This window comes from Panthera pardus, unplaced genomic scaffold (assembly GCF_024362965.1).
Source record: "Panthera pardus isolate Hobbes unplaced genomic scaffold, ASM2436296v1 HiC_scaffold_11, whole genome shotgun sequence".
Classification (NCBI taxonomy): domain Eukaryota; kingdom Metazoa; phylum Chordata; class Mammalia; order Carnivora; family Felidae; genus Panthera; species Panthera pardus.
In genome coordinates, this window is record NW_026526666.1 from 7033014 (window position 1) to 7321371 (window position 288358).

At 46.4% G+C, this 288358-nt stretch overlaps 4 protein-coding genes, 7 long non-coding RNA genes, 1 other non-coding gene and 1 pseudogene across 14 annotated transcripts; 7 read left to right on the forward strand and 6 right to left on the reverse strand.

Annotated features, from left to right (window-relative positions):
- Window positions 1-304: 304 nt before the first annotated feature.
- Window positions 305-17778, reverse strand: LOC109272147 (uncharacterized). 3 transcript variants are annotated; one of them, XR_002082315.2, is made up of 5 exons: window positions 17418-17778; window positions 16955-17045; window positions 11336-11469; window positions 9526-9614; window positions 305-794 (listed from the first exon to the last, which is right to left on the reverse strand). It is a non-coding gene; the product is annotated as an uncharacterized LOC109272147 (long non-coding RNA). The 3 variants fall into 3 exon arrangements; XR_002082314.2 differs by having other exon boundaries at window positions 17261-17778; XR_002082313.2 differs by having other exon boundaries at window positions 16955-17778.
- Window positions 17779-18220: 442 nt separating this feature from the next.
- TRIM45 (tripartite motif containing 45) lies at window positions 18221-26726 on the forward strand. Its single transcript, XM_019457985.2, has 6 exons — window positions 18221-19085; window positions 20740-21473; window positions 22753-22882; window positions 23462-23576; window positions 25504-25630; window positions 26478-26726. Exons 1-6 carry the CDS (start codon window positions 18598-18600, stop codon window positions 26624-26626), a joined length of 1743 nt encoding a protein of 580 aa, XP_019313530.1. The 5' UTR covers window positions 18221-18597; the 3' UTR covers window positions 26627-26726.
- A 1704-nt stretch (window positions 26727-28430) lies between these two features.
- Window positions 28431-31122, forward strand: LOC128773526 (uncharacterized). The gene is made up of 2 exons (XR_008417864.1): window positions 28431-28609; window positions 30842-31122. It is a non-coding gene; the product is annotated as an uncharacterized LOC128773526 (long non-coding RNA).
- A 268-nt stretch (window positions 31123-31390) lies between these two features.
- LOC109272148 (uncharacterized) lies at window positions 31391-33835 on the reverse strand. Its single transcript, XR_002082316.2, has 2 exons — window positions 33001-33835; window positions 31391-32878 (listed from the first exon to the last, which is right to left on the reverse strand). It is a non-coding gene; the product is annotated as an uncharacterized LOC109272148 (long non-coding RNA).
- A 2846-nt stretch (window positions 33836-36681) lies between these two features.
- On the reverse strand, window positions 36682-77863 carry TTF2 (transcription termination factor 2). Its single transcript, XM_053889332.1, is given in 26 exon segments — window positions 36682-37463; window positions 39382-39456; window positions 41157-41239; window positions 41929-42079; window positions 43566-43624; window positions 45846-46016; window positions 46984-47120; window positions 47733-47818; window positions 48684-48775; window positions 49042-49195; window positions 50163-50347; window positions 52564-52672; window positions 54448-54598; window positions 55964-56083; window positions 58456-58537; window positions 58677-58708; window positions 59749-59829; window positions 59832-59867; window positions 61345-61527; window positions 61871-61985; window positions 62553-63512; window positions 64365-64385; window positions 64387-64432; window positions 74929-75015; window positions 77596-77698; window positions 77783-77863. Coding segments are annotated over 26 exon segments (3492 nt in total). The 5' UTR covers window positions 77811-77863; the 3' UTR covers window positions 36682-37318.
- On the forward strand, window positions 69069-69405 carry LOC128773524 (60S ribosomal protein L36-like; annotated as a pseudogene).
- An 87-nt stretch (window positions 77864-77950) lies between the features above and the next one.
- Window positions 77951-89588, forward strand: LOC109272141 (uncharacterized). The gene is made up of 3 exons (XR_002082310.2): window positions 77951-78106; window positions 87652-87861; window positions 89338-89588. It is a non-coding gene; the product is annotated as an uncharacterized LOC109272141 (long non-coding RNA).
- Window positions 85210-85312, reverse strand: LOC128775970 (U6 spliceosomal RNA). Its single transcript, XR_008420948.1, has one exon. It is a non-coding gene; the product is annotated as a U6 spliceosomal RNA (small nuclear RNA).
- Window positions 89589-96758: 7170 nt separating the features above from the next.
- CD101 (CD101 molecule) lies at window positions 96759-137137 on the reverse strand. Its single transcript, XM_019457980.2, has 9 exons — window positions 135006-137137; window positions 124856-125236; window positions 122890-123306; window positions 117700-118086; window positions 114249-114632; window positions 113153-113557; window positions 110661-111071; window positions 105988-106383; window positions 96759-97639 (listed from the first exon to the last, which is right to left on the reverse strand). Exons 1-9 carry the CDS (start codon window positions 135046-135048, stop codon window positions 97410-97412), a joined length of 3054 nt encoding a protein of 1017 aa, XP_019313525.2. The 5' UTR covers window positions 135049-137137; the 3' UTR covers window positions 96759-97409.
- A 7274-nt stretch (window positions 137138-144411) lies between these two features.
- On the forward strand, window positions 144412-146927 carry LOC109272139 (uncharacterized). The gene is made up of 2 exons (XR_002082309.2): window positions 144412-144912; window positions 146247-146927. It is a non-coding gene; the product is annotated as an uncharacterized LOC109272139 (long non-coding RNA).
- A 1318-nt stretch (window positions 146928-148245) lies between these two features.
- PTGFRN (prostaglandin F2 receptor inhibitor) lies at window positions 148246-227249 on the reverse strand. Its single transcript, XM_053890743.1, has 9 exons — window positions 226866-227249; window positions 190440-190808; window positions 187168-187581; window positions 182454-182834; window positions 169493-169918; window positions 164620-165039; window positions 156309-156416; window positions 151504-151809; window positions 148246-149996 (listed from the first exon to the last, which is right to left on the reverse strand). The coding sequence occupies exons 1-9, from the start codon at window positions 226912-226914 to the stop codon at window positions 149830-149832; spliced, it is 2640 nt and encodes an 879-aa protein (XP_053746718.1). The 5' UTR covers window positions 226915-227249; the 3' UTR covers window positions 148246-149829.
- An 86-nt stretch (window positions 227250-227335) lies between these two features.
- Window positions 227336-229274, forward strand: LOC109272138 (uncharacterized). The gene is made up of 2 exons (XR_008417871.1): window positions 227336-227628; window positions 228268-229274. It is a non-coding gene; the product is annotated as an uncharacterized LOC109272138 (long non-coding RNA).
- A 25469-nt stretch (window positions 229275-254743) lies between these two features.
- On the forward strand, window positions 254744-256905 carry LOC109272195 (uncharacterized). Its single transcript, XR_002082338.2, has 3 exons — window positions 254744-255630; window positions 256460-256627; window positions 256868-256905. It is a non-coding gene; the product is annotated as an uncharacterized LOC109272195 (long non-coding RNA).
- Window positions 256906-288358: the final 31453 nt, after the last annotated feature.

Genomic DNA, 288358 nt, shown 5'->3' on the forward strand with positions numbered 1-288358 from the left:
ATCACCCCCATTGCTGCAGTTAAGAATCACCATGTAACTTGAGACACATTTGAAGAGAACACGTTTCCTTTATAAACATGCGACCATTGTGAAAGTTTGAGGTCAACCAATGCAAATAGCTACCTTTAGAGAAGGAAATGCAGTGCCCCCTGTGGGTCAAATGTCATACTAGGTATTTGTCTCATTCAAGCCTTATCCTGTAAGGTGGGTCTCACCTTGACCCATCACCATCACCATCACCATTTTACAGAGGAGAAAACAGGTCCTGAGAGGTTAAGTAACTTATTTAGGATCACACAGCCAATAGGTTGAACCAGAATGCAAACTCAAATCCATCATCACGACCCATACTATTTCTAAAAGAGTAGGGTCATGTGTAAAAGTACTACAAGAGGTTTAAAATATTACATAAATACTGACCATCACATTATTACATGTGTTAACACATGAGGATTCACCGGGAGCTTTCGGTTTTGCTGCTCACGTGGATTTTCAGCTGTCGGTGAGGACAGCTCTCCTCCCTGGAGGAGACCGCAATGCTTCCTCAGTTACACTCGGGCCATTTTCCATCACAGCACTCCCCTGGTTCGCAAAGGGGCTGGCAGTGGAACCGCAAGCCTCTCCCAACTGGTTCTAATGACACCACCTTGTCGTGTCCCCAAGCATCCTTTGGGGACCACCTCTAAGCCTTCAGAAGATGGGTGTCATCTGCTGAGGTGATGCCTTTTCCGGTTGGTCCGACCTGGCTTCCGAGACCAGCTTATGCGTTCATTCTTGTTCAGCCTCAAGGACACCTGGAAAGAAGAGATTTAATTATTATAAATTCTTCCTTGAATCCACTAATGTTGAGCAGTGGTCCTACCTCTTCTGCCATGGCCAACATGCCGCTTTTCTGCAATCAAATCTATCACTTTTTCCAGTTTTGTTTCTTCTTTTAGGACTTCTGTTTATGGATGTTTAGACATAACTTCTGCACCCTGAGATTATATTAAAATATTTATCTTTACATTTTAATACTTCCATGTTTCTTCTTTGATATTTAAATCTTCACTCCATCTTAACTTAATTTTGGGTATAATCTGTGAGGTAAGGGAGTTAACTATTGTTTTTTCAAATTATTCTTCAATACTATTAACTAATCCTTACCCCACTGACGTTTTACGACATTACATTGCATGTTCTTATACATACTTGTGTCAGTTTCTGTACTTTTGACAAACCTTGAGACCTACAATTTTAGCCAGTCTATATAGGAAAGGAAAAATAATAGGTATATGCAAATACATTTTTCCCAGCTGTTCCCTGGATCTGGGTAAGAAAGAGACCAAAATAGCGGGGGAAATTAAAAACAAATAGTGAATAATCAGAAGGGACTTACCAGCTCAATAAATAAAAGCTTGCAAGAATTTGCCCCGGTGTAAATGAAGTGTTACCGTTCTCCTTTAATGTAATGAAAAAGGAGTAAGCATAATCAAGATAGAGACATGCCTGTCAGAAAAATGCTTGGCTCCGTTAAATTCCTCTCCCCACCTCACCTATTCATGAGCCAGCATATTTTATTTACTTACCCACCTTCAGGGTCAGGCCTGAGCATACTCTGAACAGAGTTCCTGCTGTGGGCAAAAATTATACTGGGAGTCCCTGTCTCACTAGGACCTGCCCCATTTGGTAACTGCAACTATTAAAGAGATAATTCATGAAAAGCAGTTACTACATGGCCTGGCTGTATCCATTTGTTAGAACTGCCATAACAAAACACCGTAGATTGGGTGATTTAAACAACAGAAATTAAGTTTCTCACGGTTCTGAGGGCTGGAAATCCAAAATCAAAGTGTCATCAAGGTGCGTTTCTCCTGAGGCCTCTTTTCTTGGCTTGCAGATGGCACCTTCTCACTGTGTCCTTACACTGCCTTTTCTCAGTACACCTGCCTTCCTGGGGTCTCTTCCTCTTCTTTATAAGGACCCGTCATGTTGGATTAGGGCCCACCCACATGAATTCATTTAATCTTAATTACTTCTTTAAAGGCCCTATCTCCAAGTACAGTCACAATCTGAAGCATACTGGGTGTTAGAACTTCAACATACGAAGTTCAACATATGAATTTTGGGGGGATACGATTCACACAGTAACACTGGCATATATGAAGGAACGAATAAAAATTAGCAATTATGAAGTACACGTGTCGGGCAAGGCAAACGAATACTGATGCAACCACAAGAGGAAACATATGAACAACTTTGCTCTTTCCTCCTTTTTGACAAAGAATAGATGTCTAATGTTCGAACAGCTGGGACACAACAGAAAGCCTTGTCCAAATAGCTACTGATTCAAACCAGGTCAGAGGATACTTGAAGACTAGAGCACAACAGCTCAGCAGGTGGACATTGCTAAGGGAAGTGAATTGGCTAATGGCCTCCCCAAACCATAGGTTACTATTTTAAATGTTACAAAAGACCACGGAGCATGAGAAGATGAAAAATAAAACCAGTGTGGGTCCAATCTTCAAAGGAGGAGAACTGAGTGATAGGGGCAGTTTGGCTGCATGTGACTAAACTAAATTGCTGAGTACTAAGCCAGCTCTGGGCTAGAGGTAGATCACAGTCTTTTCTGTCCTGGGGCTCTCAGGAGAGAAAAGAGCTTTTTCCTTTTTTCTTTCTTTCTCACTAAAATCCTCTTGCAGTCCTTGAAGATGGAAAATGTCTGTGTGTTGGGCAAAGTCATGCAAAAGGGGCACAAACACGCTTACCCCTAGTGCTACAGATTGTGAATGTAAAAGAGGGCTTACTTGGGGAAAAAACTTCCAGGCAGATCTGAAGGAGCAGGGCAAGCCTCTGTGCTCTTGGTAGAGTTGTAAGCTTAGGCAGGGCATAGCTTCACTAGACTTATCAGGACCAAGCATTTAAGTAGAGAGTAGTCACCCACCTCCCATTACAGTGAAAAGTGACCCTCCCCCCAACATCGCTCTATGTATTTGTAGAAGAAGAAGAGTAGGTAAATATGATGCTATGGAAGCCCCCAACTGAGAAAATGGCCTTGTTAAAAAGGGGATCACCCAAAGCTCAGGACCTAGTATTAAGTCATTCTCCCTCCAAGGGCTTTCAAGGCCCTCCAGATGGGCTCTGCTCAGTCAAGGAAAAGAATATGTACCTGCCATCGTAGGGAGGGCAATCCTCGCTACCTACAAATATCACTGGACTACTGCAGGTCAGTTGAAATGGCAGCACGTAGTGTAACTGATTTTTTTTAAGAGCTCTTGCATAGGTGTGGCCACACACGAAGGGTGAGCCGGGACTCTGCAGGACTCTTTTTTTGCATTAGGCCCAAATTATGATTTAAAAACCAACAAACAAAACAGCGCCTAGGTGGCTCAGTCGGTTGAGCGTCCGACTTCGGCTCAGGTCATGATCTCACAGCTCGTGAGTCTGAGCCCAGTGTCGGGCTCTGTGCTGATGGCTCGAGCCTGGAGCCTGCTTTGGATTCTGGGTCTCCCTCTGTCTCTGCCCCTAACCCACTCGCATTCTATCTCTGTCTCTCTCAAAAATAAATAAACATTAAAACAAACAAACAAACAAGAAAACCGTCTGGAGTCACATTGTGAGAAAGGGCCATGAACAAGGGATGTGCAGATTCCTTTTTGTCATTTGAAGACCACCAACAGTGTCTCATCCCCAGAATACAGACAGCCCTCTGAGTTCACTAAGTGATGAAATCTCTTCCTTTGATTTTCCACTCTGCCTCCTGCGCTCATTTGCTCCCTGGACCCTGGACGAATGGTGGTCCAAATGCTATCATTAACACTATGAAGACAGTAAAAATGTCTGAAGCATATATTGTGGAGCAGACGCAATTTACATCAAAGGAATAGTGTCGCTTTAACCAAAAGATTGCATACATTTTTGGTAGTTACCAAAAAAAACAAACAAAAATCTGATGATTCTCAAATTTTTATCTCCAGCTTTCATCTCTCCCAACCCAGACACGTTCCCAACTACTGTCCAGGCGCCCCCATCTGAAGCTACCTCATTCGAAGCATATCCAAAACAAACTCAGTTTTGTGAGTTATACTATCTACCGAAGTCATCCAAGTTAGAGCTTTCAGTCATCGTTGACCCCTAGGTCCTAATTAATTGATCATCAATTTGTATCAATTATACTGCTCAAGGGCCTCTGTTTTCATACTATTACAGTTTTGATCCTTATTGTTCCTGCCTTAGTTCAGTATCTTCTCTCAAGTAAACAACTGCTCAGCCTCTGAACTAATCTTCCTGCCTCCAGTTTCATTTTCATTTCTGAGTTTTGATCAGAGAACCACCCCTGTGAAACATGGTGGATGGGAATATAAGCCTGACCTGTCCTGAACAAAGTACTTTGCTTCAGGAGGGACAAAGCAAGAATTCATTAGGTCCAATTCACAACAGAAAAGTGACAGAGCTGAGGAATACAGGGACAAATCTTTCCTGGTCAATGTGACTTGATGCTATGGTTTGATCCAATGATTTTGGCAGAGTTCTATGCATTCTCTTGAGAGGAGATGTTCTTGATGAGAGATGGGAAGACAGAGGGAAAATGGCTACTCAACTAGTGGGTTAAATTAGCCGAGACTCTATTAGGACTCAAGATAGGTGACCCTTACCCGTTGGGATGAGCACTGGGTGTTGTACGGATACCAATTTGACAATAAATTATATTTAATTAAAAAAAATAGGTGATCCTTAGCTTTCCTTAATTAATATGCAGAAGAACTCGGATATGTACACACTCTAAAAATCATAAAACAAATTTTAATTTATAGAGAAAAAAATCACTCCTAAATCTACCACCTGGTAATGACTAGTCTGTGCATACTCTTCTAGTCTTTTCCCAATATGCATACATATTTTAGATAGCTTCAATCATAGCCTTTGTCTTCGGTAAATATGTAGAATTATATATCTAAAGATGCGCTAAATTAGAAAAACAGTTGACCTGGGGCACCTGGCTGGGTCAGTCAGAAGAGTGTTACGACTCTTGATCTCAGGATTATGAGTTTGAACCCCACGTTGGGTGTAGAGATTACTAAAAATAAATAAACTTTAAAAAAGAAAAACAATCAACTCTACCTAATCTCATGCATTTCACTGGAGGACTTTTCAATCTGGAGTAAGGACATCATTCATTAGAGAGTAGCTCCTAATGGTGAAGGGTGAAGTTGGAGCCTGGTTGTACCTACACAATTTTGTACAAAAGGAAGGGTGAAGAGTTTGGTAAGGTGCTACCCATTTAAAATCAATGGACTCCAGATATGGGGAACATGCCTAAAGTCTAGAAAATAAAAAAGAGAATCTCTTACCTTCATAACACATTCTTATTAGCAGCATCCTTAAAATAGAATTAATAGTACCAGGTTCAGGGGCGCTTGGGTGGCTCAGTCGGTTAAGCATCCGACTTCAGCTCAGGTCATGATCTCGCAGTTTGTGAGTTCGAGCCCCACATCGGCCTCTGTGCTGACAGCTCAGAGCCTGAAGTCTGCTTCAGATTCTGTGTCTCCCTCTCTCTCTGCCCCTCCCCGACTCACACTCTGTCTCTCTCTCTCCTTCAAAAATAAATAAACATTAAAAAAAATTTTTTTAATAGTACCTAGTTTACAGGGCTTTTGTGAGGAATAAATGATGTGAAATTGAGTTGTAAACTATCAAAAAATGGTACAAATGTAAGGAAAAACTATTAGTATCACTCCCAATCTGTATCTCTCACTAAACTCCAAACTCCTAAAAGACAACACCCTTGCTTTGTATCTCCCCACCGAATCCCCCAGAATGCTCTAATATAGAAGCAGAAACAGAGCTCTGTTGGAGCTGAGAGAAACAATTTTTTCCGGAATTGTCAGGGACATCTCGCCAAGAGTTTTACAGGGGTAATAATAGGGACCCGGAGCTATTTTTAATATTTATAAAAGTCTAACCTGATATTATACTATTATCAGCAGTACAGCTTTATAAGCTAAATAAAACATCAATGCCTTCTTTAATTTTTCTTGTTTTCCCTTTTGTATGCAATTATACAAAACAAATGTGTATCTCATAGAAAAATTAATTGTTGCTTTATTTAATAAATACTGTGTGAGGCCTTGGGGTAACTGCCAAGGAAAAAAAGATGAATAAAAGAAGTCATAATCCTTGCCTTCACGGAACTCAGTCCAGGGAAGACAGACAAGTTTAATGTGCGAGTTGACATTATACGACAAGGGCAATCACAATAAAGGGAATATATGGAGGACTGTTAACCTAGACTTAAGTGGGGCTGGGTGGTCATGAAAGGCTTCCTGGAGGAAGTCAAACCTTAAGGCTTCTGGGAATTATCCAGGCAAAGGCTGTGGGTAAAGGAAGAAAAAGAGGCCAAATAATATGTCCAGGAAGAAAGGAATATATGCAAAAGACAAAAGGAGACAGAAAACACTTTACCAAGAAACTTAGTTCAACAGGGTCCCCATGTAGAATCAGGGTACTGAAGTGGGTAAAGATAGGATTTGCAGAAGGATGACATTTTACCCCACCTTTTATTTTGAAAATTTTCACACCCAGAAAACACTTGAAAAACTAGTGCAATGAATAGCCATATACTACCACCCAGCTACTCCAGGGAGTGGTGGAGGGGGTCAGCGGGGAGAGGGAGAGATAGAATGAACGCATGAATCAACCAATCAATAATAATCTGGCAGGGGCGCCTAGCTGACTCAGTTGGTCGAGTGTCCAACTCTTGATTTCAGCTCAGATCATGATCCCAGGGTTGTGAGATCGAGCCCCACATCGGGCTCTGTGCTGAGTGTGGAGCCTGCTTAGGATTCTCTCTCTCTCCCTCTGCCCCTCTCCCCTGCTTGTGCACTCTCTCTCTCTCTCTCTCTAAAAATTAAAAAATTAATAATCTGGCAAAATGTTAATAACTGGTAATCAACTGGGATTTCTAACACTCTTCAGATGCTCCTTCTCCTCCAATCTGTAAATAGAAATCTTTCTAGATCTTTCCTCCAGTTTTTCCTCCCCTCCCTACTTGAGAAACTTTTAAGATTAACTGGTCATAAAAACACTCTGCTGTAATGTGCAGGCAGTGGGAATATTTAGCCCAGATAAACCCGTGTCTCTCAACACATCTTTCATAACTAAGCCCCTAAGGAAAATTTTCAGACTTTTTTTTTTCTAATTGCCTCCTCAGGAAACTTTAATACACAGATAAGCTGTAATTTGGCTTTGTAATGTGCGTATATGTGTATTATATATACATATACATTATATATATTATGTATATATAATACATATGTTTTATACTTTAAAAAAGATTTTTTTCATACCCCGAGAACCAATTTTTGCCTTCTTGTGGGCAATATCACTCCCAATGAGAATGCATGGATGAACAGATCTAATACAAAGAGGAATAAATCAGATTATGATAGAATGAATTCCTATTCCAATTAGTTTCTAGAAACAATATTAATGTATTAGCTACTTCTCTAAATGTAAAGTAACATAAATTCAAAGATTTTTTAACCAAAAAAAGTTCATTCCTAAGTCTTTGGGTCACATCTTCCATGAAAATTTTTTATTATAAGCCACTTGGCCACCATAATTAACACCATAATTAACATGCTCCAGAGAACCCAACAGAGTGAAAAAGGACCTAATTCATCAGTTGTCACCTGGTCCTGACAAAATGAATTAAATAACATAAGTCTCTTTTGGGAAAGGTAGGGGGAGAACCATAGTAATCCCAGGTAGTTTGGGGGCAACGTAGAGGGACCGACCCAAAGTATAGAAGTCCTAGAGATGGAGAATGCTCTTTGTAGGGGCAGCAAAATTTAGGCAGGCGTTGGAATGAGAAGATTTTACTGAAGACAAACTATCAACGACACCGTCTTACCAAGGTCTAGAGCAGTGCTGTTCAGCACACATTTAACGTAAGCAGTCTACGCAATTTTATTCTGGAAGCCACATTACGAAAGTAAAAAGGAACAAGTGAAAATAAGCTTAATAATAGATCTTATGTACTAGAGTTCTATGAAAAGATTACCACTTTCATATATTGCAACAGTGGCCAGTGCAAAAGAAATAATAATAATAAGCTATCAAGTCATGAAAAGATGCGAAGGAATCTGAAATGTCTGTTACTAGGTGAAAGAGGCCACTCTGAAAAGGCTACATGCTGTATGACTCCAGCAATACGTCATCGGGCAAAGGACAAGCCACAGACAGTAAAAGGATGAGGGCTTTGCCAGGAGTGTGAGGAGAGGAAGAGGTGAATACGCGAAGCACTGGGGATTTTTAGGGCAGTGAGATTACTCCGTGTGATACTGTAATGGTGGATACATGACATCATACATTTGTCAAAACCTACTGAATGCACAACACCAAGAGTGAACCTTAATGAAAACTGTGCACTTTGGTGATAATGATGTATCAATATTGGTTCAATTACAACAAAGGTAATTCCTTAGCGCAGGATGCTGATGGTAAGGAGGCTGTGCGTGAGAGGAGAGGGGATCTATAAGAACTCTCTGTGCTTTCTGCTCAATTTTGCTGGGAACCTAAAACTACTCCAAAAAATAAAGTGTCTATTTTAAAATATACGTATATTTATAATATAGGCCATTTCAACATGCAATCCATATAAAACGTTACATTTGAGATATTTGACATTCCTTTTTTCATTATAAATCTTTTCAAACCGGCATGTTTGTACACTTAGACCATTTCTAATTTGTATTAAGCACATGTCAAGTGCTCAAAAGCCACATGTGGGACAGCGCAAGTCTAGACAGCGGCGGCACCAAGCCACACTGGATACGTACATGAGGAAAATGTTTTTGCTGTGCAATCAAGCTTCTGAGTCTTCTTTCCACCCAGGTCACTGCCTCTCAGCTCTTGTCATATAGATATTTAGGAACAGCCTCCCCAAGGACCCCCTCCCCAGTCCAACCCCCCAAAGAGTATCACTCCAAAGATTTTCCTGATGGGACTCTGTCTAAAAGAGAGGCGTGAACACTGAAGAATATAAGGGATCTATCACACCAGAGTTTCCTGAAAACACCATGAACTCCTCATTAATAAAAGGACAAAAAGCTTTCAGGTCCTGCACACTGTGCAAAAAAAGTGAAGAATTTATTAAAATGCAGTGCAGATTGGAATGCTACCTAGAAAATAGGTACTTAAGAAAAAAATAGTTGCTGTCAATATAGAAATAAATAACTGGGCTTTGCCTCAGTTGGTGGAGATTATATAGATTTCTGGGCAACCAGGAACATTATTTATATATATTTCCTAGCAACATTCCTGGAACTAATGTATAGGCTTCTCTCTAAGCCATGATATATTATAATCTACTCATGTTCTAAATGCTATTACCAAGATGTGGGTGCACCTCAGCTCAGAAAAGTTAGCTGTCATTTGAATTAGAAAAGGCACCACATTAAATCATAATCTGCCCTTTTATATTCATCATTTTCAGGTTCTATCACTCAGAGAAGCGAGAAGGAAAAAAGGCATTTATTTGCTTACCATTTTGAACAGCTCTTCCGAAGGAAGGGAAAAGAAAAAAACAGAAAGTGGCCTGACTATCACAAAAAAATATGCAGTCCCACAGAATCCTGAAAAGAAAACAGCATGATATAACACAGGCTGTACACATATAAGTTTTATTTATAGTCACAAAAACCATTTTTAAATGCCTAGCTCCCATCCGAGTCCTCTTTGAAATGAAGGAGAGGATTTAAATCAGTATTTAACCATATATGGTATTTTTCTTTTTTTTTTAATTTATTTTTTTTCATATATGGTATTTTTCAAATTAAGAATTCTACATGAAAAGTCAAAATATTTTCCATATTTATAATTAAACCTTTCCAAATAAGTATATTAATATAATCTTAACATAATTTAATAAAATGACATGATATCTTGGACTTGATTTAGAATACCCCAACAAATAAAAATAATAATAAAAGTAACAGTGGCAGAAATATATGAAATAAAAATGAGAGAATGCTATGAACTGGTGACACCGAATGATAGATTCTTGGAGGTTTGTTATACTCTCTCCACTATGTATAGCTCATATCTAAGGTTTTCCAAATAAAAAGGTTCAAAATTATGGGTGGTAAGTTTTAAAATATATGGGTATCTTTAACAAAAGAAATTGTTAACTGGTTATTTCTGACTCAGGGCCTGGCACATGACATTTACTATTTACTTACACCCTTTTAAACTGTTCACATGTTTTGATCAAACATTATTTTCTCACTAAAAAAAATCTACACACACACACACACACACACACACACACTCTAGTGTTTTGGTAAGGGTAGAACACTTAACACTTCCTGAAGATACTGGTTATGCATTTAGCTCTGTACCTGATTAGTTGTGGGTCCTTAATCAAGTTACTTCTGAGCCTTATTAAATAAGGATAACATTTAAATGAAAAAATACATTTGAAAATACCCAACACAGTGTCTGGCACAATATAGGTATTCACACAGTGTTGATTTAAATGACATTTAATACTTGGGGACAACTAGATTTACTATGGAGACAGGCCCACTCCTAACATGTGGGGGGCCAGGAGCAAAAGGAGAAAAAGAGGCATTAGCCCATATTGTTTTTCTCTTTCCACCCCATGGAGGACATCCCAACAAACTCCATCAAGCTCCACCACCCCCAGCAGCTGCCCTTTGACCACTCCTGAGGCCAAGCTGAAAGGGGTAGAGTGGGATAATGTATTCTTAGTATTCCCTGTCCCCTGGGTAGGGATGTGACTGCAGAGGAGCCTGAGTAGTTCCTTTCAAAGCAAAGAGCTCAGGGTAGGGGACCCAGGTGCCTGAACTAAAAGCTGTACCGATTTGGGGCACCTGGGTGGCTCCGCTGGTTAAGTGTCTGACTCTTAATTTTGGCTCAGGTTATGATCTCATGGTTCGTGAGATCAAGCCCGCGTCAGGCTCCGCACTGACAACGTGGAGCCAGCTTGGGATTCTCTCCCAGTCTCTCTCTCTCTGCCACTCACCTGCTCATGCTCTCTGAATGAATGAATGAAGGAATGAATGAATAAATAAATAAGCTGTACTGAATAGAGACCAGCTGTTATACTGAACAACTCAACAGAGTAAGAATCAGAAGACATGGATTCATGTCCCAGTTCTCCAGTAATTTCATGTGACCTCAGGCCATGTCTTTACCTAGCTGTGCCTCAATTTTCTCATATATCCATCTAATAAATATTTATTGGGCTCCAGTTACGGGCTAGACATGCATCTAGATACTGTGAATACACATAGAACACCACAGACAATAGCCTTTATCTTCAGAGACTTACCATTCTGATAGGGAACAAGCCATGAAGATATCTGGGGTGAATGTAGTCCAGACAAAGGGTCTCTTCTACATCAAAAGTTTCGGGATTAATCTGGCAAGTTGACATGTTCATTAAATACAAATAACAAAGGAATCCTAAGGGAAAAAAATAGCATATGTTAAATTATAATGCAATATTATAAAGAGTGCAAAACATGCCTTTTATTTTTTCTTCTTTTTCATTAATTTTTTTGAGTGTAGTTGACACGCAATGTTACCTTTCAGGTATACGACACAGTCATTCGGCAAGTCTAACCATGATGCTATCCTCACCACAAGTGTCGCTACCAGCTGTCACCATACAATGCTATTACAGTATCATTGAATATATTCCTTATGCTGTGCCATTGATTCCTGCGACCCCTTCATTCCAAGACTGGAAGCCTGTATCTCCCACTGCCCTTTATTCATTTTGCCCGTCCCCCCTTCCCTCCCTTCTGGCACCCACCAGTTCGTTCTCTGTGCATACAGGTGTGATTTTTTTTTGTCTGTTTACTCACTTAAAACATGCCTTTTAGTATCTGTTCTCTAAGAACATTCACAACTACTGCTCTAATTTTAATCACAAGAATTATCACCATCCGCAGTACAAAATACAATCTCAAAATGTGCCATTTTCTTTGTATTATTACCCAATTTATTTATGTATATTTTATGTGGAAGATAAATTTATATAAAAGATAATCTAATCACAAAGTGTTTATCCACATTAATTTTTTAGTAAATATGTTAATCTATCAGGGGCTTCATAAAACATTTATTTCAAAAAAGGTTAATAATGAGCTTTATTATTTCATAAACACAGAAAAAGGAATTCACAGAAAATGAATAAAGTGTGTAATCAAGTACAATCTAAGAATAGCTTATATTTATGCCAAACCAATTAAGATTGGGTGCAGCTTCCTGACTATATCCACTATGGGGTGTTTGGGGTCAAGGCAGAGCATTTGGTCAGGCAGCTAGGAGTCAAGTGAGATGTTAAAGAAGACTGTGGAGAATTTTTTCTGAAACGGTGGGTAATAAGTAACAACGGATCTTATGAGTCATTTAGTTCCAGTCTGACCTGAAAGTAGTTACACAAGCAGAGCTCCAAAGCTCAGATCATTCTAGGCCTTTCATCCCACACCTTCTCAAGAGTGAAGAGCTGCCCAGTTAACATAAAATCTCAGCTATAAGGAACTATTTATACTTATTAGATCTCACAATTAGAAACATCTTGGGGCACCTTGGTGGCTCAGTCTGTTGAGTGTCCAACTTTTGGCTCAGGGCATAATCTCACAGTTCATGAGTTTAAGCCCCGCATCTGGCTCTGTGCCAAATTATCTGTCTCCCTCTCTCTCTGGACCACCTCTCTTCGCGTGCGCGGGCACTCTTTCTCAAAGATAAACATTAAAAAAAAAAAAAAGAAACATCTCAAGGCACGGCGAATTTCTAGATAAAATGCAAAGCAGCCATAATGCAATGGGACCAAGTTTTCTCTTACCCATCTCAGTTCAAAATAAGCAAAATAGAAGTGTGTGCTGTCTAAGCTTTGGAAGTAGGAGAGCATTTTATTGCAGCTACTTCCACTAGATGGCACTAAAGACTCTTTTAGGAATCAGGCTCTTTTAAGGGAAAAAAAAAAAATCAGGGTGAGGCAGTAGGAGAAATGAGGTTGACTAGGCTGAGGTTGCAGAGGGAAAGGTAGAGTTAAGGGAAGCCCCTCCTAGAAGATAGCTTCCATGAAAGCAGGGATTTTTGCTCTACACAATGATGTATCTTGGCACACAGTCAAAAGTCCCTGCCCTCATTACCGTTCTAGTGGGGAGCAAGCCACAAAGACATTTGGGGAAAACATATTCCAGGTGCTCAAAGAATATCTGATGAAGAAATGAAGGTCCTGAATAGCCACTGAAGATCATGACCAAATTAGGGTTTCAGAAAGATTTTTGACAGGGTCATAGAGAATGGACTGGAAACAGGGACACTAATTAGTAATCCAAAGAAAGCCTGGTAAGGACTTGAACTAAAAAGCAGGAATAATAGGCATAGAAGGGAGGGAGTAAATTCAGAGATATGATGTGGGCAATAATGATAACAGTAAAAAAAAAAAAAAAGAGCTCCCATATAAAACATGGGCTAGTGCTCTATAAACGCCACCTCCAAATCTCACAACCATCAGGGAGGATGAAGTTTTTGTTTTTGTTTTTAAATAGGGCTGAGGACCCTGGGGAATACCAGTGTTTTAAGAGCCCGGTGGAAGAAGTAGTGTGCTGCAGGAAGAAAGAGAAGGATTGGTTAGAGAGGCAGGAAGTGGAAGGAAAATCGAGAACAGTGTTGTAGCAACCAAGGGAGGAGAAAGAGAAAGTTTCAAGAAATGAGGCAGCGTTGAAAGCAGGGGCACCTGGCTCAGTTGGTACAGCATGTGGCTCTCCAAGTCTTGAGCTCCAGCCCCACGATGGGTGTCTCCCTCTCTCTCTCCGGGAGGGAGCTTACTTTAAAAACAAACAAAAACGATAGCAAATTCCGTTCGATCATAACTGAAAAGTATTCACTGGATTTAACAAGTTGGAAGTTACCAGGGACTCTGGCAAAAGCAATTTTCAGAGGAATGGTGACAGCAAAAGCCAGATCCTAGTGTTTAGGAGTAAAATGCAAGAATTAGAGAAGCAAGTGTAGACTCTTCTTTTTAAGAGGCCACGGGAAATCAGGAGCTAGAGAGGGGCATAGGGTAGGAGATTTAAGCATGAGTAGGAGTTGAAAGAAAAGTCCACCAGAAAGGAACAGACGAAGACAGAGGAGAGAGAACAGGCAGATGAGTCTGGCCTCAGAGCACAGATCCTAGGAGAAAGGATTCTCTTTCCCTTGAAGGAAGGAAAAAGGATGGGGAGTGAGAAAGAAGTTTAATGGTGAAAGGTAAGTCCGGCATAGCTCTCCGGTTCACCTTCTATGTATATTCACTCAGTCTCTGCTGTTACTTGATCAAAATGTCCAAGCAAGCCCTGATTTCTTGATGGGTCACCCTGCTTTTCCATCCTTCCTGCCTTTGGTACTTTCCCTGTCCTGGGCTACGAGAGTGGGCTGAAATTCTTTAGACGCCCCGATGGACCTGATCACTTTCATCAGTCCTATTCCTCTGACCCTGTGACTTCTGTCCTTCCCTGTAACTATTTGCTGCCTGGGGTCCTCAGAAAAGATGAAGTAGTCTGTTAGCATGGAATAAAACACTGAGCTGATTCCGGGAAAGGAGAATCCTTAACTAATCCTCGCCTGTGATCTCACGCCATATCACCTATGGTCTGCACTAGCCACAAAACTCTTGGTTGCCTGTAGTCCTGTTTATCCTCCTTAATTGGACATCATCATTTCCTGCCTCGCCAATAACAAGTCCTTATTACATGTCTACTGATTAGGCACTAGGTTGGTTCCCAAGGGTTCTCATCTTAATAGAGACACAGTGTATTTGTGCGTGTGTGTGGTGCATACATATATCCATGCACCCACACATACATACATAATAAAAACACTTAATACTACCATGTGACACAAACTGAAAAGAGGAAAGTAGAGGAAAAGAGCCACTGGAGCTCAAATTTGGGGCTCTGAAGCAACAGGGAATTTCGAGGCAGTAGTGTAAAGCAGGCCTGACATCAAAGGACGGGGAGGTTTAAATAGTAAAGGTGTAAGAATTCTGTAGACAAAACTGGCAAAGGCCAAGAAGCGTGTTTGACCATGTTTAGGGGGGTAACTAAAAGGCCAGGTTTATCGAAGTATTAGGGAATCCAGATTTTATCCTATGGCAATAGGGAGCTAGTGCAACTTTTAGAATGAAGACTGACTTGTACCATGTTTTCACCTGTTTTTAGAATTAATTTGGGAAAAATCATAGGGTTGGTTGAAAAAAAATGGAGGGCAGGGATAATTCAGAGACTACTGTAATATCTGAGGTGAGGGCGTAATACTACAGGTAAGGGTGCTGTATCATCCTAAAATTCTATGCAGTATGATGTTGGCAGTGGGCATGGAAAGAAATTGGTACCTGCCTGGACATGGAAAAAGAGAAAGGAAGCCAGGAACACTATAAGGTTTCAAGCTGGAGAGAAGGGGGAATAATGATATCCTTGAGAGAATAAAATAGGAAAGTTCAGAGAGCACAGTTTAGTGAGCAAAAAAGTTCAATGAAGTTTAAGGTATGTGGGGTTTAGGAAGATGGGGACACAATGAGTGCAGGTTTAGAACAGCTGTGACCAAAGCTCAGGGGAGAAAGTGTGGATGTGGGAATCATCTACGTAACATGACAAATAGAGAAAAAAAGGTAGGGTATAAAGAGGACGAAGGGAAACCAGGGAAGGAGAGTGTGAGAAACAGCCCAAGAGATTAGGCCAGAAGAGTAGAGGATTTAGAAAAAGAAAGCAAGTTTTAAGGATGAGGAAGTACATAACAATGGTAAGTACTAAAGAGGCTGTATATTGGGGAAAGTATATTGGCGAAAAGTGACTTGGTCACTTGTAATCTACAAGTGAAAAGTTTCAACAGAAGAGAGGAGTTGGGGCGCCTGGGTGGTTGTCGGTTAGGCTTCCGACTTCAGCTCAGGTCATGATCTCGCGGTTCATGGGTTCAAGCCCCACATCGGGCTCTGTGCTGACAGCTCAGAGCCTGGAGCCTGTTTCAGATTCTCTTTCTCCCTCTCTGTCTCTGCCCCTCCTCCGCTGGTGCTCTCTCTCAAAAATAAATAAACATTAAAAAAAAATTTTTTTTATAGTTTCTTTGAGGAAGGAAAAAAATGGGTGGTGATGAACACAGAAAGCAGGACAATTCTTTTGAGGAATATAGTGATGAGAGTCACAAAAGTCAGCTAAATTGAAAGTCAGCTGAGTCGAGGGGGGATGTGCATCCCCCTTTAGGACTTGATCACAACTCTTGGCAGAAAGAACATGCTAGTAAAGGAGTGACTGAAAATGTAGGAGCAGCAAAGTTTTGAAGAGCCAGGAGAGGTTGGAGTAAAAGAGCAAAGGTCTTGAGGAAGAGAAGAAAGGCAGTCAGGATGGGTGTGAGAGGAGGTGCGACAAACCATAGATTTTTAAGCAGAAAGTGAGTGAGTTTTCCAGATAGTCTTGCTTTTCTCACCCCATTCAAGTTACCTGCTGAGTACATAAGGTATTAGATGCAAGAAAGGAGAGTCTGGGTCAGAAGGAGGAGGAGGAGAAGCTGAAGAAATCCAGGTAAAGACTATTTTTTAAGACCTTCGTGGTCATACTCATTTTTAGAAATCACAAATCATTTTTTTGTAACAGTGGCATTGGACTCATTGCCATGCTGTATTTTGGAAATGGCCAAACATTTCCATTTTTAAAAACGTTTATAGTTTTCATACTCTAAAGTCAAGTGTTATTTTGTTTTGGGTTTCAGATTCCGTATTTTTGTAAGCTTAGGCTCCAGGCTAAGTGTGCCTCTAGCATGAACTCAATGAAACAGCTGCCCATTGGGTCCAAATCAACTAGGGAAGGTCAGGAACAAAACCAGCAGTGAGAGAACCAGGCATACCGGACAAGCTTAAGGGACTGGAAATAGAACAGTGGAGGGGAAGGAGCTAGAGGGTTACCATTTCTGGAAATTGTGGAGATACAGGTCCCAGATCTCGGGTGTGGCAAAGCCCCCACAAGGGCCGAATAAGGAGACTCCTGGTGAGGATACTTGAAGAAAGAGACAAAGAAATTGCCAAGGCTGCCTGTCGCGTTCATCTTCCCAATTATTTTGTGAGCCCACAAAGGGTTCCCTCCCTCTTGGCCAGGAGCCACTCTCCCATTGTGACCAGTCACGGCCCCCCTTGGACTGACTGATCAAAACAGCCGGACAAACTTGCTCCGTTTCTGGTGTACGGAACTGTAGGCTTCTGGGTGACAAATACCTAACCTCTCTGGCCTTCCGCGCCCCTGGCCCCGACGGGTCACACAACGGCTTCTTCACCCCAGGGAACCACGAAGCCAGCCCTCGGTTCAACGGTCTCCCAGACGGGTCCCCAGAACCTCGGGGCCCTGAGCCCCGGGAAACGAAGCTCTTGTAACCTGCATGCTGAGCCTGGGGGATTCCTGGACTAAAATAAGCTGAGGAGGCCCAGGCGGGAACTCGTGGGCTCAGGCCGGCCGAGCAGAAACATCCTTCATAGCGTCCGAAGCCTCTGGGACGAGGACCCCTCGTCCTACAACTCCCAGCAAGCTGTGCGCTGAGCAACTGACAGCGCCACCCGCCAATGGAAGGGCCCGGCCTGGGTCCGTGGGCCCAATCCGAGGGCGCAAAGGAGGTCGTCCCCGTGGCAGACCAGCGGGGCTTTTTAAGTGGTCCTCTGGCCTCTCTGGTCGCCACAGCGATAGAGGGATCGTCCCCGTAAAAGGGTGACGCTGCTTATACTATGCCGCTCACTTCCAGCCTCGCTCTTTTCCTCCCCTCCGCCCTAGCCCTCCTGCCGCCGGGCCCCCGGCACTTAGCTAGATCCCTCCCCTCCCCGTCGGAGTGGCCCGGCGAAGATGTGGAATTTCCAAACCTTATTGGATGCTGGTGGTGTCACTCTGGGGGGAGGCGGGACCCCCAGCGGCGAAGGCCGCCCCTCTCGGACGGTGATTGGACTCGCCTGAGTAGACCGGGCTGGGATTGGTGCGAGGTGGGGCCAGAGCCATCGGGCACCTTGAGCCGAGGTGTCGGGGAGGCGGCGGCCGCAGAAAAGCCGGCCGGACTCGCAGTTCCTTTGCCCGCCGTGTGCGGTCCGCGAAGGGCCGGGTCGAGGGAAGGAGCGGGAGCCCCCCCTCCCCACCTCATCACGCGGGGGCGGGGGAGGCGCTTGTCGCGTGTCGGGCGCAGGACCCTTGGGGCCGGGGCGGGGGGGCCGGGACGCGGGAGGGGGGCGGGTAGTGGAGGAAGTGAGAGGTGCAGGGGTCCAGGAGTTGGCATCAGGACCAGCTCAGGATTTAGACCTGGAAGTGCTTCCGGGCCGGAGGACTTGGGGGGCAGAGGAGGGCGTGGGTGCTTCTGGTATGGGATGCCATGGAAAGGAGGGGGCCCTCCTAAATAGATCCGTGGGTGGTTCCTTTGACTCTTCTATCATTTTGCCCTTTGCTTTGCCGAAGAGAGAGTCCCCATGGTCTCTGCTCAAATTCTGGAAACTTTCTCTTTGGGTGGGCTTAATCACCTACTACTTTATTATAGAACTACCCAGAGCCTTTCCTGATACTGGGCACAAACGTGGGGAATATGTCAGAAAACAGGAAGCCGCTGCTGGGCTTCGTGGGCAAACTCCCCAGTGGGACTGCACTTGGGAACTCAGGCAAGACTCACTGCCCTTTGTGCATGGGGCTTTTCAAAGCCCCCAGGCTCTTGCCTTGTTTGCACACAGTTTGCACCACGTGTCTGGAGCAGCTGGAACCCTACTCGGTAGTGGACATCCGAGGGGGCGACTCTGACACAAGCTCTGAGGGGTCAATATTCCAGGAACTCAAGCCACCCAGTCTGCAGCCCCAGATCGGCATCCTCTGTCCGGTATGTGACACTCAGGTGGACCTGCCCATGGGTGGAGTGAAGGCTTTAACCATAGACCACCTGGCCATGAATGACGTGATGCTGGAGAGTCTTCGTGGGGAAGGCCAGGGCCTGGTGTGTGACCTGTGCAGCGACAGGGAAGTGGAGAAGAGATGTCAGACCTGCAGAGCCAACCTCTGCCACTTCTGCTGCCAGGCTCATAGGTAAAGATGGGATACCCCACCTGGTGTAGCTTAAGAGCAGGAAAAAAAAAAAAAAAAGTGGTGTCAAGCCAGAAATCCCTTGTGAAGAGATGGGAAGGAAAGCGCTCTCAAGTGCCATGTAAGGTCAAACAGCAATATATGCTGTGATAAATACTCTAGGATAGTAGTTAACTCCTGCACCCTTACATAATACCTGTAGTAATAGTGGAATCAAAGGTTTGCATAGTCCTTTTGCGGTTTGGGAAGCACATTCACAGTTTCCTTGGGTCCTTAATCGCTTTTTGTATAAGGGATAATGGTAGTGGGTGCTGGCTGAACAGAAGAATATAAGAGCATAGCCCCTGGCCTTAATCTCATTTGATGCCTTGCCGCTCTTATAGAAAAGCAGGCACTGTTTTCACTCCCATTTATTATTTGAGGAAACTGAAGCTCAACACTGTGATTTGCCAAGGTCCGCCAGCTGGGAAGGAGTGCGTAACAGAACCGAATTTTACATCTAGGGCTTCTGGCTGCATTCTGTACTCTTTCTGCTAATCCACGCTGCCCTCCAAACAGTATAAGGTGCTATTTGGCGGCGCCCCACCTCAGCCTTTGCCTTGTACTACCTAGAGTCACTCTGGAGCTTGGTGAGGTGGGCCGGTAGGTGCTTGTTGGGGTGCATATTTAGGTCTTTCGTGGCATTTGGTGAAGTTTGCCACATGGATCACTCTTTGTCCCTTGTCCACCTTCTCCCCCATTCCAGGGCATCAGAATAGAAAATAGCCATGATTTTAGGATTAGCTTAAAATAGTTTCTAAATTCTACCTTCCATTTGTTTTCTGGTCTCACCCACAGAACAAGTTAGTAGTCTTCAGTCTATTTTTAACTGGTAATTATGACTGCCTTGCTGCCAGTCAAACAGCTGATGCTGTTTTCTCTACAGCCATGTTTCTGGTGCCAGAATAGGCATGTAAGCTCCAAGTTGATATAATGCTAACTGGGGGGATCGCTCAACAGTCATCAGGTTTTCTAGAGATTTCCTTGAAACTCCAGAAGGCTACAGAAAAGGGGAATTAAGAGAAGTGTGATCCTACTGACCGCTGATTTCACTCTTTCTAATAATTTCGATGACTCGAGGAAAATTCTAGCTTGCTGCTTTGGGGTGGTGGAGCGCTAGTCATGGAAATGCTTTACCGAAATCTTAGGGAGACTTAATGTCACGGCCAGCCAGACACTTTTTAATTGCCTAGGGTGTGCTGCTGTGTCCTCTTGCATAGTTTCTGTCTCCTGGTGCTGGGTTACCTCCATGCTCTCACCTCTAGCTTGCTGAAGGAGCAGGCCATGGCTGTTGTTGAAACTTGCCAAATTCACTCTTCGGAGAAAGTTCCAGGACATAGCCTTAGTGTCGCAACCTTTGGCAGAGTCCCGTTCCAGGCCAGAGAGCCCTAGTCCACTATCACTTTATTCAATATAGTAGCCCTTTCAAGTAGGTACTATCCCCCCTGGGACAGATGAGGAACTGGAATCAGAGAGGACCCTGTGGTTAGTAAGAGGTTAGAGCAAGGGACCGAACTCAGGTTTCTTTGACTTCAGCGCCCATGCTTTTGAAACTGCCCGACTGTTTCCCAACTGAATTGTCCCCTAATGTCCCGATCCTGGCTCTGTTTGCCCCTAGGCGGCAGAAGAAAACAACTTACCACACGGTGGTGGACCTAAAAGACTTGAAAGGCTACAGCAGGATCGGGAAGCCCATTCTGTGTCCCGTGCACCCAGCAGAGGAGCTGAGACTGTTCTGTGAGCTCTGTGACCGGCCCGTGTGCCGGGACTGCGTGGTGGGCGAGCACCGGGAGCACCCCTACGACTTCGCCAGCAACGTTATTCACAAGCACGGGGACTCCGTGCGGGAGCTTCTCAGAGGCACCCAGCCCCACGTGGAGGCCCTGGAGGAAGCCCTGGCACAGATCACAGAGATGAACAGTGCCCTCCAGAAGCGAGTGGAGGCTGTGGCAGCTGACGTGCGAACGTTCTCCGAGGGTTACATCAAGGCCATTGAGGAGCACCGGGACAGGCTGCTGAAGCAGCTGGAAGACATCCGGGTCCAGAAGGAAAACTCCCTGCAGCTGCAGAAGGCACAGCTCGAGCAGCTGCTGGCGGACATGCGGACGGGCGTGGAGTTCACTGAGCACCTGCTGACCAGTGGCTCGGACTTGGAGATCCTCATCACCAAGGGGGTGGTAGTGGAACGGCTCACGAAGCTGAACAAAGTTGAATATAGTGCCCATCCTGGAGTAAACGATAAGATACGCTTCTCTCCTCAGCAGAGAGCAGGCCGGTGCCGTGGCTATGAAGTTTATGGGACCATCAATACGAAAGAGGTCGATCCAGCTAAATGTGTCCTTCAAGGAGAAGGTAGGAAGGCATTTGAGAGGGCAGTGGATGGGGACATGGTGTTGAAAGAGGTACGGCTTTTTCAGCCGGGGCCTTCATCCAGCTAGGAAGAGCTTCCTCCTGACTGGTTTACCAAGGGAGAGAGCCATACCGGTCCGAAGGACAGTGACCCCTCCCTTGCCGTTTCTTTCTGTTTCGTTCTGGTCAGGGTACGGTGCGTAGCCCATACAGGGGTGAGGCTTGACCCTTTTCCAGTTGAGCAAAGTAGTAACTAGCAAGGACCTCAAGGAGCGTGCTATTTCTATCAGATGACAGAGGAGCCCGTGCCCGTAGAAGACAACAGGATAGGCCAGGGCGAAATCCTGCCTGCTCGGAGAGGAGACTGGCAGGCCCCAGAGTACTTGGATCTGGTTCTGAAGAGAGTTTCGGAGGAGTGAGGAAGACAGGGTTATAATGTACTTTCTTCTATGCCCTTTGTGGTTCATGTAAGTCACATCTCAGCATTGAAAAGATTATGATAGGCATTCCATTCAGTAGGGGGAGAAACAATTTCTTTTGCCCATTCTGTCCCTAAAGGAGGCATGTCATTCAAACATATAGTTTAGAGATCGGTCCTGACAGCAAGACGGTACCGTAGAGGCAGGCTGACTCTGGCGCGGGAATTCTTAACTGTTTGGAGGTCACAGATCCCTTTGAGAATGATCTCTCCCCAAGGAACAGCTATTACTTTGGGCACACCATTTCAGGAGATTCTTAGACCCTTCATAAGCCTCTCCAAAGACCACATGGTAGTTCATGAACCGCAGGTTAAGAAGCCATGTTGCACCTGCTGGACCAGAGGCTGTAGCTACTGAATATTCCCCGCAGCATGCTGGCAGGAGGGCCGAAGATTCAAAGCTGATTAACCGACCCCCCTGCCTGTTCCAGCATGATCCACAGCTCAGGGAGAGCGGTTTGGGGGCTACTACCTTCTCTCACAGGGTCTAGAGCTTCTCTTCTCTGAATACGTAGGTTTGTCCTTAGGATTAGCTCCCTTAGGGCTGAGGTTCAGGTTCAGGATCCTGCGTGATCCAAGAGCAGCTACTGGCTGAGAGACAACCAGGCTCGCCAGGAGGGAGTGCCAAGAGGTATGCTCTAGGGGAAAGAGCCAGAAGAGAAGAAAAAGGAAGCAGGGCCATCACAGTAAACAGGAAGCACAACTGTTTGTTCTAAAGAGAAAAAGCGAGATGGTGTCTGATCTGGGGATGCAGTCACCAATGGTTGGCCTTTGAGATGAGGACTGAGTGTTTATCTTCTGCAGATCTCCACAGAGCCCGGGAGAAACAGACAGCCTCTTTCACCCTGCTTTGCAAGGATGCAGCAGGAGAGAGCATGGGCAGGGGAGGAGACAGCGTGCACGTCGCTGTAGTCCCCAAAGATAAGAAAGACAGGTTTGTATTACACAGTCAGGTGTCAGGGGTCATAGGGGGTGATGAAACTGGAAACTTGAGGCCCTTCCCAGTAGTGATATAACTGCGTGGTTAGATCCCACTCCCCTGACGCTGTTAAAAAATGTGATATGACCTTTTGGAGCAGATGTGTTTTCTTGTGTGGGTTTTATGCCAGTACTCAATGCTCTGCCCCTCAGATTGTCTGAAAAATATTCTGTGTTGGACTGAATGGCCCCCTTCTCAAAATTCAGCCCCACTTTGCTACTACATTGTGCTGGGAGTGTATTTTTATGTCTCTGGAATCAGGAGAGAGGAGAGAGCGGGAGGGTACAACAGGAACCCCTCAAAGAACACAGTAACGCTTTCAAGGAACTCATCTGTACATCAGGTTGGATCAGCATTTATGCCGCTTCCCCTCTGCTGTAAAATTAATTTCTGAGACCAGTGGAAGAAGTGTCCTGCTGGGGGATATTTCAAATTAATATCGGGTTGAATGGTGTAGAGTTTACACCCTAAAGTAGCGGGCAGTTGCGGCCAGCTTGTGAGAGTGAGTGGTTATTGAACTCCATGTGCATTCAGTCCAGTCAGAACGCTGGTACAAGATAACAAGGATGGGACGTACTATGTCTCCTATACTCCCAAGGAGCCTGGCATCTATACCGTGTTGGTCTGCGTCAAAGAGCAGCATGTGCAGGTAAGTGAGTGGGACCCACGTGTGTGCCTCCCTGGGCTCCTTTCCCCTTGGCTCCTCTGGCTTCTACCATCTCAGGACGTGGGGACATGTCTCATAGGATCAGCTGTATGGAGGGGCCTAATAGAATTCTCTTTTTTACTCTGTTCACATTAGAAATGACCCAGACTTTGCTACTTTTAGCCTTACTAAAGGATGCTGGTGACCAGAAGAACTCTATCCCTACTGTACCTCCTGGCAGTTAGGCTTGCCTTTCATCATTCTCCCAGTTGGAGACTTCTTGACTTGGGAAAGATACCTCAGTCACAGTGGGCAATCTGCCTGGGAACAAGTATACACATTCAAGCAATATAATCTAGCTCGGGATTTTCCAGCTTTCTTCGGACTGTGACCGGACGTACTGGAACTTACTGTAACGCAGTTTGGGAGAGTTAGGCCCTCTCCCCTCAACTGACCAGTCTTCTCTCTGCCTGGCCATCTGCCCGCGTCACTCTTTCCATACGTGCTTAGCCATTACCAGGGTTACCACACGACCTCCGCAGCAAGGATAACACCTTCTGGTTTAGAGATTACAAATTTTTAAAAATTGGGCAATACTCAGCATGTCCAACAGAATCTCAAGTAGTCACAGGTGTTCCCCGACCAAACATTTATCTCCACGTCTTCCAATGTCAAAGGTAAATATGGAGGAAGCTTTGGTCTCTCAGGTCTAGGGACCTTGCTGTTTGGTCAGTCGTGGCTGGCTGGGGTCCAACGGAGTTTTCAGAAAGCAATACTGACAGGGACAATAAAATACCATAGTCTCGTGATATGTTGGGCTTGTGGCGTGTGCACCAGGAAGACTCCTATTCAGCAGCCACTTCCTGCCTGTCTGATTACCGCACGCTGGGGTGGGCCAGGTCCCTTTGCAGACATTCTCACACCTTTCTTCCAAACCGTTCGGGCATAGCGATCATTGTCCACTCGGACTGAGAAACAAACTTGCTGAAATACACAGTCCCTGTATAGCAGGATCAGAATTTGAACCCATTTCTTTGAACTCTGGTTTGTTTTTTAAAACAGATCATAAACTAGGGGCGCCTGGGTGGCTCTGTCGGTTAAGCGACTGACTTCATCTCAGGTCATGATCTCACGGTCTGTGAGTTTGAGCCCTGTGTCGGGCTTGGTGCTGACAGCTTGGAGCCTGGAACCTGCTTCGGATTCTGTGTCTCCCTCTCTTTCTGCCCCTCTCCCCCTCCCCACTCTGTCTCTCTTTCAAAAATAAATAAAGATTAAAATAGATCATATACTCTTTAAGGGAAGAGAGATGGAACATTTGAAAGGCTTCTAAGGTGCCACACTCCTCTGCTTGGTGCTTTTGCAGACAGTACGGTTCCCACTCAGGGACAGGCACGTAAGCAACACTTATTAAATATTTGTGGTCTAACGTAGGACAGAAACTGGAGAGTGGAAGTTGTCCTTGAAGGGGCAGGTAGGAGAGTTTCTAATTTGAGAATTATTCACCTTTCTCCCTTGCCTGTATCCTCATAGACCTAGACTAAGCGGATGGGTAAATGGATATGTCCAGGGGGGACGGGTGGAAGGAAGGGAGTGACGGCCCAGCCTCGGGGTTGCGGCACACCAACACCCCTCCGGGACGGAGAAGACCGTGACATCCGTGACGCAGGAGCACAGATTGGGTTTACTCGTGTATCAGGTGGGCCATGTGCCAGAAGGGCCACACACATTCCTTGACTCTCACTGCATTTGTACCTGGTGCCGTCCAGCCGAGCACCCAGCTAGTTACCGTCCCTAGTCTGTTTCCCTGCCGTGGTCCCTGTCCTCCACGGCCAGGCCCTGGGACTTACACCGCATTTAGCACATGTGACGCTCAGCACACCCCTGTTGACTCATAAGGTGCTGTTCTCTGCTCTTGGTCTAAACACTGAAGGGCTCACCATTCACTGTGACCGTGAGGAAAAGGCATCGCTCACACACAGGCGTGTTTCACTGCTGCACGTTCTGCTCCAGCGGAGGCCAGAAAACGGCTCGCTGTGCCTGTGGAGGCACCATGCCAGGTAAGGAGGCTCGCTCTCCCAAGTCCTGCCCCTGTGGGCCTGTCTCCCAGCAGTGGGGGTCACCTACCGCACAGCCACTAGGTTTAGGATGTTCAGACATAGGCTTTCTTGCTGGGAATATCATCTGTGCCTGTAAATATACCACACTTCTAGAAGTTTCACTTAACGCTTCTTTATTCTGAAAAGTGAAATCGTAAGCTGAAAAGTTCGGAGTTCTTTTAGTTTTGATACAGTTCGCCAATCTTATGAGCCCTGTGCTCCTCCCCAGGACATTCGATTTCCATCTGTACCCTTTCCCGCAGCCTGGCACTTAAAAACTATAAGTCCACTCTGTTCCTTTTAAAACCTTAAAGAAATTCCAAGCAAGGCAGGGATGGGGAGAAGGTCTGGCTCTTTCCTTGGGGGTAGGGGCATCAGCTCAGGCAAGAGATCTAATTATTTCTTTTAAAGTATTCTACTGTGTTTGTGCTCTGATGGTGGGCCTTAAGATGGGCTCAGGCACCGTTTTGCATAAACACTACAGGAACTACGTTCTTTTTTACTTCTGCCACTCTTCCCTTCTCTCTTATTTCAATTCTTTTTCAGTGAAAATCCAAACCAGCTCATCTCCTTGAGTTAGCAGAACGTTAAAACAACACTCTTCTTAGAACTTCGGCTAACTGACAGTCTTAACTGACTGTCTTCAGCCCTCGGGAGCCCTCCTGCTACGGAGGCTCCTCACCGGGTTCTTACTAAACGTTTTCACATCCATGAGTCTAAACGTTGCCAGAAGCTTTAGTTTCCCTGGTGAACTTCTGGACTTCACTCTAATGGCTGTCTTCTGTCTCCTCTCTGAACCACCATGCAGGTGGGTACCTGGGCTGTGGCCACGGACACAAAGGTCACCCAGGCCGCCCGCACTGGTCATGCTGCGGGAAGTTTGCTGAGAAGTCGGAATGCACATGGACAGGTGGGGAGAGTGCACCGAGGAGTCTACTCAGGACTGTAGCCCTCTGATGCTTTCCTGGCTACGCGGTCAGCTTGTCCGAGCGGTGCCCAGCCTTCAGATGACCAGAGGACCCCAGACATTAATTCTGAAGAATCTGATAGAATAAAACAAAGTGCCTTGTCTTATACTCTCGAGTTCCAAGTCCTTTTTTGTCAGTTCCTCACTGATCATATGTGTGGATGGCTGAGCACAAGGGACCAGCACATTTCTCTTCGTGGTGATTGGCAGTGTTCACTCTTTTGTACGGGAACCAAGGGATCTGTGCAGTTGGAACTTATATCATGGGGATGTTTAGTTCCTTACTTTTTTTGTTTTTGTTTTTAATGTTTATTTTTGAGAGAGAGAGACAAGGTGTGAGTGGGAGAGGGGCAGAGAGAGAGAGGGAGACACAGAATCTGAAGCAGGCTCCAGGCTCTGAGCTGTCCACACAGATCCTGAGGCAGGGCTCGAACCCACGAACCACAATACCATGACCTGAGCTGAAGTCGGACGCTTAACCAACTGAGCCACCCAGGCGCCCCTAGTTCCTTGCTTTTGAATGCGTAACTCTTTTACTTCTCCCTGAGCCACATTTTTGCTATTTTCATCAAGGAATGAAAGCCTTTCATCATATCCACTTTTTGCTAGCACACTCTACATGGATTATAATGTGGTCTTGCCGTTCAGGTGGAAGTCCCGGCTTGACCCGTACACCACACTCATCTCGTACTCATAAGCCTGGATTACTCTTTGGTCAAGGCCATACAAGTAGTAGGAAAATAAAGGAACAGTGTTGAAATACCACCTCATAAATTTATTGCAGTTCTACTCACGCCAGGCAATCTTGATACGTTCATCCTCCTCACATCCCTCAGCCCTTTGTCATTTAGAGAGGAGTCTTCACTTTTGTCCGAAAAGCTAGGGAGTTAACTAGAAGCTTTGAGTCCTAGAGTGCACCTGCTTAGCTGTCAGAGAATTCTTGGAAGAGGAAGCACACAGTGCCAGTGCCTCATCCCTGCCCAGGGCTTCACTGTATATATTTGGTGTTTCTCTTGATTTCTTATGTGGCTCTTGATTTCTTATGTGGCAAAAACTCAGCATGTATTAAGTATAATTACTGAAATCGGCACCGCAAGATCCATTAAGAAGTAGGTGACTCATTTGAGCAGTGAATTGGGTCAGGCAAAGGAAGTGAAATTAGCGGATGAAACACACGACTGTCAGGTCATCATGGAACGCGTTCATTTCCTCCTTAGGGCTCACAGATAGGAGCTACATCGGAGCCGTAAATCCGAAGGTGTTCACTATATTCTCATCCTTTTCTGGGAAGATTCCCCTCCATGCTCTCTAACCCACATCTGATCTTCCCAGAAGACACTGATGGCCCCATGACCCTCATGAAGTGTTAGCTACTTGCTTTTCCTCACTCCTTCCAACTGCTCCAACCAGAGCTCAGGTAGGTGTCCTGTTAGCTCATCATTGCTGCTTTCCGATCAGTGCTTCTCAGCCAGGCGTGATCTTGGGGACATTTGTCTTTGCTACAACGGGGGCTGGTGCTCGCTCCTAGCATCTATTGGGTAGAAGTCAGGAACTGCTCAGTTTAGGACAGCTTTCTGCAACAAGGAAATATCCAGTCCAAACTGTTAATGGGCCGCTGTTGAGAAGCCCTGTTCCTGGCCATTACCGCTTTTTTTTAAAAAGTGGCCCGCCTTAAAGCTGATGCCTTTCTATAACTGACTGCCCCTCCGTGGTTCAGCATCTACACAGCCCCACATCCCTCCTCGTTCCTTGAAGATTTTAGCACCCAGCTTGCTGCCGCTGCAGAACCAGAGTAATTCAGTATCCACACAGCCTTCTTAATTCCATGACCCGTTCTCTGTTCTTGTTCCCCCTACCTCAGCCATACAGTCGGTCACCCCCCGGACCTGGCTGGATTCCAACTGCACCGTCTGCAGAGTTTGAATTTCCAGCCTCCTACGACCACAAGCTCCCATCTCTCTGGCTCACCCGCTGTAATAATCTGACTCTGCTCGGGGACCCACAACGCAGTGCCTCCACGTGCTTCCCACTGTTCCCCTCCTGCCCCCACGTGCCTTCCTTCATCCTCTCTCCGCTTAGATTCTCCAGACCATCATTACAACCTCTCCTGCCTGTGGGTCTCCCTGTCATTCGTGACAAAGCCCCCGCTTGGATCTGACTCTCCACCCAACCCTGCAGAAATGATCCTGGAGAAAAACACAAGAACACGAGGACTAGCCTCACTTTAAATCCACGATCACTAATTTCAGTGGGCCCTTAGCATCGCCCAATTGCCTGACGATATCTCTCTAGTCTGTTCGCTCCCCCACCCTGAAAAGATGAAATTATTTCTTACTTTCTTCTCAAACTCCCCTTTCTACCCAACTTCCCCTCCCCACTCATGACCTGGCCTCCTATTTCACCAAGAAAACCAAAGGATTCAGAAGAGAATCCCCTACCTTCCCACCACATCTATGCATCTGCTGGCATTCGTATCAAAAGCAAACCTCTATCCACGTGGGGTCTGTACTAGACCCCATTCCATCTCTCCAACCCAGGAACCTTGCTCCCAGAACTCCCCACTCTGCTCACTGCTCATTTCAGAAAAGAAACATGCTACAGTATTCCCCCGCCCCACTCTCCAAACAACAGGTTTCCCTTGATTTTTGTATTAGTCTGTTGGGGCTGCCATGACCAAAACCCGCAGACTGTGGGGCTCAAACAACAGAAATTTCTTTCTCCCATTTCTGGAGGCTGGAAGTCCAAGATGGAGGCCCTTCTCCCTGGCTTGCAGATGACTGCTGCCTTGCCTCCATGCAGATACGTACATCCCTCGTGTCTCCTCCTCTTCTTATAAGGACACCGGTCCTACTGAATTAGGGCCTGTACTTCTCACCCCATTTGACCTCAGTTATTTCCTTAAAGGCCCTGTCCCCAAATACTGTCACACTGAGGATTAGGGCTTCAACCTATGAATGGCGGGGGGGGGGGGGGGGGGGGGACACAAAATTCAGTCCATCAAATCTTTCATTACCCTGACAACCGCTCCATTTTTCTGCTTCCCTTTTTAAAAACCTCGAAAATAATTGTTTGCTATCCCTGCTTGTCCTTGCACCCTCTCTTAGATCTAACCCAGTCGGCCCTTCTTCCTCACCACTCCACTGAAAACACTTATCAAGGTCCCCAGTAATGTCCACATTATGGAACCCAATGATCAGTTCCCAATGTTTCCATCAACAGCATTTAACACAGCTGATCACTTTCCCCTCCTTGAAACGTTCTCTTCCCTTGGTTCCCGTGGCATCATTCTCCTTAATCGTCCATCTCACTGACTTTCCCTGACTTTTCATCTTTGCTAGTTCCTCCTCGTCTCCCCAGGCCCTACACATTGGACAGCCCAAAGGATCCGTTCTTGCATTTCCATTTCTTCCCCTTCCTTTGGCTATCTCATCCCCTGCTGACTTTAAATACCATTTAGACACTGGTAACTCCTATGTTTATCTCCTGCTCCAAATTCCAAAGGGTTATATCCAGTGGCTCACCCCCTCTACTTGGATGTATCACAGGCACCTCAAATTCCAGATGTCCACAGCAGAACCCCTAGTTTCCAGTTCTCGCTTCCCACCTGCCTACACTACCAACCTGCTTCTCCTGCAGTCTGTTCCGCCTCTTTAAAAGGAAAGCCCCAATCCATGCTTACAGGCGGTAGAGCCCATGGCCCTGCAAACATGCTTGACTCCCCTCTCGAGCACCATATCCAATCCATGGGTGAGTCCTTTTGGCTGTCCCTTCAAAATATACCCCCGGAGCACTGCTACTGTCCTGGTGTAAGACACCAAGATTCCTCCCTTGCCTTCCTCCCCTACTCATCTCCCTGCTTTCAACCCCCACCCCCTCCTGGGGCCTGTTCTCCCCTCAGGAGTCAGAGTGGTCCTTCTGAAATACCTCGGATTATGTCACTCTTCTGCTCAACACCCGCCAATGGCCTCCCATCTTACTCAGGACAAAGCCAGCGTTTACAGCGGCCTCTAAGAGCCTGCACCCCAGCTCCCTGCTCTTGTCTCATTTCCTACCCCCATCCTTCCGTCTCTCTATTCCAGCCAGACCCACCTGCCCCGGGCTCCTCAAACTCTCCAAGTAGGCTGTCTAGCAGCCTTTACAATCACTGCCCCTCCATCTGGAGTGCTCTTCTCACACACTTAATGATTCACTCTCTTTCTCCTCAGGTTTCTGCTCCTGTGTCAAACATCGCATCGGAGCGGTCTCTAGCTACCTTGGATAAGATAGCATCTCCCCACCCCAGGACTCTGTATCACCCTTATTCGGCTTCCTCACCACCTCACACACATACTCTACTTGTTTAATGTCTGTTCTCTCATATGACACTCGGCTCTGTGAAGACAGGGACTTGACATTATCGATTATATTGTCCCCATGTAGGACAGTTCCTGGCACACAGGAGAGGCTTAATCATTTTGTTGAATAAATAAAGGTATCATTTGGTACACGTTTTAGTTTGGATCTCCTTGGTATCTGTTTCTACAAGCCACACTGCCCTTCCCCCAAACTCCAATATTTGTCATGTAACCAAATCCCACTTGGAAAAAAAATCTCAGCCTTCTCTCAACCCTGCTCTATAAATTATATGCACCTTAGGAACCAGCCTTGAATTTTCCAATTACCTCAGACATCCAGGGAATAGCTTTGCCATGAAGAAGCCTGTTGTATTACATCATTTTTCCCTGTGTGTCTTTTAATGAATCAGATTTCAGAACTCAGGATAAAAAGCTTACCATTTATTTCAGTTGGGAAAAGGGTTTGGTAATTGTATAACTCTACTATAGATGAAATTATATTGCAACAGAAATTTTCTAGGAGACATCCAGGTTCCGGCAAGTGCCCTCGCCTTTAAGCAGTATTAATAGTAACAATTCTGAAACAAATAGCATGACAGTTTGTGTGGGAGGTGGGGGGTGGGGGGTGGCCTGTTCATTGGCCTGCGATACAATGGAGTCTAAACTCAATTCAGTTGCCCTGCCGGCAAAGTTAAGAGTAATCTGCAGAGCCCAAGATCCCCAAGGTGAGGACAAAAAGAAGTCTGAGGATTTAGGAATTGTCCCCAGTGTAACAAAGTGCTTCAGAAATCACTCTGGAGTTGTGAGCGCTGAAGCACCAACCAGGTGCAGCGTTATGATGTAAATTTGATCTTTGGTTTACTGGTAAGTAAAACGAGGGCCTCTGTCCCGTGGGACGCCGTAACAGGATAAACACGTTGGCTGCCTTAGATCATGAACACACACGTATACCTGTCAGCCCACCCACTCCAATCGCTAAAAAGCAACTGTCACTCAGCTTTCCTCCGGAGGATGTATCCCTGCCAAGTTTGTCTCAAGAGGTGGTTGGGTAAAGCGAATGCCAACTGACGCAGAATACAGAAAGAGGCATTTCACTCGGCCTTGTTAGCATCCACGTATGGATTTCAATTCCGTCATCACTTCCCTAGGCTTGCCTGACCGGTTCCTGTCCTAGCTCCTTGCTCTAAGCCCTCCCAGCTACTACCGCTCTCCACTGCACATCACTGTCCCTTCACAGCCGTATGTGATGTGATTAATGCCCTCCCCTGTGAGACTGTAAGCCTCAGGGAGGACAGGGACTGTGTTGGCTTTTGCTTGCCCTTTTACTTTCAATGCCCGGCAATGCCTGGTATGTATATTTTTGAATGTATGAAGGACTTAGCAGTGGAAATAGTCTCCCCATCCTACCTTTTATACCTAATCTCTACCTACACTCAGATTAGCTAAGGATTCTGGGTAAAAAAGGACTCAAGCTAGTAAAGAGGTCATGTGACTACAGGTCTGTCTCCCCTGTTTGCCCCCTAGGGGCCAGGCCCTAGGGGCCATTTCCTTCTCCATCCTGACCGATGGACTCTTGTGGCACTTTGTGCTATAAGGGATCCTAATTTCATGTTTGTTTCTGCAAATATTTTCTTCTAGGTTACATGCTTAGGAATTCCAAGTTCTCATTATCATTCTTTGTGCCTGCAGCTATGCTTTTTACATTCCTCCTGCCTTTTCTCAGCGCTAGATGCTAGATGGCAAATAGCAGTGCGATATCCCACTTTGTAAACCCAATTCTCTCAAGGCATCATGGTCAACATCAAGATTCCAGACAACCGCAGAGGTCATACGGGACACTGGTGACTCCATGATTGTCCTATTAGTAGGGAAGACTCTGGCTTCGCCTTTGAGCCTTGGTGCAGGCCACTTCATTGGGCAAGAGAGAGAATCAGAGAGTAAACAAGTCAGTGTTCGTGTATAGCAATTCTAAGTCACACACACGAAACTGCTAGGGAAAAGGGTCATATTCCACAAAGATATCATCCTACCTATTGCTGGTCATAACGACTGCATGGCAACAGGAGCTCTTGGTGGGATCTTCAGAGTCGTTGGTGGGAATTTTTTAAAGGGTTCAGGATTCCGTCCACCCATGGCATGCACAATGCCCCCTTTTAAGATCAACGCTGCTAAAGAGAAGTCAAACTGTAAAGCTCCCATGAAGTCACATCTGTCACATAAGAAATACCTTGTAAGTTGGGTGCTCAGCAGTGTTGCCCTTTGGTGACAGATACTCACCATCTGGCTTTCAGCTGCACCCATGCTCCTGTTTTACTCTCACTCCCAGACCTGGTCCCACAGCGGTAACACTAGCACTTGTACGACACTTCCACGGTTTACAAAGCATTTAGTACATCGTTCTGTCCTTGCCCGAGTCTGGTAAGGTAGGCAGGCAGCCGTAAGAAGATAATCTGGCAGTAGGGGTGTCACATACCGAAGTCTGGTTGACACTGGCAGAACCCCAATTCGATCACTAGTATGGGATGCTGCCTGTTCCTAGAGGGTGTACAGACCCATCATGTCATGCCCAGGCCTTAAGAAACTGACTCACAGTGACTAAAATCAATGTGGACCTGAGAGACACCAGAATGCTACTTAACATTAATCACGAGAAGTTTCTACTCCAGGACTAGGATGTAAGAATGCATGGTTTGGGAGGCACCCGGGGGGCTCAGTTGGTTAAGCATCTGACTTTGGCTCAGGCCACGGTCTCATGCTTCAAGGGTTTGAGCCTTGGGTCAGGCTCAGTGCTGACAGTTCAGAGCCTGGAGCCTGCTTTGGGTTCTGTCGGTCTCTCTGCCCCTCCCCCACTTATGCTCTGTGTCTCTCAAAAATAAATAAATATTAAGAAAAAAAAAAAAAGAATGGTTTGGTATATTCCATCCCGTTGAAACAACATTCCAACTTTTTCTGTGTCTACTTCATGCCAATAGCATCTCATTAGTATAGGAATACTTACCCAGGACATAATTATATGGCTTTGCTAGCTTAGAATCACAAGGGACACTACAGAAACTGGTTATAAAGTATCAGACGGGATCTTACAGATTACATGTCAGCGGGCTCTGAATACCTGAAGATTGTATGTTGTAATCCCTGCATCCATCTCCAAACTAAAGCAAAAATGCTTGGCCCTTGGTGCGCCTGGGCGGCTCAAACGTCTGACTCTTCATTTTGGCTCAGGTCACAACCTCATGGTTTGTGAGATAGAGCCCTGCGTCAGGATCTACACGGTCAGCCTGCCTAGGATTCTCTCTCCCTCCCTGTCTCTCTGCCCCTCTCCAGCTCATGCCTGTGCACGCACTCTCTCTCAAATGCATGAATCGCAAAGCTAACAGTGCCTCTGTCTTAAACAGTGCTTGGAATGCATAGTGTTCCTCTAACAGGCCTCTCACTGACACGACTGCCTTCCATTTTAGTCAGATGGGTTACAGCATATGTATTAGTTACTAAATTCCCAGTGGCGCATAATGAGATGTTAATCCATACACCTTACAGATGATAGCTGAGGCACCCAAGGAATCTGTAACTGGCCTAATATCAGACAATCAGCAGAGAGAGGAGCGGGGCTCTATGCATTCTCGCCGGCCTGGGAGCCATTGTTACTGGGGACTGTATCTTTGCCTCAGTGTGTTGAACTTTTAACAAAACCTGCAAGAAAGGGCAATCTTACTTCCTTCATTTCCTGATCTCATCAGGGACCTCACTTTAGTTGCTGAGTTCTGAAAATAATACTCACCTTACCAACAGGGCAACCAAAGTGCAGAGAAGTTAATGATCTTGTACAAGGTTTATGCCCCCAGCTAAGACGAACCTCGAACTTGACTCAAGACTAAGTTCTACACCAGAACGCTTCCTACCAGGCCGTGCTCTTTTTGCCTTTGTAGGCTTTTAGTCCTTGTCCTCAGCACCATTGCTTACTCAGGCTCGGGTGCCTTGTGGCTGGGTTAACAAAGGGCTTCATCTCCTAACTCTAATTTAAATGAGGGCAATAGTTCTATCTAGGACAACCACAACCCTTTCTAACAGAAATTACCAGATGTGTTTTGGAAATGATTGCTAATGGGAAGAAGGAAACATGGACAGTCTCTCCAAGTATAAAATTATCACGAGTTTGTGCTAGATTACTCACTGCTATATGAACAAACCCAAAATCTCAGTGGCTTAAAAAAATACTATTTTCTGATCCTGTGACAATCCAGTGTGGGTGAGCAGGGGTGGGGGGGCACACATGGGGAAGACTTTGTTCCATTGAGGAAGTGACACTTGCTAGTCTGCCGAAAGGGTCCATGGGCCAGAAGTAGGTTAAGAATCCCTGACCTAGAGGCTTCTCTAGGACTCTGTAGGTGTCCATCAGTTCCTTGCATCTGGTGGGCCGATGAGGGAAGAAACAGCTTGATGAATCATTGAAGCTTGAGAGGGAGGTAAGAAATGACCCACATCCCTTCTCTCCTCATTCCATTGTCTAGAACTCAGTAATACGGGCCCCTGTGACTGCAGTGAAGACTGGGAAATGTGGTCTCTCTGGGTGTCCGGGAAGAAGAGGCTGAGTGAGCACACAGCATTATCTTTGCTACAGTGTCAGGCACACATTTATCGGGTTAAACCAACCGTCATACAAATACTAAAGGATATGATGGCAGAAATACTAACATGATCTAATACTAAATGAGACTATGATACAAAGTGCTCCAAATATTGTAAATCTGTAAAAATGCAAAAACAGGCACACCTCGGATATTGCCGATTCGGTTCCAGACCGCCACAGTACAGCAAATATCACAGTAAAGTGAGTCAGATGAATTTCTTGGTTTCCCAGTGCATATAAATATTATATTTATGCCATACTGTAGTCTGTTACATGTGCAACAGTATGTCTAAACAACATATATATTATATGTTAATTTAAAAATCTTTTATTGCTAAAAATGCTATCATCTGAACTTTCAGAGAGTCGGTGGAGGGTCTTGCCTTGACATGGATCACGGTGTTGGCTGTGGCAACCTCTTAAGACAACAGTGAAGTCTGTCGTAACGAGGGACTCCTCATTTCACAAACAATTTGTCTGTAGCTTGTGATGCAGTGTGACCGCATCTTACCCACCGTAGGACTTCTTTCAGACTTGGGAGTCCATCCTCTCAAACCCTGCTGATTTATCAAGTAAGTTTCTGGACTATTCTAAATCCTGTATTGTCATTTCGACAGTCTGCACAGCATCCTTACCAGGAGCAGATTCCATCTCAAGAAACCACTGTCTCTGCTCATCCATCAGAAGCAGCTCCTCATCTGTTCAAGTTTGATCATGAGATTGCAGCCATGCAAATATAACGAAAAGCCTGAAACATTGTTACCGAACTGTGACCCGGACAGGAAGTAACCAAATGCTGTTGCCAAGAAATGCAGTATCCACAAGGCGCCATGAAGGGAGGCCTGCCTGTACTGTAAAAAACGACACATAGCAGGGACGCCTGGGTGGCTCAGTCGGTTAAGCGTCCGACTTTGGCTCAGGTCATGATCTCATAGTTTGTGGGTTTGAGCCCCGTGTTGGACTCTGTGCGGACAGCTCAGAGCCTGGAGCCTGCTTCGGGTTCTGTGTCTCCTTCTCTCTCTGCCCCTCCCCTGCTTGCACTTGCTCACTCTCTCTCTCAAAAATACATAAACATTAAAAAAAAAAAGACACATAGTCTATTTTATTTCACAAGTAGCACATGATATTACAGTGACAGGAAATAGTGGAACAGCACTAGGTGAAACGATACCAAATACTGAATGCTGTGATGATGCCCATAACAGACACCTGCTCACATACGAGGCACCTCCTTGGTCTCACGCCTGTGAGGGAGAACTGTTTGGTGGAGACAGCTACAGAGGCATGGCCGTGGGGTCCACTCTCTGCTCCGCCCAGGGACATGTTAAAAGGAGCAGCTTCACTGGCGGGAGAGGGACAGATGGCATGGAGCTGGGACACTGGTCCCCCCTGAGCTGAGAAGAGAAAGGCAACAGACGGCGTTTTGAGCTTTTACTGAAGCTTTCCTACAACTGCCCTGGCGTTGTTTTCCAAAATTCTTGAACTCTCAGGCATTTTCTTTTTCTGAAGTAGTTCATTAGTTTCTCTGTCACTCTTAAATAAGTCGATTGATTAACCTGACTGACTCACCAATTAGTTAACATGGTAACTGAGGCTCGATGACGCCTCCTTCCAGGGAGGGCCTAGGGCCAAGGAGGGCTTGGAGGGTCACGTGTAGGTCGCTCTCCCAGATCCTAACACAAACCAACAGCAGCACTACCCTGAGCCCGGTAAACAGGAAGTTAGATGCCAAAAAGGACTTTGAGGTCAGCCAACGTGAGCTTCTTGACAGATTTTCCAGATCCTGATAGAACCTGTTTGGCCAAAGTTTTCTTTTTTTCTTGAAGGTGTAAGATCTTCTCTTCCACTGTTCCCTCACAAATAAACCTAAAAAAATAGGTATGTAACAAACACCCAAAACAGCATATTTAATAACACGTTCAAACTTCTACTCAAGGCTTTAGTTTTTAAGATTTCTTCCTTTAAGTCTTCTCAGGTTTAGTTAAAAACTCCACGTTTAGAAGACCCAAACAACCTTGACTAAGTATATGCCCATTTAAAATGATGTGACGTAAATTATTTTGCGTTTCTTTCTGAAGCTGAGGTAACTGAAAAAATGCCAAAATAAGCCAAAGATATCTCCATCCAAAACTGTAGAGATCAGCTTCCACCCAAAAAGCTCAATCTTGATCAAGTCAGAAGGCCTTAAAGCTTATCAAATTTCTGCCAAGTGTATGCGTGCTGGTGTGAGTGTAGTGTCTCATTTCTTGGCTAATTCACACCGAACACAGGTTGTACAACCTGAAGAAATGCCACTGTTGTCATTCACTCGTCCGACACGCACTGATTCGGCATTTACAACATGCCAGGTGTGTAGGAATGGAGGGATGTGTATCTTGTGCTCTCAAAGAGCACACAAAGAAGAGAGACCTGAAAATAAACACAAGGCAGCTGGAAAGTGCTACAGAAATATGTCCAGTGTGCAGAAAGAGTAGAACATGGTGTGTTGGAAAAAGAGCAGGCTGTCCAGTCTGGCCAGGGCAAAAGTCAAAAGGACTCCGCCATGTTGTACCGCAATGGCAAAAGCTCAAGAGGATGGCAGGGACCACTTCGTGAGTAGCTTTGCGTGTCACGCTAAGAAATTTAGATTTGAGAGTAGTGGCAGTGTGGAGGGAAAGGAAGGGATGGTTATAACAGACATTTAGAGGGGCACCTGGGTGGCTCAGTCGGTTACGCGGCCAACTTCGGCTCAGGTCATGATCTCGCGGTCCGTGAGTTTGAGCCCCGCGTCGGGCTCTGTGCTGACAGCTCAGAACCTGGAGCCTGTTTCAGATTCTATGTCTCCCTCTCTCTGACCCTCCCCTGTTCATGCTCTGTCTCTCCCTGTCTCAAAAATAAATAAAACGTTAAAAAAAATTAAAAAAAAAAAAATAACAGACATTTAGAAAATAAAATTAATGGACTTGGTATGTGAAGAGAAAAAAGGGAGGAACATAGTCTGTGGCTCCAGAATTGGATATTCACAAAGACAAGGAATTCAGAAGCATCAAGAGACATGAGGTTATGGTATCCCATTTCCATCTGCGACATTCTGAGTGCCTGGAACATGTCACAGTACTTGCTACACAGTGAGTGCTCAACAGGTATTAGTTTTGGGAGTTAAATGAGATGAAAGCACGAGTGAATGAGTAGGTGCACAGAGACTCAGATATTTAGCATGGATTTGGGTATCTAGGTCTGATGTGTCGGAGAGCTTGGGAATGAGGACGCAGACCTCATGGGCTCCCTGGAGTAGACAGGATTATCAATGGAGGTGCATACAGGGTGAAGAGAGAGCTGACGACAGGGAAAGCAGCATGTCGCTGTGTATGGCAGATTGTGGAATTCACTGATGGTCCTGACACGCACACATATACCTGGTACAGCACACAAGAATTTTTTGGTGTTATTTTTGCAAACAAGATTTTTTGGGATATTATTCTTTTAAGAACTCTTACGTTCTTTTCCACATGTCTGAAAGTATGTCAAAATAAAAGTTAAAAGCAAGAACTAAATAAATAAAGCGTGGGGAGGAGGATGCTCTCCCTAGCCTAATATGCAATCTTGCAGGGACCAACCCCAAGGGTACCCCCATATTGCTTGTGTTCCCTTCCGGACTGTGGGTACGAGGGAGGCTGTGCCTCACGGGCATCATTAGTCAGGCGCTCACCAAATACTTTACGTTCTATGAAAACACCCCCCAAGAAAGACTTTCACAAAAGTAAAGCTTGGGAAGGGGCCTAGGTCCCAGGAGGCCTTGACTTACTTGTGCACGACAACGTCTTTTTGCTGCCCTACTCGGTAAATTCGGTCACAAGCCTGGTCTTCGAGTGATGGATTCCTGTTAGAAAAGAGGCAAAGCTCAGAGGTGCTGTCGCCCTGGGCTGGATGGGCAAGTGCCCTGGGGAGAGCCAGCCTGCAGCTGCTTCCGGAGAGCTCAGGAGTTACAGACGGTGATCACATTTTCAAAGGGTTGAGAAAAGCCCATAGAGAAGAACAAAGGACAGAGACTTACGTAGCCCGCAAAGCCTAAAACAGTTACCATCGGGCCTAAAATATCTGCAGAGCAAGTTTGCAAATCCCTTGTCCTATGCTACGCTGGCCTCAGAAAGATTAGCTTCGAATATCTTCTCGCCCTCGAATAAGCAGCTCGGGTCAGTGTGCCGACAGAAACCCCACACTACCATCAGCTGACAACAGTTAAGTGACACAGGGGACGCCAATGCTCAATTTCGATCACTAACTAGCTGGAACCTCAACTTCAGATTGCTACCTGGAAACGTGAGGGCTGCCTAATGATCTTGAACACCGTTTTTAACTTTCATATCCTAAGATTCAACTAAGGGAACTTAATTTCTTGTCTTCTTTATAGATTCTCACTATCAACTTCAAGCTAGTTTCTCATCTTTCCTCTTTGAATTCTTGGACAAGATTTCTCCATTTCAAAACACAGCCGTGTATGTATTTACGTATGTACTCAAGATTTTATTTTTAGCGGCCCCTGAGTGGCTCAGTCGGCTGGGGGTCTGACTCTTGATTTCGGCTCAGGTCATGATCCCAGAATCATGGGATCAAGCCCTGCGTGGGGCTCCGTGCTCAGCATGGGGCCTGCTTAGGATTCTTTCTCTCTCTTCCTCAGCCCCTCTCCCTCACTTGCTCTCACTCATTCTCTAAAATAAAAAAATAAAAAAATAATTTAATACATTTTATTTTTAAGTACTCTCCACACCCACTGTGGGGTTTGAACTCATGACCCTGAGATCAAGAGTCACACACTCCACCGACTGAGCCAGCCAGGCGCCCCCAGAAATCAGCATTTAACTCCCACTCTGCTTTCCTCCCTCACATGTATCAGGGAGTCCCAAATAAGACCAAAACACATTCTCCCAGAAGATGATAACAGGTTGGCCTATTTGCGCCAATCTGGGCCGCCTGGAGAATCAGACAAAAGCCCTATTTGGCATAATTGGAAAACCCCAAACTGAGACTAATTATGACATTTTCCTCCTACCAACACACAAACTCATTTATCTTATGTCTAGGAAATTTGCTGTTATGCTCTCAATGTTGATGCTACATGCAAAACCAATGGCCTTGTGTTAAGTGTATTCCTAACATAATTAGAAAATTCCTTTTCCTTTTGCAGTAAAGCTGCTCCTTCTTTTTCAGGGTTGAAATTTCCTTGGACGTCAACAAATGTGTGTGAAATATGGTATTCTGAGGAGGTAAAACTGAGTGAGATAGCTCTTAGCCCTGAGAAAAAGCCCTCTTCCCAGTTTCCATGGAAACAGATGTCAGATTAACAATAAAGCGAATGCTATTTTAAGTAGTCATTTGAAGCCTTGCTTGCTCAGGAATTCAGGCCCATCAGCAGTCCTACACCCTGTTTAGCCCTGTACCTGTACACACCCATGCAGCGGAGGCATCTCCAGAATGCAAAAAGAGCATTCTCAACATAGGAAGTCAGGCCCCAACGCCCCTGTAGCCCCTAGATCCTCGTGCTATGCTGCTGACGATGCAAGGAGAATCCAGAATCATTACCAGTGCATATCCAGAAGAAAAAGATGGTTTCCTCCAATCAGGTTTAGGCCAACACCTCCAGCCGAGAGAGAGATTAGCATAACCTTCAAAAGAAAGCACAGCATTCCCTTTATATGGATTTGGTCTCCTACTACAGCTCTCCCTCTGTCTCAGGTTCAAGCCCAAGATCAATCCCTATCAAATTTCCTTCTGCTGGCCCAAAACTCTGAGATGTTATCTCCCATGCCTCACCTTTAAGAAAACTCACTTTGTATTTTTTTTGTGGGTCAACCTCAAAACACAAGGCATGCATGCCTGCCAAAATACACAAATACTACAGTTGAGAGCACTGGGGCGGCTGGCACAGCAGACTTTCCATTAACCAGATTCTGTCCATTCCCTGGGTCTCTGCACCCCGACACCTGCCGCTGTGAATGCTCCTGCCCATCAGTCCACCAAAGTTTTCCGTGTTCTTGCTGTTACTTCGTTTCTCCCCACACTCCCTCTCGTCAAACCCCCACCTAACCTTCAAGGCCTGCCTCCTCCACAAAGATTCACTCGGTCCAACCAGTTCTGCTCTTCCTCTGCTTCTACAGCCCTCATATTTTATTCTCTTTAAAGGATTTGCACACTTTGATACATACGCCAATAAACGTCTCCTAAATTAACAGCATGTGGAGGGAGCAAGGCAATGAATGTTTTGATAGCTGAGCTGCTTCACCGGAATGCTCTTTGTATATAACGGAGAATAATTTGCTCTCGACTACAGACCTCTGATGTGACCAGCTCGTACCTGAGGGCCCCTGGAGCTGTTAAATGCCTCCACCAGGTCCATCCTCTGTTTGGGGCTGACAGAGCCATCGATGGTGGCATAAGTCAGGCCGTGCCTCTTCAGGTGCAAGGCTACCACGTGCAGCATGCTGGTCCACTGGGAGACGATGACGCTGGAAGCAAGCGGAGAACAAAACATCAGCCCCAGGCAGAGAGGAAACAAATTCATCTGCAGGGCCTTCACGCCCCTGTTACTCTTAAGAGTCAGTCATCAAATGTGGACGAGGAAAGGCCTTCTGCTCCCTGGGGGGCAAAGGCGCACGCTCAGGTCACATTTTAAGGTTATAAGGCTGCTGGCTGTTTCCAGATCCAGGGTGTAATGTATCTCAAGCTAAAGGAGGTCAGAATAAAGTGGTGGCTAAGGACTGCAGCCTCCTAGCATTTGGGGGCCTAGTGCTCACCCAGAGATCTGTGGTCGTGCAGAAAAGGGATACAGGCCACCCTCCCTTTGCCAGCCACAACAAGATGCTGGGACATCTCTAGTCCCACCCCCAGCCTCCGTGCTATATGTCTGTATCTGTAACTACATCTATCTATAAATCTCTATTTCTATCTCTTTTTTAGAGGAAGAGAATTAATTGTAAGCAGGTTCCACACGCAGCAAAAGACCGACGTGGAGCTCGATCTCACAACCCTGAGATCATGACCTCAGCTATCCAGGCACCCCATAGTTTTAAGTTTTTAAATCAAATTAGTCCATATACACAAATGCAGGTTTGTAACACACAGGTAAGGATAACAAATAACAAATGGGTCCATGCACCCAACTCAGGAAAATTCCCAGCACCGTGGGGCTCCCTGATCCACACCTCACCCCTGCCTTTCACATCTGTTACTCCCTTATTTTTCTTGAGATGTTTTCTTACCTTTTGAAAAACATTTTAAAAAATATTTGTTTTTAAGAGAGAGCGTGTGTGAGCGAGCAAGCACAAGTTGGGCGGGGCGGGGGACGGGGCACAAGAGAGGGAGGGAGACGCAGAATCTGAGGCAGGCTCCAGGCTGACAGCACAGAGCCTGACACGGGCCTTGAACCCATAAACCGCAAGATCATGACCTGAGCCGAAGTTGGACGCTCAACCAACCGACTGAGCCACCCAGGGCCCCAGCTTTTCTACCTCTTTAAAAAAAATATTTATGTACTTTGAGAGAGAGAGAGTGAGAGAGAGCACGCATGCGTGTGAGCAGGGAAAGGGGAGAAAGAGAGAGAGAGAGAAGGAGAGGATCCCAAGCAGGCTCCACACTGTCAGTGCAGAGCCCGATGTAGGGCTTGATCCCGTGAACCATGAGATCATGACCTGAGTCAAAATCCAGAGACACTTAACTGCCAGGGCCACCCAGACGCCCCCTATGGTTTTCTACTTTTAAACACTTCTCCAGGTGCTTAACTTACTCTGATTCTCTAGGGATTTCCTTCTGAATCAATGCCACAAATATGTAAACTAGAAATCATAGAGAATTTGTGCTCTAACTTCAGTGCTTCCTCCTGAGGATGATTTAAGTTCCTTGATTTATAAAAAGCTAACACTTAGAACTATCAGCAACGTCAAAGTTTCCTGATTAATTACAAACAATACTTGGATAACAAAAGAACACATTTACCTCTTTTGGGACCCTCCATTTCCTCGGATTGCCTCCAATTCCACCAACAGAGATGAAATCTGGGAAACGTTATTTAACACAAGTAAGTTGCAACAAATTCGCTTTCTTCCATCATCCCTCCCTGAACTACTGAACTGGCCTCTCTGCCTCTGGCCATACCCCACTCTAGGCCATTCTCCTCTCTGCAGCCAGGGGGCTCTTTCTAAAATGCTGGTTTGTCACTTTCCTCCTCTGAAGGCCTGCTCCACAGGTTGTTGAAGAAGAGGACCCGTCCAATCTGAGCAACACCTGTTAAGCTTCCGAAGAAGCTCTCTGGGTATTTCTCACCCCCCTCAGAGCACATTTAAGTCCACATGGGCGCAGCTGGTAAGAACACGAGCGCGACTTGGGAGAGCTGCTGGGTTCACTCTTCGCGACTGCTAATGCGAATGACCTTTTCAAAGCCTGGAGGGCTGGAGTGCATCCTCAGGATGGTGGAGGAGGAAGAAAACTGGACCAGGAATCAGGAGACGAAGACAGCTCTTACTGTGCCGTCACGCAGCTGTACCCCTTTGGGACTCCTGGTGAAGGGCTCAGACTCGTCATCAGTGAACAAGCAGCTGACTCAGACGGACTCTGCGGTGCCCTCAGGGCTCTGTCCCATGCTGGTGTTGTTAAAGAGGTCACCTCTAGACACTCCCACTCGCGAGGCTGCTTTCCTATCTGAACAAACACGCTGGGCAGGACCTGGGGCACAGGACTGGACCATTGTGAATTCGTGGGGAGCAAAAAAAGCAGGCATATGAAACCCCTCATGTCTTGGAGACTTGGGGCTGTGGAAAGTGCTTGGACTGCCACACAAACAAGCTGGCGAGAGGTCTCCCGAGAAAACTGTAGTGGGAGGGCCAGAGTCATGGTCCACGAGCTGGGGTCAAGTTCCAGCAACACTCTGCAGGAGTTTAGGTGTGTTCTACCCAAACTCCCTGCTCCACATGAAGCCTGAAGTGGCTTGAACCACTATTAATGGGCTTGCACGAAAAAGTCTTGTGAATATATATCATCCGAGTATTAGATGAGGAGCACAGGCTATGAGGACTCTGTGGTCTAAGCCAAGAGCTCACTCTGAAGGTGCAAGGACATGAAGTCCATCCACATATGGTGTTCTTCTTATGTTTTCTCCCACTTGCTGGTGATCAAGACCTCAGTAAATACTTTCAAAATTTAATGAAAATTAGTTCTTGGGGCGCCTGGGTGGCTCAGTCGGTTAAGCGTCCGACTTCGGCTCAGGTCATGATCTCACGGTTTGTGAGTTCGAGTCCCACATCGGGCTCTGTGCTGACGGCTCAGAGCCTGGAGCCTGCTTTGGATTCTGTGTCTCTTCCTCTCTCTCTGCCCCTCCGCTGCTCATGCTCTGTCTTTCTCTGTCTCTCAATAATAAATAAATGTTAAAAAAAATTGTCTTTTAATTTTTAAAATTAAAAAAAATTTTTTTTAAATTTTTAAAAATAGTTCTTAACACCATTCCCTTGGCAATGACCTCATTTCTAGTTTTATATATATATATTTTAAGTAATATATATATGTATGTGTATATATACATACATACATATATACACATATATGCATATATATAAAACTATTATTATTTTTAAAGCCTTGGAAGAGAGGCCGAGGCTGGGAATGGCAGCTTTGACAGCAGCCACGAGGGAGACTCGCTCCACTCTCGGGGTGCACAACCTCATGGTGAATGCCCCAAGCCAGCCAGCAGAAAGGCAGGACTCAGGTTATAGCACACCTCAGCCTCCCTCTACCGGAACGCTTCAGCCTTAGGAAGCTTTCATGAAAATGGAACAAAAACGACTAACCAAGATAGAAGGCTATTTAGGAGATAACACAAGACGGATGCCTTTCAGCAAGCCCAAGCAACTGGCGCTCAGATGGATTACAGCGGTCTCCAGGGTCAACCCTTTGTGGTCGTCCCTTAAAGCTTTCCCGAAACAAACTGTTGGCTCACTTAGGCCCCACCACTGGCGTAAACCTGAGATGTAGCCTTCCCACGATCCGTGACTGAAAATCTGCCTTGCTGCTGCAGCTGGCCCAGGTCACCCTCTGAAAGCCTAGTTTTACTCGTGAAATAGAGTCAGAATTTAAGACTAGAGGCGGAGCCGCGCCAGCTAAAATCTAACAGTTCTACCCCTGAAATGCAAGAGCTGTACGTGTGTGGACCAACATGCCCCTCGCACACATGAACCTGCACGAGGAATCCCAGTTTCTCTACCAGAACAGAGGTGACCAAAGTACCTTGCTGCTTGCTCTTGTGTTCTCAAAGATCTCCGCCTTGAAACATTCACCATTAAGGGAAATGATGGGAGAAGGCTCCGCATCACAGAGTTCGGACAACGTCAAGGCACTGAGCTGCTCTTCCAGAGAAAGGACCAGGCCCTCGCTTTTCAGTTCTGCCGGATCCAGGGCCTGAGAAGAATACAGGAGACGGGAATTGGTGGTGCATAGTTGAGGCAGCGAGACAGGTTATTTGCCAAGGCAGTGATGACCATCTAACATTTCACACAGCCAACTGTCTTCTAATTCATCATCAGTGTCTCCTCAGAGAAACCCTGATCAGAATGCAGTGTTGCAAGTTTGTTCACCAGATTAAACATAAATCAAATGATGGCACTTCTCAGAGAAATGATGCCAGATTCCACGACCATTCTGTTTTCCCCAGCGGAAGCAGTACAGTTAATTAAGCTGTTGTCATCAAAACACATTACTACAGCTCCTCAGAAAGAATAACACTCATCTTAATTATGGATGTGCCTCTATCAGATGTGAGGGCCACTTTTCCAATTGTATAAATACTCGAGTTTTCACAACTAGCCTTAAAAGCCCCAATACCACCAGAAGGCAGAAAAGACTAGCAGCTAAATTGGCTTTATGACATCCTCAAATACCAAAGTATTCATGGATGGTTTTCACAAAATGACATTTTCCATTCTAAAATAAGGTTTATTTACAAAAAGAACAGTAAAAGCTGTCTCACGGGGCGCCTGGGTGGCTCGGTCAGCTAAGCGCCCGACTCTTGATTTGGGCTCAGGTTGTGATCTCTGGGTTCGTGAGTTTGAGCCCCGCGCCATGCGCGGCACTGACAGTGCAGAGCCTGCTTGGGGTGTTCTCTCTCTCTGCCCCTCCCCTGTTTGTGCTGTCAAAATAAATAAACTTAAAAACAACAACAACAACAAAAAACCCGTTCTCAATACTAGGGGAATTATCTCAAAATCGGTGAAAAGTAAAATAAGTAAGACTTCTCTTTTCTGCCCCACCAAAACCCAGAAGCACCCCAAAAAGCCATTTCTCTTGATCCAGCAGCTGGACCCCAGCACAGAACAAATGGACTTCTCTGGCAGCCACTCTGGGGATGCACGCAAAGGGCTTTTCTTACCGACGTCAGCAGAGAAAGGTGACAGCAACATTGGCGGAGTCTCAGCAGCTGTGTCAACAGTATGTGGGGGGTGCCAGACCGCTGTGAGTCCGCGGCCGCAGAGGCTCCAGGCCCACCGGACCCAAACTCCCGAGCCACTTCCACAAAGGAAAACAAACCACAAGAAACAGTGCAGGATTTAAAGCACAAATATGGGGAGGAATCGCCAACTCAAGGAGGCCATTGTGAACTTCTCTGATATGAGATTCGGTAACATGGCTGTAACTGACTTCCCTACCAATTAAGCCAAATGAAACACGGGTTTTCTTTGCAGACCTACTTGCATTTTAATAAAGCGGATTTCAAAAGTAACTGAAAAGAAGTTTACATCACCGGGCCTGGTGCATGGAGATCAGCTTGGGTTGGCTTGGTTTGAGGTTCCTAGCTAAGATCGACTCTCTCAGATCAAGAATTCATAGTGGCGCCTGGGGGCTTAGTCGGTTAAGGGTCCGACTTTGGCTCAGGTCACGATCTTGTGGTTCGTGGGTTTGAGCCTCTCATCAGGCTCTGTGCTGACAGCTTAGAGCCTGGAGCCTGCTTTGGATTCTGTCTCCCTCTCTCTCTCTGCCCCTCCCTCGCTCCCACTGTCTCTCTCTCTCTCAAAAATAAATGAACATTAAAAAAAAGGAAAAAAAAAGGACTCATAATGTCCCGTCTCTAAATCCACATTTTCATTCCTTGTATGTATTTATGAGGGTCCCACTGCTTACCTTTACTGAATGGATTATCAGGGCTTCTTCCAGACTGGTTGCCTCCACTTTCGTGCCCTGCTTTGAGGTAGGATTGCAGAGCTGACCTGCCTCAGATCGAAAGAGAAAATGGACATATAATGTTTGCTACGACCAAAGACATTTACAGTGGTCACTGCTTAACTGTGCTTGCAGTAGGACCCTGCAAAATTATAAAGGGGAGATCTGTTAGAATAAAGCCAGGCTCATGGCAAGTACTGGCCAAAGGAATGAAAACTAATTGTTTTAAAAGCCAAATCATTCTTTAAATGATTGATAAGGGTTAATAAACACATTAATATTATAGAACATTATGCTTAATGATAACTTACTACTAACTTACAACACGTTAATGTAACACTAACATTAATTAGCATTAGTTTATGTTTATTAATAAATAGTATAATACTACATGCGTTTACAAAGAAAAAAACATATTCACACTAGAAATGAGAGGTACCCAGAGGGAGAGAGTAAATCTGGAATTTAGGGAAGGACAAGAGTTTTAGAGACAGCATAAAGAAGAGACGACAAGGATTACAGAGCAGTTTCTTTGTTTAAGTCCGATCAGATGCTGATCAGGTCAAAGGTCAAAGGGATGTTCTTTCCCAATACGGCCCCATAGGACCAGATAGAACTGATGTACAGTGACCACACTGTAGGGCTTCTATGCAAGGAAGAAGCCCTTGCATAGGCTTCTAGTGCCTATGAAGAACATAGTGTGTATATGAGACAGAGGAGAGTCGGGGAGTGGGTGGTGAGAGAAAAAGGGAGAAAAAACAAACAAACAGGAGGAACACAGATATCCAAACTCATCGATAATAGCATAAATGCAGTTTGAGGAATCCTGTATTCCTCAAGCCTGGACTCACTCCCAAGCAGGGACAGGAATAACACAACAACAAATGTGAGGTGCTTCCTCACTGCACACACCTGGATCTTGCCAAAAGGACACTGTAAACATTCTCTTCCTCTTCAGAGAGCTTTAATCGGTGCACCTGAAATTTCCGCTGGGGCAGCATCACCTGGAGGAGGAGAAAGCAGCCAGTGAAGTCAGACAAATGACCTGAGCATTACAGAGTAAATCCCCACAGTGGACACTGGAAACCTAGTCAAAGCCTGGCCAGCACTTCCCCCTGTCCTAAATCAGGACTGCTGTGGGGCCCCCTCACAGGAAGACGGACACTCAGAGACCCCCCAGGAGCAAAGCAGATGGCTGGTCAAGCCAAGGCAGGGATACGGATACCCCCCTTCCCTGGCCTCGCCCAGGGACGCGTGAAAGTAAGATTACCAAGGGCTTGCCGGTGGGGTCCAGCTGGTCTTTTGTTCTCCTCAGCAAAAGGCTCTTGGTTAAAATACTTAACCGTTCTCCTCCTTTCTTTGAACCATTGTCAACCTGGCTCTTCCACAGTCGGATATCATCAAATGGTGAGCAACGGAGAAATCTGTTTTTGTTGGGGAAGAAGACAGAGAGTAGGAAGGAAGTATTGAAGGATAGTTCAAGGAGGAGAAAAGGGTCCAAGGAAACACATTAAGATGAGAAACAAATCAGGGGCGCCTGAGCGGCTCAGTCGGTTAAGCGTCTGACTTCAGCTCAGGTCATGATCTCATGGTCCATGAGTTCGAGCCCTGCATCAGGCTCTGTGCTGACCGCTCAGAGCCTGGAGCCTGTTTCAGATTCTGTGTCTCCCTCTTCTCTGACCCTACCTCGTTCATGCTCTATCTCTCTCTGTCTCAAAAATAAAAAAATAAAACGTTAAAAAAAAAAAAAGATGAGAAACAAATCAGATTTTCTGTTACATCTGTCATTCAATCATTTTTAACAGTGAATTTCATAGCAAAGCTCTGCCAGACATATCAAAAGGATCCAAGTCAGTAATAAAACCACATTATAAAATGTGAATTTTCCCATTAACATTGTCCGTATTGCTACAGCAAAACACGCAATCAGTAGATAGAATTTATTCCTAAAGCTTCAAAGGTTGACAGAGAAATTCCCTATCCTCTTGCAGGCGGACTTGAATTAAAGCAAGTACTTTAAAATCAGTATTCTTTTCTGTTTGCGTCGAATAAAATAGTAGGCCTGACCCTAGGACATATGCTTTAAAGTGGAAAAAGCCCAGAACATTCACTGGACTGAAGAAAGAGGGTTTTGTTTCCTTTCATTTTAATCCGTCCTGTATTTTTTCACACACAGGGGCTGGATGTCATCAAAGTCTTGTACCTGCCAATCAATCAACTGGTTATTTTCTCATGGATATTAATTCTTTTGTCCTTTAAAGGTTGTCAGGTTTGCCGTCTGCTATCCGAGATAATCTGGCACACTCTGGAACTTTATCATGAGATATGAAACAAGTATGAAGGGTTATTGACACGGCTCACACTGACATAATCCTGGAGAGTTTTACTCACTTCAGCAGTGAATACATGTCCAACAAGGTGTTCTGAATGGGGGTTCCGGTGACAGCCCAACGGGCATGGGCCTCTAGCTTGCACACAGCTGTGGAAGTCTGCACTCGGGGGTTCCTAACACAGTGAGCTTCATCCAATATGATTCGAGCCCAGACTATTCGAAGCAAAGGTGTTTTTGCTATCTCCTGGAAGAAACCCAAGTGAAATCCATCAACTGTATGGGAGAATGTACATGTCTTCAAGAAGTTAAGGGAAAATATGAAAAAGTATGGAGGATCCATTCTTACCTTCAAGTTTGAGGGCTTAAATCAGGTATACTGAAATAAGAATTGAGCTGAAGAAACCAAAAGTGGAAACTCTTAATGGGCAGAAATAAACAAGTCAACTTGAGAGCCCCCAACTTTCGGTTTAAGATGCTTAGTAGTAAAATGTTTTAACTTAAGTTCATTTTATCCTTTCTACCCACTTCTGAGCAATGGCCATGGGTCAGGACTACACTAGGTGTCAAGCCTGGAAATTCACTCACTCAATAACATATTGACCAGATTTATAAAAATTCACTAGAACTGTACTGATGGGTCTACTTTTATGCGTAAGATATGAAATCAGACTTAAAGGACAGTTCCTAGCCTCAAGGAGCTCACAATTTGGCAGGGAAGAAAATCAGGCATCCAGATTAGCATGATGTTTATATATTAAGTCCCGCTGGGTAATTCAATACACGCCGGAAAAATCTACTCAGTCCGGCTCACTGCTACATCCCTAATACCTGAAACACCATCTAGCATAGTAGATCCTTAACGTTCGCTGAATGTGCAGAGTGCTATGACGTAAGTAAGCACAAGGTCTAGGAGAGGCATTTAACCAGAGGATTAAAGAACTCTCAAAGCAGGTATAACTAACTAACTAACTAACTAACTAACCTAGAAAAGGAACAGAGGCAAAGCATTCCACTCGGAGGGAGAACAGCATGACAGCGCAGAGCAGGTGTCCGCCCCTTGGTACAAGTGAGCATGAGGCGCAGGGGGTGGGAGACGAGGGACGTGCAAGTTCAAGTTCCTACAAGGTCTACCGCGTCCTGCAACGGGACTACGGTTTGATCCTGAAAGCAATGAGGAGCCGCTGGAGAACCTCAAACATTAATTACCAGCAAGAAGTCAAGAGTTGTTCTGACTGGAGAAGCATTCTAGAGATTAGCCCGAATATGGCTAGGTTAGTTCTTGGAACAGCACAGTATTTTCAGGAGAAAAAAAGCCCCACGGTAACTACGCAATAAAGCCTCTGTGCTGTATAACTGGGACTACTTGGCCATCCTAGCAAACATTCAGGGTTTTTTGTCTGGTTATCATTTAGCTTCTGGCCCTTTTGTAGCCTTATTATTTGCAACCTCTTTTCCTGGGAGGTGGAGAGGCAGTTGTTAATGGCTTAATACAAAAATACTTGTACTAAAATACTGGTCTTCACATTGAATATAAAAAATACCCCAGGGTGCTTGGGTGGCTGTTGGTTAAGTGTCCGACTCTTTAAAACAAAATTTTTTTTACTATTTGTTTTTGAGACAGAGAAAGAGCATGAGAGGGGGAGGGGCAGAGAAAGAGGGAGACAGAATCCAAAGCAGCTCCAGGCTCTGAGCTGCACAGAGCCTGATGTGGGGCTTGATCCTGAAACCACAAGATCATGACCTGAGCCGAAGTTGGGACGCTTAACTGACCGAGCCACCCAGACACCCCAAGCGTCCAACTCTTGATCTCAGCTCGGGTCTTGGTCTCAGGGTCATGAGTTCAAGCCCCACATTCAGCTCTGCACTGGATGTGAAGCCTACTTAAAAATATATATATATATATATCGGGACACCTGGGTGGCTCAGCCGATTGAGCATCCGACTTTGGCTCAGGTCGTGGTCTCACAGTTGGTGAGTTTGAGCCCCACGTCAGGCTCTGTGCTGACGGCTTAGAGCCTGGAGCCTGCTTCACATTCTGTGTCTCCCCGTCTCTCGGCTCCTCCCCTGCTCATGCTCTGTCTCTCAATAATAAATAAATGTTAAAAAAAATGTTTTTTAAATTTATTTAAAAATAAAAAGAGTATATACTCCGAAGACTCTAAAAATTGCAAGTGGGGCTTCCCATATTCATGTGATGAGTACCATTACAATTATAATGTAGTTACCGTTATTAGTTCAAGAAAGCAACTAAATACTGTGCCAAACCTCAACCTTTACTACTGATGAGTTTGTCTAAAATAAAAGAGAAGGAACAGAGGGAAGGACTCTTTGTTTCCGCAGGTGGAATGTTTAGGGCATTCCTGCCCTCCCAGGAAGGTACCTTTCCTTACTCTGATGCTGCGGAAAGACTCCAGTTAAGTGAGGTGTGGCTCCAGTTTCCCTGGCGGCTCCCAGACTCACCTTTTCCGCGCTGGGGTTTGCACCCGGGATCACTCCCTCTTGTTTCTGTGTGGGAATTTCCTTGGTCAGAAGGTTATAGGTGGTGATCACGATGTCATATGTAGACAGTCTGCAGAGATATAACACAGAGTAAGCAGTAAACAATCCCTCCGTGACTGACAAAACAGGCGGGGATGACTCGTTTATAAAAAATGCGAGTGGCTGCAAGGACAGTCAGCAGAATTCGTTAACTCATGTCCGTAATCCACACACACATGGTTTGGGAGGGGTAAACTTTACTCATGAGGCTTCCTTAGCTCTGACATCCGGTCATTTTTATAGCCTGCTCACTATTACTAAACAGCCTCCCTGTTCCCATCCCACGAGTCAGAAAGAAAAACCTCTGGCTAGCATCATATTAAGCTTGATACAATCTGGCAATAACAGAAGCAGCGTAGGATTGAGAATTAACATTTAGTAATGATTTGACCTAGACTGACACTGAAGTCTCAGGGAGGTAAGAAACTCTCAAAGCATTGTTCATCTATAGCTGATCTTTCGTCTTATGATTCTATAACGGATTTCTGAAAACCCATTAACCCAGCTTTGACATTTGGGTACAAAAATACATGCTGTAAGCTTGGAGTTTACCTCTCCTGTACTCTACACGTAAAGATTCTTACCAAAAGGTACAAATCTTTTTTCCAACAAAACGTAATATTGTGCACCTAGGCGAATGTCCATAAATGCTTCTGATAAAAATGATATGCCTAATTCAGAGGGAGTGCAGTCTACACATTGCCTTAGTCTCACACAGAGAAGAAGAATTAAGAGTGATTCCAAACTGTCAACTAGCGCGTTCGGAACACCAAACCAGATATGCTCAAAGCGCAAATCAAGTGAGGTGTAATTTATTTCTAATAAATATCTGGAACAAAGGCCACTGACAGCACTCTGCTGGAGAAGGCACGCAGGCCTGTCACTGCTGCCCTGATACTTTTCATCCGCTGAGGCGACCCTCACTCATGAGAGTAGGTGTACTGTAAGACTGAAGGCCCCCAATTGTGCAACTCACTGTTCTTTAGGAGGTCAAATTTCTAGTATTAGAGGTTGGGGAGATTATTCGGAGGCAGAAACAACTCTGTTCATGACTAGATAGCAAGTATTCAACCCAGACCATCACATCACAATTAGGAACAAAAAATTCCTTTAGAGGCTCCTGGCTGGCTCGGTCGGTGGAGCATGTGACTCTTGACCCTGGGCTTGTAAGTTCAAGCCCCACGTTGGATGTAGAGATTACTTAAAGTCTTACCAAAAAATAATTCCTTGAAAACCAGAAGCAAAGATTAGGACTAAAATGACCATATGGGGAAGGATTTTCATTCCTCCTTCCTGATCATCTCCCTTCAGGATTTGGTTAGGTCTCACCCTTAACTCTTGAGTCTAAAACTTTAGATGGTTCATATGTGAAAAAGAGCACCAGTCTGTATCATACAATCCTTAATAGTCTATCAGAATGCTCTGTAAGACTGGGCTGACTGGGCTGGCTGCATGTGCATGAACAGAAGAACGTGAAGCTGGACTCAGATATTCAACAATCGTGAGTGACTGTGGCAGATCCTGTTGTTCCAGAGGAAATGCTGCTGCTCCCTGGCTGACAACTCAGACACCTCAGGCTACCTCATATGGCAGCTCCTGTTGAGGACGGGGACGAGGATACAGCAAAAAGAACAACCTGCATCTCTTCTCACAGGTGAAGGATGCTGGGTTGACAACAGTGCCCTTGGTCTTCACAAATCACCAGCCCTGATTAAATGAAAGCCCAGGGAGAGCGGGGAAGGCCAACAGGCCCCTTCAGCCAAGATGCCGAGGGCTCACACCAAACTGCCGTATTTCCACACTTACACTTTTGCACGTTGTTCCCGGTTGGGCCCATGATAGAGACAGACTCTTAGTGTGTTGCTGCCCACACGTTTCATCACCTCGTTTTTCCAATGATGGATCAGGGAAGCAGGACAGATGATCAGCGTTCCATGGGAAGTGAACTCAGAGGAGTCTTGAGGGGGGAAAAAAATCAGCACCTCGTTACGCTCATTCAACCGTCTTTGACTCCTGGAAGGCATTTCCTCTTTTTCTTGACTTTCATTCTTTCAATCAATATTTAAAAAAAAAAAAATTTTTTTTTAATGTTTATTTATTTTTGAGACAGAGAGAGACAGAGCATGAACAGGGAAGGGTCAGAGAGAGAGGGAGACACAGAATCTGAAACAGGCTCCAGGCTCCGAGCTGTCAGCACAGAGCCCGACGCGGGGCTCGAACCCACGGACTGCGAGATCATGACCTGGGCCGAAGTCGGATGCTCAACTGACAGAGCCACCCAGGCGCCCCTCAATCAATATTTTTAACAAACTGCTGCTCTTACTTCCACGCACAGGGTACCACAGAATGGGAAATAAAAGAGGTGATCTGTCAACTCAAAACACGTATATGTTTTCCCCTGTACAAATGTCAGACAGAGAGAGGCTGAGGAGTGAGAGGAAAGTACAGTACGTGGCCTCAGTCTAAAAAAAACAATATGCTTCCACAGTGGCGAGGAGGCAGAGGTAGGGTCATTTCCTATCTTGTCCCAAGTAGATTCGTCACAGGAGAGTATTATTTTCTCTGAAAAGTGTAATTTAATTACATTCACATTATAATGTAAGTACAAAACCCCTCAGAAAAGCCAAGATTGCTTTGGAATGGGTTAGTGATGGAGTATTTGTACCATTGCCCGCACCCCCATCTCTTTGCATGAACCCAGGGGCACAGGACCCAGCTGCGACCGTGTTCATTAGAGGCCCTGCAAATGGACGGCAGATTTATAACAGTCCTACCAACTGACCCACCAACTGTCTTGGTGGATGTTAGCAACTTACACGTGATGTGGTGATGCCAATATGTTACATGTAGGACCTTTAATGCACTTGCACATTTTACTTTCAAACAGAGGTTGAGATAAGGTAGAAATTGTCTAGAATTTGGAAACTTCTGGAATTTCGGAACACTTGGAAAACAGCTTCTGCTATGGTGGCTACAATCTGAGGTTGTGACAGACCTTCCTTAAGAAAACAATATATTAACTAATTTGTACCTAACCTATGGTTATGTCCTCAACATTAACAGAAATAATCATCAGAGCCCTTCCAGAGCCTTGGCTCTCTATAAAATTTTTTCTAATTACAGGTCAAGCTAAGTTTATAGCAAAAGGAGAAATGATCACTTGTAATTAAGCAGATCTAGCATCAGAAATGATGGCACAGGAATGAGTCTAACACTAGTTTTCCAATAGATGAATTAAATATGACCAAACGTGTTCTTTCAGAGCTTAAAAATGTCTACTCTTAAAAATGTCCACTTAGGAAGTAACAGGCTGTTTGTATACCATCTTTGGAAAGCCAGGTCAATGCCATGTTTTTGTCTTCTTCTTTGTTTTTCTCCCGATTCTTCTGGGTCAGGATGAGTGCAATCATTGTCAGAGTTTTTCCTAATCCCATATCATCCGCTGGAAAACAAACAACAAAAATCGGACAGTCCATTACTTAGGGCAAAGCATCACCTCCACTTGAAGAGAGAAGCCACTTGAAGAGAGAAGCCACTTGAAGAGAGAAGCCACCTTAGCCCTTGCTGTGCTGCCGGTGTGGATCTAGGTCCTTTCCAAGCCTGACAAATCCTTCACCTTGAGTTTGAAGATGATCCCTAGCTCTTGCTGTTTACTATCTAGATCAAAGGCATTTGCCGTGTGACTTTTGCAAAACTTAGAATTTAGGACTTAGATTTTATTCTAGTCTGCATGCTGAAATGTTACTTAACGGATGCATACGTGGACAATCTATCTCAGTTTGGTGGTATTGCCTGGTCTTTTTAATTTCTTACTCCGCCAAAGCAAAAGGATCCAGTAGGTGGAGTTCGTCCAAAACAGTCCTTCTCCATTCCCTTCATTTATTCATCAAAGAGCACCATAAATGAACATTTCTTGGGTGGTATCATTGTGCCAGTCACTGAACTTACCTAATTTATTGTTTGTACCCTATAGAATATTCTCATCCTCACCTGAACAGTTTCAATAAGCATTCTGACATAAGCAGAAGTAAAATGTCACAGCATGGGTTCTGGTTCGCAATTCTGACCCTGCTACCATGCAGACAGACTTAGCACCACACATCTGACCCCCATCCCGGGAAAGGCCCGCTGACAAGGTCGGGCCCTGGGCTGGCGTGTGGGAACACGAATTCAAGCAGGGTTTCCCACCGTTCCCAGACCTTGTAAGAGTGGCTCACTGTGCCTAAACTGTGCCCACATGATGTGGTTTATGCTGCACAGCTGCTTTCCTTCTGGGAGTCTGGAATTTTCAGGACCCAACAGGCCGGAAGCTGCCATTGTGGCCAGTTCCTAGCAAACACCTGGGGCCCAAACTTCCCGCTTGGTAACATCTTACATGTGTCATCACAGCTCAGCCTGTGTGACTTCACTGGGAAAGGTACTCTGGAAGCTTGCACCTGGTATCCCCTGAGCTTTGCCCCATGTGCCTTTTTCCTTTGCTGACTTCGATTTCTAGCAAATCAAAATCAATTTAATTAATTAATTAATTAACTTATTTAAAGTTTGTTTTATTCTGACAGAGACAGAGAGTGGGGAGGGGCAGAGAGAGAGAGGGAGAGAGAGAGAGAGAATCTCATCAGCGCGGAGCCTGATGCGGGACTCGATCTCACAAGCCTATGAGATATTGACCTGAGCCGAAATCAAGAGTCGGACACTAAACCGACTGAACCACCCAGGCGCCCCTACTTTTTTTATTTTGTAACAAATCACAAGCCACGAGTATGACCACATGCTGTGCATCCTCCTAGCAAATCATCGAACCTTGAGGATCCCAACACGGCCACTTACTAGCCATCATGGCCGTCTGTCATGTTTTTCTAGAAGCTGAACCCCTTGGAAAATTTTAGTTTGAGGAGTCTCCAAAGCAGAGCCTGGAAAACTTACTTTCTAAGGTCCCCTGCACCTAAGGCCCTGGCAGTGTGACCTGGCTCTGGAGATCACATGCACTCAACTCACATAAGATTTCAACTCAGATGTAAGCAACGTGAGAAATGAGGTTCCTTGTGACATCCTTTCTGCAGGAAAGGGTGGGGGATAGGAGTCTCCGACTCTAGGGTGGCAATGCTCTCCTCTGGTGCTTGAGCAAAGCAGCCATGACAGTTTCCACAGGACACTGAGTTTATTACTTGGCTTTGGCCATGCTCCTAGATATCTGGTCTACCAGCCTGGCTCTCCACATCTCCCAGACATTCTCTGTGCCACCAGAGAATGAACTCTCCTTCTGCTTAATGAGCCACAGTCAGCTTCTACTGGGTGCCACCACGACCTCACCTCTTGAGTATGTTGCTTTTCCCACCCTGCCCCTCAGTTTCTTCATCTGTAAACAGGGGGCATCATAGTGCCCACCCAGAGCTGGTGACAGGGTCAAATGAGGCGGCATCTCTGGGTGACTCAGTTGGTTAGGTGTCCAAACTCTCGACTTCAGCTCAGGTCATGATCTCATTGTTGTGAGACTGAGCTCCACACTGGGCTCTGTGCTCAGTGTGGAGTTCTGCTCAAGATTCTCTCTCTCCATCTGCCCCTTTCTGGCTCACATGTGCTCTTGTGAAAGGGAGAAAGGGGGAGGAGGGGGAGGAGGTGGAGAGGAGGGGGAGGAGGGGGAGGAGGGGGAGGAGGGGGAGGAGGGGGAGGAGGGGGAGGAGGGGGAGGAGGGGGAGGAGGGGGAGGAGGGGGAGGAGGGGAGGAGGGGAGGAGGAGGAGGAGGAGGAGAAGAGAGGAGAGGAGAGAAAAAAATTACAAAACATATGTCAACTCTTATCATAATGTCAGACTTACCCAGAATTCCTCCATGTGGCTTCTGACTTTCCCGCCATAGTAACCAGGCCAATGCCTGCTTCTGGTGCAGTAGCAAAGGGACCTAATAGAGGTAAGAATCAAAAGCTGAGTATAAATTCCTCAATGAGGGGCTGGATCCTGACTACATGGACTCCATGCTCTCCGATTCTTGTGTCTAGAAGTGATCCTCCCAATATCCTAGCTGTCATGGGGCTGCTCACTGATCCTCGGATGTCCCGAGTCCGCCTCTGACCTAGGGGGACCATATGTCCTGGTGTCCTGGGACAGACTTGCACCACCAGCCAGCATGTCTTTCAAGAGCGTCTATCAAGAGCGTCCCTACCGGAGAGTCTTGGTGTGTCTGCTTTGATCACCAGGCAGTTTCTATTGCTTGCTGCCAAGACCTCTGACTGGCCACCTTCCTTTCACTGACGAAGCCATTTCGATGGCTCTTCCTTATTTTCCTTTATAACGTGAGTCTCCACTCTGTAGGCAATGTCCCAATCTACACTGTGAGTCCTAAATTTCAACAGCCCTGTGACTGACACCCCCTTCCAGTCTTTTCTCACTCCACTTTATCCTGTGCTCCGCCACAACAACAATCTTCAGAAAACGCCTCGCTCAAAATTCTACAGTGATTCCGTCATTTCTCTTGAGCTGCTTCCCTATGCCAGGCTACATGGCCAGGGCCACCCCGCTCAGTAGCGCCACCTGCTGCCCTCGCTCTTCACTTGTTAATAATCGAGCCCCGTATCTCCTCTCTGACGGAGCCTTCGGCTTCTACCCTTCGGTAATCTTTAGCCTGCAACTTCTTTAAGGCACGGAATAGGCAGGCAACGAAGAAGAGTTCTTTACCTAGAGTGACTTCTCCCTTATTTTGATTCCTCTGTATGCTGCATACTGTCTGCGGTCCCTTACAATGCACACGGTACCTCTGTTCTTATATCATTTTCTGGCTGGCTTATATCTGTTGCATGTGCACTCCCCCCAGCTAGTTCCCTAAGAGCGCAATTCCTTCGCATCCTTCCTTCGCAATTCCTTCGTGGCACCCAGTGAAGCTCCGTAAACGGATCTTTAACTGCTATAGACTTCTATAATTTTATGGCTTTAGGGAAAAAAAACTATTTTTTTTTTTCCCTCACTGCTTAGCAGGAGGAGAAAATTACAAGAGAAGCCGCGAAAGCGTTATCCGTAGGAAAGATCCACCAGGACAGCACTCTGCCGGGCAGAGACCCAGGGTCTGTGGGTGCAGGGACACTCCGCGCCAGGAATCTTCCCCGGCTCACCTTCAGCCCGGGGGATCCTCTGCCAAAGCTGTCTCGGCAGGCCGCGACTCCAGTGACTGATGTAGCTCGTCAATGGCTTTACTTATGATTTCCACACTGCGTGAGGGCCATCTGGTTTGGGAGGGCCTGGGGACAAACAGGCGTTCACTCAAGGTGTCACAAGTATTTCACCCTGGCAATTCGTGGTTCGCCAGATAATCAATCTGCACGGACTACAGATTCTTGCCTCTCGATTTTCCTGGCCTCCCAGGCCCCTCGATCCCCATTTTCTGTCTGTTTAATTACACATTCTAATAAAGGGCAAAATAACAGAAAGGATAATAAAGAGGTAACTTGTAATGTTTTGGATGTGTTTCTTTTTCCCCCCAGCTTCGGAGAGGTGGCAGAGGAAAAAATAGTGCCATTGTTATTTCAGGAAGAAAAGATCCTCGGGGCTGGACAAAGAAGGGAAGTCAGCAACAGGGAAGGCCGAGCTAGTGGAAGTCTGTGGATATTAATTTGGGCAGAGGGGGAGACAGCCCCTGACATGCATGTCACACGCTGACCGCCCCGAGCCAGGCGGTATTAGCTCCCTCGTCCCACAGGGAACAGCTAGACACGCACCTCAGCTGTTTGCAGTGTCAGGGATGAGGTGTCCCAAATATGGTTTCTAGATGAACGGCAAGCAATTAACCATCTAAACGTTACAATATTTTTAAACGATAAACCATTTTAATGGAATGCTTTTCAAAATGTATTATATACTTTCTCACCTTAAGACTCTAACATAATTTCGTTTTTGTCCAGGTGATTCAGTCACCATCATGCTCACTGAATGATGCTCTCACAGCAGTGCTCTCAGCCAGGACTGTCCTGCTACTCAAACACACGCATTTTCCGTTCCCTCTTAGACAAGCCTCAGCTCGTCTGGCACCAAGCCTATTTCTTACCCTCTGTTAACTACTGCTCCTCGACTTTCTCCCCTTCCTTCCTCTTTCTGCTTCCTTGCTTCTCTCCTTTTCTCTTTCTGTCCCTCTAGAGGTCCTCAGCTGGGAGAAAACTGACCTTGGCTTTTCCAGTCGCTGCCAGCCCACCTAACCAGTGAGCTCATCAGGTCCCAACTCCTGATCCACAAACCAACCCATCTTAGGACACATCTGAGGCTCTACTGGCATCGTTATTTGCGGTTACTTCTGAATCACTGTTTTCTGGAAAGTTTAGGACAGAAGCACTAATTTAAATAGGGTGGCACTGCTCTCGGTGGCTCTTTGGTCATCAGCTTGACTCACGTCGCTCCTCTCCCCTGCCTTAACACGCACACAGGAGTGCAAATGTACCCGCTGGTCTGCCTACCTCATGGTGGCGTGGGTTTGAGTTTTCACTTACATTTACCAGATGATTCCCATGTGCCGGCCACTGCGTTGACCGATCAAGGCCCGTGAACAAGGCAGGCCCAGAAATCTAAACATTGTGGAAACCCGGCGAGCACCACAGTCTTTATTATAGGGGCAATTCACAATTCCAGAATGGCTTCTCTCTTCACGTGGTCACAGAGACACCTGCTAGGCAGCATTGAACTTGGAGGTGTAGCAATTCACAGCAGGGCCAGGCCCTTGGATCTTACCTCCATAGCACCAGCTGGATCCCCCAGCAGCTAGTGGGCAGACGGCCTTCAGTCCTTGAGAACCCAGAGGCTGCAGTCCCTGATCTTGCAGGGGTGGGGGAGGTACCAAGCGAGGGAGGTCAGCGGCAGTTTTGGTGAGGTTTCTCTGCTGTGGTACTTGAGTGTCACTCTTCTCATTAGCGTCTGTTCAAAAACAAAACAAGGAAAGAACAGGCTACAGTTGAGGAAAGCAAAGGAATTATCTGTGTGGGAGGAGGTCAGGAGAGGGTGGGACCACTTCTATTCCCATGAGCCGGGAAGACCTCAAGGGCACAGCATTTAAAGTCTCTTAACCAATGGGAACGAGCAGAGTCCACAGGCAATGCAGGAAGTTTTTCTAAATCACAAGTGTAATTCTGAAAAGCTCAGAAGTAGATCATCAAAAGGAGCGGTGAATCAATCAGTGTCTTCTTTATCAAAAGGGCTTCTCGAATGTCTCTTGTAAAGTTCACGCAAACCCTGAGTTCTGGGGTGCAGCCCATCTCACCTGGCTCTGGGGAGAGGGCAAGAGCTCCCAGGGCTTCCTCCAACTCCCGGATCTGCTTAAGCAACTTCTGACCCTTGTCTGGAAGAGCCTGGAGGTTCACGGATTTCAGTGTGCTCTGAAAAACACCTCCTGTAAGATCCTCTCTTCTCCAGTTGTTAGAAAAACAGTTTCAAATTAAAGTAGCCTAAAATGTGAAAACTGAAATTATGGTCCATTAAGTGTATGTGTGAAAACCATGGTTTTTTTTGTTTTTTTGGGGGCTTTTGTTTTTTTTAAACCCAGCTGATCTACTGACCCTGAAAATACAAGCCTAGCCAAAGACAAACTAACCACCTGCAAAACCTTTGTCATATTAACCTATCCGACTGGTTTGCGGCCCACAGAAAGCAATGCTCTGACCTTAGAAACAAAGCACACGGGTGGCATCTGGGTGGTGCAGTCGGTTAAGCGTCTCCTAAATCTCAGCTAAGGTCATGATCTCAGTTTATGAGTTTGAGCCCCACATCAAGTTCTGTGCTGATGGCATGGGGCCTGCTTGGGAGTCTGTCTCTCCTTCTCTCTGCCCCTCCCCCGCTAAGCAGGTGCGCACGCGCTCTCTCTCTCTCTCTCTCAAAATAATAGACTTAAAAAAAATTTTTTTAGACAAAAACAAAAATAAAGCACACGGCAGGTCAGCAGTTACCTTCTTTTGTTTCAGTTGTGTCGTGAGGTACACACGTTGGGCTGCCGGGTCTGAAGGTTCTACCTTCTTAGAAACTCCTGAGGCGACAGATGTGTTTCTTTGCACGCTCTGACCAGGGAATGAAAGGCGGTTCTCATTCTGTGAGTCCAGAGTCAAGTCAAAGAGCAAGGGAGACTTCGGGGAAACAGCAGTACCTTGCCCACGGTCACCATGGCTGGAGCCCGCTTCTGGGCCCTCTCCCAGGGGGCGCGCCACAGCGGCTGGTGCGCACTGTGCAGACGGTCCTTGTGGGGCAGGCACATCCCGAGGCTCCGAGTGCTGATTGGACTGCGTGCTTGGGTCACCCCCTGCCTTTGCTTCTCTAGGCTCCCGGCTCTTGGAGTGCTCTTTGTTGAGGTGGCCCCCTGTCTGGGGCTTGATTGTTGGGTTCTGACCATGAGTAATTCCAGGCAAAGGCTTGGGTTCCTTTTCCCTCAGAGGCTCTGATGTTTTTTGGACATGATGACTCTCAACATTTGATTTCTCCTGAAGAGATCCGGATGGTTTTCTCAGCTCATCGCCGTGGCCCTGTTTGGATTCAACCCCAGAAAGGTCTCTTCTGTGCGTCCCTTTGCTCTCCTTTGCTTCACACTGAAACTCTTTCTCCACTCCATGCTTCTCTTGACCTGCAGCTTGTTTTTTCTTTACCTCCAGGCCAGAGGAGAGATCTTTCTTCATCCAGCAGTTGGATTCAGCCTTCCATTCCTTCTTTTGATCCAAGAACACATCTCCTTTTTCCTTTTGATTCTTGTCAGCCATCTTTTTCTCACCTTCGCCTTTGGTGAACTGTTTCCAGAGAGACGGTTCTTGATTCTTGTCAAGTACCTTGAACGGGTTTCTCTGCTGGTTGGAAGGATAATGAAGTGGCTCAGAGGCGCTCTCACACTTGTGGGTTACAGGATGTTCTTTGGAACCGGGCTCCTAAAAGACAAAATAATCTTCATATAAAACACCAATGCAAGCTTTCTATCTAGAATGCCTTCCCCCCCCACCCCCAGAGGAAATGGAAACAGTAGTCCAGTATTTCTGAACATTCCTGGGACCATTTCTGCCTCTAGGAAAGACCATGTGCCTAACTCAGAGAGTATTAGTTTCTGAACAGAACTTCCAACACTCGGTTCCTTCTCTGATCATGACCACTGCTTTCCCAGGCTTCAAGGACAAGCAGTGACCAAATCAAGTGCTTCTGCAATTGTAATAGCCACATTGTATACCTCTCATGAAAAACTATTCTCTTGGATGAACCTATCCCCAAACTTACACAATACCCTCAGCTTGCTTCGAGTCTGGCTTTAGGAAGGTTTCATTGTGCGAATCTAGGGTTACAAGTTCAAGCTACACCTCCACCAATGAAAGTGTGGCTGCCTCCCTGGCCTAGCCCCTCAGGCACCAGGCATCTGTGAGTCTCTCATGTGCCAGGAGCTTATGAATTACACCCCATTTATACCAACATCAAGGAGTCAGCAGTCCATAAAAAGATGCTGAAGTTAGTCAGGTGAATCCAAAATTTTCCCTAGAGAAAACAGTGACTACAATTAAAACCTCGGAAAATATTTAAGTGAAATAGGAGGCAAATCATTAAATCTTCACTATAACCAAATAGTCCTTTGAATTAAAAGACCCGACATGGCCCACGCTGCTTAAAGAAAAGATCTTTCAGGGACAGTATGATGAAGACAAACCAGTTTATACCGGACTTCAAAGTCTTTTCAGGCAACACTGCAGATTAAACAGTCTTAACGAAGCAGGTCTGAAGACAGGAATAATTCCTACCTGCCATGGGATACTTCCGCACCCACTGCTTCCCTGCTGCCTTACTTCTAACGCACTGGAAGAACAACCTAGTGAAGTACAAAACACAAATAATCAAGGCTGTGAAAATCCATTAAAACGAGATACATTTAGTTTTCATCCAAGAAAACATCTTGCAACTTCTTGACACCAGTTTTGAAATATGTTTATATTTAAAAATTCTCTACTGCACAGGATCTTCATAAGGGATACGAAGTGAAAGACTAGAGATGTCATGGAAACCAAGACATGTACTGGTTTGTTCTTTTTACTCTGTAAAGGATGACTAAAATGGAAACATGATCAGTGGTGGCTGTTAAAATCAGAAAAAGAGAGACAATCAAATCCCTGACAGGAAACGATAATACCGCCTATAAAGTAAAACAAAATCTAGCCAACCAAAACAAACACGAACTACCCTGGATCTGGCCAAGCCCCTAGATTCAATTATCAATTTACTGGAAACACAGACAACAGACGAATGCACGGATCGAGGCCACAGGGATGTGATCTGTAAAACCTTGACAGGAGGAAATGCTCTGTGACAAACAATTGTATTCTTTCAACAAATAAATGACAAGGGAGGGACAAAACGGAGAGAAAACTTAAGAGACTTAAAAGACATATCAATCAATTGCAACCTGTGAACCTTATTCATTGATTTAAACAAACAAAAACTATTAAAATTAACTACTTGTCATCTATGAAGCGACAGGAAATCTGCACTCCAACTGGTTAAAAAGAAAGAGAGAAAGTCCCTATCTTTTAGAGCTAGATACTGAAACACTTGCAGAAGAAATGTTATCTGGGATCTGTTCCAAAATATGGCGAGAGCTGGAGGGTAGAGTGGGTAGAGTTGGTAACTGCTGAAGTTCACATGCTGCATTATTCTATCTTGCCTACTTTTGTGTATGTTTGCAATCACCCATGAAAAAAAAAAGATCATATTCAGACATACATCCAAATACAAGACCGTTCCTGCACAAGTAAACCCAGCCTTCACACCCACTGCACAGAAATGGCCACGTGACTCCGTTAGCAAGCAAACCACGCATACGCTCTCCAGCCCCCAGATTTTCCATGCATATCTCCCTCCATCCAAAAGATGTCCTCTTTATCCCTATTTGCCCACTGCTTCCCCCATCACCAGCTGTCAAAGTCCTGTATGTCCCTCCATGTTGGCTTCAAGCCATGCCTCCTTCACAGGGTCTTCCCACATTCCCTTCCCTGCTCATCCACTGGGCTGCTTCTGGATTTCTGCTGTATTTAGTTGTATTACACTTGTGTCTGCCTGCCTGCATGACTGTACCTTCAGTGACTGGAAGGCTATAATCCTATATGATCTCTTTATTCCCAACTATGCCTTGCCTTTTGTACAGAATTGTTAAGTATTGCTGAATTAAATAGAACCAACTCATTTTCTCCTTCCCCAAAATGATTCCTCAAAAACATTTAATCTGTTAAATAAGCTCTTTCAAATAGAATTTTACCTAATTGTTCAACTAGGTAATAAACTCACTCAATAAAATGGCCATGGAAAGGAGCCTCTCATGGTACCCCCATCTGCCCAGTTCACGTTCCTCCCAAGCATCTGTTCCTATTAGTTTCCTGTTTGCCTCTCCAGAGATTTGTAAATGTATATTCAGATCAACATAAATATATAAATCTTAATTTCCTTTTCCACACAAATGGATAGCCTAGTATACATACTACTAAATACCTTGTTTTTAACAATATCATCAAGATTCTCCAGAATATATACATAAGGTGTTCCTATTATGTAATACATGTATAATATATATTATATAATATATGTAAGCAATATACAATTTTTACACATAATTTTTCTTTTTTACAACTGCACAGTTTTTACACAGCTGCACAATCTCCCACAATTTAGAGTTCCATTATTCATTTAACTAGAACCCTCTTGATAGTTTGGTTGTTTCCAATTCTTTCCTACTAAAAACAGTATCACAACAAATAACTTTTTACATGTGTCATTTCACATGCGTCTTAATATATCTGTAGGGTAACTATTTCTCACATTGTGTATTAGGGCCTTCTCCGTTTTTCTTTATCAATTGGCTTATAGATTTTATTTATTAGCTCTTTTTGCTGTTTTCTAACTCATTAAATACAATTTTTACCTACATTAATCCCTTTTTTTCTCCTTTCTTTCGGTCTAATTTCTTGCTCTTCTTCTAACTTCTTAAAATAGTCTTGTGACATACAACAGGAATCGTGACAGTTTGAGTCCTAATTCAAGATGAATCCTGAGCGGGTCTCAATCCCCTGACGTCAACACCTCACCTGGACGTATAAGCAAAGATAGGCCCCAAATGGACAGATATTACATAAAAGTCAAGCTAGAAAGAAAACAGGTCCAGAGGTGCCTGGGTGGCTCAGTCAGTTAAGCGTCTGACTTCAGCTCAGATCTCGCAGTTCGTGAGTTCGAGCCCCGCATTGGGCTTTGTGCTGACAGCTCAGAGCCTGGAGCCTGCTTCGGATTCTGTGTCTCCCTCTTTCTCTGTCCATCCCCCGCTTGTGCTCTCTCTCTCTCAAAAATAAATAAACATTAAAAATAATTTTTTTAAAGAAAATAGGTCAGCCCCTCCCATAAAAACTCACAATTTTCCTATTCAAGCTCACAATGAAAAAAAAATAACAAAAAACCCATACTGGTCTTTTTAGTTTTTCTCACTGAAACAGGATAATTACATAATTGAACTATGTAAAATACATGTATTTTACATGTAAAATACTATGTAAAACACAACTATGTAAAAAAAAAACTGTAAAATACAACTATGTAAAAATACATAATTGAACTATGTAATAAAATTTATGAAATGTTCTGAATGCACAAAAATTCAAAGTGTTGGCTACTATTAGGCAGGACCATTACTTATCAACGTGAATCAAGAATAAATTGCTGCTGTGGTTTCAAGTGCATCAAGTACTTGAAATCTTTACTGACAAGAACATTTCATAAATCATATCTATTTTAAAGCCCAAGCCACTGCAGACTTTCAGAAGGGTAGGACTTGGGAGTCCAAAAAGGGGAAAAAAAACAACACACTTACCATGCATCTACTAAGCATTTACTTAGTTCTAGGCATGGTGCTAAAAAAAATGTTTTTCCTTGCATTTTTATTAAAACCTATCTGAATGGGTTTCTCTGTTTTTAGGATAAAAATTTTGTTATGTTTATTAAATTGCAAATCAACAAGGAAAGCAATGGAAATACATTCTCACAGAGAAAGCAAAATTTTTTTTATAAACGTTTATTTTTGAGAGAGAGAGAGAGCGTGCGAGAGAGCGCGCATGCGCGTAAGCAGGGGAGGGGCAGAAGAGAGAGGAGGACAGAGGATCCGAAGCGGGTTCTGTACTGAGAGCAGAGAGCCTGACGTGGGGCTTGAACCCACAAACCCCGAGATCACGACCCGAGCCGAAGTCGGATGCTCAACCGACCGGGCCACCCAGGTGCCCCGAAAAAGCAAATATCGACTCCACTATGAAGAGTGTAATTTCTGCAGTATGTCATTTTCCGAGACATAAGTAATAAGCGATACTGATGAACACAGCCAGAGGAGGCCAGACCTCTTCAATGCCGTCTTCTTCACCAGAAGGCAAATCCCCCCTGGGTGATCGTCCAACCCTGGCTTGCACTGTCAGGCACATTCACTTCAGCTAGGCTGGGATTCTCTCAAGTCTCCAGAGTCATCCTCCCTTGGTTCAAACCCCAGCCCTACTACATAATTAACTCTGAAACCTCAGATACTTCATTTGGCTGCTCTGCCAGTTTCCTTTTCTGTAAAATGGCCAAAACCAAAACAGTACCTACCTCATATGACCACTGTGAAAACCACGCGCATTAATGCACATAAAGATAAGGTTCAGATCAAAGCCTGACCCGTATTAAGGACTTGTTAAGCAGTAGCAGTCATTAGTTCACTCTCGCTGACCATCTTGCTGTATCCACACTTCTGTTTCTAGCCCCAAACACTGTCTTTTACTCTATCCAAATTTTAAAGGTCATTCAAGGCCAAGCTCATGTCTCAGTTCCCACACTTCCTCAGTAACTTGCACCAGCCTTGAGCCCCTGCTGTAGATCATACTGTCACAGAAGCACCTGCACCTGAACACATCCAATTTCGTGCTAACACACTCAGATCGTGCTGGGCGCCAACCTTCGTGCGTCTGACTCTTACCCCAATGGTGTCAGAGGCCATTAGGAAGACAGGTTCACTTTTTTGTATGCTCCAGCACTGGAAAAACACGAAGCTGGATTTCTACCTCATTCCTTTACATGAAAATTCAAGATGGAACAAAAACATAAGTGTAAAAAAATGAAACTGGAAAGGTTCTGGGGAAAAAAGAGAGAGGAATTTTTTTTTTTTTAATCCTCAAGTGAAGAAGGCTTTTCTCAGTGTGACCTAAAATCCTGGATTTGGTAATTCTGACCACATAAAAGGTTTCTGCTTTGTTTTTTTAAGATTTTAGTTTTCTAAGTAATCTCTACACCCAACGTGGGGCTCGAACTCACCACCCTGAAACTAAGAGTCGCACACTCTACCGACTGAGCCAGCTAGGTGTCCCATCCACAGACCTGGCCAGAAGAAAGTTTTAAACCTCCGGCTGCGGGAGCCAGTGAGGAGCAGCAGCAGGGCTCTGTGCCGCCCCATGGCCGTGGGCCTTGACAAGGGCCATAAGGTGACTTGACTGAGAGAAGCAAGCTGAGGCACAGCCACCGCCGCGGGCACCTCCCTGAGCACATGTTCATATGGAACGTGAGGGTGCCTCCCTGAGAGCACATGTCCCTATGGGACATGATCCGAGAGGTGTGGGCTTCACCCCACACAAGGGCATGTCACAGAGCCACTCAAGGTCTCCCAAGGACAAGAGTGCCCTCAAATTCTTCCAGAAAACAGTGGAGACACACATCCATGCCAAGAGGAAGAGAGAGGAGCTGAGCAACGTCCTGGCAGCCAGGAGGAAAGCGGCAGCCAAAAAGGAGTGAACCTCTCCCCTGTGTATGTAATAAGGCCTTTTGGGGCAGGGCGGGGGGGAATTTTAAACTTCCATATGGTAAAAATACCATTAGCGAAATTATAAGACAAAGGCAAAATGGAAAAAAGTGATTGTGACACATATCACAAAGACTAATATTCTTCACACGCGAGGGTTCCTTCAAGTGCACAGCACAGGGCCTGACACTCTACAATGGATGCAACGCACAAGCCGTACTAGCTTCACTGAGTGGGACTGCTCACGGGGTGGTGGGACCAGAGGTCCTTCTTCACGGGCCCGGCTCACATTCAAATTCCTCCCTATCACCCACCCAGATAATCATCACTGGGCCATACCAGCTGTTTGCCCATTTCACCCAATAACCGGCGACACAAAGAATTTTTTTTTTTTAAGTAAAAAAAATTTTATTTTTAATCTTTATTTATTTTTGAGAGAGAGACAGACAGAGCGTGAGCGGGGGAGGAGCGGAGAGAGAGGGAGACACAGGATCAGAAGCAGGCTCCAGGCCCCAAGCTGTCAGCACAGAGCCCGACGCGGGGCTCGAACTCACAGACCGTGAGATCACGACCCGAGGCGGAGTCGGACGCTCAACTGACGGAGCCACCCAGGCGCCCCTACACAAAGAATTTTCTAGACACTCAAAGATTCAATTGTTATTAAAAAATAAAATTTTCTGAACATCCCGCAACAACTAGTTATTTAAAAAACTAAAATTTGTTTTACCTAGATGGAGATAAAAGAATACTTCTAGCTATTTTGATCCTATATCCTTGAGAAGCTAGAAGAGAGGTTGGTGGGGGCGGGGGTGGGTGGCAGGGGAAGGAGGGGAGGAAACAAGAACTCAGGAAGCTCAATGATGTTGTCCAACATTTGTAAATCAAGGTATGCCACGTCATTCAAGGCAAGGCAAGAGTTCTTCCTTCAGGTTCTACTGAGTGACTGTTTATTGCCCATAAACAGAGGGCCAAGGCTGAAGGGCCAGTCAAATGCCGGCTGAGTGGCACCATCTGGTGTTTAAGTAGGAGAACTGCACATAAATGCACCTACCGGCCAAGGTATCAAAAATGGGCTAAGATCTTACCCTCACCTGGGCTTACACCGCACCCCCCCCCCCCCCCCCCCCCGCCATTACTCTGCTGCTCCTGTCTCCTAGCTGGGTTAAGCTTTAAACATACCACCATTAAGTCAAAATGTAAAGTACTTTAAGTTCTGGAAAAGAAACTTTTCTTTTGAAAACCGGGTTTCAGAAGAAAAGGTTACATTCCCTGAGGTCATTTTCCAGAGTACAGGAGTTCTGGCTAAATGCCCTTACTGTCTGCTAAGGAAGTCATCAGCCATTGGCTTACCTACTTCTTTTAAAATTTCCAGCCTGTACTACCTACAGGGGTGCTTGGGTTTTGTTTTTTAAGTCTATTTATTTATTTTGAGAGAGAATGTGTGGGAGGGGCAGAGAGAGAAAGAGAGAGACAGAGAGAGAATCCCAAGCAAGTCCCACACCATCAGCATGGAGCCCAACACAGGGCTCGAACCCACAAACTGCAAGACCATGACCTGAGCAAAAACAAGAGTCGGATGCTCAGCTGACTGAGACAACCAGGCGCCCCTGCTTGTTTTTTGTTTTTTAATTTACTGTGTGCTGTATAACTGTATTTTATTGTCCTAAAACAATCTTATAACTTGTGAGTAACTCAGTAATAGTGTTCTAGACTTGGCCTAAAAGAAAAACATTAGCATACCTTACTTTTCTATTTTAAAGTAATGATCAACTCTCAGCCTCATCCACCTAGTATGAAGAATGTGAATGGTAAGCTCTCAAAACTCCATCTTTGGTCTAGACCTTTCTTTGCAGCTAGCTGGTCTCACGTATACGTAAGACACAATTAGTCCAAAGCTGTCTGGGTTAGCCACACATCCCAACCTAACAACCATTTACTGAGCACTGACAGTGAGCCAAACGCCAGACTATGTACATCACACATAGGACCTCACTGAATCCTCACAAGCCAGGGGAGTCGGGACTGCCATGATCACTGTTCCTGATGAGGAAACGGGGAAGAAAAGTACATGCTTAAATGCCTACCAAAACACTGTCTTACTGATTTCCTTTCGGCAAGTTTTCTGCAGTCTGGGCGCACCTAACTCCACCGCCAATGCCTCAATCCAAGCACACCTTTCACTTAGAGACTAAAGTCGATGCAGCTAGAAATCAGCCAGACCTAGGTCTGAATCCCAGCAATGCCACTTCACAACCATGGGACATCAGATTCCTTTTCTAACCTCCCTAAATGTTGGTGGTCTCATCCACCTACCACAGAAGATTCTATGGTAGGAAGAGATAAAGACTATGCCATTTAGTAGACATTCAATAGCAGTTCTATTTCAGCAGTCCCCTGGCCTCCACCACTTTCCTTTTTAACCAGCCCTCTTCGGAGTTCCTCCTTAATTAATGCAAATTGGACCCAAAAGTCTTCAGTGGCTTCCTACAACCTAAACAGTATTCCCATAAGGTAGGGGGCCCTCAGCAGTATGTAAATGGTTTTAGATGTCAGGACATCCTGACTTCACGCCCTAGAGGCTTACCAGCCCCACTGTACTACCAAAAAAAACAGTCCAAAAGTGAAAAATTTTAAATTCCATTTATAATAGCATCAAAAACATAACACTCTCTGAGGACTAAATTTAACAAAAAGGGTATAGTACTCTGTAATAAAAACTATTCAACAATGCTGAAAAAAAAATTTTAAGGCATAAATACACCATGCTCATAGATCAGAAAATCAATATTAATGCAGTTCTCTCCAGAATGATCTATACAGATTCAGTGTAATACCAACAAAGTTTTCTAAGGAAATTTAGAAGTTGATACAACTTTTTATATGCAAAGGACCTAGAATAGCCAATCTTGAAAAAGATGAATGCTGGAACACTCAGATGATCTCATCTGAGTGTGTGGGGGTGGGGAAAAGGGCCAACAGACGGGCAAGTTCAAAAATAGACTCAGAACATGGTAGTCACTGATTTTTTTTTTTTTTTTTTTTTTTACAAGTGCCAAGCATTTCCACAGGGGAGGCAAAGTCTTCCAAATGTTGCTGAACCAACCAAATAATACTCATTCAGTAATATAAGGAAAAGTAAATGAAATACTCTTATCTCATAAGATACCCAAAATTAATTTGAAGTAGATCACAGACTAAACAGAAAAGCCATTAAGAAAACAAAAACAAAAACTATAAAACCTCTAGAAGAAACCACTGGAGAAATTTGTGCAAGGATTTCTAAAAGAGAAACAAAAAGCACAAAGGATAAAAATATGATAAACTGGACCTTTTATGGGGCGCCTGGGTGGCTCAGTCGGTTGAGCATCCGACTTCAGCTCAGGTCATGATCCCAAGGTTTGTGAGTTCGAGCCCTGCATCGGGTTCTCTGCTGACAGATCAGAGCCCGGAGCCTGCTTTGGATTCTGTGTCTCCCTCTCTCTCTGCTACTCCCCCATTCATGCTTGGTTTCTTTCTTTCTCTCTCTCAAACATAAACATTAAAAATAAATAAATACATACATACATAAATACCAGAGTTTATAAAAATTTAAAACTTCTACTTTTGCAGAGTTAGAAAAATGAAAACCAGAGACTCAGAGAAAATACTCATTATATATGTATTTACCATAGAACTTATATAGGGAATATACAAAGACCTCTTCCAATTCAGTGATAAAAAGACAAAGGGCACAGTTTTTAAAATAGGCAAAAATCCCCCACAGTTACACTTCACTGTTTCATTTCTGTTAACGTTCCTGAAATGACAGATTTTAGAAATGGAGATCAGATTCCTGGTTGCCAGAGGTGAGGTGGAGGGAGTGGGAAGCAGGGCGAGGGTATAAAGGGGAGTGGGAGGAATGGAGTGGTGATAGAGCTGTTCCGTATCCTGGCTGTGGTAGTGCATACTCACAACCACTCGTGCTAAACTATATAGAACGAAATCTAAACACACACACACGTCAGTACAAGGGAAACGATCTTTCCAAATAAGAACAGTGGACTGAGTCAATATCCTAGTTGTCACATTACATACTGTTTATATACACTGTGCAAAATGTTGCCGTTGGGTAAGGTCTACAGAGATCCCTTAGGTTCTATTTGTTATAAGCGCATGAGAATCTACAACTACCTCAATAAAATTTTCAATTAAAAAAGTGAGCAAAAGATTCAAACAGACATGTCACCAAAGAAAAATATAGGGATAAGAAACAAACACAAGAAACTTTGATATTCACAAAATGGAATTCAACTCAGCAATGATGTACAGACCCCGTTTCAGATACTGTTACATAAAAGAAGCCAGACGCTGAAGAATGAACCAAACCAGGGTGGTGTATGGCAGAAAGGGGTCCAATGGCACTTAACGGGGTGACAGAAATACTCTGTGTTTTGACTGAGGCTCGGTTATAAGGATGGTTATATAAATCTCTCAAGCTGAACTGCTGAACACTTAAAATCTATGCAGACTACTGTATACTGTATCCATAATTCAATTAAGAAAAAAACAGAGGCGCCTGGGTGGCTCAAGTCATGGTCTCGCGGTTCATGAATTCAAGCCCCACAGAGGGCTCTGCAGACAGCACAGAGCCTGGTTCTAACCCTCTCTGTCCCTCCCTCTCTCTGCCCCTCCCCTGCCCTCGCATGGTCTCTCTCTCAAAAATAAACATTAAAAAAAAAAAAAAAAAGAAAGAAAGAAAAGAAAAACAGCAGTACAGGCAATATTCAGATATGTAAAAATTGTAAAGATGGAACTTAAATGCCAATGTTGGGTGTGGTGGGGGGGGGGGGGGATCGATCTAGAATACATAAATTCTGAACTGCACAGAATATCATATAAAGACCATCACAGCTGGCCCCTGCCTTCCTGGCCAGACTTACCTTCTGAAATCTCTACTCGAACACATGCTAAACTATTACCAAACCAAATGCCTGCAATTCCTGATTACTTCCTAACTCTGTATGCTAATGCAGGGTTATCGATCTGTTAAATATGACCCCTTTCCTGCCCCTAGTGAATTTCTACTTTTTTTTCAATACTCATGACCAATATCACCTGCCACCTATATAGACTTCCCTGCTCTACATCTGAGTTTTCATAAAAAAAAAAAAAAGGGAAACTAACATTTATTGAGTGCTTAACATACTTGACACATTTTGCAACATTACTTTCATTCTATTACTAGGACGGAAAAGTTGACAAGTTACTGCAAGTTAGTGACTGTTGGCAGGCTGATGTTACAGGCTACTTAACAGCTAGAGAGGGAGGAAGGCAGAGCAGTTGATTCTGAAACTAGCCAGATTCTCAGACTGACCAGGTGCTCAGCAGTGACAGTGACAGCTCAGAAGGCATTCAATACATAGAGAAATTCTGTTTGTTAAAAATGATTTCTAAAGAATAGTCCATCCTAGGAAAACACACCTGGCTGTAAATCCGGCGAAGAAACAAAAACTTAGATGTTCATTTTGGACACTTACCTGTATTCTTCCTTGCCCGGCGGTAGCAGCAAGCCCTGAAGTGCTACCACACAGTCCTCATGCAATAAACAATGAGAAACAGGAATGCTAGAGGGGGAGGAAAAAAGGAAATTTTGTTTTAGGGGACATCAGAAATTAACATTCTAAAATTAAGTCCCAACTATGGGTTTCATTATTACTTTTTTTAAACGTTTATTTATTTTTGAGAGAGAGAGCATGTGAGTGGAGAAGGGGCAGAGAGAGAGGGAGACACAGAATCTGAAGCAGGCTCCAGGCTCCGAGCTGTCAGCACAGAGCCTGACATGGGGCTTGAACTCACAAACTGCATGATCACGACCTGAGCCACAGTCAGACGCTTAACTGATTGAGCCACCCAGGCGCCCCCTAACTACAGGTTTTAAATGTAGGAGTGCACCTATGACCTCCACAGGGTTTGTGGATGCCATACATTTTTACATCTATGTGCCATCCTCTGGGGAAAGGCTCACTCAGCAGCTTTCATTTCTTTCCCCACTTCCCCAAAGACAGGACAACAATAAATACATCTTTTTCCTGATGGCTCAAAAGCTTAAAACCATACTGTTGTGCGACCTCTACATTGTGAGAGCCCCCCCACCCCGCACCCCGCCCCAGAAACGAGTGAATATCAAAGACTAGCTGTGAACTTCTTCCATCTCCCTTTGTCTGTTACAACCTCTTTGCTGTCCCTCAGTGTTGTTCACACGCCTGCTCTAGAAACATGCTCCACTAACCTGCTTCATGCCTGGCATAAGTTTTTAACTCTTCTCTTACAACTTCTTATGAGACAATGTATATATAACATTTGAGGATAAACAATTTTGAGTGTAGACCTAAAATATACTCTCATAGGGCCTGTGGCACTTGTTTCTTCCTTTGTTTTGCTTATATTCTAGTTCCCCAGACATATTCCAAAGAGATCAAGTTTATCAAATAACTGTCATTACATTGTACTGCTTTGATAGCAGTGCATCTGTATAAATGGCAGTCTACAGAAGGGCTTCTTTTTTTTTTTTTTTTTTAAGACGTTATTTCTAAGTAATCCCTACACCCAGCGTGAAGCTTGAACTCAAATCCGGAAACAAAGATTCTCCCGCTCCACCAACTCAGCCAGCCAGGTGCCCAAGAGTATATTTCTTTTAACATAAAACTGAGTCTTACGCTACCATTAATGCTTACTTCCTACAAATCTGAATGTGCTTCCATGTTGCATGGAACTTGAGGTAGGTCTAGAACCTAAGAAACTCAGTAAAGAAATCAGAAATAAATAGTAAATCACAATGATATGTTGTTGATAGTATACGCGGCTTGTCCGCCCCCGCCCCCGCCCCTTCTTTTTTTTTTTTTTTTTTAAATGTTTACTTGAGAGTGCGCAAGCCAGGGAGAGGCGGAGAGGGAAAGAGAGAACCCCGCAATGTCAGCACTGAGCCCAACGAGGGACTCCATCCCACGAACCGTGAGATCATGACCTGAGTGGAAATCAAGAGTTGGACACTCAACCTGTTAAGCCACACAGGCGCCCCTGGCCTGTCCCTTCTATCTTAAGATTTGACACTTTTTCTCAAAATCATTTCGTATGTAACCAAACTGGATCCCAGTAATTTCTTTCCAATAAAAAGACAACTTATTAGGGAGCCAAGAAAGTATTTTGTCTAAAAGTGTATTTGTCAAATCTGAAAAAGTATACCAATTCCTTCATTTAGTTTCAAAGCCCAACAAAGACACAAATCGTCTAAATCATGTAAGGGAAAACACAGGTTAATACACACATTGAAAAATACTTCATTTTCTAGTATGGATACCCACTTTGTGTCTTATTTCAGAAGGAGAAAATTTATTTTTCTCTACCAAGTTCCGTAGACATCAGGAAAAACGTTTAATGTGATAGTTTAAAAATTCGCATAGGCTGTGGACACTTGGTACTGTGTCAAAACATTAACACTTTATGAGAACAGTATTAACTTTTTGCTTCTACCAGAGTGCTGGTAGTATGTATGCGATGAACCATGGGAATCTACCCCAAAAACTAAAAGCACACTCTACACGCTGTATGTTAGCCAGTGTGACAATAAATTATATTTAAAAAATAACTACCAGAGTGCTGAATTAGATACTTGCCTTTTTTTCCAGCGTCAATCCCTAAAGTAACCTGTTTCTTTGGATTGTCAATCTCACCCCCTTAAACGCACAGAATCCTATTTTAAAAGGGAGCTGATAATCTGACCACCAGAGTGCTTTAACCTCAAACATTTAAAAACAAGTTCGGCCTAAAAGTAGTGCGAAACAGGAACCAATTATTTTCTACTATGTCTGCATGTCCTCACTTAGCAGGGAGAAGCAATGTCCGAGCAGAAGGCCTGACAAGCGCACAGAAACCCAGAGCTGGAAAGGACCAGAAGGTTCCAGATGTAGCTGATCCTCCATCTTACAGGAGGGGGAAACAGAGGCCCAGAGGGTGAGTAAGCTGCCTAGGGCCCAACAGCAAGCAGGTACAGAGCGTCTCCCCAATACCCCACGCTGCCCGGGGATTATCAACTACTTAAAGGGCCCTGGCTGCACACACCAGGGTCCCCACCTCTCCTAGTGCCTGTGGCGCCGGGCAGAGGGGAGCTGGCGGTGACAGGCAGTCGTGCCCAGCTCGAGACTTACTCGGCTGCCAGCACTAAGCTGCAAGAGTTCGCCGGGCACACATAGAAGCTCTTTCCTTTGTTGGGACCATCGCGGACGCCAGTCTTGAGAAAGCAGACGGTTCCTGAGGAGAGAAGGTTGATAACGATTATGCCACGCTAGACTGACAGACTCCCGGAGGAGCCCCTAAAAGATGCGGGCCCCTTACCGTGCTCCGAGCACCTAACCGCTTCCATGACCGCTCCAGTCTCCAATTCCAGCGAGCCGGGCCCCAACGCCTGCTTCCGCCTTTTACTCCGCCCTCCTCTCTCAGGAGCCAATCAGTACCCCGCTTCTGCAGCCTCAACCCCCATAATTCACCGCGCGTGGCCTTCACCCGCCGCCTTCGCGGGAACTCGGCGTTTGAATGGTGGGGCGTGGCTGCAGCTGGCGCGGCTCTTCCAGGTGGGGGTTTCCGCGTTAGGAAGCTTCGATTGGCTGTTGCCGGGAGGGGCAAGGGCAAGGCTGAGGCCCGGGCGACTCCAGTTTATAGGTGAGACCTAGAGGCGGTCCTAGAGGGAACGTACGTTGCAGCTGCAGAGGGGAGCTCTGCAAGGAAGGCTCCCTTCTCCCGGAGGCCGACGGCGCCTGGAGCTTGGCGGTCGTCTCCGAGCCGGGGCCTGGCGCTCGGTCCCTGGGGAGGGTAGGCCCGGAGAAGCTGCCACCGCGGGAGGAGACTGTGAACCCCTCCAGGGCTGGGGCGAAGTGGGGTGCGGGCTACTACTGGGCGCGTCGTGGGGGACGCAGGCGCAAAGACTTCTGCAACACCCCCCAGTGATCCTTTAAGTGTGCGTGGAGCTTTAGACTTCGCAGGGTGCTCACACGTAGACGTGTCTCTTGACTTGACGGCCTGGTGAGACGGGCATTATACGGAAGGTCCCGAGGTTCCCAGAAGTTTGACTCACCCAAGGTCACAGAATTAGTGAGTGGGTGATCCACCGACAGGTGCCCAGGGGGCTGCCCAGCTGCATCCTGTTGTGTACTGAATGTTCTCTAGGGCCTCTTGGTGCAGGAGCCCTGAGTTGTAAGAGTCCAAGTGGAAACAACAGGAGAGAAATAGATTACCTTTGGTGTACTCTGTGTATTTTGTATCGTCAGACTTTTTCTATTAGTATGCTTTTGCAATGTTAAAAAAATATTGAGAGGTGCCTGGGTGGTTCAGTTGGGAAGCCTCCTGACTCTTGATATTGGCTCAGATCACTATCTCATGGTTGGTGAGATGGAGCTCCGCCTGCGGTCCCTACCCCCCGCCCCTCATTAGCGCAGAACCTACTTGGAATTGTTTCCCTCTCCCGCTGCCCCTCCCCTACTTGCGCACGCGCGTGCGCTCTCTCTCTCTGTCTCAAAACAAACTTTTAAAAAATCGAGAATGAAGTTAAGTAAAAGAAAGGGAACTGTATTTGAAATGGTAATCAGAACTATTAGTGAGCAGAAAGGGAGGAATTGAAATCAAGAGATGTATTGCAGTAGAGATGGATTCATATTACAGCTATTGAGGACCATATGCCGAGACATGTGGTGTGGCACATGCAACTGTTCTTATGGGACAGTTGGACAGAAACTCTGTAATGTCTAGGAAATCTAGGGTATATGATAAATGTAAATGTGGGGGGAGGGCAGAAGCTTCACAGGAAGGGAGACGGACCTGAGGTATCATTTATTAATGAAACAAGTACTTCTTAAATAGCTTTTTGTGTGCCCAGTGTGAACTAGGTGCTTGAGAAAAATAAAAGTCATTTTCACGCAAAGTTTGAAACAGTTTTTCTAACCACAAGGAGCTTAGTATATGAAGGAGACTGCATTAGCACATATTGAACGAACACTTAAATAATCAAGTAAAATGATATTCAATGTCAAGATGAGTGGAGTCAATAAACTGTGATTAATTTAATCATAGCCAAATTAAAGAAAAGGAGAATATTTCTTCCATAAATTTGGAATATGCCAGATCAAAATGTTTAAGCTCCAGACAGTTGATAACCATATTTATAAGAGTGAGAAAACAGATAAGGTTGTCCTTGGGTGAGAGGTGGCCATAATCCTGGCATAAACTGTAATGAATTCTACAATATATACTTTTCAAAATATATACATACATTAGTGCATGTGTATTAACTTTTATGCTTAGTTTATACATTTACTTTATATTCTAATTAGCCTGCAGACCCTGGAGAGAATGTGCTTCATCAACTTCTATTTTGAGTAAAGTTGAGAGTTTTAGTTTGTTTTCCTCTAAAGCTAATTTATTCAAAAGGAATGCCTAAGCTAAGTTCTAGGGCTAGGTGGCTTATTTTTATTTTATTTTATTTTATTTTAGCTTAGTTTAGTTTATTCTTATGAGTATAATTTATTGTCAAATTGGCTTACATACAACACCCAGTGCTCATCCCAACAAGTGCCCTTCTCAATGCCCATCACCCACGTTTCCCTCTCCCCCCCCCCCCCCCATCCACCCTCAGTTCTCTGTATTTAAGAGTTTCTTGTGGTTTGCTTCCCTCCCTCTTTGTAACTATTTTTTCCCCCTTTCCTTCCCCCCTGGTCTTCTGTTAAGTTTCTCAAGATCCACATATGAGTGAAAATATATAACATCTGTCTTTCTCTGAGTGACTTATTTCACTTAGCATAATACTCTCCAGTTCCATCCACGTTGCTGCAAATGGCAGAATTTCATCCTTTCTCATTGCCAAGTAGTATTCCATTGTATATATAAACCACATCTTCTTTATCCATTTGCCAGTTGATGGGCATTTAGGCTCTTTCCATAATTTGGTTATTGTTGAAAGTGCTGCCATAAACAATGGGGTACACTTGCCCCTATGCATCAGCACTCCTGTATCCTTTAGATAAATTCTTAGTAGTGCTATTGCTGGGTCATAGGGTAGTTCTATTTTTAATTTTTTGAGGAACCTCCACACTTTTTAGGAGTGGCAGCACCAGTTTGCATTCCCACCAGCAGTGCAAGAGGGTTCCTGTTTCTCCACATCCTCGCCAGCATCTTTTGTTAATTTTAGCCACTCTGACCTGTGTGAGGTGGTATCTCAGTGTGGCTTTGATTTGTATTTCCCTGATGATGAGTGACATTGAGCATCTTTTCATGTGTCTGTTGGCCACATGGATGTTTTCTTTGGAAAAATGTCTATTCACGTCTTCTGTAGGGCTAGATGATTTAAACTCACACGTTAATGATCCAGTAAATTCTTTCCCTATAGGGCTGGTCAGATGCAAAATGTATGATGGAATTGTTCTAAAATCAAATTGTGGTAATGACTGCGTAACTGTATACGTTTACCAAGGCTCGGACAACTATATATTAGGGAATTCTACGGTATCTAAGTTATCCCTCAATAAAGCTGTTTAAAAGCAAACAAAAAACTTAATTTATAAGCGATGCCAAAACATCCACCTGGCAAATAAAAGCTAGGATCATCTCGACATTTTGACATCCTAGGGAAATATAATGGGTGATGGAGTTAAATAGTAGAAACTCTTAAGTTTCGGATGGTGTGGATCCTTAGGCAGACTGGTTCGCTGGCCTATGCCATAACATCCCTTTGATGCAAACACTTATTTGAATTCTTGGGAAAATGAAAGAATTCTCTTTTCTCTGGTCACCATTGTGCCAGCTGGCATGTGTTAAACCTGTCAGTCACCTGTAAGATACTGGCAGAGAGAGGATCAGCTAGACCAGTCATCTCTTGACATCCTTGCCACTGTCTGTATTTTTTTTTTTAAATAATCGGTGATTCTAAGTTATTTGTAAAATTCCAGCTTCTGTGCAGACTTTGGCTTCACTCATCTTAATAATTAAATTGTTGGGGCGCCTGAGTGGCTCAGTCGGTTGGGTGAGCGACTTTGGCTCAGGTCATGGTCTCATGGTTCGTGATTTCAAGCCCCGCATCAGGCTCTGGGCTGAGAGCACAGAGCCTGCTTGGGATTCTCTCTCTCCCCCTCTCTCTGCCCCTCCCCTGCTCATGTGTTCTCTCGCTTGCGTGCTCTCTCTCTCTCTCAAAAGTAAATAAACATTAAAATTAAAAAAAAATAATAATAATTAAATTGTTCAAATGTGTTTTTCGAGTCGGCTGATAATTCTAAGAAACGTAGTTTGTTTTCTGAACTTGTATCTTTCTGGGTTTTTGCTTATTTCTTTGGGGTGGGGTGGGGAGAGGTAACTACTTTAAAATGTCAGATAAAGGATTTGTGCCCGTGAAGCACGTGGTCACGGGAGGAAACCCTCACTGTCACTGCAGAAGGGTGTTCAGAGATCAGTGATTTTACATGCATTTTCACACTTGGTTCTGACACCTACCTTGGCAGTGGGTGTTCTTTTATCCCCATTTTAAAGAGTAGGACACCAACGTTCAGGGTAGTTAGGAACTTACCCCAAGGTCATGCTCCTAACCACTGTCTTACAGAGCCTGTGCTTGAACTTTGGGACCAGATAGGGCCAGTAGATTACTCTTGTTCTGGCTCAAAGTCACAAAGTTGACACCAGGCAGATCAGGGGCTGGAAGCGATTTTTTGAGATTCCCAGTCCAATTCTTGCCACTACCGTATTTTTATGAGGTATAGATTATTCAGTGATTCATTCAGGGATTTAACCTACGCATAGCCAAGCGTTCAGATATTTGTGATATGCCGACAGGGCTTGACAAATTCAAGATTAAAAAAGCAAAGCAAGTTGTGCCATCTTATAAATGACCACGAGGTGGCAGCCTACGAACATAAAAACCAAACACAAGTCCCTCCTGCTGTTTCATTTTTTTTGTTTGTTTAAGGATATGTAATGGTAATTCAATTTCCTCTCATTTTGTGCCTTTCAAATATATGACCATTTTAACCTTATCCTTTGACATAAGCACAGTCAGAATGATACTGTGCTAAAGATAAATATGGTTTATCATTTAAAAAGCCAAGAGAGGGGCGCCTGGGTGGCTCAGTCGGTTAGGCGTCCGACTTCGGCTCAGGTCACGATCTCGCGGTCCCTGAGTTCGAGCCCCGCGTCAGGCTCTGGGCTGATGTCTCAGAGCCTGGAGCCTGCTTCCGATTCTGTGTCTTCCTCTCTCTCTGCCCCTCCTCCGTTCGTGCTCTGTCTCTCTCTGTCCCAAAAATAAATAAACGTTAAAAAAAAAAATTAAATAAAAAATAAAAAAAATAAAAAGCCAAGAGACCTGGGGTGCCTGCGTGGCTCAGTTGGTTAAGCATCCGACTTTGGCTCAGGTCATGATCTCACGGTTCATGAGTTTGAGGCCCATGTCAGGCTCTGTGCTGACAGCTCAGAGCCTGGAGCCTGCTTCAGATTCTGTGTCTCCCTCTCTGCCCCTCCCCTGCTTGTTCCCTTTCTCTCTCTCTCTCTCTCTCTCTCTGTCTCTCAGAAATAAATAAAACATTAAAAAAATTTTTTTTTAGAAAAGCCAAAAGACCTTAGAAATTCTTTTGTTGCACCAATATTCTTTATTAGGGTCCAAATTTCACTGCTCTTAAAATATTGTCCCCAAACTGGTTCAAAGCGTGCTCTCCTTCATCTACTTCCTTGTTGTGGTTTTTTGGTAAATGTACAATTCAGTACTTTTTTAGTAAACCTATAGAGTTGTGCAGCCATGACCACAATCCAGTTTTAGAACATTTCTGTTACCACCGCCCCCCAAATTTCCCTTGAACCTGTGTATAGCAATCCTCACTTACACCCCCAGCCTCAAGCAACAACCAATGTGCTTTCTGTCCATAAATTTCATCTTTCTGGACATTTCATGTAAATGGAATATGCAACATGTAACAAATTGCTGTCTTCTGTTCAGTAGCCTAATGCTTTTGAGTTTCCTCCATGTTGTAGCATGTATCCATATTTCATTCTTTTTATTGCCAAAGAGTATCCTATTGTATTCATTCATCCGTTGATAAACATTTGGGTCGTTTTCCCTTTGGGGTTATTAAGAACAGTGTTGTCATGAACACTAACAAGCCTCTGTGTGGACAAAGTTTTCATTCCTCTCAGGTACATACCTGTGAGTGGAATTTCTGGTTGTGTATTAAGTTTATGTTTAAGTCTTTAAGAAATGGCCCAACTGTTTCCCAAAGTGGCTATGCTATCTTATTTTCTTATGGGCAGTGTATAAAGGTCCCAACTTCTGCACATCCTCACCAACACTTGTTACTGTCTGCCTTTTTTATGATACTGGTTCTCGTTGTGGTGAAGTGGTGTCTCCTCTGTGTTTTAATTTGCATTTCCTGATGACTCAACAGTTGAGCTCCTTTGCATGTGGTTGCTAACCATCATCTTCCGCTTTTTCAATGGTTTTGCAAGGCTTTTTCTTTTAAAGATCTGTATGGAACTTAAACTAAAACCTAAGTAAAAATGACATCAATTGTTATAAATCCAAGGACATCAAAGAAATAGTTCTGGTTTGTGATCATGGTAAGTAACACAATTGTATATACTTTTTTTTTTAATGTTTATTTATTTTTGAGAGAGACAGAACACAAGCAGGAAGGGGCAGAGAAAGAGGGAGACACAGAATCCCAAGCAGGCTCCAGGCTCCGAGCTGTCAGCGCAGAGCCCGACACGGGGCTTGAACCCACAAACTGTGAGAGGACGACCTGAGCCAAAGTCGGTCACCCAACCGACTGAGCCACCCAGGTGCCCCAGCACAATTGTATATACACCATGATCATGGTCATGTGAAAAATACTTTTTAACTACAACAGACTGTTAACTTTTAAGAGTACATATCGTGTGGTTCCATTCCTATGGCTCTGAGAGGCTGGGTTGGGAGATGGGTCAGATTTTTATTTTTATTTTCTACAACTCTCATGTGTTACTCTTATTATTTAAAAAAAAAAAAAAAAAATCCCTGGGTGGGTCAGTGGGTTGGTTGAGCGTCCAACTTCAGTTCAGGTCATGATCTCACAGTTCGTGAGTTCGAGCCCCATATCGGCTCTGTGCTGACAGCTCGGAGCCTGGAACCTGCTTCAGATTCTGTCTCCCTCTCTCTCTCTACCCCTTCCTCTCTCTCTCTCTCTCTCTCTCTCTCTCTCTCTTTCTCTCAAGAATCAATAAACGTTAAAGGAAAAAAAAAAGAACTCATCCACCTTTTAAAAACATGAATTGGATTCTGTTGTTCTTTGCTTAAAAATGCTTCTGTGGCTTTCCATCGAATTTAGAAAAAAGCTGAAACACTCATCCTGGCTCATGGGGGCCCCATGTGACTTTGGCCCTGTCCACTTCTCTCTCTCACCTTCTGCCATTCTCCTCCTCACCTTCTGCCTTCCAGCTGTCCTGACCTGCGCTCTTTGCCTCCCCGTGCCAGGCTTTGTCTTACCTTAAGGCCATTGTTCGGTTGTTCTTTTCTCTTTTCTTTTCTTTTTTCCCCTTTCCTTTCCTTTCCTTTCCTTTCCTTTCCTTTCTTTTCCCACACTCAAAGAAGATTAATGTTAATATGCCAATCAGGGATAATTTTTCCATGAGCAAGATTGCCTGGCCTTATATTCCATATTTGGACAGAGCTAGACAGTTAACCAGTGGCCATAGCCCATGCTGAAGGGGAAAGGGTTTGATAACCCTCTGCCCATGCTCCCGTGTGGCTGGTTCTGAGTGGAACCAAAAATATGGAACACCTTGAGAATTTGTCATCCTTGCACAGGCGCTGTGCTAATCCTCTGCGTATCGTTGCAATTTTAGTATACGTGCTGCTGAAGCAAGCACTATGTTGTACTTTCGGCCTGACACGTTTCTTTAGATCTTCTTTTTTTTTTAACTTTTTTTCTTTTTAATGTTTATTCATTTTTAAGAGAGAAAGAGAGAACATGCGTGCACGAGTTGGGGAGGGGCAGAGAGAGAGGGAGACACAGAATCCGAAGCAGGCTCCAGGCTCTGAGCTGTCAGAACAGAGCCTGATGTGGGGCTCGAACTCATGAACCGTGAGATCATGACCTGAGCCGAAGTCGGACGCTTAACCGACTGAGCCACCCAGGCGCCCTTTCCCTAGTTCTTTAAAAGCCTGGCCCCTAGGTCTTCAGGTCTCATCTGAAGTATCACCTCAGTGAGACTTTCCATGACTACTTAATCTAAAGAGGTCCTTCCTTGCTACTCCCTGCCTCCGCTCACTGTTTGCTTTCTGCATAACATTTAGTTTGCATGGTCTGTTTATTTGTTGTGTCCTCCGCATAGATTACATATGTAGGTGCCAAGAGAGACCACTTCTGTTTTGCTCACCATGCTGCGTAGATACTCAGTAAATATCTACTAAGTGAAATGAACTAAACCGTAGAGCGGAAGGGACTAAAGTCACCAAGTGTGCCTGCCCAATCCCCTCCACTTCATCCCTAATGGATTCAGCATGAGGACTTCAAGTGACAGCAAATTCTCTGTTAGGGTATCTCAAATTGCCAGTTAATTCTAATGTCTGTTGAGGAGAAATACGTCTTTCTGTCTGAAACTTCCACTTATTTGTAATCTGGAGTGACACATAATACACTTAATTCTTTTCAGTGTCACTTTCAAATATTTGAATATGGCTGTCTCATCCTCCCCACATCCTCAGCCTGCTCCACCGGCTGTGATCATTTCCCTCCCCTCCGGAACCCCTCACCAGCACTTTTCCATGAACGTTTGCTTAATCTGAGGCCTCTCAAACAGAATTCAGCATGAAGAATCCTGTGGGATAATTATCTCCTTTATTTGGGATACGACCATATATACATGCAATATAAGGCAACACAAAATTTCTCTCTGCTTTCTAACAAATATGTCACACTAGTTATTCACATCAAGTGTGCAATCAACCAGAACCACTGCTTTCGTTTTTCATGCATGAACTCGCGTCTCCCCTACCTGGTGCACCTAACTGCTTAAATTTAAACTCTGGATTCCAGCTTTCATCCTGCTAGTTTGGATCCATCTTTCTCACCTGTCTAGATCTCTTTGAATCTTGTTCCTGTCAGCTGACCTATTAGTGCTACCTCCTGACTGTGTGTGTCAGCCGACCACTTGACAAGCCCGCTCCCCTGGATTCCATCTGAGTTGCCATGAGAAATGCTAAACCGGGCAGAGCACTTGGGTATCATGTGCCCAAGGCACATGGGCCGGCCGCAGCTTCATGATTTGGGTATGGTTATTCGGTCAGGCACAGAGTCCCTGAAATGAAACGTTGCCCTTTCTTGCCTCGATGCCTCCCTGCAGCTCGTGCATACTCTGTCCCTGTCCCGATTTACCAGTCCACACAGCAGAGTAGATGAGAAAGTGAGGTTAATCTGGGTGATTTTTTTTCTTGGTGAGCAGCACAGGAAGCGGCCCAGAAGCTGCAGGGGGATGTGGTTCCTTGGGACAAGAGGCCCCTGTCTCACACCAGACTAATGATTCACTCAGTGACAGTCACACAGTCCCCTGTCTTTGCCTGACACCCGTCTGTCACTTCTCACTTCTTATCTAATCCTCCACCTCCCTCCGGGTCCTCTCTCCGGCTTCACCTGCATCGGGATGAAGGCAGGCCGGGCGAGTTGAGGGATTTGCTCCAGCCGGACAATGAGAAGAAGGAGAGTTCATAACTCTTTTGAGGGAGAGCCGAGGCGGCCTTCCTGGGTAGCCCAGAGCATCCCCTTCAAAAGATGGAGCTCTTCTGAGCTCTTCACTTCCCCTTTAGAGCTTCCCCGCTTTCCTGGACGACTTCCACTTTCACTCGAAGCAGAAGTCTTCCATAGAGCAGACACAGCCTCCCCTCTGCAGTAGCCCGGGGGGCCCAGTGAGGCCTGGCCCCAGTACCGTAGAGCTTAGCGCCCCTCCTGCCATCCGGAAGTTTCTTCCGGGAAGCAGGCAGCCTCCTTCTTTCTCCCAGTCCGTGGGTTCCTTCAGAACCTACTGGTGCCTGGTGCTGCGGATGGGACCGACCCACCTAAGCCCCAGAGAAGAGCTTGGGTGGGGTTCTTCTTTCTGTGGGACCTTGGCTTTTATTTCTGCTTTCTCACTTTTATGCTAATTGCCTCATTCTTCCCTCCCCTTCCTCTTTCTCTCTTCCTGCTCCCGCTACCCCTCCTGCCAACCCTCAGGGTCTTCGTCTTCAGTCCCGGAGCTGGGAGACAGCATTAAGGACTGGCTGTGCAGGAGGACTCACCCGGGTTCTTTGCCTGCCTGCCCAGAGCTCTGCGTGCACGTCGAAGTCGTCCCTCTCCATCCTCACACTTTTCTCGAGGTGACATAATTCCTGCCACTTTCGTCGTTGCCTACGTCTGACAGAACAGCTGGAGCAGGGCTAAGTGGTAGGTGGGGACATTCTGTTCGCATGAGTGATTTTGTTTTTAAGCCGTACACCCTACCCAAGAGTGTGCACGTACAATAAAACATACCAGATAACTTACCGCATCTGAAGCATGTTAACAGGCATGAAGAACACAGGTATGGAGCAAAGCACCGTCCAGTGCATTAATTACACTGTCAATTTCTTCTATGGACTGAACTGTGTCTCCCCGAATTCATATGATGAAGCTCAGTTTCCCAGTGTGATGGTATGTGGGGGTGGGGCCCCTGGGAGATAATTAGGTTTAGGTAAGGTCTTGAGGCTGAGGCCCTCATGAAGGGATTAGTGCCCTTATTAGAGATACCAGAGAGACTCTTCTGTGTGTGTGTGTTTCTCTCTCTCTCTCTCTTCTCTCTCTCTGTCACATGAGGACATAGAGAGAAGTTGGCAGTCTACAAGCTGGGAAGCGGGTGCTTGCCAGTTGGCTGGCATCTTGATCTGGGACTTTTAGTCTCCAGAACCGTGAGAAACTAAAGTTCTGTTGTGTAAGCCACCCAGTCTATGGCATTTTGTTACGGCAGCTTGAGCTGACTAAAACAAATTCCCAAGCTAAGTATTTGCTATCTACCATAACATTTGTTTTCCAGATGTGCCATTTGCACTCAAATCTGCATGCAAATTGAATTAGCTAATTAATACAGGTATACACTACCTCAGGATAGGAGTCTCCAGTGACTCCCTTCCCCATTAATTCCCATATATTTATATATCTTCACTTGGAACTCCTGGATTAAACTCCCTTGTCTCTTCATTTAACTGTAAAGCACTCAGACAATTTTGTCCGAATGTTCCTCTGTCCACATTTGCCTTGATATCCTCTTTCCTGAAACTTCATACTTATCCTTCCCAAAATTAGGCTCATGGGCGGTGGACCCAAACAATGATCCCATTTTGTAGCAAAGCCCATGCTTGGACCACATGTCTATACCCTGTTCTTTCCACAATCATGTTAAGAATTTAGAAGGCGAAATGCAGGTATCTGGTTTCCTTTTCCGGAGCAGAGACGATTAAAATGTCCAGCCTGTCGATGATGCCCAACACTTATGAGTTCTGTCTCCTTTACGCGCCTGTCTCATTTAGCCCTCACAACAGACTCTGTGGAGTAGTGGGGATCCCCTCCCTGGAGGGACGAGGGCAGTGAGACAAAGAAAGATTAACTGGCAAAGATGATGGCCAGCGAAGGATGTCAGGGTTTCCCCGCAGGCAGTCTGAATCCAGAGGTCACCTTCCTGACTACTAAGAAACCCAGATGTATTCGTTGGGCGTCCCACCAAAAAGGAGCAAGAGGTCAAAGTGGAGAGCCCTAAGAGGGAGTATTTGGCAGCCTCAATTTTATCTTGCTGCAGCTTTCTTCTCACGGGGGCTCACGTGTTGGCTCTTCCTTTTGTGTGAAAGGATTACTAAATATCATAGTTGCCACTTAGCTTTCTATTGCCAGGTTGGGACGGCTCCTGGTTTACTGCTTCTGAGCGACCCAAACTGAATACTACCCTGAATACCTTCCCTCGATGAAGAAAAGTTTTGAGCAAGGAATTTGGACTGGAAACTTAGACTTTAGAATTTAGTACATGTACATTCGGACCTGACATTAGGTCCTAATACTGATCGGGTTTTTTCGCACAGCATCCCGATTTGTCAGTTCTGGGACTAGGAGGTATTTGGCCCACGTGTAGGAGTAAAGGCCATCCTGACATCAGCACCATTTTATTGGGGGGGGGGAGGGTCATATCTTGGGTATTGAGAACAAAAGATCCTCGAACAATTCTTAGCCGCCAGCAGGGTGGTACCAATAGCTGCCATGAGATTATTAAACAGTACAAAGATTCCCTACAGACAGACTCAAGAACTGGTAGCATTTGCCTTCAGTCATGGGAGACCATAACAAAAACACGCTCTCATGTGTTTATTTGGGCAGCATCCTGTGGTAGCACAGAGTAGCCATGCAATCAACACGCATGGGATTGAATGGACATCTGTGGGAACCAGGGCAAAGAGTGCAAAGGGGTCCCCTGTCCCCTGTCTAAATTTAGTCTCCCCTTTTTAGAGCAAACCGGATCCTAACATGTGACAAAGCAAACATCTGGCATTAGTTTTTCTGTCCCAATGGTGCTCCTGTTCTACCTTGTGTGTGCAGCTCTTTGCTCAGAATGAGATGGTGGCATCTTTATAAGTAGAGGAAGCACAGTGTGATAGAAAGGGTGTTGCTTTTGGAGTTCATGCATCTGGGCTCAAGGGCCAGCTCTTTTTGATACTTAAAGCATGATACTTAACTGCTTTCTCCTGGTTTATGGTTAGATCTCAGCTTCACAAGTTTGTTGTAAAGCTCTGGTGCTCCTAACCCATGATGGCGGCTCAACATAGTGAACATCAGCTCCCTTCTCCTTTCCTCCTAGAGGGAATGGATGATATCACTTATTTCTGCATTCCTAACTCCCAGCATATGTCTTGGCACACGCGGAATATCTGGAAATGTTTGTGGAACAAATAAAATCTTTTTTCCCACTGTATTAAAATCGTTCCCTCTGTGTTGGTCATCTAGTTGGTTCTCAAACACTTAAAAAAATTTTTTTGTGGGGCGCCTGGGTGGCTCAGTCAGTTAAGCTTCTGACTGTGGCCCAGGTCATGATCTCGTGGTTCATGAGTTCGAGCCCTGTGTTGGGCTCTGTGCTGACAGCTCGGAGCCTGGAGCCTGCTTCAGATTCTATGTCTCATTCTCTCTCTGCCCTCCCTGCCCCACCCCCCCAGCCAACTTGTGCTGTCTCTCTCTGTCTCTCAAAAATGAATAAACGTTAAAAAAAATTTAACTTAGGTGTAAGTTATTTACATACAGTTATTTCAGTTATATACTACTATATTTATATATTTGTTAAGTTAAATATTAGATTATTTACATAAATTGCTAGGTCTTAAGAAAGCTTAGTAAATTTTTACGTAGGTATACATACACCCATGAAACCATCACCTAGATAAAGGTAAAAAACATTTCAGTTGCCCCAGAAGGTTCTTCCTGCTACTTCCCAGTCAATACTTCCCCTGCCAGAGGAAATGATTATGGTGACTTCTGTCCTCATAGATTCGTTTTGCCGGTTCTTGGATTTCAAATAAATGAATCTTATAGTGCATACCCTTTTGTGCCTGGCTTATTTCACTCAAAAAATGCTGTAATATTCATCCATGCCATCACATATACAGCAGTTTGTTCATTTTTATTATGGGTAGTATTCCACAATATATATAAACTATGCGTCCATTCACCTACTGATGGACAGTGGGGTTGTTCCTAGTTTTTAGCAATGATGGATAAAGCTGTATTTTTGTTTATGTCTTTTGGTGGATAGAGCTGTTCCTTTCTCTTGGGTAAACGCCAGGAGTGGAGTTGCTAGGTCATAGGGCAGGTACATGTTTATCAAAAACTACCAAACTATTTTACAAAATAGTTGAACACACTTACACTGCCACCAGCACCGTATTAAGTTCTGGTAACTTTAAATTCTTACCTGCGTTTGGTATTTGGTATTGTCTTTAACATTTTAATCATCCGGGTATCTCGTGGTTGTTTTAATTTGTAGATTTCTGATGAGTGATGATGTTGAGCGTCTTTTCAGATGCTGTGGCCACGGGGCTGCACTATTCAGATCTCACTTCAAGGAACCTTTTGCAAGGAACATAGCTGACTGACAGCTTCCAGCAGCTAGATCATCATATCTGTCACGATGCTCACACTGAGGCCACATTTTCCCAGGAAATTTGCTGCTTCCAGTCAAAGACTAAGCAGGGCAGAGATACTAGACTTAGACCATTTCTGCCCAGTGGAGCCCTTCTCCAATAGCCAATCTTTAAGAGACTCCCATCAGCTTGGCCCAGATTACCTCAAAACTGCAGTGTCTAAAGTTCTTCCTACATCATCCGCCTTCCTTCCCTGATCCTTTTATAGATGTCAAACCTGCACCACAGTCCAGGGCTCTCCCCACTTTCTCCTGCCCCACCCCCCTTTTCCTTCATAGGCATTTCCCTCAGTAGACCCCTTGCATGTCTAATCCCATCTTGGCATGTGCTTCGTGAAGCCTGAACTGACCGACGTGATTATTGACTGTTGATAATTCTCTTTTGTAAAACCCCTGTACAAGTCTTTTGTCTATTTTTAAGTTGAGCTTCATGCTCCTCCTTTTTTAAAAAAATTTATTTATGGGAGCGCCTGGGTGGCTCAGTCGATTAAGCATCTGACTTCGGCTCAGGTCATGATCTTGTGGCTTGTGGGTTGGAGCCTTGCGTCAGGCTCTGTGCTGACAGCTCAGAGCCTGGAGCCTGCTTCGGATTCTGTGTCTCCCTCTCTCTCTGCACCTCTCTGCTAACGTTCTGTCTCTCTGTCTCTCAAAAATAAACATTTAAACATTTTTAAAAAATTTATTCATAGGAGTTCTGTATATATTCTGGATATAAATTCTTTGTTAGATATGATTTGTGAATATTTTCCCTCCATCCATGGCTTGTGTATAACCACTTAATGATATCTTTGATGAATATTTTATTTTAGCGGTACCCAGTTTATTTTTTTCCTTTGTAGTATAAAATGTGAGGTAGGCGTCAAGGTTCTTTTTTTTTTTTTCATATGAATATCCGATGGCATCAGCAGCTAGAAGAAACATGATTTCCCCACTGCAGTAGCACCTATAATGGAAATTAGGTGAATCTACATATGTAAGTATATTTCTGGACTCCATTCTGTTCCATTGATTTCCTTGTTTATACTTGCACCTATAATATGCAGTTTTTAAATATATATACCATCACACTTTATTTTTAAAGTAATCTCCATGCCCAACATGGGGCTCAAACTCCTGGCCTTGAGATCAAGAGTCACATGCTCCATGGACCGAGCCAGCCAGATGCTCCTACAACACACTGTTGTAATTATTATAGTTTTATAGAATGTCCTGGAACTTGAGCTCATAATTCCTCCAACTTTTTCTTCTTAAATATTGTCTAGATTATTTATATTTTCATTTATTAGAATGAGCTCATCGATTTCTAAAATTGCCTGGGATTGGGATTAGGATTCCATTAAACCAGGGTTTCTTATCCTCAACGCTATTGAAATTTTGGGCTTTGCTGTGGGGAAAGGAGTCTGTCCTGTGCATTGCAGGAGATTTAGCAGCAACCCTGGCCGCTGCCCACTAAGTGCCGGTAGTAACCCCTCCCCCCACCCCAGGTGGTGCCACACAGGTCAAGGGGCGCCTGGGTGGCTCAGTGGGTTAAGCATCTGACTTAGGCTCAGACCATGATCTCATGGTTTGTGAGTTGGAGCTCCACGTTGGGCTCTGTGCTGACAGCTCTGAGCCTGGAACTGCTTCACGTTCTAGGTCTCCTGCTCTCTCTGCCTGCCCCCCACCCCTGCTCACGCACTGCCTCTCTCTGTCTCTCTCAAAAGTAAATAACATTAAAAAGATTATTTAAAAAAATGTGTCTGTAAATTGCCAAATGTCCTTTGGCAAGCACAACTGCCCTGCCCTCTCTCCCCGATTGATAACCACTGCATCAAATCTATGGAGCGATCTGGAGAAAATTGGCATCTTAACAGTATTGAGACTCTCCATCCACAAAAATGGATTATCTCTCCATTTAAAACTGAAGCACACACTTTCAACACCCTGTGCCATTGTGACCTTAAAGGCATAACGAATTCAGGTTTTCATTTACTGGTTATTTATGACATATGAACTTATACCTCCTCGCCAAAACCATCTCAGCAAATGGTTTAATGTGATAATTATTCTTCTAGTCAAAATATCTCTATTTGGAAGTCAGAGCTGATCCAAAAGGAGCCTTGGATTTAAATATGACATAGTAGAAACTCCAAATGTCTAACAAGTAAATAAAACAAAAAAGCAAGCATCAAAAAGATAAGGTAAGGGTGTAGGTTCAAGCCCCACGTTGGTTGTACAGATTACTTAAAAATAAAGTCTTTAGGGGTGCCTGGGTGGCTCAGTTGGTTAAGCGTCAGACTTCAGCTCAGGTCATGATCTCACAGTTTGTGGGTTCGAGCCCCACATCAGGCTCTGTGCTGACAGCTAGAGCCTGGAGCCTGCTTCGGGTTCTGTGTCCCTCTCTGTCTCTCCCCCACGATGCTTGCTCTCTCTCTCTCTCTCTCTGTCTAAAATAAACATACATACATACATACATACATAAAATCTTTAAAAACACAAAAGATAAGGTAAATGGAAAGCCAATTAAGTGAAAGGATACTACTCTCTCATCTCTACACTTATCAATAGAAAATTAATATTTATTAACCAGAAGAAGAATCTCATAACATGTCATTGTCTTTAACAAATATACATTAGCTACCTCTTTGAGCTTGCTGTAAGACTTGAAACTTTCTGACAGTTTGGTTCAGTCCACAAACCTCATAAAGCTGTTTTTATCCCTGTTACACAAATTAGAGGACAGTGGAGGTGGTGTCCTGAGGCTAGCGGTGTCATTTTGTCCTGGTACTGCCCCAGCCCTCACCCAACCCCTACCCATCATCTATGCTGCTCCTTTTTCAATTCTCCTGAAGGAAGCTGCCCCTTCCCTGCTAAATAACATTCAATGGCTCACCACTGTCCACCAAATAAAGGCCAAGTTCTTGTGCACGTTCAAGATCTTGTTTCCTATACATCTCAATAGACTATAAAGAACAAAAACAGCCTATTCATGCCTTTGTCACCTCCTTGTCGTCTCACCCCACACAGAGTAGAAATACCTCCGGAGTGATGCATTTTCCATCTCCAGTAGGAGTATGGCAGAGGATTCGAACTTCACAACTGTTTGGACTGGACACTGATCCAGAGGGCTTAGGATTATTCTTCAGTTAATCAGGTATATTACAGATACAGATACAACAGGTCAAATAAAATTTCCCAGGAGCACAGGGCATGGCGGAGACAGAACACTAGCCACTAAAAAAGAGCAGGGTTGGAAAACTTTTCTTGTAAAGCGTCAGATAGTAAACATTCTAGGCATTGCGGGTCATATAGCCCCCCTGGCAGTGACTCACCACTGCCGTTTTATTGTGACAGAGGCCAGAGGTAATATGTAGGCAAACGGGAGTGGCTGTATTCGCACAAATCGTATTTTAAAAAACAGGTGGTGGGCAGCATTTGGCCTGTGGGCCATAGGTGGCCAACTCCTGAGACAGAGGGTTGTTCTGTTACCAAAGAGGGTTTGAAACACAAGATGCTGACGGGAAAACCAGGTGCTGACATAGAACGGAAAAGTTGAAATCAATGAACAAAAGTACAATTCTGTACTAAGTTTTAGACAGGAAAATGGAACAAGTACATAATTGGAAAAAGAAGAGGTTTCATGTAAAATGTCTCCTGAGTTAGGTGAAAAATTTTATTCAGTTCAAGAAAAGAGAAAAGATGACTTTGGGGCTTGGTTGCCTGAAAATTCCCCATGGGCCAAATGGAGCCGTGTGGCTTCTCTGGACATCTAACGTGCTGTATGAAAGCAGAGCATCCAGAAGATGCAAGGTGACGACCCCAGGGGATGGGGCGGGTCACCACTAGATCCCTCACCCCCATCTCTGCCAGACACTAGGAGGTGCTCACTGGGAAATAATCGTTCCCGTGCTCTGCGCCGGGTGGTGCGGTTGGACATTTGAGTGTCTGCTCTGTGCAATGTCTGAGCCGGATTCAAACGTGAAAAAGTGCTGAGCTCCAAGCTTCTGAAAGGCGGGGCCCAGCTGAGGACAGAGGAAGAGAGATAAGGGGAAAGAGTAGCCCAGGCAGGGGACAGTACTAGAGTCTGCTGGGATTATCTGACAGGGCTCAATTCTGTTCTTTCTCTTCAAAATACCAATTAAACTCCAGGTTTCTGCTGGGGGCGGGGGGTGGGCAGGGGGCATCACACTTTCTAAGGAGTCATAACCTTAGCTTTGTTTTCTGAAAAATATGCCACCCTACCTGAGAGACAAGAGACAGATGTGTTGACACATTTAAGGAAACACTTGTAGTATTTCAAATGAGCCGATAAAGGGAGAGAAACGTAAGGAACCCATAGGCTACAGTGGGAGTTCTCAGAGCCCCGGTAATCCTCTGGCAAGGGAACTAATTATGTTTGCAGAAGACGTGTGTGCTTGATAAAATAATTAAAAATAAATTGCTCTCCTTGGACATGCAAATCGCCAAGTGTTAAAGCAACCCCATTGGTCACATAGATAATAAATAGATGCGTTTTCTCAAGTCTGTTAGGTGGCACTGATTGATTTCCAATTCTGGCTCCGATAGGGCCTGAGCAGCTTTTGAAACAAAGATGAGGAGACCTCAGGCCCAGTGGGAACAGTTATCATATCCTGGGGCCTGTTGTTAAAAGCTGTAAGCCATGACACTCCCCAACCCCAGCCCTCCTGACCTTTCCTGGCTGAGAACTGGGGACTCTGAGGAACCAGACTTGACCCAGTGATCCCCCTGGGCTCCCAGCCCCTGCTGGAGAAGGAGGGGACAGGGGCCCTGTTACTCCTCCTCCCCCAAAGAACTATCACAACACTCTGTGCTACTACCCAGTGCTGTCAGGTCAAAGAAAATAAGGCATTGGCTAAAAGCCAGGACCCAGATGGATCTTTTGGTGTGGGGAGGAAGGGGAGATATGAGGCCTTGGGGTTGACTGTCGTTAAAAAAAAAAAAAAAAAAAAAAAAAAAAGGTTTTCCTAATGGCCTAATAGTCTTATAGAGAAAAGAAGAAAAGGAGATGAGAGGTGAGGTGAGGAGAAAGAAAGAAAGACGAAAGAAAGAAAGAAAGAAAGAAAGAAAGAAAGAAAGAAAGAAAACAGAGAAAGCGAGGAAGGGAAGGAGGGAGGAAGAAAGAGGAAGCAGAAACTCAGACTACAAAATGCTTTATAATTTCTTCAAAGAACCCATCAATATTAATTAGGTAACGTCTACGCAGAGATTGTCCTTGAGTAGCATTTACAGATGGGATGGGGGCAAGACAGGATTTCTGCATTGAAGGAAGTCACATCCACATTGGGAAGTAGATCTGATGTCAATGAAGGGCATATTCCCAATTCCTTTTTGCCTTGCTGACATCAGGCCCCTTCCCACACCTCTTATTTGGGGGCAAAAGATTACCTAGAGCCAGTGTGACTGGACCACTCGGAATGCTTTCCTGGGAATCAGTGACATAGGGAGGAGAAAGCAGAGGGCAGCCTCACCCTGGGCTTCGCCATAGGATCGCAACTAATACCCAAGAGGCTGTGTGAGGGAGGTTCTCTCCTTACAGAAGGGGACCCTGAACCTCTGTGAGGTGCGGCAAATGAAACACAGGGTAAATCATCTAGCTCCTGGGAGAAGGCAAGGGGTAGATGACTTAACACACAAAGAAATCACATACACATTCCCTCTGATTCCTAGGTAACTTGCCCAAGGACACACACACCAAGAAGGACACAATCAGGATTCATTCACACCAATGCTCAGTCCAATTCCAGAGCCCACACTTTTCCATAGGGCTGCAGACGGCTCTCGGGATTCAATGGTCTTCCTCTTCCCTCCAGGTGGTTACCCAGTCTCCAGCCCGTTTCAAATCCACCCAGAGAGTCTTTTCTTTCAGCGCGTTTAGCTTCAGTGCCCGCAACCTCCTGGCTTTGTGGTACAAGCAGACGAGGGAAATGAGCAGAAGGATAAACAGAATGCAGGGGCAGGTGAATAGGAAATAGAGTAAAGGTGTTGATGAGCAGATCCTGGAGGGAAATGTGGGCTCTGCAATGAAAAGAACAATAAAGAAGATAATTAGTCTCCAGCTTACCTGCACTAATCAATGATAAACACTTGGGGGATTTATTGTTACAGGGAAATATATGTAAAAATAGTGGGGCCAAGTAGTGGTGGGCCCTTTAAATCGTATGTGGGCAGAGGAGTCCAGAATAGGGCTCTTCCAGCCTAGCTGCCCTCACCCAGCATGTCCCAACCACTGGGCGGGGGGGTTCCAATGACCTACTTAAAACCAACAGCCGCGAAGAAAAATAAAACAAAAAAAGAAAACCTCTCCTTTAATCTTCTATCCTCAGAAAAGATATCTATAATTCAACCCTCGTTCTCAGCTCTGTTGCTGGTCCTGAATTTTTAACTGAGTTATTCCCACGGCTGCTGCTTAAGTGTGCGTACTCACATGGGCACGCACGCGGCACACACACGTGCACGTGTGCACACTCACACAGTGGGCTGTTTTTACACAACAGCAACTACAGTGAGAAGCTCGGTCCGGACTCTCCTGTTGGGATCCCCCCACCCAGGCACCCTCCGTTTGGCTCCCCTCCTGTGTTGCCCTCACTGTTGCCTCCATCACACACGCTCTCTGCATCCTAAACCTCTGGGTCCTCCTGACCCAGCTCAGACAACACTTCCTCTCCTGGGTCCTCTACCTGCCTCGGGCACAGTCCTCTCCAATGCTCCTCTCACATACCCCCTGGTATAGACCACTTTTGTTCCTCCTTATCCATCTCCTTCATTCCACCACAGTTGAGTACGACTGATAGCCACTGATAGCGTCATTGGTTTCTGTGTCCCCTGCTATGCCCGGCACTTGCCTGACAACGTTGGCTGATCTGAATCGAACCGGACTGACTGCAACCACCTGGGCAAAGGCTACTATATAAAGGCAAGCTAAAGCACATGATCTTCCAGCAACTGCAGTCCGTGGCGGGGGCGGGGGGTGGGGGGCACTGTCAGCGCACAGACACGCCAGGCATGCACAAGCAGTCCCAAAGTGGCTCCTGGCCACACGGCCAGAGAGGCAAAGGGACAGGGCTGCAAACCCCATAGGTTCCAGGACGCAGTGCCTAACAGCCTCCATGCACAAAGGCACATGCTTAGAGAGACACCAACCACTAAATGTAGTCTTCCGACGACATTTGTTTATGACAGGATATTTGAACTTGGGGCTTTTTGGAAAACTCTGATGCTAATAGTAGCTGTGCTTTTATTGCAAAATTGTAATGACATAAGCAAGTTCTTCTTCAGAGGTTAAGTTACAGGATTCATGGGATTATAGACTCTTAGAGATGTAAACGGCTTTGGAGGTCATTTCCACCAACCTCTACCGCAAGAATCCCATTTTTGGCATTGTTGATGCATTTGCACCTTGAAGAACGTCTCTTTGCTGGAAGTCAAGAAAGAGCCTTAAACATTTGTCCGGCTCCTGCCTTGTGAACTCCTGAAGGACAGGGCCCATGTCTTATGCATCTTTTAATCTTGTACAGCACTTTGTCCATAGGTCATCGATGGAAACCGATGGATGAATCAATTGCGTGAGTGCATTGCACACACAGAAACCCAGGGGTGGCTGTCGTCCTGTTACACAGAGTAAAGACCATCACTGAACATGAGGCTAGCTCTGAACAGGACTTGACGAGCTGAAGGAGTTTGCAGCTGGATTTTCCCTGGTCTCATGTACATTCTTCGTCCTCAAGTTGGTTTGGTTTTTGAAAGGGTGGACAATGATAAAGCTAGACTTTTAATTCATATCACCCTCTCTCTCTCTCTATCCTATCTGACCCCTCTCTCCAAGGCCCTGCTTGACTACAATAAATCTCCCCAGGTCTTATCTTAATATATCTGAAGGCATGTGGGTAGGAAGGAGGTAGAAATGGCAGTGCTGAAAGAGACCGGAGCTGTAGAAAACAGCGGAGAAGAGCACTGGCCTTGACACTTCACGCTACTCGTACTCACAGTAGCGACTGAGTACCTCTTCCATCTCGAAGGGAGCCAGGTTCACATTCTGGCTCTTCCACATACTGTTATTGACGTTGGACCAGTTACTTACCCTCAATAACGCTTAGTTTCCTCATCGATCAAGTGGGGATAATAATTTCTAGAGTCGTGATAAGATAATGAAGTATTTAACAGAGCGCTCAGCACATCTGTTGAGTCAGCAAGGAATAACTATCAGTACGCTGGTAGGAAAATCACAGGCAATGCTGTCCCAAGAGACCGGGTAGAAAACGGGGCTCGACCAGCTGGTTCCCCACACAGGCACCACAAGCTTGGCCACGTTCTGCAGGCCCAGTCTCTCCCTCAAGTCTCTGGTCCCTCCGTCTCCATGGCTGGGTGACGTTCCACTGAGAGTCGAATGATTACGTAGGAGACTCTGACTTCCCTTCCCTATCATGGGAGGCAGAGAATTGGGAAGTGAGAGTCCACCTCTGTGTCACCGTTGCTAGGACGGTGGTGCGATACTGAAGAGATTTGCACCAGCACGCAGAAGGTGAGAAGAAATCCGGTACTTGGCTTTTTTTCTTTTTCCCCTGAGACTCTAACCTTCAGCGTGAAGGGACTGCCAGAGGGTTTGGGTATCTTAATGGGGAGGAGACTGCTCTGTGTGGAGCAATCTGCCATCAAAGGATAGCACAGGCACTCTTCACAGTGCCGAGTTGGCCAACAGCTAGCAACTGTCAGCTCCAATGCTTCTAAATTACCTCTCCTGGGAGGGCAGGGTTTGCTCTGGATCCCACAATCACCAGTCCCCACCATCTGCCTCTCACCCATATCTGGATTAGAATTAGCGACATCCCAAACCATTAAGGTTTGGCATTTTGAATCAATCCGAGTAAGTGCCCGATGCTCGAAGTACAAGGTCTGCAAGACAGAGCCAAAAGCGTAATGAGAACACTTCATCATGAGGCTTGGTTGATAACTTGCTCCCACCCACAGCCAAATACACCACGAGGAGCATTCCTTTTCCATATTACCTCAGAAGTACTGACTTCAGCAGAGGACAGATACCGGAGAGCGAGGGGGCTACCAATTCTGCCCCCACCCCAACCCAAATTCAGCAACGGACCATGCCAAGTGTGGCTATGGGAGAGAGTTGGCTCCCGCCAAGAAATGAAAGTAGGGTTCGGGAACCCAATACAAGCGCATCCCAGAATGAATGGTGCCTGACAGTATCCTGTTTCATCCCAACTGAAGACTCGCTTGCTCATTCTTTCATGAAGCACTTACTGAGTACTACGTGCCAGACTTTGTGGGAGGCACCAGGGTAGCATAGAAAAATGTTATGGTCTCTCCAGAAACTTCAGTGTGGTAGGGGCACATATCTCCTTTGAAGGGTCACTTTCTAAGTATATCCTTACCCACCTAGAAGCTGGGGAAGAGTAACAAATACATACAATGACAAGTAATCCAGTCCCCAGAAAGCCTTATAATCTTGCCCATTAATTAATTACAGAGAATTCTCTAGAATAAGACATTTATGTCTGGGGTCTGAGGGTGAGGTAGGAAGACTAAGGTATCTCTAGCCCCTCCCTTGGCTTAGTCATAGGTAAGGAAGTCAGATGGAAAAGCAAATGCCAGGTCCATTCCATTCCCCCAGGGAGATGCGTCTTAACTTTTCTGTCTCCACTTGAGCCACGGCGCTCCACAGATTTATTAGGTAGTCCTAAACTAACCCACCCTGAAATTGCCACAGGGAGGTGGCAGAAAACCATCTGAGAAGTGGAGAGTTGGTAGCATGTTAGTCCCTGAGAAGGTAGCGGATAAGTTGGGAGGTGAAGGATTAGTAGGTGTTGACCAAAGGTGGCATGGAGGAGCACTGCAGTCAGCAGGTGGTATAGCGTCATCATCTTCCTCTCCGCGGCCTCTTTCCCCTCTAGAATTTTTTAAAGTGCTCAAGTCCCTACCAGCTCCAAACCAAAACAGAACAAAGTAAAACTTCACTGACACCTCTTGCCACTTATCTTCTCTCTTACCTTTACATCAAAGCTCTTGAAAGTGTAATCTATATTTGATGTGTCCACTCTTTCACTGTGGTCTGCCTTTTCTCATTACTTCTCTGCAATTGCCCTGCAGTGTGAAATCCCATGGACACTTGCCCGTTCTTATCTTAATTGACCTCTTTACGATAGTTGAGTTTGTTGGCTTTCCCTTCCCTTTTGCTGTGCTCTCTGCTTTTGGTTTCTAGGATACCACCAAACCCTGGTTCTCCTCCTACCTCTTGGCTACTCTTTTCGTTCCCCTTCAGTCTCCTCTTCTGTACTTCCCTGATCAATAGTATCTCAGGGATGCATCGTTGGACACCATTATTGGCTATGAGTTGATGCCTACTAATCTACAGCTCTGGCAAAGATCTCTCTTGGAAATCCCCATGTCTATTGGGTAGAACTCTCTGGATAACTCACACATACTCCACACATCAATTCCAGCTCAACTTATTCAAAATTGAACTAATTTCTCCATCAGACCTTATATTACCTCATTTAGTGAATGTCCCCACTAACCACCCATGCTAGAAACTTCTTATTCATCCTTGATTCTCCCCTTCTGCCCATTCACCCTCCACATGCACCTAATCAGTCTCTAAATCCTGAAGATGCTGCTGCCTAACACTGACTGCCTGCTTTTCTCTCATCCCTCATTAAAGCACTGCCTTAATTTGGACCTTCATCTTGTCTCACCTGGGTTCCTACTATCAATTTCAAATAGTGCTCTCTGCTCTGTGTCTGCCTCCCTTCCAACTCATCTTTAACAGGGCTCCCAGTGGGAGCTTCCTAAAATGCAAATCTCATGATGTCACTCCCCTGATTGAACTTCGCTGACACTCCATAAGGTTCATGACTCAGTTCACCTTCCTTAGCTACATATGTGGGATGAGTTTGAGATCCATACCCTCCCATCTCACTAGCTGCCTCTCTTACCCTTGCGCCACAGTTTTTTTTTAAATAATTTTTTAATGTTTATTTATTTTTGAGAGAGAGATGAGTGGAGAGAGAGAGTGTCAGAGCATGAGTTGGGGAGGGGCAGAGAGAGAAGGAGACACAGCATCTGAAACAGGCTCCAGGCTCTGAGCTGTCAGCACAGAGCCCAATGAAAGGCTCGAGCCCATGAACCAGGAGATCACGACCCGAGCCAAAGTCGGACACTTAAACTAACTGAGCCGCCCAGGTGCCCCTGCCCTTGCACCACAGTTTTTATGATCATCTTGCCTAGCCTTTCCTTTCCCTAAAATATGTCCTCTTCCTTTTCATAGGCCCCATACTCTGGGGAGTTTCCCAGATCTCCTCCCCACCCAGCCCTTCACCCCAGCCCTGCCTCTGCTCCTTGTGCAGCACCCTAAAACTATTTCTTTGATGACACCTACCATTTTGGACTTTACTTCCCCAACAGAATCTGAACTCTTTGGGGGATGCCTGGGTGGCTCAGTTGGTTAAACATCCGACTCCTGGTTTCAGCTCAGGTCATGATCTCACGGTTCGGGAGTTTGAGCCCCACATCAGGGTCTGTGCTGACAGCACAGAGCCTGCTTGGGATTCTCTGTCTCCTCCTTCTCTGCCTCCTTCCCCCACTCTCTCTCTCTCTCAAAAAATAAACATTAAAAAAAAAGGAAAAAGAATCTGAGCTCTTTGGGAACAGACTCTGTAATACATGTTTTTGTGATCTCAGAAGCTCACATGGTTATTTATTGAACAACTTAAAATATTTTGTCATGGGGCGCCTGGGTGGCTCAGTAGGTTAAGCATCAGACTTCAGCTCTGGTCATGATCTCGCAGTTCGTGGGTTCAAGCCCTTTGTTGGCCTCTATGCTGACAGCCTAGAGCCTGCTTCGGATTCTGTGTCCCCTTCTCTGTCTGCCCCTCTCCCACTGTCTCTCTCTCTCCCTCTCTCTCAAAAACAAATAAACATTAAAAATAATAAAAGGAGTAAGAGGTATATATTAAAAATATTTTGCATATATATAGATATAGATAGATATAGATAGATATAGTATATACGTGTGTGTGTGTGTGTGTGTGTGTGTGTGTTGTCTGTGTGTGTGTATAGCATGTTTGGAGGCATAAGAGGAAAGAGAGTTAACATTTCTTGAGCACTTACAATATCCATGGACTATGCTAGCTACTTTACACACATTTGTATTACGATCCTCATTTTATGAGTAAAGCTGAGGCTCACAGTGGTTAAGGAACCAGGGTATGATTTCACAGCTCATAGGTGGCAGGGGGCTGTGATCCAAGCCTAGGCTTGTCTGATTCCAAACCCTGGGATTTTGCATCCCACACCCCCCCCCCCCACCACTGCCTCCCCAACTACCAGGAAAGAACAGCCAGGTAGAGGAAGCAAAATGCTGTAAGCAAGGATTTACTTGGGAACCCCCACTGTGTCTATAACAAAAACCCTCAGCTTATCATGGCACAGGTTTTCAAGCTTCTTCAACTGTAAAGAATACAAAGACCTCCCAACTTTTAATGTTTTCTTTCCAGAGTTTATCTTCTAAAAACCTTACACCTGACTTGTAAGGATTCTACAAAGATTAACTATATATATATATATATATATATATATATATATATATATAGTTAATTTATATATTGCTGTGTAGGATCCCATGTCTCTCAGAGGAGATGTGCTTTTTCATCACAGAATATATATTTATTACAGTTATTATCTATTTATTCTGCCACAAAAAGTGCTGATTCTACAGAGCCTAGGGGTTCCAGGGAGAAAACATGTATGGAATGTGCTCAGGTTGTGGGACTTCCCGTAATTGTTGGAATAGAAGAAAAATATCTTCTGGACACTGGGGAGAAAACTTCTGCTGAAGAACACTTGGGGGAGGAGGATGCTGGAGCCCTAGGGAGCAAGTCAGAGAACTCTGACTTTTGCTCTAGAAACCTGGCTGGGGCGGGGACACAACTGTCCCTATTTTGGAGAAGTTGCCACCTATTCCCAGCACCGCTTTTTGCCCCCAGAGAGTGTCACCAAAGCTAGCTGGTGTTTCAGGAATGTTACCTAGAATTGATCCTTTTTACTCTTGCTGGTGTGGGGCACCAAGGTCACAGCTATGCATCTCCGGTGTCCCCTTCCCACTATTAAGTTCAGCGCACCTCTCGCCTTTTCCCTAAACCCCACCAGGAAGGAGCCGCTCAGGGGCATCTGGGTGGCTCAGTCGGTTAAGCATCCAACTTTGGTTCAGGTCATGATCATGTGGGTTTGTGAGTTCAAGCCCCTCATCCAGCTCTGTGCTGACAGCTCAGAGCCTGGAGCCTGTGTCAGATTCTGTGTCTCCCTCTCTCTCTGCCCCTCTCCCACTCTCTCCCTCTCCCTCCCTCTCTCTCTCTCTCTCTCTCTCTCTCAAAAATAAATAAACATTAAAACAATTTACATAAAAAGGGAAAGAAAGAAAGAAAGAAAGAAAGAAAGAAAGAAAGAAAGAAGCAGCTCAGAGATGAGCTGGCCATATTAGCCAGCACACTGATCACCAGGGAAGATTTATGGGTCTGGTTGGAGAAATTTTTGCTTTCATTAACAAATGCTTAATGAATGCCTACTACATGCTTGGCACTGTACTGGCTGGAAGGTTGCCCTCTTCTCCTTCACAGCCTCTTGCTCCACACCCCTCCTCAAGCTGTGCACTAGCTGAGTAGGTTGGCCTTCCCACGTGGACAATGGTCACTCTTGGGCCAAGGTCTTTAAGTAGCTGCCTTCCTCGCTGGACCCCATAAGCAAGCTCCACAGGGTGTACTTCCTTCTCTGATGCCTTTCAAGCTGCAGTCACGTGAGGCCCACCCACCACATGACTATCGTTCTCAAAGCCCTGCTGATTTGTTGACCTATCGAGAGAGAAGAACATGGCACTTACTCATTAAGAAAAGTTTCACTTTGGTTTGGAGGTGGGGAGCATGTAGAGGCAGTTGACTGCAGTGAGACCAAATGAAACATCCCATCACCAGGCCCCTATCCCTCATTCCAACTCCCTCTGCAGATCCGAGCATTCTGAGACTGGAGAACCAGGCAAGGGGTAAAGATGTCCGCTTCGAACATAATTTTGTTATTGAAAGGGATACGATGTGGATGGCTTTTTTAGTTCGGGAGGAGAAGGGGCGGGGGAAGCAGGTCAGATGCCCCTGACATTTCCGTGTCTGTGCCCGAAAACTTGCGTAGACCTCATCTGTCCAAATGAGAACTAGCAATCACTATTGACAGAAACTGCAAAGTCACTTTCTTTAGGGAATCTGTAAACTGCGTTCAGCAAAACGTAACTGGGAGGGAAACACAAGACGGGGTGGGGGACAAAGATTCTCCTGACCAGGGGCCGGGGCAGATTAACCCCTACTTACCTGAAGGCAGCACCGTGAGCACCACATGCTGGGACTCATCTGATGCTCGGTTGACCCACGTGCCAGGGGTACCATGTGGCTCCCACTCTGTCACCTTGCACCAGTACAAACCAGCATCCTCCATTCTGACCCGATGAAGCTTCAGGACAAAGTCTGTAGGGGATGAGCGGTAACAGTACAGATGCCCCCCGAGCCCCTCGTCACCATACTCCAGCAAGCCATCATGCCGAAGGTGTACCAGCATTTGCCTTCCTGAATGCTCCCCGTTGCGCAACCACATCACAGAGTACAGAGAAGCCGAGCTGCCAGAACTCTCCAGGCTGCAGCGGATGGCCACCTCCGTGTGCTCGGTAGCATTTTCTGTCCAGTACACTTTGGAGACGCGTACCTTGCTTCCTAGGAAATAAAATGGCAATAAGTTAGAGAAGAATCCAGATTTTTAGATTGGGTACCCCCTCTGAAAGATCTAGTTCTCACTGAGGAGATGCCATCTTAAACTCTTTAGATAACCAGGTCTCTCATCTTTAACGTTTTCCCTTGACCCCTGTCCTTCTTCAACGTGTGCTAGAACATTCTGTGCGATGAATCAAACCAGCCATTTCCCTTCAGCCCTACCTCTTGTCTGCTGAAGGCCTGCCTCTGAAGCCACCAGCTTCAGTGGGTGCTCTGCTCTGCTGTTTTACCTCTCCCTGGCCAACTCTTTCTTCTTCTGCCAAGATGGACCATCCAAAACTTCTGGCTCTTCCCTCAAGTCATTACTGCACCACTGCCCCTCATTCTTGGCAAATTACCTTCCTCCCATATACCCAGATATCATCTCAGTCCAAGATGCAGGGAAAGAGGAGGCTATCTGAGAGACTGAACATTTTTATACAAGTGTTAGAATACCACTCAAGGAAAGACGAATTAAATTACTGGATTAGACTAAGTCTTAAACAGATTTTGACCTTTACTTCTTTTTTTTTTTTTTTTTTTTTTTTTTCCTTCTGCCCTCTCTCATTTATTATTATTGGAGGGGAATAAGAACATTTAACAGGAGATTTACCCCCTTAGTAAAATTTTAAGTATACAATACAGTGTTGATAACTACAGATTCTATGCTATACAATATATTTCTAGGGCTTATTCATTTTGTGCAGTTGAAACTTTGCATGCTTTGACTTTACTACTTCCCTATTTCACTTGCCCTCCGTCCCCAGTTTTTTTTTTTTTTTTTTTTTTAATATATGAAATTTACTGTCAAATTGGTTTCCATACAACACCCAGTGCTCATCCCAAAAGGTGCCCTCCTCAATACCCATCACCCACCCTGCCCTCCCTCCCACCCTGCCCTCCCTCCCACCCCCCATCAACCCTCAGTTTGTTCTCAGTTTTTAACAGTCTCTTATGCTTTGGCTCTCTCCCACTCTAACCTCTTTTTTTTTTTTTTCCTTCCCCTCCCCCATGGGTTTCTGTTACGTTTCTCAGGATCCACATAAGAGTGAAACCATATGGTATCTGTCTTTCTCTGTATGGCTTATTTCACTTAGCATCACACTCTCCAGTTCCATCCATGTTGCTACAAAAGGCCATATTTCATTTTTTCTCATTGCCACGTAGTATTCCATTGTGTATATAAACCACAATTTCTTTATCCATTCATCAGTTGATGGACATTTAGGCTCTTTCCATAATTTGGCTATTGTTGAGAGTGCCGCTATAAACATTGGGGTACAGGTGCCCCTATGCATCAGTACTCCTGTATCCCTTGGATAAATTCCTAGCAGTGCTATTGCTGGGTCATAGGGTAGGTCTATTTTTAATTTTCTGAGGAACCTCCACACTGCTTTCCAGAGCGGCTGCACCAATTTGCATTCCCACCAACAGTGCAAGAGGGTTCCTGTTTCTCCACATCCTCTCCAGCATCTACAGTCTCCTGATTTCTTCATTTTGGCCACTCTGACTGGCGTGAGGTGGTATCTGAGTGTGGTTTTGATTTGTATTTCCCTGATAAGGAGCGACGTTGAACATCTTTTCATGTGCCTGTTGGCCATCCGGATGTCTTCTTTAGAGAAGTGTCTATTCATGTTTTCTGCCCATTTCTTCACTGGGTTATTTGTTTTTCGGGTGTGGAGTTTGATGAGCACTTTATAGATTTTGGATACTAGCCCTTTGTCCGATGTTTGACCTTTACTTCTTAAAAATTTTCTCCTGGGGTGCCTGGGTGACTCAGTTGGTTAAGCATCTGGCTCTTAATTTTGGTTCAGGTCATATCTCATGGTTCGTGAGTTCGAGCCCCATGTCAGTCTCCGTGCTCATGGAGCCTGCTTGGGATTCTTTCTCTCTCCCTCTCTGTCTCTCTCTCTGTCTCTCTCTGTCTCTCTCTGCCCCTCCCCTGCCTCGCAAAATAAATAAATAAACTTAAGAAAAATTTTCCCCTCCTAACCTGCTGGTGAGAACTTCAAATGAAGACCAGAGCAGTTACTAACAAAGTAAACTATAGTATACGCTAAATTTTCAACTCTACTACAAACACATTTATTGATCAATCTTAAAAAATTTTTTTTGAATGTTTATTTATTTTTGAGAGACACAGAGGGACAGAGCATGAGTGGGGCAGAGAGAGAGGGAAACACAGAATCTGAAGCAGGCTCCAGGCTCCGAGCTGTCAGCATAGAGCCCGACTCGGGGCTCCAACTCATGGACCATGAGATCATGACCTGAAACAAAGTTGGAAACTCAACCAACTGAGTCGCCCAGGCGTCCCATATCTTCCTCTAAAAGGATAACTTTGTCTGATCCTGGATTTTTGTTGTTGTTGCCATATTTACTCTCTCCCTCCATTCATGGCAAAGTATGTGAAATATTAGTTTATCTGATTCTGTCTCTGCTTCCTCATCTCAAATTCCTCCCTACTTTAATGCAAACACCTTCTAATTCTATCCCATGCTCTGGCCAAGATCATTAGTATGGGCCTGATTTCCCAGCTCAAGACACTCTAGTTTTGTTGTCCGCTCTGTGGGTTTTATCACCGAAGTCCATTTTCTTCTTGAAATTCTCTCTTCTTTTGATTTCAGAGAACGTGTCTTTCCTGCAGTTCTGACCACTCCTTCTCAGTATCTCTCCCTGGGGCCTCTTAACTCACTCCCTGCCCTGGGGTACACAGCTGGCCACCCCCAGCCAGCCACACCTAACCCACAGATATGTTTTGTTTGACTCCCACAGTCTTTTTTAAAAATTTGGATTAGCTGTGTATAGTCTCCACCAAGAGATATCACCAAAAAAGATTTTAGGCGTTTCTTGATGTACTAAAAGATTGGGCAACACTGAGCCCACATTTCCGGATGGGAAGGGTTTGCTAGCTTGAGCCAAGGAGCGGCTGCCTCCTTAAAGGCTGTGCAAACACTGTCAAGATTTGGCTTAGGCAACTGGGAGAAAGGGCTGCCAGCCACACAGATGGAGAATGCAGAAGTTTGCACGGGTCTTGTGGGATGGCAAGAATGATAATGAGGTTTGGGACGTGCTGCGTGTGAGGGTCTCAGGGGCATCCAAGCAGAAATGTACAACAGGCAGTTGGGAAGAAAGAGCCGGAGCTCAAGAGATCGGAGCGAAGTGTAAAGACTTTGCGCTATTTCATCGAAGGTGGTAGTTGAAACCAACACAGTATTTGAGAAGTTCTGGAGAGAGCAGAGAATAATGAGACAAAGGGGCCCAGGATCTGTCCCTGAGGAGCACCCACATTTACCAGGGAGAAGAAGGGCCTGAAGAACACAGAGAAGGGGAACCAGAGCAGCAAGAAAAGAGAGCCTTATGCTCCACTACTGTTTGGCTCCACTGCCCCCCCTACAGACCGTAAGCTCCTTAAGGCAAGAGCTGTGCCTTATTTCTCTTTGTATCTCTAACTGTCTAATACATAGTAACGTTTATTATAATCTTATTTGTGGGTGTACCATTGAATGCAATTTTAAGCACCAAACCAGACTAACTTCTTTGCATTGTGCTGTTGGATCTCAGCCAGTTCCCGAACCCTAGCCGTGACATCTGTCTCATTTTAATCAACACTGGAGGTGACCAAACCGATACCAAGAGATCTAACCAACCCTGCCCACACTTCAACCGCAGCGCTCTTAGACCAGCGCATGTGGATGGAACTTCTATTACAGTTTTAAAGCTCTCCTGAGGAAGAGGAGACTCCCTCAGTAAGCATTCCGGCAGTTAACTACTCTTATTTGCCGTATGTTTAGGCAGCCAAATGTTGAAAAGCAATTTCTCCACACATCCCCATAGAGTTGTACAGTTTCTGTTCACAGTGGGAGAAATATGCTTCGTATTACTCTCTCTTTGCCAAATTACAGTAGAGCCCCACTGGAATGACACAGCTTGTTATTACAGAGATCTAGAGATACAATACCCTGGGTAGCTGCATAGAGCAGGCTGCCAGGCTGATAGGCAAACCAATCAAAGGGATCTTGTTCCCATCCAGACTCCTCAAAACCTCAGATTGACTCACCTTACGTGACTCCCACGTCCTCTGCTGGGCCACCAGGTCCTGCATTCATTGTGTAGGTGGCCACTATCCCTATGGCCCTGGGTCACCTTTCTACCTTCAACATAATCACTCCATTGAAGAGCTGCCCAAGAGAAGAAGGCCATCCTATAGAAAGCCGTTGTGAGAATACACTCATGAGGTTTACCTGTGGGCCTGAGTTTCAATTCTGTCAGACCTGACTTCTTTTCTCCAAGCTTGTGCCAAGTGCCGTTTCTGGACAAGAACCATTCTTCCACAGCACAGTGGTATCTGCCCTGATCGCTGTCTTCCACATTCAGAATCTGTAGCTGAAACAAGTCCTGGGAAACTTTCTTGGGGTGGAATTTTTGTCTTCTCAGTAGGGAGTGAAATTCATCCCCATATTTTACAACATTGGTTTGGTCCATTTCCAGGATCCTCAGCCAGGTTGCATTCATGGAAATGGGAGAGAAGTACCAAATAACGGCTAACTGGAGGTCTCCAGTGGACTGGGACAAGATGCTACATTCTATGTTGGTGTTGGAGTTGATGAAGATCTCTTGGACTTGACTGGTTGAGTTCACTCTTAGCTTGCTCTCTAAATGAAAAGAATGGTGACAGTTACTTTTGTTTGTTACTTTGTTTTGTTTGTTACTTTGCTAGAAAATAGAATTTTAAGGCAGAAGGGACATTAGAGGCCAACTGGGACAATGTCTCCTCCATCCACTGGATGGGGGAATTTCCTCCCCAGCAGCCCCACTCACTGCCCATTGAGCCTCTGAACAGTTCCCCAACTGACAAACCAGTCCATTCCATCTTTGGACATCTCTGCCACTAGAGAATTCTTTCTGATATCAAGTTGAATCTTACCACTCCATACCTTCCAGCCACTGGTCCTGGTTCTACCCTTACCTGGATGAGTGGGATGGGAACATGGGGTGGGAGGAAGTGTCATACAGGAAACTAATCTCTTCCACATGATAATGCCTCATTATTGAAGCTTAGACATCTTCTCTTCTGCAGCATTTCATAAATCAAAGTGAGAGAAAGTGCCCCTATTAATGCTTTGTCTGTGTGCTCACTCTCCAGAGTACCCCCTGATTCACAGTTTGCCAAACGCCCTTGTTGGTATCTGCCCTTGAACTCAGGTAAACAAAAGCAAGTTGTACGTGGGGCTATTAACATTATATGTTTCTTTGCAGCCAGTCAACTGTAAGAATCTCATACAGATACATAGTCAACTACCCTTTTATTCCAGCAGCTTTTCTGCTCCGTCGGGAAGATGAATGCTAAAACCTGCCTTCCAAACCTTATTCTAACCTCTTGCTGACATCACTGATTCTGCTTTTGTAACTGCTTCTTGAAGTTGCCAGTAGATCCCTTTATTCTTCCTTCAACAAACATTTATTAAGCACACACTGTGTTCTCTGACAGACTATTCCCCACTCTGTGGCTACCTCCCTTCCGTGGGTTCACAGTCTAGAGGGAGACACTAGTACAGTCACAGAGGCTTAGGATTACAAGACTGTGTCACCCAAGAGTGACAGAGGTATGCAGAAGTCAGAGCACAGGGCACGACTACCTAACTCAAATATGGGAGTGTGGAGAGGCTTTCTGGAGAAGAGACCTCTAACCTAAGTCTTAAGGGTTAATAGGAATTAGTCTGATGGAGAAGAGGCTAAAGCGTTCCACACAAAACACATGACTTGAACAAAGACTGAAAGAGGGAGAGAACATAGAGTATTTGAGGGCCTGCAACGAGCTCAGTGTGGCTGGAGCTCAAATTCAAGATGGAAAGTAGAAGATGAGTCAATCGACAAGGAGATCATTACTAGTACAAAAGATGTCACTCAGCAGCAGAGAGAATGACCACTACCATGTCTGAGCATCCACTCCACGCATCGGCACTGTACTAGGCACATTATCTGTGTGTCACCACCTTTAACGTGCGCATCTTTAAAGAGCAACTTATGGATGAAGTACCTAGACTTGGATGGATTGTGTGACTTGTCCACAGCTATGCTGCTGTCTGGTGCCTGTCAGATTGAAATGACTTCAAAGGCTCTTGAACACTCTGCCTTAAAAGAATGCAAGCCATGAAAGAAGATGCATGACCCAGCAGAACTTTGCCCAGGTTGTGTCATACTTTTTACCTCTGTTCTTTTACCAGCTGACAAGGTAAATTATATTTGACTATAATCATATCCTCTCTCTTATACATTCACGTGGTAAAACAAGAGGATAAATGTATTCTAATGGAATTTACGTTATCCATACCACTAATGGAGACATTCCAAACATTTAATGACCCATGAGGCATGGGCAGTGACCAATCCAAAAGAATGCCTCCCCCAGCTCTAGGAGCTGGCCTTAGAGGCCCCCTGTTGTGCCACATGGTACCTTGCAGGTGCTGGGAACTTATGGGAAGGGGGGAAGGGGCATGGAGCCACAGTTATTATTAGTCAGTGTGGAAGTCTGTCAATGTTTTAACAATCAGTATGGCCATCCCATGCACGTTAACTCAATGTCAGCCTGGATATTGGTTCTCTGTGGTGCTAACTTATACAGTAAGAACATGGGGAGAAGGTATTTTATGTTTTAATTCTACAAACTTATCCAACATGGGAGAAATGTGTTGGCTTGTTTTTAAAGCATGGATTAATTTCAGGTGGTGTTTACCTGGCAAAGTGATGGCTATCATCAGCGAGTGAGAGACGGCAGAAGCCCTCGGGGGGCCGCTCGTGTCTGGGGAATTTCTGGCGTAAACTTCTACTTGACACCGATAAACTCCTGCTTCTTCCTCCGTGGCATCGTGGATTAGGAGTTGAGAGTAAAATGAGGACTGCAAAAGCTTTGTCTTCTTTTGGAACTGAGATAGGAAATCCCCCCACTCAATAGTGCCGTTCCAGGCGATTCGCACAAGCAGATAAAAGACCCGAGATCTTGCTGGCTGGAACTGCCACGTCACAGTGAGTGGCACCCTGAGGTGGGAGAAGTCAGCCTCCACTATGCAGGACAGGCCAAAGGTGTTGGTTAATGTCACTTGGGGTTGACGGCTCATCAGCTTAACCTGTAAACTCGACTCTGTGGGCAGAAATAGATGGGAAACGGGATTTCTAATATGCTTATCAAATCAAAGCCTTCCTATTCACCTATTCACACAGAGCCATGCATTTGTACATCGGGAGAATCAAATATTTGGAGGTAAAAGTTGACTCACAGTACAGCCTGTCCTGAAATCTGTCCTCAGATTTCCAAAGCTGACCCTCTTCTGAGAGTGTTCTCAGTAGTGACAACAAACAGGCAGTGTCTCTCCAGCCCGCTGCTTAGACAGCTGCTACGGAGTGGGTGGAGCACTCCCCAGCCCAGTGGCTGGCCTCCTTCCCTTATTTCCACTCACAGGCTCAGTGTCACTGTTGGGAACATGCTAGAAGACTCTGCAACACAGGGCCACAGCTGTCAAAAGCCCAAATGTATGAGGCTCAGCTCCACTGGCCATGTGTCCTCTGTAAGTCTACTCCAGGTCATAGGCTTTTGTTTTTAGCTGTGAATAATAGCCTGCAAGGGGCACCCTACAGATGATCTTCGTAAAGATGAGGAAACTTTAGAGAGTAGTTGACGGACATGGCAGCCAGAAACGATGCTCCGTGTCCTGGGGTGTACGTGCCCTAACTGGGGGGTTCAGGGTGACACACAATCAGATTCTACTGCGTCGCACTGCAGAGGAAGGTACCGACGACCCGCAAGCTCAGAAAAGGATTTCTTGGACACTTACCCAGAGATCTGATGGTGACCGACAACTTCTGAGTCCAGCTCTGACCTCTGGCCTGGTTCTGGGCGCTCTCAGACACTCGGCACTCGTATATACCACTGTCCATAATGGTGGTGGAGGCGATCTCCAGCTGGAAAGTGGCCCAGTCCGTTTTCTCCAGCCTTGTGTTGTCGTGGTTATTGAGTTCCTTGTAGGGGGCGCCTAGCTGCACCGTGCCATCCCGCCCCATGCCAGCCACGAACTCTGGCTGCGTCTGGCCCTGTGGGAGGCGCCACCATTCCACAGACAGGGGACTCTCGGTGCCATCGGCCTTGCAGAGAAGGGTTAATACCTCTCCTTCCCACACTGCTTGCTGCTTGCTCTTGGTAGATAAGGCCACATTTCTTGCTGTGGATTACAGATTTGAGAGGAAAAAAAGGGTTTCAAGTAAATGAAAACGTTTCGAAAACACAGTGACATCTCTTTAATTAGGATTTGACTCGTTTTGTGACAAATCAGATCAGGCCGTGTAGTCCTGGAACACCCTCAGAAAAGAGATTGGCTAAACACTTAAATAGTGGGCACAAGACAATAGAAAGAATATCAGGAGAACTTATTTACACTTAAACAATTTATAATTTGCCCTCGTTTTTAGTGATTTGTTAAATCAGCCCTTCATTAAGAACATCTAGTTGGGAAAACATCTGGTAATATTTTCTTAGATTAATTAGGGTGGGTATATGAGCCTGAAAGTAACAAAGCTGTGTTTATTTAAATTTCTAGTTTTTTGGAATTTTGTGTTTCACAGTTCAAAATGACATTCCTCTCCCTACTTATCTTTCCCTAATTAGTATGTGTTTTGAACAGGGAACGAGTGTTGGTAATTAGATTTCTGTTCAAATTACTGCTATTAAGGGTGCCTGGCTCGCTCGGTCCATGGAGCATGTGACTCTTGATCTCCGGGTCATGAGTTCAAGCCCCACACTGGTTGCAGAGTTTATTGAAAAAAAAAAAACAAAAAACAAGAACAACAGAATAAACAGAACACTACCATTAAAAGCAATTACTTGGGAGAAAATACACATATATAGATTTCTCTTTTTCAAATCATATATTCATATAGCTAGAGATATATTAATGGTTTGATTGAGGGAAGATCCTTCTTATAGCTGAACTACAATGTTAAACTGCAAATATACGTCTGGCTCCCAGAAATTCAAGACACGTGGAAATGCAAACATTTGGACGCATCCTGGGCAAGGTTTTGTCCTGGGTGCTGTGTGGGCAAGGCAAAGACATCTCAGTAGTTCATGCATCCCAGGCTTAAGGCCGAAGCCCTGGGAGTCAGAGTTACCCTGGGAAACACACTGTCCTCCCTGAGCCTCGATTTTCTTTCCTGCAAATACAAAGGTAATAATCACACCCACCTTATGGCATTGTTGGGAGGACTAAAAGTGGTACATGCTTAAGGGCTTAGCCTGCTGGCAAGGGGAAGCTAATAGCTTTGGCTGTAATGATAGGTGCTTAGTGAAAGTGGGGTGGTTCAAAGACAAAAGAGAAAAAAACAAAATAGAACTGGGATGAGAAATTTAAATAGGATCTAAGTGAATTTGCAAATTGTTCTTCCCTGCTGAGGAAGGAGTTTAGTCTTCTCCTGCTTTATATATATATACATATATGTATATGTACATATATATATGTATGTATACGTATGTATGTGTATATGTATGTATATGTATGTTACAAAGGCAGAATGAAGGTTGATATCCACAAATAAATTTAATATATGTATTTAATATTTTAATATAATTAATAATACTATTGATTCTTATTTCAATAATATTTTATATATACTATATATTATATCACATATATGCAAGCCTGCTTCCAAATTTTGGGTGTTAGAGGCAGGATTATACTTAGAGTCATTTTCAAGTTAAAAATAGACTCTTAACTGAAGCTTAGAACGTAAAGAGGAAATTATTACTCATAATCTCACTACTCTAATATAACCATTATGATTAGCTTCAACTAACATCAATTTTTTTAAGAAAAGATGAGGTGTCCTTAACTCATTACAGTCATTACTGCCCCTTGGTAAGAAGTAATAAACTTATCAAGCGTGTGTAAGTTACAGATTCACAGTGGTAGCGAGTACCCCCTTCTGTTTAAAATATTCATAGAATGATAAGACTCTGCTCATACTTTGGTTTGATTTTCAAAACTGTGAATGCTCAACAGGATCCTTAATAAATTTGCTAACAATTTTTTTCTGTTTCTGCACACTGGGCCCAGTTTGGATTCCAGCCTGTACAAAGAACTATTTTTTGCTTTGGAAGACCACCCTACTGATGGGCTTAGGATCTGGGCACCCTTTGGCACAAATTCCCACATGTGGAATTTAAGAAAGCTTTACCGATATGTTTCAGCAGCGACTGAGATGCGTGAAACAGAGACCTAGACCTGTGTAAGTATGTAAGCCCGCCCACCTAGTTCTTCCTGAATCCTAGAAAGTTTGACCAAATGTTTAGCATGAAAACTAACACCAACACGCTTCCTGGCTTGCCACTCTAGGCCAAAGCTTGTGATCTTCATTGCTAGCAAATGGGGTGACGGAGAAAAGCATGAAAGGGAAATGTGTCCATCTTTGGAGATGCCTCCAAGGAACCAGTGAGACAAGGGTATCTTTATTTTTTGTTGGGTTGTGTTTTGTGCTCTTGGGCAATTAGTCTTTCCAGACTTAGAATATAATACCCAGCCCGGAGCATCCTAATGTTAGTTGTAGATTTGTCTGTTTTCTCTTCACACAAAAAGCACTGACTGCTCAACCATGTTTCAGGTCACCCAACCTTCATGAACCAAACAAGGCCTAAGTGGCCTTCCACTTTCATGCGTACAGATACCCAAAGTGGTTTGGACAGGCACGTCACATTACAGCAAAATGCAGGGGACGACATCTGCCTGCTATCATTTACCTCTTCATTTCTTAGTCTGAGTCATGCTTTGATGTGGCATTAAGATGCACTATCATCCTGTGTATCAGGTTAAGATAACAGAGGATTGACCAAAGGTACCTGAAAGGTGTTTGGGGGGGGTGGGGGTTGAGGAGCATAATGTAGGTGTGCATTCCCCAGGAAGGAGGCCAAGTGTCATTTTTCCCTCTTCACACACTCACATCACACAGACAACGATAGAAGACAGAGGGTTTCATTGATACAGGTGTTCCCTGCTTAAAGAAAAACCCAAGGTGCAAAAATTAGGACTAACAGCAGACAGAATCAAAGAATCGAAGACCTAAGACAGCAAGAAGAGACTTCAGGACAACATAATTGTGTGTCTTTCACGCCACCTCAAAGCGATCCGACTGACACCTGCCTCTGCAGGAGAAGTCCGCTGTGTCCGTGAAGTCATACTGTACTCACAAAGGAGGGAAGCTGAGAACGGCCCCGTCATATGTGGCCCTGACTTCACATACCTGCTGGCATCCTCAGATGCACGCGGCTGTCCGGTGACTGCTTTCTCTGAAGCACATCCCAGGAGTCCATCTGATTTCTTACCACCTCTTCCACGGCACATGTGTAGGCCCCTTCATCCTCGGGGCCCATAGAAAAGATCTTGAGAGAGAAAACCTTGGGGTTTAACTTTGAAACCTGGAGCTGTCCTTGACTTGCTCTCTCTCTGTAGTCTCTCTTGAGGTCCAGAACACCACTAGCATTGATGCGGGCCACCTCGTTACCATTGAAGAGCCAGATGCCCTGAAGCTGTGGGTCCTGGCCACTGCCTACGACCAGGCAAACCAGTTCTAAGGGTTTCCCTGCTGTAAACGTGCTCTGGGTGGTAATGTTGACTTGAAAATCTCTCACTGGGAAACAAAAACAAAGCAGATATTTAGAGAAGTCACAGCATCTGTCCTTTCAGTACCGCAGGGAGATAATACCTCCTATAAGGATCCACAAGGATTGAATTTCATGTGGGAGTTTAGCTCCAAAGAGCAGGTCAGCCAAAGAAATGCCTAGAAGCAAAGATGCCCTTGACTATTCCTTAAATCATTCAGAAAGAACAGCATACATAGCTTTCTGAATGCAATCCTATTAAGCAAAACGTATGCATAGAAATATAAAGTATACAGTAATGTATCTTTTTTTAATAAAAAATATATAACATCTTATGGTATGTTGAATCGCTATAAATTGGGATTTTTTTTTTGGCTGAGAATATCCAGTGGAATTTTCTTAAATTAAAGCACATGTGATGTATGACTAGTCTGCAGTTAACATAATCCCTAACCATGAAAAACTGAAAGTTTTTCCTAAGACTGGGAAAAGGCAAAGATGCCCACTCTCACCACTTCTATCCAACATAGTACTGGAAGCCTTACCCAGAGAAATTAGTCAGGGTAAAAAAAGTAAAGTAAAAATGAAGTAAAATCATCCATTTGCAGATGACATGGTCTTATATATAGAAACCCCAAAAGACTCCACCAAAAAACTATTAAAATGAATAGTTTCAGTAAAGTTGCAGGATACAAAATGAACATACAAAAAAAATCAGTTGCATTTCTATACACTAACAACAAAGTACGGCGAAACAACAAAGTACAGATAGCGAGTAACTTGTTCTGTGAGTGTTCCGCATGACGAGCAAACATTTCTAATAAATTTTAACTTGATAAACGAGCGATGTCTTGCAATATGAGTAGTACGTGACATCAAACGTCACATGATCACAACTGAGCCAATGGTTCTTCTCTTTCTCTCTCTTTTGCTGTGGGATTGTGGGTGATCGTCTCCCATGCTCAGATGCTCAGTCTCACACCGTGGTGTTTGGCAGAAGTCAGTGATTTTTCAGAACGTTGGAAGGTGCCCACAACTGGCACCAGTGTATTTTTGTCACTTCAAAGTGCCTATGGATAGTCCTTTGATTTCCAGACAAGAGTAAGCTTAGAAATGCTTTGCTCATTCTATGAATTCTATATGTCAGGCTGTCTGCACATATAGACCCTTTCCTCTGCTGCCTTATTGCCAATTACATTAAATACAGTATATGACAAGAGTTTATTGATACTATACCGTAATCAACATCTGTTCGTGATAGTGAAAGTCACCCTTCACAATAACCCTCTTCTCTCTTGTTTCCCTCACACCAGCCATGAAGATTTTCAAAGGTAAGTACAGGTTAACTTGTTTATTTTTCTTTATATTTTTGTATTTTCTTTATTATTTTATATTATATTACAGTATTGTAATAATTTTTATGTGAACATTTTTGGGTTGTGGAACAAATCATCTGAGTTTCCATTATTTCTTATGAGGAAATCCACTTTGATATACAAGTGCTTTGGATTACCAGCATGTTTCTGGAACGATTTATGCTCTCAAACCAAGGTTTTACTGTACTGGAAAAAGACATTAAGAAAACAATTTCTACAGATGGACAACAGGCACGTGAAAAGATGTTCAGCATCACTCATCATCAGGCAAGTGCAAATCAAAACCACAATGAGATATTAGTTCATCCCTGTTAGAACGGCTATTTTCAAAAGGACAGGAAATAACATGTGCTGGAGAAGATGCGGTGACAAGGGAACGCTTTTACACTGATGTTAGGAATGTAAATCGGTGCCACCAATATTGAAAACAGTATAGAGATATCTCAAAAAATTAAAAATAGAATTACCTTATGATGCAGCTATTCCTCTTCTGGGTATTTATTCAAAGAATACAAAAACACCAAGAAGATATATGTACCCTTATGTTCATTGCAGCATTATTTATAATAGTTAAGATACAGAAACAACCTAAGTGTCCATCAGTGGATGAATGGATAAAGAAAATGTGGTACACACACACACACACACACACACACACAGAAGAATACTACTTAGCCATAAAAAAGAAAGAAATCTTGCCATTTCCAACAACATGGATGGACCCTGAGGGTATTATTTGAAGTGAAATAAATCAGGCAGAGAAAGACAAATACCATATGATTTCACTTATATGTGGACTCTAAAAACCAAAACAAATGAACAAACAAAATAAAAATGAGCTCACAGATACAGAGAACAGATTTGTGGTTGCCAGAGGGGAAGGGGGTTGGAGAGTGGGCAAAATGGGTGAAGGGGTTCAATTGTATGCTGATGGATTGTAACTAGACTTATGGTGGTGATCCCTTGTAGTGTATACAAACATCGAATTCTAATGTTGCACACCTGCAACTTAATGTCATATACTAATTTTATCTCAATTTAAAAAAAGCTCATTTACAATAGTCGAAAAGAAGAAAAGAAGAAAATACTCAGGAATAAATTTAACCAAGGAGGCGAAAGACATTTGCACTGAAAACTACAAAATATGGATTGAAGAAAGTAAAGAAGATGCAAATAAAGGGAAAGATATTCTGGGTTCATGGGTTGGAAAAGTGAAAGCAAGTATTGGTGAGGATGTGGAGATCAACTGATGAATGGATAAAGAAGATGTGGTTTCTCTATACAATGGAATACTACTTGGCAATGAGAAAGAATGAAATCTGGCCATTTGTAGCAACGTGGATGGGACTGGAGGGTATTATGCTAAGTGAAATAAGTCAGGCAGAGAAAGACAGATACCATATGTTTTCACTCATATGTGGATTCTGAGAAACTGAACAGAAGACCATGGGGGAAGGGAAGGAGAAAAAATAGCTACAAACAGAGAGGGAGGGAGACAAACCACAAGAGACTATTAAATACAGAGAACAAACTAAGGGTGGATGGGAGGGGTGGGGGAGAGGGGAAAGTGGGTGATGGGCATTGAGAAGGGCACTCGTTGGGATGAGCACTGGGTGTTGTATGGAAACCAATCTGACAATAAATTTCATTAAAAAAAAAAGGATGTGGAGGCAAGGGAATGTAATATTGGTGGGAATGTAACATTATAGAAACAGTGTGGAGGTGCCTCAAAAATTAAAAACAGACCTATCATATAATCCCAGTGATCCCACTTCTGGGTGTAGTATCCAAAGGAAATGAAGTCAGTATCTCAAAGAGAGATCTGCATTCCCATGTTTATTATGCATGGTAACAAAGATAATGGAGTCAACCTAAGTACCCACTGATGGATGGATGAATGAAGAAAATGTGGTATATATACACACTGAAATATTACGCAGCCCTGAGAGAAAAGGAAGTCCTGTCATTTTCAACACCACGGATCAACCTGGAGGATATTAGGCTAAGTGAAATAAGCCAGACACAGAAGGACAAAGACTGCGGGAACTCGCTTGTATGTGGCATCTAAAACTGCCGAACTCATAAAAGCAGAGAGTAGAATGGTAGTCGCCAGGATCTGGGGGAGGGGATGGAAGAGGGAGATTTTGATCAAAGGGGACAAAGTTTCCATTATGTGAGATAAGTTTTATAGATCTAATGTATAGCAAGTGACTACAGTTAATAACACCGTGTTGCATACTTGAAATCTGCTGAGAACAGAGATCTTAAGGGTTCGCACCATACACACATGCACACACCCCCCCCCACCCCCCCACCTCCCCCCCACACACTACACACAGAAAGTAACTATGTGAGATAATGGATATGTTAATTAGCCTGACTGTGGTAATGGTTTCAAAATGCATGTCTATCAAAACATCATGTACACCTTGATGGGGGGTGGAAGGGAGGGGAGGGTGGGTGATGGGTATTGAGGAGGGCACCTGTTGGGATGAGCACTGGGTGTTGTATGGAAACCAATTTGACAATAAATTTCAAATGAAAAAAAAACATCATGCACACCTTAAATATATACAATTTTTGTCAACATAAATAAAGACTTTTATATAAAAAGTTCTCAGAGAGAAAAAGCACCCATGATGTGCCCCCACAGAACTCACTGAGTATAACTTGGACACTCAAGGCCAAAGACAATTTTGTTAATGAAACAGAATAACACTTTTCCTAAAAAAAAAAAAAAAGAAAAAAAAAAAAGAAGGAACTTCCAATGATCCGCGGTTGGATCACTGCTTTTAGCATGGATATATATAGTTTTCACAACCTCTTCCTATTGGACCATAGCCTATGTAGAGAAACCAGGAATCACAGCTGAGGCTTCCTGCTTGCTTTGATGAAAACGCCAATGGATCATGAAGAGGGACACCATCCCAAGTAGGAAATGGTGTCAGGTGGGAGGAAAGCCTGGCCGTGACGAAGAAAGCCTCCACCGTGGAAGCGGGCTACTCTGGGGCCCGGGTATCTGTGGTGCAGGATCACTGGAGAAACACACCAGCTCAACTTCTTACCAGTATTTAGCCTGTTTGAGGCTCAGGTTCCTTGTTTTAAAAATGGGGAGATGACTAGCTGCCCCTTAGGGTAAGGACTACATTAGATAAAGTGCAGATAAAGTGCTTACACAGAGCTTGGCAAGAATAACACCATTTCCATGCATGATTTGTGGCATCTATCTAACCATTCAACAGACCTTATCCCATAGAAACCCTGCTGTGGGCAGACCCCCCCAAACCAAATGTCTTTCTTCTTATTGATGCTTCCTAGATGCCCAAAACAAATTTTATTCAAACTTTCTAAATGTGTTTTTTTTTAGATTCAACCGAAGATTAGAAAAAATAAAAAAAGATGGCCCAAAAATACCCACTACCAACATACTAATGAATTTCCTGAGAAGATCATTACCTGTCGGTTGGATCCTCAGAGTTGTTTGATCCGTCTGCTTTTTCGTGATTAGAGTCCAGGTTTCATCTGGATCTTGAATCCATTCGGTTGCCTCACAGAACAGCTGGCCTTGATCGGAGGGCTGGAGCCTCCCTACGGCCAGCCTGAAGGTAGTGACCCCAAGCTTGTTGAGATGCACATCACCAGCGGCAAACCTCTCGGTAAATGAGGGCCCAGGGATCAACATGAAATCTTTGGAGAGGGAAATAATCTCGGTAGCTTGGCTTCTTTCTCCATCCTGGATCAGGTGCCAGGTGACAGACAGGTGGGTATGCTGAGTTGTCGCTTTGGATGCTTCACACGTAAGTTCTAATGATTCGCCTTCCTTCTTACTGAGAATCTGGGAACTCATGGTGGCAGAGAGGGTATCTGGAATAACTGAAAGCAAAGGAAAGATGACAACTGACTGGCCCAGGAACCCATCAGACAAGCCTCCTTAAACGAAGATGGTGCCCTGACCCACCATCTGTAAAGCACACACTTTGAGTTGTTTTCCACCAGCCATATGCCTTCCCTATTGCCAAGGGGAACATTGGCATCTGTACACATAGCCTATGGAACTTGGCAAAACTAATGGCTCGGTGATGTATTGACCCTGACTTTACATTTTTAGCGTAGGCTGTGACCAATTTAGCTACTTAGACACGGAGTATTTAAGATGGAAAAGCACTGGGAGCTAGGAGACCTACATTCTCATCCTGAGTCTGTCCCTATTTGACGACAGGAACTGGAGCAAGTCGCTTCACTTCCTTACGCCTTACTTAACCTGCTTCTTCGTAAAGTTCTGAAATAATCTCTTTTTTTAAATTTTTTTTAACGTTTTATTTATTTTTGAGACAGAGAGAGACAGAGCATGAACGGGGGAGGGGCAGAGAGAGAGGGAGACACAGAATCGGAAGCAGGCTCCAGGCTCTGAGCCATCAGCCCAGAGCCCGACGCGGGGCTCGAACTCACGGACCGTGAGATCATGACCTGAGGCTGAAGTTGGCCGCTTAACCGACTGAGCCACCCAGGCGCCCCTGAAATAATCTCTTATAATCTATCACCCAGAGCCAAAATGCAACCCTTACCACAATTTTGATAATCACCCTACTCACCTATCATCGTGTTTTTCCTCAAGGGAAATCACACAGCCTCTGCTTATGTGAAAGCAACACTTAGATTCAATCAACAAATACTGCTTGAGCAACTACTCAGTCCCAGTCACTGTGCTGGGGGCCGAGGTAGCTGTGCTCACGGAGCTCTGGGTGAGGTAGGGGTCATGTAAGGAGCCAAATATCACATAACCTGAGTGAGTGCTAACAATAGTGATGTGAATAGAGCATAAGGAGGAAACAAAGATATGGGAGCACTGCCTGAGACAGGACAGATTTCACAGAAGAGGGAATACCTAGGCTGGGTCCACAAGCATATGTAGGAGTTGGCTAGACTGAAAGACGGGTGCTAAGATATTCTAGGCAAAGGGGCAATGTGGTCATTGCAAGGACTATGAACCTCTCTCTCTATGTAAATATGCTAGAGGAGAGTAATTGGGGAATCATAATTTCCACGTTGATGACTTATCACTGATCGTGCTAATACCAGCTCTTTTACCAAGTTAATGTTCTCCCTCCAAGAAGAGACTTGGCCTGGGGAGAACCCTCACAGTTCTGTCTGATCAACCTGCAGCTAGCTATGGACAAGGCCTTCGGAGACTTATACACTATCTATATCTTCATGGCAAGGTTGACTAGAGAGATGAATTGAGAGTTTTAGAGAATGTGGGATACTGATCTGTGACCAATCTGCAACACATCCAGTGGGCCGCGAGGGCTCTCTTGCCAAAGGGCTTGACACAACGTGAAGGCACGTCACGTTGCAAGGCATCGTGATGGTGGGGGTCTGGCTTGTCGGGGGACCGGCAGGCGCAGGAGGCCAAACAGCTTACCAATGAGTCTAGTCTTCTCACTGTAATTGCCGTAGTATTTTTTATCCGTGTTCGGTGTGTAACACTCATACTCTCCAGAATCCTTCAGCTGGACCTTTGAGATGTGCAACAAGACTGAGTTGCCCCGGACCCTCTCCACGTAGATCCCCCTGCTTCGCACTCGCTGCGCGTACACCGCGTAAGTGAAGGTGGCATCCGCGGTGCTTATGATCTGGATTTCTCGAGTCGGGGCTGTCGGCAGGTAAACGGACCACTGGAAGTGCTGCTCAGAAGGTCCCTGGTAGCCAGTTACATTGCAGCCAATGCTGACAGGGTAGCCTTCAGCCCGAAACAGCGGTCCTTTCTGGACCGTTACTTTTCTCTGGCCAATGCTGAGCTTAGCTTGCAAGGAGGAGGAAGAAAGGGGAATAAAAATAGATTAGTGCTCCGGTCCCCCGTGTGCCACCTTATACAGCTCCCTGTATTATAGTTCTAGTAAATGAGATCACAGGTTATTAGCTATAATCAACTCAAATGTTCAACACCTACTCCAGGCTGAGGAGCAGTGGAATGCCTTCATGAGTTCATTGGGTTTTTTACAACTTTAACTTCCACAGTAATTCCTAGGCTCTTAAAAAAAAAAAAAAGTCAGCTTCACCCGTGTTATGACTGGCAACGCTTAGTGCCCAGTGTTATCTGAGGGCACTTATTTGAAAGTAAATACAATGCATGATAATTCGCCTTTTACATTATTTTACGGGAAAATTCAGCAAGTACTTCCTCCAGACTCCAATTCCCGGGTGCCTGTCAGGCTGTCCTCACAGACATTGCTGGAGAGACAAAGTCTAGGGTACCGCCCACGCTGTCCATGCTGCCCAGCTTTCTTTGTCTTGCTACTTGGTTAGAACTATTTGTAGCCCGCGGCCAGGTCTGATGCAGGACTAGCTAAAATTAGCATCTGAAGAGCGAGGCATTTCCTTTCTATACTGGGGAGGGTTTGGTTTTTGTTTGGTTTTTTTTTTGTAATTTTTTAAAGAGCCACTGCAGCCTTACTGAAAAGCTTCCTAAAAGATGGCCCATCAAGTCCACCAGGATCTGGGATCAAATTCACTTCAGTTCTCCTCTTACCAGAAGTTTTCAGTTGGGACTACTCAGGAATGCTGCCTGTTGAGACACACATCTCAAGCATTAGGGTGAAAGGACAGAATATGATCAAATGGCAGCATTTTCTTTCTTTTAAAAAATTTTTTTTTGACATTTATTTATTATTAAGAGACAGAGAGACAGAGCATGAGCAGGGGAGGGGCTGAGAGACAGGGAGACACAGAATCTGAAGCAGGCTCCAGGCTCTGAGCTGTCAGCACAGAGCCCGACACGGGTGGGGCTCGAACTCACAAACCACGAGATCATGACCTGAGCCGAAGTCGGACGCTTAACCGACAGAGCCACCCAAGCGCCCCAAATAGCAGCATTTTCTTTGCACGTTTTCAAACTCCGGCATTTGGCAGAAATTAAAATGTCTGTGTTTATGGAGCATGTGAATACCAAAGGTTAGTTTGTGTTCCACAAAGAACAAAGAGCTAATGACAGGTGCCAAAGGGTGAGCTGAATCTTTCACTGGGGGCCTGGGGGCTGAAGACGAGAGGAAAGATGGAAAGACGTCAGAAGAGTCCGATGGGCAGCAATTGCTGGGATTGTGGAACGAACAGAATAGAGTTCGTAAGAAGGTAGGGCAGCAGCAGAGTACCCGCTGAATTTTGCAAATCCACAAAAACAGCAGCAAGTCAAGGAGACTAGAGTGGAAGAAAGTGAGAGAAAGGAAAAATGGCCTTACAGAGACCATGAGAAGGCTGAGGATAGGAATTTTGGAACGGACACAATTCTGATAGAAGGGGCCCTACAAAAAACGGGGAGAAACAGCAAGTGGTTATCTGATGTAGTCCACTACAGATCACAGACTGAACGCTTAATGCAAAACTGGGAAACAAGCAAACCTCCAATCCACCACACGCATTTCCCGTAGTAATGAAAATATGCCAATTTATTCATAAATCCCGGTTGATGTCATATATTTATATTATGTTCGAACGGAAGTTAGAACATAAATATAGGAAAAACATAACTTATTACTTACCAAAACATTACTCAACAGAGACCATTTGAGGCATTTTTGGCAACGCCAGCCAGACTTAGGCACATATCTTTTTTTTTTTTTTTTTTTTCATGACCAGCCCTTTTATTTTTATTGTAACAGAATCAATAGAAAATGTCAGAGTACACTGCAACATAGTAGGATAAATACAGTGTCGTGAAACTTTTTTCATTTTGATACATTTGTGTTTGTATGTATAGTAATTACGTATATAAAATACATTCCTTGCTGTAGATAATTGGCAAAAAAAAAAAAAAAAAAGTGAAACCCCCCTGTATCTCCTTTCAACCAGATTGCACCTTTTAGCCTCTTCATAGAAATTCTGGAGGACCATGCCTGTTGTCCAGTTGGGATCTGGGAATCATGGCAAAAATCCCAAATGTTTATGTATATCAAGTCACATTTTATTTCCATTTACCTAGGTTAGAAATGGAACCTTCTGGCTATTTGGACCCCTGTCCATTCAGGGGAGAAAAAAAAAGTTTACTTGAGGAACATGAGGAGGAGAAAGACTGTCAACTCCACCATTTTCTAGACACTGATGCTGCCTCTCTTTTGGTAACATTCTAAGCCAGTTAAGGGAAGGTTACATTGATTAAAACGGGCAAGCATGGTTTCCATTTGAATGGGCACCTTTTTCATTTTTTTGAGAGTGGATTCTGTGGTGGCGCCACAGAACTGAACCACAGAGTTCCTTGCATCCAGAGGGGTGACTCCTGACATTTTCCTGCCAGCAGCCTCCAGGTGAAAGCTATCTGCATTGACCCCAGGAAGCCTCAGTGTCTAATGTCAGGATTTCCATTCCACTAGAGATGGAAACTCAGAACACTTTTCTGTTGTTGTTGTTCAAAGAACCCCAGAATATGTCAAAACGCAGAATCTCCTAAAACATAATTTTAATGTTCACATCATTTTCAGAACACTGACTAAAGGCCTAGCAGGGACCTTGAAAATCACTGGTTTCACCATTTTTCTTTCACACTTGTGCAACACTGAATAGGTGTAAATCCAGCCTTTACAGAAGAACGCCCAAATGAAATTTAATTTTCTTCCTCAAGTAACCCATTTCAGCAATATTTGTGAGTGTTGGTGCTCATTAAGTATGAGTCATTTGGACTGACATACAGGTTTGGGTTCATTCTGACAAAGTGTATTTGGTTAGGAACAAGTTAGTCTGTGATTACAGGAAAACGGTACCCGATTTCCAATGGTAAACCCCACCCCCACCCCCTTCACAGCTGAGCAGCCTAGTCCTGAGAGTGGAGTGTACTCTCACACCTGCTCTTTTGTCCCCCTCAAAAGGAGTGCTGTCAAGATTTCGGTAAGGGAATGATAATAGAGGCAAACAGTGTGTTGCTGTGATTGGAGAAATTGTGTGTTTGTAGAAAAAGGGCTTGGAATTGTGCATCTTGGAACTATGTTTACGTGAGAAAAAATGGGTAGTGCAATTGTCATGTCTATGACAACATTTTTCTTTGTGAGCACTGAGCTGGATAACTGAAGCCTCGGAGTGGTTTGCAAGAGAACTGAGGACGAATATTGCTTCTAATCTGGTCCCCAGAGAGAAGCTTCTTGGTGAGGGGGGGAAGGAATGGGGATTTAGGCTGGAACACTTTTTTGAAAGTAAATGACGAAAAACATACAAGACGTTGCCCGCTGGGTTAGGCACATATCTTAAAGAAATGTGTGCCCGTGCATCAGGCTACCTGTGCAAGGACACCCACAGCAGCACTGTTCATTGTGGCCCCAGTCTGGACAGCACCCATATGTCCATCAACAGCTGAATGACATGACTGTGGTATGTCCATAAAATGGAATATTACACAGAAGTGAAAGCGGATGGATTGTGACTGGTTGTACTGTGGATGACTGTGTTTAATGAACGATGCAGAATACTTGAGAATCTTTTTGACTATATACAGAGTGATTTCAGTCTTTATAAAAATTTAAAAACAGGTAAAACCACACCAGAGTGTTCAATAAATGGAAAAATAACAGATAAAGCCACTTTAAAAGGAAGAAAAGCTGGGAAGTGGTTATCACGGAAGGCAGGACAGTGATGGTGTGTGCAGAGAGGGTTATGATCTGGCTGGGGCATGTGGCAGGGGGGATGGGTGTTTCTAGCAATATTCTAGCTCACGACCTGGATAGTGATCACATGGTTTTTACTTTTTACTTATTTATTACACTGCATGTTTATGTTTTGTTAACTTTCCTTATGTGTTATAGTTCCACAATAAAAATGTTTTTAGAAGGATGGTTTCTGGGGCACCTGGGTGGCTCAGTCGGTTCAGCATCCAACTCTTGATTTTGGCTCAGGTCATGATGTAGGTATTGTGGGATTGAGCTCTGCATCAGGCTCTGTGCAGAGTGTGGAGCCTGCTTGGGATTCTCTTTCTCTCTCTCTCTCTCTCTCTCTCCTGCCCTCTGCCCCTCCCCCTTTCATTCTCTCTCTCAAAAAAGACTGCTTTTAGAAGTATGGTTTCTAAGTTACCACTAACCTGTTTCTAACACGGCATGTTACCACAATATTATTTTGGTGGCTAGGCAACACTTTTCAACATTTTCCATGACTTTTCAGTGATGGATACCACATCTGAAATATTTTCTTGCAAAAATTAGCACTCCATTTTCTAGTGCTTTATTTGCCAATCCAATATTTATTCAACAACTTATAGTATTCCTGATACTTCAAGGAACTAAGAAACGAAGATGGGATGGGGATGGTCTTTAACTTTGTGACTGTATAAGTCAAGGAGGGTGGTGGTCATCTCTCTGAGACAGGGGATGATAAAACTGTTCTGAGGAATTTGAAGGAAGGGGGGAAACAGGGAAGGTTTATGGGAGAGAGATGGTATGAGAAGTGGAATTTGGAGAATCAAAAAGATTAGGATAATTTAAGTGGGGAGACTTCACGAGAAAATTGTATGAGTAGGAATTGGAAGACTTGTTTAGGAATTAAGGAGCGATAAACTGGATCAGGGGGAGGGTTACATCAAGATTAATAGAAGGAGGCAAGGTTGATAGGAATTTGGGGCCCAAAGCATGAAGGACTTAACTATCATGTCTGAAAGTTTGAACTTGACTGATTAGGTGCTGGGGAATCCACTGGAAGTGTTGGAAAGGTCTTAGGAAAATTAGCCTGACAGCTGTGTAGGATGATGGGAGTTAGAAATAAACATTAGGGAATTCTGGTAGCCCGGGAAAGAAGTAATGACAGCAATAAGAATGGAAAGAAAGGGACTGTCATTTCGAAGCCACTGTGGAGATAAAATCTAGAGAGTTTTTCAGTGCCTTGGATGCTTGGAGGTAGAAGGGGTGGATGGAGATGAAAGGCAGGAAGAAATAAAAAATGATGGCAGGTTTTGTGAGGCTGACCGAGGGTGAAATAGTACTGTTAATAGAAATAAGGGTATCAGGAAGAGACTGTTGCGTGTTCAAGGGTGAGGGAGAAGATAATGTGTTTGATATTTGAAAATACAAAATTCGAACACCATTAGGTAAACAGGAAGGATATCCAGCAAGCATTTGGAAATAATATTTAAATATATATATATTTGTACTTTTTAAATTATTATTGTTTTTTTTTAACTTTAGAGAGAGAACATGCAAGTAGGGAAGAGGGGCAGAGGGAGAGAGAGAGACAGAGAGAGAGAGAGAGAGATAGAGAGAGAGAGAGAGAGAATACTAAGCAGGTTCTATGCTCAGCACAGAGCCTGATTCAGGGCTTGATCCCACGACCCTGGGATCATGACCTGACCAGAAAACAAGAGTCGGAGGCTCAGGGTGCCTTGGTTAAGCATCCGGTCTTGATTTAGGCTTAGGTCATGATCTCACGGTTTTAGGATTGAGCCCTCATCGGGGCTCCGTGCTGACAGTGCAGAGCCTGCTTGGGATTTCTCTTTCCCTCTCTCTCTTACCCCCCCACCTCAAAATAAATAAATAAACTTAAAAAAAAAAGGGTCAGAGGTTCAACTGACCAAGCCACCCAGGAACCCCTATATATTGGTACTTACTCAACTCAAGTCTACTCAACTTGGAAAATATTTGTAATCTAATCCTTTTAAGAACTCTGTGATATCCCCATATTTAGCAATGTGAGACTTGCAAATGGTTGAACCAGACTCCAACCCAGATTTGCAAATGTCAAATCCCTGGCTGTCTCCATTGCTTCTCACTGCTTCTTGTGAATGGCTGCTTGTAACCACCGAGGGTTCTGGGCCACAGGTGCAGATTCGGTTGCTGACAGTGCTGGGCAATGATAGGGAATACAAGGAGGAAGGCTGAAGAGAGGTAACTAGAGGGTCTCTCTAGTTCAGGGACAGGATGAGGAACAGACCTACAGAAGGAAGAGTGAGGGAGATAGGAGAGCAGCCGGGACACAGCAGCTCGGAAACCAAAGGAGGAAAAACTTGACACTAAAGAGCTTGTCTGGTTGTTGAGCGCTGCTGGGAGGGTAAGGACCCTAAAGGCAGGGCACAGTCTTTTTAATTTGATGAGGAAGATATCAGTGGAAATTTTTGTAAAAAGAGATTTCAATAGAGCAGAAACAGAGGATTTCAAGGGTAAGAAAGGGTGTAAACTACCCAAGACGTCTTGTGGAGACAGGAAGCAGCATAGGGTGGCAGCTGGAAAGAGTAGCTGAGAGGGGAGGAGCAGGGAGGGCTGGAAGGACATGTTTAAGGACAGAGAAGGTGCAGAGGGGTAAAGATAGATGACGCCAGAGAGGATGATGAATGGAGGAAGGTCCTCGTAGAGGCGTGAGGTCAAGAACATGAGTGGGAAGGGACTGCTTTCTCAGAGAAGTGGAGCAACCGTGTGGAAGTTTCATAGGTATTTTTAATGTGAAAGGAATGGCTGACAGAGGTCAACTCAAATGGCTATGCATTGGGACCATGCGCTGAAGCATCTTGTATAATTACATTCTCTGTGGGATATGTTGTACACATCTCTCCTCCTCCTCAGGGGTAAACTACTTCAGAGGGCTCTTCTGTTGCTTTCTCTTCCAATCAGAGGGTTAGAAATCTTTGCATGGCAGCTCAAATTCCCATTGCCTAATGGGCACACATCTGGGTGCCGACATACTCCACTGAGGTCACACTTTTGAAACACAGAGAATTCTCAGGTACTGGCTTTGTTCAAAAATATCCCCGGGACTGCCAAATTTATGACTACAATATTACTTAAATGGAAGCTGTTAGGCTGAATCATACAAAATGGCCCATAATTGACCATTTTTGACACACAAAAACAGCAACTTCAAATGATTCCACTTTACACAAAACCTACCTGGAGAACGTCAAGCAAGACAAGCAGTATCTCTTTGTTTACACGTATAAAAACCCTATACACTTGGAGGCTGAGAGAACTTCCAACCAAAAACATTTTTTTTTTCTATGCATAAAGTCTCAGTACGATTAAAAAAAAAAAAAAATCGGCCCCTCCCCAGTACCCTCCCTCCCACCTTAGTGGTTTTTATATGTAGGGCAGTCAGCGTGAGGGGTGATGGATCAGGCAGGCAAAGCTAAGTCCAAGAGCTCATCTACCCATGACATTCACCTCATCTAGCACCATGTTCTAACAGAACCGATCGGTCTTTACGCTTATTTAAAAAAAATAATTTGGACAAAGTATACATTTGCTAAACAACACAACTGGTCAATTGATCAGGGTTGAATTTCCTTCATGATTTATAATTTTCCCTCCATATGTATAAGGAAGGACAAAGCGTGGGCTTCCAAAGTTCTTTCAAGTTACTTCCTGATTTATGTGTTCTCACATAAAAACTGTGGCTGTACACAAAATGAGTGCTGGATAGTGAGTCAGAATTTAGAAGAAATAAATACAGGGGCGCCTGGGTGGCTCTGTTGGTTAAAGGTCATGATCTCACAGGGAGTTTGAGCCCCGCATGGGGCTCTGTGCTGTCAGCACGGAGCCCACTTTGAGTCCTCTCACTCTCTCTCTGCCTCTTCCCCGCTCTCTCTCTCAAAAATAATAAATATTGGGGCGCCTGGGTGGCTCAGTCGGTTAAGTGTTCGACTTCGGCTCAGGTCATGATCTCGCGGCTCATGAGTTCGAGCCCCGCGTCGGGCTCTGTGCTGACAGCTCAGGGCCTACAGCCTGCTTCAGATTCTGTCTCTGGCTCTCTCTGCCCCTCCTCCACTTGTGCTCTGTCTCTCTGTCTCTAAAATAAACAAACATTAAAAAATTTTCATAAGAAAAATACTAAACATTAAAATAAAAGAAGTAGTAAATATACACCTCATATATATTTATAATTGTTTACATGAGTTAAGGAAAAGCTTCCAGCTTCTCTTTTTTGAACCTGCCTACAACCTGCCTTCATCCAGGGCTTCCAGCCTGCTCACCAGAAAAAAAAAAAAAAAAAAGAAAGAAAGCGTGTGAGAGAGTTTGCAACGTCTGACTTGTTGCACAATGTACACTCCGTTTTCCCCAATACACAGGCCAAACACACAGGCCAAATACACAAAGCACATACACTTCAGAATCATACTCAGGGAAAAAAAAAAAACCCCACCAAGATTCATACTCAACAAGTGACCAGGGCACATAGGAAGGTCCCCATCCAACTACCCAGCCATCAAAGCTTGCCAAGCCAGTCTGGTGGGTGCCCATCACCCAGCAACTAACTGGTTCTTGTAATGAATCCTGCAGACCACCTCTTGCCCATCAGGCCCCAGATCTGAGCCTTGCCTCACACAATCCAACATCCACTGTACCCCGTTCAGTTCAAGCCAGTGTTCATGAAGCACCCCAATGTGCTGAATGCTGTAGCCTCTCCATGCTTTAGTCACAGCACTTAGTTCCCCTACCATCACTTGAGTCCCCACACTAACACAATCTAGTCTCTACAGCAGGAGTTCCTAGCCTGGGTCCACACACAGGATCACAGGGCCCATAAACTCCAGTGAAAAACAAAAAACTACATCTTTATCTTCACAAGTCTTAATGAGAACTCAGCATTTCCTTTGGTCATGAATGTAGACAGCAAACCATAGATATTTCCATATCATATTACAGTTGTTGAAAATATCTTGAAATATGATTCATACGCATTCCTACTTTGAAGTTTGGTGGTTGACAGACCACCTCTAGATCTCCTTATGGAATCCGCAAAGAAGCAGACACATCACTATGTCACTCTTTAAAGATATTTTGATGATTGCATTTCAGCATGACTGACTTCCCCTATAATCCTATGCATTTCATTTTAGGCATTTAAAAAATGATGCTAAGGTGGGTTCTCTAGGCTTCACCAGATGCTAAAGGAACCCATAGCACAAAACCAGTACCTGCTACTTGCTCTGGAAAGATTTCATTCCCAACCCAGGCCATTAGCTTTTCAGTCTACCCCCAAATGTCCCTTTCCTCCACCCTGTTCTAATATGTTTTGATGCTCCTGGGCCATAGCTAAGGCCCCTCCATATGCCCTTTAGCGGAGCCCAGTGAATCTTCTTGGCCCCTTCTCAGTCCCTCAGGTCAATTCCCCTGCTTCAGTTCGTGGGTGATGTCCAGAACCTTCTTTTAGCTTAACCTAAAACTACTAAGTACCCTAATACCTTTTCCTTCCATCCAGCCACATCCCCAAGGCTCACACATCAGAGAAACCTTCAGGCCACCTGTCAGTCTGGGGAGCTGGGCCCTCACTCTCTCCAGGGATGGGTTAGCCCAGGAAGAAAAGGTAAATGCAGGACCAGCAAAACTGGCAGAACTGGCCCCACAGACAAATGTAAAAAAAAAAAACAAAAACAAACAAAATAAAACAAAACAGTGGGACCAGGTCTGTGGGACTCAACCAAGCACTGCGCCTCCCTGGAACTCGAGGATGCTGAGGCAAACCATGAAACCATTATCAGTAAGTCAAAAATTACTGCGTGTGCCAGAGATGTGTGGCACGGTTTTTCCCGTTAAGTACCAAGTTGTCCTGTTCCACCACCCACCAGCCTCCTGTTGACTAGCTCCGGTGACAACAGAGACAGGCACAATTATGACACTTACTCAGAAGGAGAAAGAGAGATGCCACGTATAGGATGTGTGCCATTTGGACCAGTACAGACCTCTCCTGGCGGTGTCACTGAAGTTGTTCAGACACCCAGTGACAAAGGCTGTGCTCTCACTACAAAGGTAAAGAGGAAGCAGTGGTGTGGTTTCCAGCCCACTGAGAAAGACAGATGGTTTGCACAGAGCAAAACCGTTTGCATCATGAACTTTTTTGCTAATCACTCAAATCTGGGTGAGAAAAGTTACACTGGGTAAGTAAACGTATACAGATAGAAAGAAGAAAATACAGACCCCATCCTGGCTAACTGCGTATCCTTAAGTAATCACGAGGGAATATAACTGACTAAATAAAAAAAAACCAAGCTGAAATTTTCTCTTCTTAGCCCTTACCTGTCCTTCCAACTTGGGAGAGGAAGGGACCGAGAAATGCAAGGACCCCCCCGAAAACACGAACCTGGGGAGACATGAGGTGCTGGTAATGTCAGTCTCTGGAACCAGGCTGCCTGGGTTTGCATGCAGATTCTATTTTTAATAGCTCTATGTGCTTGTTAACTTTTCTAACTCATCTACAAAATGGAGATACTAATAGTATGTACCCCATCAGACTGCTGTGTGAATTGAATGAACTAATTCACTTAAAGCACCTAGAACAATATCTGGTACTTAGTAAATGCTCAGTAAAATCATCTACCATCATGTGACATGTAAGTGAATCTTCATCTGCCCAATATGGGCCTGGCACCAAGGATGGTCAATGAATGCCTAAATATGACAGTTGGCACTGAACCCAGGCCAACTCACCCTAGAAGACAAGATCATCCAAGGACGGGCTCACTGAAGACATTCGTTCCCTAGGTCAAGGCTACATCTAGATACATCAAGAATGAACTGGCCTGCTTCAGGCCACAGTATCAGGCAGATTTCTGCTCGTTCCATCCATCCATCCATCCATCCATCCAACTTGTTTAGTACTTCTGTGTTCTGGGTGCTTTGCTAAGTTCTGCACAAACGAAGATGTTAACAACCCAGCCTTTGTTCTCGGGAAACTTCCACCTACTCAGATAATCACAATGCAATGTTTTCGAGCACAACAGTCAATGCAGCTGCTGAAAGGGGTAGGAAAAGTCAGTGGGCAGGAGACAAGGTCAGGCTGGGCGGGGCTGGGCCAAATGAGACAATTAGGAATGAAGAGGGGCAGGTACAGCTGGGGGAGAAGCAGTCTAGTGTGGATACTAATGCACCAGTCACGTTCCCCTGTTGGGGTAAAGTTTGAGGCTGGTATGGAGGGAGAAGGGTCCACAGAGGCAGGCTGGGGCAGATCTTACTGGTAAGAAAGTGGTCTAGTTTCATTCTTCTGCATGTCGCTGTCCAGTTCTCCCAGCACCATATGCTAAAGAGACTTTTTTCCTTTGGATACTTTCCTGCTTTATCGAAGATTAGGTGGCCAAACATTTGTGGGTCCAACTCTGGGTTCTCTATTCTATTCCATTGGTCTATGGGTCTGTTTTTGTGCCAATACCATACTGTCTTGATGATTACAGCTTTGTAGTAGAGGCTAAAGTCTGGGATTGTGATGCCTCCTGCTTTGGTTTTCTTCTTCAATATTACTTTGCCTATTTGGGGTCTTTTGTGGTTCCATACAAATTCTAGGATTACTTGTTCTAGCTCTGGGAAGAATGCCGGTGCAATTTTGACTGGGATTGCATCGAATGTGTAGATTGCTTTGGGTCGTATTGACGTTTTAACAATATTTATTCTTCCAATCCATGAGCATGGAATGTTTTTCCATTTTTTTATGTCTTCCTCAATTTCCTTCATAAGCTTTCTATAGTTTTCAGCATACAGGTCTTTCAAATCTTTGGTTAGGTTTATTCCCAGGTATTTTATGGTTCTTGGTGCACTTGTAAATGGGATCAGTTTCTTTATTTCTCTTTCTGTTGCTTCATTATTGGTGTATAAAAATGCAACCAATTTCTGTATGTTGATTTTGTACCCTGCTACTTTGCTGACAGAGAAATGTTTTCAGGGGTCAGAGAAATCCTATGGGAACTCACTGTACTTTCTGTAATTTTTTTTCTATAAGCCTAAAATTAGTCTAGAAAATAAAGTACTTAAAATATTCCTTATACTGTATCCATAAAGTGGATGCATTTTGTATTTTTAAAAATTTTAGCTTAGTAAAGCGGATTTAAATATCAGGGGAAAAATAATAAATGAATAAACTTTGATCAACTCTGTAAAAAAAAAAAAAAATATATATATATATATATATATATATATATATATATATATACACTGAGGACAAATAGCTAGAGATGCATTTGGAATTAGAAGGTAGCCTCTGATCTGAGGATCTTCTGAGGGATGCTGGAGCTGGGTGGAGGTGAACAGGAACACGATTGGCTATCACACAAGGTAAGTTAGGTGAGGTCACCTGGGAGAAATGCAAATAAAGAGATGGACATTTGAAGGAGGGAGAAGGCATAGCTGATTTGAGGAGAATGGGAAATCAGGCCAATCTTTAGGGTAAAAGCAGCATTTAAGATAGGACTTACTTTCCCAGTGGCAATTATAGTACAATAGGGTAACATTCAACAAACTCAGATCTGGAAGCCTCTAGCTTCTACCCTTTTTTAGTTTTCACTTTCTCTCCCTCTGGTGTTATTTATTGGTGATGATACCTAACAATTAGCTCTCCAATGTTAGTCAACCTATAAATATTAATGTGTTTAGTGAAAAGCTCTATACTTCCCTTTTCAAGGTACTATGATGCAAGGGTTGGAGATAAAACAAGTGGAAGACGAGCCCTTCCCTCCAGGAACTTGAAATCTAGTTTAATAAACAACCATAGATAAGAAGCAGTAGCCAGTTGGCATGAGCTCCTAATCACGTGGGCCTCTCCACAGCAACGCTTGAGTGTCCTCACAACATGGCGGCTGGCTCCCCCCAGACTGAGGCCAAGGAGGAAGATGTAGTGCCTTTTATGGCCTAGTTTCAAAGTTACACACTACCATTTCCGCCCTATTCTACTTGTTAAAAGGGAATCATTAAGTCCAGCCCACACTCAAGGGGAGGGAAATTAGGCTGTGCGTTTTGAAAGGAGGAGTGTCAAGAATTCATGGACATTATTTTAAAATCACCACAAACCTACACCTATATTCAAACAATTTTTAACATTTTTTCCATATGTGCTTTATATATGTGCTTGAATATGTATGTATTTGTTTGAAAGAAAGAAAAAAAGGAAGGAGGGAAGGAATGGGAAGGAAGGAGGGAGGGAGAGGGAGGGTAACCAAATAAGGCAGCGTGTGTTGAGTATCCACTTTATGGCTCAAACGAGAAATATCCTAAGAGTTAATAGGCTGGAGAGGCCACTGTAGGCAGGGAACAGCCATAGGTCATTCCGAAAAGGCTGGTTTTAAGTATGTCCTTGGGGATCTGTATGATTCAAACAGGCAGAGGAGGGAGGGAAGGAAATTCCAGTAGGGAGAAATGAAATGTACAAAGATACAGAGGCAGGGATGTGCAGGTTATATTTAGGGAACAGTTAAAGGATAGTTTACCTTGAATAGGGATTTCAAACTACTCTCCAGGCTGTTAACTGTAACATCAATGGGGCTTCAAGTACAGTAATTTGCTCATCATTTCAGTTGGAGAAGTCATGGGTCACCCCCAGGCACCAAAATTTTAGGCAAACACACTGTATGAGTTAGTTATTGCTGTGGAACAAACCACAAAACTTTGGTGGCTTACAACAGTAAACATTTCTTTTTGTTCAAAAGCCTGTGGGTCACCTGTCCAGAGCCGGACGGTCTAGAACAGCCTTGGCTTGCATCCCTCGCACTCCCTCTAGTAGGCTAGCCCAAGCAGGTTTTTATGGTGATGTCAGGGGGACAAATAACTCATGGAAACACAACAGCGCTTTTTAAAGCTTCTACTTTTATCATGGCTGCTAACATCCCATAGACCAAAGCAAGTCACATGGCCAAGTCCAAATGTAAGAGATAGGTTAACAGCCTCCATCATCTTTCTAGTGAGGAGAACTGCAAAGTGACAGGGGCAGAAGGACAGGTAAAGAACCGGAGTCACTGATGTAATCAATCTGCCACATGCCCTGAAAGAAGAATTAGTTTAGAAATGGGCATTGACCACAGAGACGATGGTTGCCAATAATACACGGTATCGGTATTCCTGAAATACATTCAACCAAATAAATATGATGCAACTTCTCATTTCTAGCCGTTGCCAGAAAGAATGGTTTTTTCCCCTTTTCATTTTAGTGGCTCCATTTCTGCCAGAATTAACACTGACTGAGTGATGTCGCTTCTTTTCTGGAGAGGAAAAAAGAAAAGAAAAAGAAGCTTTCCGTTGTCCACAGGGGGAAAAAACAAGAAAGAAAGAGAGCCAGAGAGAGTGTTATTCCATTACCTGGGGAATCACTGCATTGTAATTGTATCAGCTGAAAAGAATGTAAAAATGTACTTCCTGAATCAGATGGAGGGAGAGAACCAGTAATGGACAAAGCAACACAGGAATGTACAAAAGAAACAATTTTGTTCCAGTTCCTGGAAGATTAATAAAAAGAAATGTGTGGAGTTTTTTTGAGACTTGAAATGCACACGTAGCCCACAAAATCACAGCAGCTAGATATGTGGCCTCCTCTCTGAAGCATTCAGGCCCCAACATATTTCAACAGGGACCTTTTACACGTAGGCTTTGTGCAAGATATTTTCATATACACGATTTTAGAGAATAGCTCACATCACCATGTGACAGGTACGGCTAATCCCATCTTACAGATGAGGAAACGGAGGTTCAGAGGAATCAACTGACCTAGCCAAGACTGTATGGCTAGGAAATGGATGCCTATTTGCTCTTGGCTCAGTGATTTTTATTTTTTTAATTTTACCTCCAGTACAGTTAACATACAAGTGTTATATTATTCTCAGATGTACAATATAGTAATTCACCAATTCCGTATATCACCCAGTGCTTATCACAGTAAGTGCACTCTTTAATCCCCATCACCTATTTTACCCATCCCCCCGACCCCCTTCCCCTCTGGTAACCATCAGTTTGTTCTCTATAGTTAAGAGTCTGTTTTTTCGTTTGTCTCTTTTTTGCTTTTCGTTTTGTTTCTTGAATTCCACATGAGTGAAATCATATGGTATTTGTCTCTGACTTATTTCGCTTAGCATAATACCCTCTAGATCCATCCATGCTGTTGCAAATGGCAAGGTTTCTTCATGAGATTCCATTGTGTATGTGGTGTGTGTGTGCGTGTGTGTGTGTGTGTGTATACATACACCATATCTTTATCCAGCCATCTATTACTGGACCCTTGGGCGGCCTCCATAATTTGGCTATTATAAATAATGCTGCAATAAACAGGGGTGCATGTATCTTTTTGAATTGGCGTCTTGATATTCTTTAGGTAAATGTCCAGTAGTGGAATTGCTGGATTGTAGGGTAGTTCTATTTTTAACTTTCTGAGGCACCTCCATACTGTCTTCCACACTGGCTGCACCAGTTTGCATTCCCACCAAAATGCACGAGGGTTCCTCTTTCTCTACACCCTTGCCAACATTTATTTCTTGTGTTTTTGATTTTAGCCATCCTGACAGGTGTGTGGTGAGAGTGCTCTTGCTATTATACCTTCTGGCTTGCCGTTCATGATTCCAGAAGGCAGAGAGTGGGAGGAGATGGAAAAGAAAAACCCCAAGGGGTCAGTAGGAAGCTTGTCATGATTTTCCCTGTTTGAGCTCTTGCAGCTTAGGTCAGATTGAGGGCCATCCCACAGGTGTTGAATTTGCCAAGGCAGAGGAAGCCTGCAGACCAAGCCTACATTCGTGGAGCACCAAGCAGTGACCCCACAGGAAGGGACCATACTGACCTCAGTCAACACCCTTGTGAGGCAGAGGAAGAAAACAGGCTTTGAGAGGGCCCAGCTGTGACCTGGCCCCGCGATGGAGAATGATACCCAGGTCTCTTCCCACTTGCCTGGCTCCACCAGGAGCTGACAATTAGTTAACCAAGGCCGAAGAGCTTTTCATGGGGCATGGCGACTCCTGTCTGTGGGGAAAAGGCTGAACTGGACTTCTGTGGGCAGGGGCAAGAGCCAGGGCGTTGGGTGGGGATGCGGCTTGGGCGTAGAAGATGGGGAGTCGGGGACGGTAGCAGAAGAGAAAGAGCAGCAGAAGGCATTCCTAGGCCATCTGCCGTCTCCAGATACTCCCTTGCTAAGGGCTAGTCCTTAAATTTCCTACCAGGGAGTAACTGACAGCTGTGTCTCATCTCCCATTTGTATGCAGACCATCACATACACTTCCAACCCCACCTTGTCCCTTAAGTGCCAGCCCAACCACCTTGCTGGTGGAGAACATTTCCATTTGAAGGTCCTCCAGGAAACTCAAACTGGAGTCTGAAGCTGAAATCCTTGTTTTCTTGTTCACACTTTGAGTGTCCGACGTGGTTGGACGCGGCTGTATCCACCCAGACCCACGCTCTGGCCTCCACACTCCACATCCGGTTATAAAGTCCTATCGGCTCTTCCTCAAATCTTTGAGGAGTCCATCCTACCTGCTGCTGTCACAACCGGGGGCCTCGATTTTCCTGCTGGACCAACGCAGTTCAATTCATCTCCCAGCCTTCCCTGCACACCACCCTCCCCGATAACAGGATGATGTAACATAGAAACCTAGCCAGGCATTCTCCTGATCAAAGTGTTTCGGCAGCTCCTCAAATATTTCTAGAAGATCCAGTCCACACTCCTTGACTTGACCTTTATGAGCCAGCCCTTGTCAACTCTCTGCCCTTCAGACACAGAACGGTGTCTTTCTGCTGGGTCTTACCATTGTTTCCCTCTTTAACTGTGCAGATACTAACTCCTCTCCTTGGAACCCTGCCCCCTCCCTACCTGGGAAATACCTGTTCATTCAAAACAATTTAAAATCTAGGCTTGTAGATTCTGTCATTTTTATATAGTAATAAAATGAATTATTTATGTGCCACCCTCTCCTACAAGACCTATGAAATTTCGTAGTGATAGGATCCAGTGCTGACTCATCTATCTAGTCAACAAATACTCAAAGCTTAGAATATTCAGGCTCTGTGGCTGGTGTACTGATTTACAACACGCACAGGAATTTCTCCCTTACCCACGGCTTTACTTTCTGCAGGCACCTGCAGCCTTTTGAAAGCAGGTGATCCTCCTTCTGTCACACCGCCACAAGGTCAGTAGTAGCCTAACGCTACATCACAATGCTGACATCCGTCACTCACCTCACTTCATCACAGGAAGGAGAGTTACAGGACCACAAGATATTTTGGGAACAAGAGAGACTACATTCACCTTTTGCTATCGTATATTGTTATCATTGTCCCATCTTATTAGTAGTTATTGTTGTTAACCTCTTACTATGCCTAATTTGTAAGTTAAACTGTATATATGTACACATAGGAAAAAAACATTAAGTAAACAGTTTGGTACTATCTGTGGTTTCAGGCATCCTCTGGGGGTCCTGGAATGTATCCTCTGTAGATAAGGAGTGGGGGGCATGAATGTATAGACTTTGGAGTCAGAAAGGTCTCAATTCAATTCCTAGTTCATTTGAGCAAATTAATGTGTCGTAATTTCCTTATTTCTAAGAACGGGAATATTAACAGCAGGAACTCTATCATCTGAAATGATTAGAGCTGTTGGTCAATGAACAGAAAATGTCAGGTAAAGTTGAGAATTAGAAAGATTCCTATGTACGTTACGCATGTTATTTTCAATTGGAAGAAGATTCCTATGTACGTTATGCATGTTATTTTCTTTTTTTATTTTTTTAACGTTTATTTATTTTTGGGACAGAGAGAGACAGAGCATGAACAGGGGAGGGGCAGAGAGAGAGGGAGACACAGAATCGGAAGCAGGCTCCAGGCTCTGAGCCATCAGCACAGAGCCCGACGCGGGGCTCGAACTCACGGACCGCGAGATCGTGACCTGAGCTGAAGTTGGACGCCCAACCGACTGAGCCACCCAGGCGCCCCTATGCATGTTATTTTCAATTGGAAAAAGATTCCTATGTATCTTACACGTTATCTTCACGTCAACCAACGTATTCATTCACCAATCTCTCGACATAAGCCCAGGTCTTTCCTTGGAGCATGGGTCTGTTTTCCAGAGGCTTCTAACCCTTTCCTGCAGAGACCAAACCTATCATGTCTAGTCTAAAACTTTAAAGTTTGAGTTCTTTCAAATGAAGTAAGAACTTACGATTTCTTCCAAATGAAGAATTTAAGAAACATTTGCGAAGCCAACAAAGTACAGAATCTTTTCCACATTTTCGTGATTTGTCCGCCATCAGTCTTTAACAGTTTTGCCTGGACCTACTGATAGCATTTTTTTTTTTTAAAGCAATTTGTCTTGGTTGAGCCTTTCCAGAGAATTCATCTTACTTTTATCCACACTTGGTTGGCAAGCTGGAGCTTCTGTATGCAGTTAAGAATATGCAGATTATGACCTGCTGAATGAGGGGGCACGAGCCACACACGTGGGGTCAGCAGGTAGCTTTCTCAGCATCCAAGCCCCCCAGGGCCGCTTTGATGGAAGGTGCAGTTTCCAGACACTCACACAAAGGACGTAAAGTCACAAGATTTATTACTTGCACATCCCAGCCAACGGGCATAGGGGCACCAAGCTGGGGTTAGGGTGGCCTCCGTGCCAAGGTCACGGGTGAGCACGAGATAGAGAGCAGGGGAGCAAACCCCTATTAACTTTAAGGTGCTTGGGGTGGAGGGTCTCAATCCAACTTTTCCAGGGCTTCACTCTAAATGGTTATTTTATTTTAAATTTTTATTTATTTTTGAGAGACAGAGAGAGAGAGAGAGAGACAGCAGGAGCTGGGGAGGGGCAGAGGGAGAGGTTGGGAAACAGGCTCTGTGCTGATAGCAGACAGCCCGACGCGGGGCTCAAACCCACACGCTGCAAGATCATGACCTGAGCTGAGGAAGTCAGACGCTTAACTGACTGAGCCACCCAGGTGCCCCTGTGACAAAAATATTTTAAGTTGTTCAATAAATAACTATGTGAGCTTCTGAAATTACAAACGCGTGTATTACAGGGTCTTGTTCCCAAAGAGCCCCTCCAAGTGGCTATTTCAAAAGGTGTCCAGAGAAACACAAAGCGGGGACTGATGGCAGGATTCCTAAACTCAAGTCCTTCCCTAAGTGTCCAAATTCTGGGTGGGAGTAGGGTCGTCACCTGTAAACATCTAGGCATCTCGTCACCACACCTCTTTTTCTGGCACTCACATCTCACTGGTGGCCGTGCAATGGACTTATGTAATCACAGGAGCCACACTGGTGGCAAAACAGGTTGGAGGATAATCAGGACGGCGAGGGCTGAGGTGAACGTCGCCGCTGTAGGTGGAACTCAGGTGTGCCCGTGCAGCCGGCAAGCCTCAACTGGCGAACGTATTAATCATGTCCTTCTATGTTGTTTTCTGAGACTCTAATATCTAGGGCCTCGTTGACCCTGGGGACCGCTGCTCCCAGAGCCGGCCAGTTCCTAGCGAGAGGAACTGATTCACCGTGAGCACGCCTTGCACGCACAAAGCCACGGACCCAGAGCCCACGCCCCCACCACCTTCTCCAGCGGCACCCACACTCAGGACCACTGTCTCCTGCCCTCCTCACCCCAGGGCCAGGTACCAGAAAACTAGGTTTTAGGTTTTCTGCACCCCAGAGCCCAATGAAATTAACCAAACTGCGGACCCTGCCTTGCCCGTTCTTCCCCGTGAAAACCACGATAAAGGCTGCTGCCTGTGCTTCTCCCCGCCCTCCACCTCCTGATGGACCCTGGTCTCGGCCGTGTGGCCTCCCAGCGTGTGGCACGGTGCACCCCCTCCTCTTGGGATCGGTGAGTATAAAACAAACTAGCTTTTCAGTGCCGGTCATCTCTTGTTCTGCTGGCCCTGTAACACCTAATAATAACAAAACCCGTATGTTAAAAAAAAAACAGGGTGCGACGTACAGTGGTCTGTGGGTCAGAGTTAATGAGTGGCTTTTATTGGGAAGATCCAGTTACACGGAGAGCAGTTAAGACAGCGTCTGCTGAAGCCACCGTGGGAAGACTGGAGGTACTTAACCTGGTGTACGGCATATTACAATAATCCCTGTGTTTGCTGTTGCCATGACGAGGCCCCTGGGGCCACAGCAGCGAATGGTCCCTGCCCTCACACCACTTTCAGGCTTCCACAGCATTTGTCCGGGGCCCTCAGCTAGCCGGGAGGAGCAGAAAAGGCTCCCTGGGACCCAAGTACAAGTTAGCCAGGCAAGCAAATGGTATGTGGGCAAGGTATGTGGGGAAGCAAATGTTTGTTTTGTTTTTAATTTAAATTTTTTTTAATGTTTATTTATTTTTGAGAGAGACAGAATGCAAGCAGGGAGGGACAGAGAGAAAGGGAGACACCGAATCTCAAGCAGGCTCCAGACTCTGAGCTGTCAGCACAGAACCCGAAGCAGGGCTCGAACCCACGAACTGTGAGATCATGACCTGAAGTCGGACCCTTAACCGACTGAGCCACCTAGGCGCCCTGTCGTTTTGTCTTTGATTTAAACTGAGGTAGGAACAGGTTCGGTCATCGGTAGGGGGCTGCTAAAACCCAGCTGTGACTATGTCACATTCTGATGTGAGCAGAACCCTCCTGGTTCACCGAGAAGCATGAGTGACGGGCCATCCCCCACAGTACGGCATTAATTGTGCATGTATACTTTGCATGTACCTTCTATATCCTTAGGCAAGGTTAGTAACTGGGATGCAGACCCGGACCCTGAAGACCTCACAGAGAAGCTCCCTACCCAGGACACTATGGGACCCACAGGGGAGTGTGGGGTGGGGGGGCAGAGACCAGCAGAGAGTTGGGGCTCCAGAAGCCAGTGGCCTGGGAAGGAGCACTGTTTTTCTATCACAGGGGCCGGCACCTCCTGGACCAGTTTGGCTCCAGACTGGGTCATGAGTCAGAAAAGCCGTTGTGTTCCAGTCACGATAAGGTCACAGAACCTTGCGTTTGTTTCCTCATCCGCAGAAAGGAACAACGTCCAACTTCCCCCTCTCATGACGAGAGACCCGTAAGGTCATGAGAACTTACCAAAGAACCAGGAGACCTTCCTCGGCAACAGGATCCTGGCCCCCAGCTTTCCGTGTGGTGGGGCTCTCAGTACTGATCCTGTTAGATCCACTTCTATCTTTAGTGACAACCTACAATGTTATTGCAGGAGTCAGAGAGATCGGAAGGTGTTAAAGCTGCCACTGGCATTCGGCCGTGATGCCTCACGCAGAGGGGACCAAAAGGTAACGAGACCAAGTTCCTCACACGACTTCAATTTAAATTAAACTTCCTTTAATGAAATAAAAAACAAACGGTGCATTGCATAATATCTGTGGTCACAGTATAAAACAATACAATTAGTTCATGTAACATCGGGTATGGACAAAAATACACGAGACCCTTTCTTTGTCTATGTCAAATCTGGCAGATCCTTCTGTGCGACGCTAAGAAAGACAGAGAGTCAACTTTTTTTTTTTTTTTTTTTTTCGCCTAGTGATCTGCGCGCAATATTTATCACGGAGAATTTGGTCAAACAGCAGAGGAGGACTTACCGAAATCCCAGATCCCTTCTTCCTCTGCTGCCATTGGTGAAGCTAAAAAAAAAACACAAGTTTTCTGAAAGTAGCAAGTTGTGTAGTATTGCTTATTATTCCTGCCCAAAAGGCTCAGTCTTTGGCTCACGGATGTCAGTGACAAAATCATGGCTGCAGGCAGTCTGTAAAGCAAGAAGCGAGAGCCACCGGGGGAAACAGACAAGGGTCTGGGCAGGAGGGATGTCCTTTGCCAGGATCTTAAGGAAAAGCCACGTGGTGGGGGGGGGGGGGGAAACACACAAATAAATACATTTCTAAATTAACATTTAAATCCAGTTGGTGAGTCAGAGTTCCATCGTCCCATGAAAAATCCGAAGCGTTGTTAAAAAGTCAGAGTTTGCATTTTTTTTTCTTTTTTCTTTTTTAAAAAGTGAAAAGTGTTATGTAAACATCATAAAGTAAACAATTGAAAGTAATTTTGAGGCTTCTATCTGAACATAGCTTAGGCTCTTCCTGGGGGCTGTTTTTATGATTAGTAAAAAAAAAAAAAACAAAAACAAAAACCCAAACTGTTTATAAAGTTTCTTTTTGTTAAGAAGTGCAATTTCATCTGTGTGAATTGTGGCTAGGTTCTTCTTCTGTTCACACCAGTGCCTCTGGCAGGAACCCCCTTCCAGAAGAGCACTTTGGGGGGGGGGGGTGGGGAGCCGTATTTGGTACAGCAAGAGAGTGTATCTCACATATTTAAAAGGACACACATTCCAGGCCAGTTTCTGGCCCTGGATGGAGTGAGGTCCCTGGTACAACACCCTGGGATTTCTTCCTCCTCTGTACCAGCCCCGCGGCGACTGGCAGTGTGGCCAGCCCCACGATCACAGGGTGGGGTTGGGGTCAATGCCTTAGCAACCCCAGCCTCGAGCTGCAGTGGCAGTTTGCAGTCAAATGCTCTACCATGGAGCGATACCCCCAGCAGTCGCGGTTTGAGAGCAGAAGGTACAGCATGTGAACACCTGTCACTTGCCATGTGTCTGGCGTGACCCGTCCATGGTTTTACGCATACCTGGGGCCACCTGGCCACACTCACAGCAAGGTACCCTTTGCTCTACCAAGAAGGGCCTGCACTACGACAATCCTGAATCTTCTTTTAATGGTGATAACTGTGTGGACTCAAAGGGCACTGGTGTCCCTAACGTAGCACCTGTGAATGTGTGTTCCCTCTTCCGTTCCCGTATATACAATCACCTGGGACCCACCTCCTCTGAGATAGCATAGTTAAGAAACAACTGGTAGAAAAGACCCGAATCTAGTGCCATCAAGGCCTCCTCCTGTTCCTCTGGTCACCCGTGCTCGGGTGGGGCAGGTGCTGGGCTTGGAACTCATTTGTGCCACTACCGTTAACACGGCGTCTACCGTGGGTGGTCCCCTAGGTGAGCAGGACAAAAAGGGAAGCGGGGTGGCAATCTGCCTCCTGGGGGCGACTCAGTGACAAGGGCAGAGTGGGCTGTGGGCAGCGCAGGGAGGGAAGCAGCGGGGACGATGGTGAGCCGGTGGGCGGGGGAGTGTGGCTCGTCTGGCCCCTTGTGACAAAGAGCCGCACATGAATGGCCATCATTTTGTAGGACTTTATTGCTCAAAACAAACGAATCTTTTTTCCCTTCGGAAGACAGAGCAGCGTGAGATCTGTCAGAGCCAGGATGAAAGCGCAGAGGATTGCAGTGCGGGGCATGACTCACCAGTGAGCCTCAGAAAGCCCACTGGGATGCTTCCGAAAGGCCAGTGCTATGCAGGGGCAGATGCCTCGGGGAGCAGAGGAGCTCTTTTGGTCTGCGTCCTACTCCGGGTACGAGCAGTCGGGCAAAACGGATTGCTCTCAGATCTACTTTGTAGGCTGTTCACACGGCAGTAAATTGCTGGTTTCCTTCGTGTTCCTAACAGGAAAGCAAACATACCACAAAGCGTACCCTTGCTCGCTGACCCCCGGCGGGGGGTCTTACGAAGACTTGAAGGGCTGAAAAGGTCATGGAAAATGCACGGTTCTTCCAGGCAATTTCTGATTCTGTGAAGTCGGTCAGTCTTGCAAAAGCAGCAATACACCTTCACATTAAGGAGCCCAAGCAGCCACGAAGGACGTGGGGTACACGTGTGGGTGTCCCTCGGCGGCCGAGGCCTTCGCCTCCCACGAAGGGCAGGAGAGGGGGACGGAGGTGGCGTCCTCCTCCAGACACAGCCCCGGCACCCCGACACTCCTGGCCCGAGCCGAGGACAGCTGACCCCCCAGGACCCTCTTCTGCGCTCCCTGGGGCCCCCTGAGGCACGGCGGCCTCAGAACCATCGGAGTGAGGGCCTGCTCCTTCCCTCGTCCCCAACCTCGTCTTCCTTGAGGACCTTCTTACTGCCCCGGACAGAGGTGGCTGTGTATTTTTCTTCATATTCATTCTTAAGGCTAAGGTGGCAAGATAAGGTGCTTGGTGGGGAGCCAAATTCTAGATTCCAGGGCCATTTCAGCACGCTCACATAAAGCAAATACGAAAGAAATGGAAAGGGGGCAGAGAAGCAAAAAAAAAAAAAAAAAAAAGAGGAAAAGGAAAAGAAAAAAAAAGCATTTGGGCTCAGTAAGAAGTTACATACTGCAAGTTTAGATTTCAAATGTCTAAACCCCTGAAAATATGGGGTGGGTAGGGTGGTCAAAGCCACGAATGAGCCTGCGGCACAGGTCTGTGTTGTCGCTGGGCCGGGGCGGACAGCTTCGTCTAGCGGCCCTCCTAACACTGGCCTGACACGGAAGCTGGCTCCCGGCGGGCAGCTCTGTCCTCACCTAAGACAAAGAACTCTGAGAGCCACCGTCCTTCCTCACCGCGACCCCTCGAAACCAAACATACGAACACACACAGGTCAGAGATCTATAAACCGGTAGGAGAAAAAAATTAGACAAAGGGTAACCATTAAAAAGCCGCAGCCGGGAACACACACACGCGATTGTTCTACCAGAAAGTGCCGTGGGAAGAAGAGTCGTGGGCTGGTAAACGTGTCCGCGCTCAGAACTTGACATGCGGGGGGGAGAGAGCGCCCGGTCCCACCTGAGATTGGAGAGGACTGGTTTCTAGTGTCACACACTGCGCGTGAAAAAGATCGCGGTCCTCCTCCCGCCCCGTCGCTCCTAGACCGCCCCTGTCGCGGCTCCCCCGGCGTGGCCTAGTCCATTTCCATGGACATGAGGCGGCGGCGCTCACGCCTTGTCTCCTGGACCTCCTTCTTACAGCACCAGTGGGAGCTACAGTACCCGATGAGGCAGGACAGGAGCCCGATGACGGTGGACAGGCCCACGCCGATCAGCAGCGGGTACTTGAAGGCGTTCAGCACTGGAGGGAAGGAACAGGGGGATGCCGGTCAGTGATGCGAGGAGGCGGCCTCGGGAAGCCTGCCCCCTCCTCTCCCCTCCCCTCCCCACCCAAGCGGGTGTCCCCGTGGGGCCCAGCTCGCACTCAAGTTGTCCCCAGCACCTAGCGCAGCGCTCCAGGCAGGAGCCCTCTTATCTGCCCACAAAGTGAGCAGATGACACCCCGCCCGTTCTGTGGGGGAGAAACAAAAAACCGGGAGAAAGATTTCGTTCGTTTGATGTCTCTGAATGTCAGCTTGCTTTTTAGGGTTTTGGCAGGAGACTGATTTTTAAAAGTCAGTATAAGGGCGCCACACATTCAGCAGCAGATGCGTCCTTAAAAGAAAAAAAAATAACACACAACACTGTTCATACATCAATTCTGTGCATCGAATAACTGAAGTGTACTAGCGGGGCTATTTTAAGTAACACTAGAGTCGATTATCCAGGAAAGTGAATAATTCCCTCCCTTGTTCAGGAAATCTGGCTTTTCATATGGAGCTACTTGAAGCAAGGAATTTCTGCGATGCAAACAGGGGATAAATGACGAAGTTTCAGGAATGCACAGACACGGTACGGACTGCACACCCCCAAATCCCAAGTCCCTTCTCCCAGAAGCAGCAGCACTCTTTGCGCGGGGGCTAGCACGCCTGCTGGCAGCTGGCATTTAATGTCGCTCACCTTTCAGAAGAGCCCATCGTACGGCAGAGGAGACAGAGCGCCACAGAGGCTAAGGCATCCGTGGACAAGCTGGGGCTCCAGTTCCAGTCTCCCCCACACTGACATCTCCTCAGGGACACCCACTCAAAGCTCTCCCCTAACCCTCGGAGGCGCCGGGACTTTAATTCTCTCTGGGGAATTTCTCCATTAACGTGTACTCTGAAGTTTTTGCAGAGAAGACAGGTTTCTCATTAGCCCAGGAACAGCTGCCCCCGCTCTGGGATGCTCGGGGAACAGAGGGGTGGGAAGGGGACCCTCCGACCACCTAGTTAGAATGACTCTGGAGGTCGGTGTGGGCCAACAAGGCAGGGAGCCCCCTTCTCGTCCCAGGGTTCCGGAGAGAACCCCCTGCATGCTAATGACACCAGTTGGATCCTCCCTTTTCCAAGAAGCAAAACCAAGAGGGCAGGAGGGGCAGGAACCCACTCACCGCCTCTCCCGGGGCCCTGAACCCGCTCCCTCGATGCCGTTCTCTGGCTCTGCCTGGCAAAATCCATGCCAGCCCTGTGACAGGGAAAGGGGTCTGCACAGAATTCGGAGAAACCATCAAACGTCTCTCCGGTAAGTCCTAACCACCACCTCCCGGTGGCGGCTTGGGCACACGATGCCGCACCTGGGGTAGCAGCAAGGCCTCCTTCTGCGTGCCGGCCCAGGGCAGGTCTACAGAGAGAGAGAGGGCCGGGTGCTGGGTGGCACATTCCTCAAAGGGCGGCCACCTGACCCTGTCGGCCGCCGCACAGCCCAGAGACACAACCGGACGTCCTCCTTACCATCCATCTTCACAGTCACAAAGATGGGCTTGGAGTAGATCTCTGCCTCCTTCTGCCAGGAGCCTGTTGGGGACCTCACCCACGGGGTCACGGAGCAGTAGTAGTTGCCAAAGTCCTGGTCCTCGGAGCCATGGACTCGCAGCAAGAATTCCAGCACGCCGACACGCTCCAGGCTGAGCTCGCTCTTCCGGTCTCTCTCGGCCATGGTCACAATCCCCTTCCGATCCAGAGAAGACAGGAGGACGGGAGCCTTGTCCAGACCGAAGGAGTGCACCGCGAACCAGGACACGTCAAAGGCCATGTCGTCTGTGGATTACAGACCACGCCAAAACCCTGGGTCAGCGCAACGGGCGGAAACACCACACGAGGCTAACACGCGCGTAACCTCGCCAGGGGCCAGCGCTGGCCTGTATGCCTTGGGTCTCACTGGATCCTCGCGACCCCATGATGACGGCTCTGTCACACTGCCCGCTCAACGGCGGGACCAAATACCTTATTCGAGGTCACAGAGCCAGGGGCGGGAGAACGTGTGGCTTTACCCAGGGAGCGTAGCTGCGGACTCTGCCCTCTTTTTTTTTTTTTTTTTTTTTTTTTTTACATTTATGTAGTTTTGAGAGAGACAGAGCACAAGCGGGTGAGGGTCAGAAAGAGAGGGAGACAGAATCCAAAGCAGGCTCCAGGCTCCGAGCTGTCAGCACAGAGCCTGACGCAGGGCTTGAACTCACAAATCGTGAGATCGTGACCTGAGCCAAACTCAGACACTTAACTGGCTGAGCCACCCAGGCGCCCCGACTCCGCCCTCTTTTTTTTTTAATTCATTTATTTTGAGAGAGAAAGGCAAAGGGAGAGTGAGCAAGGGAGGGGCAGACAGAGAGGGGGAAGAGAGAATCCAAGCAGGCTGCTGTTAGCGCAGAGCCCGATGTGGTGCGAGAACCCACGATCCGAGAGCAGGAGTCGGATGCTTGACCGCCTGAGCCACCCAGGCACCCCCAGAATCTGCCCTCTCTATCCTGCCACTGCCCAGTCCAACGGGCACCCCAAACTATCTCCCACAGCAGTGTTCCTTGACATTTCAGGCAGAAGAGCCCAGACCCAGAGGCCGCTAACCGCGGTCAAAGACAAAAGGTACGTAAAGTGACCGGTACACAATTCAGTGTCAACAGTTTAGATTTTATTGTTCTCAGTCCTTTTCTTCCCCGGCCGAAGCACTCAAGTTCCAGACAAGAGGGAAAAAAACCGTCAAACTGAGAAAATTGAACACAACTTAACAGTCCCAGAGAGGAATACTACTGAACCTTAAAGTACTCTGCAAAACGAGGGCTCTAACAGCGTCAAATAAATGAAGATGGGCATCTGACAAAGAAGACTGGTACAAGAGGCAATGCTCACAGGGTGTGAAGTCAGAGCACATGCCATGAGCCCCTGACCTCTTCCTCTGGCCGTTCCCAGTGGAGCAGCAGTGTCAGAACTGGGACACATCCAGCAGGCAAGAAAGGACCACGAGGCCACAAACACGGTTTTCTCTCTCTGTGTTTAAATGTTTATTCACCTCTCAGAGCCAGTGAGAGAGAGAGACAGAGCGTGAGCAGGGGAGGGGCAGAGAGAGAGGGAGACACAGAATCCGAAGCAGGCTCCAGGCTCCGAGCTGTCAGCACAGAGCCCGATGCGGGGCTCAAACCCACAAACCGTGAGATCACGACCTGAGCCGAAGCCGGACGCTCAACCAACTGAGCCACCCGGGCGCCCCCAACACCGTTTTCTCTCAAATTCACTTGACAAGGCTTTCTGCATACATGTGAAATTACCCCACGTCTGTTAAACAAAAAGTAACATTTATTCACTAGCGAAAATACACTGGTGACCTCCAATAGCGATACGTCAAGGCAAACCGTATTCAGGTGCTTACGTATTAAAAGAAAAAAAAACAAAAGCAAGACTTTGTACAAAATTATCCACATGGTTAAGTCCTTTCCAACTTGCTCTGGAAATGCTAAGCGCCAGAGCAAACCTCAGCTCCCTACCCACAGGATGACAGCTCTCCACGCCAACGCTCAAAATACCTGCTTTCCCTCCCCCTCGTCCGCTGTGGCACTTGAGCAGAAAATCGGATTGTTCTCAGTGTGTGGGTCATCTCTTGCCAAGAAGACCAACTCCCCGGGGGAAGGGGGGGCAGAGGAAGTGCTGTCAACATCCTCACGCCCTCACGGTGCCAGGGCAGAGGGGGCCCCCGGGATCATGGTCACGTGCTCAGTGCAGCTGTCGCCTGCAGACGCGGGGCGGTTACTGAAGGCAAAGTCACAACTGCTGTCCCCGTTATGTGGGCTCCGATTCGTGCCCCAGTCCCGCCACGCCTCACAGAGCTGAGGCCGGCCTGGAGGGCCAGGCTCCCGGGCTGGACCAGTATTGGCGGGCCACGTGGCCTGGAGGAGTGACTTAATTCCCCGAGGCTCAGTTTCCTCAGCTGTAAAATGAGTATTAGGGCTTCACCGTGGTTAAGTTAGCTATCTCTGCAAGATGCTTAGAACAGCACCTCGCACGTAGGAAGCGCTCGCTAGCCCTACCTCCACAGTACGACATGCACCGTCCACAAACAGGTGCTAACAGGGAGGGGGTTAGCGCCTGTAGCAGAGGCTCGCGGTGCCTGCCCCGACCAGCTGCTGACGGTGCTGACTGCTAACACTCTCACACCCGTGCCCTCTTGCCGAGGGTCAGCCTCAGCTGACGGAAGCCACCTCCTGGAGGTTAGGAAACACCCTTGCTCCCCAACCGTGTTCAGCCCGTGAACAGTGGCTGACTGACGGCGGGGATCTAAAAGCCCAGTCCCTCACCTCAAGGAGGCCATACTCTGTGGTACAACCCACGCGCCAGAACTCCCCGTGGGGAGTTAAGACTCGTTCTGAAGTCACGTCTTTGCCTGGCTTCCTTCCCTTGCCCGGCTGGACTCCCTCACTCCCTGGGCGCACAACTTCAATTAATCACTTGCACACCTGTCTCGGGGCTTTGCTTCTAGAGGACGTGACCTAAGACACTGCCTCTAAAGGGCCACACGATCTGCCCCGTCCCTCCCCTTCTGGGCACAAGAGCGCCTTGGTGCTTGGCCCACGTATGTGATATGTCCTTTCCAAAAGAGAATTCCTTCACGGCCCATCGGATGCGTGAGGAAAACCTGAATTATAGCGTGTGCTTAATTATTCAGAATCTTCCACCCATACTGTCCACGGGGGCAAAGTTCTGGAAAACTGTGATCTGCATGATAACAGCCACCTAGAGCTTCGGTAATTACCCTGGGGGAAAAGACTCTTATATTAAGGGCATGATTAATATACGGGGACCCATTCATTTGCTGAGAACGAACATTTACATGATTTACTTTTGCACGTGTCACAAACGAGCTTCAAGGGTAAACATGGTACCAACCGCTGAAAAGGACGTACCTCCCCTCCTCCTGCCAGCCTCTTATACTTTCACTTTCGTTTCTACTTCTGAATCCCACTCTGTCCCCCCCCCCGTCCACATCTCAGCTTATTCGAGACCGAGGCACCCTACCCCGCACCTTGAGAACAGAGCTAACCAACTGGTGGCTTGGAGGGACTTCTTTTCTTTTTCACCAATTCTTCTTTCTCCCACCTCTAAACCTCAACCATGTCGAGGCTCCCTGCAAGAACCAATTCGGTGTCAACCAGCTAGTCCCGGGGTCCGTAACCTGCAGCCCGCAGGCCAGACCCAGCCTACCACCTATTTTTGTCAATAAAGCTTCGGTGGAACACAGCCAAGCGCATTTGCTTACATACTGTCCGTGGCTGCTCTCGCTGTGGAGGTGACTGCTGCAGAGGTGACTGCTGCAGGCCTCCCACGAGGCCAAAAATACTTCTCACCGGAACCCTTTATGGAACATAACTGCTGACCCTGCGGTAGTGGCTACCCGAACCGCGGGCCGGAGGGCCTGCGGCCACCCAGGCCTCTGCTGCTCGATGCCAGAGGGATCGTGCCGTTCACTCTGGTTTCCCTGCAGGCCGTCCTCGCGTTGCTTACAACCTGCCCTGAATACAGAATGAAAACCTGCTTCCCGTGCCCACCCCAGGGCCACGCATCCAGTGGTCTCTGCGCAGAGCTCGATTCCTTTCAAACCCTGCGGGTCTAAGTGTCAGGCGAAGACACCGACTGGTCGCTGAAGGGGGCCAGGCAGAACAGGTGTAAGACTGATGGCCCACGGCTCCCAGGCGTCCTGTTGGCAGTGCTAATATTTTTTGCAAAGAAAAGGTTTACAAAGGTTTCCCAAGAATTTAAACAATAGCACCGCCTGGTCGCTCGCCCCATTTACTCTGCTCTGTATTTCATCACAGACTTAACACCACCTGATATTACATTATATGGTGATTTCTGTCTCCTTAATCAGGTGACAAGCTCCGTGAGAAGAGACGTGGAGTGTTCTAGTGCCTCCTCTATTCCCAGTACCTGTTGACAGAAGACACTCAATGCATCTCTGAATGAATAAATGAATGAAAGACCAGGGAAAGGGGCTGGACTCTGCTGGTAGGTTTCAAAGCAGCTTGTATTGGCCCCGGAAGTGGCCCACTGATTGCCTTGAGAGCTCATGTTCCAGTGTCTGGAATCATCTAACGCACAGATGCCTCCATCGACAAGTGTTTATTAAACACCTACTGAGTACCAAGTCCTGAGCTAGGCAATTTTGGATCAGCCGAGAGTCTAATCCCTGGCCTCCAGGTCTACGCAACACAGTGGGAAGACACGAGACACATTCAGGGAAAGCAACATGGAGCAGGAGGTAAGACAGAGAGAAATACCTGGATCCAGAGCTCCTCCTTCAACAGCGATGATACAAAACAGCTTGATCAGATCTCCCCGGATAACCGACGGTGTGTCTGAATGCACGGAGGCATTAAATATAGGACCTGGAAAACAGTGATGGCACCTCATTATTCCCGTTCACACTCGTGTTTAAATTCCATTCCTGGCGCTCTAATGGCCATCTAAACGTGGCCCGCCTTCCTTGGACCTGGGCTAGGTGGCGGTCTAAGGTGGCTTTGCTTCTCTTCAGGGACACGTGCATCACACACAGTCAAATGAGCGTCCTCTTCATTACAGCCACCACAGAACTCTTCCTACAGAATTACTTTTGCTTCTGGCTTTTCCCGTACCTCTTCTCTGATGACAACCGTGGTCCCATTCGAAGGCCACCCCCACCTGCCAGCCTGATACAGCCTGGGTTGCTTCTGCTTCTGTGCGGGTCACCTCCAGGCCAAGGTGGCAGGAGAGCAGAGGGAACAGGACTGGACTGGGGACACTTCTGCCCCCCGACGGGGAGAGCGGCCTCGCTGTGCTGGGGACAGGGGCTCTGCCGTTAGGAGGCTGAGATCCAGTGAGCAGACCAACTTGCCAACAATGACGACACTGTAGGGGGCACTGGCGGGCACCACAGGCTCAATCTGTCAGGGGAAATCGAGGCAGCATGGGTATTGCTTCAAAACACTACCCACACAAGATCGGTCTTGCACACCTTCCTGAGAACACCTCTCCTTGACTTTCAGTTTGCTTTAAAAAAAGAACTTTTTCCTTCTTCCAGAGGCCAGAAGATGGTGCCACCCAAAGTGTGCTAACTATATAGGGCACAGGTACTCCAAGCTTTCGAGTTGTGAGCACAAAAATGAGCAACGAAATTGGAAGTATAAAGAGTGAACACATAAAGAGGATTTAGTGCTAGAATTTCATAATATTTGCCACAGAGTCAGTTAGATGCATCTGACTGTAGATATAATTGCTATTATGCTATTTGATTACTAGACGTAAGTAAGTGACTTATTAAATTAAAAACAAAAAAGTATGCCAGGGCACCTGAGTGGCTCATTTGGTTGGGCGGCTGACTCTTGGTTTCGGCTCGGGTCATAATCTCACGGTTTGTGAGTTCGAACCCCACGTCGGACTCTGCACTGATAGTGCGGAGCCTGCTTGGGATTCTCTCCCTCCCCCTCTCCCTAAGAATAAAATATGGGGCACCTGGGTAGCTCAGTTGGTTGAGCTTCTGACTTTGGCTCAGGTCATGGTCTCACGGTTTGTGAGTTCGAGCCTCACATTGGGCTCACTGCTGTCAGGACAGAGCCGGCTTCAGATCCTCTGTTCCCCTCTCTCTCTGCCCCTCCCTTGCTCATTCTCATTCTCTTTGTCTCTCTCTGTCTCTCTCAAAATAAAAATTAAAAAAATAAAATAAACTTCAAAAAAAAAAGTATCCCTTTGCATGGCTGCAATCTGGCTCCTATCCTCTTCACTCCTTTTACTCCTCAGTTTTATGTGATGGCATTATATAGCTTTCAGCCAACCTGATCCGAAGAGCTCAGTATTTACCTTATTCTAATTTCTAAAATCTCAGAACAGGCAAACCTGAAGAAGGTTCCAGAATACCTATGGGACTTCTCTTGGGTTTCCTGGGAAGCAAAAAGAGATGGCCCTGGACACAGATTCTGAAACTCATTCAAAGCTAAAAATATTGTGATTACTATCTTTTAAATCAGATCATCAAAGAGGAGGAAGTACTCTTTTTTTTTTAACACCTACAAGAAATGACCGAGAAAGAGTGTGAAGGTCATGCGAACCAACGAGGCAGAGTCGAAAAGGCTGTATTTTCACTTCACCGTGAGTGGGAAGATGAACTGCTCGGATTGCTTTCCTCACACCAAGGACCAGAGTGGTCTGTTCTGCTGGGAGAAAGGCAAAGGGTGGGTGGAGGAGACGGCAGCTCAGGGGGGTGGGGCAGCCCTGAGCAGGTTGTGGGGAGAGTTCAGATGAACCACAGGCAGCAGGAGGGCATCAACTCTGGGAGCAGGGCAGGGGGATCATGACAGAATGGCGGTCCCGGGCATGGGGAAAGGGACGAAAGCAGAGAGAAGAGGGAAGCCTGACCTACGTGTGGACGGCCTGCCCTTCAATTAACTGCCCTCCCAGCCACGGTTCCCACAGGTCCTGACCAGCCTGGATTTGATCTACCTCGATGGCTCCCTGGGAGTGCATGTTAGTAGAAGCCAAGGTGACCCGTGAGGACCACACGTTTTCTTTTCTCTGACTAGAAACAGAGCTCCACCAAGGGGCTTTCTGGAAGTGTCCAGCCCCCTTCTGACAGACCACAAAATGAAAATAAAACAGGAAGATCCTCATCATGGATTTAGGTTTCTAAATTTGAACCCGCAAAGGAAGACTTAGCAATTTGGACAAATTTCACTTTCGTTTCTTTGTATGTCCAAAGAAAAACCAAAATGCCTTGTAGGTCACAAGTTATGGTTGTCATTTCCCCTAGCGGCTACGGCTGTGGGAACAACGGAGCACTTGTGCTACGGCTCACGATGCAGACAAGGGTCTGGGAAAAGGCCTTCATTGTGATATATAAACGGGGGTGCACTTCCTTCTAATGAAATCAACAACTTGCTGTTAATATGGGTCTTTATGCCAGCCTTGGAAATATTTTTATTATGGTCAATTTCTGTGGTAATGCTGTTTTTGCGAGGGAATTTGGTTAACTTCACAGATGACAGACGTCGGCACAGAGAATGTAAGTGAACAATCAGAGTCACTAGATGTCCCCCGATTCCTAGTCTGCAGAGAGTAAGCACATGGACCACTTAGTTTTTAAATACAAACACCGACAGGACCATGTTCCAACTCCAGCCCCTAAAAAAAGGTTATCAACAGCAGTATTTTTGTGAAAGCCCAAACTGTAGGCCATCCACATGTCCATCAATAGGGTAATGGCTAACTAAATTTTCTAGGAGGTGTAGTCATTAAAGTTGTTATTTACCTAGAATTTGTTTTAACATGAAAAATACGTATCTTATAAGGTTAAGGCGGGAAAGCAGATCATGAAAATGTATATACGGCCTGAAGTCACAGTCATGAAGAAAACACGTAAGAGAGGATTTCTAGGAAGACAGACAACACCAATTAACAAGGTCTGGTAGGTTATGGGTAATTCTTTTCCTTTTCTACTGTATCATATTTAAAATTTTTTTCTCTTTTAAGGAGAAGAGCTTTCGTATTATCCTTTTTGAAAGGCCAAAACCTTGAACACCATAACATTTAATCCATATTTCCCCCTGACACTTTGGGTCAGTGAAATTCATGACTCAGCAGGGCCCCTTGGGAAACACCGTCCTCGTACCAAGAGGCAAGTACCCCCAAACCAGAGGATAGAAAGGTGGACACCAGGAAGGACCTCTTTGTCATATGGCTCTTATGGTGTGCTGCTGATTTTTAGGAAGCAAACACTCTTCAATATCAAGTCAGTGCTTGCTGGGAGTCAATCGATGTGAGGGCACTGTGCTGGAAGGATCTGATGGCAACTTCTCCTAATTCAACTGTGAACTGGCCATGACAACTGCATGGATTAAATACAATAAAAACTTTAGCCAGTCTAAGACCGAAGCCAGTCTTCAACCTTTTATCATTTTATCTGTTGTGCAGAGATTTTTAAAGAATTGAGAAATAGATTCAATACCCATTCCTCACCCAGGAATAAAAAGATCTTATGTCTCCCTTCTTTCCCATAACAAATCGAGAGGAAGAGCAAAAAACAAATGTAAAACAAGATGGAATAAACTCCTATAGAGAGTAAAACAGATACATGAATGAAAGACAAAGACCACATAATCCTCTGAATATCAATAGATACAGAATAAGTATTTGACAACATTCACCATCTCTCATGGTAAAAACAAACAAACAAACAAACAAACAAAAACAAACAAAAAAACCACTCACCAAACCAGTAATGAAGGGAAACTTCCCCAACTCAATAAAGGGCATCTATGAAAAACCCACAGTTACAATGATTCTTAATGGTAAAAAACTGCAAACTTTCCCCGTAAGATCATGAACCAGACAAGGATATCCTCTCGTGCCACTACCATTCAACATTGTACTAGAGATGCTAGCCAGGGCAATTAGGCAAGAAGAAGGCAAGAAGAAGGCAAGAAGAAGAAGGCAAGAATTAGAAGGCATTCAGTTTGGAAAGGAAAAATTAAAATTGTCTTTATTCACAGATGCCATTTCATTGTATTTAAAACAGTCCAAGGAATCAACCAAAAAAAAAAAACAATTAAAACTAATAATAAGCCCAACAAGGTTACAGAGTCTGACATCAATATAAAAGGTTGCAGAACCTGACATCGATATACAAAAATCAGTTGTATTTCTTTCTATACACTTGCAACGAATAAACAGAAAAGGAAATTAAGAGAGCCATCCCAGGGGTGCCTGGGTGGCTCAGTCGGTAGAGCGTCCAACTCTTGATTTTGGCTCAGGTCATGATCTGCTGGTTCGTGGGCTCCTGCTCCATGTCAGACTCTGTGCTGACAGCATGGAACCTGCTTGGGATTCTCTTTCTCCCTTTCTCCCTTTCTCCCTCTCTCCCTCTCTCCTTCCCTCCCTCTAAATAAATAAATAAATAAATAAATAGCTAGCAATTCCATTTACAATAGCATCAAAAAATAAAATACTTAGGATAAATTTAATGAAAAGTTCAAGATTTGTATGCTGACAACTATAAAACATCACTGACAGAAATTAAAGAAGGCCCAAATAAATAAAAAGGTGTACCATGTTCATGGATTGGAAGGCAGTACTGTTATATGGCAATACTCTCTAAACTGATCTACAGATTCAACAGAAGTCCTATCAAAGTCCCAGCTGTCATTTTTGCAGACATTAATGGGTGATCCTAAAATTCATACAGATATGCAAGGGACCTAGAAAAGCCAAAACAATCTGAAAAAGAACAAAGTTGGGAAGGCTCATATTTTTTGATTTCAAAACTTACCTCACAGCTCAGTAATCAAACAATGTGGTACTGGTATAGGAACAGACATACAAAGCAATGTTATAGAACTGAGAGTCTAAAAAAACCCTTACACTTATGGGTAAATGATTCTTGACAAGTGTGCCAAGACAAGTCAAGGGGGAAAGAAGAGGCTATTCAACAGATGGTGCAAGAACAGCTGGTTCTTCACATGTAACAAGGCAAAACTGAATCCCTTCCCCTGCCACACACAAAAATTAACTAAAATGGATCATAGCCCTAAATGTTAAGAGTTGAAACGTAAAACTGTTAGAAGAAAACAGAACCATAAATCTTCACAACCTTGGATCAGGAAATTGTTACTTGGACAAGACACCAAAAACATAAACAAAAAAAGAAAAAACTAAATTGGACTTCATCAAAATTAAAAGGTTGCATGCTTCAAGGGATACCATCAACAAAGTGAAAAGACTACCCACAGACGGGGAGAAGGTATTTTTAAACAATGTATCTGTGAAGGGGCTTGTATCCAGACCGTATGAAAAACTCAACTAATCAATGATAAAAAGATAAATAACTCAATTTAAAAATGAGTAAACAATCTGAACAGACATTTCTCCAGAGAAGATACACATATGACCAATAGCTACACGAAAGGATGCCTAACATCAACAGTCATTGGGGAAATGCAAATTAAAGCCACAATAAAATACTACTTCACACACCCACCAGGTTGGCTCTTCTAGAAAAGATGGAGAATACCAGGGTTGGTGAGGATGTGCAACACTTAGAACCGTCACACGTTGCCGGTGGGAATATAAAACTGAGCGGCTGCTTTGGAAAACAAACATGGCAGTTCCTCAGAGTTAAAGAGAGCTACCGTATGACCCAGCATCACTCCTCGGTGAGAAATGAACCCTCATGTCCATCCAAAATCTTGTACGCTAATGTTTATGCCAGCATGATTCACAGTAGCCAAAGAGTGGAAACAACTTAATGTCCATCAACAGACGAATGGATAAATGAAATGTGGGACGTCCACACAATGGAATGCTATTCAGCCACGAAAAGGAATGAAGCAATGGCACACACCGTAACATGGACACTTGAAAACATTATGTAAAATGAAAGAAGCCAGGCACAAATGTCCACATATGTGATTCAATTTATGTGAAATGTCCAGAAGGGGCAACTCTACAGAGACAGAAAGATTAGTGGCTGTGGGGGCTGGGGGTGGGGGTGGGGAGTACTAATGAGTCGAGTTTCTTTCTGGAGTGATGAAAAATTCCGGAAGAGATTGTGGACGGTTGCGCAACTCCGTGAATATACTAAAAACTACTCAATTGTACAGTTCACATGGGTGACTTTTCCAATGTGTTAACCGTAATTCAATAAAGCTATTATTAAAAAACAAACAAGCAAATACACAATAAAAGAAACTTGCACTTTCTCTGCTCTTTCCAAATTTCAGGGTTTAAATCAATATTTCCTCTTCAGTAACCTAAAGGTTAACGGATTAGAAGATGCCAGAAGACAATTTTTTTAAGTTTTTTTAAAATTTATTTTGAGAGAGTGACAGAGAGAGAGAATGAATCCCAAGTAGGCTCCATACTGTCATCTATCAACAGAGGCTGATGTCAACACAGGGCTCAAACTCAGGAACCATGAGATCATGACCTGAGCCAAAATCAAGAGTCAGATGCTTAACCAACTGAGCCACCCAGGTGCCCCAAGATAATTTCATTATAGTATTAAAGTTTATGTTAATACAAAATAATACTAAAAAAAAACTTTAACAGAAAAAAATAAACTTTAAGGTCTAGTTTACTTTTAATATAAAAAGTAATCATTTAATTCAACAAATATCTCGTATTCACTATGCTGATTCAATTAACACTTGAATTTTTACAGGTGAGCATAAATGTACACGTTCAGAAATTTCTCCCTGCGATCCATGGGAGATTGACTGAAAACATTCAACATTAAACTCACAAATGATGATCGTTCACCTTGATATCCTAAACAAAACTGGGGATCAAAAACTTTTAACTGACCTACCTACCAAAATGCACACACATACCCAGAGATTTCAGAAGAGCTTCATGAATTACACAGATGAAAAAGAAACATTTCTCTATGTATCCATGCCATTAAAAAAAAAAAAAAAAAGTGGACCTTTCTGCCTTACAGGCATAAAAACATTCTACTTAACCAAAGATAAAATCAAGTCGGAAATAGACACAAAAATGCCCTTGTTTTAACTGATCTTCCCATACCTGAACACCACCAATAATTATTCCTAACGAACTGGTGACAGGTACATTCATTCATCCATACCACCACAACTCTGGTAACTCGATTAACTGACGGGAAATCTTTCTCCAGTCCCAAAGCAAGGGGAGGCATAAGGTCAGAAGCTCATCCCCTACGGGGAAATACTGCTCTGTAAGTTGGACCAAAACTAGTGCCCATCACCTTCAGTCCTGGGGACCCCTAAAGACCCACTAAAGAGTGAAAGCTATGGGACTGGATGCCATGGGGGTCTTGGCTCTGAACCTTGCACTTCTGGCAAGCCATTTACAACCCCTCTGGGGGTTCAGCTCCCTCTTCTCTTTGTACTCCACCGTGTTCTCTAAAGGATCTAAAATAGCTGAGTTTGGGTTCATCTATTTAAAAAAAAAAAAAAGGTAGTTTTTACACACAAAAACTGATACACGAATGTTCACAAGGATTATTCGCAATGGTCCAGGAAGTAGAAAACACCCGAATGGCCACAAGCTGATAAACAGACAAACAAAACGTAGTGTCTCTGCACACTGGAGTATTATTCAGCCATAAAAATGGATGAATTACCGATACATGCTACAACATGGATATCCTTGAGGACACTAACAATTAAGAATACAGGCAAACAAAAAACAGAAAACCCTATGTTAAGGTGGAAAAAAAAAAAAAAGACATGAAGACCATATATTATATTCCATTAATGTAAAGTGTCCAGAACGGGTACGTTTATAGAGACAGAAAGAAGGGGAGTGCTTGCTGGGAGACTAGGGATTGAAGGGTGTCGGCGGAGGGGTACGGGATTTCTGTAGGCGTATGAGGAAAATGTTCTCCAATCGACTGTGGTGATGGCTGCACAGCTGTGACTGTCCTCAAAGCCACTGAATTATGCCCTCTGAATGGGTAAACTGTATGGCACGTGAATCACACCTCAATAAAGAAAGCCATTTAAAAAAAAAAAAAAGTAAGCCACTGGATCAAGATCCTAGGGTCTCTCTAGTTCAGTGTGTGGTTCAACAGGGCTCCCTACTCACCAGCAGTCTGGAAGTCGATCTCAATAGGATTGGACAGACTGGTTGCTGCTTCTCGCCACAGGCTGCCCCGGACAGGAGACCAGGCTGTCACCACGCAGCGGTACAGCCCCGCATCCGACACCTGAGTCTGGTACATTCGATAGCGAAACTCATCTTCCTGCACCTTCTCTAGCACAACGCCATCCACCCGCGATGCGTCTGTCCAGTTCTCCAGCTTCACCACGGAATCCTGGTCCAGGGAGATGATGTACTTGGTTTCATTGGGGCTGGAGAGGTCCCCAACAGGCTTCTCAGCGGTGATGAGAACAGAGTAGCGCGGCGACTTAATATTCTTGGAAGACACTTTGCACGTCATCTCAAATGTATTTCCTGCAGCAAAGAAAGGCTTTGGCTGCCTTGCCTTCACCACAAGCACGGAATCTGGAACGAAGTACCAGAAAGAGGTGATTTCCAACAGGCCTGGTTAAAATGGACATACGTCTGAGAGCACAATGACGGGGGAATTGGAATTTAGGTGCAAACTGCCACAGGACAGCACTTAAGAAAATCCGGAAACCCGGAAAGAAAACCACACGGATCTGGAAGCAGACTACAGGCCACCATGCTGGATGAAGCAGAAGAGTCTGGAACGATCTGGTGGGCGTGAGGGAATCTGGGAGACTTGCGGTGCCCTCAAGGATAGGAGGCAGAGCTCACGCTTAGAGGACGGGAGGAGACGTGGTTGAACCCAACAGCCAAGGGGGACTCTAGGCCACGCCAGTTGCCTGCCCTCCCCTGAGGTTCTGCTGGGTGAGGGAGAGTCCGCTGGGAGGAGCAGAGCAAGGGAGAAATGGGTTCTTTCCGTTTCATCATATGATGCTCTCGGTCAGAATGGGGTTATTACTCAAGTGACTAGAACACGCACCTGTAGCTCTAGTCCTTCCCACAGAGACACTGTTTTAACATTTTGGGCGAGTATCCATGGCTACACTAACTTTACGTTTAAGCACGGTACTCCCTGCTTCTCTGTGAAAACAGAAATCCCTAAGCATATACACATTAGGAGTCATCTATATTATGACAGCTCAATGTCAGGCACGCGGAAGGTACTTCAATATTGGTTGAATGGATGAATAAATGAATTAAACATATTCTTTTTATCCTTTAATAAGATTATTAATTCTATAATCTGCCTAGCTAAAAACTGAAATTTTTATATTGGGTTTTTGCGGGAGCACCAAACCTATTAGGCAGAACACGTGTGTTATACAGTGTCTGTCCAGTGTCACCGGTTCCTGAGGTCCCACGGAGCCACCCACATTCTTTCTTGGTTCTCCCGTGAGTTTGGTAATCCACTGATTAATTACCCAAGTACTTAGAGCCTCCCATATTCCAGGCACTGGCGATAAACAAAGAATGCCTTATATGCTAGCAGAGGAAGAGGAACAAAATAAATAAGTAAAATATACAGTATGGTTAGCGGGGGATCATGTGTGAGAAAATGAAGACGAGCCAGCAAACGAGGTGGAGAAGGAAGAGCTGTGAGGTAGGAGGGAAGCCTAGGGAGGATACTATCCCACAGCCAAGGGAAGACCAGAGAGGACGGCGTCCCACGGCCAAGGAAAAACCAAAGTACTTCTGGGAGGAGGGAATGATCACCGGCACTAAATCCTAAGTCAACAACCAGCCAACAACTGGATTGTGCAGTATGTCAATCACTAGCGACCTTAACATGAGGACCGGGGACAAAAGCCTGATCAGGGCAGGTGCCAGAAGGAACAGGAAAAAAGGAACTGGAGACACCCAGTACAGACAAATCAAATGCTTTGGCTATAAAACGAAAGAAAGAGCAGTGAGTGGGGGCCAAGGGGCTTGGGGAACGGAAAGATGGAGGGTGAAGTGAGATCAAAATTACTCTATAGGGGCACCTGGGTGACACGGTGAAGCATTTAACTCTTGATTTCGGCTCAGGTCATGATCTCACAGTTCATGGGTTCAAGCCCCAGAGTCAGGCTCCACACTAAGCATGGAGCCTGCTTGGGATTCTCTCTCTCTCTCTCTCTCTCTCTCTCTCTCTCTGTCTCTCTCTGCCCCTCCCCTGCACATGCACATGCATGCATGCTCTCTATCTCTCAAAATAAATACATAAACTTAAAAAAAATTCCTTTAAAGGGACCTCTGGGTGGCTCAGTTGGTTGAGCATCCCACTTCAGCTCAGGTCACGATCTCATGGTTCGTGAGTTCAAGCCCCACGTGGAGCTTTGTGCTGACAGCGTGGAGCCTGCTTCGGAACTTGTCTCCCTCTCTCTCTGCTCCTCCCCCTCCCCCCCCACCGCCACTCTCAAAAATAAATATTAAAAAAGTTACTTCATAAAATACAAAAGTAAAAGACAAGAGGTCTAACAGTACGTTTATAGGTCAACAGGAAAGGTCTGGAAATTGTAGTAATGTTGACAACAGAAGAGGGGGGAGCCACATGCCTGACTGGTGGGAGAAGCTGCCCTTTGCAAGGACCTGGGCTGGGGGCGAGCGTGGGGAAATTCTCCTCTGATGGTTTCTGCTTCTTTAGGGAAAGAGAAAGCAGGGCAAACAGCTGAGGGTAAGGCTGGGAGAGGAGGATTTCAGAGAAGGTGGTATGCAATAATCACTGTGGAGAGGAGGGAAGTGAACAGATTAGGGAAATGCAGAATGATTGCCAGGCAGCGTTAAGAGCTCCGCTGCCATAAACGATCCGAGATTTAAAGAGAAGCCAGCCCACACGTTTAAATGTTTCTGTCCAATGACAAATGCAGGTAGGGGGGAGAGCAGGCGGCTTTGAACTGGCCCGTGGTTAGGTCAGAGCACCATGCAAAACCAGAGCAGGGCAAAAGGGAGCTCAGCGTGCAAGGGGGCGGTGACGGCTGGCTGGGAATCTAAGCGAGGTGACTGCACATCTACCCTCTCCCTTCCACCCCCGGACATACCTCAGAATGAAAGCAGGGGCTATTAAAAAAAGGGCAGGGGCACCTGGGTGGCTCAGTCGGTGAAGCGTCCGACCTCGGCTCAGGTCATGATCTCACAGTCTGTGAGTTCGAGCCCCGCGTCAGGCTCTGTGCTGACAGCTCGGAGCCTGGAGCCTGCTTCGGATTCTGTGTCTCCCTCTCTGTCTGCCCCTCCCCCTGCTTATGCTCTCTCTCTGCCTCAAAAATTAAAAAAAAAAAAATGACACAGGGCAACAGGTGTAGACTGGACTGCCCTTGACAAGTGGTGCTATGACAGGAGAGAGAAATGAAGGCCAGTACATACAAGGTCATGGACTGCCAGTCCGGTAGGATTAAAGGGCTGATGCGGGAGTACCGGAGGGGGTGGTGGGAAGAAACGGAAGGTGTGTTTATTGAACAGAATGCCTGGAATGGAGGGCGCGGAAGGTTTTTGGTGATCACAACTCAGACGGTCTAGTGTAGGGTGTGAACGTGGGAGGAAATGACCAAGCCACACAGAGGACACGATGACTCGGGAGGAGGGCAGGGGACTGAGACAGAAAGGTTTATCTTCACCAGGCTTTTCCACCCTGGCCACATAGGAGAAGTGGCGTGGAAGCATTTAAAAATTCCAAAGCCCAGACTGCATATACCCTCAGGCCAATTAAGACAGGACCCCTTGGGGGACTTAAGTATCAGGGTGTTTTTTTTTTTTTAACGTTTATTTATTTTTGACAAAGAGAGAGAAAGAGACAGAGACAGAGCATGAGTGGGGGAGGGGCAGAGAGAGGGAGACAGAATCCGAAGCAGGTTCCAGGCTCCGAGCTGTCAGCACAGACAGCGGGGCTCGAACTCACGGACCGCGAGATCATGACCTGAGCCGAAGTCGGACGCTTCACCGATTGAGCCACCCAGGCGTCCCAGGCATCAGGGTTTTTTGGAAGCTCCGCGGGTGTTTGCAATGTGCAGCCGAAGTGTGGGCCAGTGCTGTACGCAGAGAGAAGCTAGCAAGTCAGTAAGAGGACTGGAGGGTGTGGCCATGAAACAAAAGTGCCTCCCTTCCCAGAAGGAATGAGGACCAGGAGTCCAATGAAGGGGTGGCATGAGCTGATGAATAGGCCCTGCTGTAGAAGGTGCGTGGGGAGGAAACCCCTCTACTCAGGAGACCCCAGGGGAAACAGCGGCCTCAGGGGACAGAGCGAGGCTGGTCATGTTTCAGGTGGGAAAGAGAAAGGAATGTTCCAAGCTGAGCTTCAGGCAACAGGAGATCCCACGGAGTCTGAGAGGGGCCTGTTTGAGTTTGGGGGGGGGGGGCGTGTAGTACGGAGGGGGTGGCAACCAGTCAACTGAGGTGTGTCGAAGGGCATGTGGTACGTAACACCTCGGGCGCGAGGGGGACCTAGGAAGCCTGGGCTCCCTGCAGTGGAGGACTTGATGAGTCGGGCGTCCCAAGGCAGACAAAATTGCTTCCCCCAAGTTCTTGTCACCTCTCCCCAGAAACAATCTCTCTGAATGGATGACCGACGCCTCAGGGGCAGGTGCAGTGGCCCGTGGCTGCCCTTTCATCTGTGGCACCGCAAACGTGCCTGCATCCAGCAGGAACTCGCAGACACGAACCCACCCCAAACACCCCAGACCACCCAGCAGAGCAAGTGTCAAGGGCGGAGCCCCTCCACACTGCGGGCACCTACGAGATGAGCGTCTACCACCCACCCAGCCCCAGCTCTCTCCCCGGGACTGAGCCTCCTCGAGCATCAGCCTCTTGAAGGGGTTCACGCTGTTGATAAATGCAGTAGTCACTCGAGTTTGCATTCTCTGGGCTTCCTGGCGGCAAGGGAGCCTGCAGGTGGGCCGGGCACGTAAAAACGCGCAGTGGGATGACCCGGGCCCAAACGAGAAAACAGACCGTCCCTGAACAAGACTAACGCGCCTACCTTCCGATGCCCAAAATATGTTGACGGGTTTGGAGAAGACGTCCTTGCTCTTGACCCAGCTGTCGTTACGCTGTTTGGTCCATGCAGACACAGCACAGTAATAACTGCCTCGGTCTTCCTCTGTGGTCCTTTGGATTCGGAAACTGAACGTGTCCGTACGCTCCTTAGAAAAAATGAAGTCTCCGTCCTGGGCCCGCTGCTTGCTCCGGTCTCCGTACTTCAGCGTCCAGTCCCCGTTCATGACTGCAAGCAGCTCGCTGGCCACCAGGTCATCGCTGCGCCGGTTCACCCTGTAGTACCAGGACACCGTGAAACGGACGCTGGCCTGCAAGCTCTTCATGTCCACTATGCGGCACTCCAGCTCCGTGAGGTCGTCGGAAAACTCGGGGACCTTAGAAGCATTCAGGTACACCTGATAGTCTGGTTCTGAACGAGGGGGAGAGGGAGAGAGGTGGGGGGAAGGGACAGGATAAATAAAACCAGACAGCAACATACTAAGAATTAGCAAAAAGAACGAGACAAGCACTACTCCCGTCCTGACCGTCAAATGCCCATCCTACCGACCACAGGGAAGTCGGTCTTTGCCGACTCAGGAATCAAAGTCTTTGCGCTGGAGAGGAAGGATCTAGAAAGAGTCAGTTCCTGCAAAACTTGCACAACGTTGCCACCCGGGAAACCTCCCAAGGCCAGAAGCCAAATAAATGCCTGTAATCAGAGTCCTGACCTTTCCATAGGCTCGGGGGCTGTGTCAGTTACCCCAGCAGGTCGGTCTTTCGTGAGGGAGCCGAGAGGCTCAGTGCTCACGCTCTACCGAGGTTTTGCCTGGTAAAGCCAGCCTGCCAGGCTGTGCTGACAGAGCTCCAAAGCCCCCGCTGGAGCAGCACGGGAAAACCCCATCCCAGAGTACATTCCCGCACTCGAGGCCGATCCCCACCCTGGCCTGGTTCCTGCCACCCTTGGCCAGGCTCCAAAGGCAAGGCCCTCAGGTCACCATTCGCCCCGAAGATTCTCATCCTCACTTTCCTGGTCCTCTGACTTTTTTCCTCTCAATGTGTTCAGTAGTCAGTAGAGCCTCCCCACACGACACTGTCTTCGCTGCCCCACGTGACTCTCCCGCATAGTTCCCGCACACGGGAGAGCAGAGCAGGCTCTCTTGGGACCACGCCACTTCCCTGCCAGGTGCACGTTCTGCCGGGGGTGGGAGGGAAGCCAGCACCCTCCTGGCATCCCCTGACTGCCGTCACAGCCCTCTCACTTTTATTCTTCCCTCGTGTGAAAACCCTCCTTCCTCGGAGGTTCGCTGCACCCATCTCATCCATTTTTACCACTCCACGTTTCTGTCTCTGCTGTCCCCAAGGCCTTCCTCCACACTTGCCAAGGAACTGGCATTAGAACCTCTCTGTGGCCTTCCACCCCCTCCTCGGGTCATTTTCAACGATCTGAGGTTCTCCAGCCCCCGCACCGTGTCACACCACTGTGGTCACCTGCTGGCAGTGGCCGTCTCCTCCTGACTGCCCTGCAAACTTCCACTCATCCTTCACTGTAACCTCCTCTGTGTCCGCCTTCAGGGTCCCCAGAGTGTTGCACCCTTTCTCCCTGCTCCCATAAGCCGTGGAGGTACGCTTGTACAGCAGCGTCCCTGTTATTACCGTTGAAGATCTCATCCCCGAGTGCCAGATACACAGCCTTGTATGCAGCGGGCACTCAATCAATGTGTGCTGCCTGGCTTTTACAGAAAGTCACATTCTTCTCTTGTGGCATATGGTCCGCCAGGAGAAAACTAATTCTCCCTAAAGGGAACTTTCCATCTGCTACGGCGATCTTTATTCCCATCACCCCAAACAGTTTAGTTTTATTTAACGTTGCTTTTATTGATGACTCATTCAGATTATAAACTGCTGAGGTCAAGGAACTGTTCTGTGATTTACACCTCTAATAAAATGTGTAACATCATGACTTCTCCAAGAATGATTCAGTGGCCAGGAAATGGAAAGAACGCAAAATCCTAACGCCTTCAAATGGCATCTTCACAAGCATTTCATTGCAAGTGAGGGTAGGCCCTGTGGCATATATAGTTAAACCAAGGGGACCTGGCCCACCAACGGGAGCACGCCGTGCCGCAGGGTAGAGGTTACGGAAACAGCATGGGCTGCCAGAACGCCACGCTGCCTCCTCATCGGACAGGTGAATGTGCTAGAGTCACACAGCTGGGGTGTGTCCTGCCTCCTGGGCACAGGGCCGGCACCCCACGCTGCCTCGGCAATGACACCGCCTGTGGAATAAATACCACCCAAATGCCTTTACACCGTCCCGTGCCTAAGACCTTCCCAGATTACCCTACATCCCAGGCTTCAGACCCTTTCCTCCTGGCAGACTTTGCCAGAGCTACCTGAGCGCAGACAGGACAACCAGGTTCCTCTCGCGCGGCAAGGACAGCAGTGGACTGGCCGGGCACATGGCAAGATCGCACTGCTCTGTCAGGACTGACCTGGAGAGCCACACCAAGAGTGCTCGTGACACAGCAGTAGAAGCCACTGCCATGCACGGATCCCACCCCCATTACGAGCAGAACACGAAGACCCTTCATGTAGTTCCATGTTAACCAGAACAACAAACTGAGGCAGTAAAGGGCAGTGGTGAAGAGCCAGGGATCCGGAGGCAGACCGTTCGAATCCTGGCTTGGCCATCTACTTGCTGTGCACTTGGGCAGACTACTTAACCTCTCTGGTACCTCACCTATAAAAATAGAGATAGTAACAGTTACTGGCTCGCAATGCTGCTTGTGAGGACTAAGAGTTAAACTATACAGGCTGCACGCGGCTGGCTCTGTCGGTACAGCGTGTGACTCTTGATCTCAGGGTTGTAAGTTCGAGCCCCACGTTGGGTATAGAGATCACTTAAAAATAAGATGTTTTTTAAAAAAGGAGTTAAAATATACACAAAAGTGCTTACACTGGTGCCTGGCACGTGTGTGTATGCCTATGCACACACACATATACGTATATATACGGACACACGTGCATATTGGCGAACTCCATTCACCATTCCCAGCTCATATTTGAGGAAGCAGAGCTTTAAAGAGGTCAGTCACGTGCCCATACAGCTCCAAAGTGGGATCTGAACCCAGGGCCATATCCTTTCTAATGCCTTTCAAGGACAGCCTCGCTTCCCGGATAAACCACGTTCCGTCTTGGAAACTATTTTCTCACTCCCACTGACTGGCACAATGACCTGTAGCATCACGGGATGTTGTGCCTGGCAACGACACTGGTATGGCACCATCACCAGGAATCTCACCCACAGAGGCAGCTCCCCACCACGTGCCGTCACCTAAGCCTGGATGACCAGCACCATCCAAATGGCCGAGAAGCAAGCTGTCGGATTTTTCTTCTGTTTCCTTAGCAGTCACCAGCTCTTAAAAATAAGCCCTTCAAGGGGCACCTGGGGGGCTCAGTTGGTTAAGCGTCTGACTTCGGCTCAGGTCATGATCACACGGTTCGTGGGTTCAAGCCTCGCGTCGGGCTCTGTGCTGACAGCTCGGAGCCTGGAGCCTGCTTCGGATTCTGTGTCTCCCTCTTTCTCTCTGCCCTTCCCATTCATGCTCTCTTTCTCTCAAAAATAAACAAACTTAAAAAAATTTTTTTTTTAATTTTTTTAAATTAATGTTTTTAATGCTTGTTTATTTTTGAGAGAGAGACAGAGCATAAGTGGGGGAGAAGCAGAGAGAGAGGCAGACACAGAATCCAAAGCAGGCTCCAGGCTCCGAGCTGTCAGCACAGAGCCCGACGTGGGGGTTTGAACCCACGAACCGTGAGATCATGACCTGAGTTGAAGTCGGACGCCTAACTGACTGAGCACCCAGGCACCCCCCACCCCAAAAATATTTTTTTAAATAAGCCCTCAGTCCTTGCTGGTTTACTTTCTTTCCCTGAGCATACTCCTCCAGAGGCATGCTGAAAATAAAGCTATTAAAATTACCATGAAAGACGGATGGTAGAGAAGCAGTGACATCTGTGGTCAGACCACAAGGCACCCCCACAGCTCATTCCCTGGATACTGGAATCCAGCTGCTCCCCTGGGTTCCTCCTTAGGCTCAGACCCGAACACCAGCACAGAGCTGGCTTCTAGGCATCTCAGGTGGGTGTGTCTGTGGCATGGCCAGCGTACCACATTTGTACCATCACCTCGCTCCCCACCTGCCTCTGCCAATGCACACGCACACAAACACACACGCAAATATATAATACACACACATGCATGCAGGCACACACATGCACAAGCACATTCATACATGCATGCACACACATACGCACATTCATATATGCACACATGCTCACATATACAAGCACATTCATATGCTCACACAAAGCACACATTCATACATTACACACACACGTACACATTCGTACGCATACGTACACACACTCATACATGCATGGACACACATACGCAAACACGCATTCATACACATACACACTCGTACACACATGCACACATACATAAGCACACATTCACACACACTTGTACACATGCATGCACACGTATGTAAGCACACATTCATACACATACTCGTACACACACATGCACACATACGTAAGCACACATTCATACACACACGCACTCCTACACACACACACGCACACACATACATAAGCACATGTTCATACACATACACACTCATACACACACGCATGCACACACATAAGCACACGTTCATACACATGCACACTCATACACACACGCACGCACACACATACGCAAGCACACGTTCACAAACACATGCACACTCATACACACTCGCACATACGCGCGCGCACACACAGCTGACTCCCGCTCCAGACTCGGCCAGCTCCTCCTCCTAACTTCCCAATTACTGTTCCTGCTGCCACACCCACCATTCGCTCTCCAGGTCACCTCTGCTCAAGGCGTGTGCCGTGTCCAACTCTCCACTCTGAGGGGCCCTAAGCCTCACACTGCTCCCATTCCAGGACCTGCACACAGTAGGTCTCTGTAAGTATCTGTGAACAAAAGTGGGAGGCTCATGAACACCGCCCTCATCCCGGCCCTCTCTGCCTCTGGCCGAGACTATTATAAGTAATCAACCCACCTCCAGGCGGACACAGGTATCAGGTCATCTGTACCGTAAACTTCCCATGGCTTTCCTTCTCACCTCCAGGGTGATGGGCACACTCCCCAGCCTGGCACACGAGGCTCTCGTGAGTGTGAGTCTACCCCATTTATCTGGCCTCACCGCCTGCTGCCTTCTTATATCTATTCTACATTCCCCTGGGGTGACACCTCTCCTCATTCCCTGACCTCCTCCCACGCTTCCAGGCTTTCTACCTCCCTTCCTGCCACTCCCTCTGCCCCGGCACCTGCGACACCTGCTCGGTGGCTGTTGAAGAGACGACTGAACAGACTCCCCCGTTCCACTCCACACCCCACCCCCAAGTGAGTCAGTTTAAACCCGATGAATCCAAACACAGAGAAGGCAGAGCACAGCGGGGCTGCAGCATGTGAACATCTAGTTCAGCAGGACAGGAGATTCTCGTTGACTGGCTGGTCTCCTTCTCTGTTAAGACTAAATCTTAGGCCCCCCTACTGCAAAGACGAACAAAAACAAGTGGGTGCTCGGCTTGTGAACTTACAAGGCACAGGTTCCAGTGATTTAAAGGATGTTCAAAGGCCATGTGAACTACCCACCAGCCTTTCAGGCCGACTTTGGACTTGGACTCCTGGAGGAGGCATACACGGCCCCTCTATGTCAGAACAGCGGGAGTACAGGTGGGTTCTTCTTTCAGTTTTGTTTTGGCACACGGGTAGAAATTTTCCCTTTTTTGTTGTTTTGCGATTTTAAACCTTGTTTGTGGAGAACTGTGCCCGTTCTTCGAACTCCATCACACACATTTGTCTTCTGTATAGCCTTCTCTACTGACCAGAGAACGCCTACTTGGAATTCACCTGTCATACCTCTGCTTCTTGTTCAACAAACTTTCACAGAGACCCAACACCCACCAGGCTCCCTGCTCTCCAAGCCTTTTATCTGAACACTGCCTTGAACTTTGATTATTATCATAGGTATGTCTTATGGACCTTCTGTACGTCGCTTCCCAGGGCCAGAGACCAGCTACCTAATTCCTCCTTCTGTGCCAGGCATGTAGTGCCTTGTACGTAAATGATATTAAACCGTTTGCCGAATTGGAATATATTTAATATTTTGCATAAAAATGCTCGTTTGTGGCATAAGCATTTCACTACTGATTTATCCTGCTTGATCTCATCAAGAAATCAGCTAAGAATGCAATGGTGGTTATGTTTAAAAACCTGCTTATCAGTTAAGGATGCACACGAAAGTACTTAATGGCAAAATGACATGATGTCTGGGATATGCTTTAAATTCTACCAGAAAAAGTATGTGTGTCTGTCTGTCTGCGGGAGGGAAGAGAGACAAAATACAATTAGCAACCTACTGGCAATTACTGAAGCTGATGGTTCTTTCCGCTTCTGCGTGAGTTTTTTTTTACATTTATATTCCAAAAAGTTTTAAAAAATTAACAAACAACTCACCCACACTGTAAGCCCTTTCACAGAGTACAGAGACCAGACTAAGCATGACATCATCACTACTATTCTTAGAAACAAGGGTCTGCTCCCTAATCTGGCTCCACGAGGCTCTCTGCTCATATACACACCCCCACCCCCCCACCAAAGCTACAGTCTCTAATAGACTCCCCACCCCCTGCCCAAAGAAAGGCTTGGTTTTTTCAATATATGTCACTGAACTCCCTTGTTACAACTTTCAAACACAATGAGAAGCTGTCACAAGCCTTGGCTCATTTGATAAAGCAGGTAATTTGTGCCTACTGTGTGTAGGGCCTGCAGTGGACATTTTCACACAGATCACCTCCTTTCCTCGAACAGGAATTACACAACAATGGTATTATTATACTTGTTTTACAATGACAATCATAGCGGCCGGCATTTATTGAGGACTTTCCATATACCACACACTGTGCCATATACATTTCCTCGCGTTCTTGCTTAATCTTAACAACCTTTGAATATAGGTACTATTTCCACGTATGTTTCCTAAATAGAAAAAAAAAAAAAAAAAGCAAAACAAAACCCAGAGCCCAGAGGTGTGAAGTTGGAAGCCTCAGGTCTTGCACCGCACATGTGAGCAGGATCCTGGCCTGGCTCCCTGACCAGGACCGAAGTGCACAGCCTCCTTACATACCCGGTTGTGAACACTTTCTCAAGACCCACCAACATCCCAGAAGACGAGAGTGGTAATCACAGCCGAGGCACTAATCCCAAACTGTGTGCAACAGGGCCCAGCTCTAATACCCGCTCTGCAGCCTTGTTAACTTGGGACAGCTAATCAGATGGGCAGGCTGCACGCACGAGTTAGAGGGAACGGGAGAGGGCGTGCCCCCGTGTCTGCCGATGCCAGTTCTGTTGCCTCGCACTGGGAAGGTACTACGGGGGCAGCGAACCGGCTGGCTAATTGTCAGAGTGGCCGCTCTCGCCATCTGCGTAACAATTACTGCATATTCTCTGAGGTTTAAACAGTCTATAAAAACTCGTTGTTTGGGGGAGACCCCCTACCCCACCTTACAGGACCATGATTGGGAGGTTGTTTTCAGCATCAGCCACTTCAGAGAAGAAAGTAGCAACGTTTGGACGACCTCACTCAGTTTCCTCTCTCGCTTCATCCTCCTCACCGATCCCAGAGAAGGAAGAGTGAATTGCTGGGTTTGGGGGGAGCAGGGGCAGGAAAGGGGCTGGGCGTGGTCAGCTCGACCCCCTCTCCTCGGGAGCAGCTGCCTCTGGGACCCACATCCTTAGTCCCTCCATCCTCTGAGACACACTCCCACGTCTTACTTGGTTAAGGACTTGGTGCAGAAGAGTACGTTATATATTGACCCTCCCTTCCAATAAATCCTCGTTATCGCCGCCAAGAGGATGTCGAGAGGACTCGACCGCCGGTCACTGTGCTAAAAGCACTTCATAGGCAGCGTTCCACGGAAACCTAGAAAACCGAAGCCTCACAACCTTAGCAACGCACCCAAGATAACATGCCTAGAGAGTGGTGGAGCACATCCCCGCTCTCCAGCACCGGCCCACATGCTACTCTGCCTCCAGAGATAACCCCGGACAGACAGCTGATAACAGTCGCCCATAAGTTCTGCAGATCTGAATCTTATCTCCTGTGGACGGCCCAGAACTCTGAAGTCTCTACCAAGTACTTAGCAGATTAGCAGCTCCCTTTAAAGGAAAATAATTACCTTCCTCGCTGGCACACGGCTGGAAGAAGGGACAGTCCTCTGGTGGGGAAGAATGCAAATCAGGTTCTTGGGACTGAAAAGCCTGGCTCAGCTCTGCCTCCTCCTGTTCTTGTAGCCGAAACCCACGGAACGCCCTCCAATTAACACCGCAGAGGTCTGGTACTTTGGGCAGACAGCTCAACCATAAACTGATTAGGATCCAACTCGTGCCAAAGACTCATTTCAGGCATCTGACTGCAGAGAGAGGTGGCCTGCTGTGTAGATCAACCAACCCTTCCTCCAGAGCCTCTCGTTTTAGCCATATACCAAATTGGGTCAACACAAAGCAACGTTTGTCCTCCATAGTAACAGCTTCTTACAGAAACTCCTTCACACACTTAAGATTTACGCCCTCAGCTTTTATAGAGTGGATATGAGAAACATCCATTTAAACAATCACTCAGAGCCTTTCATAAAGGAACAGTTGAAAGCACCGTCCATTATGTTCTCTGATGCCCTTACATAAAAAAAAGCACATGATAAATTCAGTGCCAACAGAAAGTTTGGCTCTCTCTGTTTTCCTTCATCAGAGGTGAACTGTACAATCACATTTCTTCTTGCCCCGACTCTTCAAAACTTCAGAAGCAAATTCAGCACTCAAGTGGAGCTAACTAATGGATCCCAACCACCTTGCGATATCTATTCTTTGATTTGTTTCTCACCCCTTTTGATCTTGCTTTTATTTTTATATCTCCTGCTTTAAATCGGGCTTCATTTTGCAAGCCAACTTAAATCTTTTTTCTCTCCTTCAAAAGTAGGACACAAATCCTAAGTAAAAGAGGCTTTTTCTTACCCTCTACAAAACCATCACAGCCCTCCCGGCTGCTTCAAGTGCTCTTGGACTCACCAGACCCATGCATCTCTGTCTGGTTAACACAATGGCACGTACAAGACGAGAAGACCCCAATCAGCTTCGACTCCCTCCTCTGCTCAGTGCACTAACCCCAAGCCATCAGGACAAGAACGGCCCAGCTTTTAAAACTTTATGCTTTACAGTTTCAGGGGTAAAGCGGATTCCAAAAGCCCAGAATGTTTCTACATAAGATAATAATACTTGGGGGGGGGGCCTGGGTGGCTCAGCCAGTCAGGCGTCTGACTTTGGCTCAGGTCGTGATCTTGTGGTTCATGAGTTCGAGCCCCACGTCAGGCTCTGCCCTGATAGCTTGCAGCCTGGAGCCTGCTTCGGATTTTGTATCTCCCTCTCTCTCTGCCTCTCCCCTGCTCACACTCTTTCTCTCTCAAAAATAAACATAAAAAAAAAAAAAGATGACAATACTTGGAACAGACTTGACTCTGCGACATAATTCTCTATAAGCCATTCTAAACGTTTCTTTTGAAATAAAAGGAACAAGCACTCACCATTTGGTAGATTCTATTTTCCACACATGTCTGCAGTTATGTTTCCAAGCCTACATGCCCTTTTGGAATATGACCTTGCTACTCTCTCATTAAGAAATGGGGTCCCAGGGCGCCAGGGTGGCTCAGTCGGTTGAGCATCCGACTTCAGCTCAGGTCATGATCTCGCGGTTCATGAGTTCGAGCCCCGCGTCGGGCTCTGTGCTGACAGCTCGGAGCCTGGAGCCTGCTTCGGATTCTGTATCTCCCCCTCTCTCTGCCCCTCCCCTGCTCACACTGTCTCTGTCTCTCAAAAATGAATAAAAATGTTAAAAAAAAAAAAAAAAGAAATGGGGTCTCAGGGTGCCTGGGTGGCTCAGTTAGTCAAGCATCTGACTTTGGCTCAGGTCATGATCTCAGTTCGTAGGTTCGAGCCCTGCACTGGGCTCTGTGCTGACGGCTCAGAGCCTGGAGCCTGCTTCAGATTTTGTGTCTTCCTCTCTCTCTGCCCCTCCCCCGCTCACGTGAGCTCTGTCTCTGTCTCTCAAAAGTGAATAAATGTTAAAAAAAAATTTTTTTTTTAAAGAAATGAATGCTGGAGAGTCCTCCCCTAAATCCTAACCCTCAAAATCATAACCAAAATAAAAATCAGTGGTTTTCAGATGGGAATAGGGCAGTACCTCACTCATGAGGTTATCGTGGGGATCAAATATTTAATGCATGTAAAGCCCTTAGCTCAGTGCCCGGTGTACAGTAAGTGTTTGATAAACGGTAATTATTATTTTTAACGTGTCAAGTAGCAAAACGGAAAGTTCTGTGTAACACCTGCCTAGGGAAGCAACTTTGGCAAGATGCAGTTTTGTGACAACATTCCATAGTCACATAATGTAAAATGACCTACATAAACAGAGTCCTTGGCAGGTCGCCTGTCTTCCTATTTTTCTTGGACACCTCTCAGTCACCTCCAACAGCCCCCAAGGTGCATGCGGTAAGGTGTCCACATGCACGCACATACACGTCGAGTATCTAGAGATAATCATAGAGTGTCAGGCCAGGCCCATCCGTCTCTGGGCAGAGTCCAAAGGGGAGGTCCTGGAGAAAGGTCTGCTGCTGTACTCGTGCCCGACTCACCCCTGATAAGTGTCCCGGCAGCTGTAATGGAGTGAGTCACAGGCACAGGGAAGGAGGAGGTTTAAGAGGAAGAAAAAGAACACAGGCGGGGTCCCTACCACTTACACCCCCAGAAAGTTACCCTTCTGCACATATCTCTGTGCATTCTGGAAGCTGAACATGATTGCTGTCCTTGCAATTCTTGTTTTCCTATGCACATGCTTTAATACTCTCCATGTTTATCTATCCATTCAGCCAATGTTGCCCAAGTGCCCACCAAGTGCAGAGCGCCGCACAAGGTGTGGGCGTTCTGCGAACCTTCCATCGGTCAGGGTAAAGCACGCTGATGACTTTCCTGACAGTGGTGCCGGCGCTCTGCAGGCAAACAAACGGCTGGATCCTTGGGACAATAATGGAGCCTTTTCCCACCATTTAGTCTCTCTATTTCTTCTCACTCTCTGGAGGACACGGCCACCAACAAATCCTTTCCAGTTAAAAGAGCCCATTCCCTCCCGGAGCAACCCTCCTGCTTTCTGACAGTCCCTGCATCTCCCCCAGGCGACGCCGGGATCAGTGCACCAGCACTTCAGAGAGGCCCTCACACTGGATTGCAGGCGGCGCTTTCTAAAAAAAAAAAAACCCCACCAGAGCTGTGATTCTAAGTTGGAGAGGAGGGGGGACCAGGAGTCAGCGCTGGGATTTGACGCACCATACAATGCACCAAGGATCAGAGCCGGGAGACAGATTCAGCTCCAGAGATGAAAAATCTTCTTTCGGTGCTGACAACATCTGTTTTATTTTGAAGGTTGCTAAGGAGAGTTCTAGCTGGGCCAACATTGTTCCAGTTCAGTACTTCATAGGGAGACTCTCGCACAGGGCTCAGACGGCAGGAATAAAAGCTCGCCGGATAAACCCTGCTCCTTTTACTGTGCAGATATCAGAGAATCACTTTGCTACCAGGGATGATTAACACCCTGCCTGGTCTCGCTCTGAATCGGCCATACCTTCTGCTCACACTCTTATTCCTCGTCCCCTCCCTGCCCCCTCTGTTCCCCACTTGCTGGCTCCCCCTCTCTGCCGATAAATTAGGAAGAAACAGACAGTGATCGTGCCACTGACCCGGGAGACTTTTGACACTGAGACGAGGAAGAGCTAAGTGTGGGATGGGGGTCATGGTGGGAGGGCACTTAGCATCAGACAATGGAGGAAATGATTTCCTGGCCTTTACAGATCTGGTTTACCTACTAACAATCACAGCAGAGCCCAATGCCTGCATCAGGGCTCAGAACAGCCATGGGATGGCGGAGAGATCAAGCTCAAAAACAGAAGAGTCTGACAGTGGGCCCGTCCCCACCTGTCTAATGGTGCACCCCGATCTCCGCTCGTCCCCGATCCTGCTTAAGCTTCTCTGTAATTAATTATAAGAGAGGAACAAAAATGAGGAAAGTCAGCCCTGGGTGGGGGCAAGCGTGTAGGAAAACAAGGGCCGGGGGAGATGAGAATGGCAAAAAAACACGAGGGCACGACAATTTCACATACATGCGGAGTTGTTATAAAGTGAGGGTCAAGGTGGTCAACAGGTGAGAACGGCCCTGCTCCTCCAGCGGGAACTGGCAGCCGGTGAGAGGGCCCACCAGAAGAGCCTGGGGAGCAGGAAGACCCCTGCACTGAACTGGCAGCTGCAAATAAAATCATTTGGGGATTCCAGGGCATTCAGCGAAAAAAAAAATGCATTCCATTAACTGAAGGAATTCTCTTTCTGCTCTGGGCTTTAGGAAGGCACCAGCTCCTGCCAGTGAGCACCTCAGAGTATAGGAAAAGGAAAGGGAGAATGGCAGTGCTCTCGCTCCAACAAAGATCCATTTCAAAGAGCCCTTCGGAGGGGCCGACCCTGCAAATCTTGACAACAAAAGGAAACTATATCCTCTCAAATGAGGGCATTGAGACAACTGAGGCCACATTATCCAAACATTGCCCTTGCCTGCCAGATTCTATTTCAGCCTGCTTTGCCCCTCCTTCCCCCCACCTTGGGATCTAGCCAGGCTAAAGTATGCTGGTCCCGATGTAAAGAACGCCAAGATCACGCAAAAGGCACAGTGCTCTAACTCATCCGGATATCCCAGGGAAGGGAGGGAGCCAGCAAGGCTAAGAGCCACCCCGTCCCCCCCCCCCCCCCACCAGGCACTCACCTAGCCAGGTCACATCCACACTGGCTGGGGCAGACCTGGCCTCTGCCACCTTGTGCCAGCTCCTGTTGTGTCCGGGTGCCCAGAGTGCCACGTGGCAGAAATAGTAGCCGGAGTTTTCCTTGCTAACGTCTCGAACCAGTAAATGGTAGGAGCGTGCATCCACGTGACTCAGGGCCACGTGAGGAGAGCTGTGCACCAGGGAATCCCGGTCCAGCCGTGCCAGCACGGGGGCGCCAGGCCAAGTGCCATCAGGCGTCCTGCTGAAGTACCATGTCACCTCGGGTCGGACGTCGTCTGCTCGGTCGGTTGTGATGTTGCAGGTCAGGTCCAACCCCTTTCCTTCAGCCACAGACACATTCCTGGCCACAGCCACTCGCAGAACTTGAAAATGAAAAAAAAAAGAAACAAAACCCATCTAGATAAACAGGGTTATGTTTGCCCCTCCCTGCTTTAGATCCTTTTTTTAATTAATTAATTAATTAATTTATTTATTTAATGTTTATTTTGAGACCCAGAGTGCATGTGCAAGACAGGTAAGCGCAGAGAGAGGCGGGGAAGAGAGGATCCCAGCCAGACTCTGGCTGATGGCACAGAGTCCGATGTGTGGCCTGAACTCACAAACCATGAGATCATGACCTGAGCCGAAGTCAGATGCTCAACCGGCTGAGCCACCCATGTGCTCCTAGATCCTCCTCTCCTTTTATCTTATTTATGGCATTAAAGTCAGAAGGCTCTGTGCAATTGTAAGTGTGTGAGAAATATTTACTGAATAAATTAAGGAACTATAACTCGTTTCTTTTCATTCCATGAAAATACTAACAGCAGCAAACACTAATACACTTACTATGTGCCAGGCACTGTTCTGAGTGCCTTGTAAATATTAACCTTCAAAACAACCCTAGGAGGTAAGTACTAGCATTATCTCCCTTTTACTGACAAGGAAACCGAAGCACAGAGAAGTTAAGTGAGTTGCCCAAGGTCACACAGGCGACTGTTTGAAAAGAAGTCGGAACATCGCAAAACTACAATTATAGTTTCACCATGTGCATGATAAAACTTGGGTGCTTCTACAGAGAAAGGACAGCTCAGTTCTGACTGGCTGACGTAACTAGTTTGGGACTAGGGCCTTGGGGTTGGAGGCTGGCGGGCAGGAGGTAAGGGTGGAAACATCTTCTGGGCACAACAGGAGAAAATCCTAAACAGAAGGACCAGGAAAGTGAAACCAGACAATATGCCTTATGAGTCAAGTCTTCAAAATGCAATGTACTTAGAGCATCACATATTCCGTTAGGCACGCCCACCTTAAAGTCAAACATAAAGCATATATTCTAAAACTTTGCAAAACGCCATGACTTTTGACCTCCCCACACCACTGCCTTCTCGCATGAGTGTGGATGATTAAAAGTAGACTATATTTAGATGAAGCATTGAAGTATTTGGTGTCACAGTCTCAAGACAGATCTGGTTTCAGCATTCCCCTGTCAAAGCTTTTTACATGGAAACGTTTTACTTTATTCGAGCGTTGTTTGTTTTTGTTTTTTTTTTTTTAAAGAAGTTGAACATCTGTAATCAGAGTAGAAAAACATTCAATTCGTGGTAATGCTCTGGGAACAACTGCTTAAATGAGAAATAGCTAACGCCTCCCAGGGGGTTCAAGTGCAGGCGCAGTCCTGGTCTTCCAGCAAGACTGGCTCAGCGTCAGCTATCCTGAGGAAGCTCAGTAACAAAGGCTGGTGCCTAGTTCAGAAACGGCCCAACCCCAAAGCCCAGGCCCTCTGGAGTAGATGGTTTTCACAGGAGTATTTCCAGAGCCGACAACATTTCCGACAACCATTTCAGGCCACGTTCAAGACCTACCTTGACGAAGATGGAAAACGAAGTGGGTATAATAGTATAAAAGAGAACTGATAAGTCGAATTTTTCACCCTCCAAATTGTGCTTCCTCCTTCACCTCTTGAAAGGGGCCAAAAGTAATTTGAGGGCATCTTTTGAGAGGAGTCAGTATGGAAACTTCTGCTCTGAGCCTGTGCTGTGGTGAACAGCCCCACATATGATGCCTGTGGTCAGAGACCCTGGAATGCTGCTAGCGTCCCTCTGTGTGGCTGGAGGCAGGAGGCTCAGGAGAGAGCCACGTGAGGGAAGCAGGGGTAAATACACAGCTGTAGACTGCACATATGGAGAAAACGGATTCTTAGCTTTAGGAATATCGGCAGAAACGGCTCTTCAACTGAATAGTTCACTTTGTAATTTTCTCTCCGCAAGTTGCGAAATAGCTTGTCACATCACTAACCATTGTTCCCGTATGTTCTGGACTGGGGGGGGGGGGGGGGGGCGGGGGGGGGCTGGTTCACAGCTGGGAGACAGGAAAGTGCAGGCGAAAGAAAAAGGAGAATCATTTCTAAGGACTCGTAACGCAAGGGGATACCTCAGACAAAGCCTGTGGTGGTGAAGCTTTCTCGGGCTGGACAGAACTGAACCCATAAATCAGACACCAAGATGTGCATGAACCAGACCACTCCCAACATGGCGGGGAGGCGGGTATTGCCACATATATTACACAGCCCCACTGTTTAAGTGGCTTTGGGCTGTTTATCATAACAATGCAATAAGAATATTTAAGAAGGTAATTCTGGAGAGTGCAGGTGTTGACAAAAGAGAAAGGCCAGCACTCCAGTGTGGTGGCTCTCAACCTGGAGTCCAAGAAGGCAGTTTAGAAACTCTGTGACATGGATGGGAAAAAAATCTTGCCTTTGTGCACATGTGTGATCTCTCTCTTACTCTGAAGAAAAAAAAAAAAAAAAAAAAAGAAGCCACAGATATTTTCAAAGGATGTTGTAATTGTTGCACGTATCTTAAAATATCATTTGCATCCATTGCTACTTGGAAAGTACAGTAGTTACTAAGCCTGCCACTACAGATTATTTAATGAATGAATAAAGCACAATATTACTACATAACAAATTTGTCTTAAAATATTTTGGTAACTATTTTAATGTAATTGTTTTCCTTTGTCAGCTCAAATATGCGTTTTAGAAGTTAAAACACGTTAATTCTGAGAAAGCATCTGTGGACTGTCAAAAGACCGTCAAAGCGGCCCATGGCACAAAATGGTTACAAACCCCAGGCTCAGGTGACAGTCAGAGGCTAGTACATGCAGGCTCAGAGTTTTCAAGTCTCATACTAGCTATTATGGGTTCTGTGGCTTGTTTGAAATAACAAATACCTTTACAGTTGAGATTCCTGCACAAAAAGGTAACTTGTTGCAAAGCTGAAACTCCTAATCCTCTGCCCTGTGAGAACAGTTGTCTGATACAAGCCGAACATCCCAGCTTCTTAGGGCAGATTCCAGGCAGATCACCTCCTCAAAGGAAGGTGACCTGAGTCCATTTAGAAAGTGATTTCTGCGGCCAGTGGAACTAAGACTGACCGCGATGGGTAGCATCCTTCCTCGGCAAGAGCACCTCCCGCCTCACCTCACTAATGGCTGCGGTCACTCGGGAACCTCACTCAGGAACCTGCTTTTTTACCAAACCCAATTCCTGGGCAGTGGTATAAAGGCAGAGCAAAATGCTCAGGACCATGCAGTCTGCAGAGGAAAAATACTCCCCGTGTGCACGGTTTCCTGTTTTCCTTCCCGTCTGAGTTACAGAGTGGCCACACATTCGCATTTACACTGAGGAAATGAGTCTGTCTTCCCACCGTACAAAGCAGGGGGCGGCAGCAACAGATGTGAACACGTTAGATTCCCAGAAAACCAAGGACAGCCATCCATCCACAGCAAGGGCCACATCTTGAGATGGTCTCTTTACGCTGTCTTTGTCAAAGCTGGAGGTTCTACGGTGCCTGGAAACGTTCCTCAAACCCCTCTGACCCCAGGGCCCAGACAGGGCTGACCGCCTGGTAGGTTCTCCATTAATGCCTGTTGGATGCTGAGTCAACAACAGCTTGTTTTTCTCTCGTACCTGTCTTTTCATGGCTTTTCCTAAATGTCTCTTGTATTTTCTTACTTCTCCAGTAGGAATAGGAAAGTGTTGGCTTTTTTTTTTTTTTTTTTTTTTTTTTTTTTTTAAACAAAGGCTACTTCACAGATGAGAGGACTCAGAACTTCTTGCACGGAGACCCCAGGGCCAGATGCTTGCTCCTGGGGTGTGTGTCATACATGGAATGAGAAGAGGCCCAGCCCTAGAGAAGTCTCACCTAGCAGGGCACGGCCCATCTGAGGGGACCCAGAGGACCCAAGATAGACGAGAGGTCTGCGCATGAGACAGACACACATCCCCACCAGCTGTGCAGAATGGAGGATTCAGAAATTCAGGAAACACCCGAGCAAGATAAAGCCAAAACACGATAAAGGGAGCAGGGTGGGGACAGCTCGGCCCCAAAGCCCCTCGGAACACCAGGTCGGACCTCACTTTGACACTTAAAGGGACTTAAGCTTTCAGTCAACAGACTGTCTTAGTATTTTCTGCAACCTGCAGCGTCCCCTGAGTATGAATCCAGACAGGAAGCAGCTGTAAAGCCACACTACAGGCACACGGCACAACACCAATGCGCCTTTCCCCAGCTGTCACCACCACCTACTCCCCCATCCCCTCAAAGCCAGGGCGCAGGTGACCTGTCAGCAAAGGACAGGACTCCCTCCCGCCTGTTTCTTTCCCCGGCACCGGCCAGAACACAGGCCAGGGTGTCAACCGGATAAGTCCCAGGAGCTCACCTGTCGGCTGGATCAGCACGGTGGCCACGTCCACGGCTTTCTCCTGAATCTCCTGCCAGCTGCCCTGCTCTCCGATCCACTCGCTGACCACGCACCTGTAGGAGCCCTGGTCGGCGGCCAGGGCACGGGCCACGGACAGGCGGTAGCCGTCGGCGCCCACGGTGTCCAGGCGCACGTCTCCCACGCGGTAGCGCTGCTCGTAGCCGGGCCCCGGGCGGAAGCGGCCCTCGTGGGTCAGGGCCAGCACGCTCCGCCGGGCCGTGCCCCGCTGCAGCTCCCACAGCAGCGCCAGGTGCGTGTGCAGCGGCGACGCCGTGGAGGCCGAGCAGCGCAGCTCGAACGGCTCGCCCAGGCGCAGGCTCAGGCCCGGCTCGGGCGGCGCACCGGCATCCACCTGCAGGGCATCGGCCAACACTGCGGGAGGAAGGAGAGGCGTCAGTCGCGCCGCGCCCCCCGCCCCTGCAGGCACCAGCCCCTTCTAGGGCTTTCTGGCCCCAGGGGGAGCGGCCCTGCGCCCCTGCCCTGTTTAATGACCACGTGGGAACACTCCCCATTTTAATTTGTGCGTAAGGCAAAAAAAAAAAGAAGAAAAAGAAAAAAAAAAAGAAAAAGGAAGGAAAAAAGAAAAAAAAGGAAAAAGAAAAAAAGGAAAAGAAAAAAAGAAAAGAAAAAAGAAAAGGCACTAAGAAGACTCCCCCCCCCCCCCCCCCCCCCCCCCGAGCTGGATGGAAAACACTCCCTTTTGGGAGTTGTGCCCTGGGGATGCGTTTCTGCCACCCTTGAACAAGTTGCTTTACTACCCTGTGCCTCAGTTTCCTCATCTCTAAACAGGGGTGAACAACTGGACCCATCTCAGGGAGTTGAGGGAGTTGAAGGAGTGATAAGGGAAGGTACCTGGCACTCGGCAAAGCTGGAAGATAACTAGCTGTTACTGTCAAACACTCCTCTGTTCGGGCACAGGGCTGCAATAGGGAGCCTGAAGAATCTCCTAGCAGATAAAGTAGCATGATGGGAAGACGGCAAAAGCATGGCATGAGCTGCCTGTGCCCTGAGGCCCAGGAAATGCCTAAGAATAACCAGGGTGAGCAGAAAGTTTCTGCAGGATAGGAACCCTTTAAGGAAACCTGAAGCCTCAGCTATTTACTCTATTAGGGCCATTTGCAAAAAGGCTGCCTCTTTACAGAGTCTAGAATAAGGGGCCAGAAATCAAGAAAGTGTTGGTGAGTGCACGTTAGGAAGGGAAGTGATAACCGAGGTAACCAGAAAAGTGGCCTCTACCAGGGGGCAAGGACAATCTCCCAGGCTGGTCTACAAGCTGGATAAAAGAATCCTCAAACACCCCTATTCATGATCTCTTCCATTTTTCTCGACATTCCACACCGAGAAAGGAATTCAGCATCCTTAAGATAAAACTACATCTTTAGAAAGACCTATCCTAAAGACCATCTCTACTGCACAATGAATGACCTTCTAGTATATACATCAGTCTGTGAGTCTGGTTCACATGACTCAGTTCCCGTGGCCAGTTATCTGTTAGCACACAGCCACAAAGCCGAGGGCCACACAGACCCTGGACCGTGCCGGGCAGGCACCGGAAGCACCACCTGGGGAGCCAGCCAGTCTCTTTTGTGACCGTTTATCTATCTCCTTTCCTCACCCAAGGAAAGCCTCTCCTTGCTTCTTCCTTCCAAAGACTGGAGAAGAAACAGGAAACCACTGGGGGAACAGGGTGGGGGAAATTCTCCGGCTGCCCCCTACTCCTCAACATGAGAATTACAGGGGACATAAGCGTGCATCTGACCTAATAGAGGTAGAGCGTGTTTGTGACTAAAAGCAACACATTACTGAACTGCAATCAAGAATGTCTCATGGGACTTTTTTCTAAAAAACATCTTTAGGATTTTCTGTTAGAATAAGGAAGAGGTGACGGAAGAGGCAGATTTGATGTGTCAATACCTACATAATGCATGTGGCTGTTTTATTCCCTCACGATGGTTGAACGGGGTGGGGGGCAGGGGAACAGCAGGTGAGACATGGCAGAGTTCTGCGCATGATTACGGAGGGAACAGATACTTGGGTCTGCCCTCTTTTTTTAGATCATTGTGTACATCTTCTACTTGCACAATCGTTACCTACAGTCCCTGCTCTAATATAAATGCTTTATGGCGGGGCGCCTGGGTGGCTCAGTCAGTTCAGCGTCCGACTGGGGCTCAGGTCAGGATCTCACGGTTCATCAATTTGAGCCCCTCATCAGTCTCCCTGCTGTCAGCCGGCTTCGCATCCTCTGTGCCCCTCTCTCTGCCCCTCCTCTGCTCATGCACTCTCGCTCTCTCTCTCTCTCAAAAATAAACAAACTTAAAAAAATACATAAATAAATACTTTTTTGGAACAAGGCAGGGTACAAATAAATGCATAATTAAGTAATAACGATAATAATGTTTCTATTTTGCTGGCCCCAAATGAAAATAGTTTGTTCTTGCTTATTTACTAATTAGCTGAGAGAATTTTAGGCAAGTAATTAACCTATGCTCTTCTACTTCCTCATGTGTAAATTAGGCAAATATCCTGCCTGGTCTTCTTCATTGGGTTCAGAGAATCAAAGGTGGGAATAAATCTAATAGGACTTGGGAAATGGAAAACAAGCAAACAAACAAAACCAAACCCCAAACATTCCAGGTACGTAAGGTATGATTCTCCGCAGAGAGGCCAGTAAGCTAGCGGGGTCCGTTGTAAGCTAGCAGTGACCACGTCGTCCTGTCTCTACAGAGAACCCACACAAATTCTAGAGTGGGCACTGAGATCATGAAGGGCACGAAGAAGGGCATAAGCTTGGAAGTATGTGATAGTCTCATGAGAGTGAACGTTATCATGACCGTCACCTTCTCATTGCAAATCTGCTAATCACCTTGTGCTCGGAGCCTTTAAGGGGAGCACCGTTTCACAGAGGAGAAGTGGAGCCATGTAGCATGCCCACGGCCACACGGCTGTCCAGCCAGTCATTGGAGTGAGTGCGGGCAGCCTGGCCCAGACCTGGGCCCTGCCACCACGCCAGCCAAGGATGGGTCAGAATCACAGTGAAGAGAAAGGACCCTCCCAGGTGACCCTGCCTACCCTCTGCTGTTAAGCAGGTAAGGTGCTTCTTTCTGTCCATTGGACGGAGGGAGCAGAGCCCCAGAGGAGTCTCCTTTCTTGGCAAAGTCACCCCCAGCCGAGTGGCCGGGGAAGGTCTGGCCCCTGACGCGATGCCCCCCCCCCCCCCCCAGAGGCTATACCTTTAACCTGCACTATATCCTCATAGTTGCCCTGGACGGTGGCGTCAGTGCTGGGGGTGGAACACTTGTAGTGGCCCTGGTCCGAGGGCTGGACATTCTTGATGTGGAGCTCCACGCCATCGTTGGCGGTCCGCCGCAGCAGGATCTCGCCCCTCTGCAGGCGCTCCCGGTACGGCTGGGCCGGAAAGCCCGCCTCCCAGGTGCTGGCCAGCTCCACGAAGCTGCTGCCCGAAGACGAGAAGCTCCAGTCGAAGTTCTGCTCGCTGGGGCCGTCATAGTCACTCACGTTGCAGGGGATGACCAGCTCGGTGCCCACCACCCGCACCAGGCTCCCCGAGGGGACTCTCACCACACGCCCTCGACACAGAGCTGCAATGACAAGAGAGGACGGGCGGGCGTTGAGTCGTGGAAGGTCATCCCAGGATAAATGGGTCAAAACCCCGTTGGGTGTTCCTGCTCACAGGCTTGTGGCAAAAATGTGACATGTGGCCAGCTGGGAAAAATGAGGCGCTGCCTCGATCTGAGAAGGTTAAGCCCATCCCTAGAACCCCGAGCCAGGAATACAACCCTCAAGTGCGTGCCTCTCACACAACAGTTTCCTAGGATTGGCGGGGAAGAAGACAAGTATTAAAAGTAGGCTAACCGTAAACCTGAATGGCTTCTTCCCTCCCGTTACTATTTAACATACCATTGTCACTCAGCGTGATGCAGAAATATTTTAGGGTTGGTGCGAAAGAAAAGGACACAGCTAATCAAGTATTTACATTTCTGCCCACCCTGGATCAACCCTCATCCCTGGAGACCATTCCCTAGGGCTCCTGAGACCTGATTTACACTGATGGATGCCAATCCCGAAACCCGAGAGCAGCCTGCTGATAAAAAGATTTAACTCCGGTTATCTGACATTGCCTATAAATTAATATTAAAATATGACGACTCCACCAAGTATTAATTTTCTATTTTCTGGCTCATTTCCTTCTCTCTACTCTTCACCCTGATCTAAATTCAGAATGAGGATAGGGAAACACAAAGGGAGACAGCGCCTTGTCTGGCTGGTTGCTGGGCGTTGTTAGGAACGCGGCAGCTTGCCGAGTTCAGAGGACAAAGCCAAGAGTTTACTGGTGTTCCCTGCCCTGAGAGCACATACGTCCCAGGCCTCTGATAGGGCCCCGGGGACCGCACCTATGTGGCCTTTAAGATGTCATCTTTCCCATGAACTTGAGGGTGATTTTGTGGTACATTTACGACCTGTGTACAGCATTTCAACTTGGACCAAATGAACTTGTCTGGCTCCTGCCTGATGTGCCAGTTTTATGAACAAACTGGTATAGCACTAAGGCAAAGGGGAAGCCATGGGCTCTGATATCCAGGAGGTCTAAGTTTGGGTATTCATATACCTTGTACTAGGATGAGTGCACATTCACTAGATTTCTCGAAATTAACTCTTTTTCTTTCTTCAGTATTAACGTCAGCCATGGCTAGGTCAAAAGCAACATCACTCAAAAATCACAAGAATTAAAAAAAAAAATACTCCTTGTTTAAAAAAAAAAACTGAACAAAATCAACACTATACTAACAATTATAATGGAAAGACAAGAGGGGCGCCTGGGTGGCTCGGTTAGGCGTCCGACTTCGGCTCAGGTCATGACCTCAGGGTTTGCGAGTTCGAGCCCCGCCATCAGGCTCTGTGCGGACAGCTCGGAGCCCGGAGCCTGCTTCAGATTCTGTCTGTCTCTGTCTCTGTCTCTCTCTCCCTCTGCCCCTCCCCTGCTTGCGCTCTCTCTTTCTCTCTCAAAACTAAATAAACATGAAAAAAAAATTTTTTAAAAAGCAAGTATGAAGTGATTAGAAGGACTGGAAAGAGCTCATTCCCAATACAAAGAAATTAGATTTTTATAAGGGAATCAGTTATGTCTTATACAGAAATCACATACAAAATTGAGTAATTTCCCTAGAAAGTTTAGTTGTAAGAACAACTACCACACCAGATTTGCCCTCAAATACACTCTGATAGGAGTATACACTCTGAAGGAAACCGAAGAGACTGACCTCTCTTAGCTCTGGCTGCCTCAACTTTAAAATGGGGAAAGAAGGATTTACTGAATTTGTGAAACGGAAAATGCCTGGCTGAGAGTCTGCCGTGTAATAAGAGCTCAATAAAAAGGGAACTTCTGTTATGTATTTTCAATTTTGTATTTCTATCATTTGTTAAGGGTTGAATTACAATCCCCACCCAATACCCCTATGGTGAAGACCAAGCCCACAGTATCTCAACGGGTGACCATACTTGGGAATGGGGTCACCGCAGAGGTTATCAGTTGTTATTAGACATCATCGGTTGAGGTCATACGAGAACAGAGCAGGACCCTAACCCTATGACTGGTATCCTTAAAGAGAGGGAAGCCTCTCTTTATGCACAGACGTGTATAAAGGGAAGACACCACGTGAAAATGAGGGCAGAGACGGGAGGTGAGGTGTTTACAAGCCAAGGAACACCAAAGGTTGCCCACAAACCACCGGAAGCGGGCAGGGAGGCCTGGAGAAGACTCTCCCTCATCCTCCGAAGGAATCGACCCCGCTGGCATGCGGTCTGCTAGTCTCCAGAGCTGTGAGAGAGCACCTGCCTGCTGTTGGAAGCCCCCAGGTAGTGGTTCTTTGTTACAGCAGCCCGAGCAGACGGATACACCATTGTTGCTCGCTCTCCAATGATTCACTTCATGGTTTTCAAAGTCTGAGTTGCCATTCGGTGGTTGTGAAACGAATTTGTAGTGGCTGTGACCAGCATGTGTGTGTGTGTCTTAATACAACGCAACCGAAGAGGAAATATTAGAGTCCACTGCATTTAGTACGGAATAAATACTGTTGCATTCAACGTTAAGTACACAAAGGTGTGTGTGTACCAGATGATGATGAAAATTATATATCTTAATTTGTATTGGGGTAAAAAAAAGAAAAACAAGTTGAACACTTTTTAAAATCCATCTCTTATTTTCTGCACCCATTACCATTTCCTTGAAGGGGGGGGAAGGAAGCATCCCTACAACAGAAATAGTGATAAGGTTAGTGTGTGCTCTATGCAGGGGGCTGTCTGTCAGCCTACCGGGGGGCAGGTCTGGACTGCTGCCCCGTTCAAAGAAAAGATGCCACACCCTAAAACACTCTCCTTAAAAATAGAGTTATTGGTGCTAATAACTCGGAACTGCGGGTCACGTGTCTTCCTGCAGACAACAGGACTGTCATATTGTTACGGAACAGCACTCAAACATGCTGCTGCTTTCTTCCTAGGACAACCCGGTGCTTACAGGATGTGGCCCATGACCTCACATCTACTGCTTCTGGCAAACACACAGCATATAGCCTTCCTGCTGTCCAGCATTCCTCAAGTGCTCCTCAGATCGGGCTGACTCTGGTGGAAACCAGGTCAATCAGAATCATTCTGGCTCACTTTTGCGGAAGCCAATCAGAAACTTTCAGTTCCCTTGGAATCAGGGTACTATAGAGATGATTTTCAAAAAGAAAGAGTCCAATGGGGGGTGGGATGGAGGGGAAAGTGGGTGATGGGCATTGAGGAGGGCACCTGTTGGGATGAGCACTGGGTGTTGTATGGAAACCAATTTGACAATAAATTTCATATTAAAAAAAAAAAAAAGAAAGAAAGAAAGCGTCCAAGATGGTTGTGTAGGAAGATCCTGAACTCACTTCCTCCCAAGGACATATGCAATCTACAGCTATGTAGGGATCACTTCCCTTTGAAAAAGATCTGAAAACTAGATGAACTGTGTCCACACAACAGAAGACAAAAGGACTACACTGAGATGGGTGGGAGAATTAGGAACACTGTCGCACCAAAACAACCACCCCCCCACTGCAGGAACATCTCGGCAGACAGGCATTTCTCCTGGAGGAGCAAGGAGTCGGGGCCCCACATCAGACACTCCAACCCTTGGGATCCATGTTGGAGACACAAGCGCCCCAAAACATCTGGCTTAGAATCCAACAGGGCTGACATCCAAAGAACCTACGGTGCCACGGGAAATGGAGATTCTTCTTTTAAAGGGATCACCTGCTTAGGGATGCCTGGGTGGCTCAGTCAGGTAAGCGTCAGACTTCGGTTCAGGTCATGATCTTGCGGTCTGTGGGTTCGGGCCCCGCGCTGGGCTCTGTGCTGACACTCAGAGCCTGGAGCCTGCTTCGGATTCTATGTCTCCCTTTCTCTCTGCCCGCCACCCCCCACTCCCACCCCAGCTCGTGCTCTGTCTCTCAAAAATAAACAAACGTTAAAAAAAAAATTTAAGGGATTACCTGCAGTCTCACTTGCCCCAGAATCCAGTGAAAAAGCACCCATTCCAAAAGCACCCAGACTGTATGTAAAGGAGATTCATTTGCTGGTCTGGGGCATCTGCTGGAAAGACGGCTGGCGCTCTCTCCAGAGATGGGGGCACTGGCAGAGACCATTTGTAGCTCTCTACCTACCCTGCTGGTGTAGACTGGGTGCTTGGGCACAACTCAGCACCCTCCCATGGCCTCACTGGGCTGGGTAGGGGTGAGTGGTCATGGAACCATCCTGCCGCCTTGCTGAGGCTGGAGATCTTGGGTGACTGCAATAATACCGGCTCCCTGGCAGGCGTAAGCAAGCAGGAACAATCACGGCATTCTCAGCCTCCCTTGCCAAAGCTGATGAGTGCAGGTGGCAGTTGTGACGCTCCCCTACACCCTGGCTGGGGCTGGCAAGCCCTAGTGGTCATGGCATTCTCCCACCCTCAACTCGGGCCAAAGCATGCATGCAGACAGGGCACTCTCCTGCTGCACTGCTGAAGCCCACAGGCATCTTCCCACTGCCTTTCTGAAGCTGGCAGGGTACCCCACCCCTACATTCTCTAGCTGATCTGCTAAAGCCAGCAGACATGCAAAAACCACACAGGAGATACCCCGTATCTGCCTGGCCCTGGTGGCCAAGGGGGCTGGTGTTCCTGAACTCCAGGGGACTAGGACAATCAGAAAGACAGTTCTTAGCAAGCCAACACCCACAGGACACTGCCCAGACAGCAGACGGCAACACACTTAGGGTCTTCCTGCGAAAAAAGGCCTATTTACTTATCCTGAAGCTTCAGCCTGCAGGATAACCCTCAGGTTTCCAACACATCCGGAGGCTATGCAGGCATTCCCAGGGAACATAAGCAAAGAGACACCATCCTTGTGCACCCCACTGGCCTCACTACAGCTTGATGAGAACTTCCAATAAGATTGTACACTCTCTCAGGGCCCCAATTTTTGCAACTGTTCCCCAAGGGACGCCTCCAGATCTCCTGGTCTGGAGGCCAGCAGGGTTTACAAGTGCAGTCCCACAGGACTGTATATATTTGCATAATTTAAAAACTGCTGCCTAAGGGTCTGGCTTCTACTCAGCCTGAAACGAGGTGATAAATGAGATTTGTCCCCTTGGAGCAGTGACAGATCCTGGCACACCCTCAACAATAGGGACATATCAAGAATAAATCAGGCTACTTAGACAATCACAAAGGTTTGAGAGACAACTAAGAGCTATGGCAAGGTCGAACAAGAAGGATCATTACCTACACAAGGCCACTCCTTCATGCCCGAGAGGTAGCTATTTCACCTAATACCCAAAAACTAACAGAGAGTCAAGCAAAGTAAGACAGAGAAATATGTTCCAAACAAGAGAACACACACACACACATCTCAGAAGACCTTAATGATATGGAGATAAGTAATCTCCCTAATAAAGAAATCAGAGTAATGGTCATAAAGATGCTCACCAAACTTGGGAGAAGAATGCATGAACCCAGTGAGAATTTCAACAAAGATACAAAAATAGAGGAAAGTACCAACCAAAAGTTACAGAGCTGAAGACAATAACTGAACTGAAATATACAGTAGAGGAATTCAGAGCAGACTAGATGAAGCAAAAGAATGGATCAGTGAACTGGAAGACAAAGCATTGGAAATCACTCAGAGCAGCAAGAAGAAAAAAGAATTTTAAAAGATGAAGATATGGGGTACCTGGGCGGCTCAGTCAGTTAAGCATCCAACTCTGGCTCATGGCATGATCTTACGGTTGGTGGGTTCAAGCCCCACATGAGGCTCTGTGACACTGACAAGCTCAGAGCTGGAGCCTGCTTTGGATTCTATGCCTCTATCTCTCTGGCCCTCCCCCGCTTGTGCTCTCTCTCAAAAATAAACAAACATTATAAAATGTTTTTTTTAGATAAAAAAATAAAAAATGAAGATAACTTAAGAGATCTATAGGACAATATTAAATGGAATAACATTCATATCATAGGGGTCCTAGAAGGAGAAGAGACAGAGAAAGGTGTGGAAAACTTAATTCAAGAAATAATGGCCGAAAACGTCCCTAACCTGAGGACAGAAATAGAAAACCAAGTCCAATAAGCACAGAGAATTCTAAATAAAATATACCCAAAGAGAGCCACACCAAGACACATTATAATTAAAATGTCAAAAGTCAAAGAAAAAAAGAGAACCTTTAAAGCAGCAAGAGAAGACCAACTTGTTACATACAAGGGAAACCTCATAAAGTTATCAGCAATTTTTCAGCAGAAATTCTGCAGGCCAGAAGAGGGTGGCATGACATATTCAAAATGCTGAAAGGAAAAAACTTCTGACCAAGAATATTCTACCTGGTAAGGTTATCATTCAGAATTGAAGGAGAGAGAGTTTCCCAGATAAGCAAAAGCTAAGGGAGTTCATCACACTAAGCCAGCCTTACAAGAAATATTAAAGGGACTTCTTAAAGCTGAAAAAAATGTCACTAACAACGAGAAACCATACAAAAGTAAAAAATCTCATCAGAAAAGGTAAGTATATGTTAAAAGTAGGGGATTAATCACTTATAAAGCTAGTATAAAAGTTGAAAGACAAAAGTAATAAAATTAAAATTACAATAATTAGTTAATAAATGCATAAAATAAAAAAAAAGTAAAATGTGACATCAAAAACAAAATGTGAGCTGGCAGGGCATAAAAGTGTAGAGTTTTGGAATGTGTTCACATTTAAGTTGCTATCGATCCAAACAGACTGTCATGTACATGGGACAGTATATGTGCACCTAATGGTGACTACAAAGCAAAAACTTATAGCAAATACACAAAAGAAAATGAGAAACGAATGTAACACTAAAGAAAGAAATCATACCACAAGGGAAGAGAAAAAGAGAAGAAAGGAACAGAGAGGAACTACAAAACAGCCAGAAAACAGTGAACAAAATAGCAAGAAGTACATACCTATCTTTAATTATTTTAAATGTAAATGAACTAAATTCTCCAATAAAAAGACATAGAGGGGCTGAATGCATTTTAAAAAACAAGTCTCTTCTGTATACTGCCTACAAGAGACTTACTTTAGGATACACACCGACTGAAAATGAAGGGATGGAAAAAGATATTCCATGCAAACAGAAATGAAAAGAAAGTTGGTGTAGCTATACTCATATCACACAAAATAGATGTTAAAACAAAGACTGTAATAGAAGACAAAGAGGACCACTACATAATGATAAAAGGTCCAAGCAAGAAGATACAACATTTATATATACTCATGTACCCAACATAGAAGCACCAAAATATTTAAAGCAAATATTAACAGGGGCCACTAGTCAGGCTCAGTCAGGAAAGCATGTGACTTCAGCTCAGGTCATGATCTCACAGCTCGTGAGTTTGAGCCCCACATCGGGCTCGTGCTGACAGCTTGGAGCCTGGAGCCTGCTTCAGATTCTGTGTCTCCCTCTCTCTCTGCCCCTAACCCACTCGCATTCTGTCTCTGTCTCTCTCAAAAATAAATAAAACATTAAAAAAAATTTTTTTAATAAAAAAAAAGAGATGATTTGCTCTGAAGCCATATTTGCACAGCCCTCCTGACTAGGTGAGGAGGCCATCTACAGCAAAGAGAGCCAGGCAGGCACCTGGACCAGACAGGTGAATTGAACCTCACCTGGCATCACAAACCACTGGATCCAGCCATACCACCTCAATCACTCCACTCACACGCACACGCACGTGTACATACTTCTTCCCCCGCACCTTTCAGTATCTTGCAATTTCACTCACTCCCACTCATATCCCTTCAGCGAATTTCTATCACTGGCAACCCAGGGCCTTGGAATCCTACATGACCATTCAGCCCTGAACCCATTCGTCACCAGAGTTCACAAAGGACATATGCAATCTCTTTTTTATATTTACTTTTAGTGATGACCAGACAATTGTGAAGATCCCTAAGAGAACTTTCAGAAGGAAATGTTGTGGGGGAGACCCTTAAGAGGCAGCGTAGCCCAGGGGTGCCTGGGTGGCTCAGTCGGTTGAGAGTCCGACTTTGCCTCAGGTCATGATCTCACAGTTCGTGAGTTCAAGCCCCGCGTTGGCCTCTGTGCTGACAGCTTGGAGCCTGGAGCCTGCTTTGGATTCTGTGTCTTCCTCTCTCTCTGCCCCATCCCCACTCATGCTCTCTGTCTTAAAAATAAATAAAACATAAAAAAAAAAAAAAAAAAAAGAGGCAGTGCAGCCCGGTGCTTAACCTCCTTGGGGCCAAGTTTCATCATCCGTGAAATGGAGACAGCAATAACCACCCCCCCCCCCAACACACACCCATACTGTGTAAGGAGTCACTGAGTTGTGGACCCTCACCGCAGTGCCCTGCGGTGGTAAGGAGCTAACCACATCACAACCTTCCACGCTGCTTTCTTGGCAAGGTTTACAAAGGAATTCCCTAATGTACAAATCTTGTCAATTTCTGTCAGTGGTCAAGAACTTGACCAGGGTTAGCAAGCTGCCCACAGCGCCCTCAGGCAGGAGCCTACATCCCTTATAAGGTCTCTCTCCCGTCTCTCTCCCTCTTCTTAGTGATTGGAGCTTTGGCACCCAACCCAGCCCCTAGTCTCAGCTCTGTAATCCGTTTCCCAATTGGCGGCCAAAATCATCTTTTTAACCCACGAATCATGCGTCCGTTCACTAGTCAAGGTCTGTGATGGCTCCTTACCACCTCCAGGATACAATCGATCTTTCCCAATGGCCCCCCACGTGATTCCCCCAGTTCACACCACCATCCCTCTCACCTGAATTATTGCAAGAGCCTCCCAGCTGGCCTCTGGCTTCCACTCGTGCCCTGTACTCCCAACCCAGCAGTTGAGGCACTATTTTAAACACTTAGGCTGGATTAGGTCATCACCCTGCTGCAAACTTGCTGATGGCTCCCCATCTCAGGTCAAAGCCCAAACCCACAGAGGCCTCACAGACTAGCATCTGAGGCCTCACAGGACCCAGCGCTGCTTCTCGAACCTCCTGCTCCTCTCCCACGCACTCCCTGGATGGTAGCCAGCCAAGCCTTCCCCCTAACATTCCTGCAACAAACCAGATCTTCTCCAACCTCCGTGCTCTTCCGCGGGTCCAGAGTTCAGAGCACACTCCACCTCGAAGCCTCCTTCACTGGATTCAGATCTTTATTCCCGGGTCAGCCTCTTGTGCACACACCCACACCCCCCATTCTTACTCCTGCCAGATTTTCTTATCACTCATCACTAATAGACTCTATGTGTATTTGTATATTTTTACTATCATTTATTGTCTGTCTCTTCCCACTAGAATGTGGGTTTCTACAAGAGCAGCGATGGTTATCTACTTTGTTCACTGCTGAATGCCAGTGCCTAGAACAGGGCCTGGTACCTAGCAGTTTGTTCAATAAACATTTGCTTAATGAGTGAATGAATAAAAGACATACGAGGTCACCGGCAGGCTGGCCACTCCGGGTGGCTTTGTCTCCTGCCACTTTTCCACCCTCTAAAGTTCAGCCTCTGACAAAACAGAGGACCCTTCATTTCCTGGAAATGCCATGCTTTCTGAGGTCTCACGGCCCCTGCTTCTGTATCTCCTTCACCTGGAATGCCTTCCAGCAATCTCCTCATCCTCTTGGAAGACACTGTCCCAGAAGCACCTCCTCGGTGAAGCCTTCCCCCTCTCTCCTGGGATCACTTGGGCACTCCTGCCTCCATGTTCCAGCTCAACCTGCAAAAATACCTTCAGTGCTGGCTACGTTAGCGTGCCACTGGGAAAAGTAAAGCAGGTATGAACAGATGCTCGAAAGATCAAATTCTAATCTAAAAAGATATAAACCCAGCCAGCATCTTGCATGCAGAACAGAGATGTTCCCTCATCCGTACAAACCAAGATGTTAAATTTTGGTAACAGAATTTCAACTTGCTCTGAGCAGTCTGGTATTTAGCACAGATTTCCTTTAATATTGTTAAATAACAGCTAATAATATTTTTAAATATAGTTTGTAAAAATTAAAGCATATGGCCCTTTTCAAATCAAAAAGAGTGTCTGCAGAGCCACCCACTGCCAATTTTTGTCAAAACCTCTTGTATCAGTTCATAACTGACGGAAAAAGAAAAATTTTCTCCTTTGGTTTTCCAAATTCTACCAGTATTTCAAATTAAGAGCCCCAGACACTTAATGGCAACTGAAACGTATTAATTTAGCTCTCCACAAAGAGGTCTTTACAAAGGAACGATTTTAACCTGTGCTTTCATTTGTTTTTAGGGTTCAGTGTAAGAACCCCTCATACGAAAAGCATTTCTTCATCAGCCTTAAAAGCACCACTGAGGACACTACTGTGTTGTTCAATGACTCAAGCGTCCGTATGTTAAAATTCCCTCGAAATGTAGTACCAGAAAAAAATACCTGTTGATGGACCATTGTACATTCTTTCCCAAGAAAACAAGAAGTACGCAGGCATTCCTTGCATTCAAGCCAGTTGGCACAGCCAAAAGTGCCTTTGTTATTCAAGACAAAATAAGGGCACAGCAACTTCACATCTGTGTAGCGGTATGAAAGCTTCTGTGCCAAAGCATTAGCACTCCCAGTTACTAAGTGGCCCAGCACCACATCCCAAACCCTTACAGGTAAGTCTCAGAAGCTTGTACTGTCTCCTAACTCCCGTTCTAAATAAATTTTGCAGGGCGCCTGGGTGACTCAGTCGGTTAAGCATCTGACTCTCGGTTTCAGCTCAGGTCAAGGTCTCGTGGTTTCGTGAGGTCAAGCCTTGCGTTGGGATTCTTTCTCTCCCTCTCTCTCTGCCTCTCTCCCACTTGCACTCTGTCTCTCTCAAAATAAATAAACTTTAAACAAATAATTTGCCTAAGCCTACAAAACAACCTCGAAGAAAAAATACCTAATGCAATTGTTACTGCTAACTTCATCTCTCTTTTCTCTATCCCAACTTCCAACTCCTGTTTCCCCCAACATATACAAAATTCATGTGTCCGTCCGTACCTTAGCTTCAAGTCAGTACTAAATATGGTCAACTATGGAAACCATACACAGTTTAAAGTTCTAATAATAATCTGTTCTCTATCTCCATACCTTTCTCTATATGTCCCTACTGCCCTTGTACTTTTTTTTTTTTTTTTTTTACCTTCATCTTAAGGTTTTTATTGCATGTATGTACATGGATGTCTTTGTAAATTGCCTCCAATGCTTTTTTGGAAGGAGGGGAGGGAAGTAGGGTATACATTTCTAAAGACCAATAATTAAGATTTCCTCTTTAGGGAGATTTTCCCTTTCTGCTATGAAGGAGAGTAGCTTGTATCAGATCAACTCCAGCCTCGCAAACAACTACAAAAGATGGCTAAAATACAAGAAACAGCTAATTGAATGCATTGTCAGTAATCAAGGTATGTAGGATCAGGGGACCAAGATCCCAGAAACACACCAACGTGGGCCCCACAATGTCTACTGCTTTTTCTCTTGAGACATTTGCCAATTTTTTTAAATGTTTATTTTTGAGAGAGAGAGAGAGAGAGCGAGCATGAGTGGGGTAGGAGCAGAGAGAAAGGGAGACACAGAATCCAAAGCAGGCTCCTGGCTCTCAGCTGTCAGCACAGAGCCCGATGCAGGGCTTGAACTCACAAACCATGAGCTCATGACCTGAGCAGAAGTCAGACGCTTAACGGACTGAGCCACCCACACGCCCCAAGACATTTGCCAATTTTTAAGCGACGTAGGTGCTTCCCAGTGCCTCACAGGGCCAAGACGATAACTGAAGTTCAAACCCCTTTAGGAAGTCATAGCTGGAGAAGTCAGGATCCCAGAGAAAAAGGCAAAAACAGAGAAGCCAGCCTGACCTGCTGCACTGATTTTTCCTCAAGGCGAACTGACATGAAAGCTACACTCAGGGGGACAGGGCTGGGTAAGTGGCTGAGAAGCTAAGAAGAAAGTAAACAGTAGGAGGCTAAAAGGTTAAGCAAAGTTTTCAACCATCTCACAGTACTGGGGAGACGAAAATTGGAATTCTGAGTTCACAAAGGAAGGTAGACTGTAGTAAACACCCCAGGCGTTTGGGGACAGCCCTGAAGGGCCATGCCCTCAGAGTGAGAGCAAAGCTCAAAGAATCAGCTGTCGTCGACACTGAGATCCAGTCTCAAAACATCTCAGTCCCTCACGGGATCGTGGTGAGCTCTTATTCTGCTGGACTGCCAGAAAAACAAGCACATCTTCTTAGGAAAAAGAGAACATCGTGCAGAGATGTAGAGTCTCTGTGGCTTTTCAGTATTCAATTGAAACTTATCTGACGTTCCAGATGATAGGACCAAATGACTGAATTACAAAAGAGGAAGAAAAAAAAAAAAAAAGAAAAACAGACAAGAGAAATAGATCCACAGGGATCCAGATACTGCTGTTATCAGCGTGGACTTGAAAATAACTATGATTATTTTACTACAGAAATAAACAACAGAATTTGACCCCTTAACTGAAATCTATTAAAATAATCAAATTGAAATATTAGAACTAAAAAACAAAATAAAAAACACATATTTGAAATTAAGAGCTCAATAAACAGGGGTGCCTGGGAGGTTCAGTCAGTTGAGTGTCTGACTTCGGCTCAGGTCATGATCTCATGGCTTGTGGGTTCAAGCCCCGCATTGGGCTCTGTGCTGATAGCTCAGAGCCTGGAGCCTGCTTCGGATTCTGGGTCTCCCTCCCTCTCTGCCCCTCCCCTTCTCGCGCTCTGTCTCTGTCTCTCTCTCAAAAATAAACATTAAAAAAATTTTTTTAAAAGAGCTCAATAAACAGGTTTAATAGTAGACTAGAAGGAGCAGGAAAAAAGTCAATATAAGTTATCCAAACTGAAGCCCAGGGTAAAAAAAAGGATGAAAAATACAGAAAATAGTGTACAAGACACATAAAAAACAGTAAAAAGGTTAAACACAAGTGTAAGAGAGTCCTACAGGAGAAAGAAAGAATGTGGTAGAAGTAGGCAAAATTAATTTTTGAAGAGGTAATGGCCAAGATGTTAAATGAACAGAAGACATCATGTCCCAGATTCAAGAAGTGCTACATATCCTGCGCAGGAGGAATACAGAGAAAACCACACCTAGGAATATCGTGGTAAAACTCTAAAGGCAGAGAAGGGAGCAAGAATACAACCAACAGCTGACTTTTAACAGACACTGCTCGTAAGACAATGGGATGACATTTTTAAAGTAATGACAGAGTTGGGAATGCAAGCCAGTGCAGCCACTCTGGAAAACAGTATGGAGGTTCCTCAAAAACCAAAAAATAGAACTACCCTACGATCCAGCAATTGCACTACTAGGCATTTGTCCACGGGATACAGGTGTGCTGTTTCGAAGGGACACATGCACCCCCATGTTTATAGCAGCACTATCAACAATAGCCAAAGTATGGAAAGAGCCCAAAGGTCCATCGATGGATGAATAGATAAAGAAGATGTGGTACACACACACACACACACACACACACACACACACACACAATGGAGTATTACTCGGCAATCAAAAAGAATGAAATCTTGCCATTTGCAATTATGTGGATAGAACTGGAGGGTATTATGCTAAGTGAAATTAGTCAGAGAAAGACAAAAATCATATGACTTCACTCATATGAGGACCTCAACAGACAAAACAGATGAACATGAGGGAACGGAAACAAAAATAATATAAAAACAGGGAGGGGGACAAAACATAAGAGACTCATAAATATGGAGAATAAACAGAGGGTTGCTGGAGGGGATGTGGGAGGCGGGATGGGCTAAATGGGTAAGGGGCACTAAGGAATCTACTCCTGAAATCATTGTTGCACTTTATGCTAATTTGGATGTAAATTCAAAACAATAAAAAATAAAATTAAAGTAATGACAGAGAATAACTGCCGACCCACAACTGTGTACAGAAAAAAATTTCCTTAAAAGGCAGACAGAATAAATATGCTTCAACCAACTCTCAACAAGCGAAAGAGAATTAATTGAAAAAATACTAAAGAAATACCAAAAGAAATACTAAAGGGAGTTCTTCAAACGGAAGGAAAATGATCCCAGATGGAATCATGGATGTAAGAAGGCATAAAGAGCAACAGAAAGGATAACTCTGTGGCAAATCTACTGGATGCTGACTATACAGTCCAATATTAGTAATGTCTTCTAGAATTTAACATATATACACAATCAAAATATATGACATCAACAGCACAAAAGCGAGGAGGAGCTTCAATGTTCTAAGGTCTTGCATGATCCTGGAAGTGATAAAAAGGACCACCGGTAGACACTAATAAGTCAACGATGTATGTTCCAACCTCTAAAATAACCACCAAAATGGCAGAATGAATAACAAACAAACTAATGGAGGGAGGGGAGTAATGAAAAAATATCTGATTAATCAAAGAAGCCATCATTTCAGCTAACTTCATAGAAGCACTTCTCATTTATTCTGTAATCTATTCACTTCGATTCATCAGCAAATAGCTGCCAACAATAAGTTGGGTATAATCTGCTGTGTGTCTCTTATACCATGCACCGAGCTGGGTGCTATTCAAAACTTCCCTTAATGAATCCACAGAACAGAACCAGAAGGTAGACACTACCTCCCCCATCAGAGAACTGATGAAACTGAGGACCGAAGCTGAGACAACAGATGCAAAGAAGTTAAACAACTTGCAGAAGGCCATCACAGCTATTAAAGGAGGGACTCCCACCCAGATTCATCTGGCCTATGTGCTGCCCTGTCCAAAGATGGGCCGGAATGGTTTGCTTTCGACTGCATTGTTGATATCACCACCTTCAGTTGGTTTTGTCCTTGCTCCTAGTAGGAAGAAGAAACCGCTCGAAATTCCATATGAAATATTTCAAATTCTCCAAGGGCAGTGTGGACCGGCTAGGCAGCAACGTAACAACGAGTCACTAAGAGAGGAAATATTACACGTTCTCAGTATGATGTAGATAGAGAGAAAGAGAATTGTCATAAACCATTTCCAGTTTCTTCAAAACCTTCTCGGACCTGTTCCTTCATTATTTTAAGCGATACTAACCTGAACATTTCACACAATCATATTCAAAAAAGGGAAAAGAACTTTATCCCTTCCCATATAGGAAGGACTTCTGCAATCCCTACTGCTGTGACTTTTCAGCAGTAGGGATAACTAAGAAGCAAGAGGTAATCGCTTCCAGATTACCATTTCCCTACCTTTGAAGTATTCAAGAAAATTAGTAAAGGCCTTCAACTTTCTTGTAGCGTGCCGAATGGATGGGGATGGGAAAGAAAAGTCAGGCAAGTTTTTCAAGGTAAGCTATTCCTGCAACACTTATTTCAATAAGTGCTTACTGGCAACCGTGAGGAATCATTAAGAGAGACAAGCTAATGAAGACTAAACCGTATTTATCTACCCTCTTCCACCCCTTCATGATATCCATGGGAAATATGCAGATTTTATTTCTTGGGTTATCATCAACATTATTCTAAATCAAGACCCACAGAGTACAGTGTATCTGTAAAGGATTTTTTTTTTTTTTTTTTTTTTTTTGCGATTGTTTCCATTATTGCACAAACTTTATCATCTCACTGAGCTGCCCGGAAGCAAATAATCTGACTTTCCAACCTGAGCCATTTGTAAGATGAATATTGGCAGTTACTGAATCCATTGGTACAGGGAGAGCTGAAATACTGCAACAAAGAGCTTATGGTATTGCAGTCTGCCTTGTCAAAGGACATCTAAATCCCTCTTTTCTGAGTCCTTACAAGGCCACTAAAAGAGACCGGGGGCGGGGGCGGGGGGGCGCACGGGGTACGGATTTCCACACGGAATCCCCAGTCCACATGTGAGCTAGAGATGAACACAGAGAAGGTCAAACTTGCAAACTCTAGTAGAGCCTTTCCTGGCGTGTCGGACTCACCAAATGAAAAACCTTTGTCTCTTCACGTCTGCCATTGCGAGGTCTGGCAGGAAGAGACGGTGGCAGCTCTCCCTAAGTGACAAAAACGCAGCCATGTACACACGAAACAAGTCAGAGCCAGCAGAGAACGTGTAATGGAGTCACATATGGTGGTACTTCAAAATCCCATCTGAACGCAAATCAGGTTCTACAAGAGCAGGTCGTATAATCATTTAAAAAAAAAAGAAAAAAAGCAAGGTTCGGCTCAGACCTCCTCAGGATGCACTAGACAAATATAAGACAGCATTACTCACTCGACAAACAGCTACCGAGCAGGAAGCCCCTGTGCGAGACGACAGGAGAGAGAAGGGCTAACCAGCCTCTGGAACTTCTGGGAGATTTAGAGTGTGTTAAGAGCCATTAGGTGCACACGAAAACTGTAATATAAGGAAGAATATGAGAGACCAAAGAGAGGTACTAACGAGTGCCATGGGGTTCGAAAGTGAGGGCATGTCCACCCAAAGGGTTTAGTGGAAAGCTTCATGGGTGTCAACAGCTGAATTAGGCCTTTTGAGAATGGCGCTGGACTGGGGACACTGAGGATCAAAGTGCTTTTTTTCGCAAAAAAAAAAAAATCCTTTGCAGAAGGGAGGAGCATAAGGAAAGAGCCTGGGGTGGGGGGAGGGACCCATGGGGAGCAGGGGGGTTGGAGCAGTGACCAAGGGCAGACAGGAGTGGACACATGGGAGGTCCGTCGGGAGCCCTCTGCACGGGGACAGGCGGGACAGAGGAGAACCAAAACTAGGGCAATGCAGGCAATGGAAAGGCAGCAGCTCTGAGGGCCACGCTAAGAAGCAGCCTCAACTGATAGACCTGTGGCATTAGAGACAGCAAGGAAGGGCTAACAGCTGCCTAAGCAAACAGTGGAGAAAAAGAGCCAGTGACATGTAGGCAGGTTGAAAGGTCCGCCAGGCAGTGGGGATGGAAAACCCCCAAAAGGTATCTGAGCCCAAAATGAATGTGGAGTCTCATGCATGGAGGGAGGTGGGTGAAGAGAGCATCTGTGTAAAGGTAAAGACGTGGGATCACTGAGGTCACCACAAAACAGAGTGCAGACAAAAGCAGGAGGGACAAACCACCGTGATCTCTTGCATTTAAGACACAAGCAGCCGAAAAAGACTTAGCAAAAGCAAAGAAAACAAAAAATCACAGACACAGAGTTAGGGAAAAAACAGGAAAGGCTTCTATCCTGGCAGCCGTGGGATGCAAGGCTTTCAAGATTAAAAGGCTGAGAGTAACGTGCCATTCCCTTATGCACACACCCATCTCCTTGCTCCTGGCAGCCTGCAAGCTGGTCAGGCGGGACCTGCTCCCTACCCTGCATCCTGCACAGTATCGAGAGCAGACTCCTGCGATAGGTTTCAGTTTGGAAAAAAACAAACAAAAACGAATAGCAATGTCAAACCTGCAGAAAAGTCAAGGCAGAGCGCTGCTGAGAAACGACTACTGAATTGATAACTACTGGTCACTGGTAACCACGGAAATGCATTGTCAGTGATGCGGCGTGGGATTTCCAGAGACAGAGCCAGGGGAAAGGGAACGGTCAAGGATGCAATCCAGAGAGGGCACAACCATGAAAAAGATCCAAAGCCGGCAAGACAAAGGGCACAAGTGGGAAGTTGATCCTGCAAAGTCAACCAGTCGGTTCTCCAAGCACCTTCTAGGCACTGGGGACACGCAGCTCAGTGTCCCTGCTCATAAGAAGCTGGTGTTCTAGTAAGGAAGGGGGCAAGGAACAAACCCAGAGTGCTGATAAATAACCTGATAGGATAGTGACAGGGATGGGTGGGGGAGGGGTAGCAGGCTGCTTTTGCCAACAAGGTCAGGAAAGGTGATCCTCTCACAAGGTCACCTTGACCTTGAGTTCAGACCAGAATGAGGAGGAGGCAGGGGCTGAACGCTGGGGCAAGACTGCTCCGGGCAGAGAGAACAGCTAGTATAAAGGCACCAAGACAGAGCAAGCTTGGGGTGTTCACGGAATAGAAAAAATGTCAGTGTGACTGGACTGTAATGAAGGAGGGGGCAGAGGCCTTGACTCTGGTTGGAATGGGAAGCACATCAGCTAGGGAATGACAGACAGACCCTGCTTTTTAGAAAGCTCCCCCCGGCTGCTGTGTGAAAGATGGATTATGTTGGGCCCAACTGGGAAGCGAGGACAAGGTACAGTAGATCAAGTACACGATGATGGGCACCTGTCCTCAGGCTGTAATGGCAGTCATTCTCAGAGTGGTCAGACTCAGGATACACCTTGCATAGTTAGTCGATCCTTAAACCACATGGGGGTTAGGGGTGCCAACCCCCCAGGCAGCCAAAAATACACATATAAGTTTTGACTCTCCAAAAGCTTAGCTACGAATAGCCTACTGTTGTTGACCGAAAGCCTTCCTAATAACATAGTTGATGAACACAACATTTTGTATGTCCTACGGAGTGTATATTATATTCTTAAAATACAGTAAGCTAGAGAAAAGGAAAATATTATGAAAATCAGAAGAAAGAAAATATATTTATCGTACGGTACTGTAAAAAGTCCGCACGTAAGCGAATCTGCATATATAGTTCAAACCCACGTTGACCAAGAGTCAGCTATGTATATCTGGAGCTGGGGGGAGGCACAAGCAAAGAGCTTCATTGAAGAGTCACCAGCACATAGATGATATTTAAAGCCACAGGTTGCCTGGGGTCATACAGGGAGACAGAATGTATACATAATTATACAGACAAAAGGAGCCAAAGACAGGGCCCTTACTTTTGTTAGAATTTAGGAGAAAAGGATGGGTAAAATTAAAGCCCCCCCCTTTTTCTTATGTTTTATTTTATATTTGAGAGAGAGAGAGAGAGAGAGAGAGAGAGAGAGGGAGAGCAGGGGAGGGATAGAGAGATAGAGACAGAATCTAAAGCAGGCTCCAGGCTCCAAGCTGTCAGCAGAGCCCGACGCGGGACTCAAACTCACAAGCAGTGAGATCATGACCGGAGCTCACCGAAATTGGATGCTTAACCAACTGAGCCACCCAGATGCCCAAATTATAATAAAGTTTTGAGGCAAAAGCTTGAGGAAACATTAAGTTCATCTCCAATGTCTCAGTAAAGTAGCAGAGAGGGGTTTAGATCTTATCATGGAAAAGGTTTAGAATAAGCCATTAGAAGGAATATAATAGAGGGGCGCCTGGGTGGCTCAGTCGGTTAAGCACCCGACTTTAGTTCAAGTCATGATTTCACTCATAGTTTGTGAGGTCGAGCTCCGCATCGGGCTCTGTGCTGACAGCTCAGAGCCTGGAGCTGTTTTGGATTCTGTGTCTCCCTCTCTCTGCCCCTCCCCTGCTCATGTTCTGTCTCTCTCTCTCTCTCTTTCTCTCTCAAAAATTAATAAACGTTAAAAATTTTTAAATAAAAGCATTAAAAAAAAGGATTGTAATAGGAAACCATTACAGGATGAACACAAGGGAGGGCTGAAATGCAGTAATGACCCCCTGATTTGGGGGAAACTCATGTGGGCAGGTTTCGAGATTCTCCCCAGCAGCACGATACAGCTCAGGATCAGAGACAATGGTCGGTGTGGATAACTCAACCACGTGCAAGAACTGGCAAAGGGTTATGGGAGTGGGTTATGGGATATTGACAAGCCCACCGTTGAAATGCACGCCACACTAGGAGTAGAGCCCAGGACAGTGAGCGTGGCCTGGTGGACTGGACAACAGGAACATTCAAGATCGAGGGATCACAGTGAGGATGAAGATTAGGTTCAAGAGACACAAGGGAACTTAAAAGGGGAAAGAAGGAAGAAGCTGTGGTCATGAGGAAAATCAGAGTGGACAATCAAAAAGGGAAAAGAGGGGCACACGGATGGCTCAGTCAGTTGAGTGTCTGACTTGGGCTCAGGTGTGATCTTGCAGTTCGTGAGTTCGAGCCCCACGTCGGGCTCATGAGTGTCAGCCTGTCAGCGCAGAGCCCTCTTCGGATCCTCTGTCCCTTCTCTGCCCCTCCCCTGCTTGTGCTCTCCCCCACAAATAAATAAATGTTAAAAGAAAAAAAAAACGGTAGAAGAATTCTGAGTGACAACAAGGTCCAGGTATGGCCATTAAATCTCACACAGTGGGATTTTCCTAGGGGCTGAGCTTACCGTAGAAGGCCCTCCCTGAGTCTTTGCTGGCCCAGGCTGGCTGCCGCAACATGAGGGAGGGGCAGGGTGTCGAACAGACCACGGGGCGGGGAAGGGCGGTCCAGTCATGCAAGCCTTGTTCTCACCTAACATCTATCTCAGGTGATATCTGGCTCTGGTCTGTAGCTGCTCATACCTGCTCATGGGCATGGGGTAGCCTTCATCCAGGGCAAGGCGGAGCTAGTATCCATATGCCGTGGGTCAAACAAGAACCCGGTGACACAAACAACACTGACTCCACCGGAACTGACAGGCTCTTCAGGAACAACCCGCCTTCACTTAGCTTCTGGTGCTGAGATAACCATTACCTCCGGCACAATGGACAGGAGCGTGAGGACAACAGGAGAGATGCAGGGCCCCCAGCGGCTGAAAAACGCAACTGCAAGCCACTTCTTAAAAGACTGGTTCATGAGGGCCCCTGTTGGGATGAGCACTGGGCGTTGTATGGAAACCAGTTTGACAATAAATTTCATATTAAAAAAAAAAAAAAGACTGGATCACGAACTGACTGAACTTCTTCCTAGTAAAATGCTGTATCCTATAAGCATGACATCGCTTCCAGTCCCGGGGCCTCTGAGAGACCCCGGGGTGGGGGCAGAGCCTTGCGAAATCTTTAATTCTAAGTTATGAAATCGTGGGGGTTCTCTACTGTGTCAGCTCGGCTAAGCTGGCACTACATCTCCCAGCATCCTCCTCCCTGTGCAGCTCCGGGTTGAGAGGAACCCAGAATTTTTCAGAAGCACCTGTGAGACTTGGGAGGCAGAGGGAAGGGAAGCTGCAGCCATTACGCTCTGGTGGTCGCCATGGCTAAAGATGGCGAGAGACAGATGCGCGGGCACTCGCGGGCACTAGTTTTGTCCCGGTTTTTCTTTCTGCTCCAGGTTTCTTCCCAAGCACTATCCCTAGCGACCAGCGTGACCCCAAGACCACCACCGGCTCGGCTGCAAAGTCAGAGGCGGTAGCTCTAAACAGGCTTTTCCCAGACCCTTTGCCACCCCCTCCCCCGCTTCACTGTCCCACTCTGCATGGCTCCCAGGTCCTCTGTAAGCCCCAACCTGGCCACCGGTGCTTCAGGAGGCCTGACCGGTGGTTTTCCTCGGCTCCTCTGGCTCCCCCTTTCAAGCCTTCACTTCCTCAGCATCTCCCATAATTGTGTAAAGATTAATTCCTCTGACACAGGCCTTGTTCCACCATATTTACAGTGGCTCTGCTTCCCTGATGGAACCCTAACGGACACAGTAGGCCAAGTATTGAGCAGACAGCTTTGCCCTCAAAGACTCAGTAATGGACAGAAACCACCTTACATTTATAGCCCTGCTTTACAGTTTGCAAAGCCTGCTCACATGATTTAATACTCAACCTTGAGAGGATTAAATAAGGAAACTGAGGTTCCGAGAAGTTAGGTGGCCAAATGACACGCGCAGAGACCACTTTGAGGCAACCTGCGCTAATGAGTAACCAAAATAACTCTCTACGTGTAGAATGATTTAAACAATTCTCTGCCCAAGGACCAGAGACAGAAAAGGCTGCGGCAAGATTTATCCAGAAGGATTAGTTTGGAGCGTTCTGTAAAATTAACAGCTGCTAGCGGCCCAAGCACTGAGCAGCATCCCTCACTGCTCAGCCATTTTCAATTCTCCCCATGTTCGAACTGGCCAGCGTGGTCTGCCAAGTTCTGGGAGAACACCTGGCCCTCCTTTCAGCCTCTAGTTTCAAGAGAATGGGGGATTCACATTGGGTTTAAACTCGCATTTGTGCGTGGAAGGCACCTGAGACAGTCGTCGGTGAAATACTCCCCTACTCCTACCGTAGCCAGCTTTGTCCTCTCTATTTTACTGTCTCCGGTACCCTTTCCCTGCTCTTTCTTAGCCTTGTCCACCCTTCTTCCCTAGCGAGGCCTCACTCAAGCCCACCCTTGACACCTCTAGGCACACTGCCAGTTGCCATGGGTGGTGTGGACGTCCCTGCCCATCTTCCCCACTGAGGCTCAGTAAGCAATACACTGTGGTGGTCTTCAACAGAAGACTCTGGGTTCACACGCCCTTTAAGGAGAAGACTTTAGCTCTATCAGTCTGATATTTCACACACCTACCGTGTGCTAAACCACATCACCAGGTAAGGTGACTGAGCCAACACCTAGCCAAGTGCCAGAGCTGAGGAGGCGGAAACAGTGTGGCAGCTTTGCAGAAAGGCCAGGAGGAGAGGAGTTCTCCAACAATGGGAATCCTAAGATATAAGTAAATAAAGGACAGGAGGGGCTTAAAGCATTCTAGGGAACACAGCACCTGAAAAAACAAAACAAAACAGACACTCACCTACAACATCAGACTTAAACTCCTCCAGGTGGCATTCAAAGCGCTTCCCAATCTTACGATTTTCTCTCCCGTCCCAACCCTTTCCCTCTGGAGAGGCCCTCAGCTCTAGCCGCAAAAATGCCCTTACAAATGGGTCAATTTCCCTACCCTTGCTCTCCCCTCTGCCTGAAACAAATACCCCACCCCTTCTCTGTCAGACAAAACCCCGATGATCGACAAGATTCAGTAAGCTCATAGAAGTTCACCTGACGGAAGCCGTTCCTGATCCCCAACCTCCCCCTTCCCCCCGCCTCAGTCCCCAGCCAGAGTTGTGAATGTGCCTCTGAGGGGCAACTCGGCTCAGCCACCGCTCGTAGGAAGCTCGTGTGCTGCCCTCATAGGACTGTGAGCCCCTTGAAGGGGCAGATCGTTGCCTCCTCATCGCCACATTCCCAGCCCAGCAACGTGCCTGGTGACAAAATGACTGATCACTTCTGCCTCAGTGGGCTTTGGCAAACTGGAATGTCAGAACCCAAACTGATCTTTGGATCATCGTCTAGGGGGGTGAACAGGAGTTACTTCATCTCACTGATATCAGAAATGACCCCTGATCAGTAACTTCCAGAAGAGCTCTTTGCTAAGCTCAGCGCAGAAAGCAAAGAGCACAGGGCTAGGGCACCTGTCACACACAGCATCGGTCAAGAACACCGTGGGGTGGGGACCTCGGCACCTCGGGAGGCGATGCAATCCCAATATTCCAAAGCCCACATTTTGACACCTCAGGGTTATTATCACTCAGCCGTGGGGCTAGAGGAGCCAACACAGCTGGGTGCTTTGGATCCTTATAAAAGGTTCTCGTTCCAGACACGGCACCAAAGCCTAAAAAACGCACAGACAGGTACAGAGGAGACAAAGGTAGTAACACACACAGGTATGGAGCATTATGTCCGTCACCTTACCTCTCCTGCAAGAGCGCCTCCGTCTAAACCAGCCCCCAATACTCTCCCTTCTCTCCACATGTTTTCGTCTCGAATGATCTCGGACACCTCTTCAACGTCACCTCGCTTCCCGTGTGTGGGTCACGCCTCCACATCTAGACTGGCAGCTACAGGGGTCAAGGGACTGTGTCTACATCCCTATGTGCCCAGAGCTCTAGAGTAACGCCTGGCACAGGGTGGAGAGGAAGTAGTAGTTACGAAGGAGGCAAACAGAGGGGCGAGCCACGGGCCGCAGGCAGCAGCACACTGCCCCTTCCCTCAGACGTGGCCAGAGCTGGCTGCTGGCCGGAGCAGGGGTGACAGGCCCGCGGGCTGTGGTCTGGACTGACCCCGCCACGGGGCCCCTGAGGCTCGCACTGGGAGTAGAGAAGCCTGCTTCTCCACGCTGTGAGCACGAGGAAGCCCAGGAAGGGAGGAGATGCCAGTTGGGGATGGGAGAGGTTGTGTCAACCCCACAAAGGGAGGAAGGGGTGGAGGTGGCGGAAAGACAATAGCCAGAGCCCACGAGTCGTCGGTCCTCCACACCAGCTGCCAAGGAAAAAAACTGAGGAAAACCTCCTAAGCAAGACTGGAGGCTTTCCCGTCCCTTCTTTTTCACGTGTGGACTCCATTTTCTCCTAGCCCACTCCACAGCCCTCTGTCCTAGAAATGGAGTCACAGGCAAGTCCACAGAAATACTGTGGTAGTCACAAAAAGAGACCGCAAGCACGCGTACAAAAGAGAGGACACACAGGTCACCTCTGAATCCTGTGATTAAGGTTCCACAACACAGATTTTACATGTGCATCTCACAGAGGTGCGGTACATGCCCTCTACAGTACACACGCTATTTGCACACGTATATATGCAAGATATCTACAGACGTTTTCTAAGCACACACACTAATCTAATCGTCCGCAGGCTTGCATGCCTACACGCCGGGGTAAACAAAAACGGACACCGTCCCGTTTTCACGGGCCTTCCAGCTGGGGTGAGATAAAACCCTTCCTAATAAACAGACCATCAATTGATGGCTGTGCTGTGAAGGAACATGGCTCAACGAGAGCCAATGACAAAGGAATGTGCTACAGGCAGCCTCATCCTGGATCAGAACGTGTCATCCTCTCTCAGGGCAGCAAGGCTTGACCTGAGCCCCAGAGACTCAAACAAATGGAATTAATTCCAAGATGACATATGAACAGAAGAGGGGCACTGCATACATAGGCTGTAGAGTCGGTTCCTAAGGGCATGGAGTGAGGGTGACTGGGGAAAACGATCACGGGTTCCGTTTTCACACTTGTCTGTTCTGAGGCCCGGATGCCTTCGATGAACGTGCTGGACAGGACACAGAGCTCGTGTGAGCACTGCTGTTTCCTTAGGACCAAACTCACACCCGGCCTTGGGGTTAACTGCCGTAAGGCTCGTGGATCCTGAGGCTACAACTGGGCAGTATACCCCCACCTTGCTACACCGCTATGATATTCCGGAGATGCGCCCACACAGCTCCCTCCTCTGCCACTTACGAGCCAGGTACAACACTTGAGCTGAGACTCATCCTGGTGTTTCGACTGCACGAGGTACAACCCTTGAGCTGAGACTCATCCTGGTGTTTCGACTGCACGCTTATTTGCGGGATAAATTGTTATTAAAGCGGGGGCTCTGATGAACGGACCACGCAGTTGCATAAACTGGGTTTCCAGAGAAAAGCATCTAAAATCCCCCTTCTCTCCTCTACGAGGTATCTGTGTCTCTTATCAGGTGTTAGTCCTTTGAAGAAATGTTCTGATCGACCACCTATGGGGAACATCAGTAATTGTTTTGTGAGCCATTTTCCTTGTAGGAAACAACCCAGAATAGGATTAGGGCCTGACTTACCACCTTAATTTAGCAGGCGAGCTCCCTGCAAGCCCCAGCAGACCTCACCAGCCTTATGCACGTGGGCTCTGAGCTGCTATGTGGGCACAGACAACACCTCTCAGGGTGACTTTGCTCACATTCGTCCTCTCCGCCAACCTCCCCTCCTCAGAGCTTAATATCCACATCCCCTGAGGTCTCTTGTACCGTTCCAGTTTAAGTCAGCTAATTCCCGGACGGAATGCCAACCGGCACGACACCGATCTACTCCCACCTCTGAGACACTGTGCGGGTCATTTTCCTAACTTGAAATGCTCTGCCTGCTCCTGGCTCAAAGTGCTTTCTAGTCCCACCTGCTCCGTGGAGCCTTTCCATAATAACAGCTCCTGGCCTCGCTTTTGTCCCTGGGATCCTGACAGCCCCATATGCACAGCTATCTAATGATTCAGCCACTTCGACGTTTCAAAAGCACCGGCGATCCACTCTGTTATAACGGGTTCCGTCTCCACGTTGGCCCCCCCTTTCCTAGTTCCTTTGTAATTTCCCAGTGTCGGAAACACAGTAAATAGTCCCTAAGTGCTGCTGAAGCACTAAAAGGTAAGCTCCCGAGGAAAAGCAGGAACGTCTCATACGGCAGAGTAGGGTAGCAACTGGGCACAAATCATTTATCCACAACCGCCACCACTTTGCGCAATCCAGGGGCCCGCCACATGCCAGGCTCTGGGCTAGGCACCGTGGCCTGAGCTTCAGGCTTACTGCACGGATTCCTCAGTCGAAGATGACGGACTACGGTGCCCTGTAATAAATAAGAAAACATTTGGATGTGCCAGCCTTCGGAAAATGGAAAAATGAATCGCCATGCCCAAAGTGGCTTGGCTTCGCTTTCTGAAGTCCTCGCCGCAACAGAAGCAGAGCGGCAGCGCACTGGACAGACACCAAATCGGCTGGCAGTCCGCTCTTAGGACATCCTGGGGGACGGTGCATTCATACCGCACGAGCCAGCCCTTCACCTTCAAACACATGCAAGAACTCACTCCTGGAAGGCTCCTGGTAAGCCTGGGAAAATCTCCACATCCAAGATGAGTGAGGAGCACTGTTAGGTCAGCAGCACACATTACATCTCAAGGCAGCCAGGACGCAGCAAAGACCAAGGCCACAGCAACAACACGGAGGTCCTCCGGGTACACCCTTTTCGTTGCTATCACATTCAACGTCGTTTTTACCTTCCTCCTTCAGACTAACAGAATGAAAAGGAAGAAAGTCCCCACACACGAGAAACACATTTCTGAGCCAGTTAAGGCTCTTGATTGGAAATGTCGGAATTTCGACCCTCTTATCCTTTAGGCAAGTGGAAAATCCAAACTAGTGTCGATATGTGGACACATTTAAAGATGTCTTTGTCTCTTCTCACTATGGGGTGGAGACTGTTAGGAAAAAGAGAGTCTATGCAAAGTAACCGTCTCCCAGGCTCTCTCCTAGATTGGAAGGCTAAATGTGGAAGAAAACACAAGTCACATTTCTGAGGGCTGAGACTTGATTATCTCCACCCCGACTCACTCACTAATGGCTGATTTCCTCAACAACACTTGCAAACAACCGAATCGGTAATAAGAAAATGTCCGCCATCTAGAAATGCCTAATTGGTTTTACGGTTTCTGCAACTTCTCCCAGAAAGTCCGTCTGAAGGCGCAGTTGGCCTGGTGGTTGGGATACCTCCGTGACCTCAAGAACCACAGGGAAAGATACCCTGTTTCCCAGCACGGGAAGTGGTCTGGAAGGAGGAAGCAGTTACCAACACGGACACAGAACAACAAACAATTCCCAGAGCCCTCTGGGTCCCCAGCCGTCCCTCTGTGGAAAGGTGCCAGGCAGGTGAGAGGTGAGAGGCGCAGGCTATAGACAGGAGGAGAGCTGGGGAAGATAGGCTAGGAGCCAGGGACCCCAGGGCTGGACCAAGCAGCCCATATGGCCGCCAGCAGGGGTCAGCGCGGATTCCAGCAGTTCTGGAGATGGAAGGGGGCCTTTGGGATCAGCTAGCCCAGGCCTTACTGGACTGAGGCTAAGAGCTAGTCAGCAACTTGTCCAAGGTCACAAAACTAGTGAGTGGAAGATCAGGGCCAGAATCTGCACCTGCTGTTTTAAAAGACAAGGAAACACATGTTATCACATTTTGGCTAATTGTATCAATTCCTCTGTCTGTTTTCCAACCCAGGTCAGACTCTGCATATCTGTACTGACACAGAGAAGCAGAACAGCCTACTGTGGTAACACGCCCAGACTCTGGAGCCAGGCAGTGTGGGCTTGAATCCCAGCAGCTCCGCCACTGCCCGTAACCTGGAGCAGTTTGCTCCATGTCTCTGCGACTCAGTGTTATCATCTCTCAAATGGGGGTGGTAACAGCACCTGCCTCATGGGTTCTGAAGCTTGCTAAAGGACTTCATATACGGTAAGTGCAGTGCCGGGCACAAACTAAGTGCTATGTAAGAGGTAGGGAGGAATTTCTTAGGGAGGAATAATCCCCATATTGGCTTCTCCCTGGCATACCTGCTCTCCAGCCCCCAACTCCTGCTAGTCACAGGATCCTGCCTTTTCCCTACAACACCTGGACGCGATATAATTGCCACCACAACAGACCTACGTGAACCGCATCCTTCGTGGCCAACTGAGCGCCTGTCACATTCCCATAGAGCCCACCCCAGCTCACTTCTAGCTCTAACCCTGACCACAGCCTTTGCCTCAGACAGAGCTCACCAAGGGAAGCCAAGGCCACCAGATACATGCCAAGCTCTCTTCCAGGCCAGTGCTTCTCAAACTTTAGCAGGCATTTGAATCCCCTGGGGATCCGGTTAAAACACAGACTCTGACTCCACAGACTGGAGTGCAGGCCCTGAGATTCTCCCTGATGCCACCAACGCAGCCGGTCCCTGAACCCCACTTTGAGTAGCAAAGGTCTAAGGAGCACAGAAAGTGTAGTGTTTGCATTTTTCTAGATTTTTATCTTCATGACAAACCTGCGAGCGAGATATTAGTCCCACTTGACAGATGTAGAAGCCAAGGTCAGAGAGGTGAAGAAACCCGTCCGATGTTGGAGGGCTGCTAAAGGGCACATTCCAAAGCCTGATCCCTACTTGGCCTCCATGAAGTGATTTCCGAGAGCAGAAAGAGTTTAGAAAAAGCACATGGAATACAAACTGCTGAAATCTTCTTAGCCGGTGAGCATGAGATAAAGATGGGTTATAAAAATGGCCACAAAGTCCCTGTGCTGGAAGTCCCACCTAGCAGCTGAAGGTCTAAAAGCAGCCATCAGAAAGGAGGCTAATTCCACCAATCAACATGGAAGAAGACGTCCAGAGGAACACGGGAAACACTTTCAGTTTGTGCAGAGAAAGGGAACACACGGACAACCTCTATCGGGCATGTCTGGGGACTCTGTGACCACTCTTCAGGCTAAAAAGGCTGCAAGCGTGGCCGAGCCCATGGTTCCCGTGCCACAATGCTCCCTGCACATCCCCCCTCCACCTCGCCCTTCCCTCCTCTCGGGGAGACTGCCTGGCACTCCGACCTCCAAGGCCAGGGCGCTCTGGAAGCCTCCCACCCTGCTGCCTCCCGTCCCTGGAGTGCAGCCCCAGCAATCATCCTGTAGCAGCCCTCCGCCCCGCTCAGCCTGGCCTCCCAGCAGGCAACACCCTGAAAAGGTGGGCTGTGGCACCTGCTATGGCGGTCCCACTTCACTCACTCCTCGACGTCGGCGATTCCACCTCGTCCTTCACTGTTGGGTCAGAATCACAATCTCGCAATCCAAGGCTTCTCTTCGCCTTGATCTTCCTGCATTTTCAGCAGCATTTGACCAACCCCCATAGCGGGTCTCCTCAAACCCTCTCTGCTTGCTTCTGGCAGGGGGCTCTCCTGGATCTTCCTCCAGCCCTGACTATTCCTTCTAGAACTCTCCTTTCCTGGTCCTGCTCCCTAGCTGCTGCCATCCCCGGCTGCATGTCCTTGACCCTCACCTCCATCATCCAGGAGGTGCTGCACCCTGTGGGGACACCACCCACCACACACCCATGCATCCCGTCCCACCCGAGGGACGGCAGACCTGAGTCAGCTCGGTTCACTGTGCAATCGGCAGTCAAAACAATGCCTGGGCCGAGGAGTGTGCACGCTCTCAGTAGTCACTGAATGGATAAGTGACCTCTCACCAGGTCACTGGACTGCTCAATTTCCACCTTCAAACAGCACCTCCCAAGGCCAGAACGGGGCGAAAGGGTTGTGGTTCACCGGTAAGAGACAACTAGCAATCGCGGTCAAACCGGAGCGCACACGGGAAGTGATAATATCTGCAGGGCCTTCTTCAGTAAACAGGGCGTCTGGTTTAGAGGCAGCTCCGACCTGTGGGCTCCGGGGGCTGAGAGCATCTGCATCATGACACTGGCTCCTCTTACCATGGCCGACAGGCTGCGAAGTTCTGGCCCAGTCCCGCTCTACATAAGGATGGAGAAGAATCGTTACCAGGACATTCTTGGCTTGGTGTCACTTCTATTTTAAAAATTTTTTTAAATGTTTTCTTTATTATTGAGAGACAGAGAGAGACAGAGCACGAGTGGGGGAGGGGCAGAGAGAGGGGCATAGAATCTGAAGCAGGCTCCAGGCTCTGAGCTGTCGGCACAGAGCCCGACGCGGGGCTCGAACCCACAGACCGCGAGATCATGACCTGAGCCGATGTCGGACGCTTAACCGACTGAGCCACCCAGGCGCCCCTTGGTGCCACTTTGAAGGTCTGAGAAGTAACCCAACCATCTGCACACTGCTTCTATTTCATTAGGATTCAAAGGGAGCACCCATTCTGAAATGCGTCCTGAACCCTTCAACGTAATCCTGTCCTTCGCAGTGCCGAGAAAAATTCATCTGAGACACAGCAACCCTAGCCAGTGTTTCTCGACTCCCCTGAAATATCCCGAATGATGCAAATGCTCACGTTCCAGCTGCTTATAAAGGTGCAAAGCAGGATGCAATTAAGGTCCCAGAAACATCATACTTAAACTTGAATCATGCTGCTGAGCGACTCCATAATCTCACACAAACACTTAGGGAGCATTGTGGAGAAATCAGCATTCGAAGAACACAAACGTGTACACGGTGCCATTATCTCTAGTCTCCGGGAAATCACATTGCCGGTCCGCAACTGCGTTAACGACCGGGTCTCATTCTGGTGCTTTGCAAAGACTCTACAGTTGGGGGGGGGGGGGGGGAGGGGGGAGTGATTATTCCAAGACCTAAAAACCACTGACTGTGCCAACTGCAGCACTTCGCCTTTTCCAGAAGATAAATTATGAAGCGTCTTTGCCAGTTCAAGTTATTTTCCCAAGGCACAGAGTCATATGGCCTTGCTCCCCTGCCTTTAAGGAAGCAAGGCAATTAAACTGACCGGCTACGAAGTGCCCTGACAGGTTCCCCCCAGCTGCATTTGATATAAAGTGAGATGCAGACACACTGCCGGACAAGCACACAGCTTCTGGGACTTCCACACACCGTGCCGATATGAAAATGTATGTTCAATCTACGGGGGGGAAAAAAAACGCTAAAACAAAATAGTCATACGAATGCCGACCGGCCGGACCGCCTTGTAAGGAGCCATCACTGACAACTAGGCTTCCTATTCAGCAGGCTAATAAGAATAATTATAGCCAGGGCAGGCATTAATCAGCTTGGCAGATACAGGAATTCTGTTAACAAGGCTAAAATGAGTGCCAAGGAATCTCTGAAGGCCACGGCACTTCAAAGACCGTTAAGCTGGATGCATTCACTAGGTTCCTCCTGCCAGCCTTCCCCTCCTCCCATGCTTTCTGGAGGAAGTTGCCCTTGGGTCCCTGGTGACCTGCTAAGGGTTGCAGAGTTGCCACATTTGGGAGGTGGCTCCTGCGACGGCCCCTTCAGGAATTGCACTTGGACTGCACTTGTCCCAGACCCTCCTCTGTTTGACTGCGCTCCGAGTGTCCAAATGCTGCCGCCCTTTTCTGGCGAAACTAATCTCAAGCAACAAACAGCATAAGGTGATGGCGAACATCGGTCAACTTTTCCATGGTAACAGGCACAGTGGACTCCAGTGATCAAATCCTGGCTCCACCATGGAACAGCTGAATGACTCGGGACACGGGAAGTCAGTTTCCTCGTGTGCAACATGGGGAAAAGAACAGCACCTTTCTCAACGTATTGTGAGGATTCAGTAAGAGAATGCACAATAAAACCTGATGCTTGATATGCGCTCTAGAAACAGCAAATATCGTTACTGTCACGTGCAGAGCCCTCTACAGAAACGAAAAGAACCGGGGCGCCTGGGTGGCTCGGTCGGTTGAGTGTCCGACCTTGGCTCAGGTCATGACCTCGCAGTCGATGGGTCTGAGCCCCGCGTCGGGCTCTGTGATGACAGCTCAGAGCCTGGAGCCTGCTTCGGATTCCGTGTCTCCCTCTCTCTCTGCCCCTCCCCTCACTCACACTGTCTCTCTCTGTCTCAAAAATAAACAAACGTTAAAAAAATTTTTTTTAAAAAGAAACAACAAGAACCAATGAAACATTCAGTATATGGACACACGCACATCATGTGAGTGGCTGAGCTTGGGCCATGCAAGGGTGGGCATATTTGCTTTTTACCTTACATCCTTTGTAACTGACAGAGACTGCTGGTCCTCCCCCCATCCCCCCCCCCCCCCCCCCCCCCCCCCGCCCCAGCCAAATCCACTCTTCTCTTCCACAGCAGCTGGCACTCCATTGCTGCCAGGCCACTTTTTCTCAGCTTCCCTTGCAGCTAGGGTGACCAGACCAAGTTCTCTTGAATGGAATGTGTACAGAAATGATGAGCGCCCCTTCCAAGCCTGGGCTATGAAACCCCCAGGTGTTCTCCTCTATGATCTTTCCTCAATATGGGGCTGGCACAGTGATGGTGACAACCAAGCTGACATTAGGTGGGCTGAAGACAGGGGACTGCCATCAGCCAGGGTGCCAGAAGGGCTGCGAGGGGCAGGGATACCTTTAACATCCCCTTGGGACTGTTTGGAAAGACACTTCTATATCGTTTGAACCACTATGCTTCGAGAATCTTTCTTAAAGCAGTCTGGCCTAATTAGTACAAAATTCTTCTATCCTATTTGAATTTTAAAATATAGATGTAATGCTTTTGTCATTTAAAAACGATTTCGATGGATTTGCAAGTTATTCCTTTCTTTAAAGACACACATGAAGAATATCTGAATCCCTCCCCAGATCTTTGTACCTTTCACTCTCTAATCCATGCTGTGTGTTAGCAAGACATACCTCCTCGAATACATCCCCATGTTGTGTTCCTCTCACCCTGAGATCTTTGTTTTTTTTTTTTAATGTTTATTTTGTTTTCGAGAGAGAGAGGGAGACAGAGTCCAAAGCAGGCTCCAGGCTCCAAGCTGTCAGCACAGAGCCCGACGCGGGGCTCAAACTCACAAACCACAAGATCATGACCTAAGCTGAAGTCAGCACTTAACCGACTGAGCCACCCAGGCGCCCCTTACCCTGAAAGCTTTTAATGGCTACCCATTACCCACAGATTGAGGGATATATACGTGTATTCATTCAGTCAGCCAACACTTACCAAATACCTACTATGGGCCAGGTGCCCTGTTAGTAGTAAGGATACTACAGTGAACAAGATGACCATGGTCCCTGGCTCTAGGGTTATAATCAGGGTGGGGATTTAGCCCAGAAACAGACAATTATATACAGTGAGATAAATAAGTGACACGACTGGAGAATACACCCATGAGGCCAACAAACCCATCCCTCGAAGCCCAGACTTCTCAGCACAGCACAGAAAGCCTTCAGGACCTACCCCACACCCACCTTTCCCCTCCCACCTGTTCCTCCTCCCTCCAGCTCCAAGGAGCTTCCCTGCCCTTCCTGAAGCAGCCACACACTCTCACTCATCTGAACTTGATGCCTTCCCACAAGTGTGCATTTCCTGGAATGCTCTCCTACCCCTTCTTTCAAAATTCTAATTATCCTCAAGGCTCAGCTCAAATGTCACCTCTTCAGCAAAATCAACCCCAACCCCAAGTCAAAATTAATCATCCTCTTCCTTGCTTCCTACCAGCACATGGTTCCTCTGTCAGGTATTTCATTCTGTCTTATAGTTAGCTGTTTCATTATTTGTCCATCCACCCGCACCGACCACTCCATGAGGCATCCATCTGGGACGTTCTGTGGGCTCTAATGGGTATTCGAGAAATGCTGTATTTGAATGGATGGACAAGACGGGTCAGACGCAGGCAACAGAAGTGAAAGCCTTCTCTGCGAAGCTGAGTGGATTCTGATGTGATCACGGAGAGGCAGACGTAGGAAAATTTCATGGAGGAAGCGAGTTTTAGGGGGAAAGGGAATACACAGGCGAGAGGGGAGAAGCAGGAAAAACATTCCTAGGCCATGGGAAATAGAAAGTCCAGAAGGTTCACATACATTCTATGCAAAGGACAGCAAACATTACCTAGAATGAAGTATTTGATTCAGAGGGAAAATCAGAGAGAAGAGACCACAAGGGGCATAGCAGCCTTGGAGGAAAAAAATCATAAAGAACCAATGAGCACAGGTGGGACCCCCAAAAACGAACCTTCTGGACAATGATGAACTGAGAAGGGAGGTTGGAGGAAAAGGTCAACCAGGAAGATGTCAGAAGTTATCTGTGGGGGGAACTATCAGAACCTGGGCTAGTAGGATAGTAGCTGCAGAAACAAGAAGAATGGGAAGAAGCTGGAGTCTGTGCTAGGGGAAAAAAGCCACAAAATCGAGGGACTGTGTGAACACAGAGGTCAAAAAAGAGCAGTGACAGCAAGATTACACCAGGATGCAACACAAGAGGAAAGATGAGCTTGTTCATCAACATATTAAGTTTCTGGAGCCAGTACAGCATGGAGGGCTTCCCAGAGGTCACAACGAAGCCACAGCGAGTGTGATGCTGTAGGGCAGAGCTATCATCTGGAATACCAAGCTCAGGAGCTGTTAGAGGAAAAGGCACTAGCTGGTAACACCATAGACGTTCACGTATAATTAACACGAAATGCCCAACCAGCACAGGATACACTGGGACACATATAACCAAGACTTCTACAAGCTGTGCTTTCCCCATTTCTATTTTTGCTCTTGCCAATCTCTTTTCTCCCTTTGCCTTTCCCTCGATGTAGTTACACCCAAGGGCACTCTTTTCAAACTTCCACCTGAGCCCACCATCTGAGCTGGTGCACAGGTTGTAAACTGCACAACTCTAGGGGGAGTCACTCACATTGGCTACAATGTGAATAACGTGGCCTAGAGTTGTGCAGTGCACAATCTGTGCAACCAACCATGGGCCATGGCTTGGTTTGATCCTGATACATCAGTCCATTAACGGGTATGGACTATCACAGCAGAGAACTTCAAGGGTCCTGGCGTGAAGGGGAAAGCCTTAGGATCCGAGACCATACAAGGCATGCTACAAAACTAAGTGAAAGATCTGGAAGCTTTCTGCACATGGTTGCAGCTAAAGCAATATGGCTGGACGAAGTCTCTTAGGGAGTGGATTATAGAAAAAGCCTTCAAAGGTGAAGAAAGAAAACCCAGTAGCAGCTAGAAAGGCTGGCCCACCAGCAGCAGGAGTCGTGGGGGTTGGGACAGTGTGGGCCCTGGTGTCAGCAGAAAAGGAGTGGCTGTGGAAGGCTTCCACTGGGACCTCTGCCTGTAAGTGCAGAGTAGTCATCTGCCCTGTGTGCAGCTGGGGCCTGGCTGGGACAAACACCATACACCATGCATTCTGCAAATGATTCAGATCTGCCTTCTCTCGGGGTTTGGAAGGGAACCCCGGGTCAGGTCGTAGGCCTCCTTCTGTTCTGGTTGACACAGACCAAAGGGATCCAAGAATATTAAAGAACATCAAAGCACTGGGGTCAGAACCTCAGGTACCTTGGTGGTCACTTAACAAACATATGCATTTCTACTGTTGCTAACTGCACGGTTATGTTAAATGACCCTACTATGATAATCACGTAGATTTACACGAAGATGGTGTCTGTGTGTATGGGGTAAAAGGAAAATGGAGAGAAAACACACACACACACCCCAAAGATTCCTTGGGTTGGGGGAAGGCTCTGGGCCAAATTATCCAGAGGCACCCAGATTTGGGGAGGGTGGAAGACAGGGGACAGGAAAGGGAAGAAAAGTAACAGGTAGGAAAAGTTGGAGAAGCCACGGCTCCCAGGTCTTTGTGTGCAAATGTGCAGCTAGGCAGCTTGAAGAAGAGCTGAAGGAAAAGGCTGAGGCAGAATATCGAGCCACCGCCAACATGACGAAGGACGCGCACACCGATTTTTCCTGTAGCGCTCTGGGCCACCCCGTGACCTTCGTAGAAGGAAGTTGGCGGATTCCCTGCCATCCCTGGAAAGGCAACTCAGCGTGGGCTGGCATGTGCCAGGGGCGATTCGGCCCGTCTCGGCTACGGCGGGGCACATCAAAGGCGCATATTTCCGCCCCCCTCCTGGGGACGCGGCTGGGGACCGCGGGCACCTTCCGAGGCCGGGAGTTCAAGGTGAGCCGGCTCCCGGCGGCCAACAGGTAGGGAGGGCTGCGGGGCGGCGGGGGGAAGCCGGCCACGGGCCACTCCCCCGCCCTCCCCGCACAGGTGGGGCGAGGCGCGCGGCCTGGCCGGGCGGCCCCGCCGGATTCGCGCCCCGCTCCGGGCGGCTCGGCGCCGTTCCCCGCCGGCCCGCGCCGCCCGCGTACCCCGCCGCCTCTCCCGGGAGCCGCCCGGCACCTCGGCGCCCCAGGCCGCGCGCCGCAGCTGCGCCCCGCCGAGCCTCCCCCGGGCCCCCGGCGCCCCGCCGAGCCCCGAGCGTGCACTCACCCAGCCCCAGGAGCGCCAGCAGCAGCGGCCTCGGCGCCAGGCGCCCCATGCTCGCCGGGCGGGAGCGGCTCTCCCCCGCCTCCTGCGTCCCCGCCGCCTCTCCTCCTCCTCCTCCTCCAGCTCCGGCTGCTCCAGAGTCCGCGCTCCCCCGCCCGGGCCGCGCGCCTGCTCCGCTCTCCTCGCGAGCCGAGAAATCCCAGCGCTGGGCCGTACGTGAGCCCCTCGCTCCGCGCCGCCCGCCCGCCTGCCCCCGCCCGCCTCCGGCCTCGCGCCTCCCGCCGGCCGGGCACCGGGAGCCGGGCGCCGGAGCCGCCCCGCCGAGCCGAGCGCGCAGCCCCGACCGCTTCCCGAAAGCAAAAGGGAAGAGCCGCAGCGCCCGCCCGCCCGCGCCTCCCATCCGGCGCTCTGCCAGCAACAAACACAAACTTTCCCAAGCCCCTCCCCGCTCCAGGTAACGGAGGCAGCGCCCGGCCACCCGCTTAAAGGGGAGGAGGCGGCGGAGCCCACCCCACTCTCCCCTCGGGCCCCCGCCCCACGACCAACTTTCCTCCGACCTTTAAAAGTTGGCCTCGGAAGGACTCCGCTGGAAGCTCCATCGTTGCAGCTCTCTTCCCCGACAGCCCGCGTCCCGCCACTCTGGACGCACCCACGCGTGTCTGCTGTTCCCTCAGCTGCCTCCCACCCACCCCCACCCCCACCACCGCTCGTCTCCAGCCCAGCACCCCACCGACAAGCCGCCGTGCTCTTGCCAAACATTGTTCAGGTAGGACTTCCCCAGAGGTGAGAGGACTTTAAAGGTCACCGATTCCAACCTCTTCGTGGTACCGAGACCTGGTGTTCAGGTGACCTGCCCAAGGACTCACGGCCTAGTGGCAAGACCAGAGCCTCGATCTCACAGGCTCTTCTCACCGCCCTGTGGCCGGGTGGGCCTCTTCCCTCTCCCGGGTGCCTATGGCATTGATTAGAACACTTCCCACAAATACACCCATGGGGAAAAGACAAAAAAACAAGACCAAAAATCCATGTATGAATAGCTACAGTTCTTGGTATGGAATGTACTCTTAAGACTAAACGGGTGTTGCTTTAAGCGGACACAACTGGTTACCAATACTCTTTTTTTCCCTAGAATAGGGTTCTGAGCTTCCAATTTGAATACAAAAGGCACAGTATTGAAAAAAAGATTGTTAGCGTTCATCGTTTAAAACTTCACAAGGGTGATTCACTTCACAAGGGTGATTCACAAGAGTGCTCCTATAAGGGACCATCGTGGCGTGCCATGCCCCCCCAGCACCAAGGCCTTTCATTAATACACGCAAAACAGATCACAGATGTTAATGGACAAACTGCCTAGGTTGGGGAGGGGAACCCTGTTTTTACTCTGATGCATCATTTCCATTAACAGGTGTGTGGTTAGCCAGGTATGGACCTTCCCAAAAGGGACTCTTAAAGGAGCGCCTGGGTGGCTCAGTGGGTTAAGCGTCCCAGTCTTGATTTCGGATCCAGCCTTTTGGGGCTGACAGGGCGGACAGAGCTTGCTTGGGATTCTGTCTCCCTCCCTCCTTCTGCACCCCCCCCCCATTCCTGCATGCATGTGCATGCATGCTCTCTCTCTCTCAAAATATATAAATCAACATTAAAAAAAATTCATCCCAGGTGGCACAACAATATGAATGTCTTAATGCCACCGAACTGTATACTTAAACACGGTTAAAATGGTAAATCCTAGTTTAACACAATAAAGAAAACATTTTTATTTCATTTTTGCCACCGAGGTGCTCTTCGTTCTGTTCACCCACCCTGAAATCCCTTTCCACTTGCCATCCCATGGAACCCTCTAGAATTTCTCTGGGAAGTTTTTGAATTTAATTCAATCCACCTTAAATGCAAGCCTGATGTTAGGCCTTGGGAGATGCTGGAACCACAGAGAAGAGGAAGGCTGGGCCCCTCCAGAAGCTGGGATCTTTTCCTTTCTTAACCCCACCACAGCGCTTAATGTCTGGACCACACGTCTTGGCACTTGGTCACATTCAAGTGAGCACGTGCTATGGACTGAATGGTTGTACCTACACCCCGCCCCCACCCGCCACAAATTCATGCATTAAAGCCCTAATCCCAAAAGGTATTTGGAGGTGGGGCTTTTAGGGGGTAATTAGGTCCTGAGGATGGGATGGGGCCCTCATGAATGGAATCAGTGTCCTTATAAGATCTCTGCACCATGTAAAGAGACAGCAAGATGATATCTGTCTGCAAACCAGGAAGAAGGCCCTCACCAGGAATTAAACTATCTAGCAGCTTGATCTTGGACTTAAAGCCTCCAGAACTATGATAAATAAATGTTTTTTTTGTTTAAGCTACCTAGTCTATGGCATTTGCCATAGCAGCTTGAGCCGACTAAAATGGTACAACATGCATACTATTCGTATTTTTGTGTAATAAAGCAAAGAGTCGGTGCTAAAAACTCTTTTGTTCAACAAATAAGTACAAGTGTGGACACATGATAGGTCTTCAGCAAATATTTATACAGCGAATTAATGCCAGGCACAGGGCTAGACCCTGGGAATACAGAGATGGACAAGGCATTTCCTGCCCTTGAGGTGCTTAGTGTCCACGCATCATGACTTGGAAGGTGTGACAGCGTAGGCGAGGTGCAGGTGTGACACAGGGAGTGGTCGGTCCCAGGAAAAGTTGTCAAATAAAGCTGATCAGAGAGTATGTCTGTGAAATGAGTTTCGAATGATTGGGAGGTCTTTAGCTGTGAGGTGTAGGGATGTGCTTATAATAGATGTTGTATATTTAACATGATAGGGATTCTTCTCCCCACCCCTCCCCTCTCCACCCCCAGGTGTTATTAAATTAATGGTGCATTTTCAATCATGGAAATAGCAGTGGTTAGTAGTTGAAATGGAAATAATAAATAAGACTGCCCAGGCAGGGCAGGCAGAATGATGACGGAAGTGGATAGCCTGTTGGTAGCGGGCAGTGAGCTGTGTCATGAGAGTCAGCCCAAGTCAGCCGTTTTGTTGCAGAAAATGGGTGTAAATTAATAACTCAACTCCAGACAGTTGCTCATAACCACTGCTCTTTGCATAGCCCTGACTACCAAAGGATAAAATCCTGAAGAAACAGAACACCTGCAGCAGACTAGCACAATTTATTAATTCATGACTCTGGAATCCAATGATGCTTTGCTTATGAAAGATATTTATGCCAGAGTGAGTAACCTCCTATACAGGTAAGGCTTTTGCCCCAACCAATTGTTCTCAGTTTGGTTCATCTGTGGGCTTGCCTAAGGCAAGACTCACTCTCCAGCAACTCTGACCCACACCCAGTCCCCAAGGAGGTGAGTCCTACCCTGGGTTTCCTTTGCCAGATCACAAAGGACCCTTGGAGGCTCTGGTCAAGACAGCCAGGATTTGTCTCTCGATTACGCTTCTCTGTCTTCGGGCATGTCCCCCTGAAAACCCCATGAAGGTCCTCACACTCACTCCTGACAGATATTCCTGCTGAGATCAGGAAAGACGCCCTATTATTTAAAGTTAAGAATGGAATTATTAAAAGGTCCCTGTGAATGAATTTGCTGATTGTTCTAAGATTCACCCACACGTGGTGTGTTAGTGATGCCATCCGCACCAGCCCATGTACGCACGCGCGCGCGCACGCACACACACACACACACACACACACACAAACACACACACACACACACAGTCTCCAGATGCCCCTGGCCCTACTTGAGCAGAGTGGCAAGGGAAGGTGTCCAACCTTTCCATTCCAGTAATCATTCTCGTTAACATAGTTCTTGTTTTCTTTGCAGGTGTCTTTTCCCCCCATTGAAGGTACGGAGGGGGTTACCAATCAAAAAGAAATGTAAGATTTAATCATCAAATTAGAGGATGGAATTAAAAGTTAGAAAGGAAGAGTGGGGAGGGGAAGCCTTCGTTTCCTGATGAGTGACAGTCATTCAAAGCCGGTGAGCCTGTGGAGGATGTTACGAAATGCCCAAGTGACAAACTTAAAGACAGTAAGGGCTTCATCTGTTTGGACTGGGTTAAGCATGGTCCTGCGGAGAGCTGAGCTCTGTGACCTCAGGCCTCAGGCTAGAATGGGAGATAGTGGAGAAAATGTTCTTAGATGACCAGATCTACCCCTCATTGAATGTCCGCCTTCCTTCCCCTTGCCATTACCTCCCACCAGCCTTTCTCACCCCACTTGAGCTCTGCTTCAGGGCTCAACTGGAATATGGTCTCCAGTTCTCGGCACGACATTGTAAAAATATTTGCAACCTAAAATTCACTCAGAGTAGGGATGCGACCTCAACTACAGGATGCCCAGTTAAACTGAATTCCAGATAAACACGGAATACTTCTTTAGGGTAAGTATGTCCCAAATATCACATGGAGCACATTCATACTGGGAAAAGTATTCCTTGTTTATCCAGAACTTGAAGTCAACTAGGCATCCTGTATTTTTATTTGCTGAGTCTGGCAACCCTTGTCCAGAGAGGAGTTACCTAATATGGAAATAGGTTCTTCCAAAAGACTTGGAGAAGGACAACAGGGAGCTCTCAGTAGTTATCTTCTGATTATTTTGAAGTTTTGCATTTCAAAGGAGGAATAGACTTGCTTCGGGGTGTTATGTTGAGTCACTGGGTAAAAATTGCCAAGAGACTGAATCGGCCTAGTTTGTCACAACCAGAGTGAGCTCAATGATGAGGGGAGCTGCATTACGTGTCGGTATCCTGCTCTCTCTATAAAGCCTTCAGGCAGACATTAAATGCCTACCTGTAAGGGAGGCTGTGGGGGGATTATTGCATGGTGGGGGGGGATGGGACAGAGAAGCTGACCTCAGAGGCAATCCTTTCCAACCTCAAGATCCTGTGATTTATCTAAGGCCAGCCAACTCTCTTGTCTAGTCCCTCTTCCAAAGTGAAATCTTTGTCCATGCTGCTCTTCCCTTTTCTGGAACTTCCACCCCTTTGGGCGGGGCTGGCTGTCTGCCCTGGAGCTTAGAGAACAGGGTGAATTCATGCACCAGCCACAGCTTTCTCGTGGAAAGCTGGGATTGCTACCCCTGCTACCTACCTACCTACTCTCTACTGAAGAGGACCCATAGCTAAGTTATTCTAAAACCCAGCTGTCGGTTTGGGTGGACATCTCCCCATTTTTATCCACTCCGTAGCTCATAAACCCCCCTCAGCAAGTCACTTAGCAGAGGGGTACATTTTGCAATTTTGTCTACCTTGGAAGGTGCATGGGGAGTGGCATTTTGCCACCCAGCCACTTCGTGGTACTTTACTGAATGACTTTTGTCCCCTGTAGCAGAGGCCGGTTTGTAGCACCCATTTTAATGTGTTTCTTTTTTTTTTTTTTTTCTGGCCTGAAATTGCATCCATGCTCTGTGACATAAAGCTGTGGGGGTCTTGATCATCCATTTGCCTCTGAGTTAGGAAGAATGCAAAGTTACCTTCTGAGGAGAATCTTGGGCATCTTGCCCATGAAAACACAGGAGGCCCCGCTTCTGAGCCTCGGTGGGCTGGCCTCGCATGGCCCCTGCATCGTCACGACAGGATGTCAGCTGCTTGACGGGCCGGGCAAGTGCCTCTGTGCTTAACCAGCCACCCAGAACAGCCACCATCCAGATGATGATTGCAAACTCACCGCTCCGCAGCATTTTCAAAAGCCCACCTGAGAGAAACAACATTTATGGAAGATTACCTGAAGTAAATGCAGTCTGTACATTCTTCTAAATACCCTACGGTCTACCCCTGAATTATGAATTAAGCAGACTGTCAGTGAGCTCATACCTAGCTATCTCATATGGGCACCCCCATGACGTTGCTTTCACTGAATTCCAGATTGTCCTGATGCCATCAGTTTATAATGAGGGATGACCTAACAAACAGCCCGACGCACTTTGTCATTGTCTTTTCCTGGAAGGACAGGTCATTACATCAGGCAGCAGCCTCTCTGCTTAGGAGATCACGGAAAAAGGTTACTCTGTTCTCAGCACTACAAACAATTGCGCTTTTCCTTAGTGACTGCTTTCTTTTTACCTCGCGGGCTCCGTAAATGTTATAACTGGTGGTATTTCTCTTTTCATGCTAGTGACTAGACAGGTTATGGTGAAATCCGCACCTCCCCCGCCCCCAACAGATGCCTAGGACAAAAAGCACAAATTTTGCATAGCCTCACTCGCCCCTGTTCTTTTCCCTTGCCCTCATTTGACTTTCTTCATTTTCCTTTCTTTTACATTCCTGTGCTTGCACCACGTAGGAACCCGCTTCCCGTCCTCCCTGCCACGGTGATACTCTGTTCCACACCTCCTGCCCTTCAAGAGACATTTTAAATTCTAACTCCTCATTTGCAGATTAAATACAATGAGGTAATAATCACAATGAACTCTGCTTGCAGGGAAAGGCTGGAATGTGATTAAGCCCAGGCAGCTGCCCTTGAACTCGGGGCCTGTGTGAGAGAGGCAAGACATCCCATCAGAGCCCCGGGAGCTCCTGAGAAAGGAAATCCTTTCTGAGAGCAGCAGACAGACAACTGCCTGTCCTCCCCTAACCCTAGCTCAGCACACTGTTCGTGTGTCCGCAGCACTGGCTGGCAAATGTTAGAATCAACTCGCTTTCTCCAAGCACACAACGGATGGAGGGTTGGGGTGGTCTGAGAACGTTCCGGGCGGAAGGATGGTAATGGACCTTGGGTTCTATGTAGTTAACAGCTCCAGTGCGCTGGTCCAGCCGGCCCTGAACTGTTCAGTGTCCCCTGCACTCTGCTGCTTCTCATTTTTGAACATTTGCTGCCACCATACCCAGCCTCTGAAACACTGTTCACACTTCTGTGCCTCTGAACTGTCGCCCTTGCCCCCAGTGGAAACAGAAGGATCAGGCATTACCCTCTGATTTTCCAGCTCCAATAGTTGGAATTGGCCCGCAGGGATGTTAACTCCTTCATGCCTCTCTGGTCTGCACCTGTCCTGGCCTAGCAGGCAGGAGGGACACAGGTGTGCTTGAGGTGGGCCACTGATGGCACACACTGAACTGTCCCCCACCGCTTTATGGAAACCCCAGGAGGGGCCGAGGGTTGTGACTTGGGGCATCTGCTGGAGCTTACTCATCACTCCTATCTCTAGGCTGGTGTCCCCCTCCCACAGTACCCTGTGAGTATCTCCAGCTCTTTACTGAAGGCATGTCTTATAGTTACACGACATATCGTTACACTAATGACAGCAGAGGCTGATTTCTACTCAGCTTCGTACCCCAGCAGCGAGCACAGTGCCTGACACAGAGTAGGTCTGCTCAATAAATGTGTCAGCTCCAACAAATGTAGCTTTATCTCCTTCATCCAGGGGAGTGCCACATAAAATTTTATTTGGGGGAAACAAATATCCAAAGCCACTTATCTGGTCCAACCCTCTCATGTTACAGATGAGGCATCGGAGGCCCAGAGAGCCTAAGTAAGTTGTCTGAGATTACACAGTATATTAAAGTGATTATGGAATATTAAAATGATTCTACAAAGTATGCCAAATGCAGACAGGGGAGCCAGCCGGAGTAACAATGTAAATTATTAGCACTTGAAATGGAGGGTATGACCATTCTGTGCTGGATTTCCAGCAGGAAATTGCTCAAAATAAATTAACTTGGAAAGTTCCTGAGCTCTGATTAAAGAGGTGAATGGCTTGAATGGGGCTCTCTCTTCTAGGAGAAGAAATTCGCCCTCTGTAAACACATTTTCAAGTAATGTACCAAGGACTTTGAATCAGAATGAACTTACTTAGCATTCTCTTCCTCCAACCCATTCATCTGACTGTGGCAGCTATAGGGAGAGGCATTTTCATTTAAAAAAAAAAAAAAAAACGAGATGTGGATGGCACAACTATCTTAATAAATTGAAAGAAAAAAAAAAAAACCTCGGCTAGCCCTCCCCTTCACCTATGCTCCCTCCTACCTCTAGAAAACCTTCTGCTGCAGTCTTGGGCACGTGTGTGAGATTCAGAATGCCAGGGATGGTCAAAGATTATGATGAGAGCCCAGAGAAATCAAAGTTTACCACTCCTCATTGCATGCCAATGTAAAAAAACAAAACAAAACAAAACAAAAAAAACCCAGCAGTGAAACACTTTAACTTGAGTGGACGGGGGAGATTGTGAGTCATGGGAACTAGTTGGCCTGCCAAATGAGAGAGTTAGGACTTGCTTGAGCAGACATACTCCCACTAAACTTTTCTTATTTGCCCAGACACGGGCCAACATTACTTTAGGAAAGAGGGGCCAGTGTAGCATTTTCATAGTCCATCATACCGTGACAAAAGAACAAAACAAACAAACAAACAACTTGATGAATGTAAAGCAGACACCTGCTTCTCCCCTGTGTGGTCCATTCTCCACAGTTTTCCTTCTGACACTCCCCTGAGCCGGAAGCCCCGAAAGCCAAGTGATAAAGTGGTGATGTTTTTCTGCAGGCGATGCAGAATGAAGCCAAGAGACCTGAGCCGGAGTCACCCATTCAGGCTGTGCCTCTTACAAAAGCTCTCTGACCTGGCACGAGTCATTTAACCTGTCTGGGGCTCAGTTTCCGTGTCTGTAAAACGGGGACGATAGTGATATTTATGGCCAAGCATTATTTTGGGAACTGAGAAAGGGCTCATGACATATTTACGTGGTAGAAGCTGCTCGTGCGCCACTCAGCAGTGGGTGTCCCCACGAGCACCGTGGCTGCCTACCGAAATGTGTGCCCCGTTCCACAGTGTGGGACCGTCACCGGAAATCGGTCCTGCTGCCGGGGACCACGTTCCCAGCTCCCTCTCCGCCTAGATGAAATGACAGAACTTACACCTAGGGGAGCAGGTTAAAAAGTAGTTACGTGGCTTTCTCATACTTTCTTCCCATCTGCTAGTTGGAAGCAGAGGCCTCAAGCAGGCTCCGTGCTCAGTGTGGAGCCCAATGTGGGGCTCGAACTCATGAGATCATGACCCGAGCTGAAATCAAGAGTTTGACGCTCAACCGATGGAGCCACCCAGGCACCCCCTACTCTTGAAGGCGTATAAGTTTAATACCCTTGTCAGGGATTGGTTTAAACATGACCGGGTGAGGAAACTGGCCAACGAGATGTGAGGGAAGCCTTGCAAAGGTCCTTTTCTTATATCAATGTCACTCTTTTATGATTACTGCTTTCTCTTGTCTCTGTTTTCCTTTTATTTCCTTTTATTTTATTTGTAAGCTTTATTGAGGTATAATTTATATACAACAAAATTCACCAATTTAAATATACAGCTTGAGGAGTTTCTATAAAGTCCTGTAACCATCACGACAGTTGCAAAGAAGAATACTGCCGTCTCCCACTAAACATCCCCATGCCCCTTTGTAGTCAGTCTCCCCTCTTCACACTTGGGCTCTGGCATCCTCCGATCTGTCTTCTATCACTACAGTCTTACCCTTCTAAAATTTTACATAAATTGAATCATACAGATTCAATAGTCTTATATGTCTGGCTTCTTTCGCCTAGCATAATGCTTTGGAGAGTCATCAATGTCGCTGTATGGATCAGTAGTTCATACCCTATGATTGCTGAGGACTATTCGGTTGTACAGATATAACACAATTTGCTTCTCCATTGACCCACTGATGCATATCTGGGCTCTTTCCAGTCTTTTGTTTCTTATGATTAAAGGCACTATAAGCACGTGCAGGAGAGTGTTTGCTTGGACATACGTTTTCGAGTCTCTTCGGAAGATACCTGGAAATGGTGTTATTGGATCATGTGTTAAGTTTTAAGTTTAAATTTATATAAGACATCACCCAACTGTTTCCAAAATAACATTTTGGGATTTATCATTTGGCATTTCTACCCAAAACATGTGAGAGTTTCCATTTCTCTGCATCCTTGTCCACACTTGGTATTGTCAGCTGTGTTTAATTTAAGCTATCCCAGTGGGTCTGTAGTAGAATCTCATTGTGGTTTTTTTTTTTTTTAAGTTTACTTATTTAATTTGATAGAGAGAGGGAGAGAGTGTGCACAAGCAGGACAGAGGCAGAGGGAGAGAGGGAGAGAGAGAGACAGAGAGAGAGAGAGAGAGAGAGAGAGAGAGAATATCCCAAGCAGGCTCTGTACTGACAGTGCAGAACCCAATGCAGGGCTTGAACTCATGAACTATGAGATCATGACCTGAGCCAAAGTAGGATGCTTAAGTGACTGAGCTACTCAGATGCCCTGCAGTTTCTTTTTTAAGTTTATTTATTTATTTTGAGAGGGAGAGAGCGTGCATGCACGCACACTCAGACACACACGCACACGTAAGTGGGGGAGGGTCAGAGAGAGAGAGGCAAAATCCCAAGCAGGCTCTAAGTGCGGGGCTTGATCCCACAAACTGTGAGATCATGACCTGAGCTGAAATCAAGAGTCAGACACTCAACTCCTGAGGACCCAAGCACCCCTCATTGTGCTTTTAATTTGCATTTCCTTGGTGAGTAATTATGTGGAGTATCTTTTCATGTGCTTATTTCACCATCTGTATATCTTCTGTGATAAAATGTCTATTCAAATACTTTGCCCATTTTTAATTGGGATGTTTGTCTTCTTATTAATGAGTTATAAGAGTTCATTATATATTTTGAATACAAGTTCTTTATCCAATATATGTTATACATCTGTTTTTTCCACCATCATGTTTTCATGGTCTGTCTTTTTTCATCCTTTTACCTTTACCTGTTGGTGGCTTTATATTTAAAGTACAATTGTAGTAGATCGTATACAGTTGGGTTTTGCTTTCTTATCCATTCTGACAATCTCTGCCTCATAATCAGGATGTCTGCAACATTTACATTTAATGCAATTTCAACGTAATTGAGTTTAAGTCTATGAACCTGCTATTTGTTTTCTATTTGTCTCATCTGTTCTTTTTCTGCCTTTATTTGGATTGAGTTTTATTTTGTTTTTAGTATTCCATTTTATTTCTTATTTTGGCTTTTAGCTATACCTCTCTGCTACTCTTTTTAAAGTGGTTTTTGAGTTTATAGTATATATCTTCAACTTGTCATGATCTACCTCGTGTAGATATAAAAATCTTACAACACTCTACGACCATTCCCCCTTCTCCTCCTTTGTACTATTTCTTTTCCATTAATTTTGTTCTACATATGTTATAAATCTCAGACTACATTATTGTTACTTTTGCTTTAGACAATTACTTTAAAATTTTTTTAAATAAGAAAAAATGTCTCATATTAGTACACATGCTTACATTTCCAGAGCTTTTCGTTTCTTTGTGGGGTTCCCAATTTACATCTGGTGTTGTTTTCCCGCCACTTCAAAAAATTTCTTAACATGTCTTGTAATATATGTCTGCTGGTGATAAATTCTCTCAGCTTTTGTTTGCCTAAAAATGTCTTTGTTTCGTCTTCATTTTTGAAGGATATTATTTTCCCTGGATATGGAATTCTAGGTTGTAAGTTTTCTTTTTCTTTCAGAACTTTAAAGATGTCATTTCGTTGTCTCTGGCTTGCAGGGTTTTTGACAAGTAGTCAGGCATTACTCTTATCTTTGTTTGCCTGTTTACAATGTATCTCTTTCTCTGGTTACTTTTAAGATTTCCTCTTTATCACTGGTTTTCAGCAATTTTATTATGATGTGTTCTGCCGTGATTTTCTTTGTGTTTATCCTGTCAGGAAGCTTATGAAAATTTTAAGACCTGTGTTTGTATAGTTTTTAGCGAATTTTGAAAAATGTTGGCTACTATTTCTTCAAATATATTTTTGGCCCTCATTGTGCTTTTTTTCTCTTCCTAAACTCCAATCATATGTTTATTAGTCACTTGGTATTATTCCATAGGTCACTGTGGCTCTGCCCATTATTTAAAAAAATAACTTTTTTTCAGTCTGTGCTTCAGTGTTGATAGCTTTTATTGCTACGTCTTCAAGGTCATTGATCTTTTCTTCAGTGTTGATTATTCTGGGAAGCCCATCCAGTAAATTTTTTTTATCTCAGATATTGCATTTTCAGTTCTGGACATTCTATTTCATTATTTTTGTAGTTTATCTATATCTTTATTATTTTCAGTTTTGTCTTGAATTCTTGGATATGTTTATAATAACCATTTAAATTCCTTTTTTGAAAATTCCACCACGACTGTCGCCTTAAGTCTGATTTTTTTTTTTCTGGTTAAGACACATTTTTCTGCTTCTTTGCATGTTCAGTAACTATTGGATGCTAGGCTTTGTGAAGGTTATGTTAAGTATCTGGATTTTGCTGTCTTTTAAAGGCTTCTCATGCAGAGGCAATTAGGTTACCTGCAGATCAGCTTGGTTCTTTTTAACTACTTAAGATGTTTTTATTATCAGAAGTAATATTTAGAGGTGCCTGGGTGGCTCAGTTGGCTGAGCGTCTGACTCTTGATTTAGGCTCAGACCATGATCCCAGGGTCATGGGATCAAGCCCTTTGTCAGACTCCATGCTGAGCATAGGATTCTCTCTCTCCCTCCCTCTGCCCCTCTCCCCACCTCTGCCCCTCTCCCCAACTTGCATGCTCTCTCTCTCTCTTTCAAATAAAAAATTAAGGAAAAAAATTTTAAACAAGTAATGTTTGTTTTTTATACAAGACTTGGAAATCTGAAAAATATAAAAAATAAAATAAAGCAGTCCAAAATATAATTATCCAGCAATAACCACTGTTAATATTTATATATTTCTTTTCAATGTTTTTTACCCCGTAAGAATACATTTTGTTTTTTAAAAATACATAGGTATTATCACGATGAACACACAGTTCTGTTTTCCTATAAAAAATATTTTCTCATATCATTAAAAATCTTGTATAAACATAATTTTTTGGCCTTTTATTTTGAAGTAATGTTAGATTTACAAAAGAGTTGCAAAGGTAGCACAGAATTCCTGTGTCTCCTTCACCCAAGCTTCCCTTGATGTTAACATCTCCATAACTACAGTACATTTAGTTGCCAGATTTAGCAACTAAAAACACAGAATGCCCAGTTAACCTTGAACCTCAGACAATGAGTGATATTTTTAGTACAAGTATATCCTAAATATTGCATGAGACAAAAACAAAAACAAAAACAAAACTTGATTCTTTTGAGTACTTTTTAACCTTTGTTAAGCAAGTTGCCTTTAGGGTTCGTTCAGCCTTACTACTAAGGCATGACCCATCTGGAGTCCCCAGTGAATGCCCAGGTCTCCAGAAAAGACTCTCCCCCCCCCCCAGCTGGCTAGAATACAAACAGCTGTCATTCCTGCGTGAATATGGAATTTTGTTTTATTGCCCAGCCTTGTACAGTTTTCCTCTGAATTTAGGTTTCATCCAAAGATTCAGAGTTTCCCCTTAAGCAGATTCCTGGGGGGTCTTTTTGTCATCTCTCCAGGACTCTGACCCCCATTCCAAACTCCATCTTCAACTGATCTCTGTCTCCCAAACATAAAGAGGTTGCCATGCTCTGTGTGGTCCCCTTCCTGCTCCGGGATCCAGAAATATCTCCAGGAAGAAAGCCAGGGCAATTGTAGGGCTCATCTAATTTTCCCCCTTCTCTGGAGAATCATCCTGCCCTGCCTGCGTACAATGGTGGGAAACAACTTTTCAATATATTTTGTCCAGTTTTGTTATTCTTTATAGCAAAAAGGCAATTCCAATATCAGCTACAGTTTCATGGCCAGAAATGGAAACTTCTCTTTTTTTTAAACAAAACAAAACAAAAATTCACACACACATATGATCTCTTTCTTGGAAGCTGTCGTTCCTGGTTGTGATGTTGGCTGTGTGTAAGCCAATCTATAGACACGAAGAGAGCTGCCCTACAGACAGAGCCAACATGACAAGAACGGCAGGAAACAAAGATGGAAATCACCTGGGTCCTTGGAGACATTGTTGATCCACTGATCATTTTAACCTGGAGCTCCCCACTTTGGAGACTTACCTCTACGTGAAAAAAATGTTTTTCTTAATTTTTAAGCCAGTTGGGTTGGGATTTTTGTTATTTGTCACTTAAAGTGCCCTAATTAATACAAATTAATGTACTAATAAAATGGTAACTGCTCAGTAATGGCCAGTGGGCAATTTTAAAAGTACAGTTGTAGTGTACTGTGTGCTACCTAGGTAGGGTGTTAAGAGTTTTATATACAGTATTGCACTTAATGCCATAGCAAACCTAGGAGGGAGTTAGTAATTTTTTTTTCATTTTTATTTATTTTTGAGAGAGAGAGCATGCAAGCTGGAGAGGGGCAGAAAGAGACGGAGACACAGAGTCCAAAGCAGGCTCCAGGCTGTGAGGTGTCAGTATAGAGCCTGATGCGGGGCTCGAACTCACGGACTGTGAGACGAACTCGAACTCATGACCTGACCCGAAGTCGGACGCTTAACCGACTGAGCCATCCAGGCACCCCTAGGAGGTGGTTAGTATTAACCCCATTTTATATATGTAGAACTTGAGGCTAAGAGACCAGCACATTTTTTAAGCGTACAATGTTTAGTCTACGGCCCAGCCAAGATCCAATCACAGCCTCTCTACCTTCAAAGTTACACAGTTGTTTAGTCTTCCAACATTGGTTTTCAAGTCCTTGAATTTAATTTAGACCAAAGTTCTTTTCACTAAAAAAGGAGAAAAACGATGAATGAAAAAAATTACCTTGCAAGACAGGGATCCAAGGCACTGAGTGTTAGTCCAGATTCAGTGTGAGGAGAGTCCTAATCCGAATCCTGTGTCCTGACTTCCCCGGCCTGCACATTTCTGAGAAAAAGAGTCCGCACGCTTTCTGCTAAGTCATGGCAGCTAGCCAAGTCGTAATACAAAATACCTGGACAGGAAACCTAAGCAAGCGAGCACTCAGGAAATAGTTAGGTCCCCAGAAACAAAAGGTCCAGATGTGGGGCAAGGTTGATCAAGCAGCCAGGGAGCATTATCAGGGACATCAGAATGGAAGGACGAACTGGGAGTGAGTGACACAGCAGGTGGGAAACAGAAGGGGCTGGGGAAGAGCCCCCATGGCCCACGGCCCACGTCAGGGTCCTGTTATGGCAGGAACGTGAATGGTGCTAGTTTAGAGGGACTGCAAAGAATCACAATCCCTAAATCACACTCTGCCTGCTAGGAATACCAAAGTCATAGTTTTAAGACTTTGAGAAATGTAAAAGATGGGATGCATTATGACAGTGTACAAACACCATAAATCCTTTAGAAAACTCTTCCCTTAGTCACTTAACGTAAGTGGAGTTTCTGAGAGCTGTTAGCAGAGAGAGAGAACTCCAGAGCAGGAGCAGAGAACGGGAGCAGGGAGAGGGGAGGGGCGATCTGGCACAGGGCAGCATGCCCAGGCTGGGCTCCAGGAGGTCAGCTGCACTCGCACATCCTTCTGCAATGACACACTCCAGGCAGACTCACCACCAGAACCGGCATGAGGCTGAAAACGCACGTTTCTGTTCCTAACAAGTACCTTTCCCAAAGAAGGTGGGCAATAAACTGGAGTGAGTCAGCTAGTCAGTGAGGACACATCACCAATAGAAAGGAAGGCACCTAGAGGGTGGGAGCGAAGGAGTGTCTGTGTGTGTGTGTGTGTGTGTGTGTGTGTGTGTGTGTGTGTGTGTGTGTTGGGAGGTGTGAGCCAAAAGACAGAGAAGGAAGAGCCACTCTTCCCCCTTCCAATCCCAAAAACCTACAAATTACACTAGTTTGGGTAGAACTGCCTTCAGAGATAGGGGAGGAGACAAGAGAAATCTAGGCATGGCTGACTGAGTAAAAAAAGCAATAAAAATTGCATTAGCTATGGAGGACAGCATGGAAAAATGCAAACAGTGAATTGGATGGGGATGGGGGTGGGGTGGAACTGTGAATTATTTTTTTTTAAGTCTGTTATTTCGAAAAATACCTTTTTCAAAATGACATCCTGGGTCTGAGAGTCAGGATTCTGTGTGCATAGGCCCGAGTCCCTGTTCCTGGAATTGAATCCCCGCTCAAGAGGCTGGTAGCACTTTAAATTGATCCTGAGAACAAAGAAGGGAGCCTTTGCCACATTTTAATGGCCTCCAGCTGCCGGACCAGCCCCTCCGGGGGCCTTAGCCACACCCTCAGCGCTCTGCTCGTCGGGCAGGCTGTGCTTCCAGAGGTTTGACTGTCTCTGAGTTAGATTGGCTCCCTGGAAAATGTTACTGCCAGTATCACCAGTTGCGGAAACCAGCCTGCCTTTGGCACAAGGAGACTTGCTGGCTTTCCTTTCCCTAGGCTCTCCTGTGGGATCAAGCCACGCAGCACTGACCTGGGGCCACCTCTCTTCTCTGCAGCGGTAGGGTGGGCAGAGAGACTCTTGAAAGGTCTGGGCTGGTCGGTCAAGAAATGCAAAGGCCTGACCGTCCCCCTGCTGAGCGGTCCATCCAGCCTCCAGCTTACCTTTAGGCGCGTCTGGTAGGGGAGGTTAAACAAAGCTAAACCATTTTCTAAATCACCAGCTTTGAAGGTCATTCCTCCCTTCTCCCAACAAGGAGAACCTAGATGTTTAAATTGCTTATCTCCTGTACTACTTAATTAAATGTTTAAAATTTAAAATGAGATGAAATAGTATGGAGGCTCCTCAGAGAAGTTAAACATAGAATTACCATACGACCTAGTCAGTTCCGCTTCTGAGTATATATCACAAAGAATCGGAAGGAGGGACTGCAGGTATTTGCACAGCCACCTTCACAGCAGCATTATTCACAGTAGCCAAAAAGGTGGAAACAACCCAAACATCCACCAACAGGTGAGTGAGTAAACAAAATGTAGTGTAAATATACAATGGAGTATTATTCAGCCTCAAAAAAGGAGATTCTGACACACCACCACATGGATGGACCTTGAAGATACGGTGCTCAGTAAATGAGCCGAGCACAAAACCATGAATGTCTTATGATTCTACTTTTATGAGGTACCTAGAGTCGTTAAGTTGAGAGACACAGACAACAGAATGGTGGTTGCCAGGGGGGCAGGGAGAAGAGGGGAATGGGGAGTTATCCTTAATGAATTGGGAATTATCCTAATTCTGCCTGACCTTTTCTTTCTGTTTTTCTTTTTTTAAGTCTTTAAGCCCTTTTGCTCTGTCCTTTTCTCCCCTGTGCTTGTATATATTTATACGTACCTTTGTTAACGCTTACTACACTATAAAAAAGCAGTGTTTAATGTTTATTTATTATTGAGAGACAGAGCAAGAGAGGGGCAGAGAGAGGAGGAGACACAGAATCCACAGCAGGCTCCGGGCTCCGAGAGCTGCCAGCACAGAGCTGATTGCGGGGCTCAAACTCACGAACCACGAGACCATGACCTGAGCCAAGGTCGGACGCCCAACCGACTGAGCCACCCAGACACCCCACGCTTACTAATTATAACGTGATCGTCGGCACACGTAGTTAGCCCTTGAGTTCCCTGATCCACGGTCCCTGGACCATAAGGCCACGAATGCTGTGCTCCCGTGTCAGATGAGAGCCTCACTCTTCCAGGTGTGGTCTACAGACCCTTAGCACCACCAGCATCACTTGGTTGGAAGCTTATTAACAATGAGGACTCGGGGCGCCTGGGTGGCTCAGTCGGTTGAGCGTCCGACTTTGGCTCAGGTCATGATCTCGCAGTTCGCAAGTTCAAGCCCTGTGTCAGGCTCTGTGCTGACCGCTCACAGCCTGGAGCCTGCTTCAGATTCTGTGTCTCCCTCTCTCTCTGCCCCTTCCCTGCTCATGCTATCTCTGTCTCTCAAAAACAAATAAACGTGAAAAATTAAAAAAAAAAAAAAAATGAGGACTCCCAGGTCCCACCCCAGACCGATTTAATCAGAAACTGACTTTTCTAGGCTCTAGGTGATCTGTATTCCAGTTTGAGAAGCCCTGGGTTAGAAGCTAACGGAAGTGAATGGTGAGCATGAGCTTGAGTTTATGAAATCACATGCCCTTTTTATGGGGTCTGACCCCATACAAAGGGCTTGGTAGCCTCTGGAAGCACCTCCTCCCATCACTCAAGTTGGCTCTCATCTGGCCCACAACGTTCCTTACGTTATATAAGAAGAAGACAGAAATGAGCTGTGTGGGGAGGAATCCAGCCCGCCTGGGTGAGGCTCCGTTCAGCTCGATGGAACAGTGATGCCCTTCTCAGATGAAATCTTGTCATCACAGCAAAACAGGCGTGGTATGGTCCCTAGCATGGTGACTTCTACATTCCAGCTGACTGTCTACTTCCTTCAAGGAAGGACGTCAAAGATTTGTGTGATTTTTAAAAAATTTTTTTAATGTTTATTTATTTTTGAGACAGAGAGAGAGAGCATGAATGGGGGAGGGTCAGAGAGAGAGGGAGACACAGAATCTGAGGCAGTCTCCATGCTCTGAGCTGTCAGCAGAGCCCAATGTGGGGCTAGAACTCATGGACTGCAGGATCATGACCTGAGCTGAAGTCGGAAGCTCAACCGACTGAGCCACCCAGGTGCCCCAAATTTGTGTGATTTTTAAAGGCACTCAATTAACAAACGTGTGTTAAGCTTGGACTTTAATTCCTTCCTTTCACAGGAGAGCAAACCAAAGGCCCAGTGAGGGAGTTGCCTGAGCTGATTTGCCCCCCGAGGATCAGGGCGAGAGCAAAATTGTCAGCACCTGCCAGGCTAATGAGTTGTTTTTTGGTTTCTGTTTTAAATTAACTAATTAATTTATTTTGAGAGAGAGGGCGCCCACATGCATGCATGGGGGAGGGGCAGAGAGAGAGAGAGAATCCGAATTCGACGTGGGAGCTGAACCCACGAACCGTGAGATCATGACCTGAGCCGAAATCAAGAGTCGGATGCTTAACCGACTGAGCCACCCAGGCGCCCGTGAGTTGTTTTGAAATATTTGTTCAACATTTATTTAGTGCCTGTCAGAGTAAACTGATCTATTAATGAAAATTGCATCTAGAAACAGATTCTCTTGTTCGTTTACACCCACTGGCCAAAACAGACTCTATGTTTTTGCAAAAAACTTGGCACAATGTTGTCCTCTCTTCTGATGTTCTTGTTCTCGATTCAGTTTTCTTTCACGATTTTCTAAACAAGACAGCTTCATGACAGGAATACGAAAGGGTTTAAAATTTCAACAAAAAGAGTTAGATTATTCAGCCTTAGTAAGTAGCACTATGTTGCCCTGTTGCCTTTCGGAATTCATTTAATTGTGACTTTTGGTTTGATTGCATCAAACACGTGTATGTGGTATATCTGAGCATAAGTCACAGAGATACTTCAATCTGGCAGTGTTTTTTAAAATTTTTTTTAATGTTTATTTATTTTTGAGAGACAGAGACAGAGAGAGGCAGAGCATGAGTGGGCGAAGGGCAGAGGGAGAGGGAGACACTGAGTCTGAAGCAGGACCCAGGCTCTGAGCTGTCAGCACAGAGCCCAATGTGGGGCTCAAACTCACGAACCGTGAGATCATGACCTGAGCCAAAATCGGACGCTTAACCGACTGAGCCACCCAGGCGCTCCACTGGCAGTGTTTTTAAATCTATCGCTCAAGCGTGCTGTGTGGTTTCAGGAAAGAGACCAATGTTCCCATGACTTGGAGGGAAATCTGAAGGAAGTGGCAACCCTTCCCATTTGTAACATGCTGCTTCCCTGGGTAGTGGCTTGGTTGGATCTTCTTAATTCAGCTCTGACTGCAATTCAGATGCATCTGGGCATATCTGGAGGAGTCAAGGCACAGGCTGCCAGGAGACTATTGGCATAAAGAGACGGGGAGTGTTTGGACTGTTGGAAAAAGTCATCCCAAAGAGCAAGACCTATAGTCTTGTGTCAAGACCTCCCATTCTGTGGTGGTACCTCTGTTCGCCCTAGGACGACAGTAGGGGCCGTTGGGCTGTTCCCTGGCTTCCTCCCCTCCCCCTCTCCACTGTTGGCCCTGATCCAGAATGGCGGCTTGGGCACTGAGGACTTGCTCCAGGGTTCCTCGCTGTAGGCGCCAGCAGCAGAAAGTCACAGGACTGGTGGAAGCCAGAAAATGAGGGGAGGAGAATGGAGGAGGCCACATGACAGCTGAAAGGGCTTGTGCATGAGCACACAAGAGTCTTCCGGGGGCCCCAAACATGAGTACGAGAGACTTCAAGGTTGACTGGAGAGCCAGCGATAGCACTTAGGAGGGTAATTCTGTTCACATCCCGAAGCTTGTTTGTTCTGATGGCATAAACAATAAACTAAGAGTCTGGCGCTCTGCTTTCCCCTGGCTGGGGGACCGTTGGCAAGTCAGTGACCTCTCTAAGCCTCAGTTTTCTCCTGTGTAAAACATGGCCACCATGACTGCCTAACCCCTTCAAAGGCATATTGAGTTTCATGTGCTACAAAGTACTTGAAAGTGTTTTCTTAACCATAAATGAAAGTAAGCTATTCTTGTTAACCGGAAGAAATGTCAACTCCCGAGGTCATAGCCTAAGGGAAGGGGCTATAAGACGAGAGAGGTACCCAGGACTCCAATGTTAGAGATTTTATATTTGTGCCAAAAGAACTGAGAAATGATGTGAGATGGCCAACTCCAGGTTGTTGGCAGAATATCTGTGAACAGCGCCCCCTGGAGTTGGGCAACCCAGCAGCTCCGGCTCTTTGGACACCCCCCCCCCCCCATTTTTTCATACCGTGCTGAAACTTGGCATAAGTTTGAATCACATACTAGACTTCATTGGGCAGGACTGTCGGTGTTGTACCTGTTGGGGGGAAGAAACTAAGGCAGGTTTAGAAATGATGGACACACCTACCTCCAGGGTAATAACCCTGGGTGGTGGCCGAAAAATTTAACCCAAGATCTCCCAGACCAACAAGTCATATCCTGTCTAGAAGAGGACTTTCCCAAGCAAGGAGAAGACTCATTCGGGATTCTGCAGGTTATTGCCATTATGTCATTGTCTTGGGCACTCTGATAACAGGCAACATACGGAGAGGTACAGGTCATGGCATGCACTGTTCCAACAGGTTCTGGCCATGCAAAGCAAGGCCGAACCTTGGGTGGTAGAAAGCTTTCTGTGGGAAATTTAAATGGCCTGAGTTATGTTAGTAATCGATGTTAACCTCACCCTGGGGGATCCCATCACAACAGAAATTTTGGGTGTTTTCCCAGCTTCAGTAGGGAAACGAATACGACAGAATGCTGTGCTAATCGCATTTGGACAAAAAGTCCAGAAAATGCAGCCTTCACAGGGGCCACTGGGTTCCTGGAAAGCTATTCAGTTCAGACACCTGAGGCACTTGGTGCAACAGGGGTATTCCTTTCTCCTCCTGGCTGGTGACATTGGCTCTGTGCTCCACTCCCTGGGCTCCTACTCGGTTCAGTTTTCAATCAATCTTCCGTCAGCCATCAAGTTCCCTTACGGCTTTAAATCTCTACAAGTCTGTCGTCAAACATCGATTGTGCAACTAAGCGTTCAATGCTCCATCCCTGGCACTGTGGAAGTCATGTGCTTTTTTTCCTTCCCACCCCCGCCCTCCCAAGAGCTTATCCAGCAGAGAGGCCAACAAAAAAACTAGAGAGCATTCTCGTTTACTTAACATCTTCTGTTAAAGCACTGCGAGCAAATTATTTTTCCAGATAACTGAAGCTTACAGGGTGAGCAGAGAGAGGACTTTAGCTAACCTTGAGGTCAGGAAAGGCTTCTAAAGAGGTGCCCTCGAGGCTGGGAACGGAAGTGCCCGTAAAAATTCATTGAAAGAGGAATGAGGAGTGGAAGGGAATCCCTCGGGAAGAGGGAACTGCAAAAACAAATGCCAAGAGCCAACATGGGGTCTGAGGGAAGGTACAGAGAAGACTGGGGCCGGGGGGCACAGCAGTGGAATGCTGCATGGGGGTGTGCACAGGGCAGCTGGTGCACAGGCGTGAGGCCGGAGACATGAATGGAGCCAGGACACAAAGAGCCTTCCGTGCCTTTGGATACCAACTGGATCTTCATCTTTTTTTTTTTTTTTTTTTTTTTTTAGTCTGGGTACAGCATAATTTGATTGATTAGTGGGCAAATGTTAATTGGCCCCTTGCCCAATGGCAGATGGTGATAATAGTAATTGCTAACCATGAGAGTTTACCATATGCCAGGCATTACACTAAGCACCTGCTTGGATTGCCTTATTTCATCCTCGTGTAACAGGCATTAGTATCATCCCCATTCTACAGATGGGGAAATTAAGGTTCCCAGAATTTGGGCAGCTTGCCCCCAGTCCCACAGCTTGTCTGGTGCCAACCACGGTAGGTACCACAGATGATGAAGTATCTGGGGAGATGTTTGTAGAAGGACATGGCAGTTTTCTGACCTAGCTTCAGAGGTCACACATCATTTCTGCCATACTCATCAAAGCAGTCACAAAGATCTATGCACGTTTAAAGGGAAGGGAGTGCGGCCTCACCACTAGATGGGAGGAGCGGCCATGTCACGTTGTCAGAAGAACAAGATGGTTAGGAGATGCTGAGGTTGCTATGTTTGGAAAATGCCGTCTGCCAGGGGGTACGTTGGGAAAAGGTAGGAGATTGAAGGCTTCATCTACTGCCCCGCTGAGCGTGATTGTGCAGTGCACCTGTTACAGAAACACATATGGCACCCTCAGTCCCAGCAGTTTCGCTTTAGAAGACCCCTGACTGAGTGAATTGAAGGGTAGGAATGTTTTCTGGATCCCCCCCATACTGTACCTCCTGGAATTATTTTTCCTTAAATTTTTTTTAATGTTTATTTATTTTTGAGAGAGAGAGACAGAAACAGAGACAGAGCATGATCAGGGGAGTAGCAGAGAGAGGAGACACAGAATCTGAAGCAGGCTCCAGGCTCCGAGCTGTCAGCACAGAGCCTGACCCAGGCTCAAACTCATGAACCGTGAGATTGTGACCTGAGCCAGAGTCGGATGCTTAACTGACTGAGGCACCCAGGTGCCCCTATTTTTCCTTTGTGATGCCACTGTCTTCTCACCCAGGCTGGTGTGGCTAGGTACACACAGGTAGTAATGATCCTTATGATGCTGATGCTCCATAGTCTAGAGAGCACGGGGTGGAGGGTGGGGGGCAGCTGTGAGTGGGGGAGGCAGTAACTATAGCTAATTTGTCCACGAGAGTTGATTATATCTGAGTCACCGCCTCTCCAGACAACAGTGGGCTCTGTTTCACTGAGAACTACGAACATATTAGTTACTTATTTAGGAAGCTTATTTAGGAAGGGGTGTCCTAGAATGGACTGGAATCTCTGCTGGTAAAGTGGTTGGAGGCTCCATGTATCCAAGCAAACACGACCTCACTTGCTGGTGTTCTACCAGCCTACACACAAAAGACAGAACGTGTTAGAAACAAAAACAGGGGCGCCTGGGCAGCTCAGTTGGTTAAGCGTCTGACTTTTGAGTTCAGCTTCAGGTCATGATCTCATGGTTTGTGAGTTCAAGCCCCTCACGGGGCTGTGCATGGATAGTGCAGAGCCTACTTGGGACTCTCTCTTTCCCCCTCTCTCTCTGCTTCTCCCAGACTCACACTCCCTGTCTCAAAATATAAATAAATAGACCTAAAAAAAAAAAAAAAAAAAAAAGCAAAAACAAAGAAAAAACTCCAGAATCTCTGGATAATCAGATCCATTTTACTGCAGTGGGTGGGCTGAGAGGTGAACTAGCAGGACAGGAGGTAGAACCGATAACTGCGAGGACTTGGGGCAGTAGGCTAAGGTTTCATCTTGCTTAGACCAATCACTTGTACATCTCTTTGATCGTGCAACCTGTGAGTCTGACACCTTTCGATCGCTCCTTGTCAAACGAAGATTCATCACGGCTGTGCTAATATACGATGTATGCTCTACAACCTGTTCCAGACTAGACATCGAGGCAGGGGCCAAATAATTATCAAAGACAATCTAATATATGTTCGGTTACCCCCAATTGATCAGTACATACGTGCCACCTTAGAGGCCACTGGCTCAGCCACCGGGAAAGCTTTGAAAAGAGTCTTGCTCCCGGGAGAGGCATGGCCAAGGTGGCATATGAGGACGTCTAAGCTGGTCGAGAAGAGGTGCGTGTTAGCTCCAGACCTGGGCTGGCCCTGGCCTCCTCTGTGGTTTTGTTACCGAGAGAACCTCTTATTCAAGCGTGGACTCACCTGACTCCCTCTGTGCTTTTCACGTCTCTCCTTTCCCAGCTGTTCAGGGCAGAAATCCTCACTGCATTGTTCCACACACAGAACAAATTGCACCGAGTTCTCTAGACCTGCGGCATGTCGAATAAAGGAAAATCATATCTCAGTCTGTCAAAGCTTTTCCTTGATCCAGCCCAAAAAGATATCTGGTCCATCTTCCTCTGTTACCATGTGCTACAATTTCTCTCATGCCCCAAATCTTGATGGTCTCTTTCCCTGGCGGCGTTGGAACCTCGTGAATCACCCACCCAGTGGGCCAATAATGCTGCTCCGTGTAGGAGAATGTCTGATAAAATTGTGTAAGACGCATTCAGCAGTGTGAATATGAGCAGCCGTTGAATGTTAATTCTCTCGGCAGGCCAAAAACCATGCCCACCCGTCCGCCTGAAGTCATGCTCTGGGTTGTCTGTGCCTCTCGTTTGTCTGTAAGCCTTGGCTGGCAGCCGGTGGGTGTACGTGGGCTCACGTTTGCAAACTAGGCACAGAAAGGCTGTTAGCCTACCCCTTCCACTGTTGCTATCTTTTAGTGGAGGTGACCTTTTTTTTTTTTTTTTAACCTACCACGTTTAACTAGTTATTCAGAGTCCGACGGGGAGGTGGGCTTCTGAAAGGTGGCAATGATCGAGCCAGAGCCTTACTGGGATGTGAGGGCAGGGCCAGGACTAGGGTGAGGCCAGGGAGGTGCCTTCTAAGATATGGTGAGAGGGACCATTTTCACCAGGGTTGAAGCGGAGTTCCAACCGGTCTAAACCTATACTAGATCCTGAGGTTTTCCCATCAGTCCAGAGGAGCTCAGGCCAGATGGAGCTGGGAATGCAGTTGGTGGCGATTCAGAGTTTTAAAAGCCTCTACCTGAGGCTAGGAAAATGAAATAGGGATAAGAGAGGTTAAAGGAGCAGAAATAATTCACATCTCCTGCATATTCACACGCGGCATGGTGGCCCTCGGCAAGTAGACGGTGGCAGTTCATTTGAATTGTATGCCTGTGGCCTGTCGGTTTAAGGAGCCCCGACCTTTTGCGCTCTGGCCAGTGGGCCATCTGTTACCAAGTTAAAAATGTCACCCCTGCAAGTCTGCTGCTTAGCCCGCTTTGCTGGTCTCTGTTACACACACGGCTTCTGACGCCTCGGCGGCAACATTCCATTCCAGAAGGAGCAGAATTCCGTTCGCTCTTTCACGGCTTCCACATCCTTCCGCGAAAAATAGCACCTGATGAAATCCTCCCAGCTCACACACCTCTGAGCTTTGAGGAAAGCTTGAGAGCAGGCCAGAGGTTATCAGAATGGCTCCAGCTGCACAGCTCAAGCGGCTCTCCTCTGTCTAAACACAGTTGACGTGTTCAATAAAAGGAAAACATGGGAGCAAAGGCTGTTGTGTCTTTTCCTCTTGAAAATGGAGACATGGTGCAAATAACCTACATGTCCAAAATAGGGGACCGGCTAAGCGAATTACAGTGCATCGACTCAGAGGAGTGTTATGCGGCGATTAAAATTAGAGAAAATCCTGGGGTGCCTGAGTGGCTCTGTGGGTTATCTGTGTCTCCCTCTGTCTCTGTCCCTCCCTCCCCGCCATGCTCTGTCTCTGTCTGTCTCAAAAATAAACATTAAGACAATTTTTTTTTTAAAAAAGAAAATATCCTTATAATGTTACATGAAAAAGCCCACAGAACACAGAATTATATGTTCGGTCTGTGAGCTATGCGAGTGTCTGGACTGTGGAAACATGCGTATATAAAATCAAGAAAGTGATTTTAGCAGCAGTCACTGCTCCCCGACACCCCCCCCCCCCACCCCGCCAGTTGAAGCATGTTCTTAATGATGTTATTTATATAACGATATTGGTGCTTGAAAAATTTCTAAGCACTTTGGAAAAAATGAAGAAGGTCTGATGCACACAGGGTGGGGGGTGGGTCTGTGTCCACTCAGAAGCTGGAGCATGGGCTCTGGCTTTCACTGTCTGGTTTGAGACACTTGGCCACTCTCGAGCTATATGACCTTGAACATGTTCTTATCTCACCTGTCAGACGGAGATAAGAATGCTGTCTACCTCATTGGCAAATGGAACTCTAAGTTAGTATATATCTAGGGCTTGGAAAAATCCCTGGCCCAGAGTGAGCCCTCCGTAAATATCAGCTCTCGTGATTATATTGTGGATAAGCCATACGCCCCAAGCCGCATCAGCCCGGGCAAAAAACCAAGATCATAGAAATTTCTCTGGCTTGGCCATGACCTGGTCTTGCAAATCTTTCCTGATTTTTTTTGCCAGGAGGCTCCGGGGGTATTTGGCCAGCAAGGGGTCCTTGCTGCCTGGGCAGGCTGGCAAGAGAAAAGCCCTGGGTCACTAGCTGCAGGCCTACGGCCCACTGCAGAGAGGCTGGCCGTCTCTTCCAAGGACAGGGAGGTGCCTGTTGCTCAAGCTGCAGCCTGGCAGCCGAGGTGGCCGCTACCCCAGATGCCACAGCTGGTGCCGTCTCCTGTGGATGCCCAGAGTCACCCGCCAGCTGCCCCACGCCAGTCTCCCCTGTGCCCTGCCACCCGGTCCTGGTGACAGCATGGCTTCCACTTTTTACATGCATGCACCCCACACACACTCAGCCCTTTCGGATGGAGGCAAGTCTGGGTGGCAAACGCTCCATTTCTCTTCACCCTGCCCCTCCTCTCCGCCCCTAAGTCACTGCAAGGGTTGAAAACTGTGTGACAGATGCTCCTTTCTTTCCCTTGAGGCCCCACAGGTCTTCCTGCCACCCGCCTCCTTCCTACCAGTGGGACAAGCCCAGACTTGACCACATCCCCACAGGAGGACAGTTCTGCTCCAGCTGGGACCCCGTGCAGCTCAACGCCAGACTGACGTACAGCCTGGAGAAAACATTGGGATGCAGAAACGAGGCACAGATGCCTAGATGGCAAGGGCAGGGATAGTGAGAGTGGAGGGAGAGGGGGTGCCTGAGAATGCTGTTGACTGGACACTAAAGATGTGGGGACAAGGGAGGGAGGCAGCTGCTGGAAAGGAAGAAGGAAGGCCCCAGCAGATGCTAAAAAAAAAAACAAAAAAAAACCCCCAAAATGTGAAGCTGGTTTGCACAAATCTTCTTCAACCTCCCCCAGAGTGTCAGGAAGACATTCAACCACTCCACCCCACCCCATTCTTTTCGGCCTTCCAATCTGTGCAAAAAAGGGCGCTTGAGGGAGGGGAGGGGGGCTGTCCCTATGCGTGATTGTCTCACACACCTCATTCTAGAGGCAGACCTATTATCTCAAGTGATGCTTTCTTTATCCCTCATGCGAGTGTGATTAGAATTGGGAACAATGTTCCTTAATAAAGGGGGAGGGGGGGGGCCCGAGGAAAATTGGATGTTGCGTGAAGGGGAGAAGACGCACGTAAAACAGCCCTGGTGGAAATAAAGTGCTCAACCAGTCCTGTATCCATTAAAGTAATAACATCGGAGCGGGCCAGGTTTATCACTCCCTGGCAGTCCCTCAGCGGGGGAGTGGTGGCTCTTTTTAAACATGAGAACAGAGTTGCATGTCGCTGCTCCGATGTGGAAAGACAGATCTCCTGGTCCCTCTCCCCAGACATCTTCCCCCAACCCTGCGCACCGCCCCCCCCCCCCCAACCTTGGACTTCTCCCAGCCTCTGGAACCATTGCTAAAATTCATTTCACTCTTTAATTAGATTTCATGGAGTAAGGGATTGGGAGGGGTTTGGGGAAAGGCGTTCATATGACCTCTTTCTGTAGAAAGGGGTAATGCTGTTGATAGGGGAGGTGGGACAATGGTTGCTATGGAGACATATTCCCAGACATACAGACACACACTCATTTTAATGCCTATTTTTTTTTTTTTCCAGCAGGGGAAGGATCCGGTGCCCTATTTTTAGTGTCAGATTTCAGCAAAACAATTCACTTTCATTTCATCACACGCACACTGCTGGGTTTTAAAGTAGGTCACATTTTCTAACCATATCAGGAGCTCAGATCTGTCTTGCCTGAGTAGTGCAGGGTTCCACAGAATCTTCCACGGAAGATTTTACTGATTGAGACAAAGATCTCAGACTTGCCTTGGCACAGCTTTCTTTCATCTCTGTTTGACAGGCTTTAGAATAGGCAGAATGAATAGCTGCAGGTAAATTTACATTTTAAGGACGAATGCAAAAATGTCTATTCAATACTAATAGCAAGGAGAGGTCTAGAAATTAAAAATGACAAACTGATCTGTTATTCTATTATCAGGTTATCGCTGATTATTATAAAAATAGACCTTGAGTGCCAATTTCTCCACAGTCCATCGGGGAAGAAATAAGTCCTGGCTGGTAGCTGTCCAATTTAAATTTTTTGATCTTTGTTCCCGTTCGACTGGGTATCTCAGAATATGCAAATCCAGAGTTCGGGGTTTTATTTTCTGCCCTGTGCCGAGCTGCAATTTGTAAGTGTTTCTGTCTGCATTTCTTGCTTTGTGCTCTCTGCCAAATCTCACAACCCCTCTGTGACTAAAATACCCTATTGACTGGAACGAGCACTGGACGTTCCTCAGCAGAGCTGGCCTGAGGCGAGATGGTGAACTGGTTCAACGTCTACAGTAGCCCTAGACTCACCCACGCCCCTGGATCATCCCACTGCCTCCTCATTTAGGAAAGGCTACTCTCCAGTCCCTTGAAACTTGGTATGTATTCACAAAGCCTTTTTGTTTCTAATGGGGGAGTTATTTTCACACTCATGGACTTCTGGCTTCCCTTCCGCAACAGAGTGGGGAGCTGCCTGTGTGTATAATCAAAGGACACCACATGGCCCACAGCCTTAAAAATAATAGCCTGATAGAAAAAGGAAGACTGTGATGAAGTCGCTGAGAATACAATACTCATAGTGTCATCCTGGGTGGTAGGGGTTCAGCTGATTTTTATTTTCTCCTTCCTAACTTTTTGTATTTTCCAAACTTAGTTGAGCACATGTTCTTTTTTTTTTCTTTTTTAATTGATTTTTGAGAGAGAGAGAGAGAGAGAGAGAGAGAGAAAGAGAGCGAGAGCCCAAAGCAGGGCTGGAACCCATGAACTATGAGATCATACCTGAGCCCTGAGCCAAAGTTCGACACTTAACTGACTGAGCCACCCGAGTGCCCCAAGCACACGTTGTCTTAATCAGAAAGTGATGAAAAATAAAAGCAAACATGATCATCTCGGGGCGCCTGGGGGGCTCAGTCAGTTGAGCATCTGATCTTGGCTCAGTCAGGATCTCACAGTTGGTGGGTTCGAGCCCTGCGTCGGGCTCTGTGCTGACAGCTCGGAGCCTGGAGCCTGTTTCGGATTCTGTGTCTCCCTCTCTCTCTGTCCCTCACCTGCTCATGCTCTCGCTCTCTCTCTCTCTCTCTCTCTGTCTCAAAAATAAATAAATATTTTAAAAAATTAAAAAAATTATAACCTCATACTGAATGACTATTACGTGATCATTGCTATGCTCTATGCTCATTGCTATTTTATATTATTATATCCTCACAGCCACACTCTAAGATGAGCATTATGATCCCCATTTAACTGAAGAGGAAACTGACATGGAGAGAGTTTGCCCGTGGTGACACAAATTGCAAGAGACAGAATAAGAATCCAAGCAGAGATTATCCAAATAAAGACCCAATTCGAACATCCTGATCACATGTTTTTAAATAGGTATAGCTGGGGCGCCTGGGTGGCTCAGTCGGTTGAGTGTCCGACTTCAGCTCAGGTCATGATCTCACACTCCGTGAGTTCGAGCCCCGCGTCGGGCTCTGTGCTGACAGCTCAGAGCCTGGAGCCTGTTTCAGATTCTGTGTCTCCCTCTCTCTCTGACCCTCCCCTGTTCATGCTCTCTCTCTGTCTCAAAAATAAATAAATGTTAAAAAAAAAATTAAAAAATAAATAAATAAATAGGTATAGCTACCATTTATAAAACACTTCCTAAATGCCAAATGCCATTATATATATATATTACATTAATATATATTTTTATATATATAATACATTAATATATATATATATTTTATATATATATAAACATCTACACAATAGGTAGTTTTGTTTTTTAATCTGTATTCTACAGTTAAGCAAACTGAGAAGCAGAAAGGTTAAGTCAATTTGCCCAAAGTCACAGAGATAGTAAATAATGACAGTAGGGGATATAGGAACCCAGGTTTGTGTAAAGCCCCAGGAGTTCCCTAGAGCCGCAGGTTCAGATTGGGGAACTGAGGGAAGCCAATCTCTTGGTTAGGGAATGGACATTCTCTAATACAGATGCTCTGTGGTCACACATGAAATACTAGTTGGAAACGTTGAGTCTTGCCTACATAGCAATCTGCTGTGTAGATTGCAGGTAGGTTCCATCAGTATCTCTTGACAGGCCAGGGCCTAGGATAAGAGGCCCTTAGTCAACCTATTCTCTAGAATTAGTATGGCTGAAGTTGATGAAGATGGCCTCGGGTGGTCTGGGACCCTAGATCTCTGGAACACCTATCTCCAATAGTTACGTCAAAGGAAAATCCATTTCTTTTGTATTAGCGTGGTAAAATTCTTGGGTCTGCTTTTGGTAGTGGATCTATCTTGGCTAACACATAAAATTAGTATCAGGATTGGGGGTTTGTGGAGTATCGTCATTACATATTCCTAAAATCCTTGAACATCAGGAAGAGTAGAAAACTAAAGCTCAGTCTACCCAATCTGTAAGATATCAGAAAAGCAATAAGCGATAATGGCTTCCTGCCATTGGCCTGCCATCTAAATTGATGAGTAGTCCAGTGGTTTGGGAAGTGAAAAGTGAAAAAGACAACAGGGTGCCTGGGTGGCTCAGTCGGTTGAGTGTCCGACTCTTAGTTTTGGCTCAGGTCATGATCTCTCAGTTGGTGAGAAGGAGCCCTGCATTGGGCTCTGGGCCAACAGCTCAAAGCCTGCTTGGGTTCCCGCTCTCTGTCCCTCCCCCACTCATGCTCTGTCTCTGTCTCTCAAGAATAAATAAACATTTTTTTAAAAAGGGAAAAAGACAATTATCCTGACCCCCTCAAAACATGCATTCATAGCAGTGGCTCTAAAACTATAGTAAGTTGCATTCTTCTAAGTGCCATTAAAAGCTCTCTGCCGAGGGCGCCTGAGTGGCTCAGTAAGTGGAGCATCTGACTTAGGCTCAAGTCCTGATCTCACAGTTCATGAGTTCAAGCCCCACATCAGGCTCGATGCTCAATGTAGGACCTGCTTCGGATCCTCTGTCCTCCTCTCTCTGCCCCTCCCCCATTTGCACTCTCTCAAAAAACATTAAAAACAAACAAAAAAACTCTGCTAGACAATGGGTGACAGCTTAGCTGTTAGGATGCAATTAAAAGCGATGCTTTCTGGGGCACCTGGGTGGCACCGTCAGTTGAGCGTCTGACTGGCTCAGGTCATGATCTCGTAGTTCCTGAGTTTGAGCCCCGAGTGGGGCTCTGTGCTGACAACTCAGAGCCTGCAGCCTGCTTCGGATTCTGTGTCTCCCTCTTTCTGCCCCTCGCCCACTCACACTGTCTCTCTCTCTCTCTCTCTCAATCACTCTCTCTCTCTTTCTCAAAAGTAAATAAACATTTAAAGAAAAGAAGTGATGCTTTCCATGGGGCACCTGGGTGGCTCAGTTGGGTAAGCATCCAGCTCTTGATTTTGGCTCTGGTCATGATCTCACGGTTCAGGACTTCATTCAAGCCCCATGTCAGGCTCTGCTCTGGCAGTGCAGGATCTGCTTGGGATTCTCTCTCTCCCTCTCGCTCTGCCCCTCCCCCGCTCACTCACTCTCTCAAAAATGAAAATAAACTTAAAAGGGTAAAGGCATTGCTTTCCTTCCAGAATGTATTGTTTCAAGTAGCGTCAACTAACTGCCATTAAACTGAGGGGAGGGGTGGACAGAGGACCAAGGTGTATAAGTACAAGCCGGAGTCTTCACATTTAAAACCTATTTTTAGACAAGATCCTTGGCTGCCGTTACTGGTCCATGGACGTGATGGAAGGGAAATGGAAGAGATACCTACTGAGGTTTTGAAAGAATTGCATTCCCAAAGAAACCATAGACGTGACGTGCAAAAGCCTGTGCCTGCAAAAGCAATGCAAAAGCAGTGTCAAAGCAACCTTGGTACCTCCAAATCTGCAACAGCGGGAAACAGGCAATGAAAGCCGTGCACCCCCAGAGGGCATGCTCGCTGCTTCATGCCCCCGCAAGGGCCACGGAGGATAATGGACATAGAGGTGCCTCCCAGAGGACGGCTGGCTGACCTCTTCTGTGGGAGAAGGCAACCTCCTCTATTCTTGCTCGGCAGGATTTGATAATTGCTGTAGACTGTGACTGCTTAGGCTTTCCCATTTTCGGAACGGTAGCTTTAATTGTGGTTTTCCTGTTCCTACTGCATCGCCGTGTATGTAGTGTGGTTGGGGGCAGACAGCTAGTTTTTAATTGGTGGTTTGCGAGATCGTGTAACATCACATCTGGACTCAAGCAAGGAGACTGCATGATACCCGCTGAGCTCAATTTTGAGCTGAAGGCAGACCCTTGATAAAATTTTGGTGTTTCTTCTCTTGGGGAAGGAAAATGTCCTGTGTGAGGAAAGAAAGGTTCATTACATATTTTGGGGAGGTCAAGAGTTGAACTACGGCAGTGACTGCTTAATTGTCTGAAAACATTTGTTTTCCTTAATTCTATAGTATCAGAACATCTCATATTTAGGCAGGCACATACTGCTGGAAAGACTCCACTTCCTAGTCTTCCTGGCTCCCTTCCAGTTAGATAAGGTCACGCAATTAAGGTTTGGTCGCTTGGATGTAAGTAGTAGTGTGAGCAACTTCTAGCAAGTGTTCTTAAAGGAAGGAGGAGTTTCTTCCTCCTGGTTGGAATGGGATGTGAGGGCTGGAGCTAAAGCAGCTATTTTGGACCATGAAATGGTTTGGGAACTCGAGATTATGCAAGGCAGAAAATTGAGGAAAAGGAATCTGAGTCCCTGATACTGGAGGCACTTTACAATCTGTGGACTCCTTACCCAGGCTTATTAAAAAAAGAAATAAACTTTCATGTTGTTTAAGCCACTGTGTGTGTTTTGGTTTTTGTTTGTTTGTTTTTGGTTTGGTTTTGTAGGGGAGAAGGGTAAGGAGAGTTCAACCTCCTGCTTGGCAAACCTAATCCTAACTAGTACATGAGAAGTTACTTTCTTGAGTTATCCCAATTTTCCTAAAGGTGAGCATATTTTAGAGGCTGAAGACCGAAAATGGCTTGCAGACGCCATCAACAGAATTAAACAAGATGCCACCTTGTCCCATGATACAGAAATTAGAGGAGAATCCCGTGCTCGGGGAATTCCCTCTCCCTCTGTATTGAGACACTGGAACTTCAGAAACCCAAATTCATTTACTTCCTGGGTTTTAGCCAGGGAGCTTGTCTGCAAAGAGCTCCCTTATTAGACCACTGTCTGCCAGGTTGGTTTAGGAAAAATTTCCCGACTGGCACAGAATATCTGTGGCTCTGGAAAATGACTAAACTATTCCAAACTATTTTAAAAGCAAATCCATTCTTAATATCCCAACAACTGTGGAAATTCTGTTCCATCTAGTTCGGTATAAATCTATTTTTATTTCTTAACTCCTTATATCTTCATAGGCTACGTTTTTTATATGGAAATTTTCAGATTCTGTTTCTTCCAAATTATATTTTATGAATTTGCTGCCGTTGAAGTCTGCCTCTGATCCCACATCATTATTTAATCACCTCGGTATAAACACTGATTCAATGATTTTGCTATTGGTTACCTAAATATCACTAGCTCCCTTCCGTTTCCTCTCTTGTACAATGATGGTGCTTGTTTATAAAACTGCTTTGAAATTACCAAGGGGGGAAAAAGCTACATCAAGATAAAGTGCTGTGTTGTTCTTCCCTTGGAAATATGCCTTGGCTCAAATTGGAACTTGGGGTATAAATTGTAAAAGATTCTGCCAAGAGCACTCTAGTTCTGATATACAGTGTTGGATGAATTTCTGCTTTCAGGCCAGGTCATTGTGCAACTTGAGGGAGATGGGAAAGGAGAGTCAGATAGGAAAAGGGTTTTATTCCAGGGCTATCGTGCATATTCATAGATGGGCGTGGAGCTCCATTTCTCCCTCTCTTCCTCATTTTCTCCTTTCTAAAGTCCTACTTCTTTCCCTCCTACCACCTCTCCTCCCTTCTGCCTTCCTGCCACCCACGGATACTTCTCGAATGCGGTGGTAGCTAATCTTCAAAAATGTCACCCCCAATGAACTTGGAGAGGTCATGTGTAGGCACTCTAGACCACAGCCCCAGCCGAACTCATAGACGGTAGTGAGCACTGGGTGCCAGTCACGTGCACTCCAGGTGACTCCAGCCCAGGTGCCATTGACTCCAACCACACGGAAGATTCCCCATGAAGAACCACCCAGCCAAGCCCAGTCAACCCATGGGATTGTGAGATAAGAACTGACTGTTGCTTTAAGTCACTACATTTTATAGGATGGCTTATGACACAGCAATAGCTAATTTAAATGAGCCAGGCACTGTTCTAGAGATTGGAGAGTGAGCAAAACGAATGAAAATGTGATCCCTCCTGAATCCACAGGCTAGCAGGAAAGGTAGCCAATAAAAAAGGTAAATACACAAATAGTAATAAAGGCCCAGGAGAGAAAATAAAGTAGAAAAGGAGAGGAGAGGGGGCTGGGGAAGGCTTGGCTAGGGTTGCTGGTGAAGGATCCCTGAGAAGAAGATTTTTGAGTCAGAAACTAAGAGCAGTGGGAGTTAGCCATGTGGCTACCTGGGGCGCGCCCCGGGACGCCAACAGTGACTGCAGAGGCCCTGAAGTGGCAGCACATCTGGGAGAATCAAGAAGCACAGAGGCAAATGCAGCTGGGACGGAGGGAAGGAGGGTGAGGTCGCTGGTGATGAGGTTGAAGACGTTGGGGGCGCAGATCAGCAGGGCCTTGTGAGTCAGAGCAAGGACTTTGGCCTTCATTCTGGATGGGTTGGGAACCGCTGGAAGGCCTTGAGCTGTTGAGTGATGTCATTTGGCTTATGACTGAACAAGAGCACTCCCGTTGCTGCGTTGAAAACAGAAAAGACAAACACAGAAATGCAGGCCCATTAGGAACTTTTTAACCACACAGGAAAGACATGGTGATGTCTTGGATGGGTGGTGGCAGTGGTAAATGGTGAGGAAGAGGTTAAATTCCAGGTTTATTTAAAAAGCGTAACTGTTGACGGTTTGAATTTGGGCTGGGAGGGACAGACAGGAAGCAAGGATGAAACCAAGATCTGAACCATCGGAAAGTAGGTACCGTTGATTGACGTGGAGGAAAGTTGGATCAGAAACTTCCTAGAGGGGGCGCCTGGGTGGCTCAGTGGGTTAAGCATCTGACCTCGGCTCAGGTGACAATCTCACACTTCGTGGGTTCGAGCTCTGCATCGGGCTCTGTGCTGATGGCTTGGACCCTGGAGCCTGCTTCGGATTCTGTGTTTCCCTCTCTCTCTCTGCCCCTGCCCTGCTCATGCTCTGTTTCTCTCTCTCTTAAAAAAAGTTGTGGTTTTTGTTTTGTTTTTTTTTTGTTTTTTTTAAGAAAAAGAAACTTCATAGTGGTTGAGTCTCCCTGCTGGAAGGTAAGTTGAAGCAACTCCAGAATCTTTCAAGCCTGGAGGATAGAGATAATACCTGAGTCCACTGTTCCAGATCCTTCAGGGTGTACTTTCTTCATGTGCTCAGTCATGAGGACCCACACCCTAGCTGGTCTCAGCCAGTAAAGGCTGGCTGAATGAGTAAGTCTCAAGGGTTGGTCAAGGGTATGCGGCTAAACCTTTGACAACTGGCTAGGGGGGTTGGGAGGGAGTGCTGATTAATGGTTTGCCAATTCCCATGGTGTGAATGCTCTCACTGGGGCTGCTTTCAAGCTACCGGCACAACACCACTCAAGGCAGAGTCGGGGGTGCTCAGTAGCCCGCCGTCAGGTATAAAACCTCCACCATGCAGCTACAGTAGATGTACGAAATCTCAAGAGCGTAGATAATAGTAAAATGTGGTCAAATAATTAGTAAGTGATGAGTTTTGAGTCTTTATTACCTTTGTTTTTAATATAATGGTTTAGTCAAAAGTTTACATCATTTACTATTTAATAATGATTATATTGAACAACTGGCTGGCAACGAGTTCTTGCAAGCCAGTATGAACCAGTTCGAGAACATCCCTGGTTCACAGCTCTTACCAGCCAACTCTTTTGTCCACAGACACACACACACACACACACACACACACGCACAGCCACTTCCCTGGTATCACGCTGGCTGAAAGCAGTGAGTTCAGACTGGTGTCAGCCTTGGCCACCTGGCGGACTCATCTGACTTAAGGAGGATCCCACCCTCTGGTGAGGCTCGCTACCAAGGGCGAGAAATGCCAGATGTACGGTAGCCTCATGGGAACTTTATTGCCTGGCCCGTGAGTCATGCCTCCATGCTATAGATTCTTGACTTTGAACTTCAGGGAGCAGGGAAGTTGAATTTTAACCCTTTCCCTCCCAGGAGGCATTGGGCTCTCAGGAAAACAGGTCCTCCAGTTCCGGAAGGGCCTGATCTGCTTATGAACGAATGGGGAAGATTCTCAGGGGTGGGGAGAGGGGAGGGAGGAAAAATGAATCCTGTTCCAACATCTCCCAGGACCGAGGGACTACTTGTCCTACATTTATAGAACCAAAAGAGATCGTGAGTGACTCATCACTGCTTCAGGATGATTTACCCTCTACAGGACAAATGGTCCATGCCTACTACATTCGTGTAAGCGACCGCAGGAAGCCACTTAACAGGCTTCCACAGAACAAAAAAGATACTCTTCAATGCGATTGTCTATCCTTGACTGTGGAGAGAGGCAACTTTCACCGCGGAAAAGAAAAACACAACTTTCTCCACGGTGCATTCTTCTGGGAGAAACCTCTTGTCCCCCTCCCTCCTTCTTTTTGTCTTCTCCCCCACCCTTCCTTCCTTCTCCAAACATTTATACAGTGCCTTTCTGAAAGCATGCCACCAAGCGCTAGGAATGCCAAGATGAGTCAGCGGCGAATCTACTCTTGTTCCCTTTCAAGTCGTTCTCCACAAATCTGCCAGAGTGCTTTTTTAAAAACGCAAATCAAAAGGTGACCCAGCTCTCCTCTTTTCCATTCCCTTCCCTTCTCTTCCTTTTTCTGTCTTTAAATATATATAAACATAAACATATATATATTTATATTATGTATATTTTTATATAGTATATATATTTATATCAATGTATAATTAAATGTAATTAGTTAAATATATTACATTAATGTAAATAATTAATGTTTAATTAATTAATTATAAATTTTATTTATTTATTTACTGGCTGCTTTGTTTTCCTTCTTCATCATAAAACGTGCACCAGGGAGCTAGAGGCTCAAGGAGGGGTGAGCCGGTGAGGGAGGCGGTATGACTCAGTGGTGTTGAGAGATGGGCCAGGTAGAGGTAGGTTGAGCTCTCTGGAGCCAGGTTTATCACTCTTGGAGAAGGGGGGCATCGATAGGGCAAGGGGAAACAAAATAAACTTCCTGGTGGTGGATTGCAGCTGGATCTATCACTGTAAACTGTGGTTTAGACAGATACATGATAGATAGATAGATAGATAGATAGATATATGGGAAATAAATATGTGTGTGTATATGTACACTGTGTTTCCTAGCTCTGCCCAGCGAAAGAACCTGGAAGGACTGACACCCCAAGTAGCAACAAGAATTCTTAGTGCTCAGACATTGGTGTCCAGCCCTACTCTCCACCGTAAGGGACCTTGGTTTCCTTAAACAAATAGCTGATTCCAGGGTGGGGCAGAGAAAGAACGAGATAGCATAAGAATAACATTTTGTTGCACCAGAGTGTAGGGAATGTCTCCAAAAATAATGAGGACAGGTCAAAAGGACACACAAACCGTCCTGAAGGGGCTTCTATGGACCACATTTGGGACAATTTGAAGATCAAAATAATGATAACCTATTGACTACAATCAACACCTGTAAGTCTACACAGATATAGGCATATAAATTTAAAAAAAAAAATGAAGACAATTATTTCTTACAGTGGAAAGTCAACTAATAATTGCAGAAGAAATAGCGGTGTAAGGAATTCACCTCTTGGATTCATCCGCGTCATCATTTACTCAAGAAACATCAATGGGCGGTGATGGATATGGGTAACAGTGGTGTGAGGGAAGGGCCCAACCCCCTCACCCACCATCTCCTGGCCACTCCTGGATCAGCGTGGGTGGCAGTGCTCAGGCAAGGCTCCCTCAGATCATACCTGCAGTGCTGACCAGGGTGCATACCTCCGTCTGCCTCCCGGGCTTCTTGCCCACGCTCTATCACAAGCCTGAATTTTATGGAAATTTTATGGAACGATTTCAGAAAAATCGTTCCTTGGAACTAAACGCTGTGTATCTTCTGTCTTCTTACAGAATAATGATCAAGGGGGAAGGGCAAAATAGGTGAAGGGGAGTGGGAGACACAGGCTTCCAGCTATGGGATGAATAAACCACGGGAATAAAAGGCACGGCATAAGGAGTGTAGTCAACGATACCGTAATAGCGTGGTGCGGGGACAGATGGTAGGCGCACTCGCACTGAGCACAGCGTAATGCACGGACTTGTTGAATCGCGGCATTAAACACCTGAAACTCGTGTAACATTAAGTGCCTACTTTACTTAAATCAGGGGCGCCTGGGGGTGGCTCAGTCGGTTGAGCATCTGACTCTTGCTTTCAGCTCAGGTCATGATCTCATGGTCATAAGATCAAGCCCCACGACGGCTCCGGGCTGGGCATGGAGCCTACTTGGGATTCTCTGTCTCCCTCTCTCTTTGCCCTTCCCCCACTCAAGCATGCACACGTGCACATGCTCTCTCTCTCTCTCTCTCTCTCTCTCTCTCTCTCTCAAAAAAAAAAAACACACAACAAAACACAACAGATTCACACTAATTAAAAAAATAATAGGGGCGCCTGGGTGGCTCCGTTGGTCAAGGATCCAACTCCGGCTCAGGTCATGATCTCCCAATTCACAAGTCCGAGCCCCACGTGGGGCTCTGTGCTGACAGCACAGAGCCTGCTTGGGATTCTGTGTCTCCCTTTCTCTCTCTGCCCCTCCTCTGCTTGCACTCTGTCTCTCTCTCTCTCTCTCTCTCAAAAATAAACATTAAAAAATTAAAAATATATAGCAACAAAGGGTTGGCAATTTAACCATGTGGCGTGCTGCCTGCCTAATTGGTTACTGGTGTTACAAATATAAAATGAAGTTGCTCCTCTAAAAAAAAAAAAGGAATGGTAATAGCAGCTAACATTTATTGAGTGCTTACCAAATGCCAGGTGCTTTACATGTGTTTTCCCGTTTAATCCTTACAACAGTCCTTCCAGGAAAGACGGCTCTTAGCCACAGCGTCCACGTGAAAACACTTGGGCCCAAAGACATGAAATTATAGTGAGAAAAGAAGCTGACTCATAAATGCCGATAATGCGAGGGGGAGGGACAGGGATTGCCCTAGACAGGCCCCACGAAGGTCACGTGTAACGGACCAATGTTGGCATTAAGCCTCCAGCGGAGCTCATGCCCGCTCAGCTATGGGCCCCTGTCTTCCGGGCACGTCTATGCCTTCAAATGCAATTTTGTCTCTCGTGCACACACCCAGAGTGCCTATGAGGCGATGGCCTGAACTGAAGGGGGAGGGGTGGCTGGAAGCCGAGGAGTGTAGCGAAGAGGCTGGCGGGAGAAGTCAGCCCAGGTGCAGGCAACGAGGGGTGTATTTGCAGAGAGTTTAAAAATAATGAAACCAACTAAAAGCCATCTGGTTTGTATTACCAGCGTGTAGCATGGCGATTCTACACGTCAGTGACAAAATGCTCCTCCCAGCCAAAGGCTGACCCTTCTACCCACTACCACCCTGCAATGCCCCCCGGTTGGATGCTATCCAGCCTCACTGGAGAGCGAGATTTACCGAGTTTCGAATTCCCGGAACTTGCAGCGCCTCCGTATAGTAGGCGTTCAATAAACACTGACTCCACCAAACATAACCTTGAACTCAGATTACGTGTGTGTGGCCCTTTAAAACTGGCCTGGCGCTCCCCCAAAGACACGCCTCGGTCTCACCTATCACAAAGGAAACTTGCCACAACAGGGGCCCACTCTGTTACAGCACAGAGGAAAATTGAGGCAATCACCCAGGGTACGTAGGCGAAGTTGGAGCTTTGCTGGAATGGTAGAAACAGTTGCCTTCATTTTTCTCTCTGTGCTGGCAGTAGTTATCAGCCGCACCACCGAGTGATTTTATTTATATATTTTATTTCCCTTTTTTTTTTGGAAAACCAGTGAAAGTCACCTCATAATTTAGAATATTAAAGGATCCACTAGTTCTAGTCGGCCTTGGGATCCTAAGGGAAGCTAAGTGCTTAGAAAACCCTCCTCCTACTGCTCAGACACCCTCCACACTCTGAAATTACCCCAACCGGCTCATAATTGGGACCAGCTGGCAGGATGAGAGAGGAGGCCCCTGCACCGAGCCAGGAATCGAGTTACAAATTTCATCCCTAGAAAGAAGCTTGACTTGCTCCTTTAAGGGTTAAGAGGTAGGAGGTCAAAGGCACAGCGCTTAGGAGCTGGGCTTTAAATTGGCTACAGGGAACCTGAAAACAAAGGGTGTTCACATTAGCAACCGTGGCTCCTTGCTTTGTCTAGGACAAAGTGTGTGCGAAATAGCCCAGGCGACCGTGCTGGGCTACAGCCTCTGCCGAATTTCACTTTACAGCCTGTCTTTCCAGAACTGGCATCGTTAATTTGTATGCTGCCCGAAAGCTGTCCTTTTCCCAAAGCCCTCCTCACAAAGCAGATGCAGACCTCCAGAAGTGCACCGGAAATAGGGTGGGTTCGGAGAGAGGGGTGTCCATGACGCTCTTAGTCTCTAATGTTTCTGGGACTCTGCTCTCCCCTGCTTTCTCGATAGACTTGTCAGCTCTCAGCTTTGCACTCCCACCCCCTTTCCTGTTGAGCCAGAACTACAGCTTTGCTCTTGGAGAGCAATTCCTGAGGTCTGTCCACCCTGTCTTGGCATTGGGCTCTCCAGCCTGGACTGGGAATCTGGAGGGAACAAAGCAAGCCTCTGGAGTGAGTGCACGCTTATTCTTCAGTACAGCCAAGTGTCAGCGGTGGCCCTTAGTGGCTGGTGGCCACTGTCCCCACCGAGTGGTTTTCGGTGGTGTGACCTTGGCTGTCTTCTCTGGTGCCAATCCCCTTTGGTTCTTCTAGCCTGTTGCCCAAGCCAGATTCTCCAGGCTTCCTGTTGATTCTGTGAACGATTTGATCGCTTTCCAATAATTTTTTTTTTTTTCCCTGCTTAACAGAGTCAATTTCAAGTGTCAGAAACCAAGACCCCTGACTGGTTCGGCATCTGTCCCTGCAAGACTTAGAAAACCAACCCAGTGCTTAAGAGGGAGAAGTAGAGATGAAAGATGAAAGATGGAGCAGCGGAATCAAGAGAAGGAATTAGCAGAACAGGGTGAGGCATCGTGGAAGCGTGGGGAGAAGGAAGGAGAGTCACGGTCGAGGGAGGAGTGGTGGGGGGAAGGAAAAGAAAAGAATTGGCAAGTAACGAAGACCAGCCTAGAAGAGGTCTCTCACCTTGCTAACGCTAGTAATAGGAGCCTCGAAAGAAATTGCCAAAGTGGCCTCCCTGAGGTATTTCTACGTTTCTATTTTTGGCAGACAATGTGGTTTCAATGGTTTTCTGTGACTGTTTCAGGAACAACAGTTCCTTGATTTGGACTTGCTCCTGGAGAGAAATGAAGGTGTGAGCGTTTACTTCATACATTTATCAAATGTGCTGCATGCTTGGGAGCGCACAGATACATGGGCACGCGTATGCCTACTGTGATATGATAAATATATGCATGAGGGAAATGGGGCTCCGGCTCGTTGTATAGGTGGGGAGATTTTATGGAACAAACCTATTTAATATGTCAAAGGGAAAACATTACTTACGACGCCCTATTAGCACATCATTCGTCTTACTGGGAAGACAGAATGAAGAATATTTAACAATTAATAGAAATCATAGGAAGAATTATGATTAAGTGCCATCTGCTGGCTTCTGTGGGTTTTATTTTTATGCAGCTTTGAGCCTGTCCTCATAATTATTGAACGTCTCTCTTGCGCTGAGGGTGAACTTTCCGTCCACATTTGGCCTCTTAACAGATGCCTCGTTTTTGCGGATGTGTTCACGTGTGCACGTGTGTATATGTGTGTGTGTGTGTGTGTGTCTGTGTGCGCTCATGCGTGCGTGTGCCCGCACATGTGTGTGGATGTGCATGTGCGAGAAAGAAATTAATTTGGAAAAACAAATTCACCTTACAACAATCCGTCTTCCTCTAAATTCTGATTTGAGAGAGCAGACTTGGGTTTATTTTAAAATTCTGTTTTCGTAGCAGATTGCCAAAGCTCTGTGTGCTTAGCATGTGTATAGAGGGGGAAGGCAGAGGGATGATTCTTTGAAAGGGACTTCTCTCTTCCGGTTCATGCGTCTCCTCTGAGAATGTATAGAGTTTGCATCTCAAAAGCTCTGTCTAGTTGACGGCAGGTGAGGAATTTCCATGTCTCATTTGGATGACAGTGCAACAAGCAAGCATCAAGTCAAATCGTCTAATCGCTCAGAAGTTAGTGGAAAGGGAAACTCACATGCTCCATGTGAGCATATGTGACCTCCTCCCCTGGGTCTAGTTTTGGATTTTGCACTGTAAGTGCTCAGCAGGAAACAGGTCTTGCTGTTAGTAAATTACCCTGACTTGTGTTTACGTGGGGAGCCAACAGGCTTAGGTCAGCCCTGCTCTCCAACTAGACCCTTGAGCTGATGGTTTATCTGGGGAACTCACATTCCAGATCCATTGTTTGCCTGGGATTAATGAGATTGATTGTCAATAGTTCCCGAGTAATAATGGTAACCATTTACTGACTGCCCACTGTGTACTACAACATTGCAATAGACTATTGAGAAAAAAATACTTCTATGTTCAAATATTTATATATTTGAAATTAGTCTTAGAATTTCAACAATAATGTCCAGCGAGTGTCCTTTATTATTTTAGTGTTACGTGGATGCATAAAAACAGAGGTAATCGTGTTATAAAATACAGTAATAAAGTGAACCTCTCCTGTGACTCGAGATTAGAAGTGGGATGTCACCAAGTTGTGGCAGATTCTTCACGTGCTTTCGCTCTGTTTCTCACACTCTTATGGACATCGGTGTTATTCTCCCCACTTTACAGATCAGTGCATTGAGGCTCCGAAGGATAAAGTGACTTCTCCGTCGCTCACAGCCGGTAGGTAGGAATGGTGGTGGGGTACACGGCAATCTTCATCTCTTCTGTCCCTGTGGTCAAGGCGGACCCCTCTGCCCAGCCCTATCCCAGGCGCTCCAGGTGACTAGTTCCACTTCTGGGGCTGAGGCAACATCACACTCCTGAGAGATTCCAAGCTGTCCTCTCCCTGACGTGGCCGACTCTATGAGTGCTGACTCATCCCCATGGTGCTCACTGTCACTGCTCACACCCATGGCTTCTTCCCACCGTCACCTGAGAGTCTGCTCAGGTGGGCCAGGCAGGTTGGAACTGCCATGGAGTGACTGCCAGCAGGTGTGGCCATGAGTCATGGCGCCCAGGATCTGGTGGATAGATACCGCCCGTTCTTTGCCGCCACAACCCCCCCCCCCCCCCCGGAGTGGGCCAACCCCGGGCGTGTTTTAGTCTGTCTGACCTTCACCAGCAGGGCCGTGTTCATGAAGGCACTCCGTGCTTATTTCCTTTCCTTCCCCACCCCGCTTCCACATTCCCAAGTAAGTTACTCGCACTCACATCCCCAGTTAGGGTGGCCTCCAGGAGAGCACCGAGCATGGGTTCCAGAGGGCCAGCTACTCTATGATGCAGCTCCCCTGGGGGCTCTGTCATGGTTGTTCACAGCCCCAGCGGCTGACAGTGCTGCCTATAGACAGCCTTCAGCTGTCCCTCGGCTGGCGAGAGTTACCTCGCCCATGGTCGACTCCTGACTGACCTGGCAGTGAAGGATCGAGCTCTCTTGGCTCAACCCCGGACAGCTGTGGAGGGGATTCAGGCTCCAGACATCCCCTGGGTTAGGGTGAGGTGGCCGCGGGCCTCGCCGTGGCTCATCTCCCACCCTGGCACAGTCCCGTTGCCCTCTGCTCTTTTGCACGGGTGTTGATCCCAAGGCCACTTCCCAGCAATGCCCTGTGTGTTAATCTCCTCTCGGAGTCCCCTTTGCTGTGGGACTGCCGCACCCCAGCAGCATGTGCCCCTGAGGACTGGGGAGAGCAGGAGCCGGTGTCCGGACATGGACGTGTACTGGGAGTGAAACTGGCCCAGTGTTGGGTCAAGTCGCTGACGCTTCAGGGTTAGTTTGTTAGTACGGGATTGCGCCGTGAATTTCAATTTATCCGACGCCAGTGCCTTTGTGCAGGTATCATTTCACTTCCTAAAAATGGTTATTCTTCCCCTGACTTTGGCTAGCAATTCTAACATCTGCTTACATCTGGGCTGCATTTGGGTTTCTCACACATTGTGTCCTTTGACCTTTGTGGTCCAGGAGACTGCTGAGGCCGCCACCCACCTCTCAGTGCAAGGTTTCAGAGGCTTCGAGTGACTCAGCTCGCGTCACGCCTCCGGGCAGGGACTTGGCTTCCAGGCCTGGGCCTCTAGCAGTGTGCTTTCATGATGCTGCATGCCCTTTATTGGGTTTCTCCAGGACTCTAGCTCCGGCAGGAGGGGTGGGGGGTTGGGGGGTTGCTTCTTAACACACGGAACACGTTAACTCCACGCGCAATTGTTTCAAGTTTATTTATTTATTTTGAGGGAGAGTGGGAGTGCAAGCAGGGGAGGGGCAGAGAGAGAGAGGGAGACAGAGAATCCCAAGTAGGCTCCGTGCTGTCCGCGCAGAGCCCGATGTGGGGCTCAATCCCCCGAACCATGAGATCATGCCCTGAGCTGAAATGGAGAGTCCAATGCTTAAGCGACTGAGACCCCCGGTGTCCTGGGTCCACACACATTTTTAAAGGAACTCCAGTGTACCACACGCCGAGAATACAAAGATGGATGAGACACAGCCCCTCTTCTCAGCCTTGTCACAGAGACAAGCAGGTGGACACACAGTCACAATGCAGTGTTCCACGTAAATAAACGGCGCGGAGCAGGGGCCCAAGGACCCAGAGGGGGCATCGCAGGGAACGTGGTGCCTCAATATAATGTCTCTCCCGATCAGACGTGGCCCCCAAATGTGGAGTAATGACCGATCGGTGGAGGCCAGTAGTGTGGGGGGTAAAAGAATTCACCCGAAAGAGACAGAGGCTTACCGAATACACCACAAGGGAACGGCGGGCAGGACAGCAGAGGAGAGACTGTCTGCCATGAGGCAGTGGGTGGGGGCTGTATTTAATGGGGGAAGGTGGGGAGGTTTGGGGATGCATAGAGTTCTCCCCTTTTTTGGGAACTGTGCCTGGTTGTAAGTAGCCCGTTGGACAGTTAGGGCCTATGGATATTTTGAGGTGAGTTGCCTGATGGGCCTGTGTGTATTCAGCCAGGGGGTCTCTGTGGGCCCTTTCTACATTCCGTTGCTCGAGCCTGTTTGCCTAAAAGCAGCCTCTACAGGGAATATGCTGTTTGAACTAGATCTTAAAGACTCAAGGGTGCTTACTAGTGCAGTAAGAGGGGTGAAGGGAATTCTAAGCAGAGGGAACCGTCTATGCAGAGGCATAGAGACAGGAAAAGAGGGGCGCCTGGGTGGCTCTGTCGGTTAAGCGTCTGACTTCAGCTCAGGTCATGATCTCACAGTTCGTGGGTTCGAGCCCCGTGTGGAGCTCTGTACTGACAGCTCAGAGGCTGGAATTTGCTTTGGATGCTGTGTCTCCTTCCCTCTCTTCCCCTCCCCCCCCATTCTCTCTCTCTCTCTCTCTCTCTCTCTCTCTCTCAAAAATAAACATTAAAAAAAAAAGAGGAATTTGGTTGACTAGAGCAGAGGGTGTGAGGTCGGGGGTGGGAGGGGGGGCAGTAGGTCAGGCCCTTTAGACGTTATTATGCAACCAGAGGATTTATATTACCAGATTTGCTTTTTCGAAAGGAAATAGTAATCCTAATATGTATTGAGGAATTAGCATGAGCTATATATTTAACATAGATTATTTCACTTATTCCTTGTAAGAGCCTTATAAGATAAAGAACATTACCTCATTTTTGGATTATTATGCTTATTGGAGAAGCCCCTCTGGCAGCAGAGGGGGGTGGGTAAACCAGAATACACAGAGCCTGATGGCAGAGAGAATAGGAAGGATATGACATTCCGGGCAAGAAATGACAAGGCCCTCAGCTCAGGGGCTGCAGAGGGAAGGAGAGGAAAGTTTGGCAGTCGGAGCTGCTTCTGTGGAATTTGGTGACTGAATGGCTGAGGCTGGGAGGCTGGAATATTCCATCACCCATGAAAGGGATCACTGAGAAGGCAGATTCATGGTGGGGGGAGGGGGGCATGTTGCATTTGAAATTCCGGTAGATGTCCAGGTAGAGATGTCTGTGGAGGAATTGGGTGTATGGGTTTGGAGACCCGGGGAGAGGCCTGGAGCAGTTATCAGATTTGGGATTCTCTCCCTGTCGATGGACGTGGTGAGGTGAGCGACAGAGAGCAACAGCCTTGACATCAAATCCCACTTCATCATTTACTGATGGTGCGACCTTACGCAAGTTAATCTGTGACCTCAGTTTTCTCATTTGTAAATTGGGGTTGGGGGCGGTTGATAAGGCTAACGTCGGAGGGTTATAATAAGCATTACAGATGCCTAACAGAGTGTCTAGGACACGATAAGGGGAGGAGGAGAAGAAATCTCAGGTGGAGAGTGTGTACAATGGGAAGGAAGCACGGTGAGGCTGGCACCCTGGAGAACAGCAGTTTTCCAGAGGTAAAGAAACAGAAGCCAGCAAAGGGACAAGAAAGACGTGCTCAGGAATCAAAAGATAGAAGTGTCCTGGGGGCAAAGGGAAAAGATATTTTCTAGATGTTTTTTGCAGGTATCAAAGCCGAGATGAAATTTACAGAAAAAAAAATCAATGGCAAATAAATATATGAAAAGATGCTGAGTCATACTCCTTTTTCTAGAAATGCAGGTTAAAATAATAATGAGGCACCACGTTTCATTATTTGATTGGTAAGGATGATTGTATTTAGTGATATTTAGTGTTGGTCAAGGTCGGAAACAGATGGCCCCAGATACTATGGGAACATACATTCATGGACATTCATGTTATTTTTAAAAAATGGGGTTTTTTGAGAGAGAGAGAGAGAGTGGGAGAGGGGCAGAGAGAGAGGGAGACAGAGGATCCAAAGCAGGCTCTGTGCCGACAGCAGAGAGCCCGACACAGGGCTTGAACCCACGAACTGCGAGAATATGATGCGAGCCAAAGTCAGACGCTTAACTGACTGAACCACCCGGCGCCCCCATTCACGTCATTTTTTAAAGGGCAGTTTGCCAAAATATATCCAACTTGTGAATGCATATGTCCTTGACCCAGACACTGCACTTCTAAGAGTTTGCAACAAACTCACACGTTTACAAAGATGCATCTTCAGTGGTATTAATTGTGACATTATTTAACATGGTAAGAGAAATTGAGAAGCAACCTAAAAGTCCATCAAAAAGGGACTGGTTAAATAAAATGCATTGCACCCTTGTATTTTAACTGGGGTGGGTTGGGAGAAGGTAAGGGTGGGGATAGGAATGCAGACACCTTGGAATAGGCATGCCAGAATTACTGAGGCTGTGTGCGCACGTGTGTGGGTGTCTGTGTGTGTGTTGGTGGGATACGGTGAACAGGGGCCAGAGGGTCGTATGCCCAGTGTGGGCTGGCAACCCTGTGGACGAGATACACGTTGAACATAGCTTTGTTTTGTTGAAGAGAGAGGTACGGATGCCAGACTACGTGGCCCTTCTCCCCAACCCCATGAATCTTTAATAACACTGTAAACATCAGAATGGATTTGGTATGATTTGGTATGATTGGATTCCTTGTCAATGCTGGTCAAGGGGCTGAGTTTTGTGTGAAGCATGGCATGGGAGGTAGCCTGCCAACATCTCACATGTGCTGTGCATGTGTGAAGGATTCTAGAAGTGTCCGCAAAAGTGTTATTGGGGTGACCTCTGAGACGGGGCGCCGGGGATGCCGTGTGGATATGGACTTTTCAGTTTATATCCTTTCAAACCACTGGCATTTTTGCTTTAAAAACTATTTTACAAATTATATGGTTCAGACAATGCAAGAGTGGAGCGAAATAGTGACTCCTCACCAGCTGAACAGAGTCCCAACTTTTTGTTAAAGATTTGTTTTCAGTTTATTTATTTTGAGAAAGAGAGACAGCACAAGCATGGGAGGGGCAGAGAGAGAGAGAGAGAGAGAGAGAGAGAGAGAATCCCAGGCAGGAGAGAATCCATCGACAGCACAGAGCCCGATGCGGGGCTCAAATTCACCAACTGCGAGATCGTGAACTGGAGCCGAGACCAAGAGTCAGACACTTAACTGACTGAGCCACCCAGGTGCCCCCGAATCTCAACTTTGCTTCTGATTTACCATTTGGATGACGGTAAAGAAAACAATGATTTCCACAGAGAAGTAGAGGCGGAGACATTGTACTTGCAGAAGGTTGGGATGGGACGCATCCCTGGAATTATATAGTCATGTCTTATAGAAAAAGTAGTGTTTGCTCTACTTTATTATACATTTAAAAATTTTTTAAAGACGTTTATTTGTTTTTGAGAGAGACCGAGCATGAGCGGGGAAGGGGCAGAGAGAGAGAGGGAGACACAGAATCCGAAGCAGGCTCCAGGCTCCGAGCTGTCAGCTCAGAGCCCGACGTGGGGCTCGAACCCGCAATCTGTGAGATCATGACCTGAGGCAAAGTCAGACGCTTAACCGGCTGAGCCAGCCAGAGGCCCCTCTTTTTTATTATATTTACATGGTAGCTAGTAGGTGCTCAACAGATATTGATTGGCTTTATTGATGTTCAAAATACTTAAAGCTTTGTCCAGCGTTAAGATATGCACATATATTCTGATTTCACCAAATTCTACGGGGACCGTAACTCGGTTCGTTGTGACCTGCTACTATGGTAATAACCCCCTCTCTGGGTTGGGCATGAACACAGCACCATTCTCCTGACTGATATCCTGTGTGAGCCATCAAACCAAAACATGACCTCAGAGCGCCAATGAATCGCCTGCACGACACTTGAGAGTTACGTACACATTATTTTCATCTCTGGGCCGTTTCAGTCTCACTTTTACAGCAGTTCTGAAATTTACCACTTAACTCAGCTCTCGAGGAGCCAGGTGCCTTTTACCAGCTCCACAAGTTCCCGTTGAAATCACGGGACTGAAATTGCCCATTTGGAAAGCAGAGGAATTGTTTGTAATGCGGCTCCCCCAGGCAGGCTGGACGCAGAACTGGAAATGATCACGGCTCGTCTGGCGGGAGAAGTCCCGCACAGATATTCCCACTGAGGCAGACTTTCCTGGCTGCACCACCGAGACCCTCTGTGGGCTGGGGTCCCAGCGCTGTGTCCACTGTCAGGAAAGAGCTGCTTCCTCCGCCTCCCCCAGGACACCCCTCCCTTCATCTCTTCCTCCCTAGTGCCCATTTAATGGATTGATAGATCTGGACAGTTGATTTCCATTTACGCAGCTGAGGCTGCTCATGGCTGTGACAGCTCGGAGGGGCCACCGGATGTTTTTAACTTTGTCTCCTAACGTTTTATTATAACAATTTTCAAACATTCAGAAAAGTTGAAAAAAGAAAGAACAGTGCAGCAAACTCAGCACAGAGATTCTTTTTTTTTTTTTAATGTTTATTGACTTTTGAGAGAGAGAGAGAGAGAGAGAGACACGCACACAGCATGAGTGGGGGAGGGGCAGAGAGAGAGGGAGACACAGAATCCGAAGCAGGCTCCAGGCTCTGAGTGATCAGCACAGAGCCCGACGCGGGGCTCGAACTCATAAACTGTGAGATCATGGCCTGAGCTGAGTTGGCGCTTGACCGACTGAGCCACCCGGAGCAAGATGTCCTGAAGCGGTTGTCTGCATGGGGCCATTTTCCCGGGGCTATCTAGATGTCCACACCGAGTCCCCGAAGAGGTTTGGTTTTGTTTTGTTCCTGTAGTTGGTGTGGTTGTTTAACGTCAGCAATTTGAATCGCACCACTCCACTTTGCTCCCCGCTGGAGAATCAGAAGTATCTCTCTGGTTTTTCGGCGTTGCCTGATAAAAATTCACCGGTAGCGATGACTTAGTGTAACTAATCTCATAGTGAATTCTGGACAACGGCGGAAAATGCCACGCAGCTTCTTACTCATTTTATTAGCCTAAAAACAAGCCATAAAACGTTGAGTTATAAACAGCTGTTGTTCCCACACGGTGCCTATAACAACAGGACACCAGGGACAATGGCAAACATTCAAACAAGCCAGGAGGAAAGACATCTTAACCATCGTCAGTTAATGCCGATGAGAGGGATGGGTTTTGGAGTGTGAGGAAGTCTACGGAAAGGGGATACAGAGGTTGCCAAGACCAGCCCCTGGCGCTGTCCACTTTCTTCCATTTTTGTAGAGGCCCCTGCTAGAAAACTCTTCGATATATGACGCCTTTATGCTCTGCCTCGTACTGGCTGCAAGCCTCTGAGCCACTGACTTACCCTCTCTGAAATTGTTACCTGTGAAATGGAGATAATAAAATCCATCTTGGAGGCCTAAGGTTAGGATTACATTAAATTATGTATGAAAAGTGCTCTGTCAACTGCAATGTATGATATGCATTTGGTTATCACGCACACGCAGATAAAATGCCACCATGGTAGCGTGCATTTTATCGCATCAAACTTTTTATGATGACGTTTTCAAACACACACTAATGTGGGTCTGAATATAATAAATACGTTTACAGTGAATCACCATGTACCCATCACCCAGCTTTGCCATTTATCAACGTAAGACCAACGGCACTAGATAAAGCACCATCTCCCCTGTTACTAGATTATTTTTTAGAACAACCCCAGACTTTATAGCACTTCTATTTTATTTATTTATTTACAAAAATTTTTAATGTTTATTTATTTTTGAGAGAGACAGAGACAGAGTGTGAGCAGGTGAGGGGCAGAGAGAGAGGGAGACACAGAATCCGAAGGAGGTTCCAGGCTCCGAGCTGCCAGCACAGAGCCTGACGCGGGGCTCAAACTCATGAGCCGCGAGATCATGACCTGAGCCAAAGTCGGACGCTCAACCGACTGAGCCACCCATGCACCCCATTTTATTTATTTATTTATTTATTTATTTATTTATTTTTAATTTATTTTTTTACATTTATTTATTTTTGAGAAACAGAGTGAGACAAAGCGTGAGCAGGGGAGGGGCAGAGAGAGGACACACAGAATCTGAAGCAGGCTCCAGGCTCTGAGCAAGCGGTCAGCACAGAGCCTGATGCGGGGCTCGAACCCACAGACTGTGAAATCATGACCTGAGCCGAAGTCGGACGCTCAACCGACTGAGCCACCCAGGCGCCCCTATTTATTTATTTTTTAAGTAAGCTCTCTTCTCTACCCAACATGGGCTTGAATTCATGACTTTGAGATCAGGAGTTGCAAGTCTGTATTACTTCATTAAAAAATACTTAAGGAGAGAGACAGGACTTTTAAAAATGTATATCCACAGCACTCTTTTTTAATTTTTTTTTTTAACGTTTATTTTTGAGACAGAGAGAGACAGAGCATGAATGGGGGAGGGGCAGAGAGAGGGAGATACAGAATCTGAAACAGGCTCCAGGCTCTGAGCTGTCAGCACAGAGCCCAACGTGGGGCTCGAACTCACGGACCACGAGATCATGACCTGAGCCGAAGTCGGCCACTTAACTGACTGAGCCACCCAGGTGCCCCAACAGCACTCTTATCACATCTAAAAGAAATGAAAGGTAACCTTAATGCCATCTATTATCCAGTCAGCATAAGAATTCTGATGGTCTCATAAACGTTTTTTTCTCTGAATCAGGATTCAAACAGGGTCCACACATGCCTTCTGGTAAGATTACTCAAGTTTTAAAAAATCGATATGACAGTCTCCCAGCCCCAGCTTTTTTTTTTTTTTTCAACTTGCTATTTATTTGTTGAAAAAAGTGGGTAATTCGTTCTACAACATCACCCCCAGTTTGCATTTGGCTATTGTACTCTCATGGTCTCTTTTTCATGTTCTTCTATCCTCAGTGTTTGTACAAACTCGCGATTATATCTGGAGGCCTGTTTGGTTTGAGAATAAACTTCTGGTGGCAGTCTTGCAGGGATGTGCTATTTCCAGTTCCATCACATCAAGGAGGCACATGTTTGGTTGTCTCCTTTTTATGATCTTAAGGCTGAGCGGTGGGTTCACATAGTGATCCAGGTTTTGTGAAGATTGAAGTTTCCAAATTGAAAAGCTTCCTTTTAAGAGCAAGAATCCAAAATGACAAATATAAAATTAGGTTCTGGGTCTTAGAGGGAAACCATGCTGGGGAGGGACATTGAAACTTATCCTGTATTAGCTCACGGTAACTCTGCCTCTGGATTCAGGGGCAATGAACGTGATCTATCCCTTACTATGTTTCCCATCAGCCTTTTACTGCATCACCCACTGATGGTCACTGCCTACATCCAATTTTTGTTTTACTATAAAGTATTCTTTTTTTTTAAATCTTTATTTTTGAGAGAGAGGGAGAGCATAAGCAGGGGAAGGGCAGAGAGAGAGGGAGACACAGAATCCAAAGCAGGCTCCAGGCTCTGAGCTGTCATCACAGAGCCTGACACGGGGCTCAAACTCCCGGACTGCGAGATCATGACCTGAGCCGAAGTTGGCCACTTAACCAACTGAGCCACCCAGGCGTCCCTACCATAAAATATTCAAATTCTACCATTCCTTGAGCATTTATTACCTGGTCTTCTTATATCAATTATTTGATTACTGTGAGAATCAGTCAAGGTCTAGGTAGGAGACAGAAACCACACAGTCATTTGAATAGAAAAAATGTAACGCAAGAAATTATTAACAAGTAATAGAAGCCTAGCCATAAAGGGTTAAGTAATTCTAAAGAACATAGGAATAGTAGATACAGGGAGTGCCCGTACCTCCAGAGCAGAGTCAGAACACCCAAGGGGGTGACACACTGGAAGAGGGTCTCCCCAACCCCAAGGATGGAGAGAGTGGCTGTAACCCACTGGAGGGTGGAGAAGTTCACTGAAATCCTTTAGACTAGGGCTGTGGGCAGGGAACTAGCCCCTGGGGTGCTGACGCAGCTTGATAGACAGCTGCCCACGGGGTGCTGCTAAAAACTCACCGAGGGGTCCTCCATAACTGTTGGCCACTGTGCACCACAGAAAGAAGCAGGAAAACCCAGTAGGACCAGGAGAAAATCCTTCCTCCTGTAATGTCCTTCTAGCATCCTCTACTGACAGATGCTTAACACTACATCAGGTGGCACCAGGAGAAATGTTTACAGGGTCCAGAACCAGTATCGATCGCAACGCACAACCAAGAAGGTTGGATTGGGGCTGGGAAGCAGTACATGAGTAGCCGGCACACCATGAAATACAGTTCATGCAGGAAAGGCAGGATAGGCACTTTGTCCTTTCCTTTTATTTTCCACTTTCCTGGATGAGTCAGTGCCCTAGAAACCCCCAAAGATTGCCATCATGATTTCTACTGTTGTTGTTTTGAAATCATTATGAACTTATGAATTTTAACGTATCTGAAGTGCTCGATCCGTTGTCTTATTATTCCTTGTGATTGGCAGCATATATTTTAAACGGATTCAATGCATAAAGAATGCATGTATTCTCTCCTTTAATGTTTGTGGGAGAAAAGATGGAAAACTGTCTTAAAACTTGTGGACACATTATAGCAGAGAAACCTATGGCACAGAGGAATCCAAGCTGGAGGATTTCTTTTCTGTTGGCTCAAAAATTACCCCGAAGCATGTGGGAAATCTTGACCTTGAATGCACATCAGTCAGAAAGTAAGGAAAGGAAGCTTTGTTAATCACAGGTGGTTACCCTGTTGAGTTTCCCAATCCGTGTGTCTTGAGCCACGCATATATTCACACTTTCTGTGTGTGCTTTGGGATGGCCGAGGTTGGGAACCATCGAGTTAGATGGCTGAGGCGGATTTTTCCCCCCAGCGTGGGCTGAGCCAGTATTTCTTACCCGCATGCTCTTTTACTGTGACTTTTCCATGTGTCCCTCAAGAGGTGGAGCCTAATTCCCCTCGCCTTGAGTCTGTTCTGTCTGATGATTCATTTGCAACCAACCAAACGCCAAGCGAGTGGTGCCTTGTGATGTCTGAGGCTGGTTCAGAAAGGCCTTGGAGCTCCCGGGTGGTTCTTTCAGACACCAGGTATGAAGTCCTACCACCCCGCGGTGGCCAGACTGGAGAGGCCACGTGTGGGCTCTCGAGCCGACAGCCTGTGAGACCAGTTGAATCTTCAGATAGATACTGCAGCCAACTTACCCACAAGAGAGATCCCTAAGTGGGGACTGCCCAGCCATGTCCTCCCTAAATTTGTCACCCAGAAGATCATAAGTAAGCTGGTATGGTTGTCCTGAGACGCCACATTTGGGGTAATGTGTAACTCACCAATAGTAGCTGGTATAAAGGCCTTGAAGGCTTTTCCTACGCAGAGGACTAATCGAGATCGTGTGCACGTCCATACATTATAGGATGCTGCAGAGATTTGCAAAAAGGAGGTGTACTTTTAAGCTCTGATCTGGGGATTCCTTGAGAGCATGAGCTAGCCATGCTCATTCCTCCAGAGGCCGTATGTCTTTAGGTCTCCACAGTCACCTGTCACCTAGTCTGGGGTGGACCAGTATGCTCTCCTGGTCACTCTCAGGTGTTTGCAGCCCCATCACTCATCTCCTGGGTAAGAGCAGAAGACCAGTGGCTTTCCTTCTGATGTATCTTGTTGTGTTAGCTCTTGGAAGAATATGCTATTCTTGAGAAACAGGGAGAGTGGAATAAGGAATGTGCAATCTAGAGTCAAAAAACCTGGGTTCGGGGCGCCTGGGTGGCTCAGTTGATTAAGCGTCCGACTTCGGCTCAGGTCATGATCTCACGGTTTGTGAGTTCGAGCCCCACATCAGGCTCTGTGCTGATGGCTCGGAGCCTGGAGCCTGCTTTGGATTCTGTGTCTCCCTCTCTCTCTGCCCCTTCCCTGCTCATGCTCTCTCTCTGTCTCTCAAAAATAAATAAATGTTTAAAAAGAATTTTTAAAAAAATCTGTGTTCAAGGGGCCCCTGGGTGGGTCAGTTGGTTAAGTGTCTGACTCTTGATTGCGGCTCAGGTCATGATCTCGTGGTTTAAGAGTTCGAGCCCTATGGCGGGCTCTGTGCTGAGAGCACGGAGCCTGCTTGGGATTCTCTCTCTCTGCCCCTCCCCCACTTGCTCGCTCGCTCTCTCTCTCTCTCTCTCTCTCTCTGAAAATAAATAAACATTAAAAAAGACCTGGGTTTAAGTGCAGATTCATTCATGTACTAGCTATATGAACTTGAGATGATTTAACAGCTCCAGCCTGTCTCTCTCCCCATCTGAAAGCAGGGATAATAATCTGTGTCCCATAGAGATGTCTTGAGGATTAAGTAAGATTACACCTGTGAGACCCTAGGGGTGTCAACCAGTTTGTGCTTCTTTTCACTATTTTGATGCCTTTTCATTTTGTTTTTGGAAAATTAAAAAATACAGAAGGTACAGAAAAGGAAAGAGCAATCATTCATGCTTTCGCGGACTGGGAATTAGCACCGTGGACATCTTGACTTACTTCCAGTCTTCTTTTTTTTTTTTTTTTTAACCGCTGTGTTGGTTATTTTGGAGATGCTGAGAAAGAACACGTATTTATTAGAAATACTTTCATCATACAGAAAGTGCCCCCAAACATGGAGTGCTTCATGACGGTATAAGTTGTCAAGTACAGGGGACATGGTCATCTCTGTGCCATTCCAGTATTTTCGTATCTGTGATGTCCCTGTTAGCATCTGGCACACTTTTTATTTTTATTTTATTTTTAGAGAGAGACAGCATGAGCAAGGGAGAGGGGGGAGAGGGAGAGAGAAAGAGAATCTTAAGCAGTCTCCATGCTCAGTATAGAACTTGATGTGGGGCTCGATCCCACAACCCTGGGACCGTGACCTGAGCCAAAATCAAGAGTCAGGACGCTCCACTGATGGAGCTGCCCAGGTGCTCCTGGCACACTATTTTAAAAAAAGTTTTTAATTTATTTTGAGGGTAGGAGGGGCAGAGAGCGAGGGAGAGAGAGAGAATCCCAGGCAGGCTCCGCACTGACGACAAAGAGCCTGATGCAGGGCTTGAACTCACGAACCGCGAGATCATGACCTGAGCTGAAGTCAGACGCTTAACCAACTGAGCCACCCAGGTGCCCCTAGCACACTCTTCAACACCAGGATTTTTATCGGTACATATGACAAAATGCAATTTATTCTACTGTCACCCCCCTGGTCTTTAGGGTGCCCTTTAACTCGGTCACTATTTGAGTACAACTATTTACTGCCCTGGCTGGACCCTCCCATCCTCAGGACCTCAGGAGGCAACATTCTCCACGGTTCTGGTCAAGAGGAGAACCTTCTCCACCACCATCTTGCCCCCTGTCTCTTTTCTGCGGCAGACCGTGCCCATTGCCATATCCCACTGCCTGCTCGGCACAGTGTTCCTTCGGCTGTGTTGCCGCTGTTACAGGACATACCGTGGGTTGGATTGGAACCAAACTTCACACATGTGCGTCCGCATTTGGTGGCGTAACCGTGAAGGCTGTGCGGTCTCCAGTGTGTGTGGCATGCTGGCATTAATTCCCGTTCTACTCTTTCGGAACTCCCTTCTCTGTGGGTCACACGGCAGTCCTGTCCACGGTCGCCTCTGGACTTGTTTTGTTGTGATTTATTCTTCAGCCTTTGTGACTTCACAGCCTCTCTGCAGGGTTGGCCTCTCTCCTGTGGCTCTGCTCCTCCGGGGTCCAGCAGCGGGGAAAGGCAGTGCCGTGATCCTCTCTGGCGGTCAGGGTTGAGGTGTCTCTCGCCGGGCACAACGAAACTACGTAAGACTCGGGGAGAGCGGGTATCATTACCTGCTTTCCCAGAAAGGACTTATTTTCAGCTCATCTACACATTTCCTGGGGGGCCTTAGGAGCCTCCCAGGCTTCAGCGTTCTTGCCTGTGAGCCTTGGTATGAGATGGTAAAGAGAAAATATTGTATCTGTTAAAGAAGAAATTATTCCTGGCCCTGGTAAGGCACAGTAAGGCTGACTTTATTCGGGGTAGGGGGGACTGTTGTGATAGGTACAATGGGGTTTTGCCATGGAGGAGAGATTGGGCTCTACTGAATCCAACAAGGAAAAGTGGGAATTTATGGCCAAGGAACAGGCCGAAGGGGCGGGGGTGGATGGAAAACTAAGAGAAAACAGAAGGAAGGCTAAGTTGACTTACCAGGATTCCTGCTGAAGGCAGGCCAGGCCATATCTGATCCGATATGAGGATGACCAGATATTCTCACTAAACTGACTCAGCAGGATTCTTGCTAAAATTGGGCAGTGTAGAGCCAAACACGGAAACCCAGCCTGAGGGCCTAGGTGCAAAGAGAGTTCAGAGGAACCCGGCTAGGATTTGCTTGAGGAGAAGGTCTTTGTCAGACAGCAGGTGAGCTCAGTGCTCAGAAATCCGGGGATCGTGGCAACGCGTGACCTGGCACCTCTTGGGGCTGGGTCCTGGGGGACAGATGGGGTGCTGGCTACATCATTCGCAGCATTTCCTGCTCCCTGGGTTTCCCCTGCCCAGCAGCCACAGCCCCGCCCAGATTGAGGAAGCACATCAAGGAGCCGAGAGAAAAGAGGGAGAGGGCCTGCTTGGGTTTCAGCTAAGCAGGAGCTGAGGGCAGGAGGCGAGCCTGGAAGAAGAGAATTTTCTAGATAAAATGGCCTGGAGGGGCACGTCTCATCTCCCTCCAGAGGGCACCTCCGGTGTTAAGATTTACTTCTCCCCTAGTCTTCCCCAAACACCCCAGCCCCTGACCCCACGGGCTGCTGGCAGGCTGGTGTGACCAGCCCCAAAGGGCTTGCTTTAAAGCCATGCCTTTGGAAGAAGCCCTCTTTCTCTCAAAAGTGCCTTTAAGGATAATTGTTGCCCAGAAACCACTTACCCTGTTTGTGCTCATGTTCGTACATGGCAGACTGAGACTTGAGACATTAAGCTCAGGGTCTGGCTTTTCTCTTCCACCGCCCCTGGCATTTGTATGTGGAGGTGTGAGGCTGCCGCGTGCCCCAGGGGTGAACTTGTCAGGCAAGAAGCAGAAACCCGATTCCTGACTTTGGGGTTCAAAAGACACCATCTGTAGACAGACTGAGAGACTTGAAGTACAAAGAGAACGGGTTTCCGCCCAGAGACCTTACCATTCTAGACACACACCTGGGGAAAGAGCAGTGATGGGAGATGGGGAGAGCTCTGGAAATTCTTTTTTTTTTTTAAGCTCATTTATTTATTTAGAGAGAGAGGCCGTGGGGGAAGAGAGGGCATGCAAACAGGGGCAGGGGCAGAGCGAGAGGGAGAGAGAGGATCCCAAGGAGGCTCCATGCTGTCAGTGCAGAGTCCAACTTAGGGCTCGAACCCGTGAACCATGAGATCATGACTTGAACTGAAATCAAGAGTTGGGTGCTTAACCTACTGAGTCACCCAGGCGCCCCACTCTGGAAATTCTAACGGCAGCACAGGAGCAGGAAGTTCTGCCCCGTCTTTATCTCCCACTGGAAGGCAATGAAGGGACAGGATCTAAGATAGAGTTACCTTGGAGCGTGAACACCTTCTTGCTGGGAGTGCTTGGAGGTGCACAGGTGTGCCTGTGCCATGTGGGCATGAGGAGGGGACAGAGGGTCCCCTGGGCCACTGAGGAATGGGACACCACAGGCTTCTGAGTGGTGAGGGAACCTCCAGTCCAATTCGCTAGGGCTGAGCAGAAGGGCAGCGCCTGTCAGGAAGGCCCAGGAGAAGGGATGCCAGTATAGGGGGTGCTGGGAGGCAGGGGGGAGCATTGATGCTTCTCTGTTGGTCATTTTCAAGGAGCAAAGAAAGGAACAGAGTCAGCAGGGACAGACGGCTGAGATCTGCCCCCGGGGAGGGCCATACACTATCTGAGCTGAATATAACCGATGGGAAGAGGTCATAGGCCACAGACAAGAAGACGGCACTGACATAATCAAGGACTGAGACGTCAGGATGAATTGCAGGGGCCCCGAATGTGGAGGGGAGGCCCCTAGAATTGAGCCTCGGGAAGGCAGAACACAGAAGGACATTTTAATTCTGAGTATGAAATGTTGAAGAAGGCAAAAGATTACCGCATGTCCTTTGAATGTCCTACTGTCGTGTGGGAAAATTAGCCCACCTAAGGGTCATCTAATACTCTAGGGTGGTGGTCTCAAAGCATGGTCCAGAGACCCCTGGAGGTTCCCCTTCAGAGGCTCGTGAGGTCAAATGCCTTTCACGGTGATTCAAGATGTTATTGGCCACCCATACAGGAACCCCCACATTGGATTGTTAAGAGACTAATAATAATAATAATAATAATAATAATAATAATAATTCTGCTCCTTAGGCACATACCTAGACTGTACTTCCCAGCTTCCCGTGGCTAGGTTGGCCCTGTGAGTTCTAGCCAATAGCTTATTGGCAGGCGTGATGTCCTCAACTCCCACACCTGGCCCAAAGGCCTCCCACGGGTGACCATCCATGTTCCATGTTCTCCCCTCTGGCTGGTTGGAGTGAAACAGTCTTCCCTCCCCGCCCCTCCCCCCGAGGGCAGGACAATCTGGGGGACAGCCTGTTGACAAGGGCAAAACAGGAAGCTGGATCTCAGAATCCCTGCTTAGGAGAGAGCCACCTCTAGAGAGGCTCCAGTTGGAAAGAAAGAGACAAGAAATAAACTTTCATTGTGTTAAATCACTGAGCCTTCAGGGTTTATCTGTTACTAATACAATGAGCTTCACACTCTGCAGACTGAGGCCACTTATCTGGAGTTAACTGCTATTGTCAAATTCAATGCATGGCAAATGTGATCTGACAAATCCCTCATTTGTTTGGCAGCCCTTCAGGTTTTGACATCAGCTGTTATTGTGCTGTGTGACAACGAGGCCATCAATAACAAACATTTCACAAAAATGGTTGTAATAGCTTCTGCTTTCTCAAAGACAAACTAATTTCCTTCTCTTTCCTCCTCCAGTACCTACCCTTGGCATCAGTCAGTAATTGCTTCTGAAGCTATGCACACCATCATCATTAAAACCGTGGCATTAATAGGCATATTCTATCTAGAACAGGGGGGCTTGATGATCCTGTTGCCGTCCAGACTGGTCGTATCAGGACTGTGAAGGGTAGCAGAACACGCTGCTTTGGCCCCAGGATTATTTGGAGCTGGAGGCAGTTGAGAAAAAGCAGGTACCAGAAAGCTCAAAGCGGGTGCCAGAAAGCTCTCTGCCCTCCCCAGTTGCCTCAAAGCGGAACATAAATTTGGAAAGGTGTCCCCTCCTCCCCTCTCGGCTGGGAAAGAAAGAAGTTAATCACCAGAGATAACTGAGACCCTTATCAGCCCAGAGACCGGCACCAAAGGAACGTATATAACCAACTATGCTAAAACTAATCCTTGTCCACCATTGGTTTTCCTATATATTTGCCACCCTAGAAACTCAGGTGGCTTCTCTACAAATTTCTTTACAAATGTATCGTTCTTCTATTAAGATCCTATACGCGCCAAAGCTCTAACCACCCCTCTGAGTTACTATCACAGAGCACTCCCATCTGTATCCGATGCACATGCCAATAAACTTTTGTTTGTTTTTCTCTCATTCATTTGTCTTTATCAGTGTAACTTGCAGGGCCCCACCAATGAATAAAAGGCAAGTAGAGAGAAAACAGGAACTTACCTAGAGGTCAGGCTCCCCTCTTTATGTTGGGGAGAGACTCAGTAGAATCTAAGAACACATCAACCAGGACAGAGGAGGAGTTCAAAATTGCCGTATGAGAGATGGTCGAGGGACTGAGAGAAAAAGAAAATACCAGGAAGACGTGGTAACTGTCTTAACCTATTTGAAAGGCTGTCATGTTGAAGAGGGATTAGATTTACACTCTGGCCCCAAGGGGCAAAGCAGAACCAACTGGCTGAAGGCTCCTCGTGAGAAATATTTCAATAAAGAAAGAACTTTCTAACAGGGCAAAGATATGCACAAATGGAGGTGACTGGTGTGGAGGAGGA

What these genes read in the sequence shown, in the direction of transcription:
- TRIM45 (XM_019457985.2), top strand. Translation starts at nt 18,598, where the DNA reads ATGTCAGAAAACAGGAAGCCGCTGCTGGGCTTCGTGGGCAAACTCCCC. An exon ending in TTCTGCTGCCAGGCTCATAG is followed by an intron (nt 19,086 to 20,739) that starts GTAAAGATGGGA and finishes GTTTGCCCCTAG; the next exon opens with GCGGCAGAAGAAAACAACTT. An exon ending in TCAAAGAGCAGCATGTGCAG is followed by an intron (nt 23,577 to 25,503) that starts GTAAGTGAGTGG and finishes TAAACACTGAAG; the next exon opens with GGCTCACCATTCACTGTGAC.
- CD101 (XM_019457980.2), bottom strand. Translation starts at nt 135,048, where the DNA reads ATGGCACACATCCTATACGTGGCATCTCTCTTTCTCCTTCTGA. An exon ending in ATCTCTCTTTCTCCTTCTGA is followed by an intron (nt 125,237 to 135,005) that starts GTAAGTGTCATA and finishes CCTCCTTGCAAG; the next exon opens with CTAAGCTCAGCATTGGCCAG. An exon ending in TCTGAGGATCCAACCGACAG is followed by an intron (nt 118,087 to 122,889) that starts GTAATGATCTTC and finishes TTTGTTTCCCAG; the next exon opens with TGAGAGATTTTCAAGTCAAC.
- PTGFRN (XM_053890743.1), bottom strand. Translation starts at nt 226,914, where the DNA reads ATGGGGCGCCTGGCGCCGAGGCCGCTGCTGCTGGCGCTCCTGGGGCTG. An exon ending in GGATATAGTGCAGGTTAAAG is followed by an intron (nt 187,582 to 190,439) that starts GTATAGCCTCTG and finishes TTCCTCCCGCAG; the next exon opens with TGTTGGCCGATGCCCTGCAG. An exon ending in TGTGGATGTGACCTGGCTAG is followed by an intron (nt 169,919 to 182,453) that starts GTGAGTGCCTGG and finishes CCCCTCGTTCAG; the next exon opens with AACCAGACTATCAGGTGTAC.